The sequence below is a fragment of the Pagrus major genome, chromosome 18, assembly GCF_040436345.1.
Source record: "Pagrus major chromosome 18, Pma_NU_1.0".
In the NCBI taxonomy this organism is placed as follows: domain Eukaryota; kingdom Metazoa; phylum Chordata; class Actinopteri; order Spariformes; family Sparidae; genus Pagrus; species Pagrus major.
The window spans coordinates 26,573,893-26,844,328 of record NC_133232.1 but is presented as its reverse complement, the minus strand read 5'-3'; the positions used below and the strand labels follow the sequence as shown (position 1 = coordinate 26,844,328).

Sequence of the window (270,436 nt, the reverse complement as noted above, 5' to 3'; positions counted from 1 at the left end):
GTCCCTCCCCTCCGGTCTGTTCGTCCAATTAACCTCAAAGCGAGCCGTATGATTTGTTCCATATTTCCATTAAAATTCTCACAAAGGCACCAACACACACAAACACAGCTGAGAGGTCAAGTTCAGAGGCTTGAATCAGCTGAGGTGAAGCCCAGCATACCTTTTTTCAGCCAAGGCGGTTCAGGTGCTGGTTTTGGAGCCAGTGCAAGAACTGGCACCTGGTCAAGAAAACTGGTTCCAGAGCGGCACCAACAATTTCCTGGTCTAGAACAAAGAACCGCACGCTGATGTACGAGTGGTTTAAATGTTAATCAAAGCAACGTTTGAGGTGTCCTATGACATGATTTAAACAGACACCTGACAGCCAATCAGAAACAAGTATTTTAATTCTGCAAAATCACTTCTGATCTTTAACAGCTGATTTTTTGCAGATTACAGTCGGGGACTGTTGCACTCAGAACAGATTTCAATCTTTAATCACTTCAGATTTGAGTTTTGTGTTGCAAGCTCCGATAAATCCAGTAAAAACTAAACATGTTTGATGGCTCAGATTGATCTGAGGGGAGACTAAAATCTTAATCCTGCATATTAAAAGAAAAACAGTCCAGTGTAATCTTTTAAAACTCAAGTGTTTCAACCACAGACTTGTGAGAATTGTGAGTCTCTCCATGCAGTTTGGTCTATTGGCTGCACACACTCTCTCTCTCTGTCTGTCTTTCTGCTCGTCTATCTTGCCAAGGTTTGCATTTAATGTATGTTTGTATGTGTATGTGGTGAGAGAGTGATGAAAAGAGCCACTTTTAAGGAGAGAGAAAGCAGAGCCAGATGACAGACAGATGATAGAGGAGACGTTTGATGGCATCTAATAAGTCCGATAACTGACATGCATCCTGGCAAAAGCACAGACGCTCAAACTCAAAACAGAGGGGGAAGCAGCGGGGGCAGGTAGGGGGATACAGAGCAGAGCCAGGTAAACACGCATCCAAACACTGGGTTTATCTCAGCACCTTTGTTCCCCGAGCCAAGCTATCCTGAGGTGATTCCAGCAGTTATAGCCAGGAACTTCCCTCCGCGCATTTGTTTTGCTCATTTTATGACAATCATATTCCTTCTCATCCCTCGTAAAATTTCATTTATGATTAATGGCTCCAGTGGTGTGTGAGCGAAAAGGTTTTTTTTTTTTTTTCTCTTTTCTTTTCCCCAAGGCCTTGGGTGGGAGTCAATGAGGCGTTTTACGCGTTGCCGTGTCGCGGTCTACATTACATGTTTGACGTGTCACGGTTTGTTAGAAACTAAAACGCCTGTTTTGGACCAGCTGTCCACCCACACTAGGAAGACTTACAGGGCTCTCTCTCTCTCGTACACACACACACACACCTCCGCGACCTGAAAATGGGTGAATGGTGCGAAAGGTAAATAGAAAGCTTTTAAACTGTCTGCGGGACACAAAAAGACAGGAGATTATGGAAGAACTACAGACTCCCTCACACACACACACACACACACACACATAGAGGCACACACTTGTTTTTGTCACCGAGGAGGAGACGTTACGTTGACTTACAATCATTTCCTGGAGGCCTACCCTAACCCTAACATCTTGAGGACACCACAACCCCACCTTAACCTTAAAAAGTAAGTCTATTAAACAAACAGTACATTTAACTCTCTAATAGCTATGTGATCTTGAACAGACCCCCGGCAGCCAATTAAAAAAAAAAAAGGATTATAATGCCGTAAATTCACTACTTACAGACTCAAGGTAAGTCTGATAAAGCCTCTTCCTCTGTTTCATAGACCTCTATAGGAAACAGACCAATGAGCCATATTCTTACTTCATTGTGATGAACATGGACACAGCAGTTTGTTTTTGAGTTAAACCCACAGAAACCATCCTGCTGCCGTATTCACTAGATCACCAAATTTAAAATAGTCAACGGCTGAAAATAGACCTCAACAAATCCACTGTTTACCATTGTTTCAGGAAAAACTTGCTAAAAAAACTACAGTGCCCAGTTTGAATAAATGAATCATGGTTGCTTTTGGTATATCTGAGGGGTTTGTTTACCTTTTGAGGCAGCTGGATTAGCAACCCGATCACCAGAATACATTTTAGCTGAGTAAATTTCTGCAAAACCATTTCTTTATGTTGAAACTTAACATCTGCTTAAGTTGAAATTTCTATCTCTCGGTTTGTCATAACACTGTGCTTATGCTCTGGTTAGGTTTAGGCACAAAAACCACTTGGTTAGGGTCAGGAAAGCATCATGGTGTGGTTTAACATACCTGTTTTGGTCGCCATGATCACGGTCGGTGGCAGTCTGACTTCCTGTGAAAAATGGCCGGTCTTGTTCACCACAAAAATGGATGGAAATGTACGCAGGTTCCCGTAAAAATATCTACTGTGTGACATGAACTGCGGTCGGCCGTTTGGCAGCCCTGTTGTCATAACGCCACCACCATCCTCTTCACTAATGAGCATTTAATGAGACCATGATATGCCACGTTTGCTACACGTCAACCTTGGATGTATCTGTGGATTGCAGAAACGTTAACTGCCAAAATTACATCTTGGCAACTCGGTTGGGATTGGCGACATCACGCGGGGAACAACAACAACATGACGATATATAAAACTGTATATTTTCTCCTCAACGAGAAAAGAACACACAAAGACTTTCATGGGCCCACTACTTTATTCTCATACTCCACGCAGTGTGTTTTGCACACCTGCACGGACACAACACACATTTCCTCAGACACCCATTTGTTCACAGCTTCCTACTTTGCTTTCCTCAAGTCTCGCACACACCGGACCATTTTCTTTTCCTCTCCCACAGTGCACCATTTCAATAGAAAAGGCAGAACCAAATATTTTCCCGTTCCAGGCGTGGAGAGCACACAGGGCAGATCTTTTTACGGTCCTCTTAAATACCCCACGGTAATATGATGCTATTTCTTCATTCCGTCACGCTGTCTGAGATTTCTTTTCTTTAATTCCTTGAGCACAATAGGACAAGACTGGACCAAAACAAACTCAAGCGAGGCATGCCTGTGTCTGCCTGGAAGGACGGACAAGGATGAGCACGTAAGGAGAGTTTAGAGACAGAGGGAGTCTGGATTCTGCTTTTTCCCCCCCCCCCCCTCTTTCTGACCAGACAGATGAATGAGTCTTGAGTGGTTTTGATTCACATCCCATTTGTGACAGCAGTTTGATGTTTGACAGAGATGTGAACTCGTCTTCTCAAACCTGCAGAACCTCCAGAGGAGAGGTTCCCACAGTGTGCAACAAGGCTGAGTCTCTGTTTCTCTCAGTGCTGGCTGCTTGAGTCCATCTTGAATGCTGAAGAGAAAACTAATAATCCGACAGCTGCCATGCAAGTATTTACAGCTAGGAGCAAGAATATTCAAAGCGATCCAGAGCAAGTTGTTTTGAATAAGTTTGTGCTTTTATGTTTGGTTTGCTCAGTAGATGGAACAAAGATCAGATGAGCTGGTCAGTATCGCCCTGGGTTCCTTCGTTCTGTGTGACAGTCAAAGTAAATCCCCCAGCAAAGAGCTCGGTGGGGGCTGAAGTAACGAGTGACTAGAATTAGATTTTGCACAACGTGCCCCGGCTTGATTGACACATTCTACAATCAAATCAAAGTGCTGACAGCTGGGACTGATTTCCCACAACTGTTGCGGTTTAGGGACAGAAAACCGAACGAATGGGAAAGCAAAATACAGAGAAACATAGAAAAACAGAGACAGAGCTTGAAATAAGGGTAAAGAATGGGACTTCTTTTTCTCTCGACGTCACATGAGGTTATTATTTGGGGCTCTGGTACTATTTGTTTTCTATTAGGCTGACTGTTGTCGTTTTTGACTGGGAAGGGTGGCTGAAAAGTAGGAAATTGTACCACAGAGATGCTCAGACAAAGTTTTTTTATGGTCTGCAGCTACAGATAGCCAAGCTGGCTTTTTTTATTATGGTGGCGATTTTCTCATTATTTCACATAAATGTGTGGTAAGTTGTGTTCTGGATCAGTTTTGGATCCTAGAAGCAGGAGTGTGGGTGGAGCGCTTTAACTTCAGTTTCACACACGCATTGATTTTTAGCCTCTTGTGGCAGGGCGACAAACTGTAAACACATTATAGAGGTATTATCACCTGATAAAGTTTATTTGGCCAACATATAGCAAACCTTACACATGTTTCTGGTCCCGATTATAGTTCTCTTCTCTCAGCTCTGTTTTTGGTCTCTACCAACATCTTAGGGAAAATGTCTCTCTTAACGGGGTTTAATCGTGTCCTGTTGTCCCAGGGACGACAGATAGATAGACCATAGAAAATGTGCTGTTGAATTTCATCTACAGATAAAAGTCTTTCTTTTCTTGAAGGCCTTCATTGTGCTGCACTCAGTTATACACATAAAACTGCTCGGTCTCATCAAGCAGCATACAAATAACACAACTTTACACTTGTCGTTAACGTCTGTACAGAGCAGATTCGTAGTCAGGTGGCCTTTGTGGTGGTGGTAACAAAGATATACATGTGGTTAACATTCGCTTTGGTTAGGTTTAGGTACCAAAACTACTCGGTAATGTTTAGGAAAAGATGACGTTAGTTAAATTCGTTGCGTGTGTTAACAAATAGACGTAAGTTAAAACGTCTGCTTGTTTGACTCAATTCATCTCAAATACCAACCTCCACTGTTTGGACTTTGGTGCTCTCGCTCTCATTTTTTATTCATGGTATTTGGATGGAAATTGGACTTTGGCGTACTGCGAGTCTAAAGTCGTGTGAAGACAGACACGACATCCACGCTGTCATTCTGCATGCCTGTTCGCACTGGAAGGTTTCTTCCTTTTTTTACTTTTAAAGGGTTTTTTTTGTGAGGCAGTAAATTACATTGTTGTGTTGTTCATGTTCCTTTGAGGAAAATCTGTTAATTGTGATTTAAAACTGTGTAAAACTGACTTTACTTGACTTACGAAGTAGTTGTCTAAAGAAGGAAAAAGGCAGCCGGACTTTGAAGCGCACCGAGGCCCTCACTCTGACACATGTGATTCCAATAAAGGTCAAAGTTGACTCATACACTGTTGATTTGAACCCGCTGATGAGGTTGTGGTCTGCTTAAATTCTGACTTTTCTGCGCCCTCACTCATCTCCTTCGAAACAGAAAGAAAAATATGTTTAAAATTTTTTTGTAATGTATTGCAGACTTTGAAAAGAAGGGTGACGAAACACAGCAATCTGAGTGCGTCTGATCAAACTAGGAATACAGAAATGTGGCGAGTGTTAAGAATGGTGAGAAACACAAAATCATAACTCAAAAACCCTCCACCGTGAACATGTATTTTCTTAACCTGCATGGGACCCATCTCTGCTTCTCCCTCTCTCAAAGCTCTTGGTGGAGTTTCATTAAAGTATGCTTTTAAGTTAATGCAAGATCTTATCACACATCTCCACTCAGCTCAGATCCTCTCTCTGCCTCGCTTCATTTGTTATCACTTCTAATCTTCTTCTTCCTTCCACTGTTTCCCACTGCCTCGCTCAATCCACCCTCGCCCCCTCCCTCACACACACACCTAACGCTCTCCCCGTCCGATGTTCTCTGCCTGATTTACTCAGCCTGCTTCAAGGCACTCATTATCTACTTGAAGTTATGGAGTTCCTTAAAAGGCAGAAATAGAAGAAGGGCAAGAGGAGAGGGGTAATTCTTGAGGCCCGAGACTCTTAAGACCTCCACCACGCTCTCCTCCTCCTCCCTCAATCCATCTTTTGTTTTGCCTTTCACTCCCATCCCTCCGTCCACAGTTTGTGTTACACCAGTAGCCCTGTCTCTTTCTCCGCTCGCCTCGTTCATGTTTTCTTTCCCTGGCTCATCCATCATGTGCTGTCGCCGGCGGTCGTGACGCTGTCATGTAATTATCTCATATTTATGCGAATATGCTTGTCCTGTATGAGTGCTGCTCTGGTTTTATGCACACTCATGGTTCCTTTGACTCCATGCCCCTGGCTTAAAAAGCTTCATGTCATAATTCAAGCCAGAGGGAGACGTTTGATTTGCCCACAAGCCCAGCGGCACAGCGGGATGTCTTTGATTACAGTACGCTCTCAGTGGTGGCTGTTGTTTTCAGACAACAGGAGAGGCGAACGATGCATGTGTTAATGACTTTTAGGCACCTACTCGCCTCGCAGGGTACAAATGCACCATAAGCAATTTGGAGGATACATTTTATTACTGGTCTTTCAATGCTGAGCAAACATACAGTTTCAATTTGAGGAGCCACAGTGGGAGTCTAACCCTTAACCACTATGCGGCTGGTGCCCATGCTCTGCCCATTGGGCTTCAGAGCAGGAGCGTGCAGAGAAACAGCAGGGAGGGTAATCAAGGCCTACACTCAATGCCCTGAAGGTCCAAATGACCCTTGAATGTATAACTCAGGCCGCGTTCAACCTGGACTCCATTTTCACATCTTCTTTCAATTCTGACCAAAGTCTTATTTGGTTATAATAAATCTCTGTACATCTTTCTTGCCAACATGCCTGGCTCCACGCTCCGAAAAACAGCCTCAGAGGCTCCTGGGGCCTGCTTGATGTGTAATGATGGATAATGCACAAAGGTTTAAAGTCAAACAGAAAGTCCAATTTTGTGCTTTTTTTGTGTACCGAAATATAAACTATAATGAACGTATTGAGGCCGTTTTTTCCATTTTTCAAAAGAAAATAAAACTATTTTTGGAGACTGGCTGGAGTTTTTCTGTGCAGCAGCTGTCTGACATCTTACAGCCAGCAACTCTGTGGTGCACTACTGCCTGGATACTGACTGTCCTTTGTAGCCGACAAAGCCACAAGGCATTGATTATGCAAGTTTTATACCAAGTTCGCCTGGAAAGTGGAGGCTCCCAAGCTCAGTTAACTAGCTTCTATCATCGCCCTTGTTAGTGTGATTCACACTTGACGCAACTGTAATTGCATCACTTCCTGAATGCTGTTTTCAAGTTCCTGCAAACCTGAAAGTGTTATGTTCATCCCATTTAATTCAGAGCAGGGGGTCTAAAGGCCCAGTCTCACCAAACCCCCATCAAAGAACCGGCGGTGACGCAAGGAGGAGGTGGTAGCCAGAACTCCTGACAGATATACAAACTGTTGTTATTTATAATAAAACACAGTTTTTCCACACCACTCTTGCGAACATAGCCACTTCTGATCGAAAATATGCCTGGATAAATAACTGCAAATGGCACCGACAAAGAGGAGGAGGTGAAAAATAAGGAGATGTTGGATTCAATGGGTGAAATAATGTATATTAAAGTGCCAGGCTCAAGCGCCTTTCCCTTTCTTTTTCCATTTCTCCTCTCGTGCATTGACATGTTCGGCTGAACAGCTGCTACTACTATCGATACTACTCGCAATTAGCCAAAAAGCCACCAACAAGGGCCATGTAGTGCCAAACCTAGAGCCACAAATGCTCACTGACAGATGACCGTCGGCCCTTAACGGCCCGTCGTTCATGTGGTAATGGCAAAGTTTACGGCGCCAGGTAGCCCTGTAACCTCTGCACTCATTATGTTAACTTTCTCATTGCCTTCTCCTGGTTTCCTCCTGGGGTCACAATTCACAAATGTGCTGTTGAACCTCGTCATACTCAGTGAGTGAGAGACAGACAGAGAAATGGAGGAGAAAGAATATTTAAACTCATTTCAGACACCTTTAGGAGAAGGACTCCCGTCATTCATGTCAGGAAAGAGACTGTAAAAATCTACCACAGTGATTTTTCCGTCAATCACGGGGGGTCGCACTGTGTCAGTAACGTGCATAGACAATCTACTGATCAGGGGCCAAAAAAATGAATGAATGAATATAAAAGTGTTGTTCTCTGAGAATTATATTTGCTGTCATATTATACTTGTTATTTTGTTTTTTTTCATTCTTTAAACCCCACCTATGAGCTCTACTTTGAACCTCACCTTCAGCGCTAAAATTTTATTTTATTTTCTGCATCGATCGCAGCTTTTCTAGCCATGTTGCCAGCTGTTTGATGACACTTACATACATATTTTTGTAGTGTCATTCAGAAATTAAAGTTTTCCCGCCCAGCAACTCGGCTGAGTGGCTGTTGGAGATTAATTTATACATATAGTGCCAACCTGGTCAAATAACCTGTCCCGACTTTGTAAAAGACATTTTACAACTCCAAAAAAAACATTTTCAAGTCATCTGTTCCTCATACAGTTTTGTTGTTACCACAACCATTATCTTCTCAATAAATGATACAATGTGCAGGCGTGCTTTTGGGCTCGATTTTTGTTAAGTCCATTAATCTAACAGATCTGATGGGCCGCACCCTCATTGGAAGATGTATGAAGCTCTGCAGTGAAGCATACTGATACCGAGATACTGGGCAGAACCGATGTACTGAAGAATAATGGGAAAAAGACGTTCCAAGTTGGACAAGTCAAGAGTTATAAGGCTTTGGGACTGAAAAGCAGCAGAGGAGCCTCCAGAACAAGAGGCTGGAACCAATGTGTCAAAAAGATGTATTCATGCTTTGTTTTTTGTGTTCGAGGAGAGCGCTGGATCACATTAAGGAGAGAGCTTGTGCTCCAACTCTTGCCAGGGGGTGAATAAGCCCACTGGAAACTGTTTAGTTTCAGCCCACAGCACTGTTTCCTAAATGATTGGCCAGTAGTTAAAGAGGTTAAATAGACTTCTCTTGTAAAAAGTAGCACCATGCTGTTTTTATAGGCCTCTGTTGCCCTCCTGTGGCGACCAGTGAGCGTTACTATTAGCGCCTCATGACGTCTCAGGAGTTGTGAGTGTGTTTGACCACCTGTATGTAGTTTTGAGCTGAGAAGAATGATGTGTTATGTCCTTGTGCTAATGGAATCACAGGATTAGATATGTTTTATGTTTCAGGTACCGTGAGACTCGCCCGCTCCCCTGCCAACCCACCAACCGTCCCCGCATTAATGAAAATTAAGACCACATTGAGTTTGAGAGTGTGTGTGTGTATGTGAGAGAGCTAGAGTGTGTGTGTGTGTGTGTGTGCATACACTGATTGCTGTCTGGACCTTATTTAAGTAGAAACAGATTGAAGAATGATAATTAGGCCTAATAAGATGGAATTTCCCTAACTATGTCAAACAGCAGCCGCATCACAGAGCTGCTTTTAAAGGGGCTTTAGGTCAATTGAAACCACACACACACTCATACAAACAGTCATATAAGGCCTGTAACGTCTCTTTCTGCTGTCATGTTCATCGTAAAAATGTTTTTAAACGTACAAATAATGAGGCTTCTGCAACACATTTCATGCATACTAGTTGGACATTTTGGGAAATTTTCCTATTGGCTTTATTTTCAAGAGTTTTAATGAGGAGATCGATACCACTCTCATGCTTATTCTGTAAATATGACGCTAATGCCGGCAGCTAGGTAGTTTAGCTTTTGCAAAAAAGACTGAAAAAGGGTTTTTACAGAACAAACAAGATCAAATGTTGTAATTAATGAGCTTTAGAGGTGCTGTTAGGTGGGTTTTGTGACCTTCTTGCAGAGCCAGGCTAGCAGTTTCCCCTTGTTTCCAGTCTTTATGCTAAGCTAAGTTAACAGGGTGCTGGCTGTGGCCTTAGCCTATATTTAGAGCAATAGTTGGACACTTTCTGACTGAAAGTTAGATGTTAAAAAGTTAAATGTTAACTAATTTCCGGGTTTTGGGATCACTACATCACTCTATTGTTTGACTCGGCAGGGTACAGCAGCATGAAACACTGTTTTGAAACAGGGAATCTTGAAATGCATCAATATAACAGTGACCATACCAAGTCAGGAAATGATCCTACAATAGCAAATTGTCATTTTTAGTCCTTGCTCTTTTTGTGAGATTAAGCAAATAAGACGTAACGTTTTCATTCGTGAGCTTTAGAGATGTGCAGACAGAGTCCGGCTAGCTGTTTCCAGTTTTTATGCTAAGATACTGAGCTAAGCTACCTGTCTGCCTGCTATAGGTTTATTGGAGAGATATGAAAGTTATATCGATCCTCTCTAACTCTCAGCAAGAAATGTACTTGCCAAAATGTGGAACTAAATGTTAACTTATAATTCCCATTTTCTCACATTGACTTTGGTCAGATCAGTGGGACTCAGAGAAAATATTGTATTATTTGGTGCCTCTTTTTTGAATGCATATTCTTGTTCTTCAACTCTTTCACAATGTGGCAGCTCTCCTGTCTGATCGTTACATATCTGAGAAAATTTGGCCTTCACCATGAGAGAAAAGCCATGAGCACGCAGTTTTGAGAACCATGTCACGTCACAATCAAACGCAATCCTTCAACATCTCCAAAGGGATGATGTTGACGCCTGTCAGTCTGGAAACTCTTCCAGAGTCATTTCAAAAGCTCCAGGACTCCACTGAATCCCCGCCAGCTACATACCGTACAAGTGGAGAAACTCTGGGACAGTAGTGAATCTTCCAAGATGTCATCGTCCTGCCAAAATCTCACCAAGAGCAAAAGCATTAAAATCACAGAGGAAGTCAAAAAGAACCCTGTTTTCAACATCCAGGGGTTTGCAGGATCCTTTTGTGCTTGGCTTCAGTCTGGAGAAAAATGAGATTCGTGGCAAGAAGACAGAAACCATTCGCTGCTCACTGGGAAGAAAAATGAATGCTCGTCTGAAGTTTGCCAAAAAGCATCTAGGTGATCCTTAAGAGTGAAAACATTCTGGCAAACACACGTACAGTAGGCGTCATGACTGAATCCCTGCTGTTTATGGCAGGAAGACAAATGGATTCATATAGAGATGTATTTTCACAGTCGAACACAGAATAAGTACAGCTGCTGTTCTTGCTGCATTGTCAGCTCATCTGGATTCATCAGGATTTTATTAAGCCAATCAGAAAGTCTGCAAACGACCTGATCAAAGCCAGAGGTTTTGGACTGGATGTGATACTTGATTAGCTCAGTTATTTCTATTCCTCGTCGTCAGGACTGATGTTTTTCATTTAAGCAATTAGAAAAGCAAAATCAGTCGGTTGGCTTGCCTAAGTAGAAAATTACCACAGTTCCTGGGGTAATGGACCTTTTTCCACGCTCAGGAATGATCAGCCTCACATGCGACTGAATGGAAATGACAGTAAATAATATAAAAAGTGTTTGGTGTGACAGACAGGCTCTCCTCTCTCTGACTTTAATTGCACGCATAATAAAACTTAATGAGGGAAATAGCAGATCATGAGAAGAAAAAGCTTTCTAATAAGCTTAGAAAGTGCTTTGTGGTCTTTCTGTTGTTCAGTTTACACAGATGTTTCACGAGATGGTGAGTAAAAAATAAAAAAAATAAAATATATATATATAAAACTTGAGAGTGATACACTTGAGTTTAGTCTTATATCTGTCTTCACTCTGGTTCGAAGCTCCAGTGATGTTTTAATGTATCAGATCAAAGAGATCAGCTGCAGCATCCAATTAATAACTGATGTCCAAAAGGGGGTGTGTAGGCCAATAAAAGACTTGAAGACCGCGAGAAACCTAAAAAAGAACGTCACTGAATCTCACTTTGATGCCGGACTGTGGCGACAGCTGCACTGAAGTCAATGGGAGATGCATGAAGAAACATTAAACCCAACATATCTACGTCGCATGACTTCTGATGAAGAAATGCCTCCAGGATATGAAAGAAGACACTTCAGAGAGTAGGTTAATGATAGATTTGTTTCCCCAAATGATTGACAAGGCTGATCATTTTGTGATGAAACGGGGCCGGTGCAAGACTCCTGCGATCAGGAGACTTTAACAAACGAAATCAAGGGACAAACGTGTTGATACAAACATCAGTCGCCAACCTCCTCACACAAGAAGTGTGATCTTTCATTGCCTTCATCAGAAGTCATACCATGTAGATATGTTCATGCATCTCCCATTGACTTCAATACAGCTGACACCACAGTCTGGCACCAAAGCAAGATTCGGTGACCTGATGACCCTTCCTTCTTTTTTTGGTTCCTTGGAAGGCTGGCGTCCTTGCTATTTGCGTCTCAGGGATCCCTCCTCGCTCTTTGCTCCATTAAGCAAAAATAGGAGCTTTGGGACGACCTGCAACATGACAGACAGGAATGACTTCAGAACTGGCATGTACCATCTGTGACAGTGTGCCATCTTGGACAATAGACCTTTTTCACATGAGACATAGTAGAAAGATGCCTCGTTCATGTCATATAGAGTTTTTTGGATATGGCCTGAAAACCAAACAAATATGGAGGCCTAACAACAGACAAAGAGCTTTGTTAAATGTAATTAAACCCAAATATAATAGATATGATGTCACATTATCAGTGCACAATATTATTTTAATGACCGACTCAAAGCACCGGTGTCATTGATATTAATAACACCAACTGTATGACATGTGAGTGAGCTCATGTTTTACTGTCAGACTTGATAGATCTGAGTCATTGTTGACTAAATGTGTTTCACCTTTACTTTTCCTGCATTGACAAGTAAGAATATCTGCTGTGAAAAATGGCCCACTACATTCACTGAAATGTTGGAAAACTGAAACTTCATGCTCCAAAACCACAAACGTCTCTTGGGTTGAATCAGTTCTGACTTTAGGGTCAAACTCAGAGGAATGTATGTGAGAAGGATCAGTTTCTCAGCGTTTGGCTGCAAAGGGTCTTTATAAATGTGATAAGTGCTTTTTGAGTTTAAGGGGATTTGGAGGTTTTTTTTAAAAAAAATATGGGTTTTTTTGGCCTCTGTCTAACAGAAAAAAGATGTTCATGCACTTTTTTTCTGCACGGCACTGTCAAACACACACACACCTTAAAAATAGTTATACTTGACAAAAGAGGGTCATTGTTTTAGTTACAGTGTGTATTGTTCAGCATTAATAACACAGTATGTTGACAAGGATTTTGATCCTGGGTTTTTGTTTTACAGATTTAATTAATTTAATTAAGGAAGCCAGTTATTATTAATAAAAACTGCAATTTCTGTAAAAGTACGTACCAAATGTTTCTTTTTTTTCATCTTTATCGTCACATACGTTTCATCCTGGCATGGCACACAGTCACTGTTCTGTTTGTCCAAAGTTTGTCCGTCGCTCATGGTGATAAAACAATTTATTCAATCTCTCAGACGTCTGTGGAGGAGAAGCAAAGGGTGTTTTGCTTGTTTGTGCATGCAGACTAGACGATCAGTTTGTGGCGGTAAATGAGAGGCTTTGATACCCCACTTTAATGTGTTATTATAAGAGTGCACTGTCAGCGTAACTGGATGTAGAGACAGCTTGTGATTGATGGCCACATTATACGCCATTGGTCAGCTGTTTGAAGCGAACATTTAACAAAGTTAATAACATACGTACATTGCGTGAGGAAGCTTCTTTCATACAGTTTGCAGTTTTCCTCGTGTCTGGTCCCCGTGTGTCACCTGTCATTAAATGCATCATTCAAAGTGCTGCACATTAGCTGTTAGATTGAGAGATCTCATGTTGTGTGATGTATGTTTTGAGCTCTGCTTGTAGTGTGTTGCGTTTAAAATATTTGTTTCTAGTGTATTGCTTTTGTTTGCATGTAAAGTGTAAAGAGTCTCTTGAAAAGCGTTATACAAATGTATTATTATTATTATTATTTTATTATTATTATTGACTGTTGTTTAATGCAGCATCCACCTGACTGAAACCTCCATGAGAAACACACTGAATCCACTCAGGTGCTGTTTTGAAGCTGACCCGACCTTTGACCTTCTTATGATGCAGAAAACCAAAATCAAGGTCACAAAAACATCACTGCAAGGTGAAAATAAAAGGTAGTTTGGATCGATGAGCTTTTCCATGACTTGCAGAGAAAATACCTGCTTAAAACTGGACATATGTGCTTCGTTTACACGTATCAGACACTTGTTCTGTTGTCAAATATCCTCCTTCTCTGTGGTTGTTTCCCGACTCACCTCACTGTTACTGCTGTCTGTCCAGCAGGTGGAGCCATCTATCAAGAGTCCCAAATGTGTTTCTTTAGCAAGTTGATGAAAACCAAAAATAGGGGTCTGACTCCACATACAGCAAAACATTCAAAATCTAAACAAAAAACACACTTAAAAACATCAATACAGGTGTCACTCCTCGTTCAATAATCAAATATACATATATAATATACAAACAGACTGAGATTTCTCTAATAATTTTTCTTAGACATGGGAGCTTTCAAAAATTTGGCAAGGCAGGTCTCCTATACATAGAGAGAGAGAAATAAATTGTGTTTTAGTGTTAGTCACATTAAAACAATAATATTTTAAAATTATAAACAGAAATGGTCAGAGGAGTTTTTTATAAACCAACGTTGAGTTTGAGTGTTTTGAAAAGCACTTTTTGTTCTGTCCACTATATCACAATAGATACAGGCTTACCGACAGCGTGGAAGGGCGGGTTATGTTTGCGTTTGTTATGTCTAAGAAGCATAAATTAAATTGCATTATACATGTTTAAAGGTACTATTTGTAAGAAAAGTTGATTTTTGATTCTGATTTCCAACTCATCCCAGAGTGTCATTATTTGATGAGTTGGGAATGAGACTCAAAAATCAACTTTTCTCACAAATAGCACCTTTAAATAAACACAAATAATGTAATCACATAAACAAAGTAATGAAAAAACCTGCCAAATGTAGTCTGAAGACATTAGTTTCAGCAGTTACAGCCCATCATTATCATTATCATCTAATACTACACATCGCAGTAAGGCCTCAGAAATGACTGTAGAATTGAATCAACATGAGTTTAGCATCCAAAACGTCATCCACACTTTTATAAAGGGGTGTTTTGAAGCCTGGATTTTGGGATTACTGCTCCATCTTTGCAATCACAGACGTCTGACAAACCAAATTTGGGTAAAAGCTGACAAGCCTGTTTGAAGCTGGAAAAAATAAACCTGCAACCTTCACTGCTCAGTGTGTCAGACTGAGAGCCCTTTCAGTGGAGCAGCCAGGCTGCCTCTCAAGAAGCGCATTAGAAGAAGTATAAAGTATGTAAGAGAGGCGATATCTAGTGGGGGAAAAGTATTGAATTGTTATTTCAAGCGCAAATTTATTAAATTAAATTAAATTTCGAAATTTGAATGTAACATTTTACCAAAGTACATTTTTCCTTTTATTTTTTTTAATAACTCTCATTTTTATTGCGATCATTATTATTATTGCTGTTGTTAATTATTATAACTGCTAGAGTTTGTTTAGTTCTGATAGTTTCATTTGTCACTTGTGTGATTGTCACGTCTCTTTTACATGTTTAAGATCAATAAAAACAACAAAATAAAGTTCTCTTAATAAAGAGTCATATGTGAGTTTATTTTATTTTTCACTTGTCTATGCACTTGTAACAACCCTCAGCCACTGGTATGTCTTCTATTGTCTTTTGCTTTCATCCATTGTGGCAGACACTTGTTTCAGAAACAGTCCCGACACAAACTGGACATTCAGAGCTCAAAAACATGCTGCATTAATTAATCAAGAGCTGTGAAACACCGAGGAGCTGTCTCTGCATTGTGTCCACCTTGCGTGTAATCACCCGGCTACATCTTTCAGTCAAGCCTCCCTCCGCTGTGAGGTCAGTTCAGTAGGACATTGTCTACCTGAGTATAAACCGACCTGACTTAAACTTCGTCTCGAGGACATTGCAGTTTGCAGGTGGGGTCAAAGGTGACATTTCCAGGTGTCCGCAGCTGGAGAGAGCTCACTGAAATTCCAACGGGATTATTTAATTAAGAAATTGGGGCCCACAGTTCTCAGATTTGCTCCTGCAGCTGGAACAAATGTTTCGTGACCGACTGTAAGGCTGTGACTGTCAGGAGCCGACCACGGCAAATTGCTATATGTCTGAAATTGAAAACTGGACAGTTCCCTGTAGAGCCCAGCAGGGTGCAGATTTTCTTTGTGCAGTGAGCACAGTGAATAAGCAGGACTAATTCTTTTGTATGGAAACCAGAATTATGAGAGAATTACTGGAGCTCAGCTGCCAGAAAGTAATAAAGATGGAAACTGAACGTTAAGCTGATATAAGCTGATGATCTACACAGTGTTCAAGATGACTGACTTCTCTGCTCGTAGCTTCTCTTTGAAGAGCGTGACAGATATTTTTTAATTTATTGCAAATAGCTTCAATCGTTTGTGTCTTTAGTTAACTGGATTCATTTGAATTGATGTCAACTGTCTTTCTTTTCAGTCCTAAGAACTTTTTTTATCTCCAGATTTCATGTGAAGCTTTTAGCTGACGTCACTGGTGTGATCTGCTTTATCAGTAGGGAGCTGTAGTGAAGTGTTTGATGATGTCACTTAGATCAACTTTGTCCAGAGGTAGGGACATTTATAAGAACAAAAAGTAAACTTGTTGTCTTGTAAATTAGGGCTGCAGCAATTTTTTTTTTTGTTCATTGTTAAAATATCTTCTCAAGGTGACATCTTCTAATTATTGTTTTTTTTCCTGACCATCAGCCACAAAATCAAACATATTCAATTTACAGAGATGTAAAACATAAAAAGAATTTCAGAAGCAAAAAGTCCCAAATGTTTTTGCTTCTTGAAAGATTGAAATGATTAACTTCTTAAAACTGTAAGAAAAAAAAAGAAAAAGAAAGAAAGAAAGAAAAAAGTAGAAGACAAATGGATTGAATTACATTTAGTGAGTTTCACATGATCGTCAACATGTGGTTTGATGTCCTGTAGCAGCCATTTTGTAAAATGCATTTTTCATGAATATTGTCGCACTGGTGTTACCTTCCCTATGGGTAACACCAAAAAGTTATTAAGCTTTCATTCATGTGTATTCATACAGTCAATGAGTTATGGAATAATGTGGAAAAGGAAGAAGGAAAAGGAAGTCAAGTTTCAGACATTTTGCTCTTCCAAAAGTGGATGTTTCTGTAAAATGACCCAGGTACAAGTCGAGTGTTGTTTGAAAGGGACTATATATTGAATTGGTAATGTAATAGATTACTTTATATACATAAAGTGGAGGGTTGTGTACAGTATACAGCTGCAGGATCTATAGATGGATGATGTATAAGTGATGTTTAAGTGACATGACATTCATGCTGCCATGAAGACCTTTTTATATTTAATAATGATGTCAAATATTGAAGCTAAAACTTCAGCTCATTTAAGGTCACATCTTGTCCATTTTAAGCCTTGCGGGCTCCACAGCTGGAGGCTCCCATGGGGGACATTTGCATTGGGTGAGTGGAGTGAAGACATTTGTCCTGTGGAGTGGCCACTGGCGAATAAAAGCAGCAGGGTGGTGACTCAGAGTCAAGTCAAAGAGAAAGAGGGAGGGAATTAGAAGTCAAATTAGGAGGAAAAGAGGGGGGAGTCAGTAATGAAACCCGAGAAAAGAAGTGTGGTGGTAGTCCAACGAAACCTCGACAAGACAGAGAGGAAGCAGAGCAAGGAAAAGCTTTAAATCCGCCTCTTACTGCCTCAATAACCGAGAACAACGCGCAGCTGCGACATCTTTAATCCTTAATATTTACTCTCAGTGAGCAGCTGAAGAGAAGCACTTCCCTCTCTGAGAAGACAAACATCTCAAGTAAGTAAATGTGTTTTTTCCCCCCCTTTTTAAATATTCACTGTATTTCAGTAGGTCTTCGTTAATACGTGTAGTATTCAGTGTAATAAGGGGAAGAGGCGGTGGGGACGCTCCAGCAGGACAAACCGGCTGCACACACTCACACGTGGCATGAGGCTACTTGACAACCTGAACGATTCATACAAAAGGCCTGACGTACACAGTGTGTGTGTGTGTGTGTGTGTGTGTATTGTAAAGCCCGGGAAAACGCATGTGTAGCGTGAAAACACACACAAAGCACACACAGAGAGGGAGAAAGTGTCAGTAGAAACCACAAAAATGAGCCACAGTGAGAGAGTACTCACGTTTTAACAGCCTGGTTGTGTCTGTGTTGAGCTTTTATTGAGTGGTTAACTACTACTTTACTTCATTATGTCTGTGGGCTAACCACGAGAGCACACAGCGACAGCAGGCACGTAGTCTTTATTAAACTATAGTCTTATTCAGATGTTATTATCGTGTGATGCAGGAGCAGCGGGCGCAGGCACGTTATTGATGGTAAGATAAAGATGTAGCCCTTTGTTGCCTTCAGGGACGCCCCTTAAAGTCAGAGTTTGTATACACCTTTTGTTTATTCGATTAAAAAGTAAGTTTGCAGTCAAGAAGCCTGGAAGAAATTAAGTGTTTTAAGTGTGTTGGATGAAGTCGCTTTGATAAACTTTTTTTTTTTTCAGAGGTAGGGACATTTTTTTGTCTTGTAAATTGGGCCTGCGACCAATATTTTGATAGTTTATAATTAAAATATCTCTTTAGAAAGTAGTTAACATCTGTCAATTATTGTTTATTTTTCAAAATAATCCAAAGATAATAAATTGACAGATATAAAACACAAAAAAAGCAGCAAATCATCACATTAAGAAACTGGAAGTGGCAAATGTTTGGTATTTTTGTGCTTCTCAAACAACGTCAATGATTAATTTCTTAAAATCGACAACTGATTTTCTCTTTATTTGCTTGGAAATTACTACATCGATACATCATTCAAGCACATCTCTAAATCGCTTTTTCTGTTCTGACATTGATGCTTCCTAGGGTAGGTGGGGATGCAACGGTACGAGATAACCATTTCAGAAAACATCAAGGTTTCAGTGTCGTGGTATACATTATTACACATTTATTATCATTATTATAGGCCTAAGTTACATTGATCCTGAAAGGAATTAACTAACTGAACAACTGCTTTATTTTCTTAATTTCACACAGAAATGATGTCTAACACTAAAAGCACTAAGGCAGCAGAATTCAATACCATAGATAAGAAAATGGGCCTATATGCTACACGGTACCGTAACCATCAATTATCACACCGCGGTTTACCTTTAAACCGATTTACCGCTGCGACACTACTGCCAGCAGGTGTGGCATCTTGAGAAACAGGTGTTACAAGCTACACCACTTTTTTTGAGGTTGTTCGTGTGTTTAATATCACAATTCCCACATTTCGGACAGCACGTGAACGCGGCAGCAGCCTCTCTCCTGGTCGGGTTTGCTCAGCGGCCGCCCCGCAGCGCCGGTAACCGGACCCCGGGCCGAGGTCATGCCCGCGGAGAGACAGCTGCTGGCCGGGTCCGGGCAGCCTCGGGGGTTGCGTCTTTTCTGGACTCCTCGGGGAACAGAGGCTCCTAGAGAGCGTGGTTTGTTTTCTCGGGAACTTGTGAGGATAAAGAGTTTGCCCTGCGGCCCTTTATGTCCTGCAGAGGTTGATAAACACGGCTGGTCAAGGTCAGAAACATCCCCGCGGGGAAAAGAGCGCAGGGCTGGATGGGAGCAACAACACGGAGACTTGAAAGAAGCAGGACACGTGATGAATTACACTCAAACTTTTAATACAGAAGCAGCGGAAACAGTTTATCATTACAGTCATTAAACATATTTAAAACACAACCCCTCCGCCCCCACTCCCACTATAAATACGAAACTGTCCATAACCATAACAGTGGAGTTAGTCATGGCAACATTGCATCATCCTACTGGAGCTCAGGTATTTGAGGATGCAGCTTCCTTATATGGTGTTGCTCTCAGCACAGACTTCACCTGCTCTCCCTACACACACACACACAGTGGTGGAGGAAGTATTCAGATCCTTTACTCACGTGAGAAAATACTCCACTACAAGTAAAAGTACTGCATTTAAAACCCTACTTGAGTAAAAGTATTTAAGTCTTATCAGCAAGTAGATGTCTAACAAATTTATATCAGGGGCGGGACAAAGTATCGATACGGCGATATATCGTATTACTTCCTCGTGAGTTGTGATTATCGATAAACCGGCACCAAATATTGATGTTTTTATCAAATCATGCTGCACATTGGAGTAAAGGCGCAGACGCAGACAAGTTGCAGTCAGTGTTTGTGATGAAGAGGCACTGAGCCTTATTGCCATATATAGTATATGTTAGGGGGCAGACTGATTATTGGCCTTGGTTGATTATCGGAGCCGATATTTTGCATTTTCCCGATGTCTGTGATTTTTCTGTCAGGTTGCCGATGAAATAAACGTATTTAAAAACGTGTTACTTTGGCTCTGATGCAACATCCTCTCACACAATGTCCCGCCTACAGCGATATCTGACTGGTATTCCATCACTCGTCGTCCCAAATATCGTCTTTTCAGACTGTTGGTGTCTAATAATCGGTAGCGGCCTTGAAAAAGCCGTGTTGGACGACCCCTTAAGAAGAAGACCCCGTGAGAAATGTCTTGATAAAGCAATCAGAAAGATGAAAGATGCCGTCTGTTCCAAGACAACACCTTCGAAAAGTACTACAACACTACACACACCCACACACAGCCACACACATACTTCACAGTGTTGCATCAGGAGCTCACAGCTGCCTGCCAACCCTAGAAAAACATTTACTGTCATGTTTTAGCTTGTTGTTGATTAGTTTGTTGTGTGTTGACTTTCCCGCATCTACCACCAGGCCGCTACTTACTGTCACCAACCTCTTGTAGTGCGAACTGTCATCGGCTTGTTCTCTATATTGACAACGTGCCAATTTCCGAGTAACTTGGCGGGAAGCAGAGATGAAGAATGTGAGATAAGCAGAAGTAGAGGCGGCAGATGTGAACTCGCATGACTTGTTGTGAATCTTGCGACACGTGGTGGTAGAACCTGAGCTCAAGCACACACTGACGAGCAACTGAGGCTTTACCCTCTGTTTTCATGGCAGCGAGTAGCCTTGACTCCGTGCTGCATGTACAACATTGTCTCCTGAGCTACCCCTGTGTGTATGTGATGTGTGTTTGTTGTGCGTTGCAGCCACAGCACCGTAAATCCAATCCATGTGACGGTCGTCTCTATACTTAGGGCCTTAATGGACCGTGTCTGCTCGTGTCTGAAAGGCTGTTATGTGTGTCCGTTTTTGCCGGATTAACACGTCGAGGAACACTTTGTAACTTTAACGTCCTGGTTTCTACAACAAGGACTAGTTCTGTAGTTAATAAATGTAGAAACAAAGACAAAAGACTCTTGATCAGACGGAGGGAACACAGAAAGGATTAATGGTGACACAGTCAGAAACAGCACCGTGCTGTTGTGACCCCCTGCCTTCAAAGTCCTCGTCACTGATGCTGATGAGATGCACAGTTAAGATTAAAAATGCATAATTGGGACTTCAGCTTTCTTATATCAGCATCTTTGCTATTTTTTGACCATATCTCCCTTTGTTATACTGTCAATAATCCGTCTTTGGCATGTTTTCCTGCTTTACGCGTCTTTTGCACTTAAAAAAGCGAAGCACATGGGCTCAATGACGAGGGCACATCAGAGTAAAACATCACAAAGGAAAATCACAGACTGGTTTCAGCCCTCAACCCACACTGGGTCTTCCTGAGGGTGTGACTGGAAATTTGTTGTAGTTATAAAACACTAAAAAGCTAATTGTTTGTTCGCTGACGAAATAAGTATGTTGAGATTTTCATTCTTATATATATAATTTGTCACTTGACGATAGGAGCTGGTGGAAAATGTGCCTTCTTCGTACTCAAAGATCATGGCTTGACACTAACAATTAACTGGATTCATGACTGAGAGGTGAAACTCATGATACACCAGATGTATCCCATGTAAACCGAACCCACGTTACTGATAGTGTCATGATGGTTTATCTGATATCCCCGTGTTGTGTTTGATCATTAATAATGTTGCTTCAGGAACATCACAAGTCCACGTAGGGAGCAAGTCGTGATGGTTGAAATGAGGACTTTCACCCATGAAACTGGGGTTTGTGCTCATATGTAACTTATTTTTCTTACTTGTTTTCACCTCCGATTATAGACACACACAATCAGAAAGCTTTCCTCTTTATTGTCAATGTACTCATGTGATCTAATTAAGAGGTCAATTCGTAGGTCAAACATGTAAAAGACAGAGTGAATGAGCGTCGTCTTGCTCCATCACACCCTTATTGAGAGTTGGGGAGTGTGGGTGTGTACTGAAGGGGTTTTCAGCATGGGGTGTCAGTTACATAGAAATCCCCCCTTTTCAAACTCTCTTTGCAGCACAAAGCCAGTGCAGTGGACTCTGGATAATCGCATTACACGCTCGTCTCATGGGCACATACGCAGAGACAAATCTGTCCCATTAGATCTTCTGTCCTTCTCTCATACAACACACTCACACATGCTGAAGAGGTGCATTCATTAGGAGCTTCTGAATGTGTTTCCTGTTTGAGGCCCTGACTGCCGCCGCCACCCTCTGCCCCTCCCTCCTGCCGCTCCTCAAATCGAGTGGCTGAGACTTTTCCTCCCTCTGCTCCTTTTCCACTTCTTCTCTGGTTCGCAGCCAAATGGAAGAGCTGGTTATATTTGGATCTTTGATATTTGGTTAGATGTTTTCCAGATGTGTTTGTGTGTGTGTGAGCCCGTCATGACCGAGTGTGTCGGTCACTCATAATGTAACAGGTTATAATGACAGGTGACCTGTCCTGTGTGTGTGTGTGTGTGTGTGTGTGTGTGTGTGTGTGTGTGTGTGTGTTTGTGTACTCTCTAGGTGGTCATGACTAACCTGACTTTATTTGGTCGATCACATCATAAGTTTCAGTTTGTTTGTGTGTGTTTGGACCCCAGTGAGATAAACCCAAAGCCAGACTGTTGTTCCATGCTGTTGAAAGACTCCCTGAAGCTGCTTTCAGATGGAAATGTCACCTTTTTAAGAGTCCATCCTGATTTCCAGAACAAAAACAGACAGGTCGAGTGCTCTGCATTGTTTTCCCCCCAGTCAAAATCAAGAGTTAAATAGCTGCCCTGTTGACGGCACAGTGGGAGGTTTCCTGAGGACAATGAAGTGCAAGGTGTCAGGTGCCCAACTAGGATTTACAAAACAATGACTGCTGGTCACACGGGCGCTCATTAGGCAAACTGGGAGAAAAACGTCTAGTCTGGAGGGACTGCATCAGGCCTCACTAGTCAAGAAATGAAATAACACTGAGGGAGAGAAGACGGTGCCCTCCTGAAAAATCCTGCCGTCCTTCAGTCTTTCACTGTTCTGGGATCAATAATGTGGAACTTATCCTGACTGAGATCCTTTTTTTAAGCATTTAAAGACGGATCTGATGCTTGTTGTTGAGTTTTATTGTCATGTTTTGTTTCTGTTTGTACTCGGAGCTGCAACAATCTATAGAATCAATCAATAGTAAAACGAGTTGCAAAAAGTTTCATAATTAAACTAGAATGGCGCTTAATAGGACCAGCCACCCTAAATGTACCTGTTTTTTTTACATCAAGATCTGTGTATTATTTCCTGAGACATTTTCATTAATGGGGTCTATTCTGGGCCGAGACTCATCCTCCAGCCAAGTTTCGTGGAAATCTGCTCTGTAGTTTTTGTGAAATCCTGCTGACGAACCAACAAACAAAAAAATGGACGTGGATGAAAAATAACCTCCTTGGCAAAGAGCAAAGTTTCTCTGGTTCAGCCTCTAAAATGTAAATATTTACTTGTTGTGAAGGCGGATCTGGGGCCGGACATTGCAAACTAGCTAAGGGTGTGTAACAGTTTGGTCTTTAAATGTGAAAAAGACTCATCAACCTTTCCCCAGAGCCTGAAGATATTCAGTTTGCTGTCATAACACAGACTATAGCTTTTCTTTTTACTTCTAGTACATACTGTAGCTGCTCATACAAAGTACGTACTTTTGCAGTATGCACACTACTTCGTTATAACATTGCAGCTTGAACTTTGACCCTCTTGCTCAGACATTCGTTGCATTCTAGGTTCAAACAAAAAGAAAATGTATGAAATTTGGAGATCAGCTTCTGATGGTGGCTTAGTCGATGTGATGTATCAGTGCAGAGCATTGTGGGTCAGAAAAGCCAGAAAAGCTGTGAAAAGGACATCCTGGTATTTTTGGCATACTGCACATACTAAATCTCCTCCTGCTGGTGGTATGGGTATTTGACTGCAGCCTGTTTGATTGAACGGTTTATCATTTCACAGTTGTCGACCTGCAGTTTCGTTAATGAGACCTCATGTTAGTCATTTTAAATAATAATAATAACCAACTCTTCCCTCCTATCCACTCCCTTCCCCATCTCCTCCCTCTCTCTCCCTCCTCCGTCACAGAGCAGCAGCGATGGCGCCCTCTCTCCTCCAGGCCTACAGGAGGCGCTGGTGGATGGCAGTGACGGCGGTGATTGAAAACCTGCTGTGTTCGGCTGTGCTGCTGGGCTGGGGCTCGCTGCTCATCATGCTGAAGAGGGAAGGCTTCTACTCCCACCTGTGCTCAGGTAACGACAGCAGCTCTGCATCACGTCACCATCATGATTCCTTGGTTTGTTTCTCTTGAAGTATTTTCACACTCTGTATCTGTGATTGTGGTTGACAGTCATTTTTAAGCAGCACAAAAGATCCCAAAATCTTAAATTAATTCATTTGAATTTCTTTTTTTTGTATCAGTTTGTTTTCTGGGCTTTACTTGACAACAAACATGATAAAAAGTCACTATGTAGGTTAACAAACTGTACATTTCTTTGTCAATTAATGACTTTTTTGCACACAAAATGAGTGTTTATTTGTTTATACATACCATTCATAACTTTTAAAACTTTAAAACTAAGACAGAATATTCTGGTCCCTTTCCTCTTAATCATCACTTGTCCGAAGAATCGTTTTGGGCTTCACCTCTCTAATCAGCGCTTCGCTCTCGTCCCCACAGTGAATGAGTCCGTGTCTTTGGGCAACTCCTCCGACGGCGAGGTGGAAGAGTGGCTCAGCTGCGTGGACCAGGAGGAGATGCTGAACCTCGGCTTCACCATCGGCTCGTTCTTGCTCAGCGCCACCACCCTTCCGCTCGGTATCCTGATGGACAAGTTTGGACCACGCCCGATCCGCCTGGTCGGCAGGTAATGGGTGAAAAAATAGTCACGCATTTACATTTGTGAGGGAATGTGCACGTCTGCAGGGTCTTTTTATATTCAGCGCAATTCACAAACACTTCTAAGATACATGTTTGTTTTATAAAACTTATTTATTCTGTCATTTGGAGGTTTGATGACTTCACATTTCCTTTATCCATGATGGTGAGAATCTGGAGTGAAAGCTGCGTAAAACAGATTCCTCAGCTACTACTGAGGTTATAGTAAAACATACTCAAGCAGACAGATCACATTCCCAAAGTGGGAGGAGGTGATTGTGTGGCTTGTGTGAATCAATGAATGTAGGTGTGGCACCTCTGCGTGTGTGTAGAAAGCATTTGTATAGTAAGTAGTGGCATTCTTCCTCGTTGGTTGTGGAAACTTGATAACTGCAGTCGCATATAATTAAACTACACTGTATTAACACAGAGGTGCAGATGAGGAAACACACACACACACCCTTTCTTTCTTCTTTCTTTGTCATTCACAGTTTGAGCGACCAGTAAATCCTCTTCAGATGATTTGATAACAAGATCAGAGTTGATAAAAAAGGAGAAGTGTATCTGGAGCTGCACATGTTAAATATTTAAGTCTTTAGCAGATAACCAGTTTTGTTTAACTAGGATAGCCACAGTTTGAAACACACTTTCACTCAGTATCGTGACAGTTTTATGACTCAGACATTTGCAAACACAGAGGCTGTTGAGTCACCAGCAGTTTGTTATCCTGTGGTTTCACAATGGCACTGGTGTAGTTTGGTATGTGTTTCCATATCTGTAGCGCATCATGGTTTTATGATACTGAAAGACAATTAATCACCAACTATTTTGATAATTGAATAATCGTGTCAGTCATTTTTCAAGCAAAAATGTCAAACATTTGCGTGTTTCATCGTCTTAAATGTGAGGATTTGCTGCTTCCTTTGTCATTTATGACAGTAAATGAAGCGTCTTTGTGTTCTGTACTGTTGGTCGGACAAAAGAAGCAATTTAAAGACGTCACTTTGGGCTCTAAGTAATTGTGAAGAGCTGACATTTCATAGAGTAAATGATTAATCAATTGATCGCAATTTAGCAGATTGATGTGATGTATGTATTGTGTGTAACTTACAGCACAGAAGAATTCAAAATGTCCTCGTTCTTTTCTTGCAGTTCGTGTTTCGGCCTGTCCTGTATCATGATGGCCGCGTCTGCCTACGACCCTCATGGTGAGTTCAAACACAAACACAAACACAAACATGTTGTCTCTGTCTCCTGACCAGGGACTTCAGATGTGAATTAGCATAAAGCTAACGCTGGTGCAGCTAAGAGGCTGTGCACATTCAGTTGACAGCTGAGCGTACACGATCTGCACCGAGATCAGCTGTTTGTCTGGAAGAGCAACATGCCTACACTAACATACATTTCTGGAGGTCTGTACAATGAACGATGTGTTATACAATACAGGTAAATGAACTTCATTTACCTGTATTATATAACACACTGCCTACAGCTGAGATAAGGACGGCTGAGTTTGGAATATTGTTTTAACTAAAACCAAATAAAACTGTATAGAAAGGCTCCATAGGTCCAGTGGTCAAAGGCATAACGAGCAAAATGTACTAGAAACATGTTTGGGAAATAATGCAATATTAATAAGTTCCTTTCATACCAGTGGACGAGACAGGGTGGTGTGGTGTCCAATAATAAACTGTTAGGCACACACAGTTGAACAGTTGCACCAGGTGCACATAGACAGGTGTGCAAAGGCGTAAAAACTGACGCCAGAAACTCTTTCTTCTTCACATTCCCTCTTTCGCACCTGTCCATGTGAGTATTTAAATCTCACCACCTGTTTCTGGCTACAATGGAAACTACGTAGTTTTAGATGGGAACGTAATGAAGATGTGAAAGTGCGACTAAAATCAGGATCGGGTTATGAACGATGAGCGATAGTCAGCCTCTCTATCTATGTTTCTACTTCCTCTCTGGGCTGAGGGCAATGTGAACTTTTTTCAAAATGATCTGACAAGTGTAACTGTAGCATTAAAACAAAAAGCAGACAAAACACGAAACAGAGAAGAAGAGAAAAGTAAACAGTCAGTGAGTATATAGAAATTGGATGAATTAATAATGGTGGTGCGGTAACTGTATCAGCCTCATCTTTGAGTGTAGTCACTGAAAACAGTATGTAAAACTTTCTGCTGCTTTCTGTGGACGTTGGGGATGACCTGTGCTCCAGTCTTGTCCTGAGAGACTTTGTCATTAACTCTTCTCCTGTGTTTCTGTTTTTCTCTGCAGTTCTGTCGGCACTCATCTTCTTGGCTCTCTCCCTGAACGGCTTTGGAGGCATCTGCCTGACCTTCACCTCACTCACGGTGAGTCACACGACAACCATGAAAAGACCAATTCTGACTGATGACACTCGCTCTCACCTGGATATTGTGATTATTAGATCATCAGTCACACAAGCTGTCATGAGAGCGAAAAGGTGGTCATCGTGTCCCTCTTTAATTATTAAGAGGTTGGTTCTCGCTGGAAACAGATCTTATGTAGGGTGTGTCTCATGTAGAAGTCAATTTAAGTTAAGATTGAACTTAAGTCTTGAACAAAGAGGAGTTTAAACTGCCTCATTAACTCACACGGAAACTCAGCAGTAACAAAATGATAATGAAAAATATAAATATGTCTGTTTCTACCAAATATATGGTAACAAAAGTGAAGCCATGTGTTCGTTCCACTGTAAGAGTTTTATGCATATTTTGATGATTTTGGGGATAATATCGTGAATCGCGATTAATAATTGTGACATGAAATCTTCCTATCGTCCCGTGCCTAATCATCGCTCAGCACTATCTGTTATAAATGCTTTAAAGAGACGATCACTCGTCTCTGTGCCAGTTCTCATTGTTTTGGTGGGGGTGTTTCTGTCCATTGCTGTACATGAGACCTGTTCTGCCCTATAAAGTGGGGATAAAGGACATGACCACTGACCTCTGGAACGGACCCTGTTTGAGAGCTTTGTCGTGTTGCATCCAAACCACAAATTGGAGTTGATGGTCATCTCAAGCCTCCGAGGCTGCCTGTGCTTTCACACTATGTTCTGTATGTGTCTGTCCCTGGTCACCTCTGGAAATGACTGTCAGCGTGTCTCAAATTATAGTATAACTGAAGCTGTGTGATCGGGACACTGAGGACAAAATGTTCAAGGTTACCAGCAAATCTGTGAAAACAGCCTCTATCCTCTCTTTCCCCGTCTTTTACATCAGCATCAAGGTTAAATGTGCATCTTGTCTGGATCATTTTAATAGTATGAGTGACAATCTGGCAGCAAACTCTGACAGCTCTGTACAGCCTGTCCCATATTATAGCACTGAAACAGCACAAAAAGAAATGTCTCCACAGTGGTTACATAAGTGATATTCTGAGAAAGTGCTCATGTCGGGGTGTGTTTCTTGGAACGAATGAGGAGGAAGGGTTGTGGTAGCTGACGCTCTCAGCGTGGTCGGGGCCTGTATTTGTCTCAGCTGAGGAAACAGTGCCTGTTGTGACTGGGAGCTGTGTTTGTTTACACTCACGTCAGGCATGTGTGTTTGCGTGTGATGTGTCAGCTGGTACCAGCATTATCAAGTGGGTTTTATTATTGCCGCCGCCTCCTGTGACCTGGCAGGTATTTTGGTTTGTCCAGTGCGTCAGGGCCACGTGTGTGTGTTAAAAGTGTTTTCCGTCTGAGCCGCACATGATTTCCCCCAGATGGAAAGTCTCCCATTCGTGTTTCAGCCAATAACGGCCTCCAGTTGACCACACACCCTCCCCGAAGTTCGGCCCACTCACCTCTGCTCAAAACACTGAAGGCCACACTTTCACTTCCTTCCTCCTTCCTTTGTTCTCGTCCTCCCATCTTCCTCCTCTCTCCTGCGTCTCTGTTCTTCCCAGCAGTCAGCAGAAAATCAATACAGAACCTTTTCAACTCTACATGACTGTGCACACACGTGGATGTACGAATGTGCGTGCATGCTTATGTACACACAGGGAGACGAACATGAAACAGATGTTTAGATAATGAAGGTCCAAGCTGAGTGTGGACAGATGACCCTCTGACTCTTCCCCTGTATGCTGACTGTGGCCTGACTCTGTGGAAAAGAAAAGCTAAGACACATGCCTCTGCCTCTGGCTCTCTGCAGATTAAATTAAATAGATATTCAACTCTACCCGTATATATATTTACATCACTAATGCTGACATGGCAGTTTTACAGGAGGAGGAGATAAGTCAGTTCCAAATTGAGACGACAAAGGTGATTGTTAGTCATTTTTAAAGGACGGACAGCAATTTAAAATCTACAGAAATGTATTTAAAATTCTAGTAGAGTTCCCAAATTTGTCAAAGCTATTGTTGGGTTGCATTTTGGGGAAATGCGACAAGTACTGCACAAGACTTCTGACCATTTTACACCATTTTACACCAGAGTTAGTGAGTATATGCATGTTTTTTGAACGAGAGTAAACTCACCAAAAATAGGTGATTGACCTGTAGTACCAGGAGATTTAGTCTGTTTTTGTTTTGTCTTTTTTTTGCTCAGTTTGACGTCATGAGCACCTGGGATGAGCGCAAGGCTTTGAGGCCAATTTGACACAGTGGCAAAACCGTGTAGTGACAACATCAGGTGATACAAACTGGCCCAAGGAGACTTTTTCACATTGTGAAAGAAGAGGCTGTAAAACTTAGAGATAAAATCATTTCATCCCCATCCAGGTTAGCTGAGGGCTAAACGGGGAAGATAGACTGAAATCTCAAATGAGCCCCAAAATGCAGAAGATCCAGGTAATTTTATACCCAGGAAGTGGAGCTTTTCTGGCTTCATGCAGCACTTAGCAGCTTTAATAGTAATGACCGGGGCTCTGAGTCAGACACTGTATCCAGACTTCCCTTATTGGATCCATGATGGAGGCCAGTGATAATGTTACGGTGGTTACTTTTTTATATATCTTTTACTTCAGTCTCTCTTTCAAACTCATTGCAGACTGAACGATGTTCAAGTGCTGCTAGAACAGAGATGGATGGAAAACTATTCATGGACCGGCATCCTTAACTTCAGTATCATTGTGCTGGAAAAGAGGCAAACATCTGCATTATTGTTTGTATATTTTCATTACTGCTGATCACAGCTGGAGCCGATAGCTAATAATCGAGTGTACCCTTTGCCACTGAAAACAAAAGCCAGATGTTTTATCCAGTGTGAAAGGGTCAATAAATCAATTACTTAAAAAAGAGAAAAGTCATATTTTGTAATTGATTTATCATTTAGGTCATTTTAAAGCAAAAATTCCAAATAGTTTGGTTTAGTTTATTTAAGAAGGGACAGTGTAAATTAATAAAACACAGAATATATGAGTGAAAATGCCAGCATTTCGCTAGGTATAACTGGAACAAGAGGATACACAATATAATATAGTTGAATATAATGATTTTAATAACCTTATTAAAAAGCTTTCAGGGAATCAAAGGGGGGAATTAAAGATGATTCAGACTGCTGTCTTCTTCTTCTGCTTTCTCAGGTTAAACATGACACATGCATGGAGGCTCAGTTTCACATGAGTCAGCCTTCCTGTTTGACAAACACACACAGACACACAGTGAAGGATCCAGATCCGTCAAGTCATGTAGATAGGGATTACTTTGGTGTTTGGATTATTAAATGATCAGAATCACAAAGTCATGTCTATTGATTGTGTCTTCAGTGACTCATGTTTGCAGCGTCACAGCAACATGGAAACTCATTTTAGTGTTTGACCACTAACCCACACTCACATAGCCCCCACACAGGAACATACTGTGCTCTTTCTATTCTGTTAACCACAAGATTAATATTACACACGCACACACTCTTACACTTGAGTAATGTTCAACTCCCTCACCTCTTTGTCCCTGTCTGACCTCTCTCTAATTGGGTCGGGTGTACCAGCATTGACTGACCTCCACACTGTTGTTGTTGTTGTTGTTGTGAAGAGCGACAGAGGACAAGGACTGAGAGACAAACACACACACACACACACACACGCACACACACACACATACACGTGATATCATGATTTAAACCATGTGCTTTAGAGTAAAAGCTCAAAATGGATTATAAAACAAGAAGAATCTCTGTTGCTGATATGATTTAATTAAATTTATAATACGTTGAATATGGAAAAACTACAGTCTGATTAACATTTTGCTTTCCAGAAAAAAAGACAGATCACATATCATAAAATAAAACCTTTAGACTTTAAGGAACATTTTAATCATTGCTGATAAAATAACTAAAATGACTGCATGACCTTGATCAAAGGAGTTAACTCCTCACTTTACAGACACTATTTGCACTCGTGTTGTGTGCACATTTACCGTGTGTATAGTAATAATACATCAAGTCATGTTGCAAGCAAAAGCATAAAATTGGCAGATCAACAAAAAAATTCCTCAGAAGGAGCCAATAAATTATAGCGAGAGGCCAAAAGATTATGGAGATTATTTCAAGGAGCAGTGACGAAAATTGGAAAAGAGTAATCCACTCAGCAACAGTTCAGCAGAAATTATTATTCTTTTTGTGGACAAAGTAACATTTTGAAGACAGCTCAAACCTGTAATGCAGTTTTTGACAAAAAATAAAAAAGTAATTTGTGTATCTGCTCTAACATTCACTGGGTGGCTTCGTGCTACACCCTTCCACCAAGTTTAATGAAGATCAAGCCTGTAGGTTTTGTAATTATAAAGGATTGTTGTGTAACTTGATAAAGGTTTGAGGTTTGCCCTGTAGCTCAATGTGTCTTTTTTCCCCTACAATATTAAAACTGATCTGGAAAAACATAGCCTCAAAAAATGTCCAAATCTTGCAGTTCGTTATTTATTAGCTAACGGTTACTTCAGACTGATCACAAGCCTCATTCACCCGCGTAAACACGTTCTTTTGGTTTTAAAGTTCACATGAGAAACCAGAACAGAAGCTTAAAGGACACAGAGGTGATTCACACTTGACTTAGTTTCTCTGCTGCCACATGTGCAGGAGTGCGTAACCTTCAGAACGCCCTCGTTCCCGTAAATTTTACTACCATTAATTATTCGTGTTAGCTATGCTCTGTATGCCAGTAAAGGGGTGTGTGTCGCATCGGCATTGAAGGAATGAGGACGGTCGACTCCCCTGTAAGAGAGGTGGAACTGCCCTTCAACAGTATTGGCTGCGTGCAGGGGCCTGTCTGACAGTGCTTTTGGTTGTTTCATGCTGCAGTTATGAGAACTGTCATATGTTCACGTGCTAACTTTAGTCTCAGCTAACAGAGAGGTTGAGCCTCCTCTGAATGTGCTCAACAAATAGAGGTCACTTCAGGGAAACGAGGATGCTTTGGGGAAGAAACCTCAAAAAGCGAGAGACAGACGTGGTGTTTTGAGGCTTTCTTGAGAAGGCAGCTGAAGTAAAGACAGTGTGTCTTTACATCTTTTTTTGTGTTATATAAGTCTGGTGCAGCTGGACAAGAGCACTGTGCCAACGCTGTGAGGGATAAGGGTTTGAACCAGTCTTCGAACAAGGAGAAAGGGCGGCAGAGAGTTGAGGTGGAGAGAAGAAGCCGGTGCTAATCAGCTGTGGTTTAGTGTTTCCTGCTGGGATCTCTGCAGAGAGAGAGGGGGCTGCAGCTGTGGCGTGGAGAGATCAGTCAAACCAAAAAATGTTACTCCCACTACCTCTCTTCCCTCATTTCTCTGCTTGTTTATTTTTATACACCTCTCTCCCTTTTTCTCCCACTCCTGTTCACTTTTATCCCACTTTCTCCTCCTATGCTATGCCTCTTTTCCACATGTTCAGAGTTGCATCAAAATTTCAGTGCTCATTAAGCTACTATTTGGCCCGTTCTCTCAGCGATTAAGGTCTTAATTAAACCCGGTGCCAAGGTCTTACAACACCCAAGTGAGTGGGCACAGCAGGAATAGAGTCTGAACTGATTAGCTGTGACAATTGAACAGCCAAAGCTCCATTTGTGTGTGACTTTCTGACACCAGTTGACCCTAGTGTGCCTCCAAACAGTCACGTGTTTCTGGCAGCGTTAGCATGCAGGACATTTGCAGCAGGGCCCAGTGTGAAATACATATTTTATGGGAACTGCCAGAACACGATGGTGGGAATCACGCCTGCTGCTGCTGGAACATGCACTCACACATGTCGAGCTTTTTCTTCGCCGCAAACATCAGTTAGCTGACATCTCACATGGCTGGAATATCTTTGCTTTAACATTAGAAAGGGATGCAAACTCCCCGTGTGTGCTCAGAGGGCCCTCTCGCCCTACATACCACAAACCTCTGCAGCCAGAGAGTCCAGCGCTGTACATCTCGTGGCCACAGGCCGACCGTGAAGTATTTCGATTCTCAGAAGAGCTGAATGAGAACGGGTGTTCTCTCTCTGAGATGTTTTTCACATCTCGCTCAGACAGTCAGTCTCTCTTCTCGAACATCCTCAGGAAAGGTTTTTTTTTCCTGTTTACCTGCCAGCTTCATTGTTGTGTCAGGTCTTGAAGGGACCTCAAACTTCCTTAACAAAAAACACTTGTCTGCCAGCCACAAACCGGCGCCACAGCCTAATCTTCAGGCGACAGCCAAAACCATCTCCTTTCACAGAATATACCTTTAAATCTAGCCGTACTGAGCAGCAAAAAGCCTCTCTAGGAATGTCCATATGGCTAGTAAAGTTCTTAGAAACCTTTTACAAGGGAGTTGGGAGTTCATGAGCTCTAACTCTCCAGGGAGTCTCCTGCAAATGTGACTTAAAAGAGAGTCAATGCATCATTTCAAAGAACGGCAGTATAACATTTAAAAAGGTTAAGGTAAGGTAATCAGAAACAGTTAAAGCTGCTGTAATCTGTATTTTTAACAAAGTATTAGATGTGAGAGGGGTAGCTCATAGTAACGAGTCCACAGATAATTGTCAACAGACTCTGAAGAGCTTTATACCAACTTTGCTGTTCACTGCTCTCGTCAGTGTCGTTTACTGCTGCAGGAGGCTCAAAAGCTCTGAAGTCCGACACCAAATGGTCAAGTGACTAGCTGCCTGGTGTGCATGGTAAAGTATCGAGCTGCTAAAGAGTCAGATATTTCCCTCAGGAGCTGGTAAGGACAAGGGATGTTTCACCACAATGGTTGAATTTCAGTCGAACATTGTTGAAACAGCAGCTGATGTCACTGTAACGAGAGCAACAAGTTAGCGGGCTGCTGACTGTGATGCCCTGAGGTGTACTTCAACAGAGAGGCTGACGCAGATGAGCCAAAATCAAGCCGTATCTTAAAGATGGTAGTTGACTGAGTAGTTTTATCATTTGTTTGCTAAAACTGGAAACGCCAGTAAAAGCCAAAGTAAAAGTGCCGGTCCTATTATTTTTTTGGCTCACTGTTCCCAATTTTCCCAACTGTGACTTGCCATCATCTGGTGAGCCTCGGTGAGGTCGGTATAAGGGTGTGGACACACACTGCAGACAGTACACGGTGAACTGTGGCCCAGCGGGCAGATTAGTTGACGCCAGCAGAAGTTTGGAAAACCTCAGTCAGTGTTGAGAGAGAAAAGCGAGCTTGTCATGCAGCACACCTAAAATCCCACACATGTGATTTTATAATCATGATTGACCCATTTAACACCCTAATCAAAGGACACTGAGTGAGCTGGCAGCACAGTCGGTCATTGTTATGTTCGTTAAGCCTCTTACTACTGTAAATAGGTCGACCTAATATATGATGTGTTAGTGCCTGGTGCCCGCCACCATGTCCCCTTTGACGTGTGAGTGCCCTCACAGCGAGTCCACTGAGCCCTGTGAAGTTCATAGAGAGCTGGCTATAGATCGGCTTCCACGTTTTTAATCCTACCTCAAAGAATTTGTCGAAATTGCAAGAATAAAGACGGTGGATGCGTGTCTAAGTATAGCTTAGTCTGTGTTTCAACTATGGGGTCAAACCCAAACTGGGCCATGACTCTTGTTTCTTGTTTCCTCATGACATGGAAACTAATATTTTTTTAATGAGTCTGCTCTGCGGGGAGAGAGAAGTGTTACTGGGTGCAAACACCAAAGGCAGGAACAGGTCACAGTGTCTTGACAAGGAGGAGCAGTCTGGTTCACAAAGCATGTCTGCCCTCTGCTGGTCAAAATTACATACTGCACCTTTATTTTACTACATTTATATGTAGCTTACATGCAAGTTTAATGTATTTCACATGGCTGAATTGGCTATTGTGTCTATTTATATAATGTATTTCTTGTTTCTTGCAGCTCCCCAACATGTTTGGTGCTCTGAGCTCCACTGTCATGTCTCTGATGATTGGCTCCTACGCCTCCTCTGCTGTCACCTTCCCCGGAGTCAAGGTAAATTTTAAAAAATCTATATTAGAAGAAAATTCTTCGAGGATTTCTCAATGTAATCATAAAATATGTATCGCCATAGTGCTATAGTATTTTTACTCTCAGGATATAAACAATGTTACGGGTAAAATTAGAGGGCATAATTGGAGAGCAGAGGTTTGTGAGTCCTCCCACAGAAAACGTTTCTGAGGCTTGGTTTCCTGCTCTCTGGTGACCTTTAGAGAAAAGTCGTCGTGGCAGATTTTTCATAACACATGCCCCTTTTCTTTTAAAACTCTCCAAAATGATTATTTCTTTCTCTGCGTTGCTCACTCACTGATGAGGATGAGGTGCAACAGAACAGTAGACTACACGCTGTTATGATTGGGTTTTTCTGACCCCTACGTCATCTTGTGATGGTCAAGTTTTACAGAAAATGGAGTTCAATGATTTTCAGTGAAGCCACAGGGTGTAAGTAACTGTATCTGCTTGTGAAAACGTTTACCATAATAACTTTACAAGGTAACGTGCGTCAGTGTTCTGCTGCCCCCAGGTGGCCAAAAAAACCATAAATGAATGCAACAATAATAATAAAGCTCTTCCTCCCTCTTTCTTCTTCCCAGCTGATCTACGATGCAGGCGTGTCCTTCCAGGTGATCATGTGGATGTGGGCGGGTCTTGCCGGGTTTGTCTTCATCAACTGCTTCCTCAACTGGCCCACAGAAGGCTTCCCGACGCCTGACGAGGTCGACTACAGGTCAGTGTGGCCTCAAATCTAAATGTTTATCAGAACATTGCTCCTTCAATCCAACCTAAATGTGTATTTACGTGTGCGTTTCTATAACAGTAAGATCCTCAAACTGCTGGAGCTGCCGGCATCAGAGCAGAAGAGTGCTGAAGAGAGACTGAACCAAAAAAATGGAGACATCCGACACTCCACAGAGAAACTCGCTAATGGACCTGATGCTGCACCCAGTACGTCAACAAACCATTTACTTAAAGTCCCTTCAAAACAAAACAATTCAACCAAAAAGCTTCTCTTTTTTCTCATATTGTGTTTTTTTAATAGTGTTAAGCGGATTTTGAAGAAAAGTCTCAGAAGAAACCATTTTGTTTTGCAGAAATGACCTTTTTCTGACTTTATAAGATGTATCACATGTGTCACAAGATGATTTCCCTTGTTGGGAACCACTTATTTATACTATATGACATACCTGCTGTGTTGAAAGACTGACAAACTTGATGTCCCACACATGTTACAGTTCAACTCCAATAAGAAAGATATCTAAATCACGTACCCCGCGCTCCTCATATGTAAAACTCACCTCCTCTCTCAGATGCTGTCCCTTTCCGTCGCTCTGTGTTCTCTCCCATCTTCCTGTGGAGTCTGGTTACCATGGGGATGTCCCAGCTGAGGATCATCTTCTTCATGGGGGCGATGAACAAGATGCTGGAGTTTATGGTCACACACGGTGAAACACATCGTGAGTGTCAAACCCCTCGACCGCATTTCATTTCCAGCAAACGGTCTAAGAATCTAAGAGTTACTGACAGAGTTGTTTTTTATATTTCAGCATCTGAGGAGCTGGCGATTGAGGCAGAAGAGAAAGGTGAGCGGTGTTTGGAAACTTAAAGTAACTCGTCTGGCATATGTTTTGATTTCTTCTTCTTAATTTGATTGAATCTATTCTCCTTCAGTGAGTTTCTACTCGTCCATCTTCGGCACGCTGCAGCTGCTGTGTCTGGTCACATGTCCTCTGATCGGGTACATCATGGACTGGAAGATGAAGGAGTGCGTAGTGGAAAAGATCGTCCCAGGCACAGAGCAGAAGTACGTTCTTCTTAGGGCTGCTGGGCGATATTGCCTTAATATAATATCACAATATATTTACAACATAATGTTAAAACACCTTTGTGTCTGTGTCCCCATTAGAAACACCAGTGGACCAACGAGGGACAGTAAGATCCAGAAAGTGACCAACGCCATGAGAGCCTTCATTCTCACCAACCTGCTGCTGCTCGCATTCGGATGCTGCTGCCTCATAGACAGCCTGCCTCTGCAGGTACTACACACACACACACACATAAACACACATGATATGGCAGTCAGAAAATAAAGAAACAAGATCCATTTATTGTCTTTCTTCCTCAGATCATGACCTTCATCCTCCACACGATGGTCCGAGGCTTCATCCACTCCTGCTGCGGAGGCCTTTATGCTGCCGTGTGAGTACTGCGTCACCTGAAGCTCCGTGTAACACGTCTACATCTCAGAGGAAATGAGAAAACAACCTCGGGGGTGTGATGTTTCACAGAGCAATTGTTAAAGAGGTGTGATAATTGAGCATATTTCTAACAAGGCAGAAAAAATGGGAAACAATGTGCTTTTATATTTTCCGGTTCATTAGCTGTAGGTTTGGAGACCTACAGCGAAAAACAGTCGGCACTTTCCTGACCCATTTAGAGTTATTTCCAGCACCATATAAACACCAAACATGAAGCAGAACTTTACAGTGTGATAAAGGCAACCAGATGTGGTGACAAAAGTAGGGAATGCTGTATTATGTGTGTTAAAACATTTAAACCATGTGTGCGAATGATATTCATGAACCGTTTCGAGTCAATATTGACTTTATTAAATCCAGTCCCTTCAACGACGCAGTATGATATCATATGGTATGAAACAATGTAATATTTGACCTACGATGTTGTTGGCATGTGGGATTTGTGCTTTTGGACTCTGGCAATAATTACGGATTCCCATTTTTACATTTATACCACAGAAGGCAACCGCTCATTTGTTTTATTACATTTCCCTTATTAATCTTGCCCTCAGTGTCTTTTCACTTGGTGTTTTATACTCTCTTTAACCATCCGTGTTTCTCCCACAGCTACCCGTCCAACCACTTCGGCACCCTGACAGGCCTTCAGTCCATGATCAGCGCTGTGATCGCTCTCCTGCAGCAGCCGCTCTTCATCGCCATGGTCGGACCACTGCAAGGAGATCCCTACTGGGTGAGGATGCACACTTATCTTTAACTCCTAATACTTTTTACTGTGTATACTTTTATATTTGTGTCTCAATTCTGAGGGCGCAATGAGATATTCTGAGGACAAGAAATGATTTTTATCTGCACAAATTGATAATGATTTATCTACAAACTGCAACGTCTGTTTTTGATGTAAACTAATACCATGTCCACCAACTAAAGATGGTGGACATGGTATTAGTTTACATCAGCATGTTAGCGTGCTGATAGTATAAGTATTTAGCTCCAAGCACCACTGTCCCAAACTACGTCATTTTTGCTAATTAGTTAGCAGCTAGCATGACTGTAGACTCTTGGTGTGGTGTATATATTTATCATTATTTTCATTTACAAAATAAACTTGCATCCAGCAGGAACTGTAGCATGTAGCTGTAACCGTAACTTTTCACCTCTGTCCTCCTTCAGATCAACCTCAGCCTGCTGATCCTCTCATTGGCTGGCTTCCTGTTGCCAGCTTACCTGTTCTACCACCGCAGACACCTAATTAGGGAAAAGGCGGCCAGGGACAAGCGGGCCGGCGGACAGGAGCTGCAGGCACTGAACCACACCGAGGCGAACGGCCACAAACCTCACAGCAACGGTCTTGCTGCTGTGGAGGCTTAGAGTGACACGATAGAGCCGAGGTTTCGGGGGAAATGTAGGATTTATTTTTGTACATGCCTTCAAAATGAGCACCAGCAATCTACTCATCCATATGTGTTTTGTTTAGATGTGTTCAGTGCTTTTTTTTTGTTGTTTTCTTTTTTCATTTTTGGTCATTGCTGGAGCACATTTTGCTCACCACAGATTAGTGTATCACAGAGCAGATAGATTCCCTGTAGTTTGTTACGACTCAGAGGTTGACTTTAAGTTCCTTGTGATTTTGGGAGAAAGCAAGTGTCATCATCGTTTGTTGCTGTGTATTTATTTTGGCTTTAGTCAAAGAGCCAAATTAGTGTGATGTAAAGCCATAGATTTCACTCACGAGCACATGCAAAGACACATGCACACGTCCTGGTATGGCCTGTGTGTCAGACTGAGGATATCACGGTACTTGAAATACTGTTATATATATAGTTTTCAAAGATAATCACAATCCTTGCTAACACCAAAGAACAGCTTAAAGATAATAGGAAAGATACACTTTCTACTTCAGTATTGTGTCAGTAGTATACTGTGCCATGTCTACTGTACTCCCTTCAACAAAAGCTATAAATATAAATCTATAAGACACTATTAAAATCATACAAGCTATCAAATAAAATGTAAAGCATTAGAACATCTCAGTACCAGATTTCTGGTACATATAAAGCTTTTAGGGCATTTTTCAGAGCCCAGTTATTCACACATGTACACGAACATAAGGCTGGTTGTAGAGACACCAAATCTACCTCCACTGTTTCCTTTTTTTGTACTGTCTCTCTGCAACCGACTCCTCTGTCTGTCCATTTCTTCTTTTTTACATTAGGAAATATTAAACCTTTGATTGTAAAATAACCGACAATTTAATCAGTACAGAATTTCTCCTTGTGCGTTCACGTGTTTTAGAGGCATAGCTGAGTCAGGCCTTGCATTTCCGGATTTTTTTTATATGTAGGAAAAACATTTTTAGGGAAATTTCACAAGGAAAGATATGACTGACTTTTAAAATTCTGACACACAGTGTGTGTCGATGTTATGAAACACTTTGTACTGCTTTATGCACAGAAATGAACTAGTGTGTGTATAAACTATGTATTTAAGTGTCTTTTTTTTATACTCTAGCTGCAGTAGCATTAAAAAGGGAAGCGTTTGTTTCAGTATCTGCAGATGTTATTTTGTAGTGTGCAAATTATAAATGAAGCTCAGATGATTTACTGTGTATTCTGCTTTTGCCCTTTTTGCTGTTTTTTTTAGTCATGTATTGATTTTGGAGCAAACAAACCTCCATCAAAATTGTTTTTTGTAAATAGGACTGAGGCGTGTGGTGTGTTGTATTTTATGACATATTCTGCTTGCTTTACTATATATGGGTGTGTGCAGTATAGGACAGTCGTGTGTTTTCTGCTTTGATGCACGTTAAAAAGATCCTTTTGTTTCAGCCAGCTGCAGATCAATGTAGAGATCATGTACATTCATCCAAAGTGACAACAAAATGTGTCTATTCTGCACACATGAAATCAATTGTAAATGTGTAATTTTATTTTTTTTGACTCAATCCATTTCAGTGTCCAGCCAGCTTTAGCCAAACTTTCCTTGCTTGTCTGTTGCATTTCCTTTCTGCTTTCTAGTTCAGCTTTTTGAATCTTTGCTCACCTGCGCTGAAGGAGATAACTTTGTTTCAACTCTTGTGCCTTTGCTGCCACTTTAGCTTTATTGCAATAGACATGAATGTTAAGATCAATGCCTCTGCCAAATGTCTTTCTCTGTAAACCAAAGCCATGTGTAGGGACTGTAAGTTAGTCGATAGTACCGCACCTTTCCTCAGGAGAATGTACAGGAAAGCCTGACAACACAGTGTTGTCCTGCCGTACTTACCAGTTTGTTATTGTTGACTGTCACAGGTGTTGATTAAGCTTGATGGTCATTTTTGAGGCTGTGCTTTGTGTTGTTTCGTGTATCGAGTATTCCATTTCAATCAGCGTGTCATTACTTTTCACTAGTGTTTTGTAATGTTTGAAAAACCACTGGACCAGCAATGAAAGCAGCAACTATCAGACCTCTTGGCACCTCTGTAGGTGGTTGTCAGACCTCTATGAAAGTTGACAAATACTGCCAAATGATTCAAGTTCATGTGACTCCGTTGTGCTTATGCCTTTGTGATTGGCATTTAGAATAGCTGCTGTCTGAATTGCTATGAATTAAGTTTAATCAACACCTCTTACAGTCTCTATAACAAAATACAACATGCTTTGCTTTATCTGTACTTTAAGAAGATCACCTACAGTGGCTTATTAAACCTTCTCTGGGGTTGAAGTGTCCGTATGTCTTGCTAAATGTACGCCTTCCTTTCCTGCCTTCAATCAATATATCCAGCTTGTGCATTTGATAAACAAATAAATGTATGAATATAAACATTTTGTCTCATTCATTTATACAGTCCTCTCACAGTGCCTCAGCATCTGCTGTGTTTCATGTGCTTAATCAAATCAAATAGTCCTATAGGAGGTCGTAAAAGGACACACAAGCAAAGATAATAATCAAAGTTTATTTGATTTTGGCATTCTGGTCAAAAGATCTCACAACAAAATAAAAGAGGGACATACATACAGTGCCTGCTCAGTCATTCATAACGCCACACAGCCCATCAGCGGCCTTTTACACTGTTCTGTAACATCTCTTTCCACACACACACACACACACACACACACACACACACACACACACACACACATCATAAATCTTACAACCATTTGCATTATTTGATTCATCCCCTTTCTCATCAAACATACTCCCGATAATACAATTATCTGTAAAATACACACATGCATCCTCTTACAAAATGCACAGCCACACACACATTCAAACACAGGCGTGCACACAGTGGGCTGCTGTCTATCTGAGGCTGTTGCTGTTGGGTTGTGATCCAGCGAGGCCGGGATGGTCGGGACTGTGGCGGTTCTGAAGAGGGACAGAGAGCAGAAACACACTGGTTTATATTCAACGTGTAGGGAACCTCAAATGAGTGTAGAAATCATTTTTCAGCAAAAGGGGGCGCTCAGAAGCTCAGTTGGTGGAGCGTGCACCCCATTTGCGGAGGCTGTGTTCTGATCGCAGAGGCCGAGGGTTTGAATCCGACCTTGTGGATCTGCGCTACATGTCGTTCGCCATCTCTCTCATCCCATTTCCTGTCACTCTTCAGCTGCACAATCCAATAAAAAACCGAGCACCAAAGGGATGGAGACTTGCCAGTGAATAAAGCTGATCGAGCTATCCAGACAGTTTTCTCATGATAATGTTACTACATATCTGCCAAACGTAAGCCATAACTTTATAAAGCAGTAGCAAGCCAGCCTTTTGTATACGAATGGGTATGTGGTGGTCAGGGTCTCAAATGGCCTCCCAACTCTGCCCATAACTACATCAGGATCCATAATAACATCTAATAAAAATGACTGGGGTGATGACAGATTTTCTTACCTTCTTCTTTTTCTTGTCTTTCTTCTTTTTCTTGCGGTCGGGATCGTCGTCCCTCTTTTTCTTCTTCTTCTTGGGATCCGAGTCTGATGGAGTTTCTGTGACAACAAAAAGAAGCAGGTCAGTGGCCTGAACACATGTTACATCAGGGTTCCCACTCTTTTCTTGTAGATGATTTTCAAGGACTTTTCCAGGACATTTTCGGTGACGATCTAGCTCATATGACAGATAGCGCCTATATACTAATATGTTCCTCTCTGTGGAAGTCTGATTTAAAAGATAAAAATTAGTAATTAAAACCAATTACTAACTGGTTTCCCTTAAAGAAAAATGTACAGTTTTATTATACTTACTTAGTATACTACAAATACTATATTGTAGTATATATATATATAATACATACAAGCAATGCTTTTACACCTATACACTTGGACAGGAGAGACAAACTCTAGCAACTGAACCAAACATGCTTATCAATTTAATATTATTCAACAAGAGGGGAAAAGAGCAACGTTAATCTTTATGATCCTTAACTTAACCCTTTCAGATGACAATGTCATCCATTTTGGGGAGCACTGATAGAAAAATAGGAAAATGTTTAAATCCATTTCCAGGACAACACAAGATTTTCCAGGACATTTAGCTTTTTATCTCATTTTCCATGTGTTTTCCATGACTGGAAAATTGGTCAACTATTTTCCAGGTTTTCGAGGACACGTGGGAACCCTGTACATTAATTACATTCGTATGTATGTGTACCTTGTGGTAATGGGTCCTGTGGTCGATGGTGTTTGTGCTTGTGTTTGCTCTTCTTCTTTGGAGGCTGTATGTGCATCAGTCTGTACTGTTCTGGGAGCTGGGAGAAAAAACAACAACATGCATGTGTGTAAGTAAGGAACAATATAATTAAGAAAGGAAGGATACCTGTCAGCATGCTAAAAATGTGAGTGACTTTAGAGCTTGTGTGTTGGATTCAGTCAGTACCGGTCCTGTATGTAGTCTGAAGCCTGTGAGCAGAGCGCCAGTCAAAGGGCTGAAGGAATTCCCACACACTGGGGGCTTATCGATCAGAGAGCGCAACGAGCTGCCGTCTTGAGTGCCCGGACAGTCAATCATACCTGCAGCACGGAAGAGATCAGACAAGATTAAAATATAAGCAATGGAAGCGCAAGATGATGAGCACTGAACACACAGCGATAGAGATGTGATCATATACAGCTCTTTTTTCAAATGAATAAATAATCAAACAGGAGGAATTTGGATGTGAATGTCAAAAGCTAAAGCAGTGGCATGTAAGGGGTTTCATCAGGCTGATATCATTTCACCACTGTATATACTACTTTGGACAATTTACAGATCAGATCTGAACCACAATGATGGACTCACAGACCAGTATTACAATTATACGTTTTGTCTATGTACACCTCAACATCTACAGAACATAGAGGTAGTGTGGGTCTTGGAATAACAAGATTTCCTCACAAAGCAGTGTTTAAAAAGGACAAAACCACAGCAACAATTGTATTGTGAGACAAACGCATTTTGGCTTGTTGCCTTCGTCCCAATCATCATGGATCGGTGGATCTGGAAGTGATTGAGGCTCAAGAGGTCGTCCAATGCTTGCAAGGCTGGCAGTTCAGTCCCTGACTTCTCCTCTCCAAATATCAAAATATGCTCAAGCAGGACCCTGACACCCAAGTTGCTCCAGATGAGCAGGCCAGCACCTTGCATGGTAACTCTGCTGCTATCGGCGTGCACAGTATGACGCTCTTTTGTCCTTTAAGGTCTAAAAGCACGATGTAAATGCAGTCCAATACAATTTATGAAGAGAAAACATGGTTTTGATACCCTGATGATGGTCACAAGCCAAAATGTTTCAGTCTCAAAATGAAGTTATTCCTAAAACTTCAAAGTGTTGCTGGAGTTTGGACCCTTTAAGATAATTGTCAACTGCCGATGAGCACCCAATGTAAAATTATAACAGAATCTACATGTACTTTTCTCATGAAGTATGTGAAGCCCACCTGGTAACTCTGGCAGAAAGTTGCTGAGCTTCTCCTTCACCTTCTTTCCACAGAATTTGTTGTAGGCGTGCTCCAGGTTGTAGTGCGTGATGAGGTTGGTGTTTCCCGTTAACTCGTTTCCAACTAAACACACACATTTATAAATCACTGTAACTCGTGCAAAAATCACCAGTCTTGCCTTGTCACATGTAACTAATTTGGACATCTGCCACGTTACTTATCCCAGCAAAAATACCTCTATCCAACAACTAATGTTATTTCTGTTGTGCTAGTTGTTTTCAGTGATTAGCTTTACATAACTATCAGCTAACTTGAACACAAGAGTGAAGTTAAAACACATGAAACTTGGTCAGAAATGTTTTAGTGTCATATATAACATTAAAAAAATAGCCCAACCTATGAAAAACAGGTAGGCTAACACCGGTTATTAGCTTACTCAACACTTAGCAGTTAGCGTTGCCAACGTTAGCTTAGCTAGCATTGTTTACAAACTACTTAGCAACCTTTGATAGCAGCTCAACTCTTTCTCTGAATTAACAAACAAACATCATACAAAGCGGACAGTAGGTATAATAGTGTAACAGTACCAGGAAGCTCCCGCAGTAAGTAGAAAGGTTCATTCATGGCTCCGGGCTTCCGCAGCGCAGGCCCTTCATCCCCGAGCTGCGGTGGCATCTGCCCCGCCATAGAGACTTGATTTTGGGGTAGCGGCGGCGGAGGCTTCCCTGGTCCGAACCCCAGAGCCGACGAGCCGGGAGGTCCCTGGGCTTCATTTTGCCCGAACAGAGTTGAAAACATTTCCGTCATATCTATCGCGAAGAATACATTTATATAGATAGAAAAAAAGACGGTTTGTTCAAGCTTATGGCCTGCTACTAGTTAGGATGGAGCTCACCACGAACCCATCCGAGTGTCAGCTCCGCAGCTCGCCACTTCTTCTTTGTGGCATCGTTTTCACGGCCCCCGTACCGTAATGCCAGACATAAACACGCACATTACCATAATGACCACTGCATGTCGATATAGTTACAGGAGGTCACAAGCCAAATTTTTGTTTCCAAGATTTCAAGTTTATTTTCAGACATACAGGTTATGTAAACAAAGCTAATATGTACAGTTAAGTTAGTGGATATATCTGCAGGTCAAGTCATTTGAACGTCACACATCAAAGACGTCAGCGGGGCAGAGAGAAGATGCCAGCCTTTCGAACTCTGTGACCGAAGCCTGAAAGAGAAAAGAAAAACACCATAACTGTTAGCATTCAAGGCAAACTTCTATTTCACATTTCTACTTATGTTGTCATGCATATGCCCTGGCTAATTTTGGTTAGTGTACTCGTGCATCCCCTTTGTGAGTGTCAAAATAACCATTAGTCAAAAAACAGTATGCAAGGAGTGATGCTCTGGTGTGGAAAATGTTGTCGCCATGGTGTTTTTCAGTTTGGGGATATTACTAGTTCAGAATTGTTGAAGAAGTCTTCAACTGCCTATACCTCTGGACACTTAAAGTCACATGACGACAATGTTCAGCACACAGGTTGGCAAACAGTCACATGATCAATATGGACAGGTAAGTAGTCATATGATTAGTATAGGCAGTTAAAGACAAAGACTGTCCATACTGATCATGAAACTATTTGCTAACCTATACATGAAATAGGCCCAAGACAACCAAACTGTACGTGCCCTGATGAATTCCTCCTTGACTGAAACGCGTAGGGATGTTTTAACTGTTGTTATGATTCAACAGCAATCACACTTTTAAACTGTGATTGCCTCAGACTTCTTCAACAATTGTAAAAAAAAACCTGTAGAATATATTTCGTTATCAATTGTTTCTCTCTTACCTTCCACTCATCAACAGCTGCAGAAATACGTTGTTCAGTCTGAGCGATGCTCTCTCTACCAGCCTGAACTTTCTGTGCGAGGGCAGCATTCTCTGCTTTAATCTTTTTCAGCTCCGGTCGCATGTAGGCCTCCTGCTTCTGATAATACGGCATCAGAAAGCTGCAAAAGTCCTGCTCAGGAACCCCACTCGGTCGCCTAATATTAAAAGTGAGATGTTTTGCATTTTAATCACATTGCAAAATAGAAATAGAGATGTTACAATGATGATACACAGTGCAATGTAGAAAGGGCAAGTATGGATATGTAATGAAGAGGCTCAATGTGAGACCAGCAGATAATTTCACGTGAGAGGAAACAGAAGGTGCATGAAGGCTGCTTACTGACCATGCAGGGTTTGGATTGTTCTTGGCAGCACACTCCAATTTGTCCAGCTCATCCAGTTTGACATCTAACCCACCATCTTTGATCAACCCACTGATGTCCTCCTTCACATACACAGACACAGGCATTCATATAAAACAGGTAAAAATAAAGGTAGGTAGACCAGTGTTATATTTAATACAAACAACAAGGAAGTGGACTATCTATTTGTTTTTATATTCTTACAAAGATTGACATGATGTGCTGCAAACCTGTATAGTCCTCCGCAACTCCTCTATGAACTGCTTATGAATGCTCTCCATCCTCTGAGGGTTCTGCTTGTACAGCGGAAGAAATGTGCTGCTGAATCTGTCAAAACTGAGAGTGAATAAAAAGTCAACTTATCTAGTATTGAAATGATGAGTTGAATAATAGAGCCTGATCGATTCTCAATTTTGTGGGCTGATGCTGATATTAAGGAGTAAAAAATTCCATTATCGATAAAACGGCTGATTAACTCACATTCTTTGCCGATATGCTATATGTGTGACAAGTCAATATCTAACCCTAATCCACAGATATATCAGTTGGGCTCTTTCACAGAGCATTCATTTTTAACAACACTATTGATTATCCAGTAATTGTTAAGATAAGATCTTTTTCATTCCCCAGAGAGAACATTTAGGTGTTAAGTAATTTATCAAGACAAAATGTTTACTGGTTACAGCCTCTCAAATGTGAGGACTTGCTGCTTTTCTGTGTTGTATTATCTAAATCAAACATAGTCGGGAACTGGACTGTTAGTTGGACAAAAAAAAAAAGGTTACACTTTACAATAAAGGTACACAAAAATTGATGTTATTAAGAAACTAATTGTAAGCTCCCAGGGGAAAACTCGATAGCAAAATCATGAAGTGATGAGGGACTACTTAGTAACTACGCAGTATGATGTATCACTTTACTAAAGGGGGACAAAAAAAAGTAATCAATGATTACTAAATGAGTAATTAACAAGTCTAGTTGTAACTACTCAGTATTATGTTTACTTACAGTTTGTGCCATTAAACAGGAGTTCACAGTTAATCAAGAACAATTCATGAAGCAAGTGGTCAGTATGTAGATTTAGATATTTATTACCTAATCATTACCTAATGATTCATTGACATAGTATCTCCCAGTCTGCTCTCTAGTCATCCATTTTTATCTATTTAGTCTTCAAATCACAGTTATTCAGGAATTACTCATTAACGATTAATTAATTATTGAGTTGTTCCTGATTCATTCCTTACTCGCTCCATAGTAACTACTTAACGATCATGTAAGTGTTTCCACAAGCAACTCTGGGAACCTTTTCTCACCATTTTATCAACTATTAGTTATTTTTTCCAGATAACACAATCTTTCTTCTTTTCAATAATCCACACTGAATATTTAACTTTATTTAAAATGCTTGGGTCGTTTCAAACAGGTCTGCCTTGGGTGATTTCTATGACAGGTGTGTCAGTGAATGCTGCACGTGATCATCACTTCCAATTCTCGTGAGATCTCAAGTCCTTCACGCCAGGTGAGAGACCACAGAGCAGCCATCACACACACTGCTTTTGTATCTTAACTGCGTCCTCTTCATGTTAGCGAGATAAATACACTAAACACACTGTCTTTTACAGTTGTGATGATAAATAACACTCAGATTTACACTGTTAACACACTTGACGTTACCTGGCATGGTCGATGAACTTCTCCAGGCTCATATTCGTCGCTTTTTCAAACAACTTCAGCCTCTTGAACCGAGGCTCCTTCTCCGCGGGCGGCCGACAAACTGATCCAGGGTTCGGCTCCTGTGACGGAACCTCGCCCGTAGCTTCATTACTCTGGTTTTCACCGGAGTCTTTAACACATATGTCACCTACAGACTCCTTTTGTGTCGCCGCTTCGCTTTGCTCCATCTTCACAGCTTCCTCTCTGTTTACGTTTTCGCAGTACCCGCCAAATCTACGGCGAGTCGTCGCACCCACAAAAGGCGAAAGCGGTTTATGTGGCGCATGCGCAGTTCGAAAACAAAGTCCCCAGGAGTTACTTCAGCTGTCACTCCTCTTCAAACTCCTTGTGGGTCGACTGTCGCGTCCGCCAGGCAGCATGGGTCTAATCACAGGACTCTTTACTTTCTTCTACCACTTACCTCAGATTTACAAATGGCTGCTGAAGCCGTATTATATCACGTCGTTCCTCATGACCATCGCTTTCCTGTTGGTCCGAAAGGCTCCCGGTCTGTGCGAGCACCTGGCGACCCAGCGGGAGGACGGCAACTCCTGCGACTTTGACTGGGTGAGCACGGAGCATGGTGGGGATAGTGTTGCCTACTGTGCTGCTAAATATGGTGGGGCTAAGTTAGCTGAGTTAGCTCAATTTACTTCACTTTTATTAGTTTAATTTGTTCACTTTATTTCTCAGGGACAGTGCGTATTAATGAACATTATTGTAAATATTAGCAAAGAGGCCAGTTTTCATCTGTAGTCCCTGGCCAGGTGTTAAGATGGCGACCTAAAATCAAGAAAACAAAGTTCACAAAGTTGTTTTTATGTGTGTGTGTGTCTTTGTTTTACAGAGAGAAGTGGAGATTCTCATGTTTCTCAGTGCAATAGTGATGATGAAGAACAGGAGAGCTAGTGAGTTACCCCCTCACACACACACACACACACAACAGACACATATACATATGTGTAAAACAACTGATGTCATAACATGGCAAGTATTTGTTTACACTGTAAACAGTCAACATCAGCAAAAGTGGCAAACACAAACTTTTGGAGCCGGGGACCACCAGGATTTATCGAGGCACGTGTATCTCCTCATTAAACCTCCTCTCTAACCTAAAACATAGACAGTGTGTGTGACTGCTTGAACGTCGTAACTGTTAAACTTCAACCAAGAAGGTATTTGTGACCTAATAAGTAACAGATTCAAATACACTGAGTGAGAAGCCCCGCGCCAAGCCACACCCAGGAAGTGCTTTACTAAAAACTTTGCTTTGTTGTGTAAACATTGCAGTGAAATCCTGCCTTCTTCTGACCTTGAATCAACTGTTTGAAGGACTTTCTCCCCCCCTCTTTCTCTCTGTCTCTCTTTCTCAGTCACACTGGAGCAGCACATAGGCAACTTGTTCATGTTCAGCAAAGTGGCCAACGTCATCCTCTTCTTCAGGCTGGACATTCGGCTCGGCATCCTTTACGTCTCACTGTGTGTCGGTCAGTGGAGTTATAACCCTTAAAGCAAATGCTGTCTTCCATAAAAGCGGACATATACATTACAATTGGGGATGCACGTTATAGACAGATTCTTGTCGGCTTGGTTACGTTTGGAAAAATGTAAACTCATTAGTCTGTTTTTCTCTGCTTTGTCGGCAGCATTCCTCATGACCTGTAAGCCACCTCTCTACATGGGCCCCGAATACATCAAGTACTTCAGTGACACGACCATTGATGTGAGTGTTACACTTCAGACTGTGACTTTAGATTGTTTTTGTGAAGTTCAATTCAAAGAAATCCAAAGTTTTGTTGCATTTTGTCCTTAAAACATGGACAATCCAATTGATATTATGTTAATTGTTTAAACTTTTGACCTCTTGAACTGACGGTGTCCCAGTCCTGTAGGTGAGCGGATGTGAATGATGGAGATCTACACCTGTGTCATCTGTTCTAATGTAATGTTGTGTTACTGAGTAATTAGGAGGAGCTGCAGAAAGACAGTCGTGTCACCTGGATCGTTGAATTCTACGCCAACTGGTCCTCTGAATGCCAGTCTTTTGCTCCCGTCTTTGCCGACCTTTCTCTCAAGTAAGAGAAAAGTTAATACAGGCCTTCCAGTAATAAAGATAATGAGGCCTACACACTGTCTCACTCATTTTAAGTGGTTGCTTCTGGTAAAACAGATATAGTTGTGATCGGCTGAGCTACTGAAGGAATACACATTTTTGATTATAAGCCTGCAATTCATCAGTCACGCCTTTATATAAATAAGCAACCATTAAGTTTAAAAACAAAATATGTCTTGATTTACTAGTTCTTTCTCATGGTCTTAGATATAAAATAAAAAATGATTTAATTAAATTAAAAGCAGCTGCAGAAACTGGTGTCATAAGTGTGTTTTGAAAGCATGTACTCAATAGAAAATTGGCTCAATAACTCTCTACCATATTCCATGCTGTATGTCTGTCTAAATTGTATATTTTTAAAGTTTTTAGATTTTGATCATAATAAATTGCATTGGATTTTTTTTATTCAGTAGTCATAATCACATTGTTGGATTTAACTGCTGTGTTACAGTTCTGCAGAAGTCAAATGCTCTCCAAAAATAGAAACGTATTGGATGTGTGGCTAAATGTGTTGTGCATCTTCCTCCACGTTCTGCAGGTACAACTGTGCCGGACTCAGGTTTGGGAAGGTGGACATCGGACGCTATGGAGAGGTTTCACAGAAGTCAGTCATTTTCTCCTTTAGCTGTAGTTTTAGCGCCACAAGTTTGTTTGTTTATGCTTATTTTGACAGATTCTTTGATACTGACTGTCCCGTTAATTATCTCTGAACAGGTACAAGGTCAGTACCTCTCCTCTGTCAAAGCAGCTGCCCTCACTGGTGCTTTTCCAAGGCGGACGGGAACTAATGAGACGTCCAATGGTGGACAGTAAAGGGAGAGCTGTATCTTGGACCTTCAATGATGTAAGTCTATCTTTAACGAACACATGGTGTTATGTACGGAGTGGGTGTTGCTTGCACATGCACACATATATGCTAATACAAAGCGTTTTTCATTCCTAGGAGAACATCATCCGAGAGTTCAACCTCAACGAGCTCTTCCAAAAGTCCAAGAAGCTGAACAAAGGTCGAGGATTGAAAGAAGAGGAGCAGAACGACTCTCAGCCAGAGGAGGGCGGCGACGAGCTCAGTACTGAGCAGCCCACAGAGAGCAAGAAAGACCAGTGAGGATGATTCAGAGAGGGGCTGCATGAAGTCTTTCGTTTTCTTCTGACATTGCCGTGCCTTACATTATCAAAGAAGTCCATAATACCATGGAATGGAGAGAGGAAAATAGATTCAACCACCACTAGATGTCATCTCTACGTGAAGTCTTTACTGTGGCAATTAAATACCCAAAAAAGACAGACCACGTTTTCCTGGTGTGACTGGGTATGATGCAGATAAGCATTGATTTGGACATTTTATTACAGACCTTAAGTTATTTAAGAAAATGCCTTTTTTTGTAATGATTGTTTTTTTTGGCTATTTTCAGCAACATCTCATTACTGCTTGTAATCTTTGCTGCCTGTATTTTGCAACTACAGTGTTTACTGATGTCTCGTATGTCAAAACAAAGTAAAAAAAAAATGACAGCTGAAACTGAAATAAAAAAAAGGTGTAAAATTAAGATTCTGGATGCTCTCAGTTTTTCATCAGTTTGACCTTTTTATTCTGAAGACATCTTTTTAAAAATTCTTTATAAGGCCATTTTGGAAATGTCTTTAATGTACTCGTTACAGATATTTGTGAAACTCGTTCCATTCATCACAGCCCACAATAGCGATAGTTTATCTCACACAGAAGTATACGACTATACCCACATAGTTTCAAATTGTTCATCGTCCTCGGCCAGAGCAGGAAGAAAAGTAACACACAGGTTGTCTTTATCTCTTTACGACGGCTGCTTGTGCCATTAGTGATGATTCTTTTCTTGATACCACCCACACATGAACCTGTTGGTTAACTCACAAGTATACACGCCAGTGAAGCATTCAGCACGACAAACAAAATATCACATGCACACCGAAGACGTAGCCTGGGAGGGTTGAAAACTCGTAACACAGTCGTTTGGGTTGAGGGATGATACTTGTGTGCTTCAAGCGTGTACTTTCCCCCAAAGACGTGCTACATTCAGCCAGCTTTGACATTCTACTGCAAATACTACTGTGGGCCTTGATAGAAAAAAAAAATAAATAAAAACTTTACTGTAATGCCCCGTTCCTGAAAGACACACTCCAACACACACTTCCCTTCCTCTAATTATTCCTTCCTCAACATGGCTGTGATTTAAAAAAAAAAAAAAAAAAAACTGTACCTTTACAGAAGTGTTTTAAAAAACGAACAAGTCAATCAAAAAAAATCTAATCTGCCTGACATTTTTTCTCAGAAACGTGTAAAAGTAAAAACCAATAGAAAAAAAATAAAAACGTGCTTGCTTCTCTATGAATGGTTTCAAGGCAAAAATTGCAAACCAGTCCCTCCTTAAAAATCTATTCAGTGGCATATCGCATTCACAATTTCATTTGTAACTCTTTTTTTTTTAATAAAAAATATTCATACTTCTTTTCTCATAAAAAGAAAGAACATACTTGTAGAGAAACTGGTTTGAAATTGTGTCCAAAACTACAAGGTTGTCTTGTCTGGTGAAATAAATAAGCCCTTCCCCCACTGCCCCTATTTGGCTGGCCATCTGTTAAAGGTATAAGGTTCTGCTAGCATCTTGATTGACTCACAGACAAAACATTACAGAAAAGAAGAAAAAAATAAAAAACACCAAAAAAAGACACAATGATCTTAAAGCTACAAACAGATTTTGCATAATGTCTCTAGCATAAACATTACAAGCGTACATTCCACAAAGATGCTTGTGCTGCAATCGTGATTCAGAATTTCTTTGTGGCTTTCAAAAAAAAATTAAGCTCAATCATTTTGCCACTTCAGCTGTCCACCAAAGGGTCATCATTCTCTTTGGACGATGTCAATTCCAGCAAGAGCTCATGAGTGGCTGATGCAGCCATTAAATATAAACAGGCAACTGATTAGAAATCGCTTTCATGAATAATTACACACAGTACACATCTGCCACCCTCATCAATAGTCATCTGCAATACCTGACAATCTGACCCAATAATAATCTGCACATTTATATAAAACAATATTTAAAAAAAAGATTTATAAAACTAAAATGATACTGTGTTTATAGGTTGGACTCTTCTCTCCATGACTCTTTATCGATAAACAGGTTGCGTGGTCCGATCAGACAGAGGAGAAGATGACGTTTCGATTGGTCAACAGTCCTGAATCCTCCCTATAAAGGCCATCCTTTCCTCAAGTGTTGGACACGGTGGTCAATACTCTGTGTGCTAATGTACCAAAGTAAAACAGCAAATCACTGAATAGCTATGCGTGTTCTTTAGACATATCTGTACCCAGCCGTGATGATACAGTCACATCAGCCTATGGCTCACAAAGTGGCTAAATGGTGACGAATTGATCCTGTGAAAAATTAACCAGTGTCCCCTTTTACTCTTTGTTCAAATCTGAAAGGCTAACAGAGAAGAGTGGCCAGTGGCGTTACAAAGATAACAAAGTAAGTACAGCCTGCTCCTTTAGTCTGCTGCAGCGGAGAACCGTCTGTTTTTCAGGGGGCTGCAGTCATGAATAATATCCAGCTTGGGTCGAAGTAGTCCAGTGACTTGTCTCCCTCCAGCTCCTTGTGATAGACCCTGAAGGATGCCTGTCACTCAAACCGATATCTCGTAAGTGGTCCCTCCAACGCCTGTCACCTTCTTCACCCCGCCCCCTGGTTTGGATGTGGTGTGATTGGCCAAGACTGGGCGAGAGGTGGATCTGATTGGACAGTCATCAGGAAGGGGAGGGGAGTGAGGGATGAGGACAGAGGATAAATGGATGTGGAGGTGAGTGGTTCTACTTAAAAAATAACAACAAACAAGCACAAACATAAAAATGTTTCTCTACCATTGATCTTGTAAGGCATTTGGTAACTAAACTTAGTGAGTACGAAAAAGACATGGACAGAAAGGCTACAGGACAGAAGTAAATAGCAGCATGGTTAGACATGCAGTCACAGAGCTAAACATGTACTGGCATGCTCTTATCACTAACGCATACACTCCACCAGGTGAACCAACAACTTCCATACACACTGTTGAACCCTAAACAAGCAAAGACTGGCTGTAACCCGTAAAGGAGGAAAAGGAAGACTCACACAGATCAGGGAGGAAGAGGAGGGCTGACACAAACCAGGGAGGAAGAAGAAGAGGATTAGGAGGAAAAGGAGAATGAGGAGGAAGAGTAGCAGGCTGACGGATCTGGCGACGGATCACTACTCACTGTGGAGCATGTTGCCCTCCTCCGGCTCCTCCCCCTCCCAGCACAGTGCTTCCTCCTGCGGGCCGAGGTTTGTGCTGAGGCCCCGCCTCCCCAGTATAAGACTGGGATTTGCCGAGGGAGAGGCCGCGAGGTGGCGGGGAGACAGGGGGCTCTAGTGAGCGAACCCCAGGGGAAGAGGATGAGGAGGAAGGGTTACGAGTGGCTCGGGAAGAAGAGTCCTGGTTATGATGGAGAAGGTGCTGGATCTCAGGAGGCCCAGAGGAGGGAGGGGGCGGGCTGACAGCACGCAGGTAGGCCCTGTGGGGGGAGGAGAAAGTGGCAGAGCCCTGGAGCAGCTGCCCCTCCCTCTGCTGGGCGATCTGAGCTGAGAGGAAGGGCGACGTGTAGCCCTGCAGCCGGGTACTGGGTGACATCACCTCAGGTTGGCCTGTTATAGTCGCTGAGGGAGACAGAGCATGAGGCTTCTGCGGCGACAGCTCGTGGGCTGCTGACTCAAACTCTGGGCTCTCGGATGGCGTCAGCAGGCTATCATAGGACAGGCTGCCATTCCGAGGCGTCTGATTGGCCAGGCTTTTGTAGCTGGTGTCTGTGGTGCCCTCCGATTGGAGCGTGGCCAGCGGATTATGTGCCGTGTGCGCTGAGCGCAGGCTGGAGGAGCGTGAGCCGCCAGTGGACAAAACCAGAGAGGATGGGTAGGAGGTGTAGGAGCGCCCAGTCAGGGAGTAACCCGACATGCCCCCCGTCAACCCCGCAGCAGTCCCGCTAGGGCCTCCGGGGCCCTCACCCCTCTCCCCTCCCCCTCTGCGCGCCCCTACACCTCCCCCCACCACTGTGGCCCCATCCAGGCTGCTCGGCTCTGAGCGGTAGCTAGGCTGACGGCTGGACTGGAGAATGGAGGGAGATGGAGAGTCAAGACTCTCCCCACGGATCATCTGAGGAGAAGAGAGAGGAAGAGCAACAGACCAAAGGTAGAGCAGAGGAGAAGAGGAGGAAAGTGTGATGAAGATGAAGGCAGGAGCGAAGAGGAAGGAAGAAAGATGAAAATCACAATGTTCCCTAAAGAATAGATATCATAGCACTAAAAACAACAGTTTTCTACAGATTATAACAGAAAATAAAGAGGTGTGGGGAGAAATTAGATGCTTGACCGGTGCTCTACTCCATCATCACACTACTGGACTGGAGACATTGACTGGCTTGAACAAGCACTGACACTGCATGTCAAAGACTGTGTGTATCAACACTTAAATGGAAATACAAATACATACAGTACATGAACTACACATTCCAGTCAATGCAGTCTCAGGGGGAAGGATAGGTCCACTCAAACACAGAGAGCCAAAGGGATACACACACACAGATGACACTAGCTGAGACTTACTGATCGACCGATGGCCACTGAATGATCAATTAAAGTAAAAAAACAAAAAGAGGGGCATGGTATTAACCACAAAGTAAATTAGAAGGGGCTGGGCATGTCAGCCACCAGACCATCTGTTACAGTAATCCATGGGATATTGTTCTGTTCACTTCACTTCTTTTTAGTGAAATAAGGAAAAACACATGAAATTTACAAATGCTAAAACAAGCTTACTATGTTAATATGCCGTTAATACTCTTAATATACTGCAACTACATAATGTTATGTGAATTGTTTACACTCAATACCTTGAGCTCTGTGCAAGTGTAAATGTACCTTGTTGGGGTGTGTGAGGGCAGTGTGGTTCCTTCCCGGGCTGTTGTAGGCTGGTCGGTACTTGTACATCGATGGCGTAGGAGGAGCTTCAGTCAACAAGCTGCTCTCTGAGTGGCAAGAAACCAAAAGTGACATTTGAAAGAGGTGCATCTGTGATTAGAAAACATTCAGCTGTTTGCAAGTAGGCAAGTAACTGAGCATTACTTGATGTCCTTACACTCAGATGTTGACACATCTAGTGATATATCTGCCACTACCCAAGTACACGTGTGCATTTGTGTGCGTCTTACCCTCCGTGTCAGCACGGGGCAAGCCGGGGTAACGAAGCTCCGGCTTCGGAGGAGGTGGAGGCTCTGCATCAGCTGACTGGCTCTCCATCTGATCTAGACTGCTCTTGGACTGAAAAAGACACACAGAAAAGACATACAGCATTGCAGGTTGTGTTCAGTGTGACAACAGAACTGAATCAAAATCCCATTTAATTAAATAAATGATGAGGGTCTCTGGCAAAAAGGGCTACACTAGGAAAAGAAAACACAGTTTTCAGGCAAAAGAATTGGATGTTTGCTGTAACAAAATGTAACTTTATTTTACAATGCAAAATGCCCTGGCCATTGCAGGTAGATTACTTGGTATAGTTCGATTGTTTGCCTTGCAACTGTTGCAGTGGAGGACAGAGCGGTTGTTGCAATAGTAACTTCTTGCGGTATAAAGTTCTGTTTCATAAACCATTGCTCAAGGTTTTGGCATCTGATAAACTTTCAAACATACTGATATACTCAAACTATTTTTAATCTGAACACCCACTTAAGCTGCTGATAGCACATGCGGCAGAGCTTTCTGGTATGGTATTATATACTCACATTCAGAGGGTGAAATACTCTCTCACAGAAGTGGGGTATAGTGTCGTGCTAACATTACACAAAGCTGGCACAGTGGGGATACATCCATTAATTATTTAAATATTCTGACACAACAATGGGATTTAACTGTTAACTGAGTTTCAGCGTTTAAGGATTGTTAAAGAAAGTTCCCATTAGATAAATTACTTAAATATAGACAGGAGGAGATGAACCACGGATTGTTATTTGTCTATATTAGCCGTATAGTTTGCAGAATTACAACTGGTGCCAGTATCCATGCCAGCAGCTGCATCACCACTACAGGCTACATCAGCTGCCTGTTCAGCTCATGTGCTCATTTGTGGCATAGCTCACTTTTTGTTTTTTTCTTTATGAAGGTCTGAGGACCAAATTGTTGGTTATATAAAGTGAGTTCACGTGATGTACAGATGTACATGTACAGTTTTAAAGTCACGAGTCAAGGCCGATGTCCGATATATCAAGCCGATATCAGTCGGCTCTAATAATTAGCTTAATTTTGTGACACTTTGAGCCAAAAACTTTATTTTGACATCTTTGGAGGGTCATTTCAGAGACTACACTTATTACCGTCCAATAGATCTTTTAACCAGCGGACCAATTAAACTGATTCAAAACACAGAAACTCTTATAAACACAGGAAACAATTTTCTGTATTCCTAAAAAAAGGTTTTCATCCTACAATAGGTACAATCAAGAACACAATATATACCAATTATTTCTTAATAACACTGAAATGCCGAGAACATCTCTGGAGTTCCTACATCCAAACCTTTACATGTAGATCGCTTGTTTTTGTCTTTTGTTGGATTTAGTCTCACTCACCCTGGTGCTGTGACGGTCATTCTGGATGCCGTTGTCCAGGACCTTGGCCTCTAGCTGGGCCTCCGTGAGAGGCGGTCTGAGAAACGGTGGCTGTACTTCCATTGCCTGAGGGCTCCGCCATCGTCCCATGTATCTGTTAGAGGGACACACACATACATTTTAATCCTAATGAAATCAAAAGCGTTTAACAACAGGCTCACCAGAACTTTGCTCTATTAAAATCAGAAGCCACTCACACTGTGGTCTTGTACTCGTATATTCCATTAACTAAACAGACAAGTGAGAACAATAAAAGAGGAGGGCGGAGAAGTGGAAGGGGAGAGGAGGCAATGGAAAGAAGGAGGCAGTGGAAATAATTGTGGAGTGTTTAAGGAGTAAACAGATGAGTGCAGAGGAGAGAGGAAGGCTGACCTGGGAGCCTGGGAGCTGCAGAGCACATGTGAAATATTCCTCAAGCAGCCATTGGTGAAGGGGTTAACGCCTCCTCGAAACTTCCCTGTCACCTACAGCGAGAGGGTGGAGGAGAGAAAAACATTCAGACTTCTACATTAAAATCTTTCTGACTGAATTCAATGATTCAGAATGTGACACACACATCCAGCTCCTGTCTGTACCTGTTCATTTGTGGTCCTACCGCGGGCCACTAACACTATGTGGAACCCAGTCAGACCAGCGACTGGGACAAAAAACAGACCAGCCACACACATTACAGCCATACTGAGAGGAGATGGTCAAGGAGATTACAACAAATGCAGCACAAAGTGAAAAATCACAATGGAAATAAAAAGGGGAAAGGAAGTCTCATAATTTGTCCTGCAGTGAGCCAAGTAAAGGATACGTAACAGCAGCGTGTGGTGTGTCCAGCTGCTGGCGGTGGTGGAGGACATAAACCAGGCCGAAGCCAAACACGTTCATGATATGGGTGGTAAGCGACAGCAGGAAGAGGAAGAAATAGCGATAATTCCTCCGACCAATGCAGTTGTTCACCCATGGACAGTGATGGTCGAAATCCTGAGAGAGAACAGGATCAAAGGAAGACAAAAATATAATGATGATACGCAAACACTGCAAAACATCAAGATCAGACGAGTAGACAATTTTTGCCTCCCACACTCACACATGCTAAACTAAGAATAGGACAGATCTGGGTTGAGCTGTCAAGTCACACAGGAGTTTATGAGAGCTCACTGTGAAATTAGGACCTGCTCGACAAATTGAACACAGAGGTACAGAGGTGTGGAAATGTCTCGATTCTCAGATGCATTGTGATGCTGATACTGAAAAGATTCTGCATTGATGTAGTGGTGTTTGCAGCCTACGTGACATTATAACCTTCTCATGTTGATTGTTGGTTGTCCGGCATCAGCTGAACAATAAATCTAAGTTATGCTGCAACATCGCACTCATGCAATAAATTGTGGGCGTACATTAGGCTAACACTACTTTTATATGTTGGGAGATATGGTGGAGGAGGCAGAGATCAGCAGCAAGTGATTAAAAAAAAACCCACACACACCCAGTAATTTAGGAGTGGACATCTGGGCACATTTCGGATTAACGTCTACAGCCATAAAGAATATAGAGAGCCCAGCTAATCAAAATGAGCCTAGATAATCAAACATTGTCACCCTGTTCCACTGTCATATAAACTGTGAAATTATTTAATTTCTCATTTGGAGTCACAATACAGCAATATATTGTGTGTGTGTGTGTGTGTGTCTGTACCTCGACACAGTTGTCGCACACTGAGCAGTGAGAGCAGCGTGGCGGGCGGTAGAAGCGGCAGGTTGAACACCACTTCATGCGCACCTGGATGCCTTTGATCTCCACTGTCTTATAGAGCGGAGCGCGGAAATCATCCTCTTTATCCTCATCCTCCTCCGCTAAAGACACCAGAAACACACACTGAGACTGCACCATCATCATAATACCTGACAATATGGTCTCCTCTGCATTGTGTTCACTAAATGATTCAGTCAATTTCTATTGGATCCTGGTCATTATGTCACATACTAGAAAGCATTGCATATGTATCATGTGTATGTGATGAGTAATTTTGGAGGAAAAAGACTTGTGTTTACCTCTAGGGAAGACTCCAGGGTCCATGAAAGTGGCCATGCAGAAGTTGGCGAGGGTGAAGAGGAAGATCACGGCAATGTAGATGGGAATGACAGAGGAAATATACTCTGACAACCACGGGCACCTGGACAGTACGAAGTAAGATGGAAGCAAAATTAGAGTTTGCAAGACACAGAGCAAGTAACACTCCATCAGGGACTGTTGATAAGCCTTTGTGCAAGGCAGTTTACCGACAAACCGCTCCAGTGAAGCTGTTCAGTGGCCACAAATAAAAGACTGTGATTGTAAATGGGGAGCTCACAGGTGTGAGGAACTGTGTTAGTGCGCATGATGCTGAAAAGGGGGAAAGTTTGCTCAGGGAACCTAAATGAATAAAGGTTAAACAAATAAAAGAACAGCAGGACATCTTCAGATAAAACAAAAAACACGGGGATATTTACACATGCCGTTAGCAAACACAAACATGTACAATCATTAATCGTTACGCAATGACACAACTGTGTGTGTGTAAATATATGTCAGCACTTTGGACACGGTTGCATTGTGTGCTCGTGTGTTTGCACATGTGAGGGAGACTGACAAGGAGATACTCACGTGAAGCAGAAGAAGAGGGTGGTGGACCCGACGAGGAAGGTGGTGGCTGCAGACACCGGGACATATCGGCTGGGTCGAAACGGACGGGGAGGAGCAGAAGCTGGGACACCTACTCCTCCCCCAACCCCCCCACTACTGAAACCCGGCATCAGAGACAGAGAGAGGGGAGGAAGACAGCGAGAGAGAGATAGATATCTACTGTCTACCTACTGTAAAGGGTGGTCTACAGGTCAAAATGGCAAATATGGTGTTTGTTTGGGAGGAGGGGCCATGACTACAGACTGGAAAAAGAAAACCAATACTATGCAAAGCAGCAACTGAAAGGAAACATGAGGGATTCTCTGTGTCCTGACACTAACAAACAATCACTCAAAAACAGATTTTTTTTCTACCTAGCAATATACAGCTTGTTGTGAATATTTAATTTGTGTGCATAATCTTAATAGAGGCGTACAAAAGCAAAGCTATACAGGAGCAATGTGATACAAAAATATGTGTACATTATTCATAAATATTTTTGTATGGCTTTAAAGTAACCGTATTTGGTGCAAGAAAATAAATAAATCTAAGCTTAAGCTGCTCCCTGGCACCAGTGCAACCTTAAAACAGCTGTGCACGTATGCAAAAGAGCAGACACTCGCACATACGACTAAAGTTTGAGCAAGCAATCCGAGGTTCCCTCCACTCCTGAATACTCTGTGTTTACATAAATGCTCGTCACTGTGCTTGAGTTTTGAAAATGTCTCTCAGAGAAAATGAATATAAAAAGAAAAGACAGAAAATTATAGAGGTAGTGGTAGTGGAGGTCGCGAGCAGAAGCACATACAGGAAAACAGGCAGAGGATTGAGCGCAGCAGCTGCTGATGACTTCTGTGATTGTCCCAAGAGGGCTTATTTAGGCACTGGGTGGGTAAAAGAAACTGGGGATGGCGGCAGGAGGGACAGTTCCAGCGTTTCAAACTAAGTCAGCAGGAGAAAACAACTAAACAAACAGATTCACTTTTAAACCAGTTGCAGGAAGCTGCTTGACATCAAAACAAAAGTCCAGCTGTTTTTTTCTTTTTAAAAACCTGCTAAAAAAAATGTTTTTAAAATGATGTCTAGCCTCAACTTTACAACTAAAATAGCTCAAATAGCCAAGCAGAGTCCCCTGGATCTCTTGAGACCCCTGCCTTCAGTCTTTGTGTCGATAGGGGGACAAAATCAACTCATCCCAAAAAGAAGTCCTGCGTATTTCACAGAGGTGCCTCCGCACTTGGCCGGGTCTGGGTGTAGAGACCTCTCCCACCTCCAAATTCTCTGCAAATAGACCTCCTTTCCCATTCTGCATCCCTTAAATAAAGCCATGTGCAGCAGTCTGATGCATTTTAGTCCTTTTTTCTCTCTGTTGCCCTGTCTTCTTTCACCCACTGCCTCCGTGGGTAAACTGCTGCATGCCCCTGTAACAAAAAATATTTAAAAATCAAACATTACACTCAGTGAGCAAAACCTAAGTAAACAAAAAAAAAGGTTGCAAATAATGACAGCTGAAACAAGTAGTCAATTAGATTTATGGGCAGCCTTTTCTGAGAATCATTTTTTTTCAAGCAAAAATGCTGATTATTCCCGAGTTCGAACTTCTCAGTTGTAAAGATGTGCCATGCATCTTTGTCCTATGTGATGGTGACAAAAAAAGCAATTTGAAAATGTGGGCTTTGGGAAACTGCGATGGGCATTTCAATTTACACTGTGTTCAAAATATCCATACAGGAATATATTGTATTAATTCCTCTCACAATACGTTATTGAACCACCGGCGCCAAATATCAACATTTTTGTTAAAACGTGCTCTAAACTTGCCTAATATTGGCAAGTTTAGATATATATACTCAACTCGTTACACTGTGTCTTGAAAAGGCAATACACAGTGAGACTCTAGGTACTTTTTTCTACATTGTTGTTTCCAGATGCAGTGGATAGACCTAATTCCTGCTTTTTTAGGGATCTTCTTCACTTACACTAACACCCGTGATATATCAAGATGAATGCTATGTATCAAGTATCACAGAATTGCTGTATCATAACCCTCGTTATCGCAATAAACTTATTGCAGTGGTTCCCAAAGTCGGAGTGCCTGGAGTTACAACAGGAGGAGCGAGACAAGGCTAAATGATTGGCTGTGGTTCTGCACCATTAGCAAAGAATTGACAAGTTTGTGACAGGACTCCCAGGTAACACAAAGTAACCTTTGAATCTACACCAATCAAGACAACTATCAAAACAACGTCAAGAAAATATGACAAGTCACATCTTGCCCTCAGCTTCACCAGTACAATGATAAAGTGAATTTCTAGTAAAGAAAATGGCCTGGTTTTTGTTTGCTGCCAAGGATTTGCAATTTTGTGCGGAAAGGGAGTTTTGAGAAAATCTTGTTAAGAAATGAATGCTGTTACACAATGCTAATAATAGTAATAACAACAATAACTACAGAAAATGTCTGGGGACCAATGGCTTATTGACATAGTATCGAAAGTTACTTCGTGATTCCCACCCCAAATGATTAATCAATAAAAAACTCGGCTGATTTAATCACTAACATACGGTAGTGCCCAGTAGTGGTGAACAGAAGTTCCTACAATAATACAACGTTTGAAAAGGTTTCATTGGGTCTACACTTCACTGTCAGAGGTAAATGTCCTTGTTAGGTTACAGAGCAGACTTATCTGAGAGAAACTGAGTTTCACCCTGATTTCACAACAATCAGGCTGACTAACCAACTTCTTACCGTCCTTGAAATCTTGCGTTACACTGTGTGCACACTCTTTTCTCACCGTTACTCATAAACAAAAGTTGTTCAACAGCCTGCTGCTGTTAAACAGGCAGCTATCACCTCCATGCCCTCAGGTGCTCAAATGAAAACTCCTCCCACTACAGGATATTCAAAACACCGAGGAGACAACGATCTGTGACGGGGGTGGACGCCTTTGACACACACACACACATCAGATTGATATCCCTCATCTCCAGATGAAAAACGAGTCCGTGCAGTGTGAACAAGGTGAAAACGGATCCGGAGTGACTGTAATCCGATAGTTTGGACACACCCCTCTCCTCAACAATCACCAGAGCTAACAAACACAGAGCTGCGGCCAGGGCACAGTCTCTGTGCCCGTTGTTAATCATCTCATCTGCCCCACAACAAATCCCCCCCGACTATAATGGATGTTAATCCTAAAATCTCCGTGTCGAGCCTTGTCTATCATGTCACCGCAACAATCTGCAGTTCGCCAGCTAACTCCATCGATAAGTGGCCTGTCGAGCTCGTTTAATCAATTTTCCCAGCGATAGCGACACACAGACAGTTGCTGGCTGGTGTCTTATTTAAATCTTTATCATTTGACTGACAATCACTTCATCCATGAATCATACCTTGAAATCGACCAAGCGTTAAACAACAGGCCAGGGCAGTGCTACGAATCAGTCAAGACAACTACTTCAATCTGCTCACACCGCAATGACCCAAATCAAGAAACACTTCTCTTATATTGAACTAGGTAATAAACACTTCGATGTTTTAGTTCGATGTGATAATTAAGACGTTTAAACGCGACACACACTTAGTAACCAGCTAGCTCTTACCGAGCCTCGAAAGTTTTTTGCGACACTGCCCAGTCCTTTCCCACAGCTAAAAGTGTTAGCTAACGTTACCTGGCTAGCATGGGAGCTTTACACTCGCGGAGTAGCTTTCGTTGACGGCTGGCAAGATAAATGTTGCCACGTCCGGCTAAACAGTCACCGAGAAGAGCAGAAAAAATAAACAGGATACACCTAAAACCGAACATGCGAGCTGTCTTGCCTGTAGGGTGTGGGTCGTTGCGGTCCTCCTTCAGTTAGCCGCTAGCAAACTAGTTAGCTCGCTTGCTAGGCCGACTTCGGAAACCCGGAACTAGTCCGTCGTCCCTCAGGTGGGACGAACAGCCAATCAGAGACCGAGGGGGCGTGGCCTGAAGACACGTCTCAAACGCCCTGATGTAAAAGTGATTTGTTGTTTGTTATTAAAATGTTGTGAGCCTTTTATATTTTTATTACCAAATACAATTAAAATAATACCTCTCAAAACAATAAACGAATACTATCCTTGCAACACATTTGAAGGGAACATTTCCTCATATTGCTAATTTTGCAACAACAGAAATGAGGAACAGGCATGTCCACTAATTTCATAAATGTCCCCACTGAGCCCAACTTCTGGAGAGATCTCTCTCTACTTCAGAAACTCAGAGAGTCTGGTGTCTCGGTTGTGGGTCGTAATAGTGAAAACGTATGATTTCATCAAACTTCTATGCCTAAAAACTGCCACAATTATAAGCTAAGAATAATTAGTCTGTAGTCTTTGATTTTTTTCTTGTGAAATAGGCTTCAGGATGAATTTATTCATGCAAAGCGTCATATGGAGGTGGAAGTTAGTGCCACTGCTTATATTCCTTGAGCCCTGCGTCCAGGGGCAGCCAACATGCTCCAACATGGGGCATCACAGAGGCTCTGAGCAGAGCCCTCCTGCAGCTGAGAGGCCCTCATGCAGTCCAGCCATCGGCCATGCGATGCGCCCTCTGAGCCCAGAGGAGAACTCCTGCATGCCCATACCAGGAGCCACGATGCCCTCTGAGTGCACACCCACACCTAGTCTAGCCCTGCCCCTTTAAGGCCGAGCTGATGAGCCTAAGTTCCGGCTATCGAGACGAGGAAGACTACTTTGGATACAGGCTGGCAGCAACTCTGAAGAGGCTTCGTACAGCAAAGAAGCAGCTGCTACGCATCACACTGTGTGTTGGTTCAGTTTGAGAATACTGTTCATGTAAGTAAAGATGTTCTGTCCAACTTAAATTGTTGTTGTTTGCATTGTTGTCATAACATTTAGAGAAATATCAACATCATAATAATGTGAATGAGCATGTAGGCCTATAGAATATTTGACATTGCTGGTATGAGCTGTCAGGTGTTTACAGAATAAACAACAAAGGAGCTCATATTGTAGTGCCCCTAAACAGTTACTAACATACTGGTACTGTGTTGTCAGTCAGGATGTCACCTACAGTTTAGTGTCCTTTGCCCCACTTATGTCCAAACAGACATGATGACCACTACAGCATGTATACAACAGGGAAGGTCTGGCATGTCTCCCACTTCAGACATATTAATGGTAAGATTGCAATGTTGGATGAGGGTTTGAGGAAACACTATTATTCTATATATTCTATTTTAGTGCTAAAAGCCCATAAAAAGCCTTTGAAACTGAAGTTTTCACAGGCTTGATTAAATGTAATCAAGCACAGACACACAAATGTTTTCATAATTAGTCCATTATCTCCAAGACATGCAGATAAATCCAAAATGATACGAAGTGCATGTGTTAGATAGGAAAATATGCTGACAACAGAATTTAGTGTAATTAACAGAAAACACAGAATTTTTCATATAAAAATTTATTACTCAAAGAGAAAAAAGTGTTTATAAAACAGATTATCACAAAAATAATTCCTTCACCGATAAAACATCCTTTTCCACAAATTGCCCAAACATCTGTACAGTGTGGTCTGTAAAATGGGGTATAATTTACAGCAGCTACCAATTTCAGTACTTAAATCTTTCTCTCTTTGCCCTCTTTAGTCCTTGCAAAGCACAAACTAGACGACTTTGAAACAGAATCCAGCTCCTTTGGCACAAATTCTTCTCAACAGAACTCCTCTCTAAAATGATCCACACTTTTTTTGCGACCGAGCCTCATCATTTCATATCCATAAAGCGGATGTCCATGATAAGCAGAGTGTGTCTGGGCAGTGGTCTGGGCGCCGGGGACAGCACTTTCATCACCTGTGTCTGCGTGTCCACATTAGTCACCACAATGAAGCCACACACAGGGCTCTCCACAAGACTCTTTCGAGCACCGTCCTCTCCGTCCTCGGCACTGCTCACGCTCAGCACATGGTACGTCAGGTCTCTTCCTGGTGTCACAGGTACCAGCTTTAGCTGTGTGTCATCCTGAGACATTCCCAGTGGCAAACACGAGTCCGGAATGGATGGTGCCCCAATCTTGTAGATGCGGACGTCCGCAAAACGCACTTCAAAGGAAAACGGGTAGAAGGACACTCCACGGAAGCCGTAGAAGTACTCGCGGATCTTCTCATCCCGAGCATCCCGACGGCAATCCTTGGAGCGCTCCACCACTCCTCCTGACTTGGGTAGGAGCACCACCCGCACAAAGTGAGGGAGGTCTCGTTTGAGTTCATTGTAGAGCCTCTCATGGTCCAGCACCAGCACCACATCAACCTCAAAGGCTGAGGCACAGTGGACCAGAGCCTGGTATCCAGAGCCTTTCACCCAGCCGCAGGTGTTGATGATACAGCCTCCCACGCTGGCCTTCCTGTTCACCTCACAGCGCTGGGAAAACACCTCGGCCAGGCGTGACGTCAGCTGCACATTAAGAACAAATACCAGATTAAATTGGGCAGAGACAAACAAAATAACTGTTGACAACACAGACTAAAAACATCCAGAATCTCTCTTTCCTCACCTTGTTGTAAAGTTTGATGTTGGTCCCTGGGGTAGTAGAGCCAAAGTGGTAAACCAAAGGAGCCTGGACTGAGAAACCCTCCTCCACGTCTGCTGGACGCTCAATGCACAGAGCTGACACTGTCCCAGGTACAGACACCTGAGGAGCAGAACATACTTTACATACTCAAACTGATGTTTTTCAACATTTCCATTCTGTATCACAGATTCTGTAATAGATTGCGTGAATCACAAGCATCTGGTCACTGTTGTCAATTTTGTGCAGAAATCTTGAGCTATAATGTTATATTTCTGTATGTTTTTACTGTTGTTCCACCAGAATACCCTAAAAAACTCAAAATATTGTTTTTCAGAACTTATTGTACACGTGACTATAATAAAATAATACAAATATCAGCCATCGATGTTCCCCTAATTTCCATAGATTTGGTCGATATTCTCCAATTCATCCATACCCCACTCTGTCCGACATCCAGTTCCACCAGTGTTGGCCGGCGGCCCACCCTCACAGCGTAGCTTAATAGCAGCCGGCACACTGTTGACTTCCCCACATCTGTAGGTCCCACCACCATCACCTGAGGAATGATTAGTTATTCAATGTCAATGGAAAATGCATTTGCCTGAATCTGACAAGCTTGCCTATAGTTCTTGATTAAAACCTACCCTCGGCCCCCTCTCATTGTCTCGCTCTGCTTGCTTTCTCATCTGTTCCAGGGCAGCGTGTGTGTTCAGGTAGAGCAACATGGGAGTATCCTTGGACACATAAGCCACCTGTGACAATGAGGGAGAGATGCCAATTATTTGAGCCTCACATTCATCAAATGTCAAATTCATAAAGCCACACATGGTTAAATGTGATACCATGTTCCATAGCAAGTTTAATCACCAAGTAAGCAAAAATAGAAAAATTTCAAATAGACCTTTGATCACGTGCTCACCTCTGGTTTCCCAAAAAGATTGACACTGCAGCCTTGCCAGGTGAAAACTGCGATCTTGGAGCCTGGTCCAAATATGTACTTCTTGTTGCGGTTCAGCTCTGAACCAAACACCTCAGCCATCCCTGTGAGGAGCTCCAGCTCAACTTGCTCTGCTGCATCCGCCGTCTCCCCTGCCTCCACCTCAAACCGAAGTTCAGTCTCCTTCTCCAGGTCAAACCTGGTGCAGGCCTTCCCGGATGCTGGAGCATCTTCAGTCGTCTTCACTTCACCCTCTGTTGCCATGACTGACAAGAGAACGTCTATACCTGGCAATAATGGCATATTAAAAAGAAAAAGTTACATGCACACAGCCTTGTCCTTGTTCTCCTTAGGAAGGTATGCAGTTAAAACACTCAAAGAGAGTATGATTGTTCATGTAAAATAATAATAATAATAATAATAATAATAATAATAATAATACAGAACTGTATAGGAAAAGGTTCCCATGAAAGGTTATCTCTGATGCAATATTAACAGGTAATAATCTGCAAAACAAACTTTTTGCAGTTAGTGCATTTACTTTATGGGTTAATTTCAAGGTTTAAGGTTGTTCTCTGCTGTCATAGTTTTGCATTGAACATATAATATGAAATATCCTTAAAACATGTAACTCAGTCGGGGGACGTCACTTTACTCAATGACAGAAAAGGGTTCCCTTGAGGAAAAGGGTTGTGAACCACTGCTTTAAGGAATAGTTACAGACTAAATGTATGGAGGAGAGATGCCCCAGGTGGTACAATTCGTTAAACATATTACATTTGAAGCACATAACGGTGCCATAAAGAGAAATACTTAATCATACCCACTCAACCAAAGGCATTTTGGCATCATGTTGTTACCTTCAATCCTAGATAGCAACTAGTTACCTCTCAACCTTAAAGAGGCTTAACGTTGAACAGAAATATCTGCTCCTTCGCATGTGGGACATTGTAGTATTGGGATAAACTTTGGCTAAAGTAGCTAAGAGTTTATCTGAAAGATTTTACAGCATGTTTACCTACACATGAGCACACTGTGAGGACAACTCAACTCATTGGTTATTAGCAGCTAGCAGGCCGTAGCTAACGTAGCCACGGTTATTTCAGCAATAAAAGCGGAATTAAAGCCTTCAGACGCTCCAAATGTCAGTAAACTACTCCCGTATTGTAAGCTGAATGTCAAAAGGGTGATTATTTTTAATGTAAAGTACTTACGGGCAGATTTCAAGCCTTATTGTAGAATTAAATGTTCCCAGCTCTCGAGAAACCGCTGCTGTGGCTGGTCGCGTGATGATGACGTCACATCCTCAGCAACAAATCGTGTGCAAGCTTTGTTGAGGCTCGTCGGTGAAACATGTTTGGTTGTGAAAGCCATTTTCGGGTCTTTCATTGCTTAAAGCTAGCAGTTACTCAATTATACCTTAAACCACAAGTGAAAATTCAGTTTAATTTAAGAGAGAGAAACTTACATTTGTTGTGATATGGTCACAAATGTTATTTTGAGGGTTAATGTCATAAAGATAATCAAAAGTGGATGAACTGTTTTTTTATATACTGAAGAAAATGTTTTTTCATCATCCCTAAATGTATGAAGAACTTAAAGTGATTCGAGACATCAAATGAGATATCAATCCAAAACAATTTAGCAGAAATATCTGAGACGTTGTTGATGTTGTTTATTCCTGCAATAGAAATAAATAACAAAAAAAACACACACACTCACAATAACGAACAAAAGAAAACTTTATTTACTAGAAACAAATATAAAAGCACAATAAACCGTTGTCAAATAGGGAATAAACACTTTAAGATCAGCAGGATTATGCAGCTGAGTAATATATAGGTTCAGAGTCGCTCCACTAGGTGTCAGCATGTATCCAGGAAATGTGAGCTGTTGGAGCCGGGATCATCAGAGGAGGGACTGAGAACATCCCATTAGTCACTCCTCATCATTCTGCTTCCATGGGCCACATCTCCTGAACTCTTGGCTGCATGTAAGACATGATTTTATCTTGTTAAACTCTAAAATATAAACATTGCTTATACACTATGGGTTTCTAGCTCCTCTACAGCCTTAATTCCCAATTAGTCTCAACCAGCAGCAATAGAGACACTTGCAAAGTATGGGGGTAAAGAAAGTTTGACCGAATTGAATAAGCATTAGCATGAATTAGCATTCATTTCAATTTCAGAGCTCCTAATTTCACCTTGGCATCTAGCCTGCCACTGAAAGTAAGCATTCTGTTAGTTTTAGTCTTAATGGCTGAGGGTTGACACTGTCTCATAAGACCAACTAACAAGCAGTGAACACCTCCATAAGCCTGGTGACTCATAATACATGAAAGAAATCCAAGTTTGGGTTATGACACATGGCTCTGGGGGGGAAAAAAGCAAATTTATGTAAGGGAACAGTGACAGACACATTGAAGCATCTTATGAGATGCTGGTAAAAACCCAACTAACAAGCTATGAGTCAAGTCCATAATCCTCATTCTATTTCAGGGAGCATGTGTGTGTGTGAGTTTCTTTGTTTTATAAACAAAAAACAGTTTCCAGCGCACACAAAGTTTCATTTTGAAGAAAGAGGATGGATGGAAGCAGTGAGTCATTGTGATGAGTCTTATTTTATGATTTAAAAAAGGCTGAACAAACAAATGTCTGTTTACATTTTGGAAGGAAACCTTTTCTATTTCAGCATTTCAATTATGCCACAAAATAAGTAGTATAAATTGACAAAGCCAACTTTTTTTTTTTTTACTTTTGTGAATTAGTGGAGAACATTTCAAAAGGCTACAGAAAATACTCAGTTTCATATTTCAGTTTTCAATATTTTAAAAACCTAACATCTTTCTTGTCCACAAACTAGGTTGGTGATATCAAACGTCCCTTGTAATACATCACATTTTAACTCACTTTAAAAACAACCTAAAGAACCTTTTGGTAAGAGACATTCCAACATGAGCTCTGCAAAGCCTGGGTTTATCACAAATAATAAACATGTATGTTTTAAAAACAATGTTTGCACAACCCTTGTACCACTAATACAAAGTAATGTACCAAGCCCTTAAGTTTCATTTCACAGTTGACTCAAATTACTTATTTAAAGTGGGCTTCAAAATCTTTGATACATTTGTTATATCTTGTGTTTTCCCTGTTAAATTATTTCATCTGACGGCATTGAAATGACAAACCTTCAGTGGGCGTCTACTCAGCCTTCAGGGCCTCCTGTAGAGCAGCAACTACAACATCAGGTTGAGGAAACTTCAGCTTACGTGGCGGACCCTTTTTTATTCCAGTCCACAGAGATGTTTCTTTAGGGATCAGAAGTAACAGAAACAGTCATTTATGAGGACAATACAGGAGATGGGCAGTAATATCCATGTGTTATCAAAGCCTCTAGAGGAGAGCAGTAAAATCAAATGCTTTCAAGACAATTTAAGTCGTCTTATTAAAAATGTGAACAGCAATAGCAATGTACAAACCACTTAAATTTGGAGCACAAATAATCATTCACCACAATAAACAGAGCACACATTGTGTGTAATTAGACATGGGAGTATTATGTTTTCACACGTCTCATTCTTTTGCAAACTTTATCCCCTCTGGTGGCTATTCTGCACCCCTGGTAAACACAGCCCTCTGTTGACTGTTCTAGCAGGGTTTAATGAGACATTCAGTCAGAGAACAAGTGTTAGCAGGATTTTACTTTCTTCACTTCCTTTGTTAACACCTCAGATTTACAGCTGATGTGAAATCTGTGAAGATTAAATTACAGTAATTTTGTGGTGTCAATTTCCTGGATGGTTAAAAAATTTGTTTGATTTAATTAGGAATCACTCTGAAGATTATGTATATATCATATTCCTGTATATGCCTTTCTTGCCCTTATTGGTCTTTCTGCAAACAACTCCTCAGGCCCTGCTACCAACTGTTTTAAAATGGAAAATTCTTAAAAAGTGAAGGTAAAACTGTCCAAAAGAAGGCCTGTGATTGTCCTGAGTGACAGGGGCGTTGCTCCTGGGAAGACGCATTGCTTTATGACATTTGTCACCCATGCTATGACCAACAAATTAAATTCCATTCACCGCCACCAGTATCCATCTCAGAGGTGAAACCAAACTAGGTGCATGGCATGCAGAGGTATGTTTCTGTTTGTAGTTTTAGTGAACCGAACCTTTAATAGCTGCTACAAACGGGTAAAAGCCCAAAAACTGAGACAAAGCGACTTGGCTGAAAATGACCCTTGGGAGCACCAAATGGTTGAGTTATTCTTGGATTTTCCCTCTCCGCCCTCCTCACCTTTGCCTCCATCCAGCAGAGTGATTTCGAAGCTGTTCCTGCGGGGTTTCTCAGGGTTGAGCACCACAGTCAGTTCAGGGCGGGCAGCCAGGAGGGCAGATTTCACCTCCGCAGCATTACGCCCATACACTCGTCAGCTCTTACTGAAATAACACATCAACCATCAGATGGACATCTGTCAAGGTTACTAAATCTATCCGTCCATCTGCTGCATGTGATTCAACAGCTAAGTACATTAACAAGTACTGTCCTCGAGTACAAGTTTATGTTACACTACATTAGTAACACCATTTTATACCACTACTCAACTGCTCCATGAAAGTGAGTAATGAGTAACATACAGGCAATAGTGTGATTTCATGAAGTTGCTCACCAGTGTTCAATGACCACCCTTTGGCCTTCCTGGCCGTCCTCCTCCTCTCCTCTGTCCTCCTCCTCCTCCTCCTCCACGGATGGTTTCTCCTCCTCTACCTGAACCTCCGCTTTGCGCTTCGTCCCTCGACGACCTGAACACACGTGATGCTACAGGTTTGTTTTCATAACACAGGGTGCAGCTTTCGACCCTGACTACTTAAAAATGGACTGTTGTAGAAGATAACATTAGATAACTGACAGCTGTTTAACACTCCTGCGACTGAAAACAGAAATGTTGATGTAGCTAACTCTCATGTAAACAAAGCTTGAATGGTTTGTTCCACTGTTAGCCACGACGATAGCTACTGCTGACTCCTCAGCAGCAGAAATGAGCAAGTTTAACACAAACATGAGATGACAACAGCCGTAAAACAACCTTAACCTGTGTGTTAACTAAACAAGACACATCACATCTCTATATTGTCGCTGAATGACGCAGTTGTAATGACTTTTAGTGGGCCTGGACAACACATACAACACAACACACCCACCTGCTGCTTTAGACGCCATTGCTGTTACAAATCTTTCGCGCGCATGTCGACTGTACCAAAGTGTCGCTGAAGGGGTTTTCCGGAAGCCGGACGAAACCATTATCGGTAAACATTTCTATCATCAAACTTAAGGTTTTGATGCTGATAGCCAACACCGACATATGTATATATTTACAAATATACATTTCAAAGACATTTATGTTTTTGACCGTACAGAATATACATTATACACACCGTAATGTAGCTTTTGTTGAAAAATCAGTAGGCCTTCCTTGCCGCCATTTTTAAAACCCCTTGGATAAGGAAATGGTTGTTAAAGGTGCAGTACGTAGTTTTGGGGGAACATTTTTAATCAGAAGCATAATATCTTCAATGACTGATTTATTATGCATAAACAAACTAAACAAACAAACTGTCTTTGTTTTCATGACTAAATAAACCGAGTAAACAAATATTATATTTGGCGGACCCTGCCACCTTTCTAGCCTCAAACAGTGTTCTGGGGAACTTTATTTCCTCTGAGTACAGCTTGTTAATTCAGTTATGGAAAAAATAAATATTTCTGAGTTTGTTTTATTACCTCACTAATATTGTAAATATTAAGTTTGAATTTCCTCTCCCGAAGCATATAGTGCCCCTTTAAGTAGTCAATCATAAATGGATTGTTTTTGTGTTTGTTTGTTGCTTTAAGCTTACTGTGTTTTTATCCCCAACAGTTTTCATTGCATATTTATCTGTAAAAAGCTAATGTATCAATGGTATTCAGACAGAGCATTAATTTTTGTCAACTCTCAACATCTGCAGCAAACTGCTGTGGATGTTTTACCAGTCTGTGGTTGCCAGTGTCCTCTTTTACACTGTAGTGTGCTGGGGGGGCAGCACATCCAAGAAGGACACATCCAGACTGGATAAACTGATCAGGCGGGCCAGCTCTGTGGTCGGCATGAAGCTCGACCCTCTGGTGACGGTGGCAGAGAGGAGGACACTGGAAAAACTGCTGGATATTATAGACAATACCAGCCACCCTCTGCACACCGTCATCAGCGACCAGCGGAGCCTGTTCAGTGAAAGACTGCTCCTTCCCAAGTGTAGGACCAACAGACTTAAGAACTCCTTTGTCCCTCATGCCATCAGGCTGTACAACTCCTCACTTGGGGGGAGGAGGAAATAGGAGGAAATAGATAACCGGCAATACTGCAATACTGTGATTTCACTGTGCAATAACTTATTTATCTATTTATCTATTTATTCACATACATACCTGGACACTCACTTTCGTGCAATAATTTCTGTACAATAACAAATATACAGTCCTCTACATGTACATTTATTTTATTTTATTTTATTTATCCTATTCTATCTTATTTTATTTTAATCTATTTTTATTGTATTCTATTGTATTGTATTTTGTTCTATTCCTATCTTTATTCTCTATTTTTTGCTAAGAGTTTATTTTCTCGTGAACTGTATGCTGCTGGAAATTCAATTTCCCTGAGGGAGTCATCCCAACGGGATCAATAAAGTGAAGTCTAAGTCTAAGTCTACAGGCTGCTACAAAGTGTTTGTACCCTGTCTGAACTTTTGTGTGCTTTACCAGAGAATTCGCTTCTGACTGCCACTACCTCGAGCCAGGATTGATTTGGCAAGCCACCACAGCCTCTTCTCTTTCATGGTATCTCAACTGCTGCTCTGGTTTAGGTTTTAAAAGAATGTGACAAAGATGCTTGAGAAAGCAGACTTATTTGTGTTTTTTTTCTTTTGTTTCCAGCAGTTGTAGGTTTAACACCATTTATTTGACAATGCTGTAAAATACTGTATGTATTGTAACACATTTTAAACAAGAGAAGAAACCGCTTGATACACAGATGGTGTGTTTTGACCTCTGAACGAATCATGGGAGTCAGACTTTTTTTTGGTCGACTTTTTGCGTCATCCCATTCAGATCTAAACCTTAGATACACTTTGCGATCAATCGCCCCTTCTGGTTACTCCAACTGAAGATCTGTGACATGTCCTCTGCAAACAGTGGGGCAGATGAATGCAGGTCCCGGTGTTGTGCTCCCTTATACTTTAACTTGTTTCCATAATCCCCAAGCTCTGACTTGGAAGGGACAGATGAAAGACAGCATCCAAAACAAACAAGAAGAAAGTGCGAGAAAACCCTGCAGAGCAGCAGACGGATGTGTTTGAAGACTCCAAAGACAAGAGCAAATATGGCATTACCGGAATAGAAATACCAAATCCTCGTGTCTCTCACAGTGGACGTGGCAGTCACATTTTTGGCCTAAAATCGTCTAAAGGACGTCACAAGCTGCGTCTGTGCCAACAAACACTATACAATCTCCCAGAGCGAGGCGGTGCGACTGACTCACAAGCACTCATCTAATCACCGTCCTTTTGTTCTCTAATAAAAACACAAAGACACATCAAGTCTACTCTTTCTTTGCATCCCAGCCTGTCTTTGCAGTCTGTTGCAGAGTATTTTTAGCCACGCGGGTTAACCCTCAGAGGAGCGGACAGACCATCAGACAGATGTACTCAGTCCTCACCCCGCTCTCCTCTTTTACCTCTAACTGACTCAAGACCGGATGTACAGAACTCCTCCACACTTCACAATCTGTACTCCTGTGATCACATGCACACATTCATGTTCACACCCTCATGAATGCACCGCAGATATTTCTGTGTGAACAGAAGGCGGTTCGTTCATTCATAGATTCTGGTCTTTTTAAAAAAAATTGTATGTTTGCTGTTCTCAGCTGCTATCTCACATATTGCAGTCTGATTTGCTTCGCAGTTAAATTCCTTTACTTTGAAGAATCAGTTCTTTGCCAACAGGCCTTCACTTAAGGTTTGTTAACCCTGTTAACTTTCGTACCAAACATAATACAAAAGGCTGCAGTAGGAGACACGCAGGTTTCCATCATGTCTCTTTTCTTTAAACTACAAGACAGGAGAGTCTCTGAAGAGTTGTGGAGCTCAAACCATACTAGCGGTGCGACAAAATATCGAAACGGCAATATATCGTTCTACTTCCTCCTCAGGTATGATTATGGCTACACTGGTGCCAAATATCAATATTTTTATTTTAACATGCGGCGCTCTAAACAGATTCCCCCAGACAATTTGACTCAGCAGTGTCACTAATTCATGACCCTGTGTGTTCCCATTTATCAAATAAATGAGGATAATGTAAACGGAAATGAACTAACATGGCGGTGGGATAACGGTGGAAAAGCGAGGGACACATCGTAATTTTTCAAGTTGAATGAATGAGTTGTATGAAAACCATTTCAAAACCAGTTGCATGACGTAATACTAAGAGCCAGAACCCACTGCCCAGGTTTCCCACTGGTGCCCTTTTGATAGAACTTTATCCAGTGACACACACAAACAAGCAATGGGCTCATTATTGCTCAGCGGGTGAGCTGATACCAAAGTCTCACTGTTTCTGTGAGAATAATTAGTGTTTCCACTCAAAATGATTTATTCAGAAAGTCAGAGGATCTCCTCATCTCTCTGTTTTGCCTCGCTCGTTTTCCTTCCTCTTCCATTTGGGGAGTTATTAGGAGCAGAGGTTCACTGCCCCGGAGGCTCATGTTCCCACATGCTGAACAATAGGAGCCCGTCAGTGCAACAGTGCTGCAAATGATGATCATCAATTATGGATGTCACGTTGACGGCAGCACAGCATTGTCATACTGTGGTTATCAACCTGTTCCCTTCTTTGTCTCTGTCCCAGGCCCTCTGACGTCAGGGTGCTCTCGGTTCATCTTCTGCAAATAAGACATGTGTGATGGTGAGCGTCAGCGAACACGCCAATGACACGCGGACAAACACGCCAACTCGCATGAGCCAACACTCAGCTTTGGCCAAGAAGAGCATAACGTTGTGGGGGAGAGTGTGTGACAGGCAGAGAGAGAGAGAGAGGTGCTGGAGTGATCGGGGTGCAGACAAAGACTGAGTGACAGAAAGGCAGGCAAACATACAGGGGAGAGAAAGAAAGGCAAAGACAAGAAAAATACATAGAGAGTTTGGGGGGAATGAGTGGGCGCAGAGTGTGATAAGTGCACATCATCAGAGGCTGACGACTTCAGAGAGATTCTCTCTGCTAATGGCCTGGTTCTGTTCCTGCACCGGAAGAAGGGTAAATGTGTCCCATGACCACCCAGGCAGATGCTTTCAAGCCTACAGTTCTGCCATGAAAAAGCATCTTGGAAACGTGGGAAGAGTAATCATATTGGTCACGATTTAAGTTTTTGATGTATGTTTCTTGAGGTCGTTAACATTGGCAGGAAAAACTGAGAGAGGATGTCCACGGCCATCCATGACTGCCATCTGGATGATGCTGTGAAATTATGTCCCACAGTCAATGTCTTTTTAAATATTATGAATTTAAAGCTGCTTCCAAAGCTGTTTTACAATTAAATTTCACCATCATGTTAATATTGTTTCTTCGTGGTCACAGATGGCATGTAACTTGTCAATGCTTAAATAGTACAGCAGAGATCTTTTGCTTGCTTCCGAGCCCACATAACGTCCGTGTAAAGTCTTGTTAAAGCCCACCGATGTTTTTAACGGAAGCACTGATGGTCTGAAATCAGGCTTGTTTTAAAAAATCCTTGGAGCAAAACTTTGACGTTTTGGATGCTGTGGATGAGAATTTTGATACCACTTCATACAGCCAGCATCCGGTTAGCTTAGCTTAGCACGAACACTGGAAAGCCTGGCTCTGTAAATGGATTTTCCATTCTTTGTGTTAAGCTAAGCTAACTGGCCCCTGGAAGCAGTCTGAGCAGTATCAATATTCTCATCTCACTCTTTGCTAAAAGGGTATTTATTTCCAGATCTATCTCTAAGCACTGTGTCAGCCCTGGAGAAAGGTCTGACAGCACACACTATCATTCTGCTAAAGGGGAAAAACACGCAGGCTTGTTTGTATTTCAATCACAATCATCTCGGGCAGCGCAAATCCCAGGATGTGGCGACGTTGCCCCTAAAAAATAGTGTTAGGGGAACTTGTTTTTGATATGCATGGAGAGACAAGCTCATTTTTAGCGAGTAGTTTGCCAGCTCCGAGGCTGTTGTTTCCCATTAAGATGGGGATTTTAAAAATGCTAACATGAAGACAGCTGATGGGAGGAGAATAGACCACCCTGAAATCAAAGAAAAACTCCACACTTGGATAACCTTACATCATAATACAGTGTGACAAAGCTGTGGTGACACAAAATGGTGTTTTTGGTCTCAGTTACTTCTTCCTCTATGAGGGTTTTTCCACATCTCCCACTTTGCCAAGCACTAGAGAGCCGCTGTAAACTTGCTCCAGACTGTGCGTTTTGTTGTAAAATGAAATACCTGTGAATAGTAGCAGTAGCATGTTGGGCCTAAAAGAAAAGTTGAGAATAAAAAGCTGCACTTGTTTCTCACAACACAGCGTGGTTTGTGATGATGTCACATTCTTGTCCCTCGGTTTAAATTTAGCTATATTTTGCCTAATACCTCAGACAATTGTTGGTTTACTGGAGATGTTTCAGCTGCAACCATTTGTGGTTGCAACATCCACCCTAACTGTGCCCCATGGTAACTTGTTCATATCTGCAGGAACAATAAAAAGACACATTTACAAAACAAAATGGAGCCATAAATGTAAGGTTCATTATGAGCCTTGTTCTTGGAGTTATCTTTCTCCAAATCAGCACTCAGGGAAGTCTCAACAGGAAGAACTCTCTGTGCAAAAGCCTTAAATAGACTTTTTGTAGAAAATAATAAGCCCAATCATTAGGGGTGTAACAATTCACCGATAGGAATCGGAAATGGGTTTTAAAGTTAAAGATACGACTACACCGATACACGGACCTCTGGATCGATCTAAATGTACTGTGAACTGGTTGATGGCCCGATTTTAAAGTTACGAATCCGTTGAATGAAGCTGTTATGATGCTATTTCCTCACAGCATCTTCAAACTCTCATTAAAGTTCAAAGGTCAGTGCGAGACTCTTGCAAGATGCGTCACAGTAACGTTATCATTGCCTGCCAGGTAAAAACAAAAGCACCATGTCCGACAATGGCGAAAAGATTTACAATTTTATAAGAAGGATGTTAGGTGGGACAAAAAGCAGGGCGTTTGTAAGCTCTGTAGAGCAGCGTACAGCGGTAGCACAGATCTTAGCGTTTGCATGGTGAGATGGCATGGTGAAACCTGTGCAGACGACGAGGATGCTAGTAAAGAACACACAAGACAAAGACATGGAGATTAAACACTTTTTCCAGCGATTTGGGGGATAACAAACCTTGTTGTTTCTGCAGCCAATCACAGGACAATTACCCAACCAAACTTCTATGACACTGGTTCATAACATCATCATTGTCACATTTAAACAAACTCCTATTGGTTTATTAACAATAGAGATTCAGCCAACTTTGTATGTATCACAGCAGCATGTTGTGTCAGTGCAGTGCATCCTCAGATTTAAATAGAAATCCTTTGTGGTCTGAAAAAAAGTTCTGAAAGAAAGACGCTGTTATGTACAATCATGTATGTGGGTTGATGACGATGATTTATCTCTTGTTAACTGTGAGGAGTGGGGGGGCTTACGTCAAAGAGAGGAGAAAATTAAGGAGAAAAAAGAGGAAGAAGAAAGGGTGAAAGAAAAGAAAAGGTGTGAAAGTGATGAATAATTTGTGAGGTGGAAGACAAAAAAGATTAGAAGGCCACCCAACCATTCGCCTCTGAAGTTTTATAATTTGTGTGTGTGCGTAAGGGTGCATTTGCAGATGCATGTGTCCTTGCACTCACACAACACATGCATGAGTGTATGCACACCATCACCATCATCACCATCATCATCATCATCATCATCATCATGGTGAGAGTTAATCTGTTGAGGGGGAGTGCTGATTCCGGGACACATCGTCACATTTTCATCCTGGCGTTTTCCCCATTCAGCCCCTTCCCTGAATCATCCCCCTAAACCCACGCACACACACACACACACACACACACACACACACACACACACACACACACACACACACACACACACACACCACAACTCGACAGCTCATTCACCCATCTCTCTGGCCCAATATAGCTGCCCTCTGCATGTGGTGAGAAAAAAAAAGTGATTCGGGCGAGGAGTGAACACAGTTGAGAGTGGTGACCTTCAGCTAGCACACTCCCACTGTCACATGGATTTCTCACACTTCACACACTTGTATACAACACAACAAATACCACCTCCTCCCTTTTTTTCAAGGTTTGACAGAAGCACTATGACGTGATTCTCCTAAAACTTTTCCCCCCAACTATATTTGCCAGAGCTTTCAAAATGAAAGACTGATGATACTGACCACATTCACGCCTTTAATTCTCTTATTTTGTTATGCTTTTAGTGTGAGTGTAAAATATTGGCTCTATTTATTCAAGACTAGCTGAATGAATTGTTGCAGCAGTATCACCACCTGTATGCCTTGATACTCAAACTCCATCTACTAAATTCACTGTGTTAATGTCTCTACTATCTATTGTTATCTGTATTCTTTATGTTTGTGCTTTCTTTTGTGCCATTGTTGTATTCCTTCACAAGCAAAGACAACAGTGAAACAACAAAGAACATTTTTGTTTCATTGTTTATTTTTTCTATAAAGCAAAAACACTTTCAGAACAAGTTTTTCCATTGAAATAATCTGACATCATCACAGTATCTCTCATGATCTATGCAGAAACTCACAGTCATAATTCAGGTTATTAACATATGAGGTTGACAAGGACCATATGGCCCCCATGAATAATGCAGATCACAGACAGGTTGGATTGGCATTGTGATGAACAGATTGCCAAGTTAATACCCATCCCATTTTCCAAAAAAACACAGTTTTATTATGTATGTGTGACATTTTCTGTAGTCTACAGACCCCTAAAATACACTTACATCACTGAAATCAGATGAAACCGTCAGATTTATGAAATCTCTTCTGAAAAAAGTAAAATAAAATGCACAGATTCTCATGCGTCTCTGAAAAATACAGTTTTGAAAAAGTCTTGGGTCCTTGCATAAAAGACTTACACAAGAAATACACACACGTGCAGTCACACTGATGGAGACAAATTGCAGGTCAAAGTGTAATGTAACAGGAGCCGGCAGGAAAGAGACCTGAGGATTCAAACTACACGAAGAGCTGTGTAAGATCCGGCCCAGGTGTTGTTTTTACCCTGTTCTGGATCAGTTTGGATTTCCAGACTAACAGATAGATGGACAGGGGCCATGATTTTAAAAGAAAAACTGGCACATACAGACAGGCACTCATTTGAAGAAGAGGCCAATTTAAACTGGTCTTCTCAGGACTTTGGTCGGTAGTCTCGCACTCACACAACAAAAACTGAATCACACAAACCAAAAACAAATCTGAATCTGGAGCACAAACCTTTCTGTTTTTTGTGGTGAGAAACTGTTTCTCTGGACTCAGGGAAACAACTGTTGAGGTTGTCTAAGCGAGGAAGAGACAAGACTGGAAAACATGAAAGCGAGTTTCTTCTGTTTGCCTTCCGTTTACAATCTAAGTATCTTTTCTATCACCACAGGCTCTTTTTTACCAAATGGTGCTAAAGTGAAAAGTAAAAATCCAGCTAAAATCTAAAATACAGAGCAGTTTTGCGACGAGCGGTACTGTACAGTGATGATGAGTGGTATGTACAAGTGTGGGTGGTGGTTTGCTGGCATCAAGGTTCTGAATCTGAAGGAGGAAGGAGAGTCGCTCTTGGATGCAGATCTAATGATCCTCTGATCCATCTCTTTAGATGAATATCTGAAGCTCACTGCGCTCACGTTTTCTTTTCATTTCTCCCTGTAGTTCAAGCTTCTCATTATCTGTGCTCTTTCTCTAACTTCTGTGAGTGCCAAATAGCCTGCCGTTAATCACCACTTGTAATCATGTGAAATAAATAAACTAGTAAAGAATAATGCTCGCGATGATTGGATGGTGAGCGCTATAGTTAATATAGAAAATAGCTGTCGACGAGTCACAACGCCTGCGTTGTTTACAGCTGTGATATCAAAAAAGACATCTGGAGACGCCACAAGCTGTCTGTGAGTTGTGTCTCTATCATTTCATCATGTTGTTGTAGGTTTCTGCCTCTGTACTCTCACTATCATGGTGCGATCCCTGCTTTTTAAAGCCTGTACTAGTAAGCAGCAGCTACTTCAACACCGGAAACTTTCCTGCTCAACTCAACTGATATCTGCTCTTCTAAACAGCTCTCTGCTGCCTCGCCTGTCTCCTGCATCAGTGTAGCACCCCCTGCAACTCGAGGAGGTAACTGAAAGGAATCAAGATCCAGGGTTTTGTTAGAGTTGGAAAGAGCAGGAGGGGAAATCGAAGGAGGAAAAAGGGTGTGGAGGAGAGAGGAGTTCAGCCAAAGAGGAAATGGAGAGAGAACAAGAGTATTGAGAGTGAGAGGAGGTGGAGGAGAGAGAAGGTGCTGGGTAAGGAGGAGGATGAGGGGAAGGCTGGGTTGTCATAGCCTGGGGGGCACTCCAGGTCAAAGCAGCGGATGGAGGAGTCTTCGTTGCCGTAGTTGGCCCAGTATTCTTCTTGGTCCAGTTTTGGGAGTGCCACCTCATGCTCCGAGAGTTCATACTTGGAGGAGATGGTTTCAGAGGGGGCTTTTGGGAGGTACTGAGGTTTGATGGCAGAGAAGGGGAAGGCCTTCACCGTCTCTGTGCTCTTCTGGTACGAGGCCTTGGATGAAGACGCGGGCTTGTGCTTGGAGAACCACCAGCGGGTCTTGGTGCTGAAGGTGGTTGTGGTGCTGCCAGCAAGAGAGCCAGGGTCAGGCAGAGGGCAGAGGGCGAAGTCCATCTCCCGGAGAAAGCGGAGGTCCTGGCCGCGACGTTGGGACGGGGAAGCGCACATGAGCTCAGAGGAGGAGAGGCGGGCCTTGCGGAACCACTCCCAGAGAGGGCGGGCCTCGCAGCCGCAGGACCAGGGGTTACCATTGAGGCGGAGGAACTGGATGCCCTGGGTGTCTCTCATGGCCTGGCCGGGCAGCTCAGCCAGGGAGTTGTTGAACAGGTAGAGGATGGTCAGACGACCCAGGTCACGGAAAGCCCGACGGTTGACCTGCCTGATGCGATTGTCGTGGATAAGGAGTCGGTCCAGGTTGACCAGGCCTCTGAACACATTCTCAGAGAGGGCACGGATGCGGTTTCCATGCAGGAAGAGGTGAGTGAGGTTGACCAGATCTGAGAACAGGTCATCCTGAAGAAAGTGGAGCTGATTCTCCTGGAGCAAAGTCAAAAATATAAGGAGGATTTAGTGCTGTGTGAAGATGCATGGTAATCGAAACAAGAATCTAGAATTGATTACAAATAACCGAAGTCGTGTCCAACATTTCTATTTCAGCCAGTGTTTACTATCAGCTGTTGATAGGAGGAACAAACTCACTTCCTCTCGAGTAGTCCGACTCACAGGAAGTAGGCTTTAGGTAAATGGTAAGCCTGTCATTGGCTGACTATTTCATCATTGGAACTCTAGCTGCATGTTACCGTTTTCAAATTCCCCGACGCAACGTGAAACAACAACAACAACAACAACAACAACAACAACAACCTCCGAACTATTTGTGGTTTTAGCAAGTGCAGTGACTTCTTCCAGTGTGAAACATTAGGCCAGCTGCATATCTATCTTTTTATGAGTACCAGTCATATCACATAATCTACATACGTCTTTTATCATGGCTCGCCTCCTGACGTGCAAAACCCCCGATACTATTTTTTAAGGGCACCATCGCTGTCTCCTGCCCTTTTGCACCGCTGAAGAGAATTGTGATTAGTCTAAAAAAAAGTAGGTAGTATGTAGGCCACATAAGGGGAACGTAATATTTGAACTGCTTGAATGAGGTTTTTTCATTCCCCTAAAGGCCATGTTGGCAGGGATTTACTGTCTGATTAAATCAAGGGCACTCCAACAGCTGAGATCTAACTGTAGGCTGCCAACACACTGACGCCAAATCTGGAAAAAGACCCAGATGACGTCTTATTTGACGGTGTATATTTGAGTATTTTTTTAAAAATCTTGTCAACATGAGATCTCTGCACTTATTTTTTATTACTGATTTCAGATGGACGTTCTAAGGTAAACTCACAGAGCTTTTACATCCTGACGTTTAGGTGAAATGTTGCACTGCCTGTGTTTTAATCTCTTTGAGTCAGTTGGCTGTATTTTTGCTGTTACTCAAAGAAGCGAGTATGTTGTGGTCTTCTTTTATTCCATCCACTGGTAAGATTGTCCTCTACCTTGAGTAATGTTTGATCATCTTTCATTTGACTTGCAGCTAGAACTGCTACAGAGAGCAAATGTGTGGGCACATGCTCCCTTTCGTGTATTGTACACTCATTTATATGCATGGAGGATTTGGCAGACGCTCACTTTGCTCATTCTGTGGCATTTCTTCCCTGTAATCAGTATGAGTCATCAATTGAGCTTGATTAATAATGTGATTGTAACAGAAATTAAAGTATTGTTATTATACTGTTTATCAGTGTTAATTGTTCCTGCTGAGGTGTGTTGCCTTGGTTTTAGGTCATTTGATTGTTTTAAGATTTACTTTTTTGTATTCTTAGTTTGCATTTATGTGACTGTGTGCAACTCACTGAACCTACTTAAATCAATCGTTCAATGTGTGTATGGGTGTGCAGCAGTGGTTGCACTTTAGCCACTGTTGGGTGATTATGTGCCCATAAAGCATTTCTCCAAAGTGTGTATTCCTGCAAGTATCATGAGTACATACTCTTGCATGATTATCAAATACGTATCTCTGCATGTGTGTGTTTTTAGGTGAGTGTGTGCATGCTGGATATACCTGCAGGTAGAGGAACTGCAGGCTGTACAGCTTGTGGAAGAGATCATGGGGGAGAGCGGCCAGCTTGCAGCGATGCATGTGCAGGCTCTGCAGCTTCTCCAAACCCCTGAAGGCTCCACCTTCCAGGCGCTGTAGCGGGTTATCACCCAGATCGAGCTCCTCCAGCACCCTGAGGTTACTGAAGGCTCCAGCCTCGATCCACGTGATGTTGTTGCCGTATAGCCAAAGCACCTGCAGAGAATGAAGAGAAAATAATGGGATGAGAGAGGAGAAAAAACAGACTTTTAAGAATGTCTGCAAATGTTGCTGGAGGACCATCTTTACCTGTGTCTCGAAGCCAAAAGAATCTGCGCGAAGCTCTGTGATGCGGTTGTTCTGCAGGAAAACACGTTGCGAGTCATATGGCACACCAGCCGGCACTATGGTGAGGTTCTGAGACTGGCAGCTGACCGTCATGGGCGTAGGGTAACACACACACAGCCTGGGGCATGCGCCCACCCCGCCTGGCTTCACCACCACCAGCCACAGAACCAGCCACAGACACAGTCCACCTGCAGAGAGACAGAGGAGGTTAATTCTCAGGAGAAGGAAAGGAACAAAACTGAAGGTCAGGTTAGCAGCAAAGAGAATGGCCCTTGCATAAATTAGTCCTGGTTTGGGGAAGGTGCAAAACAGTGTGCAGGAGACAGAGACAGACAAAGACAGAGAGGTTGATTTCAGCTTTTGGCACCAGTCTTTCTTTGCTGTCTGTCTGTCAAACCTGCTGCTGTTGTCAGTGATTCTTTTTAGCACTGCTGTGCTCTCACCCGTGACTTGTTGATGGCTCCCAGTGCTTTGGGGCTCATCTATAATTCACCAGATTACATTACAGAAATCATTCACCCATTCATATCCACCCGATCACTTTACATAGGTCTCCATAGCTGTTGTGACAAGGTTACATAACTCTGGATTTTAGAGGTTTAGAACAGAAAACTCACCAGAAATCTACCACAAAGACCTTTAAAAGACAAAAAACATGACTAACACGTGCCTCTTTGCATTTAATTAACCTGCTTTCCTAGTTCTCAGGCTAATAAAGGGAATGTTTCCGTTGGTTTGACACGCAGAGGGCACGCGTAAAACCAGCAACCAGATCCGGATCAGTTTCGGTTCTCATCAATCTTGCAACAGCTTCTTGGCACAGCTCGGATAACGGCGCACAAAAGTGGCCACCGCGGGGAAAAGTACATGCATGAAATAATAATGAACTTCCCATTCTTCTGCTGTGCGCAAGATTTTCCAGCGGCTCACCTCTTGACCTCTTAACAAGTTGGACTATTAGCTGCGCCGGACGCTGAGGGAGAACTGGAGCTTTTGAGTGGAATGAGACACCTTTCCAGAGTCTCTGTAAGTCTTATTTACCCCGAAGTCGCTATGAGATGAGGAATAAAGTTCAGAATCATGCGTGCGTAAATCTTATCTGCATCTCTCCATGCGTAAAGGAGATATGGAGATATTGTATAAGGAGGTTTTGGTGAACAGAAGAGCCAGAAAATAACTAACTTCGATCATGATGTAGATGACATTCTTTCAAATCATATAAATTCACATTTAAATGATGGTTTTACTCTGGACTTTTGCTGCCAAATCGTTGCGCAAAAATGCCCAAAAAAGCGCGCACTCTGGCTCCCTCTATATGCAACATTATTCTAAAATGTACACATCCATAACTGACAAAGATGACTGAAATTTAAATAGATGTTGAATAATGTATGAATCTTGGTAAATATTTAAAAATATATGCAAAAATTAAGTCTATAAATTCAGCTGCTTTCCACGTACATACAAGGCTGCTGATACCCAAAATAACTTGGAAATATGTAATTTCAAAGTTTAAAACAAGTCACTGAAATCACAACCAAATCACAGAAATGCATTTTGCAAAATCAAGCATCAGTGCATCCAAAGAGAGGTACTTACTTTTAAAGTTGTGGGCGCTGGAGCGCTTCACGGACCAACGACTCTCCATGTCGAACCAAAGCCGAAAGCGAGTTAGCCTGCGTGGCGAGGAAGTGCCTGCTTGCTGCTATCTCTGCTGATGTTCAGCTCTGGTGACCGAGTCGCTGCTGCTTCAAGCAGTGACGGGATGGAGTCCCGGGAAGCTTTTTATACTCGCGGCCGGCTCGTCGCCCACAACCGTGGGCAGCGGAGGATCCTCACTACGTCAGCCCGGGAGGAGGAGGGAGAGTCACCGGAGGAAGCGACAAGAAAGGCAGTGGCAGGGCGGGCTTTCACTTCACTGTGGAGTTACCTTAAAAAGTAACGCATCACTGCTTGTCAACACCAAGACTCTTACTTGGTTATATCTCATTATGATGAAGTAATTGAACAACAGGCGCCATAAAACTAGACTTATATTCTAAGAAATGTCTGAATATCTCTTTGGACATTAGTTGTCTTACATTTTTCTAGTCTTTAAAGAGATGTACTTGATTTACTTCTAAGCAAATCTTTTCATCATTAAAGGCGCTGTGTGGGAGGAAGCTGGCTGATAATGAATAGTGGAGGTGGGATGGAGGTTACTGGTGACAACAAACTGAACAGTTTCTGGGGAAAATATGGGAGTATTTCCTGCATGGCTCCTGGTTATGAAGAGTGTTTGAGTTTGTGTGGCTCCACCGTGGCGGATACATTAACGAGGGGATTGGAGGAGGACAGGATGGTGGGAAAAACTCATTTGGCACTAAAAGCCCAAAAATCATCTGCCTCATTCGAGTGTAGGCCTGTTTGGAAAGAAGCCGAGAGACGCCCACAACTCAGAACAACAGATGAACATGAAAGGGAAACCCAGCGGTGGAGCGAAATGATCTAACACAGCATATGGAGTCAGGAGGAGAGATGACACACCGCTGACAAATTTAACGAGGACAACACACACACACACACACACACACACACACACACACACACACACTCTCTCTACATCCAGTTACAGATGTTACCAATAAACACTCCTTTTCCTTTTACAAAAGAAATTCAAGATGGTTCTATGTTCATGTCCATAACTGGCAAAACTCTGACAAAAAAATATATGTGAAAATTGCATTTCCACATGTCAGAATCACCATTTCACATTTGAACTGAATATTGACATGTGGAGTAAAATGTTAACATGTGAAAGAAAACAGTGTCACATGTGAAATCTTTTTGAAAAGTTTTTTTCCAATCAAAAAACATCGAATCACGTGAAATGTGCTCCTTTACATGTGAATTCCATAGTTTCACATTCAATTAGCTATTTTCACATGTGAACCCAAATTTTAAAGCTAGGGTTTGTAAGTTTTTCTAGAAATATTTTTTGTTATATTTATAGAAAACATACGTGAAAATGCTCTGATAAATAAAATTTTAAAAATACATTATCTGTGGCTTTTGCAGGCCTCTAATTAGTCCATCCAATGGTCTCATCCCAGACTCTTCCACAAGGCTTGGCTGATGTGTTGCTAAAGCTATTAGCGAGCTCGTCGCACAAGAACATTAGAGAAAGTGCAGTTGAAATTTCCCAATGCTAACATACTAGCTTAACAACAGTGTTTGTTGTTTATGGTCATTTTGATAATGTCAGCCGGTTGGATATGGTTAGCAATGATGACAATGTGCTGCACTCACAGTGCACAGCCACTGAGCCTATAGTTCGGCAGCTTGCTAGCTCAGTAACACAAAGCACACAGCCCCTCACCCTTAGAATGAGTAAGTGGCAGTGACAGACTGGAATTTAGTGGCTAACCGAGTAGCACAAAACACTAAGCCCCTGAACCTAATTAAAGAGCCAGTGTGGCAGCAACACACCCCTTTAGCGGCTAATATTAGCACAAAGCACTCAGCACCTGAACCCAATTAAAGAGTCACTGTGACAGCTACACACCCCTTTAGCGGCTAATGTTAGCACAAAGCACACAATCGCTGAGCCAACTCTCAGGTGTTGCTCGGGAAACGAAGATACTGCTTGTGAAAAACTTTACACTCTAATCGCAAAACGCACCAAAATATATGCAAATGGCCTTATTGTTGTTTTTTTTTGCAAGTGACCATGGTAAAAGCAGGATAATGCCCTTCACGGTGTCCATAATCAGGGTTTAATGGACTTTGCCGCGTTCGGACAGTTCAGGTCTCCACGTCGTCCATATATTCCTGATAACAGACACCTTGTCGGGTATTATCCCTTACGTATATGAGTGGCTCTGGAGGGAGGTGGGATTTCTTTGGTTGGATAACTTGGTCTTGCTGGTTTCTACAATCTTACTGATCACAGCTTTAACTTGAAAATAAAATGATCTCACGAGTGATGAGCTTTTTCCACATATGAATGAAAATCTCACATAAGAAATTTACAGTTTCACAGGTAATTTACAAACATTCATATGTGATTGGCTGGATTTATAATTTCCACATGTGGAAAACATGTGATTTCTCTGCAGGGAGGATGTGATAGAAGATGCTGTCGACTCAGTGAACTGACTCTGACGGACACTATGTGACTGAGTAAGTCACAGCTTCGTCCTCATTGTATGTTGGCTGCAGCTCAAGTGGTTTGCTGAAGAAGGTGTATGTAGGCAGGACGTGGGATGGGACACTGAGGTCTTCTGCATGTGAAACAAACACTGTCAGGGTACGGGTGGGCCAGCTTTACTCACTAGTGAGTCCTCCCTTCATGGCACAGGTCGGGGCCAGGTCCACCATGATGCACATCATCTGTTCCCAAGTGAACACACACTAACCAAAACCTGCTCCATGGAAGGTCATCTGCAGCCCCAAGCTGTGAGTGCGCCACGGTGCATTAATTGGGTGCCTGGAATCACACTGTGTCTTGGCTGTTTTGTAGTGATTTAGGGAGGCAGCAATTATGCATTAGTAATCTCCGTGGGGGGCTGTGGGAAAGATAAGGTCACGTTTGTCTGTGTGTACAAATAATAACGCCTGGGGGAGGCAGTCAGACTTAAGGAGGCTGTATGTGTGTGTGTGTGTGTGTGTGTTTGTGTGTTTGTGTAATGTATGTATGTAACATCCTACAGACACATACATGTCTCCACTCCCAGAGCCCCTCCCTTAACTTCTCTCACTAGCCCGCTGTGTCAAACTGAATCACGGGCACTCTGGCATTTGAACTGGTGCAAACACAACATGTTCGAAGGATCTGTCTTGATCCTAAAAAAAATGTGTTGCAGAGTCACCCCCACTCACTCAATCACACACACACAGACTCACTCACAAATGATCCTGAAGACCTCGAGTGTGGACAGAGTGTGTGTTTTCTGCCCACTGGGTGAGCTACATCAGAGCCGACAGCCGTGTTAAGTGGTTTTTCACACAATGTTCTCCGTCTCAAATTGACTCTCAATGTTTCTTCAGCCATCAAATCCACAAACACGACAAAATAGCTATTACACACAGGTGAGATACATTCAATAGACTACTTTAAAAACCTCCTACAATGATTATGGTGCTTGTGGTTTTCCCCCAACCTCTGTAGGCAACATGGTGAGCACAATATGAAGACACATCATATGTATACATTTTCATATTTTTTAATTCGTTAATCTACTGGAGTCAAGAGGAGGCAAGCCTCAGTGATGATATCAAAACAAGCCTTGTTAGTGGTTATAGACCTTTCACTGCCATACTGAAAAAACCTCCCTCCTCTATGGGGTTTAAGCGGGAGTATACTGTAGTTGTCTTAGTGCATTTTCATCCTACACTTGCTACACATACTTCACTTTTCACAGTTCACGTTGTATATATTGTTAATAGTTTAACATTTGTTTTTGATCATTAAGATAATCACGTAGGTGCTTTTAACTAGCGAGACCGGCCTCTCAGCTAGCCGATGGCATCCCAAAAAGCCCTGCATGTACACATAATAGTAGAATGATCACCTTTGTCTCTGATTTATGATTTAAATCCCTCATTCAGCAATGTGGTCAGAGCTTTACTGTTTGCTTTCACAAGACGGTCGATCACTTTTTACTGTTGGCGGCTCTTCCAAGCACTGAAGGTAAAAAAGAGCCACAGTGACCTAACGTTGTGTGTAGCTAGCTAACGTTGCAAACGGTTATGTAAAGGAGGCGTTTGCGGATCCATTGTTCAAAAACATCTGAACTGACCCATGACCCTTTTATGTTTCCACATGGGGTTATTGAGTTTCAGCTGTGATATCTTGAGTTGATGCCACTGAATGCCACAGTGCAGACTGATAGATGGAGGGATTTGTTTGTGTAGTTTTCACCAAAACGGGGAAAGAGTGTTGATTGTCGTTGGAAAGCTGCCTGTCTTTTTGGTGGATGGTGTTATGGTCTGGGATGTTTAGTTAAAAGGCCTAGTTTTAGTGTGCAAGCATTCATAAAACCTGTAATAGATCATCAGTTAAGGAATTGAATTGATTCATATGCGACAAAATTAGCTAATGTGTTTGCTCAGTGTCTTTGAACTCAGAGCAGCAAATGTTGTCATAGAAATATGAAGATCTGTTTTTAAATCAAACCGACTGTCAGACTTCTCTGTAACTGACTTGTTCACATAGATAAATGTCCTCAACTGATGTTTTATGGAGCGTGAACTAATCACATACTGAAAAGTCAGAGAGCAGAAGAGAAATTCATGATACATCCTGCATAAATTCATGAATTCAATCACCATGAGTCGTGCATTAGTTCATCATCACTAAAGTATATGACTTTCACCCTCATGATAAAGTGTTACCTTGAAGCTTTTGTGTTTTTTCACGAGCAGGCTCACAAATCACCCGATTGGGATATTTTTATGTGCAACAGCGCATGTTTATTTTGCTTGACATGTGCCTGCTGGGCAAACGTGTGGTTGTCAGGAATCTCCATGTTGGCTGTTAAATGTCAAAGTTTTTCACATTCTTCAAATCCAAGCAATCAAATACAGCGTGAGATTGAAATGTGTAGAAGTGTATGAATCAGACAAGATGTGGGTGTTATCTGGGACAGTAAAGGTCTGTCAAGACTTTGTTAGTGAGATAATGATTCATTTGATATTTAGTTGCTCTGTCAGAAGAAAAAGCTTCACTGTACAAAGTTCATATTTGCAAAACAATTTAAATAAACGCCCGTTCAGATTAATGTGATGAGGGTGTTAGAATTCATTAACTTTTGTCTGTTGGTTAATTTTCTGTAAAGTTGAGTTTGTCCAGAATCAGATATAATTTTAAGTCACACTTTCAGTTTTACTAAAAAGGCCTAGATTCTGAGCGTGTGATATGTTTGCTGTGTTTGGGTACAAAGGGGTAGGAAACTTGACATTAAGATTCACTATGCAGCCAAAAATATGTGGACACCAAAACATTACATCCATATGATGCTTCAAAGGCTCACACTCTCACACCAACTCGATTTGAACAAGGAAAAAACTCCACGAATAACGATTCACTGAGGGGAAAAGGAGGGAGAATACTTTTGCATTAACAGTTATTAATATGAGGGGCGATGCCGTCCCCCTTGTTAACAAAATGACCGAAATGCATCCCCCTGTGGACCTGCCATCCCCCCCTCCATCCCCGTGTAGCAGAGAGAGTGCAGGGTTGAAGGGGTTGTTCATATCCTCTGACATATCTGTAACCGAACTGTGCTGTGTATTGATAAATAAATTGATATGGAGTTCTTCTTAAATCTACATTACACTCCAAACTATGTATTATTAATACGTGTATAATAAGTGTAGTCAAGGTTGGGAGGGTTACTTTAAAAATGTATTCCGATACAGTACCAATTACCATTTAAAACATGTAGTCAGTAAGGTGATGTGAGACGTAAGCACAGGTATAGTAATTAATAAAGGGTAAAGGTTAGTATTATGTTCGGTTACTGGTTTTGGTTCATGCCCCCTGTTAAAAAAAAGAGACAGACTGGGTATTCATATGTTGCTGTAACCGCCTCCACCTCTCTGGGAAGATTTTCTTGCTCCTGGGATTTGTTCCCATTCAGCCACAAGAGCATTAATGTGGCCAACACTGATGCTGTGTGATAAAGGCTTTACAGTCAGTGTTTCAGTTCATCTCAAGGGTGTCTGATGGCGATGAGGTCAGGGCTCTGCGGGCCTGTGCAGCTCTTGATTTTAAAAGATGTTTTTAATTGTTGCAGGAAAACCATTTGCAAGAATCATTTGCTTTCCCAACAAAAAAAACACACACATTAGGGATGACAAACTGAAGCCATTGCAGTTTTTCTGTTGTTACTCCCATCAAAGAGAACAGACAAGCATGAGTTGGCATCTTTTGAGTCAAATCCATGTGTCATAAAGACATCCTCGGTCCCTGCGACAGATTCAGTCTGATTAAAAAAAACAAAAAACAACGCAGCACAAATTGCCTCATTAGCAGACTGCCTTATTTTTATCCTTCACTCCTCCCGCCTGCACTCCTATTTCTGTCATTTATGCAAGCCTGAATTAAATCACAGATACTGAGGTTGTGATCATCGATGACGCAGACGCAAGGGAAGAACCTGTCACCGTGCACATGTTCCCTGCACACACACACGCACACTTACAGACACACACTCGATGTGACAGACTTTGTGGAGATGCATTGAGTTTTTCTGGTCCCTCGGCGTTGTCACACAGCAGGTGTACAGAGAACTGGAGAGAGGCTGTTGTGGGGGAGTGTCACTGTTATTTCAGGTTTAAACCCTGCCAGATCTTTTCCCCCCCAGATGAATCTGCCCCGTGTGAAACGTCTCCACCTCCGTCTCTCTGGAACAACATGGCAACACCTACCCGGACTGACAAGAATCTCTGATGACTGGAGACACCAGACTGTCCTCTGATCCTGGAGGTTTGCAATTAATTGATTTAGCAGTACAATCCTTTAATTGGACCCACAGTACATATAGTACAAAGTACAAAGTACATATATAGAACAAAATAGTTGCAGCAGAACCAGAAATATTGTTTTTTTTCTTATTCCATGCATTCTTCTTCCTTGTCAACACCTGGCGCCTACATTACCCACAATGCAGCTTGACCTGTGATGGTTGATTGTTAGATTCGGGTGTGTTACAACCTTGCGGGGCAGCTGGAATTGCGAGATCATGTGATCATTAAATCTTGCCAGGCTTCACACACAAAGTGGTTCATGCTACTGTTCAGAACTAATGGGAAGCTACGGGCGTGATTTAGGCGTGATGACCAGTGAGAGAAGCAACCATTCGTTTGAAAACAACAATGGCAGCTCCTCTAGAGGTTAGCGTAGGTGCTGAACTGGAGAGGATATTTCACTGAAAGAAGAGCAAACGACGGCACTGAAGGCTTTTCTTGATGTAGAAGTCGTGTCTGTTATTCTCTCGACTGGCAAGAGTTTGATTTAACAAGGGTTGTGACAGAAGGTGATACAGACAGATGACTCGTACAATCACCTGCCAAGCAGTTTTTGAACATGTCTGCCATTTTCCCAACAGCTTCCAAGGACAGCAGACGATTCTGTGATCAAACCGTCTGGTGTGTCAGATTACTGTAGGTGTGTTACGCTAGTAGTTGCTCGTAGCCTCAAGCAGACATGAGGAGCGAGCTATGGAGGTCTGGTAAACTCACAAGCTTCGAGCTGCACACACACAGATTTTTTCAAACTTGTGGTCTTCGGCTGACTCAAGTGACATCACTCGAGGCTATTCCTTATATTTTGCTCTGCTTACTCCAGAGACACAAAAGGCTTTTCTTCGGGTAGCTCAGAAAACTCTACAAACTACAAACTTTTGTTGAAACTGATAACAATGAAATATTTAAGTCAACCAACCTAACTCTGCTAAGTAAATTTAAAAATGACTAATTATTATAAGTCAGTAAGCGTTATTATTTTTTTTATTTAAGTGCACTGTATTTTGAATGCTTTAGAAAACTCAAAAAACAAACTTGTTACAACTAAACTTTTTTATTTTTCTTATTTTCCTCTACCTTCATCATGCAAGATTGCTCCACTGTCACAGGACTATTTTTAGGGCAGTAAAATAAAGACCTGAAATTTCTAAATTAAATTTCCGAAGGTTATTACACTAATAAAAATAATCCAACAAACTTGAGGGTTTCTGGTTTATAAAACTAGAATTACCACCTTGCAGTTGTTTGCTTCTGCTCCTCCTGAGCTGTGGCGTTGAATAATGGCAAAAACATTACTGTATGATATCGCTGTGAAGTCGACCTTTTGGAAATAAAATAGATAACATCAACATTTTTCATGTGTTTAAAACATTTGTGTAAAATGTTGATGTCATTATTGTTGAATGGCCAAAAATATGTTTTATTTTTAGGTGACAGTGACTTGACCTTTGACCGCCAAAATCAGCACTTGTGCCAAATTTTGAAGAAATTCCCTCAAGGAGTTCCTCAGATATCACATCCACAACAATGAGATGGACGGACGACCTGAAAACATAATGCCTCGGGCCACGGCTATCGCTGGCATGGAGGCACAAAAAGAGTAGTAAAATCTGTGCAGCAGAGGCCAAGATGTTCTGAATTTTAGTCCCAAAATCTCCAATAAAAATAGCCTTTTTGACCGGGCCTGTTTGCTGGTAAAAGCTCATATCTTTTAGACACCACAAGCACAGTTTGTTTTGCAATTTTCCATGCCCAAGCTGACACGACTCTCATGACATGACCAGGGTTATTTTCCCAGACATGAAAGCTCCTTGAAAGCCACAGAACACATTACACAACAGATTTCAAAGGCTGACTACTAATGATGAGTAAACTACTTCTTCATTTCAAGAGCGCCCCTTTAATTTGTCGTCACTGGTGATGAAAGACTTCAATCTGCAAATGAATACGCTCTTGTCTTGTAATGTCTGCAACACACTCCAGAGTGTTAAGTGTTTGCCAGTTAATTTCTGATCCTCCTGACAGTAAACAAATGTTTTTGCATGAATATTTAATGGACAGACAAATTGACGAGATGAATAGTGACTGTCAGACCATATCCTGATCTGCTGCTTCAAATGCAATACACATTTTACCAACACATTTTGACGATAAGACCTTGTGCAGCTGATACTGAATTAAATACAACAGTCAGTCCAAATTACTCAGTAAACACTCAGTAAACAGAGGAATTCAGGGTTCAGTCTTTATAAGTTTAATTTCAGTATTTAAGATACATTTCCTGCAGTCTTTTTTAAAAATATCTTCTTTACAGATAACAATGACATTTTCTCTACCATCTGTAAGTGGCAGTTGCGTGCAGGTAGATATTTTTTCACACAATACTCGAAAACTGAAACATTCATTTTGGCAAAAGTAAATATCAAAAAGTAACAATTCCCTTTAAACTTCATATCAAAAGGCACATTTAATTAGATCCAGCACAGTGAAGAGTTTGCATATATATATAGTAAGATTTCAACGATGGAAAATACAGCCTGAAACATAAACATACTGGTAAAAATGTACAGATTTTCCTTTATAAACCTTTACATATCATTACTCATGGCACAATGTCATTAAAATCCTTCATGAGACCAAATTGTTCTTCATTTAACACCTGAGACTCCACAAAACACAAAAGGAGATCAGTTTACTGTCAAGTTTGGCACTACAGTGAAATCAGCAGCTAACAGCTGAACTAAGCAGCCAGCAGGTGGCAGAGCTGTGTTTCTCCATTTAATGTATCTGAACTCTAATGTTAAAGGAACCGGTGCAGAGACATCCAGGTCATGTTAGTGAGCAAACATGACCTTCACTGAGATGTATTCACACCACACAGGGAACCTGAGTTCACCTCTTTCACACTGCACATCACTGATTGGTCAGTCACAACGCATACATTGCTGTAATTATGACTCTCAGTTATCCCTCGTGCAGTCGCTACATGCAACATTGTTGGTCCTGTAGAAAAATATGGATATAGAGGAATACCAAAGTGCAAAGTGCGTTATCGTTTGGCACTCTGAAACCACCATAACTGTGGTGTAATAGAACAGAACATAAATGGCAAGAAAACATAAGCTCGCACAAAACAAGTAACATAAAACATGTCACAGTCATTGTAAAGTAGAGTTAGAGTCGTCAGCACCAGGACTTTTAACTGTAAACAAAGGAGAAGAAGCTAACAGTGGCTAAAGCTGCGTTTCTAAAGGATGCTGTAGAGAACAGCTCCGCTCACTTCACTACAGTCTGAAATTCATTTACAAGCGCTCGCTGTTGCTTTCCAAGTCGAACAAACTGAAGAGGTAACAGTGTCACTGGTGATATTAAGGACATAATAAGTGCGAGGCGTTGCTCTCATCTCACAGACTCATTTCGCTGGGAGGCGACACGTCGACAGTGCAGGTACACAGAGAGGGGGTGGATGAAGGCGAGCAGGCTGAGCAGCGTCAGACCGATGTTCACCTGCAGCCAACACAAGGAGAGAGCGAGGAGAGTTCAGAGATAAAGATAACAGGAGGAGGAGGAGCAGGAGGAGCAGAGTAAGTACAGTATTTTGTATTTAAAGTTGTTTCATCAGACGGTACTCACGTATAAAGGGTCTCCATCCAGAGCTTTCACCAGGGCGAAGCAGGGATACTGCAGCAGAGAGAACACTGCCGACAGAGCCATGATCATACCGTACAGCTTCCCAAAGTGGCACGACGGGAAACTACACACACACAACGACAGATGACATGGTAAAGAGAAGAAAGCAAATTCAGTAAAGTAAATTAATTTTGTTTAAGTGTAGTCCACAGAGAGGTGTGTGCATTTGTGTATCTGCGTGTGATTGATACTCACGCCACGCTGATGAAGGCTGCGTTGCCGCCGTAGAGGAAGGAGCGGTTGATCACCTGCAGGATGAAGGTGAGGTACTGAAGCGGCAGGTACGGGGTGGAGGCACAAACCGAGAACAACACACACTGCAGCGCCGTCAGGAAGAGAGAGAGCACCGTGGCCCGCAGGTCTGACTCCTGTTCACTCTCTCCTACGAAGAGGCACACGAACACATCAGTTAATCCAAAGAGAAACAATGTTGGGTCTGTAGGCTTTTATTCCAGCTGAACTTCGGACCAGATTTCATTGACAACAGTCACTTCTACCAGAGAGAAAGTACAAGTCTGGAAAATAAGCAGCCGTGGAGAGATTAGGCTTCAGTAGGATGGAGATCAGCCTGACATTAAACACACTGACAGTAGATCTGCCAGGGGTGCTGCTTGTTGGGTTAACACCATTAGCCATTATTAGCGTCAGTATGTTACCTGCAGCACGAGGTTTGCCCTTGTGTCTGTCCATGATGAGGCCATTCCAGGGAGCGCAGAGCACGCCACACATCTGCGTTATAGCGAAGGCATTGATGTACTGGCTCACTGTGGGAACACACAAGCAGGGAGAGGATGGTTGGAAAAATATTAGAAAACATATTTGCTCATATGATAAAAAACAAAAAGTTTGCCTTGCTTCGGGGAATTGAGGGAGGTTTGTGCAAACCTCCATGTTTGATAAGACAGTGCCAAGATGATTCAGTGTGCTGTGTGTGTTTACCCAGTGAAGGCTCTCCTGCCGTCAGCCGCTGCAGCATGGGGTTGAGGGTGCCGATGAAGAGGTAATGTCTGAGCTGCATCACCGACAGCCAGAGCAGGTGCCACAAGAAGAACCTGGACAGAAAACACTCACGGAAACTCTTCTCTGAGGGAGACGAGGGGAGACCACAGAAAGAAAGACAGTGAAGTCATTGTTGAGAATTAGGACCCTGTTGTCTATCTATACCACAGACACACACACACACCTTGTTTCACAGGGACGTCGCTCTTGAGTGGTGTATCCTCTGTCATCATTTTTGCGTTACCATTCGCTGTCGTCTCCTCTGAGCTCGGAGTGTTTGATTGACCACACGTTATCCTGACAAAGGTCAAAGGTCGGAGGGTCAGCTTCAGACTGAGGAGTTCATTGTGTACATTGTGGGAATTCTTTGATAGTTATTTAGTTTATAAATGAGGTTTTCAAGTCCCAACCAGCTATAATCACATAATGTGGAGGACATTAAGATGGTAAGATGAACAAACTTTTAGTATTTTTACCTGAATGTATTCATCATCAACAGTGTTGTTGGATAAGGAAAGACTTCTAAAGATTTTTAAAGGGAGCAGATTCGTTTCAACTGGTTAGTAACTCTGACTTTATGTCCAGTCACACCAGAAGCCAGTTTTTCCTGCTGTAAGAGGACACTGATGTGTTTACAGAAAACAAGCAAAGAGCCCCCAACTAAGCCGAGTCTGTTGTTGTTTCCAATCAATTTTTCAAATTTAGAAAGGCCTGATTTTTTGATAAACAGAAACTGAAACTGAATTAGCCTTGTTTACACCCGATGTGTCCTTGAAGCGTGCATGAGGTGTGCGCTGGTGTCTTGGGGATGCGTACCCGTATGTGTAGTGATCAGGCAGCGGGTAGGGGATGAAGTCTCTCGGCAGCAGGAAGAAAGTCCTGAACAGATGAATGACAGCGCAGGCGGACAGGAAGAGGAAGGAGGCGCGGAGAGAGACGCCAGACTCGTGTAACAACTGCAGGAGAAGACGAGACAGGGTGGAGATTAACATTATAAATATATCCTCTAGATTTACTTCATGAGAGCAGCAGGTGGATGTTTCTCACCTTGATGACGAGGAAAAGTGCTGAGGAAGAGTCGAAGGCCCCGTTGTAGAGAGTGATGATGGTGGAGCGGCGTGAGCCGAACAGGTTTCCTACCTTAAATAAAACACATGAAAGTTGCTTTAAAGGGGCATTATGTAGTTTTGGAAATGTTAATATTTACAATATCAATGAGGTAATCAAACAGACTCAGAAATATTTATTTTTCCATAACTGAATAAACAAGCCGTTCTCAGAGGAAAATAAGGTCCCAGAGCACTGTTTGAAACTGGAAAGGTGGCAGGGTCCGCCACATATAAACAAAGTAAAACAGTATGAAATGATGTTGTCCTTTAAAGTCAGTTTGTTTACTTAGTTTGTTCAGTCATGAAAACAAAGAGAGTTTGTGTATTTAGTTTATTTAGGCATAAACATCAGTCAGTGAAGATCTTTCTCTTCTTCTGAAAACTTCTTCCCCAAAACTACACAGTGCACCTTTAAGTGTCCGTTCGGTTGTTTGTTGAAATTCTCACTCACCTTTTTTTTTGCCATTACTTTCTGTCATTCAATGTAAAATTACAAACAAACTCAGTTTCCCCGAGGAGGTTTTGTATTTGTTCCTCAATAGATCAGGATCCAGCAGCCAACAAGGACTCACTGAAGGCAAACTCTGTCTATTGTTTATGTTCCTGACCCGAGGACCGACCTGAGGGTTTTTACTTTCAACCTTGTGAATACAAATATCTGTAACTTACATAAATAAAGCTTTTACAACTGTGTTTCTCAGCCAGCTTTCCTCAAAAATGTCTTGTGGGACGAGTTGCAGTTAGAGTTAGATATTCTAGATCATGTCTTTTCTACCAAACCTTCGGGTGATACTCCGGTGACAGAGCACACATGCTGGGATCCAGAAATAGCTCAGAAAAGATTCATCACCAGACTTAAAATGATGAAACAGAAGCCTGCAGTTTTTGTTTTTTACAGGAAGAAAATATGTCAACATTTAACATGTTCCCACTTTCCCAGAGTCAGAAACTAATAAATGTCTGAGCACAGACCTTTTTAAAGAATGCAGTGTTGTCTGAAGTTATGTCAAACAGCAATATTAGTCTATCTTGGCTCAATTGTTGTGTGTCTATGTGATCAAATAACATAATCTTAATCCCACAGACATCCAGAAATTGAGTGGAACTAAGCAATTTAACTAAAGGAGGCTTGAGGGCACCTTTTCCCGAGCTTTGTCTGAAGCGACGCCCACAGTTTTAGACTTTGAAAACCCCTGGATTAAATGTTTAAGTCATTTGGGTCCAGCTTCTCCTGTTTGAGGATTTGCTGCTTTAATTGGAGAAAATAATTGACGGATCGATCTAAACCGGCAATTATCTTTTCTAATCTGAATAACGTCTGTTACCTGCATGTTGGTGATGAGAAACAAGAGGCCGCCCACTGCCAGCAAGGAGAGAGCTGGGAAGAGCAGGTTGGACAAAGCTGATGGGAAAAGAAAAAGAAGGGGGATATGAGCATCTGCAGCTGTAACATAAGCGGTTATTTAGACAATAAGGGCAAAAATATGGAGAAATGTTTCTCACCTGGAACTGCGAAGGCCACCATCACAGTACCCACAGTGTAAAGAAATCTGGGGGGGAAAGAAATCCAGTGTTATTATGTCATTTTATTGGCATTTAACAAAACAAAGAATTTGAGATTGGAAAAAAATGTGACATTTGTTACAAAAATGTCCTAGTTAACACATTCTTCTGCTGCTGTTTGGAGAACTTTTGGCCGACTTTAATTTCCTTTTCGTGTCCTGAGAAAAGTTCCTCCCTCATCTGCACTTGTCCAACTATTTTTGCATTCCTTGGCCCTTTATTTTCCCTCCACCCTCTTTTAGTGGAAACATATGGATGGCCTTAGTACCAGTTTGTTATTGTGGATTTAGATGTATCTGGGGCAATAAACCGGGCAGGTATGTGTGCGCGGTGTTGTGATATATGATAGATTTTAACTCTGAGGTGGTCGGGAGGACTTCTTATTCCCACAGTCTGAACAGCTGTAAACATAAAACATATTTCTTTCAGACATTCCTCCATCCTCTGGTGATTAACAGTCCTCCTGACCTTTTCTATTTCTTCACCATTCTCTCTGTTTTCCTATTTCCAGTTTGAGTTTTGTAAGAGTTGCCCTTTACTGCTTTGTTTTCTTTACTGCTCCCTTCTCTCATAAAACATTTTCTCTACGTTCTGCATTGCTAAGCGTCTACAAAGCTCTGCTGTGTATGCTGCATCGCCATTCATGTGTCTGCTGCTGAATGGAGACCTCAGCAACTTTACATAACATCCATCAAGGGAGCTTTTCTAACCTCTGTGTCTCCCTGTGGTGAGTCCTCCCTACTCCCTTTTCTACATGTCCTACCCATCTCTTGTCTCTGGGAAGAAACAGCTGTTATTGTAAGCAAACATTTAGGAACGCCTCCGAGGGAAATACCAGAGACTGACTGAAAATTACCGCAAATTGCCTCTTTGCAGAGTAGTGTTAGCTTAGCCACCACAGGCAGAGAGAGCCACAGCCGTAGTATGAAAACGCTTGATGCAAAAATGACCTCGTTAACAAGATTTTTATGCTTCTTACTTTTGTGTTTTTATCTCATGGATGCACAAGTTACTTTGTGGTAACATTTCAGTGTGTGGTGTCATGTACTAGAGGTTTAATCAGTGTTGTAAAAACTACTCAAAAGTCATACTTGAGTAAAAGTCTTAAAGTATCTGATATTAAGTATAGTAAAGTATCAAAAGTAATTATGTGCAATAACTGTAGCCTACTTAAATACCCAAAATATATATATATAGCCCACAAAAATACGTCATCCCTACACCACTTTATTGTAGAGATTGTGAGATTTTTCATGATGCAGACTAGGATGATGCTTAAGAAAATCAAAGTGTTGGATTAAACCATCAAAACTCTTGTCAGTACATCTACAATGCAACCAAATAAAACACATTTAAATAAAGAAAAAGCATCTGCTGCACCTTGCACTTGCTGCTCAATGCACACCTGGTGGGCTTTAAATCTTGTACTGACAAACTTTGTTTGGTGAAAAATCACATCTGTTAAATCCATTAATGATTTCCTCTCAATAAGTAATTAAGGATGTTGTTGCTGGACTCACATTCCAAAGAGTCGAGCGACCGTGGTACCAAACCGGTCAAAGAGGAAACCATTAGGGAGGGACGAGAAATTGTTCATAAAGGAGGCGATGGTGAAAACAAGCGAGAACTGTTCATCCTGTCCACTGCAATCTGTAGACACAAGGTGGAGAAGAATTTGGTCAAACAGGTAGTGAGAAAAAGATCTTCATTCTTCAAATAGTGCTTGAAAAGACAATGTTTTGCAGCATTAAGGCACCCAGACACTCAGAGGTAGTTGAGGTGAGGGTATCAAACTGACCTAGGACCTGCGTTGCATTGACTCCAGTGGTGTTGACGCACAGAGAGCTGAAGTAGCCCTCCGTCTTCAGGACAAAAACAAGGGAGGCCCATCCAAACACGGCTCCGGCAAAACACAGACACTCCACCAGACCCGTGGCAAAGGTGAGGCAGTGTCGCACCCTCAAGCTGTTCCCCGGCATGGTCACACAGACTCACTCACTCACACACACACAAAGGAAGACAATTCACAAACACTGTATGTTCACCTGCATGGACGCACACATGCACACAGATGTCTTCTGTCACTGCACCTGAGAAAAAAGGAAATAAAAATAAGACATTAAGAAGATTAAGTGTTGACATGAGCCGACTCTGCACCTTTAAATCAATGGCATGCTTGTTTTCATTTAAAAAAAGAGAAGCTGACCTCAAGAGCACTTGAATGGAAAAAGTTGCACAAGCCAAACATGAGTCAAAACTGGAAACTTTTAGTAACAACATGTTGGGTCAGTCCTGCTCAAAAAAATAAACTTCTGAATAAATGCAGATAATAGGAAAAAGTAGCTTTAGCTGAGATACTTGCACGTCCAAAACCTCCAATTTTAACAACAGAAGGACTCAATTACATTACGCAATCATCTTCTGTGCAGCCACAAAGACGTAAAATCAAGAAACAGAGTTGTTAGTTAACACTCTCCAGCTCACAGCTCTCTTGTACTCACAGTTCAGAGTCCGAGCGTCTCCCCAAATGTGCTCACAAACCGCACCTCTCTGCTCTTACCCCACTTTCTTTCTTTATATAGGCAAGCTCGTCCTTCCTCTTCCTCACCAGTTTCCTCTCTTTCCTCCACACTGTTTGCCTCTTTCTCAATCACTCTCCATGAGCTGCTGCAAAGAACATCCCTCTCCTCAAATAGTAAACACTCCCACATTCCCGGCAAGCCGGACAGCTGAGCCGCTGAAGACATACTCCAGATGTGGATGCTGGGAGTGCTGAGAATAACTCGGTGTGGAAACTGGCTCTCTGTGTCATATCTGGGTCCACATGGACAAAGCATCCCTGATGGACCTTATGAACTCATGACCCAGATTACGCTACAGGCTTATTCTTTATCTCCTGAGATGTTAATCTTATGTTAAATTAGTTAAAAATAGGTTAAAATTGAAAAAAGGCGATCCAGAAATTGAATTTAGGACTCGCACTAGCACCTCCTGGTTGCGTCAGGAGTGTCTCAAGTCAGGTCACCTCAGGAAGGCAAAGATTCAACAACCATGATATTTAAAACAACTATGTGTGCAGAGGTTTCTTCATTTTTCACACAAATCCTGTGTAAAAACTTCACTACTGTCTGCCAAAGAGCATTTTACGCATATCAACCCGGTGTGTTCATGGTGCACTGCTGCAAACCAACAGAAACACCAAATATTATATTAAATAAAATCTTTATGAAAGGAAGGAAAGATTATTTTCTGGGAAAGTCTTATTGTTTTGCTCGAGCTAAATGACCGTTGATTCCTACTTTTCTCTGCTAACAACATATTTTAGCATTCATTTGTAAAATAAGAGTTTGAATTTGCCGATATGAGCTGTCAAGTGGAAGTTTGGAAGACAGTGGTATTTGCAGTAACAGGGTGGGAAGGTCTAATGAACGACCAAGGCAAGTTGCATTATGGGACGTGTATGATTTGGGCTCTTTTGAAGCTTGACCGACTCTGGGGATTAAAAGTCAGCAAATCTTGGTTTTGCTGCACAGATTTTAACCACTATTATCTATCTGATTCTCTCAGATCCCCAAAAGTACATTGTGTGAGGGCAATACAGTGATGATGCCTTTAATAAACTACATCATATGGTCTGTTCCAACTAGAGGAACTTTCATTTTTTGTAAATTCTTGAGTAAACTTTGTTTCAGTGGCGTACCGTACCACCAGACTACAGAGCAGCTTCTCTCCTCAGGCTGTGAAACTCCTTAAATTAATCCTCAACACTCCGCCATGAAAAATCGTTTCTTATTTAATGACTCAGTCTGTATCCGAACCGCTGACAGGCATTACGAATGACTATAAGATCAGTTCTGAAATAGGCAGTCGTATGTAGGTCATATCAAGGCATCAGTGTTACATTGAGACTCCTTCATAAGCAGTTAAAAGTCTCTATTAGTACGTTTAAACATTTTTAACACATCAGTATGGAAATTGAGGAAAATCTGAATTCTCATAAAGAAGTCTGCAGAGATATCCTGACGAAGGCAAAGATTTTAATAAATATAATAATTTAATAAAATATATTTCAGTGTCTTTCCTCACATTATTATACTTTTGACGACAAAGCAGACATTAAAGCTCCTGTTAGTAAGAAAGTTGTTTTTTGAGTGTCATTCCCAACTCGTCAAATACACTTTGGGATTATAGGACGCCTTCCAAAAGCGTCTTTGACGTAACAGGAGCTTTAATCCCAGGAGACTGAAGTCACTATTTCAAGAGTCACTATCAACGACAAAGAACGACATGACGGTCGCTCTGACCACCATCATCAAAACCACCATCCTCCATCCAAGCTTCAAGGAAATCTGTTGGGTAGTTTTTGAGTAATCCTGCTGACAAACAAGCCACCAAACAACAGACACGAGTGAAAACAAATCCTCCTTGATGGAAGTCCTGACAGCATGTCAGCCATGTTAGAAAAGTACAGTCCATTGTAAAGGTGGGGTCCGGGGATTATCATGGTGCGTCATTACCCAATGAATCATAAAAGACCAACGAGGCAGAGGCTCCGGAGACTTTTAGTGATTAACATTATGTCGATAAGATAATAGTTGATTTCGGTGATTCGACTGTATTTCTTTTGATTTAATTCACGAAGAGGCGAACAGTGACATCATGTAGTTTAATAGATGCCGTAGCTGTGTTCATTTGCATTTAGTGGGTTGTTGCTATGTCACTTTTGTGGTGGCGGATGAGTAATCGGGGCACATACTGTTCATTATCTTCATTAGTAGGCCAAGATAATCTGCATAATGTTTAAAGCTCATTCACTTTGCTGCTGTTTCATCTCTTGGTAAGAGAGGTCGCCAGTAGCTGAGGGGCAGAGATGTAAATCGATGCAGGAACCATTCATGAGACCTCCGAATTTATGTTTCACCACATTCATCACCTGATCACAAGACACACATACGCACGCACACTGGGTGACATATAAAAACAAGTTCATATGCACTTCCTTAAAACAATGACCCAGGGTTATCAAACCCCCTGCCATACGTCTATGTAGCTTTAGCCTTGAGACAATAACTCCAAAGAAGGTTCACGTTAAACATGGGTTTCTTTCTAATCACAAGACTCGCTATAGGTTAAAGGAAAATGCTGGCATTGTTCTTCTTTCTATTATTAACAAGTCCCATGAAAACACCAGAACAAAGAATGAATTTATCCTCATAACACGTGAGCTGTATCCTCTGTGCTACTGACCTCCAGTACTGTCGAGAAAACACATTAAAACCATACTGAAGCCACACATTCAAGGTCAGGCTCAACTTTCAAACCAACATGAGTGGTGAACTGTTCAGACTGATGGATGAAGGTTTAAGGATATACACTCCAAGACCAGTGAGCAAACAGGCAAGCTCCAAAACCAGCAAGTCGGCGAACGCTGAGTGGAGAATTTCTGTCAAATGCCCATCAAGGATTATTCCACTCAGCAATTTAGTTGTATTTCATAATAATATTTTTCAGGTAAAGCCGTGAAGACTCTGACTTTATCAATGAACGTCCAAAGTCCAAAGTAAGAAATGATAAAGTGGCAAAACCAAATAGTCAAGTAGTGTAAACACAGCGTGCTCAGGTCAAAAGTGTGTTTAAAGGTTAAAACTTGGTTTAAGGGTTAAAGTTAGACGTCATGTGTTTGCACGGCCGGATCAGGGGGCCCCCAAGACACTGCACAGGCTGATTATTGGCCAATAATCAGCCTGTTTCCAATTATCAGTATCAGTGTTCTTTGTGTCCAATTACTTATAATAATTTGCAACTTTCGCTCTGACACAGAAGAGAGAGAGAAGTGTGAGAAAAAGTCACAGTATGCCAAAGGAAAAATTAAATGTAAAAGTGCCACTACAGCATGACGGTGAGTGGATTATTTCTCGTCCGAGAGCAGTGAATCCTCTCATAAAATGACGAATCATAATTTTTACACTTTCATTTGTGTACAGATTAAACACTCAAGATGTCATGTGTTAATTAGTGATCTTGACAGCTGCTGCAAGGCAGATTTTGTTTTGCTATGTTAGCTGTTTCTGTTTTTGTTTTGTGCTAAACGAAGCTAGCCATCTGTTAGCTATAGCTTAATATGTATTTGGCAGAGAGGGGAAGTGTTATCAATCTTCTCTTCTAACTCTCTGCAAGACAACAAGATTAGTGTATTTCCCAAAATGTGGAAAATATTCCTTCAAAACACATTTTTGTCACAAGAATGCTCTTCAAGACAGGACTTACTGATCTGGATGCACCTCGTCATGTCAGTTGATGTTGTGCTTCAGTACTAAGGCCCAAAGTTACAGTTGATTTTATTACCACACACCACTTGCCACACAGTGAACTTGGCAGCTTTTGGTGACTTGGGGGATCTGGGAACTGGGGGACTGACTGTTGGTAATCCAGCTTTGGGATGAAGGTTAGGATACAGGTAGGGGTTAGCCATGTAGCTGTAATGCTTACGAATAGGATAAGTGAATGCATTACACATTAACAGCTTTATTAACAGAGTATTAAAGTACAAAAGTCTGTGTGTGTGTGTGTGTGTGTTTCATAACAAGCAGTCAAACACACTCTACAATCGTGCCAACAGTAAAAGTGCCAACATCAGCAACTTCTCGGACGGCGTATGGTCAGATGTCATCATCTCTCATCTCGTTTCTTTAGAAAATTATAAGAATAGAGACGAACCACGGGACTCTCTGTCATCTCACTCACTACTTCTTCTTTCTAAAAGTGTTGCGGTGGAAGAGAAAGGTAAAGACGAAATGAGGCACATGACTTATAGAAGACCATCATGTGACAAAATCCTAAACATTTACTCTGATCTGTTTGCTTTTATTGTTTTTTTTTTTCATTTCTTCCTCAGGTTTCCACACGTGTCATCTGTAAAGCGCTTTGGGTTGCCTTTAAGTATGAAATTTCCTATTTAATGGATTTATGAAACAAAAATACAGCTCCCACACTGCAGAGCACCAACATCCAAGTTATTTAACGCACCAAAGCAGTGACGTTTCAACCAAAAACCTGCTCTTCATCAGACTAAAGTGACACTGCACATCGGCACCTTATGTACACACGAGATCAGGCTCATGAACAGTCGCTGAAAAGTCTGTCCTGATAGATTTAGTACCTGATGGTGAGATGATACCAAAAGTGTTACCTTCTCAAACAAATATCAGTACATTAGTCTATATAAATACACACAAACAAGGCAGTACATTGCACTCTAAATACTGTACAGTTTTGATCTGTATAATAATCTGGATGGGTGTTTTGCGTTGTTTGTGTCTTCATAAATGTTTTGTGTAGCGCCCGACAGATGATCAAGTAAAATTAAAGGATATATTCCTTAGTGCGACCCTCTTTTCTTTGTTTGTTCCTTCCTTATCGTCAAATAATAACTTTAACTGAACTGAACTGATTTGTGTGAAAGGTAAATTAAGTGAACTGTGGAAAAAACACCTTTTACAAATAGCGTTTAACTTAATTTTGATGTGTTTTTATCTTATTTTGAGTTTGTCTTCAAGCACTTGACACTATGTTTTTGAAAACCGTTATAAAACTGTGAATATAAATGACATATATAATTATTTAATGACTTAACACTTCAAGAAATGGTCTCTCAAACTTTTTTTTGCAACCCTATTTCAGTTCAGCAATGTTTTAAGACCCCAGCAGCTGGGGAGATGCTAGATTGTCAAGTAAATACAAATAATGGATTGTATTGAATGTATATGAAGGCGAGCTCCAAAGGGATTATATAGAATTTAAGATATATTTTTCATTTAAACAAATCAGTGTAATCTGATCTGGTTTAAAGACATGCTCTGACATGATCTCCGCCTTTTAGGAGAACGCAGTCAGCACAGGTATGTAAGATACACATTTAGAGCAACCTGATTAACAGGTTTTCCACTCCCTGTCTTCTACACCTTCTGAGTACGTTCAGAGTGTTACAAGATCAATCTATTGACTGCAAGCTGATCACCCAGGTATAAAATAAAACAAATAAATCCTGTGTCACAAAACCTCTGAAAATGATTCAATAGAAGTCATCTGAGAGGAGAAACCCCCTCTTTCACTGAGCTACAGTCACAACAACAGGGTCCACAGGCAAATACTGTTTGGTATTTGTATAAGAACTTGCTGTGCTCTTGCAATGACAGTAACACAACAGACTCCTCCTCATGAAATAATGGAAACAGAAATACACACAAGATACAAACAGCTGAGCTGACTGCTCTGAATGCATATTGTATAATGTCGAGACACTTTGCATGAATAAGTGTGATTAAAGGTGTTTAAATATGAATTGTTTGAGCTCGCAGCTATCACCCCTTGCTGACTCCATGGCAGCAGATGTCATTGCTTCATGGTGCAGTGTGTGCATGTATGTGGTCATGCTGTGTGCTGCTGACTGATTTCTGCCCACACTGAACTGTAAACATCATCAGTGGAAGTCAGTGCATGGGATCACACAGAGAGGAGCTACACATCTATTTTCAGTCTATAGCTGTCTGATGTATTGTCATGGCAGGATGTGTACACTTACGTGCTGGTTTGCCCTCCTACAGTGATATCATTGTCCACACCATCCACATATTGTTCGGCACAGAAGATGTAAAGGCCCGGCGGGGAGGACCCTGATGCAGCGGCCGCCGCTGCTGACGGGGTGGGCGGGTACAGAGAGGGTGTTGTCAGCCTGCTGCTCCCATCTCTGCCCTGTCAAAGCCTCCTCCAGGTCCAAATGCCCCTCAATCCACCCTGCTGCTGCACACTTACATTGAAATAGACCGATCTGTGTGTTTGTTTCAGCAACTGATGGGAAAATGATGATAGATTATCACCTGCTGTGAGTCTGTTATTATAATTAATTAAAGTTTTTAAGGATGATTTACATAAATCCGGTTTATTTTGTGATAAACCCATTTATTATTTATCATAGACTAATTGGTGTGAGTGGAATAAATAAATAAATAAATAAATAAATAAATAAATAAATAATACATGAATACATTATAATCAATACAGTATCAAAAGTAAAATGTAAAATAAATGCAGTTTATATATGAGCTGTTGAGCCTGTTGGCGCCACCGTGTGACCATTTGATAATATTACATTGTGATGTGAAAGGGACAGTCACAGCATTCCCTCTCATGATTGATAATGAAATGTAACGATAAATAAACCCCCTAGAAAGTAACTAAGTACATGTACTCAAGTGCTGTAGGTGAGAAAAGATGAATTCCTATCCAGAAGGGGAACAACAGACAGTATGTGTGCTTTCATCCAGAATTGGTGCAAAAATCTATGGAAGCTCATTTCTGCCATTTAAAGAAAAACAAAAACATGAAAACTAAGCTTGATGAAAGAAAATTATCCCCATGGTAGGTCCTGATTATGAGATAACAGTCATAAATATGAGATAAAATATGAGACAAGAAGTCGAGATTGTGAAATAAAAAGTCAGAACTGAGTTAAAAAGTCGTGGGAATGTGTTTTTTTTTTCGCCTCAAACTTCGTATGTATGTTAACTGTATAATATCCTAGATACAAATTTCTATTTAATTCTATCTGATTGTGCAGTTCATTCTCATATTGTATTTTCAGAAGGTTTTGGAGTATTTTTCCTCTGTACCAGAACACAATTATATCTATTTAAAAGTGTCAAACTGACCTGTTATTTTGTTTACATCTACCTTGACTAATATATTTTTTGACATTATTTACGTCTTTAGTAACACAGCCTGCGACTGTGACTTCTATAAATATACAGACAAATAATGTAACAATTATGACAATATAGCAATATAACCAGTTTGGTAGATTGGCCCAAGAAATTCTTTCTAAACACAAAGAAAGATGGAAGAAACCTCAGGAAGAGCCACAGAGGAGGGATCCCTCTCCCAGAACGAACAGACATGAACGGAAATATCTGATACAAGGAAATTATATAAAACATATGTGAATAATGTGGATCCAGGAGGACGGCTGAGCAGGACAAGGCATCGCCAAGTGGTGTCACACGACCTCCACTCCACCGTGGTGACCTGGAAGAGGACAGGCCGCATAAATGGCAAAAAAAAATGAAGAGGGAACATTAGAAAACTGTGATTCCTAACAGTTTGTTCAAGAAAGGACAAAAGTTAAATTAGATTTTATTTTTTAAACACAATAGTAACAATTTCACCTCAAAATCTAACCCTTGGCTGCACTAAAAATGTTGCCATTCACTAACCAGTTTACAAGTGTACCACAGAGCATCTACTTGAGTCTGTTTGTGCTCTCATACTGCCATCTTGTGGAAAGTGGATGGTAGAGTGCAACAACTCAAAGCTGTATGAACAGGCCTATCACCAGTAATTGATTTGTAGTGGTGGTGGCAGCGGTTCATTTTTGGTGCTAGTGATATAAGTGGTTTGCAGCAATAATATTGATCATGATTAGGATCCATAGATGGGTTACTGCGGTGCACGAGGCCTTGTGCTTGTCGGGGTTTGTTTTGTTTTGTTATCTAGATTGTGGAGGGGAGGGGAGTTGCAAGCTTTTTTGTGTGGGAGTGTCCTTACAGAGACTTTAGGGCCACTTGTGGGTCGTTGACCTAACCGGCCTTCACGTGGGTTGCCAGGGCTAGGTGAGCCCAGGTGTGAATGGTTAAGTTATGTTAACGGCACGCAAAATGAGGGAATATCTTCTGGAAGATGAAGGTCATGACTAATGCGTGGATGCTTTCAGCCAAAGCCTTCAGTGTGTTAAAGCCACATGCTAAACCACTCACATAACAAAATGTTTGCTGCGTCAAATGTGACATCGATTCTAAAACAGGAAAGGAATTTCAAAATAAGAGCCAGTTAAAGGTAAGGTAGAACAAAACCTTGAAAGTGAAATAAATCCAATGTACTGTTTGTTGGACGTTGTACGTGTTATGCTCAGTCTTGAATTCAGCTGCAGTGACAGCTTGTGAGCATCTTTGGCATTGTTTTGAAGTGCCAATATATTAATTTCTTGTAGACCTTGTGGCGCAACGGTAGCGCGTCTGACTCCAGATCAGAAGGTTGCGTGTTCAAATCACGTCAGGGTCAAATGTTTGCTAATTTATGACCTGTGGTGAAGCAAGTAATGTTACTACACTGGATATAATCAAGATGCTTCAAGGTTGTGTGTGCAGATCATACCAGGGTTAACAATTAAGGTCTTTGTGACCTCCCATGTGTTCCCAGGTGGTTAGACTATGTATATTCAATGGTTGTGAATAAGATAAGAAACACCCACTTCACGTTTGGTTCTTGGTATAAAATATGAGCCCTGTTAAGAACCATTACAACAGACCTTGTGGTCTTTTCTGCGATAGCAGTGCCCCATTCACACGGCTAATGAATGTAAAAGTTATGTAAACACTGCACCAAATGAGGGAATATCTTCAGGAAATAGAAAGCAATGGTTATAGCGTGGATTCCTTCTGAATAAGGAGGTAGAGTTGGTTGTCCAGTCATCAAAAAAGTTGATCCCCAGCTAGTGGCAGCACTACAAGTAGTACTAGTAGTAAGCTGTAGCTCAGGAGGTAGAGTGGGTTATAGAGCCTTCATACAATTATACTGTATCCTGATGACAGTGGTCTCGCCAATGGTGATGCCCCAACCTCATGGCTTAGATGAATACTATGTCCTTATGTGAATCCAACACAAGACGTCATGTCTAGCACATAAATGGTTTGAACCAAGGCCTTCAGTTTGTTAATGCTAAACCACACACACAACACAATGTTTGCAGGGCAAAATGGCTTATAGAAGATCAAAATTTGAGCCAGCAAAAGGTAAATTTACACCAAGAACAAAAAGTTAAAGGTGAAATAAATACAGTATGCTCTTTATTGGACTTTGTATGTGTTATGCTCGGTCTTGAATTCAGCTGCAGTGATACCGTTTGTCCATCTTTGGCATTGTTTTGAAGTGCCAACTTTTATAGACCTTGTGGCGCAACGGTAGCGCGTCTGACTCCAGATCAGAAGGTTGTGTGTTCAAATCACGTCAGGGTCAAATGTTTGCTAATTTATGACCTGTGGTGAAGCAAGTAATGTTACTACACTGGATATAATCAAGATGCTTCAAGGTTGTGTGTGCAGATCATACCAGGGTTAACAATTAAGGTCTTTGTGACCTCCCATGTGTTCCCAGGTGGTTAGACTATGTATATTCAATGGTTGTGAATAAGATAAGAAACACCCACTTCACGTTTGGTTCTTGGTATAAAATATGAGCCCTGTTAAGAACCATTACAACAGACCTTGTGGTCTTTTCTGCGATAGCAGTGCCCCATTCACACGGGCCACGGCTAATGAATGTAAAAGTTATGTAAACACTGCACCAAATGAGGGAATATCTTCAGGAAATAGAAAGCAATGGTTATAGCGTGGATTCCTTCTGAATAAGGAGGTAGAGTTGGTTGTCCAGTCATCAAAAAAGTTGATCCCCAGCTAGTGGCAGCACTACAAGTAGTACTAGTAGTAAGCTGTAGCTCAGGAGGTAGAGTGGGTTGTAGAGCCTTCATACAATGATACTGTATCCTGATGACAGTGGTCTCGCCAATGGTGATGCCCCAACCTCATGGCTTAGATGAATACTATGTCCTTATGTGAATCCAACACAAGACGTCATGTCTAGCACATAAATGGTTTGGACAAAGGCCTTCAGTTTGTTAATGCTAAACCACACACACAACACAATGTTTGCAGGGCAAAATGGCTTATAGAAGTTCAAAATTTGAGCCAGCAAAAGGTAAATTTACACCAAGAACAAAAAGTTAAAGGTGAAATAAATACAGTATGCTCTTTATTGGACTTTGTATGTGTTATGCTCGGTCTTGAATTCAGCTGCAGTGATACCGTTTGTCCATCTTTGGCATTGTTTTGAAGTGCCAATGTATCAAACTTTTATAGACCTTGTGGCGCAACGGTAGCGCGTCTGACTCCAGATCAGAAGGTTGCGTGTTCAAATCACGTCAGGGTCATATGTTTGCTAATTTATGACCTGTGGCTGATAAAATCATGCTACTACACTGCATATCAGAACTAACTGGAGAGGAGTTAGTTAGAACTGAAGAAGACCCTTGGATGAGAAGTGAGACGTCTTCAAGAAACTGAAGCAAGTCCAGCTGCCTACGATACAGTACCTAGATTTACCATGACCTGGATGACTGAGAACCTTCATCAACGAATATAAATTATGTTAATGGCATGCAAAATGAGGGAATATCTTCTGGAAGAAGAACGTCATGACTAATGCGTGGATGCTTTCAGCCAAAGCCTTCAGTGTGTTAAAGCCACATGCTAAACCACTCACATAACAAAATGTTTACTGCGCCAAATGTGACATTGATGCTCAAACAGGAAAGGAATTTCAAAATAAGAGCCTGTTAAAAGTAAATTTGCACTGAGAACAAAACCTTAAAGCTGAAATAAATCCAATGTGCTGTTTGTTGGATGTTGTAGGTGTTATGCTCAGTCTTGAATTCAGCTGCAGTGATAGCTTGTGAACATCTTTGGCATTGTTTTGAAGTGCCAATGCATCAGGTTGTTATAGACCTTGTGGCGCAACGGTAGCGCGTCTGACTCCAGATCAGAAGGTTGCGTGTTCAAATCACGTCAGGGTCATATGTTTACTAATTTATGACCTGTGGATCACGTGGAATTACCTTCACAGTTATCAGATCTTAACCCAGTTAAACATGTATGGCATCACTTTGAAATACCGTCATATGACTGATTGCTGACCTTGTGCCGCAGCACTAACCTTAAGCTTAGCTCTACCATTCCAGCCTGGCACAGCAGACCTTGTGGTGCAACGGTAGAGCGTCTGATTCCAGATCAGTCACTGCAGACTTGAACTTGAACTGCATTTCAAATCACATCATGGTCAACTGTCTTCAACTTTGTGTCATAACGACCTTTATGCTTTGATATTCTGAGAATGTTCTCTTCTGTGATGGCAGTGCCCCATTCACCAGGCTAATGAATGTAAAAGTTATGTAAACACTGCACCAAATGAGGGAATATCTTCAGGAAATAGAAAGCAATGGTTATAGCATGGATTCCTTCCGAATAAGGAGGTAGACTCAGTTGTCCAGTCATCAAAAAAGTTGATCCCCAGCTAGTAGCAGCACTACAAGTAGTACTAGCAGTAAGCTGCAGCTGAGGAGGTAGAGTGGGTTGTAGAGCCTTCACACACATAACACAATGTTTGCAGGGCAAAATGGCAAACATTTGAGCCAGCAAAAGGTAAATTTACACCAAGAACAAAAAGTTAAAGGTGTAATAAATCCACTTTGTTGGACACCATATATGATTGACTCAGTCTTTAATTCTGCAGCATTGATAGCTTTTGCACATGTATGGCATCCGAGAAAAGTGTCATCATAGCTATCAAAGCAGACCTTGTGGCGCAATGGTAGCACGTCTGACTCCAGATCAGAAGGTTGCGTGTTCAAATCACGTCAGGGTCAAAGACTTCTTTAAATTCGGTTTGATAATTTGGACAATATATACATTGACCATATTTGAGTTGTTGCCTTGATCTCACAGTTATGGTACGTGTCCACAGAGACACGTGATGCCTAACAAGCAGGCTACACTCTCGTGTACAATTGGATGAACGTCGGTCTGCAGCGAGATTTCAAACCAGATCTACACGGCATTTGACTGTTTACATAAACAATGAATGGGAAGCACACTTAAGACCAACGGCATCAAATTGAGCAACGTCTTTTTAATTCTTTATGTTCCTCTTTGTTTGACCTGTCTACAAGAGTTTTTGATTGTTCTTCACTATGTAAGTCAGTGAAAACAAATGCTACATTTCACGATGCTGCTTTCTTTTATGCATCTAGTCCAAGAAGAAGACAACAGGAAGAGTGGTTCACCACAACACTTTATGCATCCACGGCAGCCTCACACACACACACACACACACACACACACACACACAGTAAGCCAAAAACACACTCTTTGTTTCATCATCTTTTATTATGTTATAACAGCCTACATTTAAATCTCCCAACATCTCCTTTGTTTTCCCCATTTAATAGCATCACGTCCTCTAGTTTTACCAACAAAGCACAACAGATGCAAAGTTGTGCTTCAGTGGTTGGGCCATGAGGAGGAGGGAGTGGGACTGATACACAAGAAGGCGCTGACATATTTATAGCCCCCAAGACTTAGACAGAAGGGAGGAGGAGAAGAAGGATGTGGGGGGTAGGAGAAGATAATGACAGACAGAGTGGGAATAAAGATAGACATCTATTTTTAAATCCATCTGTTTTGTGTTGAATGAGTTGATACATGATTGTTCATCCAGGATGCCAAGTTGAAAAGCTGGACTAGTGTTGTTTCTCCATGTATCTACTTTAAGTCTGTAAAGATGGGGAACAAAAAGAGAGAGAGAAAAAAAAACTTGTCGAGAAACTAAATAATGGCGGAGATGAGTCAACAAGTAAGGGAAAAATTGACAGAAAGCTGAGATGTGTGGAGTTATATAAGTATTAATACAAAAATTGAAGACAAGGGCGTAATGAAAATGAGTACAAAGTTTTCATTTCTGTTTAGCACTTTGGATGACGTAGTGACGAGCAACTAAAAAAAGCTGAGTACATTCTGTATGTGTAACATCACTTGGCGTATAAAGTTGACTGACTCACTTGATCTTGACTTACAGTATTAAAGTGAGGAGAGAAGCGAGGTTATGTGTCGGGAGATACATGAGAACTAAAACGTGCTCAGAGCTAAGGGTTCACGTTACAACACTGCTGTTGTTTGAACCATCAGCCCCCTCAAATGGTTGCCAGTTTGTGCACTAGCTAACGTTAACATTTGGTCAGCCATCCTCATAAATAACTGGCAACTTCCGAGACTGTTGATGCTGCTGACGAAACACAGATACCACGTGATACCAACGGCGTCATACTGTTGGCTGACGAACCTTGTGAGAAGCTGAAACCGACCATCAGAATTCTTAAAGAAAACAATCATTTTGGACCCGATAAACATTTTGAATTCACAAATAATAATGTTTTCAAGAAAAGGAGACTGTAGATGTTTTTTTGTTTTTTTTGTAATGATTTGTCTGCATAAAAAATTACCTTTAAATAAAGCTGTTTTCTTGCTGTGAGTTAGATGAGAAGTTTGATACCACTCTCATGTTTGTCCATTAAATATGAAGCTATAGCTGGGAGAGAATTAGCTTTGCTTAGCATAAACAGTGGAAACAGGGGGAAACCGCTAGCCTGGTTCTGTTCAAAGCCAACCAAATCCACCTATCAGCACCTGTAAAGCTCACTTATTAACACAATATCTTGTTAAGTTGTTATTATTAGCTCACTGCAACATGCCAAGAAATAGTCAAGGTACATTTCTTGAATTAATTAAACAAACTAGATACAACCTATTAATTAGCGAGCTTTAAAGGTCTGGTGGGAAGATTGTGTTACTTGATCAGAGCCAGGCTAGCTGTTTCATCGAATTCTTGGCACTAAATATGTATACTTAAATAACTTTAAATTTGATTGACAGGGTTTTATATTGAGAGTGCAAAGGGCATGGCAGATTGTATGTTTATAGGACTGCATGCACGCACCCACGTGTGTATTCTACGTGTGTGTGTGTACAGCCGCGGTTTCCACAGCAGACGCAGCTGTCTGGCCCGTTGGACTGCGCCTATGTCACTGCGGCTCTATTTCAGGACCCTGTGTTGTCCAAAAGGTCAGATAAAGAAGCATAGGAATCCTCACAAAGCAGAGGGCGGGGGTGTCGGGTGAAAGGGGTTGAAGGAGGATATCCACAAACCACACACACCAAAACACACACATCTCAAGCACAGGGGCAGTGCTGACAGAGAGGGGGAGAAAGGGAGACAGGGGAAGCAAAGTAGAGTAGTGAGAAGCAGGGTTCATGTGAAGAGGATTCATCTTTCACTGAATGAAAGCTTTCTAGGGAAGACAGAAGAGTTCATTTAAGAGTCCTGGGGCATTTATTTTTTAAAAGTGTGATTTGACCTTTAATCCAGGGGATAAACAGACAGTTCTGGACATCATGGACGGAGAATCACCCAACCAGGAGACACCTGCGTCCACAGAGACAACCAGTCAGACCGACACCAACAACAACAACAACCAGGTTTGTGTTTTTTTATGTGTTATATTGAATTATATTGTAAACAATTTCACATTCGCACAATGAGAGGTGTTATGATCCGTACCAGGAATCGGCAGGATGAGTATTTGTGGCCACGGCAGGTGTTGTGTTTGGACAGCAGGGACAAGAGAGGCTGTGCTACACCTGTTGTTACACACAGAGACGCACAAGTTATGCAAAGTAATGCTCATGTGTACGCACACACACAAAACACAGCGTGGAGTTTCCTATTCCCGCTGATGAGTCACCGCTGCGAGGCCTGACCTGGTGTAGGTCATAATACTGATATTTTTCACATTTAAAATATGATTAATGTCTAAAATAAGAAAGGTGTATGGTCGATTTTTTTAGATGAGATCTGAAATCGCTGAAGAATTTAGTAAAAGAAAAAATCACATATTAAATATATATTGTACATATTTTGTCTCAGATTAGTTAAAAAGCACTCTTGGCATAAGAAACCACTATGTGATATTTAAATGTAGCGAGTCGTTGGTGGTTGAGCTGTATTTTAGGTTCAGAAGTGATTTAAAAACTACAAAAGGAATATTAACCATCTGAGTGTGTGAGATACTCAACAAATCCCAGAGCAGAGCTTCAGGTCTCACATTACATTATGCTCTTAGAGGACTGTGATATCCCCAGAGTAAAGAGAGGACACTAATTTTAGTACATCTTAAATAATGTTAGCTTTCAAACAGAAGTTGAACAAGACTGTCACCAGATTATTTTAATTCTCTTTTTAAAACCTACTGAACAGAAGTTTAAATGCATCTCTGCAGTGGAAGTGGAGCAGGACAGAAGCAGGATAACAACAGAACATATTATAACTACACTCATGTATGTTATGTATTTATCAGTATCAGTATTTTGCAGGAATATTAGATGTCTCTTTTTTCTCTTTAATAAAAATGTATCTTATTCTTAATCTAATTAAAGATGCATAAAGTCATACCATATTTGTCAACAGAAGCACAGATTATATATATATGTTGCTGTGTAACCTGTTTATCAAATATTCTTTGCAGATGGATTTGATATAGGGATGCACATTAATATCAGCCGATAAAGGCCTCCTAAATGAAATATTAGCATCAGCCTGAAATTAACATTTCTGCTAATATGACAGGCCAACAAGACGATGCTTTAATTATGTGCACAAACCGTAATAACCCCCTTCCATTAAATGTCTTCTGCTGATAATGCATCAAACATCAACGGTTAAAAAGTAGCTTATACTCTGAGTTGTGTTTGAGAAGAATACTTTGTACTTTTACTTAAGTATTATTTTAATACCCGTGGTTTACTTGTGAATAATATTTGAGTATTTGAGTGCAGATTTTCAGGACTGGTCAAAACAATTTGGAAGATATCAGCATATAGAAATCTGCAAAAAAATCCAATATCATGTACGTCCATAATTTGATACACAGCTAAATTCAGTTGTTTTGTTGCTTGTCTTCCAGACAGCTGAGCCAGCGCTGGAGGAGAGTAAAGACCCAGTGAGAGAGCCTACAGCAGGAGAGCCAGCAGAAGGTCAGGGGGTAAAGGGGGAGGAGGATTCAGTACCAGAACAGGGAGGAGATGAGGAGGCCAGCGCCGGAGACACAGACAAGCCCCAGAGTGCTGTGTCAAAGCATGTTGAAGGTGACGCTGAAGAGGCTGGACAAGATAAAGCCTCCACTGATGGTGAAGTGAAGGATCCTGAAATGAGTGGAGATAAAGATGGGGAGGGAGAGAGGGAGGAGGACAAGAAAAGCAAGGAGGTGGAAGAGGTCAAAAGCTGTGAGACTAAGAGAGATGGAGAGGAGATGAAGGACAAAAACAAAGAGAAAGACGAGAGTAAAACAGAGGAAAAGGCGAAAGAAGAAACAGAGAAAGAAAAGAATAAAAATGCTGCAAAAGGGTCAGAGAAGAAAAAACAAGTCAAGGACGAAGGTGCAGAGATGAAAGACAAAGGAAAGATTAAGGAGGTAGAAAAGCAAGGGAAGCCCAAAAGAAAGAGTGGTCCTCCTTCCTCTGCTCTCTCTCGACCGAGGCCCTCGGCCCGCTCTATTAGAGCAGCAGCTAAAAACGACATCATTGCCAAGTTCCAACAAGGTGCACCAGAGTAAGTCGCTGTATGATACGCAGTACCTCAAATAGGTGTAAACAGTGACTGTAACATATGAGCTGATAAAGGAAAATGTGTTATATTGTGACATTCGTTTTAGGACACCACTGCCCCGCAACTTCAAGATTCAGAGGTCAACAACGGCTTCAGCTACGGGAGCTTCCATCAAACAGAAGATCCTTCAGTGGTGTCACAACAAGACTCGCAAATATGAGGTGAGTCTGAAACAGAATCTACATCTGATGCGCCAAATTTACAGATTTGTCATCAAGATGATATAAATGAGCCTTGGTGTGGATGTGCTTCGACCTGTGTGTCACCTTCCTGTCCTTTGACCTTTTAGGGTGTCAACATAGAGAACTTCTCGTCGTCTTGGTGTGATGGGATGGCGTTCTGTGCTCTGATCCATCGATTCTTTCCCGATGCTTTCGACTACAGCTCCCTGGATCCAAAAAAGAGGGAGAAAAACTTCACTCTGGCCTTCCAAACAGCAGAGTGAGCATTTAAATCTCTCTCCTTCATTTTCCCCCCTCACGTCACACAAGAGGAAATTAGTTTTGTAGCAAGACAGCATAAAAACATTAACACAATAACAACAATAGGACAAGTGAAGACATTAAAGTTTTGGTACTATACACACAATACTTAATATAATAAAAGGTTACTGTCTTTTTATAAGTAGCTACTGTATGTCTCTGCTCAGTCTCACGTCAGTTCTCCCCTTTCCTCTGTCCCCGTCATGTTACTTCACTCCCAGGTCCCTGGCCGACTGCTACCCTCTGCTGGAAGTGGGTGACATGCTCATGATGGGAAACAACCCCGACCCCATGTGTGTGTTCACATACGTCCAGTCCCTCTGCCACAGCCTCTCCAAAATAGAGAAAGAGAGGAAGGACAAAGAAAAGGAGGAGAAAGAAAAGGCTGGAAATGAGGGAGAAGAGAAAGAAAAAGGAGAAGATGAAGCTGGGGAGGTGTCAGCAGAGAAGGAGGAGGGAGAGTCTGCTGAGAACGGGACGATGGAGAGCCGGGAGGAGAAACAGGAGGATGTGACGGAGACAGAGGGAACCGCTGAAGAAGAAAATACACCAGGCAGCTGTGAGATGGAGGCGGGTGGAGGAGCGTTAGTCGAGGCAGAGTCCTAAAATATACTGACGACAAACAGAAAGACCGAAAAGACCAAAAAGATTGTTAGTGGTTGGTACGACAATGAGTAAGTCTTAGTTTGGTGTTGGATTGACTACTGAAATAATAGAAAGGGGCACATCAGGTTGACTCTCACCTCAAACGCTGGCAATGTGATGTTACAGTTAGTTACATGTTTGGAAGTGTACTGTGCTGTGTTTTTTCATTCACTGACGTGTTGTTGTATATGTTTGTATTTATCACATTAAGCACAAATGTTCAGTTTCATTTGCTGTGTGTTTATAGAGAAAAAATATTAAATGATTTAATGAACTTGATAGAATTTAATAGAAGTTTCAACATGAATTGTTTCGATGACACGAACGGGGAAAAGTTCTGGATTTTGGGTGAGTTGGCACTACATCGTATTTATTAACCATTTACAAAGTATTACAAACATCAGTTGCAACCTTACAATAAACAAATGCTGTTTATTTATAACAGTTAAACCACATTTAACTCATGTTTATTTGACTACACATTTACCGTTTATTAATGATGGTTATTAGAGAGTGTTTCTGGAGCTTTAAGTTCTTATTGGGGCTGCATGTTTTAATATTTGACCCATCAGTAGGGCAACTAGTAGATGATGTCTTAACTGGATCTAGATACATTTTATTATCGCCTACAGAGTCCACTCACATTACGCACACGTACTTCACTGCAAAGCATAAAAAGCTTCGAGAGAAAGAGGTGACAGACTCTCCCTAGCTACAAGGTGGACTTTAAACCATCTGAAGTATAGCCCACATGGGTTCAGTGTAGTTTTGTCATTCTCCCATTGCTTTTTTTCCCTCTGTGAATAACCTTGGACACAGCGTTGACCCTTGTTTTGCATCCTGATATACTGGTAGGGCTTTATTTATCATTATTATTATTTAAATATAACGACTAACACTAAGCAACAAATAAAAATGAACTTAACAAAATAAAAAGTTGACATGAGGTTGGCCTACTTATAAACACATGGTTATAACCATGTAGTTAAATCTTTAATTAGTTTGGCTACTCACTCCCTAGTTGCCTCTAACATCTCAATAAGGCAATATAACAAAATATATCACGTGACTATTGATTATTAATAATAGCTGATTGTTGATATCTGAGCAGAAGCCAGAAAAAAAAAAAAAACATCAGCCCAAACAAACCTGTCCCCGCTTTCTAGAAGTTACGGTAACCAGCGTCATGCTACCGGAAAGGCCATTGTGTTTTCCTCGTCGTGAGCGAACCATCGTTCGTGTTGCGCCTCTTCTGTCACAGCCCTCCGCGGGGAAACATGTCCGCAGACGTGCCGCCGGGCAGCCTCAACCTGGAGTCCCAGCTCCTGTCCATCATGGACGTGCTGGTGAAAGCGGCGGTGACTGAAATCAGCCAGCTGTTCTCGGAGAGCTCGTCGTCTCTCCGCCTGCATCTCACGCAGAGCCTGAAGGAAAACGAAACCCTGAGGATGAGGATGAAGGTGATGAGGAGCGAGCTCTTCTCCCTCCGGCTGCAGACGAGGACCAGCCGGCCGGCCAGCCGCTTCTCGCCCGTCAGAGGAAACATCCCCAAACCGCGGGCTAGAGCACAAGGTGACGAGTACTTTAACTTTAAAAGTACTTACAGAGAGACGAAATCACGCTCCTTCCGGTTTCGACCATGGGACCTTTGTATGGTTGTGAATGGAGAGAGATAAATATTTGTTAGATTCCGCTTGAATTGTGCCATAAAATACACATATTATGTTTTCCAATTTAAAAATATAATTTTCCAAGTCAGGAAAGTCGCAGTTTGTCGTTATTAAAGTAAAATATCATCTACTTTTGCGTCAAACCGCTCAGTGAACTACATCGTCTCGCTCAATACACGTCACCAACACCAACATGGCCGCCAACTCGGCTCAGAGGAGGAACTTGAAAAAAGATGAAAATCACAATAAAACTGGTCATATTGACAGCTGCAGTTATGTGAAAGGGTAGTTTGTCAGTTCAGTGAGCTGATAATATAAAGGAGCAGCTCTGTTAATGTTTAAAGTTACGGGTTTTGGTGACCGTTCAACGAGGTGACGTCACTAACGCGACCGCTGGCTGTGTAGTTTTCATAATTACGTATTTTCAGTCTTATATTTCATTAGTTTTATGGGAAACTGAGACTTTATTGACTTGGAAACATATGATATTTGTCAATTCAAAAGATAATTTTCCAATATATAAAGCATTCAATTGCTTGTTAACAGTGAAATAACTATTAACTAAAGTTTAATTAACTTTTTTTTATAATAGTTTATTGTAATGATTATAAAATGTTACCAAATATATATATTAAGATATCAAAGATCCAGAAAAAATACCGAGCACATGACCTCAGTGTCCTCACTGGTAGCTAGGGCCTGCCTTAGGGGTATGAAATATGATTTTTATATGATTCACTTTACATGGCTTGTTTAGATTTAATGTGTCTGCAAAGTTAATTATTAAGGCTATAACTCCATATACTGTATCTCTAATTACATGTTGGCTGTCAAAGTGCTCATTCAAAACACATACAATTATATTCTGGTAAGCTGGAGTTTATTAAGTGAATATGTAATTTCCAGTAATTACAGTTCTGTTTCCTGTATGTCCAATTTTATTGAAACTAGTTTATCTTGCTTTCAAGTCATCGTTGACTCAATGTGACCAGTCATATTTCCTCACAAATCAAGAAATATATCCATCTCTTAATTAATATATTCAAAGACATTATGTCTTTTTCTTCTCCCCAGTTGTCATTAAGCCACCAGAGGCTCAAAAGACTGTTGCAGAAGCTGCTTCTATTTCTCTACAATCAAAGAACAAGACTTCCTCTTCTGCCGCTCCGGTGAAGGTAAATACATTACAGATACTTTCACTAAAAGTTAATGTGAAGCTTTGTTTGCTCACGCATATGTATGCTTACTTGATAGCAGCCAGATGTGGAGACTCCAGATGTCATCCTGATCAAAGATGAAGACGATGTTGGAGGATGTGGCCCAGTTGGAGGTGAGTAGCCTGTTTTTACTCATGTAAAGCCTGTAATTTCAGTTAGGAAGCCCTCATGAGCTGATGTGAATTATGTGTCTTACTCATGAGCACACAATGAGGTCCTTGATCAATCGATTAGATCAGATCATTGATCAGAACCTGATACGTTTTTTTGCTTCCAAAATACATATCAGAAAAGACTGGATCAAAAAGCTGCCGACATCATGTGACTAGATCTGGCCTGGTGTGATTGGCCGTCTTCTTTGTAATGGAAGGAATATATCAACAGGTGCAACAGTATGACTCTTTCATGTGTTTTAATGACGCTGGCACAAAGCCGTGTATGATATCAGGCAGTAGTTACACATACAACATTTTGTATTGCTGGCTGTACAAATCCATTGTTTGTTTAGTCTGTTCAGGAGGTTTGTTGACATAATTTGTGAATAGGGGGTCATATTTGCACAAAATAGACTTTAAACAAGGAGTTTGAAAAGGCATTTATCCTGCCTCAGACAGATCATTGCTTAAACATTTACATATTTATTTGTAGAAATAATAATCATATATGTAAACAAGAATGATGAACTAATTTATTTATTTTTATGAACAAATAATATCCAAGTCAAGTCTATTCATGAAGCACATTTAAAAACAACAAACGTTGACTTAAGTGCTTTTTACAGAGATTGAATAAAACAAAAGAATTTCAAAATAAAAACACAGGAAGTTAAGTAAAACACATTGATACATAAACTCATAACACAAACAACAAAAATAAGATATAAAAACCAATGTGTTGTCAGATCTTCATGATGATAATTCATAGGTTAAGGAAAAAAAGATGGGTTTTAAATAGGAAAACACACTAACCTTCATCTTATTGAAGCATGTGTCATGCTGAGTGTCAGTGAGTCAGCTCTCAGGATGTCTTATTACAAAACAATATGCATGGAGACATGACGAAGGGCATGATTCAAGCCATGACTACATCACTGTTTAAAGTCCAGTATTGGCTTGACGAGGTCATAAGTCATACTGTTGATGTAATATTAACCTTTAGTCAACACTTGACTACCATAAGCGTGAGAACTATGTAAAGTATGTACCTTCTTGCCAAGCCTTTTTAGACTCATAAATCACAGTCAGGAAGTTTCATACACGATTTATAATGTCACTTTGTGGTTTGTCGTTTTAGGTCATGATGACTTTGGAAACCAGTGTACACAGGGTGGTGTTGACACAGGGACTCAGAGTTTAGAGTCCTCCTGCCTGACAGGTAATCATGAGGAGCTGAGAATCGTGAGTGTTCATGGACGAGGGGAAGGGCCTCTGCAGGAGGCGAGCGACAGCCTTTTCACCGCCTCTGAACTCCAGGCTTTCAGCTCTCTGTCTCCTGACCACAACGTCACCCATGACAGCCTCCTGACTTTTACCACTGGTGCCAATGACGGAGCCCCGATGAGAGGGATGCAGGATGACGGTGTTGGATTGGCAAGAAGCAGCCAACTGGAGAGAAATCACTCGACAGCACTGACTCCTGCATTAAGTACACCAGTAGTAGCAGCTGATGGTCATGTGGGTCATCCCAGTCATGTCAGCCAGTTCCCCCAGCAGCAGAACGTCTTCCCTCACAACATCAACAAATCCCTGGACTGCAGCTTCTGTGGCAAGTGCTTCCTCAGCCGCGAAGACCTGATCGTACACCGGGCGACTCACACCGGGGAGATGCCGCTTCCCTGTTCCTTTTGTGGCAAGTCGTTCGTCAACAAGACCACACTGACGATACACATGCGCATTCACACCGGGGAGAAGCCGTACGCTTGTATGCAGTGCGGGAAACGCTTCACGCAGAACGGCAGCCTGAAGATCCACCTGAGGACTCACTCAGGAGAGAAGCCGTACACCTGCAATCAGTGCACGGCCAGCTTCAACAACCCCAGCAACCTGCGCAGGCACATGATCACACACACCAACGGAGTGCTCTGACCAAGTTTTTTTAGCATGTTTGTTTGCTCACACTTGTGCCACAGTGTCTTTTTGGGGAAAATGTGTTTCCTGTGGCAGTACCTCATGGTCTTGTCCTTTTGTGTATCTATTTTTGCTACTTGACGGTAACTTTTCATGTGTCAAATGATCTCATTAACCAACAGGTACACAAGTGAATATCTTAACAACCTTCCAGTGGAATCATCGGACTGTTGTGGGTCAATATAAGGGAAAAAACGAGCATGATTTCCGTTCACTGTAAAGAGCCCTTTATTTTAATAATTCAGGAAAAACCAGCAGTAAAAGAACAACTTTCAAAACCTTCAAACCCTTTTCATGCTGTCTGAAAAGCAGACAAACTCCTGTGTGTCTTGTTTCTTCTTGTTTCGGCTTACTGCCACAAAATACACAATACCTTAATTAAAGCTGAAGTAGACAGTTCTAGAGGAAGATGGTTGATTATTGAGTCTCATTCCCACACTGAAGGCTTTGGGTTGGCCAGCGTCCCTGTGGCAAAGCATCAGTATTTGACAACCTGGTAATGAGACTCAATAATCAACTATCTTTCTCTAGAACTGTCTACTTCAGCTCTAATTAAGGCATTGTATATGTAACAAACGAGGGTATTTATATTAAAGGGGCTCTATGTAACAATTTGTAGCAATTTCCATGTATTAATCACTTTATATCGGCCATATGTGAGCATATTTTAACTTGACGTGAACATAAGCTTGTGGACGACGTGTGTAAATTGTTTGACGCTGCTGGACTTTGAATTTCTCTGTGAAAGACTCAGGTTAGGTTTTCTGCGACAGTTCGAAGGATGTGACTTCATGCGCGTTCTCGGGTGCCTCGTCTCAGTGCCTCTGTCCGCTCCGCTTACAGAGAGCAACAGTAGCTGACGCTTGTTTGGAAATGGAGTCCGCTAACATAAACTGACGACCGGCTTCCAGCACAGCACAGCAGTCCCACAGGGCCCTTTTTAAAAGTATCTCAGCGATGCAACGTTGTCACAAAGCAGTCTTGCTAATTTATTTGGCTAATGCAGACATTAAAGGGCCAGCATCCAGTTATGATATGGTTCCCAGTTTTCTATTGCCATAAAACCCAACCCTACTGTAGGTATGATAATCACACATCTGAGAAGAAATGCTGATAAAAGGACCAAACTTCAGACTTGGCTTCTTCGATCTGAACATTAAAACTTATTAGGAATTTAAAATGTTTAGTTTACTGTGTAACGAGCTGCATACCTGACATAAGGAGAGGGGCGTTTACTCATCTTTTACCCATTTGTGGGTGTGCGTGTATATTTAAAAAGCAAACTACCTCCAGTGTGATCTCTCTCGCAGCTCTTCTTTTCCTCTTTTTGTGGTTTCAGACGGGGCAATAATCAACCAAGGGTGGATTCTGTCTGCGTTTTTGTAATCTGAGTGCAGAATTATGAATAAATATAGTTTTTTTTAAACCGTTTTCAATGTGTGACAAGTCTCATTTTGCACCTCTAGAGAGCAGCATTGCTGTTGCTCCCAGTGATCATTGTGACTAAGGTTTACTCATACTGTGGCACTGTGGGGGGACACATGAGGAAACCGGGGGAAATTCCTTGCATTGTTCCTCTTTCCAACCCTGCCCACACTTAAGTGTTGTTTCTCAGGCTGCTATTTCTTCCCCTCAAAGATCTTACAAGTCAGGAATACATTAAACACAAATAGACGGGAATAAAAGCGCAAACATTACTGTAAAAGCTGAAGAATTAAGCAGAATATGCAGTTTGACAATTGGGTGGTCGGGTCATGCGGTGATCCCTAAATAGTTGAGCGGTCGAGCATGATTCATGTACAGTAAATCAAGTGATTAGTACAGAAGCTTATTACCATGAAGTTATTTACTGATCATGCACATGAGGAGGATGTGATGACGGTCACTGGCAGTGGGTTTATGTGCCAATAGTTTTGTCGTGTTGGTGTGGAATTTAGTTGTTGTACTTCCCCAAGAAATGCTGCTTCCTCTCAGCCTATTGTTCTTGGGCAATCAATGAAATGACATCAGTGTGTGTGTGTGTGTGAGGGAGAGGGAGCGACAGACGGAAACAAATGGGAGGAGAGAGGAGGTGGTGGGAGGTAGCCTGTTTGTTCAACCACTGCAACAGGATTTAAATCCCCCTGCTCCCCTCCAATCTTTTTAATATAACCACAGGCTTCCTCTTATCAGTGTGTGTGTGTCGTCTTGGCAGGAATACAAGGGTGATAAATTCCCAAATCTGACTGCTGGCCTCTGAACAGCTGGTGCCTGTGTTGTGGGGAAAAAAAAAAACTTGTGACAAACACCTGTATGAGAAGAGCAAGTGTGCGCGCGTGTCCAGTCTTTACGGTAAAGCCCGCGTGCTGATCCCGCCCCCTCTTTGATAGAAAAACTCGGTGATGTCGCTTCGTCTTTAACGAGCTTGACCCAGAACCCAGGGAAGGAGGGGAAAAGAGGGGCGAAAACACACACACACGCACGCAAAAACTGGAATAGTCTGGAAGGGGTCGGGGCAGGCTTTCCACGAGCAGGTGAGTCGATTTGTAAAAATGTTAGCAGATGCTTCATAAAGCAGGGGCCGCGTTTTACCCCCCCTCTCTCTCCACATAGATAGTGGGTGCACTGCAGCGTTGGCAAGGAGTGGTCACATCATCGACAGATCAGCAACACGACTCTCCTCGGCTAATGCTAACCAACCTTAAAAGTTCACACCGTGACCCGCGGTGCTGTTAGCCGCTGTACACGCTGTTACAACTGATTCAAAAGAGCCATTGATGCTAACAGAGTCTAAATTAGCTTTAAAAAACGCCGCTTAGCTGAACACAAGCTGGCTAGCTAGCGAGCTAACTCCAGCTCTTGCGGCTAATCTGTGTTTGCTAGGCTAACGCTAGCCTGCTTGTTGGCACCGCTCTCAGGCGGCTATGTGGGTTATTGTGATGCTAACGTAGCGAGACAGCCAAACCAGGTCACAGGGGTGCTGAGCGAGCATCGGAGCCAACCGGGGCTGATCCGATCTCCAACATTGTCATTTATCTGGGAAGTGGCGTTAGCGCAAGCACCGCAAACTCAATGCACAAATACGCGAGTCTTTGTTCGCGAGAGTGATGTTATACCCACGTCTTATTGTTATCTGCCTCTGTGTTTAGCTAACGCAGCCTGGTCGCCCCTGCCCTAGATTGCTAAATTACGTTAGCAGATCAATTCATGACAGCCTGTGGGGGTTATGCTAACAGCTAACAGCTCCAGATGGTTCACGGTGAGGTCTGCTAGGAAAGAAGAGGTTAAACGTGACGGCCGGGCGGATTTACAACAGCAAAGAAGCTAAACTGGTTCCCTCGTCGTGTAACATATTCACCGCGATTGGACCTGGTTCACGTCGATGTCGTCTCGTTTATAAGCGTCTTTCTGTCGGAAGCACTTTTATCAATTTAAGCAGATAAGTAGAGTTCATCACCTCGATGGTTATTATTGGTAAGGAGCCCTTGAGATAAGAGTGTAGGTTAAGATAAAGGGGACACCTTGCTACTTGTTTGACAAAACAAATTTATTGAAGTTGAGCCGGTTTTGTGTATTTGAGTCTCTTTAAAGGGTGTTGATGATGGTCTTCCCAGTTGTAGTCTCTCTCACACAGGCGGGGATCTTTGAATCTGTCTGCTTGTGAACCTGTTGGGTGGGTCATGTGTGAACTTGTTTTGGTTCTGGGTGGGGATAACTGTCAGCCTAAGTGTGGACAAGCAAACTAGCTTTTCCCTGGTAAACAATGGTTACATGCAGGCACATATTGCAGTGTAGGTAAGAGCCTTCCCTGACTCTCTTGGTTAATGTTAGGACAGCATGTGTGCAGGTATCACTGTGAGCTGCAGGTGCCACCACTAATAACACCATGTGTGAGCGTGAACACCCATGAATCAGGCTTTCCTTGACTACTTGTCTCCATGTAATTGTTTGATTGTTGATGCATGCCCCCCCACCACCACCACTAACGCCGCCTGCAATTGTGTCTGCTCTCTTGAGGTGTGCAGGTTAATCCACACAAGGCTTAACCTGTGTGTGTGTGTCTATGTATGTGCGTGCATGTTAACCTCGCATGTGTATTTGTTAGGAGGTAAGTGGATTACCGGGTTAAAACTTCAATCCCATTACAAGCCACGCTCGGCTTAAACCAGCAACGGTGGCATCGCACCGACTTATCAGCAAACTGCAGTGTGAGTTACCTCGAGAATCGTGAGCAGATGTGCATTTTGACAGTGGATGTGTTGTTTCAGTGGCAGGTGTAGACGCTTATTACTCGAGGCAGGGTTTCATTAAGTCGACAAAAAGGCTGCATTGTTGTTACATGTGCGTACGATCACAGATGTCTTCTGACAGGGTTAAGTGAGTCATGCTGACTGACTGCTGCAAAATCAGATGGACATGTGTGACTCGTGGTGTGTCAGGGCTCGATCAGATGTTTGGGGAGTGTGTGTATTTTGTTGACCTCAAGGCACTGTATTTGACATTTTGACTGAGTGTTTCCTTCATAGTTAGGATAAGCAGAACATGTCTCGTAACACTCTGTGTACTCTTGTGACCTTTGACGATGCGTACATGTGTTGTCAAATCATACAAACTCCATGTGGTGTGAGGAGTGACTCTGGATCTGCACGTATGACAGTCAATTCAGGATTAGATTGCTGAAAAAGATGCTTGGGGTGATTTATAATTTTTTTATTTCTCAATGAAGTTTACTGTTTCAGTGCTGGTGTCATTTTAGACAGTAAAGTTTATTGTTAAACTGCCTTATGACAAATAAGTGTTTTGATAACCAAATTTAAGGGATCATTGCAAAAAAAAAAAAAGAATTGTGTATAACGGCTAATAAATGTCAGAATTTTTTACTCCCTAATATCAGCATTGGCATCGATGGTCAGGCTCTTAATGTCTTTGCTCTAAACGTGTTTGCTGATTTGCTTTTTCTTTTCTTGGAGTGGTCTACCTGGACATATTTCTGTGATTTTAGCTAAGGATAATTTTCATTTTTTATTACCCAAAGATATTCAGTCAGTTGTTTCAACTCTGCAAAAAAAAAACAAGAGTGCAGGAACTCAGTGGTTCGACCCATGGGAACCAAACAAGATTCAGCAATTTATTATTTAAAACATTTTTTTATATGTGATGATTCAGCCATGGAGGTTCACAGAGATTACTTCCGGAAGTTCATGAAAGCAGAACAGAAACGGTAGATGGAGAACAATATTAGTAAAATGGGAAGTAGCTTGTGGTCTTATGATCAACATATTGACATGGGGATTTTCACCGCAAAAACACCTTACTGAGTGCTTCCCCCAACCATCAGTAGGTGGTTTATTAACGTGTACAGCCTACTATCTAATGGTTTCGTTCTGAGGTTAATGGTTTTCGGTGAGGTTAAGTAGCCGCCACGTCCCTTTTACCCATCTCTGATGTCGAATCCATAACATCCTGTTTCTCAGGAAGTGTGTAAGAGGGGAAAGGGGAGGGTGTTGGCGAGGGGACTGCACTGATTGTTTTCATTGTTCATCGAAACTCACGGCTGACTTTCAAGGCCAAAACTAACAGCTGTGAAAAGAGGGAGACGAGTGGAGGACAGAAGTCACGGGTGTGTTAACAGTGACATGAGCTCGACCCCCCCACCCAGACAAACACAGATGCACTTGCGCTCAAATATGTCTGATAATGTCCTCTTTGCTCTCCGATCCTTTTCACACTTGCGTTCATGTTCTCGGTTACACAAACTTCTTATTGTTCCACTAACCTCCCGGACTGACAGCTGCAAATTCCCTCCTCTGGCTGCGGTTAACGCACACACTTACACACATCGAATCACATTCCCAGGCCAAGTACACTTGCCAAGAAATATCAATCACAGTTTATAATTCATCTTGTGCGAATGACGATTGTGCTCATTAGTGAAACAAGATAGTGTGTAGCATGTTAATGATCATTAGTCCCCACATCAGAGATGGAGAGAGAGGAGTGTGGCAGTGTTTACATGTGGCACACAAATATGGACGTATGCCAGAGGAGAAGAGGTTTAGTGAAATAGTTTGTGTCTCTCCGTGTTTGGATTATTGAAGATACCACAACAGTACAATAAACACAGATCTCCAATAGGTCATTAGCCAGAGTCATGCTAAGGTTTCAAAGCGAATGAGTGGGTGGGCTGCTGTGCTGAATGTGCAGGGAGACAATGCTAGGAATGCAAGATTAGCTTTTATCTTGTATTCAGCACTCCTTTCCGTATCTCTACCCCCCCCTCTCCTCTCGCTACCCGTCTTTCACTTTGTTTTATTTGTTTGCAGCTCCTACCTACTCTGCCCGTCTCCATCTGTCTGTAGTGGATAATATCAGCCTGTGTCCTGGCTGTGACCATATATAGGCATGAGTGGTACAGGACAGCGGCGTGTGATTCGCTCAGGTGGGAGGTTATGGCTCGGGGGCGCCACAGCCACTAAGCAAAGGATGGTGTGTGTTAGTGTGAGTGTGTGACATCATGTATTCCCGTCCGTCGGCCTCATCCTGCATGCAAATCCTGGTTTTGGTTTTCACAAATTCCTTTTGTCTTGTGAAATATGCCTCAGCCACTCCTCGTTTTCTCATCAGGCCATCCTACTTTTCCTCCCTTTTTTCCCACACTAGGCACACCCCAAGCGAGGAGTTTTTAAAAATAAGCAAAATCATGAACGTGTGTGTGTGTGTGTGTGTGTGTGTGTGTGTGTGTGTGTGTGTGTGTGTTAGTGTTAGTCATTCATTTGACAGACAGACAGGAACTGAAACGGCCTCTGTAGGCCTCATTTTACCATCTAACAGAGTGTCGTAACAGTCTGTCTGTCTAAGCGATGATATCATCCAGTCTTTGTCTTTTTCTTTTTCTTTTTTTTTTTTGTTTGCACAACCTAACATAGGTGAAACTGTGAGTCACCCATCACCTCTCCGCTGGAACTTAGTACGCTTTTCTTTTCTACCTGTCGTGCGCACAAACACCTGCTGCCCTAAAATGGAAACGCAGGATCGTATTTGTTCCCCACATCACCGTAATCGTAGGCTCTCAGTAGAGTGTGTCTGTGCATGTTGGCTAGACAGAGAGAGACATTGAGGAACTGAAATTTGGTAGCCCCTCCTCTACCCTGTCCAACCGGTCATGCAGGTGTGTTAGTGTGTGTGTGTGTGTGTGTCTGTGTGTGTCTGTGTCTGTGTGTGTGTGTGTGTCTGTGTCTGTGTGGCCGTGCCTGGGTCAGATGGGGAGCTGGGCTGCTGCAGCAGAGGCTGTATCAACAGATAAGAGGATCTGAGTCTCCACTTGTTTGGCTCTGATATAACAATGTCTTTCTTTCAGAGCACAGCCAAGAAAACAAAGAAACGTAGGGGGGAGGGACGAAAGGCGGTTAAGTTGAGAGAACAAGAGTAGCGGGCTGACAAGAGTTGGGCCCGAGGTAGATGAAGACTGATTAGAGAAGGAAAGGCTGGAAGAAAAGACGAGGTTAAACAAAGGATGAGCTGATAGGAGAACATATGGTTCTTGAAGGATGTTACTATCTTTAAAACCCTCGTTCTCGTTGTGCTGACAGTCGATGTTCTCTGGCCCAGAAAGAGCTGCAGGTTGGTCAACTTCCCGCAGCAAGCTGCCGTGCGCAGTCCAAATGTTGAGTAAATACAGGGTGTGTCTAAAGGCTGGAGCTACTGTATGTCTCTCTCAGACTCAACCCCGTTGACACACTTATTCGGTATTCTCACTATGTTGCTGTTTTTCAAACTGAGGTGCCTTCATTCTTCACTTAAACATCTCTCCTTCTGCCTCCTTTATTATTCTCTTCCCTCCACTTGTCTGTCTTTCTCTGCAGTCCATTCCTCCTGTTTCTGGGGCTTGGTGGTTCGGTGACCTTCTATCCATGAGCAACTAGAGCTCAACCTCTGACCTTGGCGTGATCTCTCACCTCTACTACCAAACCACGCCCACAGGTGAAGGTGTGTATTTCTGATTTTCTCTAAAATAAGCTCTGAGAGTGTCTCTGTGCAGTTGTTTGTTGCCTGCTTAGTGTGTAAACCATAAAATAGTGATGCATGATCAAGATCACCCTGATGTTGGGAAATATATATTATCTGTTATAATTTGGTGTTGATATGAATTATAGTCAGTAAATGGGGCCAATAATATGAAGTCAAATTGCTTTCATTGACTTAACAAGCACAGTATACACACATTTTGAAGAGAAGATGTAGTAGGCTGTTGTTGTGCTCATGGCGTCAACTGCCACACCTAGCGAGAGTCACACAGCGTCGGCTAGAGAGATGTTTTTTTTATTTTTGTTTTTGTAACAGTTTTAGAGGGTGACAACACAACAGTGGTAATTTGCAACACGTGCTGCAGGGGTTTAAGAGTTGAGGAAAAGACTACAAGGTTTATCACAACAAATCTTACTAGAGCTATAGATAATTAAATCACCCATCACTACACTAAAATGCAGTTTAGGAACCTTTTTCTTTCTTTTGAAAGTATCTGTTATCTTATTGTTATCAGCCATGAGAAGGGTATGAGATGAAGATAATCCATATCTTGCTTCCCCACCATAAAGACTTGGATTGAGTGTTGTGTGTCTCGGTTTTAAGCTCCCTCCAAAAAGTATAAAGAGTGCTTCTCTTCTTGTGATCTCATCTCCATTGTTTGACAATTTTTGTACACTGTGGATGTCTGAATATTATTCAGACACATACTTTATTCAGTGAATAAAGTATGCTGCTGAGACGCAGATAAAACAGTCAAAAAATGAATAAAATTCTTACGTAACCAGGGCTCCACCGGGCCTTTTGGATTTAAAATTAGTGGTCTCATTTTCAGTTTTCAAGCTCAATTGAATCTGGAGCTTCTTAACACAAATTGTAGATGAAAGCATGAAATAAACTGCTGTTGAGAGGATTTATCCAAAAATCTCTCTTGGTCCGTATTTTCTAATGTGGTCTTAGAGGATCAAAAGCCCAAAGCACTTCTCAAAGCAAAGGTTGAGCGGTAATAAGTTTATTGATCTGCATGCAAGAGGTGGTGATATTGATAAATGTAATATCGCACCAACTCTCTCCACATTATCACAATCAATATTTTGCAATATTTATGATCAATAAATCTGAGTCCTTCCTCCATCAGCACTACCCTCCTCCTGCAGTCTTTGTCTTGTGTTGTGTCATGTGAATAATGCTTCTAATGGCACCAATTGGGTCACTTATTATTCTGCATTATTTTATTTTCACATTAGCACCACCCTGAATTAATTTACTCTTCATATATATTCGGCATTTAATACACTTCTTAGGATGTAGGTTTTATGAATTCTGACATGTACATGTGTTGCTAAAGGCTTCATGGGATTTGAGCAAGTTGGCAGGGGAAGCTTGAATGAATGACTCATTTTACCATGACCGTTTCAAGGGAATTGACGTTGTACACCAGAATCCAGCGTAACTGGGGGGAGTTTTTCCTTTGAGTTTCAACCACAAACATGTCTTTACAGTGGTGACTGCTCTATATTCATTATTCATGCCAAAGGAGGAGATCTTCTGTTATGCAATCACTACGGTGCAGATAGATTTCCAAGAAGACATTTCAACTTGAGTCACCTAACAGTCAGCAGATTAATCAGACGGGGTGAAATTATGCCCTCTACTTTATATCAGCCCAGAAGATCTTTCTCTACTGAGAGCTGTGTTTGTGTTATGGTCAGACACCCTCTCCTTGTGCTGTAGTGTGTTGGAGGCTGTATGGATGTATGTAACGCCCCCCTCTTTCCCCTTGGGGCCGTGTAGTGTGTATGGAGCAGTGTGAGAGCGCAGCGGCTCTGCTGGAGTCGGTCAGGGAGCAGGAGGTGCAGTTTGAACAGCTGACCCGGGCGCTGGAGGAGGAGAGGAGGAGAGTGGGCCTCCCCGCCACCAGCCCCTCGGCCCTGGGTCGCCCTCTCCCTCACACACAGGTAACGCTCCCCATCATCCCCATCCAGAGTCTCTCGTAGGCGTTTACCAACCCTCGTCTTTCACTTATCGCCTAATCCGTGGATCATCATCTCCTCCATCCAATCCTCAAAGACCCCTCCCTCTGACATCCAGCTGTCCGTCGATCATTCATCCCTTCTCTGCCTCCGCCTCTTCTCCACCAGCGCCCGACGAGTTTGTGTCTGTGACTCTTTCCTCGTTTTATTCTGTATCTCCCAAGTCCATCTGTCTCTCAGCCCTCATCCGCAAGTGTATCAGTTCCTGCCTGCACATAGTCGCACTACTTTTAACATGCCTGAGATGGTCATCATCAAACCGCCTGCATGTTCTCCCTGTCACTCACCGGATGCACTCTGACGCACACATTTCATTTGCACCTTTCGTCGGCCCCTGCTGTGGAATCTCAGTTATTTTCTTCTCTGTTCCAGCATGTAGTGTTGTGAAATGCGGTCATTTGTCGTGCATGTGTCGCATAGTCCTGCATCCACTGTGGCTTCTTCTTCATCGTGAAGCATTTGTGTTTTTTATATTCATTTAAATCCTTTTATCAAGCACTTTAATTCATTATCGCTGTTATTTCTGCTGTATACTAAGTATTCTTTTGCATGCAGTTATCTTTTGTATATCGAACATACACAATATTGTAAGCTCCTTGAAATAATATTATAAAATCACTGTATTGTATTATGTTTCTGCTACTTTTTATGTGTTAGGATTGGGCAACATACACCGTCTACCATCAGACATTTATTTTATAGAGCTGCAACTAGTTCATCTTAGCTATTGATTTTAATTCATTTTCTCAATGAAGTTCTGATATTTTTAAGGTCTAAAACTGTCTGAAAATTTGGAAAATCTGGATTACAATTTCCAAGTTGTTGTTTTTAAATAGCTTTCTGTCTCACCAACAGTCGACAAGCCAAGATATTCAAATTAGTCCGATGGAAGATTCGGAAAACCATAAAAACTCACATTTAAGCAGTGAGCCAGTGAATTTTTGGCACCTTTTGGTTAAAAAAAAACAACAAATTATATTCAATTATCAAAATGGTTAACAATTCATTTCCTGTAAGTAGACTAGTTGAATCATCAACAAATCTTTTCAGCTCTAATACCGGTCAATACCATGGTAGCTGCCACTTTAATATCTTTCTGTTGTATTTGACCATTGTAGGCAGTGTTGAGCGAGCAGGATTGCTGTATAGCAAATATAGATTTTTATCTGAATTAAAGTAACTTGATCTGAAAGGTGTTTAATTTGCTGGGTGAGCCAAAAACAGAAATTCCCACCATTGTTTTTGTCTGATAATGGTTTAAAGTGATTCTCAGGAAAATGTGCTATAATATGATGTATGTACATCTATTTTTGAAGGTAAAGATGAGCTTAACTGTGCTGAGAGTTTAAAGACTTTTCCACTCAGCATTTTTGTTTACAGCCAAGTTATCTGGTTGGGCAAGGTCTTAGCTTTAGCCTTCTTGTCCCGGTTGTTTCTCTCAAAATACCTGATTAGTAGATAGTGGTAACATTCGGCCTCAGTGCCTGTAGGCATGGAGAAGAAATTTAAGGAGCACCATTATCACTTCTCTGCTCTCAAGTGACACTAAAGGTCAGGCAGTGGTAAACTCATGTTGACAATTGTAGCATGTTTAAAAAAAGTTTTCCTAAATATTTTCCTTATTTAAGGGTTTGGTGACATTTAGCTCTTGTGTTTTGTCTCTTTGAATCCTTGGAAGTGACATTTTTATTTGATTACGTGCGCAGCAAGTGGAGGATAAAGGATAAGAAGGCAGGAATCTGTGTTTTTGGCCTTTTACCAACTATGTTTTATTTCTAAAACGATTAACGGCGAAGATACTCAGGCTTTGCTAGCCTTGCAGTCTGCACATTTCTCCAAAACCACCTCATTTGTTGGTAAATGAGGTGGTATTTTAGGACGGACCAGCTGTAGAGGAACTGTACCCTTCTTTCTCTCAAAACACAATCTGCACTTCCCATTGCTTTTTTCATAATAGCCCTGCCTCCTTGTGGACATAAAATAAAGTGCAGTATGACATACTTCTGAGAATGAAGTGGGTGTAAGTGTTTTGATAACGTTCATAGTATTGTTTTCTCTTACATTAGTGTCACAGAAATACTGAAACTGATAGTGAGTCTTTGTGGTGGAACGGTTGCTGATAAAGATCTCCAAAGTAGCCCAATTATGCAGTGATTCAGCTCGAGGCTGTCGCTGATAACAGTTATAATGCATGAAAGAGAGTGTTGCTTAGGGTTAGGTAGAGAGTGTCCAAGTCGTACAGTGTGACAGTCTTTGATTATGTAACTCAGTAAAGGAGGAGGAAGTAGGGTGTGAGGGTGAGTGGCTGCTCTCCAAAATGTCCTCCCTCATGTCTGGCAGTGATTCACAGACCATAAACACGCAGGGACGGTTTGGTCGGCACTGAATGTGCTTTAGCAGCAGTAATATCATCTGGGTGGTTGTAAGAAAGTCGACAGCAGTGGCTACATAGAGTCATGCCTTCACTTTTATGTGCTGTTTCAGCAGAATTGTATATAAAAAATGTGTGTATATATATATATATATATAAGTTGTATAACAGTTGTATCTCTTTTATCCTAGAACGGGCGTTTAGGGGATGCAGACATAGAACGGCTGAAACTGACTGACGCATACATAAACGGCACACAGGTATGTGTAAAGTAAAGCACGTACATGTATCTATTTTTCTTGTATTTATGCAGTTAAGTGCCAGTGATTTAAAGATGTAAATGTTTGGTATGTCTCTGCTACAGTACAGAATGGTGGATCCTGCACACGGCGCTCTCGATGAGAGCTACTCACCGGAGGACGACTCCCAGGAAGTACACTCAGTTTTTTCTGAGGAGGGGACCACACGGCGGTCAGACAATGGGGTAAATGATATGACACACATAACGTGATGTCATCAGACTTTAAAAATTCCTTCAAAGGCTTACATACTGTCCATACATGAATGCATCTCTTCTGTCTCGCTCTTCCTCAGATGAAGAAACCAATCTCACGCACAGTCATGCCCTCTGACTCGATGTCCATTGATGGGGGTTTGTCAGTGTCCGGTATGGGCCACTACAGCGCCACACTGGACCGTCCTTACAGACAGCCCGTACCAGACTACCCCACGGCCACAGTGCCCAGAAACTACCACTACGGGCCTGTAGGGGCTTACGATGACTACAGGGGAGGCCCACCATCAGAGGCATACACAAGCCTGAGCAGGGGCGCACACATGGACGACCGCTACAGGTACAAGACGTGGTTGTACATACATTCTGAAATATGTTGTCTTTACGGACAGTTAATCTTTAATAAGCCGATCTGTAATTGTAGTTTTTGGTTTTTCATGAGTGAATGAAAAACCAATTACTTGTATAATTACTTGTTCTGCTTCATCAACATAATGTGTCACATTTCAAGAGTTGGAGTTTCACTAGGTTAATGAATACACGCTCCTTTTACATTTAAACTGATTTAACTAGATGTTCAGCTGTCATAATTAAATCCCTGATTGATTCACAATTAGGAGTGAAACCAGATAACACTCTCACTCTCACTCTGTTGACTGTTTTCCCCAGGCCAGTTGATGGCTACAGGACCCTGGACTCTGGCTACAGGGCTCCGAGTCGTCAGCAGCTTGACCCGTATGCAGCGCAGCCTCAAGTAAGCCGGGGAATGAGGGCCCTGGGCTCAGCGTTGGAGATGCGGTATGGCCAAGGCCACTATGCTCTGGAGGATGACCAGCGCAGTGTGGGATATGATGAGTACGGCATGGGGCCTCCACCCATGCACCCTGGAGGCTATGGTACCATGCCACGCCTAGGACACGGCCCCGCCGGTATAGACAGACGAAGACTCAGGTGAAAAATAAAGTCTGCCCCATCATATCATGCCCGTTTTTCCTTTTTTAAAATCAGACCTCATATGAAACAATGTTCTCCCTCTGTTATGTGCAGGAGCTGTGAGGATACTTTGGACGGTGACATGGGAGGTGTTGATCCTTATGCCTGGGCTGTTCCCATGACGATGGAGAGGGGGAGCATGGCTTCGCTGGACAGCACGCTGAGGAAGGGTCCACCCGGTTCATGGAGACAGCCGGAGCTGCCAGAGGTCATCGCCATGTTGAACTACCGTCTAGACCCTGTCAAGACCAACGCTGCCGCCTTCCTCCAGCATCTCACATTCAAAAACGATAAGGTGAAACATTGGTGAAAGTCAAATGCACAATAACAGATTTTTTTCTATTCTGGCCTTGATGTGAGCTTGATAATTTTTGTGTGTGTGTATCTAGGTTAAGTCAGAGGTGCGTCGTCTGAAGGGAATCCCATCCTTGGTGTCACTGCTGGACCACCCTAGCAAGGATGTCCACCACTCGGCCTGTGGAGCACTAAAGAACATTTCATATGGGCGAGACCAAGACAACAAGATCGCCATCAAGAACTGCGATGGCGTGCCCGCTCTGGTCAGGTTACTGAGAAAAACCCGCGACCAGGACCTTACTGACACTATCACAGGTATTGACATCATATGATTGTTGTATAGATAATATATTCTATCATTTTAGGGGCCAACATGTCTCTTCTTTTGTCAGGGATAGTAACAGTATTTATTCTATCATTGCAGGCACCTTGTGGAACCTCTCATCCCACGACTCAGTAAAGATGGAGATCGTGGACCACGCCCTGCATGCCCTCGCCGACGAGGTGATCGTCCCTCATTCTGGCTGGGAGCGAGGGAGCAACGGAGGAGAGGAGAGCTGCAAACCACGCCATCTGGAGTGGGAGACCGCCTTGACCAACACTGCTGGCTGCCTTAGGTACGCAAGGAGACGAATGGATGGACGGCAGGAGGAGAGACTTATTTTGAGAAGAAAACATGCAATTATGTGTTTAACTTTCCTCTCTGTCCGACAGGAATGTGAGTTCAGAACGCAGCGAGGCCCGGCGAAAGCTGAGGGAGTGCACAGGAATGGTTGATTCACTCATGTACATTGTCCAATCACAGATCAACCGCAAAGATGTGGATAATAAGGTACCTGTTTGCTTCAGTCAGATGACATGTTTTTATAATTGGTTCCATTAAAAATAAACTCATGAAACAAAAGCATCTTTCTTCCTGTCTCCATATCTGATCATCTTTTATCCTCCTGCAGTTGGTGGAGAACTGCGTCTGCCTCCTGAGGAATCTGTCCTATCAGGTTCACCGTGAAGCCCCTGGCAGCGAGCGCTACGCAGAGAGCGCGCCCCTCAACCAGGGGCCAGCCCCCGCTAACAAAGGCGGCTGCTTTGGCTCTCGAAAGGGCAAAGGTGAGTGTCAGACAGTCATCACAGCTGAGAGTTACACTGTGTCGCAGATATTTGCTGTTGAGTGATTGGTAGCTGCTGGTGGGTTTGAGCTTGTTGGTGGCGGAAGCACCTGTCGCTGTTTTTCACACTCGACCACTGTTTCCCTCCTTTTCCTCTCCTCCCTCCTTCCTCTTACCTTCCCCCCATCTTTCTTCTCACCCTCCTTCACTCTCTTCTTTCTCTCTGCTGTGTTTAGATGAGTGGTTTTCCAAAGGTAAGAGTCGCTTCCTGGCGTTTGAAACCATGTCCACTCTGTCATCGCTCATTTCACTAACACAGAATACTTCTTAACTTGAGAGATAAGAGTGTTGAATTCACATCCAGTTTATGAGCATGATCACCTGGTGTCACACCAATGGCATTGCATGTTCACAGTGCTTGTTCTGCTGGTTGCATGGTCCCATTTCACATTCCACAGTTAGAGGACTGAGGATAACCGACTGCTCATCTCAACCCAACTTCACATAATCTGTGTTATTCCGTCAGATCACTCTTTAATGTTCTTTGCTATTTGATTTCTGCAGGAAAGAAGGATGGAGATGATGGAAGTGGAGATCAGGTTGACATTCCAAAGAGAACAACACCTGCCAAAGGTATGCACATCTTCCGTTGAACTCATTTATAATTGATCAGTCTTGGAGTAGTATGCTTATGCTTCAGTTCAAATCTCCTCATGTCCTGTTTAGCTCTTTCTGTGCAGCTCTTCTTTTGCTGCTGCTTAACATAAACATAAGATCATTGAATGGAATAAGGACTTTTGTCACTGGATATCTGCTGTAATGGATAGTTTTTGGCAAACTATCTGAAAATGTTAAGACTTTTTTTAATTTGTCACTAGTGGACATGTAGTAATTAGTAGGTTTTTAATGTTTCTTGCTTCAAACTAGTCTCCAAGTGACACTACAACATGTCTACCAATAAACCAAGTTAAACCAATAACTTGACAACAAGATTGCTCAAAGTCTTGAAAGTTTAAATTTTTTTTTTAATTTTAACCGTTTTCAAGGTGAGTATGCTTGAATTTGATAGATGCTCCTTGAAAATTCTTGATTTTTAACATAAACTTGTGTTTCATCTTCACAATTACTCATGTAAACCAAAAGTCTTTTGATATTTGAAACAAAACAATCCTGTTGTCATATTTGTTTGTTGTCTACTGGTGTTGAAATTCACAAACACTAAATAATCATGATCAACACATACAATCAAAGTTATAGAAACAGCTGGTAATAAACATAGTGACAATATACATTGATTGCTGTGGGTGTAAAGGAATTCTGTAACTTGACTTTTTGCAGTTGCATGTATAGTATATAGTTTGGTATAGGCTTTATCTTTGTCCAGCACAAATGTTGAAGTTCTCAAGTTAACGCTCCTCTCTTTGTGTCGACTTCAGGTTACGAGCTGTTGTTCCAACCAGAGGTGGTTCGTGTTTACACATCGCTGCTCAGAGAGAGCAAGAACCCTTCAGTGCTGGAGGCCGCTGCCGGTGCCATCCAGAACCTTTGTGCCGGCCGATGGACAGTTAGTACCATTTTTTTTAACAAACTGAAACTGTGCTGTTGGCAAAAAAAGTGAAAATTGTGTGTTATGAATTTGGTATGTTACTGGAATGTAATTGCTGTCAATGTAATCTTCATCACTGACATCGCTCTTTATCTGTTTGTCCTTCAGTATGGTCGGTATATCCGGGCCACCGTGCGTCTGGAGAAGGGTCTTCCTATGATGGCAGAGCTGCTGGCTCATGGCAACGACCGCGTGGTTCGGGCAATGTCCGGAGCCTTGAGGAACCTCGCCATCGACAACCGCAACTGCGAACTGCTCGGTAAGGATGTTGGATCATTTATTGGATTGGATTTATTCCAAATACAATATTCAATGCAATCTAGCAAGTGTGTGTGTTTTGGATGTTTCCATATATAGATAGATTTTCTTACCTCACTGTGTTTCTCCTGCAGGTTTGCATGCAGTGCCTCATCTTGTGGCCAACCTGCCTGGAGGCCAGAGTCAGTCTGGACGCACGCTGTCAGAGGAAACAGTGGTTTCTGTACTGAGCACGCTCGCCGAGGTGCTAGGCAACAGTCTGGAGGCAGCAAAGACTCTCCGAGCCTCGCAGGGCATTGAGAGGCTGGTGCTTATCAACAAAGACGGGTAAGCTTGTTCTTAAAAGTGAGCTAAGAATATACAAGTGGAAAATGTTTTCAGTTTCTGGCTAAGAAGACAACTTGCAGCGAACCGTTTCACACATATTTTTATGATACTTGGACAAATTAAACAGATACTATTGAAGCTTATAATAACAATATTGCTTGAAGAACCCTGAATGTAATATATATCCAATCACAGACGTAAATATGTGAATATGTCTCTGTGTATCCTACAGTAAGCGCTCAGATCGTGAGGTGCGAGGTGCTGGCCAGGTCCTGCAACTCGTCTGGGCCCACAAAGAGCTGCGCCGGCCTCTTGAGAAAGACGGCTGGAAGAAAACTGACTTCATGGTCAACCTGAACCCCAACGGCAGCACCACCAACGGCCCGAGCACCAGAGCCAACGGCACCTATGAAGACAGCACCACGCCACTGCTAGACAGAGGTCAGTGTGCAAGAAATAACATCCGGCTGGTAATATTTTGACGGTGTCTAAACTCTACATTTAACAACAAAAAAAGCAAAAAGCTTAGTACTAATTAAGATACTAAATTCAGCTCTTTGTTCTCTATCAGAAGCTTTTGGTTGTGCATTTACTTTGTGTATAAATGAAGCTAATGTGTTGATTTTGAGCAAATTGTGACTGTTTTTCTTCATTTTAGGGGAAAAGAGGGACATGATTCCACTAAATGACCTCGGCCCTGGTGAGTAAATTTATCATCATTGCTTTTTTTTTTTTATCAAGATAGATTTATAGTTTTTTCAGGATGTGATGTAGTATTTTTTTCTCATTCTTGTCTTCTTTTCCTCAGAAGCCTACTCTACACTGGACCAGAGGGAGCGGAGACACACTCTGGATGAAACCACAGACACTTTAGCGGTACTTAAAATCGTTCTCGCGTATCCTCACATGTTGGATTGCTCACTTAACTACACTAACCCATAATCTCCTGCACCACTATGGGTATTTTCCTGACTTTAACCTTTTTTCCTTTGGCAGCCTTTAAAACTTTCACAATTACTGACATTTTTCTTTTCTCACACTCACTCCCTCTCTCTTCTTTCTCTGGTTGTCTCTCAGCGAGGGGTGTATGGGGGCAGAAAGGGCTCCTTGCCCCTGTTGGACTCCTACGATGGTTAGCCCTCCCCCCTCCCCTCTACCCTCCCTCTGCATGTAACAGCATGGTATGTCCAACTGACCTCTCGTCCTGCATGGACTCTATGAGTTCCTTTGTCTCTTATAACTTCAAACCCTCAGTGAAACCTGGTCTCTGTCTCTGATGGTGCACTGAAACACTGGTTGAGTTCTGCTGTACTGATATCTAACTATATGATGCCCCAATGTGACGTGTACATGCTGGTATAGTATGCTGCGAGGTGCTCACTGTGCGTTGTGGTCGACAGTCGGCAGAGTAGAGAGGAACCAAAGGCTGATAGTAAATCCTCAGAATAATAACAGCAGTAGTGTTGTCACAATACCAGAACAATGTATATGATGCTAATGCTTATTTTAAAAACTATAACTACCAAAACTTTTGATATGTTGTGAGATATCGTCCAGGAGCCGAGACTTCATCTGCAACTCTTAACCCTTTGTTACCTTTCACTTGTAGTCTGTGGTGTAGGATTTGTGGTTCAGTGCACTCTTGTGGCTCTGCAGGGTATTACAACAACATATTTAAAACACTGCAACTGATTTTTATTTTGCTGTGTTTTGAAACTGGCAACTTACTGCCTGTTACTGAGTAACTTCATATCAGTTTGAGAACAAGGATGAAACAAGAAAATAAACTTAAAAGACTTAATAATTGAGATCAAGGGAAAGTAATGAACACAAATGTTTGTATTCATAAGTAGTTACCCTTATCTAAAATTGGAACAATATAATATGATAAGATAAGATAAGATGTACTTTATTGTCCCCAGCAGGAAATTTTGCTTGGGCAGTAGTGCTGCATACAGCTGCAATCAACTTAAAAACAGTCTGTAACTGACAAGACAGTACAGAGACAGTACAGCGGTAATCAAGACTATGGTACAAAACAATAGTAAGTTACATAGACTCAAATAACAAATTTAAAATATTGCACATGGCCTGAAAGGTTAAAATGATAGGGATAGGTTGCTATAAAATCCAAATATTCTATTTAGTTTATATTATTATTAAAGTAGTGATTAGCATCTGGTTATAGTGACCGCTCTATTGTGCAGTGTGCCATACGTATACCACATAGTGAGTCCTTGTGTTGCCTCCATGTTTAAAAAAAGATTACCAACATTTTATTTTACAGTGCTTGTGCTGTGACTCGGGTTTTAATTGATGTGTTTTTGCTCCATCCTCCAGAAAAACTGATAGTGTGCATCACCCAGACTGGGCCGTCCCTGCCCTACCACTGCTACTGAGGAGAGAAAATCCAGATGCACAGACTCTCTCCCTCTCGTCTCCCCCCCTCTCTTCCCTTCCTCTCCTCTCTTTCTCTCTATTACCACACAGATGGGATCAGAAGATGAGGGTTGGCATCCAAAGAAAGTGGCTGTGTTGCAGGCGAAACGTTTCGTGCAGCACACGTACAGATACTTAAACATCTACTTTTTACAAATTCATTCAAGTGTAGCAACAAAAATATATATTCAGTTTTTTTTTAAACTATGATTCTTCTGTAAAGGCAATCACCTTTGTTGACAATCATTTAATTCTGGTGTTGTCATCCTGCTTTTTATTTCTTTTCTTGCTGTTAACATTTTGGTAAATTTTGTCACGGTCATGACATGTTGCTGCCAACGCCCTGATGATGTACGTAGACTTATATGTAGGGTATATACTGTATATAAAAAGAAAAACGGGGATGACTGCTTTAGTTTTGGCTCATTAATTTAAATTGTCCCTTCAGTGGGAACGTTGGGAGGTTGGGACAAGCTGACGGCCGCCCTGTAGATTGAGAATGTTGTTTATATAGGAGTTATTTTCCTGTCTAGAGTTATTTTCTCTCGGTTGGGAACGAGCACAGGTGTAGACCAGAAAGGGCAGGTGTGTGTATATTTGTCATACAGTAAGAACCTGTGGCCGTGAGTGTGAGTGTGGAAAATGAATATGGACCTTGGAGTGAGTGTGTTTTTGTGTGTGTGTGCACGGACCAGACCCATAAGACCACGTTTATTATTTCATCCCTTCATGTTGTCTGTTTCAATCTTGTGCTCCTACTCCTGTGACTAAACATTGTTGTTTTTTTTTGTTTATGTACCAACTGCCTCTTTGTTTTTGATACCTTAATTTCCAGTTTGTTTGTTTTTTTCTTCCTCCAGTGAAAAGGAAAATTACTTTTGAGACTTTCCTGTCTGCCCATTAAGCCGACCAAAGTTGGTACTTAAATGCAAAGCTGGGAACAAACACTACTAAGCCACTAAAACTTGTTGACATTCTGCTCTCGAAGCATTTCCTTGCTCTATTATTCTTTATTTAGAAAGTAACTAACACTTCATGAGGATCTATGTAATATTTCTCTACTACACCTTTGCAAAAAAACACTTTACTATGCGAGGCGTCTTCACTCAGAGGAGACTCGAGTTTTAACAGACAGGTTGGGGAGAGAAACTGACTTTTAATTTAATTTGGGAGTTGGACAAAAAGCACATTTTCGTCCATGATCCATTTGTTTTTACTTTTATTTTCTCTCTTTGTGTCTGGTTTGTTTGTATTTTATTTCGGGGGTTTGTATGTATGGGAGCGGTGGGTGAGAGCATTATGCAATTTGTTCAACTTTTTAGTCCCAGTTTTACCGCCGAGTTGTTTTTAAGGCAAAAGAGACCAATCATCTTTGTTTCTTTTTTTTTGTTACTCTCCACTCAGTATATTTGTAATGTTGCCTATCCATGTAAAATTATGATGTACCATTCATACCTGCCTTGGCTCTGAGAAGTTGCTTTTTTCAGTAAAAGTATGTAACTGGTAATACTGTTGTTTTTATAAATAAAGATCTTTTCTTAGACAAGATTTGTGTGATTGATGTGGCTGTGTGGTGAGGTGAGGAATGACTGCAGTATCATGTAGATAAACACGTCTAATTAAAGAGAGGCACCCTGTATGTCTGAGTAATTTCATCCCCGCGCTCTTGTTAAGGCAAATGGCAACCGCACAAACATGACACTATGTCATTTATTCACTCTGTGCCCCATTAAACTTGTTTTTTTGGATGCTCTAATTATCAGAGCTTGTTATCCGTGAAGTTGTTTGTTACCAGACCTTTTGTAAACACTACAAACCGTGCTCATGCCTGCATAAAGCAACACACATCGCAGCACAGTTAAAGACTTTTAAGTGTTGACATTCTCAGCTTTGCTGCCGTCTCCGGTTACGCATGTTGACAGGGAATAGTTGTGTGTGTGTGTGTGTGTGTGTGTATGCGTGAGTACGTTTGTCAGCCTTAAGACATGTCGAAGGAACATGGGAGGGTTGTACGAGGACGTGAAAGTGTCTCGGCGTTTCCAGTATGCGGCACATCTGAAATGCATCCCACACACAGATTGAGAAGCAGCTGCTGGATCACGAGGGCTTTAAGTGCTTGTCAGAGCGAAAGTTTGCTATTAGTCAGGTTATGATGTGTATGTGTGTCAGCCTGTGTGACCCGGTCAAAGTCATGCAACTTCAATGAGTGCTTTTTATATGTTACTTAAAATATAAATGTTGATGAAGGTTAAAAGATTTTGTGCAACTACTGAAACTGAAATGATTGTGTAAGATGCAGCGTCATAGCTAATAATGTAGACTGAAGGTCACGTCCATCTCCAGGGGGTCACAGCTTTTATTCTAAAATTATAAACTTTCACATGGCAGGTGTTATACAGGTAGATAGACAAACCTACGTTTTACTATGAGCCTGCAACCTCGATTTATCTGCGGATTATTTTCTTAAATAATCAATGTATTTTTTTACACTATGAAATGTCCAAAAATTGTGGAAGATTTGTTTCTTGCCGGGGCGCCCTGGTAGCTCAGCTGGTAGAGTGCAGGCCGCATGTACAGAGGATGCGTCCTAACCGCAGCGACCTTGGGTTTCAATCAGACCTTTGGCCCTTTGCTTCATGACTTCCCCCTTTCTCTTCCCATTTCTTGTCACTCTTCAGCTTTCCTGTCAGTTAAAGTCATGAAAAAAAGGCCAAAAAAATCAGCAATGAGGTCAAGAGGTTTAGCATCTGTACATACATACTTTTCCCACAATTATTTTCACTTCCTTTTTGATATTTTTATTTGTCCTGTGTTTTTTCTCTGACGATTTCACTTTCACAGTGACAAACAATGAGTCTTGTTTTCTAGAAATCACACTCAACATGTGCAGGAGACTGGTAAATTTTCATTATCAGAATAATCCTGAGTAATCATGAATATCCTCACATGAATAACTTAACTCTAGCTAACAGAACTATATTGGTTTCCTTTTGTTAATTTTGCATTGCCTAAGCCCATCACCATAGCTGAGGGCAAACGACAGGGAGTTGATGTTACAAGCATTTATTTATATTTTATTAATGCAGAGGAGCCTCGTGATTCATAACTTATTTAAGATTCTTTGTTTTTCACTAAAAGAAAAGATGTCTTGTGTCGTATCTGTGATGCAATAACAATATTTGTTTCCTAACAAAATGTTTGGTTAAAGGGATTTCAGTATGTTTTAATGCAATTTTAAGAGTTTGAAAAATATTCCTTGGTGATTATTGTGATAATATTGTGAACCCCAATTATGTTGGACAGGATAATCGTGACATGAAATTTTCATATCGTCCCATGCCTAGTGGAGACAGGTTTGAAACAGCAGTTAGACCTTCATGATGGTAAATATAATTAAAGATACAATTATGTAACATTTCCGCACTAAAGATGTTTACAAATGACTAGACCTTTGTTTGTTTTATTGAGTTGTGTCTTTACATTATCAAACCCAGAGGAATTATAATTTTATTCAAGGTAAGTGTGCGTTTCATTCGGTTGCTATAACTTCCAAGTAGACACCAGATGATACCTCAGGGAGTGAGGAAGGACGTCTTTACCAAACATAATATAAAACTTTAATGTATTACCTCATCTGCCTGGTGGTTAAACAGCAACTCCCATCATCCTACGCTACTTCACAACGTCATCAAACTACCTCTTTTGTTTTCATTGTTTGGATTGAGAGCCCCTTAGTGGTGGAAATTACACACTGTGCATTTAAAGAAAATATAATATAGTTGACTGAAGGAATAAAGTATGAAAAATCCGAATTGGTGAGGTGTTCTCCAATTATCGGGGTATCACACTGCTCAGCCTCCACGGGAAAGTTTATTCCAGAGTGCTGGAGAGGAGATTCCACCCATCGCTGAAGTGAGAGCTGTGTCCGTATGCACAAAGTTAAACACGTTTCCAGCGGGTAGTTGGACTCCAGGGTTGTCCCTTGTTCCCAATCCTGTTTGTGATATTCATGGACAGGATCTCAAGGCACATCCATGGTAAGGAGAGTGTCTGGTTTGGGAAGCTCTCTGCAGATGACGTGGCAGGCACTGGGGTGGTTTGCAGCCGAGTGTGAGGCGGTTGGGATGAGTGTCAGCACCTCAGAGTCTGAGGCCATGGTTCCCTCCGGTTTCTCTGGGTCTTGTTCACGATTGATGGATAAGTGGAGTGTGAGATGACAGGCGGTTTGGTGCGGGATCAGCAGTAGTACAGGCGTTGCAGCGGACTGTCGATCTATGTTCCAAGCCTCACCTGTGGTCATGAGAAAGTAGTGACTGAAAGAATGAGATTTCGGGTAAAAGCAACTGAATTGAGTTTCCTTCATAAAGGAGCTGGGCTCAGCCTTTGGGCATCTGCTCAGGAGGCCTCCTGGGCGCCTCCCTTTGGAGGTTTTCCGGGCACGATCAACTGGGAGGAGACCCCGGGGCAGACCCAGAGCTAACTGGAGGGATTATATATCTTATCTGGCCTGAGAACGTCTCGGCATCCCTCAAGAGGAGCTGGAAAGCGTTGCTATGGAGAGGGACATCTGGAATACCATCTCAGCCTGCTGCCACTGTGACCCGACCCTGGGAAAGTGGATGGATGGATGGAAAATCAAAATATTAATACAAGAGTTTGGGGGTTCATTGGGGGGACTCATGACCTCAGTACATGTAAAACTTTAGCTACAGCCCTGGTGACATGTAAAGGGTAAACTTTATGTAGGTTCATAAATATCCTACAGCTGCACTTGCCACAGATAATAAACTGCAGTGAAACATAAATTAGTTCGTCCTCTAGCTCCTGCATGCGTATATATCTGAGTGACAAGTGAGCGTGCATAACTGTGTTAGTCACTGGGTGTGCGTAATGTTTGTAACTTCACACACACACACACACACACACACACACACACACACACACACACACACACACACACACACACACCCTTCCTTAAATTTGAGACCACCAAACGCAGCAGATTCTCCCTCCCTCCCTGTGTCATTTGGTGTCATATCTATTTAGGGCTCCCCCGCTGTTCTTCATTTCCCATCTAACGCTGTCTCGAGCTCAAATAGAAGCAGCAACTTTAAACTTAAGCACACGAGTTCTGTGTGAAAAAAAACGCCGGGAGGATAAGACCAAAGGAATACTGCACATGTTCAGAGAGGAATGATCGTTGTGAGGAATTAACACCAGAGTCATCACAGCTGGGCTACATTAGGGGCACCACTGCTTGTCTTGCCATGCATGACGTGGAAACACACCACTGGGAGATTATGTGTGGCCCTCCTTCCTAATGATCTGGGACTGATCTGTGGAGGAACGTGAGTACGAACAGTTGAAGAAGTGCAAAGGAACTGTTCAGCCTCGAACCTCATGGCTTCAGTTGATGTCCGTGGTCTGTCCTCTTCAAACTCAGATGACGAGTCCCACAGTCGCACTCCAGTCCCGGACTCCTCCCGCCACACTTCCCACACTGGGAACCAGACAGGGTTCGGTGGCCTTGGCTACGGGTTCTGGGTGGCCTGGGACCACCTGAGGCCCTTTATCCCCTTTTTCCTCATCAGCTTCATGGTCGTGGCACTCGTCTACCTGATGCAGGCCATCATCTACGGAGGGCCCTTTAAAGACCCGCTCTTTTTTGTCAAGTTCAACGAGCGCTGGCCGCGACCCACTCCGCCCCGGCAGGACTCTCCAGCGCCAGCCGGGGTGCTCAGTTCGGTCCCCTCTTCATCCTTCGAGCAAGTCCTTGTTGATCTGCACACAGACAATGAGACGATATGAGTTGATTGTTTACAAAAAGGGGGGAACTTTTCTTTTCTCTGTGGATATGAGGAACAAGGACTCCACAGGGATTACACCAGGTCTAAGTGCTATTTTAAAGGACACAAACTTTGACTATATATGTGAGTAAGTTGTGTTGTTGTATATTAGTGATGCAGGATACTATCAGCACATCTTCAGTATCGGCTGATGATGGTTTTAGAATAGAGTCGTGTAATGATATCTTTTTTTCACTACAGGAAAGACCTCAAGCTCTCTGCAATTAGGTGTAAAATAATATGTGCTTTGCAATCAGCCAGAAGGAGTGAAAATATCAGCAAATCTGTAACGGCTAACATCCAGTATCGTGCATCGTGTATGTCCCGTCTCTGTCCTTTTTTTAATTTTAATTTTTTAATTTTGTTTTTTTACAAAACCCAGGACTAATTATGCTACAGATTGAAAAATAGCATGTAATACTGGCTGGTCTTTGCACATCTTCCAGGAATGTGCAGCTGGCGATTCTCATATCGAGGACAATGAACTTGCTTCCACAGAAGCGTCCAAAATGGTCACTTGTAAAAAGTTGTATCAACAACACATAAATCTGTATCAATTTAATGAATGTTTTAATTATAAACTGTGGCTGCCTGATATGAACAGTTAAGCACAAATGATATCATACCGTTTGTTTGGCCTGTCGTTTGTGACAATCACTCTTCTCCTGAAGCTAATATGAGGTTTTAGAAGTCTGTTAGACAACCCACTGTAAGAATGTCCTGCTTCCTGTTACTATCCCTTCACATGGATCCAACACGGTCCATGAATGCACAGAGTCGCGGCTGGTGACTCAAGAAATTGGAGAGGACAGGAGGAATCCTGTCTCATGTTAGCAAACTTAACCAGAGTCAAATTCCCTGTTTGTGTACAAATACTTTGCCAATAAAGCTGATTCTGATGTTATTTTACACTAGAGAAATTATTTTATAAATGTTACTGAGATTGGTTAATGTTTTATTTCAACCAATTACTACTTTATCCCTCTTGCCTCACGAAAATAGAGGAAGAGCGTCCTCCGCTGCCTCTAATTGACTCGGCCGACTCGGTGTCATACTAGCGTCAGCTGAATTTAAGACGATGTTTTGCTGTTTGAAGGTTCAAAAATGTGAACCTATCCTGTAAACCTATTTTACTACAAAACAGGTTTACATGATTTAATGCTTCAGCACTGTACATGCTCTGTTTTAGCGCCTGTCTCTTTAAGGCCCCTAGTCTGCTCTGATTGGTCATCTCACACATGCCTGACCCAGCACCGCTTACAACAACAGAACAGCTGTGCTAAATCAATTTTCCAGCTCCCACAAAGTAACCAACCCAACCACACACCTGAACCTACCTGTAAAGACAGAATCATGTTTGATGTACCATTCTGTAGAAATCATTTGTCATCGACATACAGTAAAAATCGTTAAAATGCCTGGATTAATGTGGATTATTGGGGATTATTGTGACATTTTGATATCCATGTAAATGCATCTCATGTGTTACTTATTGCTGTCACTGTCATCATATGTGTTCATACTAATCCTCAAAGGGAGACCGGGGCTGACAGGCTGACTGGTAGCTGTGTACAGGGCAACATAAAGATAGATAAAAATAACACTGGTCATCCATCTGTTTATTTATATTACTGAGGGACAGGGTTTTTAAAAGGTTGGTCATTAAAATTGTTAACCCCAAATAAGATCTTAACCAGACTGAGGCAGAGCTGGGTTTGGAACAGTTAACATGGTATTACGTTTTTATTGTGTCTTAGAATAGAGTTATGTGACATATAGAGTGTTTACAATGTTGTGTAACAGTAGCACAAGCAGAGAAGTCACCAAAGCAGCAAAACACAAAAATATATACTTAATAATAAGTGCATTATCCAAATAAAGCTGCATAAACAAAACCCCTGAGTATAATGAATTAAGCGTTGGTGTGTTCCATTGCTTTTGAATTAAAATGTTCATTTTTAAAAAGCAGATGTGTTTTTCTTTCCTCAAAAGTTTTGATTTGAAAAGAAAGACATCGTATAACGTAAAATATTACTTTGGTAAAAGTGAAAGTCATCCATATAAATAATACTTGAGTAAAGGTCTTAAAGTATCTGATATTAAATGTACTGGAGTATCAAAAGTACAAATAAAAATAAAATTATACATACATTTTTATGTATGTGAAGTGTGGGGAGGAAGTATAAAGTAGCAGAAAATGGAAATACTCAAGTAAAGTACAAGTACCGCAAAAAAGGACTTGAGTGCAGTACATGAGTAAAGTACTCAGTTACATGACATTAGTTACATATAAATGCAGTCACTTACCACCAAACAGGCCTATCTAGATGGAGTCAAAGCTTTAGAAACGAAACCGGAAGTAGCAGAAGTGATCCATCTCGTGTTTAATGCTCCTTCTGTAATCTTTGACTGTCCGTCGCTGTCTGCTGCCCCCTGGCGGCGGAGCGACGCGCGACAGTTTACCGTTGGCGCTGCTGACCACGCTGACCTGTGGATGACCTCAACAAAACGGACAGAAAACCAACTTAAAAACATAAAAACACTGTCTGCAATCTCGTTGTTAACCTTTACTTTCTAAAATCTTATTTCTCTGACGTGCGGCCGGATTAACAGAGAGCTTTGAGACTCTGGACGGTGAGTGAAGCCCGTGTCTCGTCACCGGCCTGCGTTTGTGTGCAGCATCGTTACAGTCCGCCGGGTTAAAGTGGTTCAGACAGCTCAGGTTGTCTCTGAAAAACATTGCTAGGTTAGATTAAAGACAATGATGTGATTTATTTGACATGTTAACCGGTTATGACTAGTTTACACCTGCTTACTGTGGTTGTGTTGTGCGGCGCTAGCTGGCTGCTAGCTGTCAGCGGCGAAGCTAACCTGCAGGTGTGCTCCATCCTGGCGTGATGGACGTCTGTGGACAAGGGTTCCTGTTTAAATACGCCTTGTTCCTGCTGCTGAGAAAGTTTGTGTCAGGAATTTTAATCAGGAAAAAATATATTAGACATATATTCAGTAAAATATGTATATAAAAATATATTTGTTTAGTTATTTAAACTTCAGCAGCACAATAATTGTAGTAATCGTACATTGGACTAGTTTACTGCTAACCCATCATAGAGGACTAGAAATCTATTATCATGAAACAAGTAGTTTAAATATCATTTACAGTAAAATTAAGGCTTTTAACTAGAGGATTTGGAAATAAACTGACATATGAGGTTGTTAATTTTTTTTAAAAAGTACTCAATGTTGAATTAATTGTGCAAAACAATCAGTTTAATGTTCATTGTAGCCAATATCTATCAAAAAGTACACAACCTCAGGTTGTAAGTTGTACAGTACACCATCAACCCTGCTCAATAGATACATATTTTCTCATATAGTTGGTTGTGATAATGCAGGTTTTCAAAAAGAAAATGAATCTGACTTAGAGTGTCAGAGACTTAGAGTCAGAATTAAGTATATTTCATATAAGCCTGCATTCATGCCCGCGAGTATCACAGAGTTAAGTCAAAACAGAACAGCATTATAAAGAAGTGCTGCAGAGATGCCTTTTTGTTAAAATGTTGCTCTCCAGATGTAAGAAAACCTGCTTATTTGCTACAAACCCCCACAAATGTCACATCATCATGATTTACATTCTTTTTTTTAAGTGAAAATAAGAATTTTGATGCAAAAACGATCAGTCCAACAACTCGTGAATCATATCGCAATCACAGTATCGTCAGAATAATCGACATGTGATTTTTCCAGATAGAAATTGTTATCACCTTTACCTTTTGACCCCCACTCTCCTTTTCTCTGTCGTCCTCCTGTAAAGTGGACGCAGAGATGTGGTGCTACCAAAAGCCGGGGTTTGAAGCCCTCCTCCTCGCCGAGCTGCAGAGACAGCAGCAGTGCAGCCAGTACTGTGACACTCTGCTCAGGACAAACGGTATAAATACACTCAAGAAAACAGATTAATTACACAGTACAACAAAAATTAATCGCCAACTATTATAGATATACTCAATTAATGGTTGCACATTTTCATCTGATATTATAGTTTCATGTAGTTGTAGAAATTATCATCAGTGACTTATTTCCTCTCCTGCAGGTGTTTCAGTGCCAGCACACAGTTGTATTCTCTCAGCCATCAGCCCCCACATCTCCTCCGCTCTCGCCTCCACGCCGCCGCCCCCTGCAGGACAGAGCCGTCTTCTGGAGTTTCGGGCTCTCGGTGGCTGCACGCTGCTTCACATGGTCAGACTGTTGTACTGTGGAGAGATGGCAGGGGAGGGGGAGAAGGAGAAACAAGAGGCCATTTCTGCTGCAGCCAGGCTGGGCATCCACGGGCTGGTGGAGGTCACAAGAACAGACTGTAAAGGCAGACGTGAGGAAGGAGAAGGTCACCTTGCAGAGGTAGGAGTGCAGACGGAGTCTGAGGAGAATGGGGCGTGGCTGGGCAGGTGGAGGAGAGAGGTGAGTGATAGGGGCACCTTTCTATGGAAAGAAACATTGTCAGAAGGTGGAAGAGACACATGGACGCAGACGGAGGAGCTGCAGGCGAGCACAGCTCCTCCTTCTCAGCCAGCAGCCTCCTATCAGACTATTGACATCGCCACTCTCCAGATTTTAGGAGAGACAAACCCCACTCTTCTTCTCCCTCAAATTCCCTACATCCCCGTATCCCTTCCTCTGCCTTCCTCTGATCCCATGCAAGAAGCCACAGCAGCTGGACACACATCTGCGGCTCATGTGGCACCGGAGTGCACCTCAGTCCACCCGTCCCTCCCTTCTTTTGCTGCTGACCCTCAGAGCTGGTGGGCAGGCCCTCAAGCTGAATACATCACAGCAAGTAATGAATTGGAGGACGAGAGGTACGAGCAGTTTCAAGGCGACATCCCCGGATACATCAACGACTTCCTGAACCCGAACAAGAAGGAGGGCTCCCGCAGGAGGCAGTCAAGAGGGAGGCAGGGCACAGGAGTGGGAGGTGCCAGGAGGGGTGGGACTGGCGAGAGAAGAGCCGGGAGACCACGAGGGAGGACAGGAGGGAGAGGGAGAGGGAGAGGGAGAGGAGGGTTAACGCAGACGGTGGACGTGCAGGAGGTGGGGGTGAGCAAGCTGCAGATGTTGTTCCTGCAAAGGTGGGGGACGAGGGCGACCAGGACGGGCCAGGGCGGAGGAGCTGCAGGTAGGAGGCTGCAGCTGAAGACCAGAGAGCTGCTGAAGCCAGCCAAGAGCCGGAGGAGGAGAGCGCGTGGGAAAGTGTGGGAGTTTGGCCCGAATGGAGACGTGCTATGCGGTAATGGAGGAGCAGGAAACGCGAAGCGTGGGCGGAAAAATTCAACACAGCAGCTTAACCAGGTGAGAGTGCTGATAATGTGACGTAACCAAAACATGAAACGAAAAGATATCAAAGTTATTTATTGTACAAAATTGTGACATTTCAAGTAAAGCGGTGCTTCATAATATAAACATGACGTGGAGATGAGAGGGCTGGTTTTTCAAATCAAATACAAAAACCTCACCAGGGCTTGATTATGAGAACATTTTAGATCTTGAAATATAGTATTTTATTTTGAAAGAGGATATTAGAGGGGCCATAGTCCAGGGGTGGGATAGCTAGAAAATCTGTAATGGTGTTATAAATGAAATGAGATGAAGAAACCAGTTGAGATTTTCTTGTTTTCACAAATAAAAATAACAGCAATTTTATAGAAAATACAATAATCAAAGTTAGTTATCAACAACTTTCATCCAAAAGCTTCTGACATAATCAAGTCTGATATTAGAAAATAAGAAGACTCCTCCATTAAAAAGGTTTAATGGATTAAAATTGCATTTACAATCACTATTCTTGAGTCATTTGTTTCTTACCAGGCCAAGAGACTAAATGTAGAGAGACATCCAGCTGGACCAAAACACACATTATTTTTTAACATGTCTAACCTCATGTAGGTATCATCACGTTCTTAGACTTTCTTACATCGCTCGTTACATATTAAGTGCTATATCATATAATAAACACAGTTTCCTCCCCGGTTACAGGATGACCTCCCTGCTGGTCGACCTCAGAGGGCGACGGCCAAACCAACAACGTCTCTTTCCTCCTTTTCTTCCCCTCCCATGAGATTCTACAATGTTCATACCTTATCTACCTCCAGCCCCTCCCTCCAGCTTTCTCAGTCAGACGACCTGAGATCCCCTGCAGCCTCCTTCGTGTCTCCAGCATCGTCTCTAATCCACACCACCCGTCTCCCTCCTGTGGCCCCTCCACCTCATGAGGAACAGCCCGAACACATTGATCGTCTACTGGAGGAAGTGATGATGGGCCTCGACATTTTACCAAACAACAATGCCGCTCTACACCCTCAGCCTCCTGTTCCAGTCGGTTTCAGTACCTACGCCTCCTCCAGCCAAACTATGGAAAAACAACAAGGGCAGGTTGTCGCTGTAGCAAGAGGAGGTGGTGGTTCCAGCTCTGCAAACAGTGAGGTGCCGGTTCTGCAGCAGCAGGGACAGGGAGAACTGAATGAGATGTTGGAGCACTTCCTCCTGTCCTTTGAGCAGCACGTCGACAGCTGTGCTGGCAGAGGAGAGGTGGAGGTAGGTGGTTGCAGAGAGGCTCCAGTCAGAAGCTCTCAAATAACCAGACAGCAGCAGAATGAAGCGAGACGTTCACAGCCACGTAAAGCTTCAGCTCGCAGTCCCGCTCCCCCAAAACATTCTGAGAAGCCATCAAGGGAAGTCAGAAAACCAGTCAAACAACGGAGAAAGAAAAGATTTAATCAATATCAGTTCACGCTGGAGAGAAAGAGAAAGAGGGTGAGGGTGAGGACGCCAGCGTCATTGAGTGACGCTAAGTCCAAAATTGTTCGTGACCAAGGAGACAAGCTCCAGCAGATGCCTGTGGTGAAACTGGAGAGGAGTGGCCCGCTGCCAGTCAGAGTTACACTGCAGGGAGACAGCTGCCTGGATGTCAAGGTGGCAAACATTTCTAAATCCTCTCCATTAATGCTTCTGATGAAGTCTGCTGTCACCATTAGGTGAGAAAAAACAAGTCTTATAGATGATTTTATAGGTTTTTCTGTGTGTTTATATATTTCAGAGTCTTGCAAAAGCAACGGCCAGATCATCATCAATGAAAAATGGCAGCTTGTCTGGAAAGAATCAGCCAGACTGCCGGAGCACCAAGACGTACCCCATCAGGAGCAGGTTTAAGGAACAGGTATGGTGAGCACTGACCAAGAGGAATGGACCAGACTACTATCTGTCATGTATTGTGAGTCTCTACTCTTGTTTTTGTATTTGTCTGTATATCTATCCAATAAGATTAATTTGTTTACAGGACAGTGTTCCCTCCCCTCTTGAGGAGCCACTTTTACAGAAACAGCCGCCCTCAACCGTCAACCCAGGCAACAGGCGAGGCAGGCCAAGGAAAAATGGACAACCTCTCAGTTTATGTAACGAAGAGAGTTCAAGACCGCCAATTCAGACAGAGCCTGTGGAGCCCTGTGGCACAGAGGAGCTACCAGAGACAAATCAGGAGAGACATGAAGAAGAAATCACTGTCCAGCCACAGCAAGAGGCAGCGGGACCTACAAAGAGGGGAGAAAAGAGGGGAACAGAGTCCGAGGAGGAGACAAGTGATGGTGCCACTGTGACCAAGAGGGTTTGCTTTGAGCCGATACAACAGCCGACCCCTGAGACGTTAACATCAGGCTCTGAATCTGCAGCCGTAGAGATCAAGGATGTAATGGATGTGGAGACTGAGACCGAGAGCAGCGATGACACGCTAATCGATGTGGATGGAGATGAGGAAGAAGAGACGGAGTGCAGAACAGCACCAACTCTGTCGCTTTACGTCAAAGTGAAGCCTTACGTCTCACCTGCTTCACACTCAGAGGTCAATCAAGGGTCAACGGGAAGCTGGGAAGATGACATCGACGTGATCGGAGGGGCCAGTCCCGCTCCTGATCCTGTGATCATCAGCTGGACGGAGTCTTCAGAAGACGAGAAAGAGGATGTTGATGTTGATGTTGATGTTGATGTTGATGTTGATGTTGATGTTGACGTTGACGGAGAGAACACAGACTCTGCCTCAGCTGTGGTCTTCGCTACGATGAGTAAAGGTGAGCTTGTCGACAGAAATTATCAGACTGAGGTGCTCTTACGTTAGTGTCTGTCATTTTGTTTTCTACTCGTCTTCAGTTTGTTGTTTCGTACATTTGTTTTTATTGTGTTCACCTCCGTGTGCAAACACTGAAGATCACGTGAGGGGGTTTGTTTTCCTACTCTGCCTAATGTTCCTAATGTTTAGGAAAAGAAGAGCTGTGAGCAACATGTTAGCTGTGTGTTTGATTTAAAAGACAGAAAAATGTCCTCTATGATGCATAAAGATATAAGTGAGTTACTTAGTGAGAATCAGCAACAAAACAACAGGGTTTGAGTTGAGAATTAAGACTTAACAACAGTCAGACTGACTGAGATTGTTCATTGTTTCCACTTTATTGAGGTTCTTACTGCTATGTTCAGTCATTTTTACAAAGATGTGTTCAGTTTGTTTTAACTGTCAAGTGTTAAAAACAACACGAACCAAACAGTTGAGAGAGTCTGCAAAAAAAAAAAAATCAGGTTCATGCAGTGACAAAGTAATCAAGAATGTTTTATTAGTTGTAAATATGACTATGACTGTTTTAGTTGTAAATTCTGCCACAGTTTGTAAATGTTCCAGGAAAACTCTTCCTTTTTTTACTGTCAGGTTATGTTTCACAATGTTCCTCATGGCACTTTGAGTCCAGGTGAGTCTGATTTCTAAAATAAAAAGATTATTTTCTACTTCCTGCGTTTCATCAGCTCTGTTCTTGAATGCATGTGCACATCGCTGCAAATGAGGCATCAGAGTGTAGATTAATGTTTCGTATTGAAACAAAAATCACAAACGTACAGGACTTATAAAAATAATTGAAGCCTGTGGGGCTTTTCCGTATGGTCAGCGGCTTTAGTCTTCAAAGGATGACGCTCTACCTACCCCTCTGTTCTGGCCATAGGTGACAACACTCACTTCACACGTGACGTCAGTTACGCCGTTTACATATGTTAACTTAATTACGTTACATAAATTAAAAAACAAATCAGTCTTGACTCAAACAGGATGTGAACACATGTCTGACTCTGACTTTCTTGCTCTTTATACTACTGCACAAGAGGGGGACCTACAGCTTGCAGCCTGTATTTAACGCGTTGGCAATGAGAACAGAGTGCTCCGGCTGCTTCTCTCAGCTCAAATTGAAAGACCACACTCTTAAATAAAGATGGAGGAAAAAAAAAACCCATAAAAACCCGACTGATTCAGCAGCATGGTCCATTATTATTGATCAGTTATAATATTCTTAAAATACTCAAATGTTTCAGTCAATTTAGCACCTAATATTAGTTTGGTGCATTTGAATGTAGATAATTTTGTGGCTACATTTTCTTGCTTTAAAATATGTGATCATAAGACCCCTGACTTGAAAGGCGAATGCTAAAGTTTGGAGTAAAGGAATAGCGACAAGGTTTCATTATGGGACAAAGTATCAGAACATCAGTAGGAACGTATCAAACCATTCATGCGACATACTTTAATTTTGAGAAGTGTCTCTTGATATTTTGATACTTTCACAATTTAAACCGATTAAAACTGACATAAAGTTCAGCCGAACACAAACGCTGTCATCTGTAGAGAGAAGAACTGACTTTACAGGCACCTTATAGTCCTGCAGGTGGTGTGTTTCATATTTTATTCATGTTTCTGGACAAGCCACCATCAGTGCACTCTCACATACACAATAAACCAAGAGGACATGAGGTGAAAATGAGTTTATTAGTTATCAACCTGTGGATCAACCTCCTACACACAACAACAAAACACATCTGAGCTGTGCCACAGCGCAGTCTGCAGCGACTGCAGCTGGGGGAGGCCTTCCCGGTCGACGGCGCCATGTTGGAGCTTCATCTCCCATCTGGATCCTCGCTCGGCTCAGGTGAGAGTAACAGCGCAGGTGTGTGTTTGTGCGTGAGTGTGCAGGGACCTCTAAACCAAGTAAAAAGACACTGTGTGAGTGTCAGTGATGTCTGTGTGTGTGGAGCGTGTGTTTCCCTGTGCTTTAACAGTGCGATATTGTCTCTTATCACACTCTGGCAGCGGCTGTAAATCAGTGGTGGTGTTGAGTTGGGGCGGGCCGGCTGTTGCGGCTCAAGTCAAGAGGAAGGAGAGGAAGAAAGAGAGAGAGAGAAAGAGAGGAGGGGGTAAAGGTAAAGGTTGGGGTGGGGTGGGGTTGGGTGAGGGTCGAGGGGAGCTGCTGTCTCAGTCTCAGCCTGTCCTCCTCTCAGTGCTGGATACGCCTGATGGACTGGATCTGGGGGGTCTGACAGTGAGAGCCCCAGTTCCTCCAGTGCTGGTAGTCTCCGCTGTGTCTCTCACACTCCATGATGTACTGCTGGCCCCTGTAGCCGGGGTGCTGGTAGCACACGAAGCTGAGGGGTGGACAGAGAGGGCAGCGAGGGTTAGTGTGGATTTAGAGCTTCCGGATGGATATTTTGACAGAAACTAAAGACACAGATCAGTCTAAAACAGCTGGAAAATGAAGCATTTGTTGTTTAAAAATGCATCTTATTCGCACAGATTCACACTACACTTACGCGCCGCACTGCACGTGCATGGAGCCAACCTCAGGCATCATCCAGCCCATGGCCTGCAGAGAGGGGTAGTCGTCACAGATCTCCACGCTGCGGCCCATGAAGTTCTCCCTCTCGAAGATGATCATGCGGCTGCTCTGGTGAGACTGAAGAGGAGAGAGAGAGAAACGCACAGTTGGGATTTTGGATTCTTGAGGCACTTATAGATTTGAAGAGAGGACATGGAGGTGGACTCACGGCGCAGTAGATGGGGCGCAGAGACATGAGGCGCTCCACGTGGTAGGAGAGGGAGCCGCTGTAAGCGTCCCAGTGGGGGTACTCTCCTCTCTCCAGGATGAACTGCTGGCCCTGGAAGTCATGGTGCTCGAAACCAACCCAGCTGTTCAGAAACACAGAGAGAGAGAGAGAGAGCAGTTTACTTTTGTTTCATCAAGAGGACAAGTGCTAGAGGAGAAGAGGAAAAGTGCGAGACTTACGCTCCACTCTCCACCCTGATGGAGCGGATGTTGTCCAGTCCGCACTCCTGAATGTTGCAGCACTCGGAGGTGAACTCCAGGCACTTGCCCTGGAAGTGCTCCTGCTCGAACACGGTCACCTGAGGAGACGAGACGAGACTTGAGCGGGCAGCAAGTTACAGCGTAGTTCATCCTCTGAGTGTCCAGCAGGAATTAACACATTATAATCACATAATTTGTGCATAAATGAGCGTGCGTTACCTTGAAGAAGGGAGCCATGCCCATTCCTGAGTTGACCAGCGGCTGCATCATGGGGGACCTTGTAGTTCTGTACATCTTTACTCCTGAGAAGAAGGTACAGGGGGAGAAAAGTGTCATTTAGAGACTCGTTTGATGCAATAATGAGATATTTTTAGACAGTTTGGCATGTTTTCTTAGTGTAAAACATGTTGCTGTTCAATTCCCACTAACTAATAACAGTCTGAGCTGAAACATCTGGAGGAGATCTGATCCAAAACGGATCATTGACTTTTTAAAAAAATGTCTGATAACAAGCAGCATGTTGTCCAAGTGTTTCAGAAAGTGCTTTTTGGTTTTCAGAGTGTTGGTGTGTGAAGCAGCTTGAGTGCACCTGTCTGTCTGACCCTGACTGTGTGGAGAGCAGAGTTTCATCCTTACCTAGTTTGGCACTTTATTAGAAGAGGTTTGGAGTGGTACGCGCCTACCGCCTGCCTCGCGTAGAGTTTTGGGAGAACCTGGCGCTTCAGTTTTATACCGACGGTCGGGTAGCGCGCCTGCCGGTGCGCGTCCACGGCTCCGACTGGGACCACGCTCTCCGTCCGTTTGGCACAGCGGTGTCATCCAGCGGGGCGCGCTCCCGAGCTCGCCGCGCGGCCGCTGTTGGACTCCGTTGTGTCGCCAGCTCAGCACATCCCATAGAGCCGCTGCTGCCCGGGAACAAAGGCGCTCCGGTATGTTCGGACCCCGGTCAGCAGTCCAGCGCGTACCCCGGCACAAAGGGCCGGGATCGGGGTGGAGAATGTGGGGATTAACGGCGGAGCAGAGAGGCACCGCGGGGGAACAGAGGGAGATGACTGGGTGGGTCTGTGTGAGTGTAGAAAAGTTAAAGTTTCATTTGAGCTCTGTTCACACAATGGCATCTCCAATGGTTCCTGCGCGCGCACCTTCAAGGCACACAGATGTTTGGTTGAACACAGATGTGTTGGTCATCAGGGAAGCTGGTTGATTATCATTCAGTGACTTGTGATGAGTTGATGCCTCTTCTCACTCCTTCTCCAATATGTAAACAGTCATCAAGTGTTTTTCATTGTCTGTTTCTGTGCTTTTTATTTATTTTTTGTTATTTGTTTTTGAACTATTATTCTTGTCTGTCGTTTCTTTTTCTGTACGTATTCGAAAAATAAACATCGCAATCAAACATTTCAATCAATAAATCAGAGGGGCCCGAACTTAAACTTAATGGTGGATCAAAATTGTAATTATTTTATTCATATTGTTTTGTGTTGTTAAGATAATTGAATTTTTTAAAGGTGCAAAATGCCAGAAGGACAATGTCACTCACCAGCTGTGTTCTGATTATGAAAAGTAATTAATAATTATCCTACATATAACATTTTTAAAACTTTTTTTTTTTAAATGAAACACCAGACTAGATATTTACATGTTTAAAGGTGCAAAATGTAAGAATTTAAATTGAAAACAGTCAAACATGAATTGAACTCATCAACCAAATAAGAAGAAATAACATAATAGAAATAATATTGTGTTACTTAAGTTAGCATGCTAACCAGCTAGCCCCAGCCCGTACTGGTCCTGTGCTAGCAGAGTAAACACCAACACTTCCCTGGTGCTCCGAGCTCCCAATCCGGACCACGAGATGCACGGATAACCGAGCTATCAAGATAACAGCAGTTCATTCTTACACATTGGACCTTTAATTTTGAATTCCTTTTGAGCTAGAAACATCTGGCAGGCCAAAAAGTGAACCTCATTGCGAGCCAGCTTCACTTTGGTTTAACAAAATTGCAGTTACTTCCCCATTTAAGAAGCAAATGAATTAAAAATGACACCAAACATACGAAAATCAGACCCCTCCTATTGAAAAAATGTCAGTGGTATCTGGGGCTCCTTCGGATGAAAAGTTTGGACCTTTAGTGAGGAAGCTTTTCATCCAGATTTATGTGTCATACGGGCAATCTTCTCACTGACATTATTTGGAAACATGAAAATACATTTATATTTGGCCACTTTATGTTTGAAGCCACACATTCCTTCCTGCCACAATCAAATAATTCAAGTTTAGTGAATATTATAGGTCGTTATGGTAATGGCAGATTAAAGAATCTGAAATATAACTCTGATTTTGTGAGTATCATTTAACTCTAACAGTTGAACTTGTGCTTTACTCTGTCAGTAACTGGGCGTCAGTCTGTTCTCCAGCTTCTGTCAGTCGTCCTCTGCCTCCGCCCATCCCCTCTGTCCGTCCCTCCCTGATGATGTGGGGTTTCTTTTGTCCCGCCGCTCTGACCTCAGCAGGTTTGTTTCTCTGCCCATAATCCCCCTCCTATGGGCGCCAGCGTATAAAAGGGAGAGGCGCACTCCGAGCCACACACACTCTGAGTGAGGCTCGGCACAGGCATCGCACACACAGGTAAGGTACACACGCATACAGTATATGCCTGCAGGTGTGTGGAGATACAAAAAATACAGATTATTCCACATACTTCCATCTCTAATGCATCCTTCCTTTGCACCATCAAACATGCTCGATCTGTCACATGAACAAACCCTCTCTGAGTGTTTTTCCCCTCTCTTTCCACTCAGTAATCATGTCCAGTGGAGATAAGTCCAAGACCTCTTCCCAGACCGATGGGAAGGCCGCTCAGGGCAAGAAGTCTGAGATGGGAATGATGTCCTACAAGGTGGGTGGCTCTCTTGTCTAAAAAAAACACTGAGATATATTTAATTTATCATATCACAGATGTTGTTCTGACTCACCTGTCTGCACCTCTTCCCCTCCAGATGTACGTGTTCGACCAGGAGAACTTCCAGGGTCGCATGATCGAGATCAGCAACGAGTGCATGAATGTGTGCGAGCTGGGCATGGACCGCGTTCGCTCCCTGCGCGTTGAGTGCGGACCGTAAGTCTCCGAAAACAAGACACACATCTGCATTTTCACATTTCAAACCCACCTCTTGATATTCATGATGTCCTCTCGTGTGCAGCTTCGTGGGCTTCGAGCAGATGAACTTCTGTGGTGAGATGTACATCCTGGAGAAGGGAGAGTATCCTCGCTGGGACTCCTGGAGCAACTGCCAGAAGAACGACTACCTGCTGTCCTTCAGGCCCGTCAGGATGGTAAAAGAATATAACACTCTTGTTTTCACGCTCTCGAGTTTTCTCTTTTGCTTTAGAACCCCTTCTCTAAACTAATCTGTCTCTCCTCCAGGACCCCGAGAAGCACAAGATCTGCCTGTACGAGGTTGGAGAGTTCAAGGGCCGCAAGATGGAGATCATGGACGATGACGTTCCTAGCCTGTTTTCCTACGGCTTCACCGATAGAGTCGGCAGCATCATTGTCAGCTGTGGAACGTGAGTGCAGCTCATAAAGACATAAAAAAATCCATCCACATAATGTCGATCCTGTTTCTGACATGTTTCCTCTTTCTCCTCCAGCTGGGTGGGATACCAGTTCCCTGGATACCGTGGTAGCCAGTACCTGCTGGAGAAGGGCGACTTCAGGCACTTCAACGAGTATGGTGCCCGTCATCCTCAGTTCCAGTCCGTGAGGCGTATCCGTGACATGCAGTGGCACCAACAGGGCTGCTACACCATGGCCAGCAAGTGAGGCTCAGGGAAGGAGAGAAAGAGAAAGAGCGGAAGTGAGGGAGAGGGGCGGAGGAAGAGGGAAAGGGGGAGAGATGTCTGAGGCTTTACCTCAGTGCAAGTAATAATCTAATGCAGTGAGGGGAAGGGTGAGGATTTAGATCTGCCCCTAATTGGAGACAACACCTCAGTGGAAGGACCAGCTGGACCACCCTCCATCCCTCTCTGTCTCTACTTTTCTCTTTCTCCCCTATGGGCTGAGTTTTGCTTCCCCCCCTTTTCTCCCTTTTTTTTAGTCCCTCACTTCATTCCCCTCCACAGTCCTCTGAAACACCAAAGAGGTTACACGACTCCTCTGGCTGTTTTACACACTCGATTCTCGGCTCAGGGTCCGATACACCATGAGAAACTGAGTCCCTAGAGCCCCCTGCCCCCCGACCTCTCGCCCCTGTGCTTTGCACACCCTCTCTGCTGTACAGAATCCTGGCCAAGTTTTCAATAAAAAGGAAAATCTTGATTTCAAATATGTTGTTGTTGGTAATTATTACTGATAAATCACCTGAATGAAAATGTTAATGAGCAAAAATGACAAATAAAATAACAAGATGAGTAAAAATGTCAGATTTATCCATTTCATTAATCATCGCTTTTCTGAAGTTCAGTATTTTTAATGTTTCCTTGAAATATTTCGATCCAGTTTGTTATGTGTGTGATACTTCGTAGTTCATAGTTTTAATTGTGAAACTATAGTTGTCAAAGTGAACAAACACTATTGTAGTCATGTTGAATGGGGTTAGGAAAGCTTTGCATGGTCAGCTACAAAATACCTCTGAGTCAAACATGCTTTGTTAAAATAAATAAAATGCAGTGTGTAGAAAAAGAGAACAAGCTGTGATGACGATCATGTGACATAGCGATATATTGGTGTGTAGGGCCAAAACCCTGTCTTTATATAGACCCAGTAATTATTCAAATTAATTGAAAATGAGAAGAATTAAATGATTTCTAATGAAAACAAGTCAGAATTTTTCATGCTATTCAAACACAACTTTATTTTAAGAATATTACATATACGTGTTTTTTATACAGAATATATAGAATAAAAATATATATTTAAATATGATTTAATATGAAATTAATTATTTTTCTGTAGCTGAATCTTCCATTTGTTCTTCTATTCATGCTTACAAGTTGTTTGAAGATTAAAGTGAGCTGTGTCCACATGATGTTTGTGCTTCTGACTGTCCGACTCACTATAGGTTTACCTCGGCGCGGGCAGGGTTTGTTCTCGTTGAATCTCCATTTAAAGGTCCAGCGTGTAGGACTTAGTGACATTTAGTGGTGAGGTTGCAGATTGCAACCAACTGAACAATCCCTCGCTTGACCCTCCTGTACAGTCGGTGTTTGGTTTGTCTGTTCTGGGCTACTGTAGAAACATGGCAGTGCAACACGGACTCTGTGGAAGAATCTGTAGATATGAAAGGCTCATTTTAAACGAAAACACAACAATACCTTACCTTCAGGTGAATATACACTAATGAAAACATAATCATGAAGAAACTATTCCCTTTATGCCAATAGATCCTCCTTTGTTTACCTTTCATCAGTTTACCCGGTTGGAATAATTTACCCATTCATCTGATTTTTGTACATATCTTTAATTAAAAAAGATTTTTTACAGATTTACAAACAGGATTTTACACTCAAAGAACAAACATTGATTATATAAAAATACATCTAAAAAACACAGTCGTAAATGTTTTTCTATGAAGCTTCTGATATGTTTTGCAGCTGTTAAAATACTTTGTGTTGCACCTCAGATCTACGGCTATTCGTCTCATATTTGTCTACTTAAAACTTTTTTCTTTTTTTTTTAATTTAATATAAAAAAATACAATTTTAGATAAGTGCTTTTAAGAGCAGCAAAATAATGTTCACTAACTAATCCAGCAGTTGCATAATGTGTGTGTCCGTCTGACGTGTTGGGCAGCTGGGCCGGTCAGCGAGACATCATCCGCACAAACTCTGGAAAGACAAAAGAGAAGAGTGAGGGTTGAAGACGAGGACGAATGTGTTCTGAGACGGATCCCAGGAAGGCAAAGTCAATTTCTCTCACCCTCAAAGTCCACCAGGCCGTCTCCGTTGAGGTCGACGTCTCGGAGGATCTCGTTGATCTCTCTGTTGGTCACTTGTTCTCCCATCAGCTTCTTCATGGCCTCACGCAGCTCAATTAGACTGATCTGACCATCACCGTTAGAGTCAAACTGAACACACACACACAGATACACATCACATCTGATTTAATCATGTTTCAATACAAATACTTATAGTATGCTTTCAGTACAGCCTGAATCTCTTTTTTTATACTACCACTGGATGGCACCAAAGAAAGAAATTGTCAAATCCTTCACATGGTGCCCTGTTTCCCAAACTTTGTCTGGCATGACGCCCTTATGAGGCTGAAGTAATGCCTCACCCCACCCTGACACATGGTGTGTAATAACCAGCATTTATAAAAGGAAAATTATACTTAATTAAGCTGTAGTTAAAAGTTATTTCCATATAAACAAACAATGAAATGCTTAATAACCCATTTCTTAAGCAATTACTTATTGTAAAGCTGTAAACGGTCACAAAATACTGTTTATAGTTCATCTTTAAACATGATTTGGCCATTAGAAAGTTGCAACTGATGTTAATGAACCTTTACAATTGTTTAATACATGTATTATAAAGTATTTCATGGTTCGGTAAGTGTTACCTATATGAGAGGTTTATCAACCAGCAACAACATCAGAAAACAGTACAAACACAGTCAGTGTTAACCGGTCACCATTTCCTCCCTCTTTGTGTAATCTTGTACTTTTCATGCTCTCTGACTAAATCTCGCAAAACCTGAATCATGATACCTTTACCAGCATCAGGGAGCTCTCATGAGTAATATCTGAATATCTCTTTATCTCCCACCTGTTGTCTCAGTAGACCTTTTTTTTCCCACAGCAGACATTTTGACTTGTCGTAACAGGACAAAAACAGCTGCAATAAACAACACTGACGATGACTCAGCTGCCAGTAAGATTTTTCCAGTGAGTCAACATCCTCAGTAACAAGACCCTGGAAGAGCAGAGTGCACTCTTCTGTTGTGATAAAGGTCTTAGATAGATATGACTTAAATAGGTCAACGGTAGGTTTTGTCTTGTTTTGTAATAACTTGTCTGATTGTGTCATGAATCATCCATATACTAAATACTTACCCATATAAGTGTTACAGGCTTTTTTAATCAAGAGTTCACCCTCTTTCTCCTCTACATGCGCCTTAAGTTCGCACCAGTGTTTGTTTGTAATGTGCATCCCAAGATTTACCGACTGAGCACAACTTTTGTTTCTTTATTGTTCCCACATGGATCAGATTCATAGATCCTTTACACAGCAGATGTTTGACCTGTCATAATCAAACGATCGATGGCTCCATCTCAAAAACTTGTGATCCAAAGTGTCAAAATGCCTCCCAACATCACCGACCTCTTTGAATGCATCTCGTAGCTCCTTGACTCCGATCATGTCTGCTGTCTCTGCCAGCATCTTGGGTCCCATCAGCTCCACAAAGTCCTCAAAGTCCACTTTACCTCCGCCTGCAACACACGGCTCATGTCAGTCTGTGCTCTCTAAACTAATCATCATGGCTCATAATCATTTTCTGTCATGTTTACATATTCTACCTTAAATTACAATTCATTGAAGTATTAGTAATCAATTGTATTTACAGCAAACACAAGCGACTATTTTATTTTAACGATTGTAAGAATTTATTCATCTAATATAAACTTCAGACAGTTCTGTTCTGTTATTGCTGTGATCTGTCTGTCCCTGTCATTCTCATCCTGATATATTTTACCTATTTTTTAAAGATTTTAATTTAATGATTCAATTTCGAAAATCTAATTTATTATTTATTTTTTTTAAATTAGTTTTTCTCTTTTTTTTGCATTTTGCTATGTAGCGACCGTTGACAGTAATTTTACAGATATTTTACATTTTATTATTTTATTTTATTTTGTGTTCCTTACCTTTCTTTTCTCTTCCTGTTCCCATTTCGGTTCCTATTTCTGTTTCTTTTCTTTTTTCTATCCCTTACAAAAATGTCACATTTAAAGGTAAATTCCTTTTTCCAAATGTAAATGAAAAATTCCACATAAGAATAAACATTTTAACATTCGAACCACAGACACAATACATAAACTTCTTATGTCCTGTGCATAATAATTTCTATGTTTCTGTTCTACTGTGTTCTACTCTTCTCTGTTCTCTCAGATGTTCCAGGCTGTTGTTCCACTCACAGATCTGCTGGCTCAGTTCGATGAGCTCCATCTCTGTTGGCATGTATCCCATGGTCCTCATGCACTCCCCCAGGTCTTTGTGACTGATGTAGCCTTTTTTGTTCCTGTCAAACTCCACAAACGCCTCACGGAGCTCTGATGGAAACGCACAGAAAACACGTGTCAATGTTTTTAACTCGACCGTCATGTTGATGTGATGTAAAGACACTGAAACCACCTCACCTTCAATCTCCTCTGGCCTCAGCTCTCTGTCCTGTTGGACGAAGCAGAGACAAACATTAGCTTCTCTCTTCATAAAGTGCTAAAACACTCACAAAACAGTCATGCTGGAAATATTTAGAGAGCTTGTTCGGCATAGTGCAGATATATAAACACAGTCGGATTAAAGGGAACATCGTTGCAGCAACAACCAGAAAGCCAGTGAACAGGGAAATGATGCACAAACACAAACAGAAGAAATGATAGAAATGATCAGTGGGGTTTGGCTTCATGTGGTTAAACTTTGTGAATGGTATAAAATGTTATATTTACATTTAAATTACTTCGAAAAATCTGAGCTTGTGCCCGTATAATAGTCTGGATGTCATACTTCAACACGACTGACAAATGTTAGTGTTCAGTAAGCTGTATTAGACAGACAGACCCAGAACATCTTCAAATGAAAAACACTTTCTAAATCTATATGGATTAAACTGCATTATGATGTACATGACAATTCATGTACCATAAATCACAAAGGGTAACCAGATTTATTTGTCAGGCGACACACATCTGGAGATTATGAGATTTGGGAGGTTTAGTTAGTCCAGAGGCCCTCGGACACATGTCCACCGTTCTGACGCACATAAATACACATATACTCTAAATCTTGCACATAGCACTTAAGCTCGCATGCAAGTCCGCCCGTACAAAAGCACACAGTCACACAGTGGGTGTTGTGGTTCGGTATCAAGGATGTTAGGCTAAGAGCTTTAGAGAGGAAACGATATGACAAAATCCTCTCAGATCATTTAATTCGCTTTGCTCGCCCTCGGCCTCATTTTTCTCACTGAAGTTCAAACCAAATTACAATATGAGGAGACGTGATCTCACTTGACAACGAGGGACAAAGTGTTGCACTGCTCCTTTAATGTGAGATTTTCTGTTACAGTTGCAAAGTACTGCATGTAAGTACAGTTCTGAGGTACTTGTACTTATTTTATGCTCATTGATATTTCTACTCCACTCAGTCTGAATGTAAAATGTGTTCTACATTTATTTAACAACATTAGTTATATTACAAATTCAGATTATTAATACAAAATGTAAATCAACTAAACTAAATTCTGATATATAGAATATATATATATATTTATATATTATAAAGTTAAAGCTACACTGCAGTTTATAAAGGAAATAAAATGATCTCCTTCTTCACCAGCTGCAACATTAATGACGCATTAATACATCAATAACTAGGCTCTCATTAGACAAATACCTCTAAGGCCCAACAGTCTCCTTTAATTCAATCAAGCTATGTTGCTTACGTATGTACTTTTTAAATGCACAACTTTACCTGTAACACAGTATTTTTATACCGTGGTAATACTTTTACTCACTGAAGGATCTGAATACCACTGTCTATATATGCCAGATGGGAACCCCAGCACACTTCATCATTTTTGTACAGCCTTGTTTGATGAGTTAATGAACCTGCTATGAGCCCACAGTGGACTCACTTTTTCTCGCAGTGAATCTGGAGCCTTCAGGGGCAGTCGCCCACTTTGCCCGGTCGGAGGTTCACTTTGCCCTGAATCACAATGTACCACACGTTTTAGAGTAAGTTCCAAAAATGCCGGTCAATAATTTCCATGGAACTGATTGATCGACCCCTCTGAGCATGTGCCAGCAGATTGGATCGTGTGACCCGGGTCGGGGATGGGATGACACAGCTGTTGTGGTGGACAGCAGGAGGGTCAGTCACGATGTGGGGATGAAAATGAATCACGATGAGTGGAAAAAGTGGCACCGGGGGTTTGTGCTGTGTTACATACGAGTGTCTGTGAAAAGCCCTCTTTAAGGAAGATGCAGGCCGGGCCAACGATGTTGTGCAGCATGTTGCAGTTCTTCACCAGAGCACCGAAAGAATCGTAGACCGGCTTTTCCTCCACGTCCTGATCCTCCTCTTCCTGCTGGCCCACTGACCTCCCCTTACCATCCTTTACCCCCTTCAGAGGCAGACCAGGCTGTTACTGGACCACTCTGTCAGTCAAGTACTGTCTACATGACTTCTTCACACATAAAACATCACATCTTTCAAGGAACAAGCCACACAGAAGAGGTTTTCTAGTCACGCAAACATTAGACAGAATGTGGCTGTAAGCCTGCATTACATAAGCCGCTTATTATTTCAAGGCGACCACTCACATCGGCTATTAACTTTAACTTTAATGTCTCGATCTCAACATTTTCAGTACAGTTTGTGTACATTCTGCTGATAGTCCTGCTAAGCGTCTGGTCTGATGACTGACACTGCCGCAGTAAAATGTTAAAAAGGGAACATTTTTGAATTTTCTTGCAACTAACATCAAAAACTTCTCGCATGATGAGGTTTAAGACAACCAGCACTGCTGTTTTCGACGAATATCTTTTGCTGTTTTCTGCATTTAAGAACATTAACAATTATCAAAACTATAATCCAGAGATTAAATGATTAAGATATGTTTCAAAGAGAGCTCCAAAAGCTAGTAAGTGGTCTTTTGAACTATCGTTATTTGACAAGACAATGACGAGAATGAATGTCCATGCTCAAAGCTGCTGAGAAGTTTGACAATCTCAGAATTTGTTAAGACCAACAAAAGCAAATTTGTCACTTAGCAAGTACAAGCGAAAGCATCAAGAGACGAGACAAAGTGCTCTTACCTTTTTCATATTGTCTTGAGATGGTTTGGTGCAGTTGCCCATTACCCAACCACCCCTGCTTGACAAGAAATCTCACCCACTCTTCTCTCTGATCTTATTTATCTGTTTTTATCTCTTCTTCCCTCCTCTGTTCGGACTCCTCAGAGGTCCAGCTCAGGCTCTAAACTTAGAGAAACCCTCTCATTTGTCCCATGCTGGTTACCAGTCGTCACATCTGACACCACAGAGATTTAATCCATGCATGAGCAATCCTGCATGAGTCCAACCATCTCTATCTGATCCAATGAACTCCCCACTAAAAGCAGTTCGCTCCTCACATCGGCAGCATCACTGTCTCTTTCTCTTCACACCGACCAACGCTTTTAATCCCCCCCTCCTCCTCCTCTCTCCCTGTCTCTCTCTCCTCCCTCTCCAACATGTTGCACAAGCATTCAAATGACTTTATCGACAGTACAAGGAGTTTTAGAGGGAGAATTAAGACGGCATAACAGAGAGGGATTAATCCCTTCCATTTGAGATTAAAGGGGAAGATGGGAAAAGAAAAAGGAGAGTGGGATACAGCACAGAGATGGAAGCCAGGAGGCAAAAGTGTGGAGGAAATGATGTCAACATGAGCGCTGTACACTTAATTAAATCCAAAGATATTAAAAATATCGAATTCAGCTGAGAATAGAGACAGTTTTGTGTCTGCACACTTCTATTTCTTAACAGACTTTTAGTGAAAGATTTTTTTTTGCTAAACATCATCATCATAAGACACAGAACGAAGTTGCGTAACAAAAAAAAGGGGGTGATGTGCAGTATGAAACTCATCCGTTTCACACGCAAGACAAAGATAAAACATTTTCTCTCATAAGCTGATGTGCAGCTTAAGAGTGACCATTGTAAATGAAATTTTGGTAGAAACAGACTGTTTGGACTTACAAACTGTAATTGTTAGCGATCTAGTCAGCATGCAGACAGAGGGTATAATTAGACTAGAGTAACTTCCAACTTCCAACTTTCCAGTCAGCTGTGATATATTTTGCCTACAAGTCAGATTTCTGTCAATAAAGCAGAAGTCTCTCAGGGCATCAAAGAGATCATATTGTGTTCATATTTTGTCAGAGTTTGCAGACATGCATCATCAAAACCCTTCTAGAAAAGTCTGATTTTTAAAAACTTGCACTAATGGAAACTAAACAAAAACAAACAAAGCTTGTATAAAACACATTTTAAAGCAACATTATGTAAAAATTTTGTGTAGCTCTAAAATCAGCTCGTCACACACATTGCTCTGAAAGTAATAACGAGTTTGTTTCCTGATTCCTTGAACGTTTTTGGAGATACACAGAATTCTCTCCGAGCGTGATTGTCTGTTTTCCATGAAGAATTAGATGTCCCGCGGTTCAAACCGTGCTAAACTTTTAAACTAATGAAAAAGCGACCACCAGAGCAAAGGACGGCTTACGAGCCCCACAGTGTCCGTGTCACCTCGGGTCACACTCTGCAGGACGTGACGGCTCAATGTCAGAGTTGGTTTGAGCTCTCGCTGAGTTTGACCTCTAACATCCCAGAACCAGTTCGGTCAGGTTTTCTAAAATGGCAACACATTAAAATCATAAGTTGAGGTTATGAGTGCAGCAATAAGTGGTCAGCTGAGCTCGTACAAAGCATCTGTCAACAAATCTCTCCACAGGCAGATTTGGCATGATCCTTACTACAGTGCTTCCATATGGAGAGCACAGCTTGTCTGTGTGTCTGTGTGAGTCTGTCTGTGTGTGTCTGTGTGTACATGTGCAGCACACCATGAAGTAAATTGTACCCATTAGTTCTTTAAATTTAGGTCTGAATGTTCCTTCTCCAAAGCTGAAACACACTCTTGTACAGCAGCCTATCTACTCTGTACACAGTATCAGTACACATAGGAACCAAAAGACATTTCGTTGGCTCAGTAGTATTATTGTTATTGACTCAATATGTTAAAAAACGACTTAAATGAAGACAAAAGCATGTGAAAAATTAGAGAAATTAGTGCTCAAGTGTGAACTGGTGAGGTGCTCACAGAGAAATGTTCCCTTACAACACAGTCTGTATTAAAGTGTTCACTGATGAGGCTGATGGTTGGTGAAATAAAAGTGTTTCTATAAAAATTACAGTAGTCACGTTTATGTCCACCTGATGAATGTAAGTCCAATATTCAGTCTCTTTTAGCTCTGTTTTTGGTCTCCACCAACTGCTGAGGAAAACATCAGCTCTTAGCTGTTGAATGCGCGACTGTGTTCACCTGTGTCTTTCTGCAGATAATGACATTATGAGAGCCGTGAGATTGAACTCAAACAGGTCAGTTGAGGACTGGAGACAGCTTAACAATAGCTGGGTTTTCATCCACCGGATTTATGTGTATTTTGAATTTGCACATAAAAAACCTGAGTGGAAGCCAAATGTCAAAAATAAAAAAAATCGATGAAAGTTTTTATGCTTCAGGAGGTGGAGAAATTGGTTGATTAATAAAAACTGAATGCAAAAAACATGACATATGAAGAATGTGACCGAAGCATCCACCAAAGAGAAGAAATCATCAGATCTGTTGTAGAGCAATAAGGTATGGAGGCCCATTTCCACCAGTCGCAGAAAATTCTCAAGAATCGAGCTTCATGAGAAAAAAATTATATATTATATATATAGGCTTCCATAATTAGGAGACTTTAACCTTCCTCAAACATATAAATGCCATATTTACATCTTGTTTTCTACATTTTCTTCCCACCATCGGAGGTCCGACTGGCTTTGTTAAATTGCTTGTATTTGCATCAACTCGTTGGGCCCTCTTCTTCTACTTCTGACTGAAGTATTAGTGTCACCTACTGCTTATTTCCATGAACTGGTTCCTATAATTCAGCTTCAGAAGTGGATGGAAATGTGCATTTTCTTTTTTTTGTTGCAGATTTTTTAGAAAATTTTGTTTAAATTTGTGTTAAATATGGATGAGCTGAAACTCGCTATAAAACTCTGTAAAGATGACGGCAGCTGTATATTCTGGGGTTAAAATTCTCGTCACTACTAGTGATCCTTTTCAAATTTTCAGTATTCACACGTTTGATTCATTGTTATCATGGATGAAACAAGAGCGTGCAGGGCCTTAGAAAACAATTATGTGGTGTTTGATGTGATGTGAGAGTTTGCAAAATATCCTCCTGTGTGGATATTTTTGGATAATAATGTCCAAGAGCCATGAAACACAACTGTGACATCTCTTTCAGATTGGTCAGTTGTTGCAATAATCAGCAGTCACCACTAGAGGCCACTTTAGGACCGGTCCAATAACTGAGTCTCATCTGACAGCTGCTGCAGTGAGGTCAGTAATGATGCAGCTCCAATTTTAAGATGAACTTCCTGGCAGATTGAATGATATAAAGCTTAAGACCGACTGTAAATTAATTCTTTACCCCGAAAAAAAAAGTTCTTAAGTAGAAACAGACTGTTTGGACTTTAAGACTCTAATTGTGGGTTATCTAGCGGGCAGACATGAGTGTAGTAAGAGTATCTTTCACATCGTCTGATCCTCATGTAAGAGATCAAAATGACATTTGCTCAATATAACACGAGATTAGAGATTTTGATCAGATGGAAGCAAATTGTTCTTAATTCCACAAAGACAACAGACAGACGGATGAACATAGTTACACACAGAAGACAAAAAGAAGCGGAAATAAACTGCAAACCAACCCTGATCACATATTTTAGCATCAGAGGGATCATATTGTGTTCATGGTTTGTTATACTTTGCACGTTGGCACCTTCAAACTCCCCCAGAAAAGTCTGATTTAGAAAAATATCAAGCAAATTCACAGCAAAACTAGTTTACATTCATTATATCAGTGACTATGTTCTACACAAAAGGCACCTGTGAGCCGTAACTCTGTGCATGTGTAATTATTCATCGCGTGTGAAACAGAAACACCGTCTTATGTAATGGAGGTCCACACATCTGAATTTAAAATGTGACATCTGAAAGTATAAAGTAACACATGAGATCACAACAAAAGAAAACCAACACGTGTGTTTTCACCTGAGCTTTTTCTGAACCATCTTCGTGGAATAATTTACATCATGATTTATATTTCCTGCATATTCACAGGTCAGTACCTCCTTGTCACAGCTTAAACATCAAAGACCAAATTTCCTTTTTTTGAAAGATACTTAATTGGTTGGAGGTAATTTTAAACAAATTCCCTGCATTTCTTCACAACATAACCTCTTTGATTAAGTCAGGAAGCAGCGTTGATTAGTTGGATGCTATGAAAACCATCAACAGTAGGATATAATCGGGAGGGTCAGGACTGGAAGTGATTATTAGAAGAATGGATTTCTCATATTTCAAATTATGTTTATAAAAACATTATGTAGACTCTACATATGATATCCTACTTACACTTTACATTGTAGAGTAAAGTGTGAGTAGGATATCAGTAGCTTGTAATGGACACTTGAGCTCTTTTCAGGGAACCAGCTGATGTTTGCCAAAAGATCATGACCCATGAAACCTTGAATTATTAAAGTAGTTTTCACTGATATCTCTTCAGGGATCATTACTAGACTGCATCAGTATAATCACCTGGTTGGAGGGACTGTATGATGATGAGATTATTTTTTAAAAGACAAAAAGTAGGGCAGCAAAACCATAACTCTGCTCCCCCTGACTGAATAATGGGGATGAATTTGCTGCACTTGTTCCATTTCTGGAACTGACGCACCACAACAACCCACAACATTTCTATTAGTGACTGTGACTAGTTAATGAACACAATACAACCTGATCGTTCAAATTAACTTCCAGCGAGGTGGTTGATGATTCACCTCCATGTTTGTGTGTTAGTAAAAACTGACACCAGCGGCTGCATGAATAACCCAACACACCACCAATACCATTAAGCCTCAATTAATCATGCAAATAAGATGCTGCTGTGTGTGTGTGTGTGTGTGTGTGTGTGTGCGTGTGTGTGTGTGCGCACTGGCTTATTTATGCTATTTGGTTTCTGTTTTGATTACTTTTCAATTGTCTCCAGGTATCAGTGTTGAATGGCCGTCACGCCAGCAGTTATTTTTAGCACCGCACACACTTGTGACACTGACAATGCATTGTGTGTGTGTGTGTGTGTGTGTGTGTGTGTGTGTGTGTGTGTGTGTGTGTGTGAGTGTGGGCAGTTCTCAGGTAATGTGACTCTGGTCTTTGTTTTGGACTCAGCGTGCCCTTGTGCCTCAGTCACAAACACTGTGTGTGTGTGTGTGTGTGTGTGTGTGTGTGTGTGTGTGTGTGTGTGTGTGTGTGTGTGTGTGTGTGTGCGTGTGCGTGTGCAGGTAGACGGATCATGTACTGGTTCTGGTGTCAGATGTAGATCAGCTGGTGTCCAGTGACGAGAGCTGTCAGTCAGAGAAAGACTAGAAGAGACAGAACCGACGGAGCATGGAAGAACATGAGGAGGCAGACGCAGAAGAAGACGTGTTCAGATCTTTTACTCAAGTAAAAAATTAGAAATACAGAGGAGTTAAAATACTCCATTACAAGCCGTTAGATTATCAGTACTGATGCATGCAAACATGTAAGAAGCAGTCCTTTATTGTTGTTGGTCAATGTTGAGTGTATTCTAACTACTTAAGGATAATACTCGAGGAAATGTACTTAGTTACTTTCCACCCCTGCAGATAGGAGAGATCCCTATATCCTTATGGTAAGGTTTCTGTATAACGCTTCATTTCTTTGAAGGGTAATAATTTCTTAATTGCCTAAATAGAATTGTGTGATTTGATACTAATTAGAGGTAACACATTTCCACACACAGTTTCAACAATCGGCTCATTTCCAGTTGATAGCGTGACGTAAAGAGTCTTTAGGGAGTGCAGATCCAGCTCAACATGCAAAAATGTGAACCTTGACCTCTGGCCAGCATCAGGTTCAACAAATAGGGAGGATAAAGTGTGCAATAACAAAATTAATAATGAATTTATGTATATTGGGGTTTGAATCAAGATGTTATCTGAAGGAAATTCCCCTGGAAATGAGCAACTACTTACACACTCAAATAAAAAATAAGGAGTGATGTGCTGTTTACTACAGCCTTATGTAACCTTACAGGTAATTCCAACAACAATACTACTTCTATTATTACTGATAATTATCATAATAATATTCAAGGAAAAAAAAGTTCTGGTATCAGTATCAGATATCCAAATTCAGGTATCAGATTTGAACTGGAAAAAAAAATGGGTTGCTGCAACTCCAAAACAAAAACGTGGTGTTAAAGAGCCCCGAGTTTCCCACCCAAGAGTCAAAAGGCATCAGGAATCTTCCTTCTTTTAATTGCATCATGTTTAAAAAATCAATCACGTGAGAATCTCCCTTTATGATGTTTAGAGCCTTACGCTGAAGCCTACATGATAAACCTGTAACAGTGTTCCCTGTTTGTTTGTGATGCACTTAAGAAGACGGTAAGTTCTAGCGTGCCTCTTCAAGCTCCGTCTGTTCGAGTCTCGGTTCAGTGTGTGGGGGCTGAGGGTCTCTGGGAATACCACATGCTCGCTGTCTGCTACTCGCCTGCTACGCACACACAAAAGTTTCCTCTAATACCGCACCGTTTGTCGAAGTGAGGTTCAGGGCCCCCTGAGGTACCCTGCAGTGAAGCAAGGAAAAGATAAATCTTCTCTCCCACTCGCCCAGTCGTCCTCTCTTATTTTGGATCACTTGCATCACCATTGACATCACACATGTTTGCTTGCTATATTGACTTCCTGTTCATAACCTCAGCCACACTCATCATCAGCCCCCCTGGAGTTTGCTGACGAGATCAGGTGGACTCTCTCTTCAAGTCGGAGTGACTCACAAGCTGGCAGGAAATGAGTGGAGTTTTAATTCTGGTGTTATCTCTTTTGATTTTATTTTCACAAACACCACTTTCTCACACACCACGATGCCACACATCTGACCGTCCCCGGGGTGACAGATGCTGTGATGGTGGAGCCTTTACCGTGCCGTGTCGTGTGTCACTGCTTACCATGTGAGTGATGTGATACTGAGCTGATACCGCACAGATAGGGTGTTCATCAGATCTCTGGCTGACTATGGTCGTATCTGTTACGGATTATAACGTTTCCCAAAGTAAAGGAGTTTAAATCCTCTTAAACACACACGCTATCTCCGTCCTTAGCTTTAGCCCTCGTGTTTCGCTGCTCCCGCCATTTCCGGGTGGATTTGGGGTTAAAACAAGAAGGCAAAATGTGTCGCTGCAAGTGAACGCAGCTTCATGTCCTTCGCCATGTGAGGTCAAAGATGTCAGGGGTGTAGGTGAGTACAGCCAGGCTTTAAATTCAAAGTGGAGGCTTAGGGTTTCAATCAATCTGTTTGAGAGACATTCAATCAGCCAGAGAACTTGATGCAGCACACACACATTTCGGAGTCAGAAACACACACACACACACACACACAGACACACACACACACACACACACACACACACACAGCATCATTTGCCTCCTACCTGTCCAAACACAGAGTCCACTATGGGCAGCAGGTCAACAGGCTCCACCTCCTCCATCTCCCTCTCTCTCCTCTGCGGTCCCTCCATCATCTCCTGCAGCGTCTCCTCCAGTGACTCTCTGTCCTCAGAGACCTCCGCTGTCGCCTGCAGGGCCGGACCGGATCTCTGTTGGCGAGGGGGCTGAGGTGTCGCAGAGGGAAGGCCCAGAGCCTCTCCCTGCCCAGATGTTCGCTTCTTCTGCTTCTCCACCTTCTTCTTGATGGCGGCCTGCACCTGAGGAGGGAGGGGAGCAGAGGAGACGAGGGGTTCAGATCATGATGACAAATGATGGTCACATCAAGACTGATGCACACACACAGTGTAAATAGATACAAAATATGGTGACCAGAAATCAAATGTCTTGATATCAACACTGTCTCTGTCTCTATTAATTACCTTTTATTGTGAAACACTTTTTGTAAACTTTTAGATATTTCACTGGCTTTTTAGAGGACTTTTTGCCTGAGACAGGAGAATTTTCCTAAGCAATAAAGGAGCATTTACAATAAATGTATCAATGAGAAAACTTACCAGATATGGAGACTAGATTCACTAGATTCATTCAGTTACATCTCTTACACTTTAAAGGAGCACTATGCAGTTCTGGAGAAGAAATTCAAACTCAGAATGTTGATATCTACAATATTAATGAGGTGATAATACAAACTCGAACTCGTTTTTTCCGTAACTGAATAAACAAGCTGTTCTCAGAGGAAAATAAGGTCCCCAGGACACTGTTTGAAGCTAGAAAGGTGGCAGGGTCCGCCACATATAAACAAAGTAAAACAGTATGACATTGTGTTGTCCTTTAAGGTCAGTTTGTTTATTTAGTTTATTCAGTCATGAAAACAGAGTTTGATCATTTAGTTTGTTTAGGCATAAAAACAAAATATCAGTCAACGAAGATCTTTCTCTTCTTCCCCAAAACTACATAGCGCACCTTTAAAACTGGTTTAGGATCATCCTTAAATTATCCTGCAATTCATCACAAACATAAATTCATGCAGAATTCACTTTTGCATTCAGAAAAGCATCAGAATGTGTCTCTAAAGAAAGGACAGTGATAATTACACACAAATTACACTCTATACACACATATATAAATAGACTTGGACTCACGCACCTGCTTTGCACTCCTCTCAGATGGCGCGCTCATCGCTCCAGCACCGCCTCCTGCGGCGGGCGTCTCTCGAATGAGCATGAACATCTCGGCGTCACGGGCTCGCACACTCTCTCTCTCTCCCTCGCTCTCCCTTCCTCCCCCTCCCTCACCGTCTTCTCTTGCCTCTTCCCTGCTCTCCTCTCCTCAGCAGCAGCTCTTGATTTTGCTTTTATTTTATGTGCTAAAATTCACCACAAAGTCACTCGTATATTTATGTCGAGTTTCCTCAAAAAAGGCAAAAAAATTCAGCTCTTTTGACAGAATGGAAGTCTGATTTTGTTCCTGGAAAAAGGGAGGATGAACGAAGGTTCTCCAGAAAAAGATGTATAAGTCAAATGTTCTCCTTCCTCCTCCGTGTCCTTGTGTTTCCTCCAAGCGTTTCCTCAGTGTTGCACCGTGCTCCTGTCCATATCTCTCTCTTGGTAAGTCCTTGGTGTGTGCAGGTGAGGAGGTTTTTATCATCACCTGTTGTCTTGGCTCTTGGATTGAGTTCCTGCACCTCTGCCCCCACTCGCTATCTCGTGGTCCTTAAAGTGACACTCTATACCTCCTGAACTTTACCTCTCTCACGTTATCTACCTGTAACATATCGACCTATCTCTCTCCTTCTCTTCCTCCCCTTCTTCCACCTGTTCCCCTTCATCACAGGTGAACACTCCTCCTCCTGTTGCCCGGGCGCTTTATCACAGCTACCCTTTTGGCAAATATATTTCATGAAACGTGCTTTTTGCTCCTCCAGGATTCTGCCATAATCTTGTGTTTTCCTGTCGTGTATTTCCTTCTTGTCTTTATTTTTCCTCCTGTCATCCTTTCCTCTTACTTGTCACCATCATCCCCCCCTGACAGTAATCCTCATTGCTCTCCACGCTTCTCCTTCCTCTCAATCTATCCGACCTAAATCCCCTGTCCTCTCCCCTGTCAAATTTTCTGCCTTTGTTGTAACACAAATTGGATTCTTTTGGACGTGTCCAGGTCAGCAGTGAACGCGAGAGAAGGGGAGTGAAGAGAGGGAGTGATGCAACAAACTCAGCCGCTATGTGATGATTGAAAGACTTTTGTTTAGCTACAACACATCACCTCATCGTTGCCCTGCATGCATAATCTCATCCATCGGGCATGACTGAGCACACACAGGTGAACAAGTCACCACTGACCTCTATTTTTAGACATGCATCTTCACACAAGCGTGTAAACATTCAACAATTATTGTGCCTTTGAGCTCTCTGAAACAGCCTTATAGTCGCCTTTGTAGCTTTTGTCTGAAGCGACTAATTCCACCAAAAGCATCAGCTTTCTATAAATGTATTTGTTTCCCCTTCTCTCCCTCCTTCCAGTCCAAAAGGCAGGTGTTTGGCAGCTTTGAGCAGATAAAGCGTCTCACTTTTCACCCTGTTTGCCTCCCCGATATCTCCCTCCACCTCTGCCTCTCCTGCTTTTTCACTCCTGTTAACCCGCATTAAACATTTCTCCGAAACAGACAGAGTATATTCTCCAGACTTCAGTGTAGTCAGTATAGTTTGACTTCTCTCCGGTTCCTAATGTGGTTTCCATTAATCACTTAAACCCCATCTTTCAGTGTCTTTCTCTAGCCCCTTCTTCCCATCCCTCTTCTCATTGATTATTGATGCGAAGGGAGAGGCAAATTCTTGAGCGGAGGCAGAAAAGAGATCCATTACAGAAAAGATGAGTTACACGCACTTGATGCTCAAAAATAGGGGGGGGGGGTTGTATTTTAAGAACAGATCAGTCATGTGAGAGAGGGCAGATGGACGATGAATGAACAAGATGAAAAGATGATGAAGATGAAAAAGGTGGTTCTTTCCTCTGGAGAAAGTTTCATCCCAGACTTTTTCACCTTGACCCCCGCTGAACCAATGAAAAACAGGGACGGATGATGGAGGGAGTGGCAGCAGAGCAGTAATGTAGAAGTGAAGGCTTGTGTTACTGCATGATGATCGGCCAGCAATAATATCTAATTACAGATCAGGACAGTCAGAGGAGAGAGGGGTTGGCCTGGACACGACACTGACAGGTAGAGTCTTAAATCCAGCCGTCTATGGTTAACGTAGAGGCAGATGACGCACAGTGATTAAACTGACATGGATAACAGATACGTTTTATTTGGGTCAGACTAATTGTCATTATTTATTTGTTTGTAATAGTAGTCACAGATGACCAAACTGCTCATTTGGCCCAAGAGAACGCATTAACCTTGCTTAACTGGACATTGACAAAGGAAAACTGTGCGTATCTGTGACCGGTAAACACAAGACTCCAACACAGACACACAACACAGACAATCACATGATTAACTTGGCAAATACTGATTTAAAGAAAAGGTCACATGTGAATTCATCGTTATTTACACGTGAACTGAATATTTTCACATGCAAACAAAAATTGTAACGTGTGAAAAGAAAATCATTTTGCATTTTAAGTGGACAATTTCACAAGTGATTGGCCTCTTTTCTGTTGCTCTGCCTTGGGAGTTTTCCCTCATCTAAATTGAAAGTCTTATACTCGAGAAGGTGTCGCCTCTTATAGCCCCGTGAAGCAAATAAGTGATTTGTGATATTGGGTTATATAGAAAAAATGACTCGACACAACTGGAAAACCTGATAACTGCATCACGCATGCATGCTGCGTGTATTCTGCATCGCCCTTTATATGAACTCTTGGTTTAAAGCTTTGTGTGGGCTGCAGTTGCTGTAAATTGGCTTCCATCTGGTTCATAACAGCTCAGAGTGAAGACCACTGAGGGGCAGAGTGATGCTGTGTTAGATCTGGGCGCCCTCTGGTGGATTCAAATGTAACAACAACCACCTCAGTCGGAAAATTTAATCATATTAAAATCTCATGCCAACTCTCTACAGTGTTTTCTCTGGTCATAACAAAACACACATTTCAGGATTAGATACATATTAGTTATAAAACGGTAAAAAAAAAAAAAAACACATGATGTTATTTTGTACATTGGATATAATTTCAAAACACACAGGATTGAGCACAGCAGGGTTGTTTACACACCAGTTTCACAGCCCTGCTCTAAGCGGCGGTTTCGCGTGACCATGGCAAGGAGCTATACACATTTGCGAAGCAACTTTTCTGTGTCCATGCCTGCATATAACTGATAATAGCACAGCAGACATGTAGCAGGTAACCCCTGTCTCCGGCTCCAAGACAAAGTAGTGATTGCTTTACTGCAGGTAACGTGCAGGTCACTGTCCTTTAGCACAACATGCTAATGAATTAACGTAGCTCACCGTCCGCTAACAACCGAGACATTTCACCCCGTCTCCTCGCCATGTTCACGGCCGAGCAGTGGTTCACCGGCTGGTTAGAAGCGATAAAATCTCAATATCCTAATTCATTTTCTCAATTCACTGTCATGTTTTAAAAGAGTGCTGATATGACAAATTAACATTTGGTAACATTAACATTATTGTGAATCCTAAGGCCAGTAAGCCCAACGTTGATAACTTCACATATAATGTTAGTTCAGCCTCATATTTACATCGACGGTTAGCGTTAGCTCATGTGCTAAACGGCCAAAGTAACACAAACTACACTGTTTTTTAAATACTTACAGCTCCATCATTGACAGTGGGTATGGATCCATCTTATAAGGGACAATCTTGTTGCCAGTCCAGCGCCCAGTCCTGACCCTGGTTGCTGACGCAGTCCGGCGTGAAGTGACTGGCACAGACCGTAACGCTTTTACTCACTGAAGCTGGGACGTTTCCCTGATAAATAAAATGCTTCGCTCTGATATCCTCTTTCGTAGGGAGGCCATGTAGCGAAACACGAGGATCCGTGCATCCGACGACAGAGCAGCAGTGCTCGGCTTTCGGGTTGAACACGGTAGCGGTCAGGCTGTTGCGTACAAGTGAAGCGAGAACGAGAAAATGGCGGATCCTCGTCCAGGTAGCTGGCGAAGTGTGGGAGGAGATAGCCAGCGCGAGGGCTGGAGTATGCAAAAGACCGGATTGTGACGTCACAATCCGGTCGAAATCCAAATGGCTCGTTTAGAGACCCAATCCCTGACTCAGCTGACAGACGCAGCACCGAGAGAAATGTTTTTTTTTACTGTGCAGTCCTGTAGCCCAAGTGAAGAGGCTACGGAAAAAGAACGGCGCAGATAAAAAAAGTAACCTGATGTTTCCATAATGTAGGCTAGTTGTCAACAATTGATGAGGGTAGATGCTTTACCTTGCCACTTTTATTGTTGTTGTTGTTGTTATCGTTGTTGCAATGTGATTTTACACCGCTTTGATCTATAAATAAAGTCATAATTCAATATCCCTGTTTCAGTGATTTTATAACGAGGATTAGGAAATCAATGCAGAAAAGGCTGCAGGAGTGTTTCCACGTCACATTAGATAGCAATCATATAACACATACTGAGAAATTAGTAAGTGCTATCAGAGGTGGGTAATAACGATTTACATTTGCTTCATTACATTTACTTAAGTAACTTTTTGGATAACTTGTACTTTTAAGAGCATAATTATGAATACAATAATGCAGTGTATATAGAACTGTAGGCTAACTGTAACGGATTGCCTTTACATTCTGCATAACATTCTCTGTGTTTGCCAGGTGCATGTACAGTGAATTTGGTCAATATCACTGTGTCACTGTGCAGTCACTTTTCGGCAGGGCCTGCCGAAAAGTGACTGCACCCTGTAAGTCCTTATTGCAAGGAGTGATATTGACCAAATTCACTGCACATGCACCTGGTTTCCTCTACTATTAATGCTGAAAAGACAGAGAATGTAACCCCTCCCAATCCAGAGTTACTGGGTGCAGTCCCTTTTTGGCAGGCCCTGCCGAAAAGTGACTGCACCCTGTAAGTCCTTATTGCAAGGAGTGATATTGACCAAATTCACTGTACATGGACCTGGTTTCCTCTACTATTAATGCTGAAAAGACAGAGAATGTAACCCCTCCCAATCCAGAGTTACAGGGTGCAGTCACTTTTCAGCAGGGCCTGCCGAAAAGTGACTGCACCCTGTAAGTCCTTATTGCAAGGAGTGATATTGACCAGATTCACTGTACATGCACCTGGTTTCCTCTACTATTAATGCTGAGAAGACAGAGAATGTAACCCCTCCCAATCCAGAGTTACAGGGTGCAGTCACTTTTCGGCAGGCCCTGTCGAAAAGTGACTGCACCCTGTAACTCTGGATTGCAAGGAGCGATATTGACCAAATTCACTGTACATGGACCTGGTTTCCTCTACTATTAATGCTGAAAAGACAGAGATTGTAACCCCTCCCAATCCAGAGTTACAGGGTGCAGTCACTTTTCAGCAGGGCCTGCCGAAAAGTGACTGCACCCTGTAAGTCCTTATTGCAAGGAGTGATATTGACCAGATTCACTGTACATGCACCTGGTTTCCTCTACTATTAATGCCGAAAAGACAGAGAATGTAACCCCTCCCAATCCAGAGTTACAGGGTGCAGTCACTTTTCGGCAGGCCCTGTCGAAAAGTGACTGCACCCTGTAACTCTGGATTGCAAGGAGCGATATTGACCAAATTCACTGTACATGCACCTGGTTTCCTCTACTATTAATGCTGAAAAGACAGAGAATGTAACCCCTCCCAATCCAGAGTTACAGGGTGCAGTCACTTTTCGGCAGGCCCTGCCGAAAAGTGACTGCACCCTGTAAGTCCTTATTGCAAGGAGTGATATTGACCAAATTCACTTTACATGCACCTGGTTTCCTCTACTATTCATGCTGAAAAGACAGAGATTGTAACCCCTCCCAATCCAGAGTTACAGGGTGCAGTCACTTTTCGGCAGGGCCTGCCGAAAAGTGACTGCACCCTGTAACTCTGGATTGCAAGGAGTGATATTGACCAAATTCACCTTACATGCACCTGGTTTCCTCTACTATTAATGCTGAAAAGACAGAGAATGTAACCCCTCCCAATCCAGAGTTACAGGGTGCAGTCACTTTTCGGCAGGCCCTGCCGAAAAGTGACTGCACCCTGTAAGTCCTTATTGCAAGGAGTGATATTGACCAAATTCACTGTACATGCACCTGGTTTCCTCTACTATTAATGCTGAAAAGACAGAGAATGTAACCCCTCCCAATCCAGAGTTACAGGGTGCAGTCACTTTTCGGCAGGCCCTGCCGAAAAGTGACTGCACCCTGTAAGTCCTTATTGCAAGGAGTGATATTGACCAAATTCACTGTACATGCACCTGGTTTCCTCTACTATTAATGCTGAAAAGACAGAGAATGTAACCCCTCCCAATCCAGAGTTACAGGGTGCAGTCACTTTTCGGCAGGGCCTGCCGAAAAGTGACTGCACCCTGTAAGTCCTTATTGCAAGGAGTGATATTGACCAGATTCACTGTACATGCACCTGGTTTCCTCTACTATTAATGCTGAAAAGACAGAGAATGTAACCCCTCCCAATCCAGAGTTACAGGGTGCAGTCACTTTTCGGCAGGCCCTGCACCCTGCACCCTGCACCCTGCACTCAGCATTAATAGTAGAGGAAACCAGGTGCATGTACAGTGAATTTGGTCAATATCACTCCTTGCAATAAGGACTTACAGGGTGCAGTCACTTTTCGGCAGGCCCTGCTGAAAAGTGACTGCACAGTGACACAGTGATATTGACCAAATTCACTGTACATGCACCTGGCAAACACAGAGAATGTTATGCAGAATGTAAAGGCAATCCGTTACAGTTAGCCTACAGTTCTATATATACTGCATTATTGTATTCATAATTATGCTCTTAAAAGTACAAGTTATCCAAAAAGTTACTTAAGTAAATGTAATGAAGTAAATGTAAATCGTTATTACCCACCTCTGATAGCACTTACTAATTTCTCAGTATGTGTTATATGATTGCTATCTAATGTGACGTGGAAACACTCCTGCAGCCTTTTCTGCATTGATTTCCTAATCTTCGTTATAAAATCACTGAAACAGGGATATTGAATTATGACTTTATTTATAGATCAAAGCGGTGTAAAATCACATTGCAACAACGATAACAACAACAACAACAATAAAAGTGGCAAGGTAAAGCATCTACCCTCATCAATTGTTGACAACTAGCCTACATTATGGAAACATCAGGTTACTTTTTTTTATCTGCGCCGTTCTTTTTCCGTAGCCTCTTCACTTGGGCTACAGGACTGCACAGTAAAAAAAACATTTCTCTCGGTGCTGCGTCTGCCAGCTGACCCGTAGTAGACCTACGCCCACTTCCTCCGAACTGATGCACGTTCCCGTTGGGGGCAGTCGTTTTTCGGCAAGCAGTCTCTTCTCGGCACTACACCGGCAGGTACAAAATATTGACTTAGTTGTCGAAACTTATGCTTAAGGGGTGGGGAGGCACTCCGGATATGCAAATATACATACTAAACCAAGGAAAAAGTGAGATTTGCATATGTCCCCTTTAAGTCTGGTTACACTAGCAATCAATATGCCTTACGCCTTTTCTAGTGAATTCAGTACCAATACACATTTTCTTATTGTCAAACAAAGTTGTTTGTTGGTCTGTCTTTCAGCCCGAAGCCCATTAATTTCTACTTAAAGGTGCAATATTTAAGAACTTTACTTGAAAACATCAAAAAAAAACAAAAAATTACTAAGATAGAAACTAGTGAAGTTTTATGACAAGAGCGAAGTGTTTGTGGGATCAAGTCAAACTAAACTACAGTGCCCCTCTCCAGGAACATGTAATCCAGTACAACGATGTGGCTCATTGATGTGTTTTTAATTTTTTTTTTTGCAATACAATAGAAATAAATGGCACAGAGGAGTGAGATATATGAGGCTAGGGATACACAGACATTTCTTGTTAGTAGGATCAATTCATTGTTGGTTTGGGTTTTTTCATAGGATTTGTTGACAATAAGAAAAATGTAGAATATCAACATCCATCTCCTCTAAAGTGTTATTTGTCTTCTGCTCAAGGAGTTTCATCCTCTTATTCAAGAATGTTGTCAGCATGTTTATCAGCACCACATCGTTAGAAAAGTCTTTATGATGAGGCAGATGTGTGAATGCTCTTAAGATGAGTCCATTATGAACCTGCTGTTGCACAGCGTCAGTCCTGTCTATCCCCAGTATGGCGTCACTATGGAGATTGGCTCCCGGTTGTGTCCGTTGATAATGGGCCAGGGGTTGAAGTACGGGAAAACTGGCTCTCTGAATTTAGCATCATAGAAGGTGAAGAGGTGGCTCATTTCTGCTGCATCATAAAACGCCACTATACCACGGCTATAGTCCAGATAGACCCCCACCCTCTTGGGGGGTGTGGTGGGATATACCAAGCTCTCCTCTGTGTCGGTGCATGCTTCATACTCGCTGGTGCCGTTACAGTTGTCCCTCAGCACCAGGGTCCAGAAGCCGTCCTCCGGGCAGAGGCTGATCTCCTCCTTCCTGTTGACGGAGGCTGTGGCCACGCCGAGACCCCACGCTGTCTTAGAGCCCACCTCCACCTCCCAGTAGTGTCTGCCAGAAGAGTAGGCATCAGTGCCCAGGACGATGTTGTAGAGGGTGAAGCGCTCTGGGTTGTTGGGCAGATTAGGCTGGAGTTTTCCCACCTGGACGCTGGTGCGACACGGGGAAACCCACAGGCACGGGTAGGCTGTGTCCGGGTCGAGGGACACTGGTGTGACAGCTAAGAGGGGAAAAAACAGTTAGAAATCTACGAATGCAACAACCAACATGTGTTTACAGAGAATGACCCAAGAAAGACTTCTTGGCAGTGACCTTCAACAAGATACTGAATGCCTCCCTGCTCAAATAGTGTAAGACGAGCTGGATAAGAGCATCAGCTACATGATACAAATGAAATATAAATGATATGGCGTCAAGACAGAAAACTGATGTTGGAGTTTCATTTGACACCATCATCAACAATGCATGATGACCTGTCATTGACTAATGACCCGAATAGACCCAAAATAAGTCTTTGCCAGTGAGGGAATGTAACTAAGTACATTTACTTAAATACTGTACCTAAATACAGTTTTGAAGTACTTTTCTCAAGTTTTTTCATTTTTTACTAGTACTTTTTACTAAACTGGTCTTTGCATACATGACTTCAACTGAACTGGCAGTTGAAATTAAGTCTGGACGGCAGATACAGTCATGTCCTCCGACTCACACAGAGCAGGTTGATACTAGACTGAACATATAATGAAAAGCACAAATACGTAACTTCTTTTAAAACGGGGACTCCACCAATTTAACAAGACAAAGTTAACATACTAGTGATGGAGCATCTTCTTTGGCTCTGCAAGAATTTAGGATTTTCCTACAAGTGGGACACGACTATTGTCTGGAGAAATGGTGTTGCAGTAGTTAAGTCAAAGATTCTTCAGCCTCTGCTGCATCGGATTTTGGCCGTCCTCCATGTTGTGTGCACATGTGTGTCTACATACCTGGCTGAATAATGGAGCTCATTTTCCTCCAGGTTCTGTACTGCAGAGGTCCCAGGAACTCAGCTGACTGCAGATTGATATCCACCTCTGGGGGGCGCTCGAACAAGCTCTCAACCCTGACAGAGAGAGCAAGAGATACAATCATTTAAAGGAGAAGGCAGCACAAGAGTGAAGTAAAACATCAGTTTTTGGCTGCTTTAGTCAATGAACATTACCAGTAAAGTCATGTTTATATGTATAATAAGAGTCCTTTCACTACTATCAAAGCAAGTGTACCCTTAACGCAAGTAATGAGATCCAACTCATCAAGGAAATTTGTATAAAGATATGATAGCACATATATTTAGTTTGTACTTTAAGCCATATCTTTGCTATGACATCTGTTCAAGAAGAAACATAAGAAACAAACTGACTAAACCTTTATGAAAGGAGATAGTGTCAGTTTTGAATTATTCTGTCATTAACAGTTAGACTTTATGCTTCCTGGTATGACAACGTGAGGCAGAGATGACTAAACCACAATCATGCCCCCACATCCTGTTTCTGCAAGACTTACAGCTAATCACGTAAACAAAACACCTTTGTCTCGTCACTTACACTCACAGACATTTTAAGTAGGGCAAGAGTCAAGTAGAGACAGAAGGGCATGTGACCTACAAACCTACAAGTGAATCAGTCACAATGACGGTAACAAAGTGTTGAATGATCTTGATAAGAGTCAGGATGATACTCACCCTCCTATGAAATCTTTGATTCCCTGAAACAGAGAACATAAAACAAGCCTGTGATGAGGAAATACTCTCTGATGTAAAATTCAGACAATATCTCTGGCAATGAGACAATATTCACAACAACAACAACAATAACAATATTCTTGGTATTTGCCTGCTGTGTTTTTAATCTTTTTTTTTTTTAATCTAGGTGTTTTTTAAAAATCATCCTCTCCCTGCTCTTTCTCACCTTTAGCTGCTCCGGGTTTTCCTCTTCCGTCAGCTTGAGGCGAAGCTGGTCGGCCGTACTTTCCAGCTGGCTGATTTGCTCCGTGGTCTGAGTAAGCGCCTCCTCCAGCTGGTTGAGTTTCTCCTCTTTCTGCTTCTGCAGTCTCTCCTTTATGCGCTCCTCCTCCTCCAGCAGAAACTCCCTCAGACGACTGAACTCTGCAGTGACCAGCTCCTCCAGATCTCCCGCTCTCTCCTGAAAACAGAGAGGAGCGAGAACACGGAAGAGGTTACGTGATGTTTCAACCTAAGGCCAAAGTAATCACATTCAACTCATCCATAAACAACTACTGTCAAAATGCTCCGAACACATTAATGCTTTAATATGATTACTCCACCGAATCCACCTACAACACTGACTCTACTGTTCTTCTGATGTAGCACAAACTGAGATATCGCCTGTCTCACTCCGTGGATTCTTCTACCTTGTCAACACCTGACGCCAACGTTACCCACAATGCAGCTCGGCCAGTTCAGTAGGTTATTCCGCCCTGTTGTACCTCGAGCCACTATGGCCTCAAGCAGAGATGAAGAGCAGCGAGCAACAGTGGTCTTTAGAGCTCAGCTTTAGAGATTTTTTGCATTTTCAACTTGACTCAAGTGACTCAAGTGTTTCAAGTGACACCACTTGTGAGGACACAAATGGTCTTACACCACTATTTCCACATATGCAGTCATACTCATACTCAGTCATACAGTTCATAGACTGCAAAACCTTTTGTGTCTTCACACTTTAATGTGTACAATTGGTGACATTTCCCTTTAAGTAATATAATCAAAGCAGGACTTTTACTTACTACTCACAAGAGTAACTTTTTTTTTTATTCCACTCATTCTTCTTCCTTTTCAAGACCTGGCGCCTAGATTACCCACAATGCAATTTAGCCACTGCGTGACATCACTGGAGTTAATTTATCAGATTACATGCAGCTTCCTCTGGAGCCACAAAAGGCTTTACACTTACTTGCCCTAAGTTGCCCTTTAAGTAACGGGTGTTTATACTTATAATCCATTCCTATACAGCATAACCATAACAGAAAATATTACGGTTTCAAGGTATGTGGTAGTACACAGTTACTATTATTATTATCAGTTGCAGTGATCCTTAAAGGAATGAAAATATGAGGGTTTTTTGGTTGAACAAAGGGTTTATAAGGCTTATACTTTCACGAAATATAACGTGCTGACAGACATGAAACTTGATGTAAACTTGAGAAATTACTTTTTTGAAAACACTAATCCAGTAGAATGTATTACAAAAAATAAGCAAAACACACACTGTATGATAATCGTCACATATGCCTTGAAAGCTGTATATCAGCGCAAACCAAGACAGAAGGTAGGCACGTTGAATGAGGGGCACTTACACAACACACACGCAAACACACACACACACACACACACAAGACGAATCGACAAACTTCCTCTCGGCCCTGTTGACCCACATCCTGTCAAACTGACGGAGAAACAGAGAAGTGAAAATCTGTGAATTTGCACATAAACTAGGTCAAACAGACAGACAGCCACGCACAGGAAACATATATGCTGAAACATTCAGACAGACACACAGCTGGGAGAGAGAGAGGGACAGTTTGTAGTAGCCTCCGGCAGAGATATGTGTTATCTGCTGCAGCAGACACCCCAACACAACACATACACTACACTCGTATCTGTGTTTGACACTCACACATAGAGACCTCTGTTTAAGGTGAAATTCTGCCAGCTGTTATCGCTTCCTGTGTGGGTGTGTGTGCCAGCTTTTGTACACTTGAACATGCTGATCTGGCGTGTGTGTGTGTGTGTGTGTGTGTGTGAGGAAGACAAACATGACGTGTCGTGTATGAATGTTTATTAACCACCTGTCTGATTGCAGCAAGGACCTCCGCGTTTGCCAAACATGAGAATCCCCACGTTCGACAGGTCGCTGAGTAACAATCTGTTATGTCACTGCTAGTCATGATCAGTGTGAGTCATCCGTCAGTCACGTCCGTCTGACAGGTAAAGGTGGAGGAACGCAGGTGATGTTGCTTAGCTACCAGAATTACTGGTTCTATTCAAAGGATGCACACAGACAGGTATTTTCTCTTCGCTTGGAACAACATTTCTGATAAACAATCACACAAATCTAAATACCTTAATGAGGAGGATCTTGTCATTGGTCTGACTCTGGAAGAGCGTGGCCTCCTCCGTCTGCAGCTGAACCCTCTCCAGAGCGACAGACAGCTTATCCTGTTGGTAGGCAGAAGAGACAGACGATCACATGCATGAAGCGGTGTCGCTTAAACAAGATTATACTTAAAAGAAGAGGTAATTTCATTGGTGTCTCCCTCTGAACAACAACTTCAATTGGAGTCATATGATGCCCAGCCCTTCCCTAACTGACCTCTCTGACATGAAACATTCAAACAAAACAGGAATTCAGCAACAGGGAGACATGTTGAAACAGACTGAGAGGCCTCTGTGAGTGAAACAAACGGACGATGTGAGGTTTAAAGTGTAGGGGAGTTCACAGAGGCCTGCTGGATTCCTGTAAAACACAAAGTAGCCAAAGGCAAACAGGGAGTTTTTTTTTTTTACTGCCATGTCACAGAAGTTTCTCTGTGAAAGCTCTGTGTGTTAATGTCAGAGCAGCAGATCTTTGTGTTTAATAAACTACGTTAAAGTTGACATTCAGGAAAGTTTGCCAGATCCTTCCAAGAACAAGTGGAGGAATGTAAAGAGCATGTTGCAGCACGGCACTCCCTAAAACCTGAGGTATGACTTTTATAGGCTTTATAAAAGAAAGAAGGCTACATGTCTGTGTAAACTGAGATCACTGAAGCCTAAAGAAGATTGATCAGAAAATGAATGAGACTGATCAGAGATCAGTGTGTCTAATCCCAGCCAGTGAGAGAGGGTACCTTGTAGTTTTCAAAAGCCTCATTAATAGGGATGACATTGTGGGTCTTGTGGTCCCGGGACATGCCGCACACCAGACAGATGGGCAGCTGGTCGTCCTCACAGTAAAGCTTCAGCTTCTCCTCATGCTCCTCGCACATATCCATACCGGGAGCCAGGCGCGGCCAGTGCCCGGTGGAGGAGGCCACGCTGCTCATGCTGGACCCGCGCTCCCGCTGCTCCGGCTCCTCCAGCGCACCCTCCAGGTCCCACCCAGTGATCCCCGAGGCCGTGTTCATGCCCCCGGCTCTCCTCACGCTCTCCACGACGTTGCACAGGAGCGAGTTGGGTCGCAGTTTGCGCCCGCACGACTTTCTGCACTTCGGGCAACTCGACAACTCGTCCGCCTTGGCTTCCCAGCACTGGATGATGCACACCTGGCAGAAGTGGTGTCCGCACTCGAGGATCACCGGGTCGCGGAACAGCTCCAGACACACCGGGCAGGTGAGCTCCGACTGCAGCTCCTCAAGCGCGTTGGCCTCCGCCATTCTCAGTCGCGCACATAGTCCTGAGAAAGAAAAAAGTGTCTGATGGCAACACAGTAACGAGCAGAGACTAGACTGTCCTTCCGTTCAGAGACAGAGGGAGTGGTCTGCAGCTGACGGCAGTGTTCACGGAAGAGACGGAGGGGAGGGCGTGCAGCAACAGGCTCGGAGCCGCCCGCCGCAGCTCCATGACGGGGCGTGTGGGCTGTACCATCCCCGAACCACAGCGGCGAACCACTCACATGTTACCTAATTAAATAAAGTACAGATTTGCTGTGAAGTACCGTACAGTAGATATACTAGGCCACCACTTTCTGATGGGCTTTGTCACGTTTTTTGTTTAGCTAGTGAGAAAACCAAACAAAGAAGGAAAAAAAAGTACCCAAAAGTGAATAAAAATAAAGATATTGTGTTAAAATGTTACTTTTTTTAAAAGTGAAAGTCACCCATAGGAATATTACGTGAGGAAAAGTCTCTGATAATAAATGTACTTAAGTATCAAAAGTATTCTTCTGGCAGTAAATAAGTCGAGGAAAAGTCTCAAAGTATCTGATAACAAGTGTACTTAAGTATCTTGAGTAAAAGTATTAAAGTATCTGATAGTAAATGTACTTAAGTATCTTGAGTAAAAGTGTTAAAGTATCTGATAGTAAATGTACTTAAGTATCTTGAGTAAAAGTGTTAAAGTATCTGATAATAAATGTACTTAAGTTTCAAAAGTTTTCTTCTGGCAATAAATGTAAGTATCTTGAGTAACAATCGTAATGTCTTCGATAGTAAATGTACTTAAGCATCTTGAGTAAAAGTCTTAAAGTATCTGATAGTAAATGTACTTAAGTATCTTGAGTAAAAGTCTTAAAATATCTGATTAAAAAAATACTAAAAAGTAATTTTGGTGCTAAATGTATATATGCTAATTTAAGATGAGCTGCTTTGGCTCTAATGCAGCAGTCCGCAAAGTATCCTAAGTATGCCGACACTTGTCAAATAAATGTAGGTGAGTAAATATTAAAATATTTGTAATGCAACCAAAAAGAAACTGTGACTTTAAATTTAAAGCCAAGGGAAACACAGCTGTTCCTGTTGATAAACATAGCCTGTGGTTGTAGCATAGCCTACCTGTTTAACAAGTGCCTCTTTATGAATGACTAAATTAAAACGAGTTGCACAAGGTCGTTTTTTAAATAGAGATTACAGTTGTTGGGCTACTAAGTATTTAGCCTACACACAACTAGCCTCATACTGTCAGGTGTAAGACAGCTTAACTGTTGTATAACCTACCAAAGTTACACATTTGAAGGTCTATGACATGTTAAAAACTGAAGAGTGAGCTAAAGCATTAATTAATTAAACACATCACAGTGTTTAGTAACGTAAATGTAAAGATTAAAGATCAAATTTACAAAAATAAAAGCATTAAAACCAATATAACTCCATGAAATTACAAAGTAGGCCTAGCTAACATTGGTTAGGTTAGCATAGTGAGCTAACACTCAGTCTAAACTGCATTAAAAGCTTACTAGCCTACTCATTATGAAATAGCCTACACATATTTTTGATCATGTACCCATAAAGTATGCACCACATAAAGGACTAGATGTTAGTTTAATGTAATATATCTACTTTTCTCCTACTGTTGGGCTACTTTTGGAAGTAATGCTATTAGCTGTGCTAACTAGGCTAATCAAAGTTTATTGCTTTTGACTGATTGATGCTAACATGTTTCCAACAGCAGCCATTTTACACATTAAAGTATTTACTTACACTTTAGGTTACATCAGGTTTAAACATTTTAACATGTATTTGTATTTGAGGCTTCAGTATTTTTATGTCAGCAGCTATGTCTGTTTGCCTTATTTGTTTTTATTGTGACAGACTTTGTGACAATGTGCTGTTGACATGTGCCGTAATAAACTTACTGAAAAACATACGTTTGTTTTGCAATCTGATAATTCACTTAAAAACTTAGCATGAACATTATATGGATTTCAAAATAGGTGCAACCTGATAAACTCAGGTTACTTTAAGCAAACACCACTATCACTTTGCATTCAAGTTATCAGCTAGGTATCAATATTTGCTTTCTTATTTATTACCTTATCTCTCAAGCATGCAGGTGAGCATTAGGGGAGCTTTAAGGCTCATTAATGTGAAGCAAACTTATCCAGTAGGTGGGCTGAGTGAGCCAGGTGCTCAGTAAGGTTTAAAACAGCCTGCAGCTGCTGAGTGAGCAACACAAAACAAGGAAGAAGAAGAGAAACTAGCTGACACAGCATTAGTTGTAAAGGGGGGGTCCAACAGAAATATAAATAAAGCCTATAGGGAGGCCCCCCTACCGACCTCAATAATTTTCATATTGTCAACAAGTTCAGGCTCAGCTCAACTCTCCTCGATGTGGAAAGTGAAACTATGGCAATTACTGGCCATCAACAGGCCACGACTCGTCACCAGTGACAGTAAATGCAGCGTTATTACTCACAGTCCAACCAGTTTCATGAACTTGACCATGATAAGTTTCTGCATGTTTATTTGTCAGGCTGCTGCCAAGTGTCATGTCTCTGAATGCTCACTAGATGGCCATAATGAACCAGCAGCATCTGAAATACAAAGTTTATGCCCCTTTAATGCACGATCAGATCCTGGAATTTATTCTCAGGCAACACATTTAAGACGATAATCCTTTTTGTGGTGTGTATGCTGATGTAAACGTATTAATACAGTATGTTTAGACAGATTGAGTTTTCTTATTCCCCCTTTAAGAGAATCAACATTCACAGATCAGAATTGAATGCATCAATATCTTATTTTTGAGAGGGAAGAGAAGGTGTTGAGGTGAATCTTTTAAAGCTAAAATGACCTCATTGTAGGGTACATCACTCTAGATTCCCCCATCTTTACATCATTTCTACAGTCTAACAAGACCTAAACACAGTAAAAATATCCTTTTTGATAAATCAAGATGACTAAAACTGAGGAGTTCCCCACGAACCAATCCAGTATGTAAGGAAACAGTTGAGAAATAATGAGTACTGTATGGATTTTTTAAAAAATCTTTCCGGAAAATCTTTCTGGTTCCCACAATTGGGGAAGTTTTGATGACAATAGAAACACAAGACAACCCAGAAATTGGAGGGAGAAGGAACATGAAACTAAGAAGCTGACTTGCTCAGATGAGTGTGTTTGTGTAATGATATCAACTCACAAATTATTGCCAAAGAACACCTGAGGAGGCATTAAAACAATACCTGGAGACAGTTTGAATGCAGGAATACTGACAATCAAAATGAGCAATTCATACAGAACTCTGCATCAGTTTCATCATTTTAGACAAAGTGCATGAGAGCTGGGGACAGTAGACACTTGTTGCCACACTTCAAGAGGTCTGTGGTCCGTCTAGCAGTAAAACCTGGTGCAACAACAACTTCTTCACCAGCCAGCAACCATAAACAGCAATGTCAGTTCCTGTCAGTGTCATTTTCACCCTCAATATAACCTGAATGTGTCAACTGTCACCAGATACATGACTGCTGTGATGTGAAAAAGATCTCTAAATAAAAAAAAATGTTCAGGTCAGTGTTGATGCTCAGTGTGGCTTCTTTTTTCTCAATTTCATCAAATAATAAAAATCTTGAAACGTAACTGTCTCTACTTCATCTGACTGACCACAAAAGGATGGTTTCTCAGAAGACACACTACTGACTGCTGGTTAACAGGGGAAGTTTGATAGCAAATTTGGGGTTTAGGGGGTGTGTTCAAACTGTCACCGTCCTGCTGTCAGTGTATATAAGAGGAAACTCAACAAACGCCTCTACTCCAGATGCTGAATGGACACAAAGGAAATATAGGCTTTATTGAACTCTGGAGCTGCGTCTGAGAGGAAGTCTGTCAAAGTCAGTGCTCACTGGTATCTCTCTCCAGCCGGCCTGTTGATCTGTTGTGCAAGATGTCTCAAAGGAAGATGCTGCAATTCTCCACAGGAGCTCTGCTTCTCCTCCTACCCTGGTTTGGTGGCCTGGTCCTCGGAGAGATCAGCGACGACTTTTCCCAGTGCCTCGATTTCTTCTATAATGAAACCCCACCAAACGGTATCCCTGCGGCAGGATACCAGCCAATATGCCAGCGCTACAAGAACCGGTACCACTTTGCCAGCCTGTATAACCGTCAGCACCGTGCACCTTTGTACTCCGCCTACATACTCAGCACCGCAGATGGCAAACGGCCCAATAACACTTGGAAATATGAACCGCAGGTAAGTGGTGTTGAACAGCAGACATGTTCTTTGCAGACTGGCAGGTGTTTCTTTTATTATTTTTTCTACCACATTTATATCAATAAAACACCTCTTTGTATAACAGCACCACAAGGAGGTGATGTCATGGTTTGTTAGTTGGTTGGTTTGTCAGCAGATTTCCACAAAACTTGGATGGAGGATGAGTCTCGACCCAGAATAGACCCCATTTACTTTTGTTGTGGATCCAGACTAAGGGACGGATCCAGTTTGTTTTTTGTTTTCTTTTGTATCTTGATGAAAATATCAGGTGTATTTAGGTGGCTGGTATTTATGAGTGCGTACAAAAGGGGACTGTTGGGCCTTGGTGGAGGTATGCGCTCTACTGAGGGCTATTCTAGTTTTTATGCTGCGACGGAGCATCATAGTTGAAATTGTTCCTAGATCCTATAGCTTATTATATTTGAGAGAAGGCAGACATCTCGACGGCCAATATCCCCAAAACTTGGCAACTTACACCAAAACAATCTAGATAGATAAACAACAATAGATGTAAGAGAAAAAAAATATTATTTTTGATTTGGTGTGAACTGTCCCTTTAAGTGTCTCTAGATAACATATTCATTTTAACATATATCTTATTATCTTATATTTACATGTATGGGGCTACATGGGATGACGTGTCAGGGAAGTAGAAGTTTGTGTTTAGTTTAAGTGTAATTGTGGTTGGTGTGTCATTAGCAGAAGTAGAGGAACGCTCTCTTAAAGTGTAAATACAAAAATGCTGACCTTTTCTCTGCTGAGGTAAGGAAAGTTACATTTCATGAGTTTCATTTTCATTTTCCTTTTTCGACTCAGGAGTGAATCAGTCATACACTGATTCAGACAAAGTAATAACACAAAGACTCACATTAGTATAAAAGATCAAAAAGCGGCAAAATACTCATTTGTAACTTCTAAACTGTGACATGTTCTTCCCCCATCGTGTGTCATGAAGTTGGCGTTTTCCCGTGCCAGCCCAGAGATGAGATCCTTCTATGGAAACCCCCCAGACCAGAATGTGATCGAGAGCCAGGCGGTGCTTCAGGACTACAAGAACTCCGGCTACACCAAAGGCCATCTCAATCCCAGCATGCACCAGAAGACGATGGAAGACCGAGAGGCCACCTTCACCCTGACAAATATCGTCCCTCAGCGAGCAGGCTCCAACGCCGGACCCTGGAACGGTCTGGAGAAGGAGGTGTTAGGAAAATTCAAGGCCTACTGCAACGGGTCAATGTATGTGATCACCGGAGCCCTGCCTTATGTCACGGAGCGCAGGATTAATAACAGGGTGTCTGTTCCTGAGTACATGTGGTCTGCCTATTGCTGCCCATCCTACAGTAGCAGCCTTCCTAAGTCCATGAAGAACTTTTTCCCCACGTATGCTGCAGTGGGAAGAAATGACCCCAACAGTGGAGAGGAGATCGTGCCGGTTAATGTCAAGGTGAAGGCCTCGGTGAGGGGCTATGATGTGAGGAGGATGTCTTTAGAGACTCTTGAGGGCATCCTGGCACAGCGGCTGGGCATACGCATCAGTCTGTTTCATGGACAGTGTCAGTAGCAAGGGGTTGAAAAGCTTTAGTTCCTTGTTGAAATCAAATGTGCACTGCAGTCACCACATACAGCTCATCTTTTCAATGTCTAGCCAGAATCAAGAAGTCTTCCTGACGCTTTTTAATAACTGAATGAGTATTTAATCAACCACGACATGATGATGATCTCATGATTTTACTAATAAAACAAAATTGAAATGAATGAATGATTGTACTGATGAAACAAATCAAACAAAAATGTTGATTATATTTTCAGAAAAGAGTATGTCATTGGTTTAAATGTCAGTGCACAACAATCTTAAATAAACTGTTCACACAAATGCAGAAGCCTCCAAATAAAAGGGTCACATTTTGTACCGAATCATATAAATACTGTGTGACATGCAAGAGCAGCCATTAGGTGTTACGGCTAACTGTGGTGTCTTCCTTCTTCAACTGCATTAACCTGCTGGGGGCCCTGAGGCTAAATGAGCTAATGAGCTATGACACCTGTTTACCTCCCAAATTCATCCCACTCTCTGTGCAAATGTGTGTAGTTTTTGTGTTGTGGGAGACGATGTAGCTCCAAGTTGGCTGTGAGGTAAATTAAATGAACACGTACAGTCAGGAATAGACCGACGCTCATCTTCCCGTAAAATCACACTCAGGATGTGAAGCTCAGATGTTGTACTGCTGGGCTCCAGGTTGCAAGTCCTACAAACAAAAGGAAATCTGAAACGTTTTTATGATTTCACAACTTCCAGATTTTTAATTAGCTAATGTTAGCACTCAATCACTTCAAAGCTAACATTTCCTGCTTGATTACATCCAGTGTGTTTCACTTCCAGGCTTAAATAAATGTGTCCAAGATGTGCGTTTGTTTTTTAGAGTTAATTTAATCCTTTCGTTATCATTTCACTGCTTCCTGATCGATCAGCAACTGAAAAGCTGACCCGTCAACTTCAGTTAGATAACAGCTTACAGTGGCATTCGGTCACTTCCTAGGTTACATTACAGTTCGATAAACCTTACATGATACGATAGGAAAGGCTTAAATTAACTCTAGAATAACAACGCACATCTTGGACACATTTAGCATGGAAGCAAACTAATTTTGAATCAAATCAGCAGAAATAAGTGGACACACAGTGAGTCCGGAGCTTCTGGGGCCCACTTGGTATGATGCAACATGCAAATGTAAAGTAAATAATACAGTTTATTAATAAATAAACTAGCTGACCATTAAAATAAAATAAATCTTATATGATTTGAACATCCATACTGCACAGAACGTTAAAGAATATTTTTGGTTTGGTTATTGATTTTGCAACTACTTCCAGAGAAACTTCTTTAGTTGCTAGTTTAAACCTTTATGTATGACAGCTGTATGCCACTGCAGTGGTCTTTGGTACAAGTAGCGCAGTAACCTTTTGCCTTTCTTTTACTTTTCCTCCAGCTGGTGTGCCCCCTTGCTCCTTTTCTTATTGCACCATTCAGCGCCATACCACTTCTCTCAAATCAACTCCATGCTTTCATTGCTGATGTCATTGATTTTGGTTTATTTTAAATAAATGACATGAAGTACACTTCTGGTGTCGAAGTTTGCATTCATTGCTCATTTACACGTCAAATCAATCATGTCATGTTGCCGTGTGAGGAGTGGGCGGCTGGGCGCCCTCTGTTTTGTAAAGGTGCATCTGCTGCTGCTGCTGACAAAGTCTCATATACAGAGGTTGAGGAAGAAGAAGGGGGAGGGGGGCGGGGGATAGGTTCACCTCTGGACCTCAGCTCTCCTCCCTACTGGTGCGGGGGAGTGGTGAAGCAGGGGGGCTGAGGGTGAGGTGACAAAACAAGAGAGTGGAGCTGTGAACTGTCACTTGGTTGTGTGGTGGTCCCGCCAACCTCAGAGAGTTTTTAACTGAAGAGCTGCAGGTAGGTATAGCCAATGTTTGAAGGGAAAGATCTTTGGTAAGACTAGTTTGCAGTTCAAGGTGTGTTCAATGTTCACTGCAAATAATCATCTTTTTTCCACAACACAGATACAGCCAAAGCCTGTCTCACAGGAAGATGCTGCAATCCTCAACAGGAGCTCTGCTTCTTCTCCTACCCTGGTTTGGTGGACTGGTCCTCGGAGAGATCAGCAACGACTTTTCCAAGTGCCTCGATTTCTTCTATAAAGCAACTCCACCACAGGGCTTCAAAAAAGCAGGATACCAGCCAATATGCCAGCGCTACAAACATAAGTACCGCTTTGCCAGCCTGTATCACCTTCAGGGTCGTACACCGTTGTACTCTGCCTATAATATCACTTTTGAAAAGGGCAAAAAACGGCCACCTCCTAACTGGAAGTATGAACCACAGGTAAGCAGAAAAAACTTTTACTTAAAGACAAAATGTATGTACCTACTGCAATAGGACAAAAATGAGTAAAAAGTGATGACCTTTCGTTTTGGTTTAGTGCAAATTAGTTCACGAGTTCTTCTATTGAATCATCCTTTATTGCTTTTATATTTTTATTTTTTTTATTTATTTGTATTCTTTTATCTGTTCTTGGTCTGTTTTCTTCTTCAGATTTTGCTTTCTATCGATTGCTTTTATTTCTTTTACTTGTATTTGGTGTTAAATTTTGTGCTTTCTTTTTGGCCTTCTTGTTTGAACTTGCTCTTAATCGTGGCTTCCTTGTGTTTGTCTTGGTTGTTGAGCATTTATTCTGTTATATTTTCGACCAGTGTCCTGCTTTTTGCTTTGTCTATCAAAGCACTTTGTAAACTGTTTTAAAAGGTGCTCTATAAAAAAAAGTTATTGTTATAAGTGTGTCTATATATCATAAATGGAGGATGTCACTGCGTGCGTTTTTGCATGTAGATTTAATAGGAAATTGTGTTGCGGCTGTAAGGTGGTGAGACTAAATGTGTGAGAACACTACCAGTTGTGGTCATTGTGGTGACCTGCTCAAAGGCAGTTTTTTTCCATTACCTTCAAGCAGAAGCAAAGGCAAGACAGACCTAATCTTCTCTCAGAGGAAATAAAGCAGTATTTCATCCATTTTGTTTATTTTCTATTTCATTTTATTTTGTTGATTTTTTTTAGTACACACACCTGTTTGCACAACAGAGGCACACTCAGACACAGATTAAACTCAATTCAACAGCAGCAAAGCGCTCTAATGTAGCTCCTAAAAAGTGATATCTTCTCCTCTCTTTGTTTTTAAGCTGGCGTTTCCCAAAGACAGCCCAGATATGCAGCCTTTCTCAAGCAAAACCCCAAAGAGAGTGAAGAAGAGCCAGGCGGTACGTGAGGATTACAAGAACTCCAACTACACTAAGGGCCATCTCAATCCCAGCATGCACAACAAGATAAAAGCAGACCGTGAGGCCACCTTCACCCTGACAAACATCGTCCCTCAGCGAGCGGGATCCAACGGTGGACCCTGGAAGGGTCTGGAGACGGAGGTGTTAGAGAGATTCAAGGCTTATTGCAAGGGGTCAATGTATGTGATCACCGGAGCCCTGCCTTATACCACGGAGCGCAGGATTAATAACAGGGTGTCTGTTCCTGAGTACATGTGGTCTGCCTATTGCTGTTCATCCTACAGTAGCAGCCTTCCTAAGTCCATGAAGAACTTTTTCCCCACGCATGCTGCAGTGGGAAGAAATGACCCTGACAGTGGGGAGGAGATCGTGCCGGTGGATCCTGACGCCAACGCCAGGATCCGTGGCTATGATGTGAGGCGGATGTCCCTTCAGACCCTAGAGGGCATCTTGAGGAGAAGGCTGAGAACGCCTACACTGAGTCTGTTTACAGGGCAGTGTCAGTAACAAAGGGTCACAGACTCTTTATACATCTGTCATAGCCAAGGTTGTTATAGGTGTGCAGAACCCAAGCTTTAAAGAAACTCCCTTACTGCTTAATTACTGTGTGTATGCTTAATTAAAATATTGTTTCATCTCTTAATGTTTCTGTTGAATATGATCTTGCAAAATTCCTATTTTCCACCTTGTCAATATCATCTTGCACTAACCTGATGCTTCTCCAATAAAACCAGACTGAAACTGTCAAAGAGCCTTCTGATGAGTTGAAGTATTTATTTTTTTAATGATATGACTGAAACACAAACATACAAAATACCAAGTTGTCAATTATATTGTCAGAAACAAACAAGAGCATCGACTGTAATGGCGAATTATTGATAAAAAGACAAAAATGTACATTATTGATCATCATAAATAAGTACAAGCTTTGTACATACAAATGAAAACACATCAAATTAAAATGGCTGAAGGTCTGAGATTGATTTTCTTTCTCCTCCAACAGAGGAATTCATTTACACCTGACTTCCTGTCAACTTTGGACATTTGCCTTCTGTATTTACTTTTTTAGCAGTGAGTAGGAAAGGCAACTCCACATCACTGAGAATAAAATGAGCATCTACCAGTCACATTCATCACCTAGATTCTACCACATTCAATGAAAAACCTGCTTTTTCTTTCCAGTTCTGTCAGAGATTCAGAGGAGAGGCTCTAAAAACACTGGTGGTTTTTCAGCTGCTCCACATCACTAAAACCACTCCCGCAGTTGGAGCACTGGAGCGTCGCCTTTTCACTGTTGTGTATGAGCTGGTGTCTCTTCAAGTACTCCACGCGACTGAACCGTTTTCCGCATGCTTCACACCCGTATGGACGTTCGCCCGTGTGAATCCGCTGGTGCCGTTCCAGATTGCCTAGACGACTGAAGGTGCGTCCGCACTGAGGGCAGCGGTGCGGCCTCTCGCCCGTGTGCACCAGATGATGCCGTTCCAGTGAGCGCGAGTGTGTGAAGCGCTTTCCGCAGATCTCACAGCAGTGCGGCCGCTCGGCGGCACAGGCACACTCATGGTTCTTTAGTGCCCAGGCGTGGCTGAACGTGTTGCCACAGTGGGCACAGGGGAAAAGACCATCCTCTGCTCCACTGTTTTGTAACTGAGATCCTCCAAGTGGACAGGGGTGATCCTCCAGCTCGGCATCTGAGGTGAAGCCTCCTCCACACTGTGGGCAGAAGTGCAGCAGGTCCCCACCACCCTCCTCTTCCCCTCCACTCTCCCCAGCACTCCCTGGAGCAGACAGGTGGGACCGGGGCTCCGACTCCATTCCATCATCTCCAGACGTGACTGAGTCGCCCTCTCTCAGCTTCTTCGACCAGCCTAACCTTAGCTCCACTGCAGCCCTCACAGGGTCCTTCGACCTGCCCTGTCCTACCTGCTCCTCTCTCTGCAGGGTGGGTGGCTGAGGCTCCAGCTCTTCGTCCTGCTCCATTCCATCCAGACCAATGTACTTGGGCGCCATGCTGATCTCGCTGCCTCGCACCATCTTGTGATCTGGGCTGACATTCTGGGAGACCGTCATGGCAGCCTGCTCGCGGCCTCTCTCAGCCCTCAGTGCGGACTCCAGACCCCTCAGCTCATCCATGGTCATGCCCCCCTCCGATGGCTCTGCTGAGCCCACCTCCCAGTCCTCCTCGTCTCGCTCTCCTGGATGAAGGGTCGGGGGATGATCTGACAGGTCTCCTGAGAAGAGACAGAGAGGAGGACAAAAAGATGGTGTGAGCAATCATTTCCACTTTCTTTCAAACTGTTCTCCACTCCCTCAACCAGTGTGACCCGGGCTCATTACCTTCGCTTTGGGCTCTGGAGCCAGAGTGGAGGTTCTTGCTGGGCGGGTCCATCTTCAAAGCCTCCTTGATGAGCTGGAGAGAGGCAGGTTGATAGCCCTCTGTTTGAGAAAACTGCACAGAGAACCAAAATGGCTTGTTAACTTACATGCAACACATTATGACCCAACAAATTCATGTTTAAAATGCATCTGAGAACGAAGCTACATGATTGATTGTATTGAATTTTAATAGCCATCAACAACACCTTGAAATGACTTGACAGTGAGGCTAATAACACATCTTGCATGCTTTGAATATTCAAATAGAAAAGAGGAGAGAAGAGGAGAGTGGTTCTGTGCCCTGCCACTTGGTCATGTGGTGGAATAGCAAACAGCTTTTCACCTCTACCAGTAGTATTCCTACCTAAAAGCTTGCTGCACTTGAGATGTGGAGAGCCACACTCAACAGGCTCTTCTGGAAGCTAAATATCGAATCAATAGCCTTCGTTTTATCCACTACATCTCTGCAGTGATTTGATGTCTGAACACGAGCAAAACTCTCTCAGTCTCTCCGTATTAGCTCTCTCTTTTTCTCTCCACGTTCGTTCTCATTCTATATGAAGCCGCTGAGCAGCGCAGAGATGCTGTGCCACTTTCTCCTCCTACTCCTCCTCCTCTGAGAAAGCCCTTCTCCCTCACCTCCTCTTTGATGTTGGCCGTCTCCTCCCCCTCAACGCTGAGACTCCCCTCCCCTTCCTCGTCCTCCACCATCCCTCCCTCATCCTCTTCATCCCCGGGGAACTGGATGAGGTACATCTCCCGGGCCTCCTTCCCCCCTCTTCCTCCTGCTCCTGCTACCATCCCCACAGCTCCTCCGTTTCCTCCTCCTCCTCCACCTCCTCCACCGACAACACCACCGCCGCCTCCTCCTTCCTCCCACACACCTCCAGGCCAGCCTTTGCCATAGGCTGCCGCCGGGCTCTTCTTTGACTTGCCTCCTGTGGAGAGGAGAAGAGAGCAAGACGAAGGAAGGGAGGGAGGGAGAGAGGGAGGTGAGAGAGGAAGGTGGGGAGGGGGCAGGAGAGAGGGAGGGCATATGGGGAGACAGGAAGGAGAGAGAATGAAATATGAGGGGGAGAGCGATAAGTGGGAGGAGATGATTGGGAGGTCAGGAGAGAGAGAGAGATGAAGGAGAAGTGGGTGGAGAAGTGGGAGATGAGAAGGAGGAGGAGGAGTAGGAGGAGGCAGAAGGGAACAGGAGTAGAGGGGAGGTTGGGGGGGAAGGGAGACAGGAAAGGGAGCAGGGGAGGAGGAGTGAGCATGATGAACGAGTGAGGAGAGAGGGGGCGTAGAAGGACAGACAAGCGAGCGGAAAGGAGAAAGAGACACGTGAAAGGGAGGAGAGGCAGAGAAGAGAGGGAGAAGTGGAGTTGGTGGGGAGAGGAGGAGGAGTAGAGGGAGGACATGTTGAAGGAGAAAGAGAAGAATGAACATGTGAAAAGATGAGAGGGAGAGACAGAGGAGAAGTGGCAGTGGAGAGGAAGTGTGTAATTACGGTGGTGGCGGTGGAGAGGAGCGGGAGAGGAGTGGAGCGGAGGAGGCGGGGGTGGGAGGGAGGGCGGGGGAGTGTGTGTGCAACGTGATGAAGGAGAGAGCAGAGCAGGAGGAGGTGGGGGCAGGGAGAGAGGAAGGAGGCGAGGGCGTGAAGGAGAGAGGAGCGGGAAGGGGAGGAGGTGGAGTTGGAGGGAGGCAGAGAGTGGAGTGAAGGAGGTGGGGGGAGGGAGAGGAGCAAGGCAGGAAGGGAGGGAGGGAGGGAGAGAGTGTGCAGAAAGCACAGAGGAGTGGGAGGGACAGAATGCAGCAGGGAGGGAGAGAGAGAGAGAGAGGAGAGGGGGAGGTGAAGGACAGAGGGAGAGAACATGAAGAGGAGGCGGAGGAGGAAGGAGGAGGCAGGGAGGGAGGGAGGGAGAGATCAGCTCTTGCCAGATGGTTTCCAACAAAACAAGTGCGTCTTCACATAAGCCCTGACTGCACAGCAACAAACCTGCTTCTCACATTAAAACACTGAGATATGGAAGATGTTCCTGCAAGGTGCCTTTTAATTATGATACAAACTAAAAAGGTGATGTAAGCCTCCTTGTTTGAGAGGAGAGGCCATCCTCAGGCAATAAGACATACTCACGGGCCCCCTCAACTTTTCGTTTCTGCCGCCCTCCAGCTGCTTCCTCCAGTCCGGCGTTGCGGCGGTGGGCAGCCCAGCCCATCCCGTACTTGCGCTCGGTTCTCAGCTTGTTCTCGGTGAGCCTCAGCCGCAGTTTGAGAGCCTCGTTCTCCCTCCGGTTGACAGACAGCTCCACCAGGTAGTCGTTCACCGTCTCCTGGAAGAGTTTGGTGATCTCGCAGACGGAGGCTCGGATCAGGCTGTCCATGACAGCCGTCAGATGAGTCTCAAACGTGGAGACCGACTCCTCCATCATCTCGACGACCTGAGGATGGTTCAGTAACAGTTGGATGTCACGATCGTGAGACATACGAGACAGTTTCCCCACCGATATCACAAAAGTTTCACGCGATCGGATAGCGTTAGCCACAATATATCCAATCTTACCCACAGCTTGCCTGTTACATAAACGAACTTTACTCGTCGCTACTAGCTAGCAGCTACAAAACCTTCACGATATCAACATTAACCTGTGACAGGGCTCAGTGGGTCCACACATTAACACTACGGCTATGCCATCTGTTTAAATCCATTTACTTACAGACTACACTAAAGGCTTATTCAAGAGGTACAACATCGCTATTGTAGGTTAACACCAAATCAGAATAAGCTAGTCTAAATAACTTGCTAATGACAGACTGTTAAAGTAGACGAGGGGCAGTAACGCCTCCGTAACGGTGGAAAGTGATCGTGCTAGCAGCCCGGCTAATTTAGCCTCGTATACGCACCGTTTGTTAGATGAAGCCCGGGGGGGTAACTCGGACGTGAAACGGCGACACACGGCTATGATTTCACGGATGGCAGATGAGCTCGCTCGGTGTTCATAAGCACAGAGACGTGGCGACAAAGGAAAGCGCCATCCAACTTCTGTCCGCTCTCCCCCTGCTACTGTTTTCCTCCTCGCCTCCTTCAGCACTGCTTACCGATGCTGGAGGACACTGCGCATGCGCAGTACCGTAATTACCCTACACTCAAGAGCTGCCGCACCCTAGAAAAACACAAGCTCGGGGTTTTTTTATATATCACCTTGCGCTTGATTTGATTTCAACAGTTGTGGTAAAAAAAAAAAAATTTATGGAAGTGACAGTACAAAAATGCCTCTTCCGTTAAAATACCGGGTTTTTTTTGTTTAGACAGCGTCAACATTATATGTCTTCCAGGGTGCATGGAGGCGCTGTGGTCATTTTTGCTTCATGACTGCACACTGAGAGAGAGAGAGAGAGAGAGAGAGAGAGGAAGACACGTCGCTTCTTCCGCCTCTGGGTTGAGTTGCAGCGTCTGCCATCTGCAGTTCGTGAGGTGGAGAAGACAGCAGCACAGAAGACAAGTCATCATGCCGATGTTTGTGGTGAGCACCAACGTGGCCAGAGGCGATGTGCCGTCGAGCCTGCTGTCCGAGGCCACCGAGGAGCTGGCTAAAGCGATGGGCAAACCTGCACAGGTGAGGTAGGCCAGGTGCAGGCTCACTCCTGCAGCACCTGCTCACCCGGGCGTCACTGGACTCTTTCCCGTATGAATGACTTGACTATTCTGCTGAGTGCAATGCGAGCAGCAGCTGAAGCCTGATTTCCATGTATTTGCAGCTAAAGGAAGATATTATACGCCTCTCTGAGTAAGGCGAGCTTGTGGCGCAGTTATGCAAACAGACTGTTATTTATTTACACTCTGATTTTGGGTAAATGATTGATCATGGTGTCAGTAGTTCAGTAAACCCACATGTTAAAAGCAAATCCTCTAACATGTAATGCTGAATATCTTCTCCAGATCTTCGATATTTTAGCATACAGTTTACTTTCTGTAAATACAAGACTGATTCTGATTTTTGGCTAAATATCTCAAAATTTGCATGTTTTTAATGCTAAAGATGTAAAAAAAAATGGCCACCTGTTGACCTCATACTCCGAAACAAATAGGGGCAGCATATAACCAGAGTAGCTAACTGCTGCTGACTGTGTTCTGTTTATGACTGTAGCTGCTGTTAGCTTGTTAGCACAGTTAGCAGTGCTGCTAGCCAGAGTGTTGATGTTTGCCAAAGAGGTTTTCAGGCCCGGTTAGCATGCTAACTTCAGTAGGTATCTCAAGATGTCTTTGACCTAATGTCAAAACTTTCTTTTTCTTCATAACTTTTGTTAATTTTTTGAATGTTTTAAACCAAAATTCTTACATATTGCACCTTTTAATATGTTAAAATACACTAAAGTGATTCACACCAGAATATGAAGCAGCATTTAGACCATTATGTAGGGAAATTGCTGTAAGGTAAATAGTCAAATTAATGAATATAGTGAGAAAGAAATCTTACAGGTATATTCTGGTGAATAACTGGGATTGCGGTGGGGAAATATTTTCAAAAATCCTAATTATAGCCTTTACTGTTATCCAGGGCTGCCGCCATGAGGTTTGATTTGGCCCGTTTATAATAAAAAAGTGAAATTGTGAAAAATATGTGTAATAAAAATCGTTGTATTATGCCATTTATTTTTTGTGAGGTAATAAATGCTACTTTTTCATAATCTGAGCATGGTGGGCAGGGTTACTCTTTATGCATGTCAGTCAATTAGGGGAAATTGGGATCCTCGTACCATTATTGCAGTTTAACAAAACAATACAATACGTGTTTGCTTTTGGCCCATGGCTGACAAAAGTTTGTTGTTTGCTGTTGTCTATATTTAATAGGCCAACACCAGTCACGACTAATCCGCCCAGCGTGGGCTGACATCACTTTTGTGTCTCTGTCTTGCATATACCAGTACATTGCTGTGCACATCAACCCTGACCAGATGATGATGTTTGGAGGAAAGGGAGACCCCTGCGCACTCTGCTCCCTCCACAGTATTGGCAAGATCGGTCCTCAGAACAAGCAATACTCTAAACTCCTGTGTGGACTCCTCAACAAACACTTGGGCATCTCTGCTGACAGGTAGTGAACACACATAGCAACCATTACTGCACATAATTTGATAAGTAAATTTAATATTGCGACGGAAACAAAGAGTACCCCTGTGCAGGCATCTTGCTCACTGTTAATGTCTAATCTCATTAACCTATTTCCCTTTTATGTCTATTTCAGGATTTATATTAACTTTGTAGACATGGAGGCAGCCAATGTGGCCTGGAACAACAGCACCTTTGGCTGACATGGAGGTCAACACACTGAAATAGAAGAACATTCCAGTATTTTCATAGATGTACGAACATATGGATTGAAGAAGCAAAGACACCCAGAAATCCACTGGCCAATATATTGTATGGCTGTCTTAAAAGCACTTAATAGGACCCTTTAGCTTTGCACTGATCCCTGTCAATTTAAATGCAATAAAGTAAACCATGTAGACCAAAAATGAATCTCTGTTTTCTTTGATTGTCTAGCCTGAAAGGCACACTGCATTTGACATGTTAAGGTAAAAAAAAAGAAGGGGAAAAAAAAAATTCCCATCTGGAAAACACCCAGTTGAAAATAACGGGCAGACAACCGCAGCTAAGTGGAATTCATCCATCAGTAATTTTATTATTTATCCCATGCTTTTCCTACTCTGACATGTCAGCACATCATCCATTAAAAAGGTCTATTTAGCCTGCTAGATACATGTGGCACAGGTCATAACTTGCCAATTCTCTGAGCTTCTGAACAATTGGATCTATTTAAGATAAGCTTAAGGAAGAAAATGAGGAAATATCCATGGACAGGAAAACCTACTTGTGGCCCCAAAATTCAAAAGCTGAATTTTGTGGGTAGTTTTCCAGAAATTGTCTGCCTGTCCCAACTGAGTGCCTATGTCGACCTTTGTTTGAAAACAATGAGCCAAGTGTGAGCTGACGTGAAACCTGGTATTCATTGACAAAGTGGGAGTTGTTCAGATAGATACTCAGTTATATTTGCATTTGCTTACTGATGTCTTGCTATCTGAGGGTAGGTCAGAATTCACGTCACTATATGCCTATGATAAGAGACATGTTATTATTATTTCTTCTGTTTAAACGTCTCGTGTTTACATGCAGTAGGTTAACAGTTTCTGCAGGGGTGAATAATAACCAATAGGAAAACATAACCTGTTAAAAAAAATATGTTTTAAAGTTTTTACTAGACAATGAGCATAATGTTGTGCACCGCCACTACAGCGCTAAAATGCAACATACACATGAATGCAGCAGTATGTTAATCCAAAAGCATCAAATATAATACAACACGGACAGGTAGCATTATATTGCACAGTGAGTACTTTAACTTTTGATACTTAAAATAACAGCTTTAAAATCATTTTGATGGTACAATGTCTTGTACTAAGGGGAATGGGGTCTCCGTCACAGCCACTCCACCCCCTTGTCACAGCGTTACACACATGGTTACTTCAAGATGCAAGTTTTCAACACATAACATTGTTATGATGTAATAAGTTTTGTTTGTAAATCAAATCAATTCAGTTTTATTTATGTAGCCCAAAATCACAATCACATTGCCTCAGTGGGCTTTACAAACTGTGCAGTGAACATAAGCAACGGGTTAAAGTCATATATTTCTTTTAGCGGTAACAGAGTAATATAACACCTATAACCGAAGTGAAGCATTTATTGTTTTTTTTAAGAACCCATCGACACCAACATGACCATATTAATAAAGGCTCTGTGTGTTTAATATAGCGACTGAAATGATTCGTATTTCATTGGCCTAATAATGAAGCCTAAGCGCACTTTAACTTACATTCTTGAATCACATAGGCACATGCACTAAAATAAAAAGGCATAGAAAATAGATTTTTGTCTTATAGGCTACATTATAGAAGGTATAGGTTTGCTGTGTTTCGAATGACTGAGCCTATAATTAAAAATATTAAATATTATTATTAATATTAATATTAGTGTGGCTATTTAATTGTTCTATATAGGTTATTTGGGCAATTTGGTGAAAGTAACTAAAAAAATGTGTAATAAGTTATATATTACTCTACACAGACAGTAATATCGTAACATAATATATTAATTTAAAATGAAGGTTACTAGTGAAGTCAAATAAACTTATAGTGGAGTCACAGTGCAGCATTATTGCTTTTATTTACGTTAAAGTAACAGTGTGCTTTTATACTAGCCGGGTTGCTATGGTAACTCCCGGCTGGGTAGCAAACGGAGAGCGCATGCGCAAAGCAAAAACTCGTTTTGCCATGGATTTTATGTTAAATACCTTTTCACACTGTCCTGACAGTCACGTTATAGGTTTAATTTCGCCTTGTTTTTTAAATGTTGAACGACACAATAAGTGTACGCGGGGTGAATGTGGTGTTTTCTGGCAAAAAATGTTACAGCCAAGATGACGTAGTAGCGGCGTAGCCCCTCCTCTCGGCAAAATGGCGGACGGCCATCCATACGTGTGCACGTAAAACTAAACTAAAAGAAACAAATGCGGCTGGTTTGATATTTCGATGTCAGGATTGGATTGTGCCAGTTCACTGAAGATCTTTGAGACCTTGCTAGCAAGTGTCTTTGTTCAGGGGGTCTTGTCCCGAACGGTCAGTATTGCACAGGAGGTTGCATGCCATGTGTAACGTTAGCTACTTAAGTGTACAACTTGTAACCTATGTACGTGTTGTCATTACAATATCCATGGATGTTTACAATAACGTGTTGGTATTAAGAATTGAGTTTCTGGTCTGCTGTTCTTTAGTTGAAAACGAAATAAATGACCGAACTAGCTAACGTTAGTCATTAACATAGATATCTTTAGCTAACGTCAATGTGGTTGAGAAAGATGAATAATAATGTTGCAGGACGTCACTGTTTTGGCTCACTTTGTATGCCAATTTAATGTTGCATCGTGACATGAGTTCATGATGGTCCTCTCTGAACGTGAGCAGGCTTATCCAAACAGTCTTACTGTGTGTGTTGTGACTGATGAATTGAAATGGGAAGGCAGAACATCCCTCACCCAGACCCCTGTTTCAGCAAACACACACCAGGCTGAAGTGACCCTAGCTGACCCTAACTTGATCCGTCATCTCTCTTTATAGGTGTAAGGTGACATTGGTTTGCGAAAGGACCAGTACAGCATCACACAAGTCTTGATCAAGGACAGCTGCAAGCTGCTGCCACACATATCCAAAGATGTCCGACCGTCTGACAAGCGCATTCAGTGCCCAGCTGACAACAACCATGGACTCAACCCTGAGGAGGGCTATGTATGAAATAATGAAGATCTTTGAGACCAGCCTACAGGACCATCAAATGGAGCTGGTGCAGAGGGGAGAAGAGATAGCTAAACTTAAAATAAAGTTACAGAGAGCAGAGATCAAGCTGAGGGAAAGGCAGTGCGGAGGTGACAGAGGAACAGAGATGAATAAAACTCAGATGAGTGAACCGCAAAAAGAGCCTGAAGATGTTATGGAAGCCTCTGGACACACTTCCAATTGTCCTGAGATTGATTTTGAAGGTATGGTCTTTAAGTGAGGTGATAACTTGACAAAATATGCTACTTTTTACTGTGAAAAACTGTGAAACCTGACTGTGACGGTGTGTTTAAAACCATTACAGTATCCACCCGCCTGGATGTTTTCATGTTCTTTTGTTTTAAACTGAGTCATTATGGATGTAAATATGTTTTTACTTTTTTTAACAGTAACAGTCATCAAAGTGAAAACAAATACTTATAAATGAACCAAGTATGAATACATATGATAAACAAAAACAGATTCTACTAGAGCACACCTAAAGCATCACTGGTGTTGCCAGTTTTCACGAGGTGCATGTTAAGTTAAATGGAAATCAGTTCAAGAAAATCTACAAGGCACTAAATATCACTCAAAGTACTGTAACCAGTATCAGTCACAAGTTCATGTGAGCATTGCGGAAAGAAAACCTTTTGACTGTGTGCATGTAAATGTCCTACCACAGCATTGCAGTGAAATGAAGCACAACATAATATGGCTTACATATGCAGCTTGCTCATGTCTGTGTCTTTGTGTATGGGTTTGTGCAGTACCTGATGACTGGTGTGCTCCTCTGGGCTGTGAGACTGTGCCCAAACAAGAGGATGGCCTGTGTCCCAGCGTAAGACTGCGCAAGCTGTACATTCCTCTGTGGCAGGTTCCAATCAAGAAGGAGGTAAAGGGGATGTGGTGGCATTACAATTTAGCATTTTACCTATGATACAATGAGAATTTATGTTTGAAGAGATGGGCTAAAAAAGTTGTCAGCACACTTAAGTGTTGTGACAACTAAGCCAACACTGCATCAGGATCAAGTTGTTGTTGATGTGTTTCTGAATCAAGACGCAGTCAGTGAGGCATTGAGAGAGTCCATCTCACTAATTGTTTCAGACATGTACCATTTCTTGTACCTTGTCATTTTAATCATTGGATATGTAACAAATACATTTGTATTGTAGGTGGATAACTGTGGCATTGACTCTCACCAGCAAACAAAGAGTGGCAGGAGAACCAGGAGAGGTGAGTTTTCATTTCATTTCAAACAAAACAAACAAAACAAAAACAGGTGCAACAGATCTTTATACCAACACACCTTGTAATCATCTCAAGTAACGGCCCTGTCAAACAGGCAGCAGAGGAGGGAAGAGAAAGCTCTTAAAGAGCGCGACTATAAATGACAGCTATACTTTCAGGATAATAAAATTGTTGTCTGAATCAGGACAACTTTTTATTCTGCTTACATGTCAGCTGCAGCACATTACAGACAGTCTTCTTTTTTTACCTTTCACAATAAGAGTCCCTTATATATCAGTATATACTGCATAAATGCTTACCGGGGGTACTTAAATTCTCTTTGACCATTTCACTGTCATCAACTTCAGTTTCATCAGCTGCTTAAAATATTCCTTTCCTGCTCTGCACCTCATTTCTCCTCTGTTGACTATCTTGCCATCACAGTTTGAGTTAAGCTCGTAACTAATCATGGATGAAATATGCATCTCTGATGCATAAATGTGAATATGTAGCACGCTATAATGAAAATGTTACAGGACAGACTAAAGACTTTTGTGAAAGTGAGAGAAGGTCCTGTAACCTGGTCACTAGTCACTGTTTTATTATGAACATACAGTTACATTTTTCATTTTCATTTTTCAAGAAAGATTACAAAAATATTTGTGTATGCTGTCAATAATATTAGAAAAAAATCAAAATTCAGTTAAAATCAGAATTGGCAAAAAATTGGACATTGGAGCATCTTCGGAAAATCAATTTGTCTTGTCACTCTACCCATCTAGTTAAATTAGTTTGTTAGATAATAGACTGCTTGTTTAGTTTATCATATTCAAGACACCTCTCCCTTTCACTGACTCAGTCTAATTTTCTTGCAATTTTTTCTTTCACAGGTTCTTCATTAAAGGGGAAGCACAGACACACAGCGTCTGTTCAAGGAACTAAACGTGGACCAGTAAGAAATGACATAAAGAGATTGCTCCAAGACATCAGAGAAGAATGTACCGACCTAACAGACACACCTCGAGGTCTAAGAAGAGGACGGAGAACTCAAACAGGAAAAGAGCAAGAAAAAGCGATGAAGATCAAAGGAGAGGAAAAAGAACTCGCAAAAACTGAGTCCAAGTCTACAGAACAGGAGTCTGTGGAAAATGACAGTCAAAAAATCTACACCTGCAAATTCTGTAAGAAGAAATTTCATACACTCTTTGGCCGAAGCATGCATGTGCGATCACACAAGAAGTGCCGAGGTTGTAAAAGAGAGTTTGCTTTTCCAAGTATTCTCAACAGCCATAAACAACATTGTGCAAAACTTAAGAAATTGTTGGCAAAACAAGCACAGTCCACTGACCCTCCAAAACATCAGTCCTGTGATGAAGAAGCTGCCCCAGGCAAAGAACAGGTGATCAATAAGGACGACAAAGCTTTGTCACCAAGCCAGAAACAGGTTACCAATAAGGAGGACAACACATCTTCATCACCGAGCAAAAAACATGTGACCAATAACGATGACACACCTTCATCACCGAGCAAAAAACAAAATGCGATGGATGACACACCGTTATCAACAGCCAAAAAACAGGTGATCATTAAGGTAGAAAAACTACCTTTGTCTTGCAGCCATGGTGAATCATCTGTCCAGAAAGATGGACCCACCAATAAGCATACCTGTTCATTCTGCAACAAGAAGTGTGAGTCACGCTGCAAGATGCGGGAGCACATGCATGTTCATGCTGGCAAAAAGCCATTTCGCTGCAGCGTGTGCCTAAAGAAATTCCGCGTTAACCAATCCCTCAAAATGCACATGACGAGAATGCACAAAGACCAAGTGAATACCAGTGAGACGAATGGAGTCCTTTCCTGGACCGTGCCTTTAGAGGAAACTGAAGACAATCAAGAGGATTTGATTTCTCCCAGCAAAGACACAAGTAAAGCAAGCAACCACAACAACGTTCAGAGAAAACCCATTCACGACAAAAAGCCAAGTGTAGTATGGAAAGAAATGGGCACCCGATGCTCTGATGGATACACCTGCTTAAAGTGTCCAAAGGTCACCAAAAGCAAATATTCATTGATTGAACACTTCCGCACACACACAGGAGAGAAGCCTTACAAATGTGACCATTGTGCTGCAAAGTTTCGTTCCTCATGGCAGCTTAAGATCCACAAAAAGAAGTGCACTGGTCTTTTGTTCCAGTGTGAGAAGTGTGAGAAGAAATTCCCCTCACAGGCGAAGTATGATAAGCATGTGTTTAAATATCACAAGGACTGGCGTCTCTTCTGCAAGATTTGTGGAAAAGGCTTCTTTCTTGAAGGTCGCCTAAAGAACCATATGCAGGGCCATACGTAAGCCAGTTTACAGTTCGTATCGCCTGTCTGTGGACACTGAAACCCTGGATGCCGTCAATCATGACGGACTGTGTGGTGGTGGGGTTTTTCCAGCATTTCACTTTTTTTGTTGGTGGCTTAAGTTAAGCTGTTCTGTCATGTTTTTTTTATTTTGAGATGTAGTAATATTTTAAATCACATCGGTATTCCTCATCTCCGTTGAATATTAAAATAAACTGGTGACGTTTAGGGTTTCTGCAAAAAGCAAGCCAGCAAGATCTCGTTTTGATACCAAATTAAAATGCGTACTGGGGAACCGCAAACTGAACCCAGTTATTATTATGGACTAAATTTTACAGTTAAATGTCACACTTAATGTGTCATTTCAGTCTCCTCATTTCTTAGGCGTCTCTGTCTATGTACAGAGTAGGGATAGACTGATTATTGAGGCCGTTATTCAGCATTTTGTTTTCGGTAAATGTGCCACATGGGCTCTGATGCAGCATCCTCTGTCTATCGCCAGTCTGTGGTTTCACTCAATGCCCCGCACACAACAATATCTGATTGGTCACATCAAATGTAGTAGCCTATCAACACTGAGGAATCTGAATCTGCAAAGTAACTAGTAACTAAAGTTAACAAATAAATGTAGTGGAACGGAGATATAAAGTAGCAGAAAATTGAAATACTTCAAGTACCTCAAAGTGTTATTGTGTACAATACTTGAGTAACATTCCATCACCGCTTATTCTAACTTTGGACACGAAGATTTAAATTTTGACTGCAAATGTATATCTGCTCCACTTGTCAGTTATTGGTCTCCTTGATTACTGATAATTGGTATCAGCCTGAAAACAACCATATTGGTCGATCCCTAGTGCAGAGAGGTGTAGGAACAAGTGCTCTTGTTCTACCATTTATCAACACTAAGTTAAAGTAATTGTAATTTTGTAAATTCTTTCAGGAAATCTGAACTAAGAAACCATTCATAGGGGAAAAAAATGATTGTTTCTGACTAATTCCTCACGGTACTTCATGACATTGATGCAGTTATGTAAATCCAACATTGCCTCAAAGCACACCTGCTCTCTTACAACAATATAGGTATATATTCTAAAAGAATAGCTACGGTAGAAACTGTATAACAAAATCTCTACCTGTTAAAAAATCATCAGTCATCTTGTATCCAGTGAAAGTAAATTTTGAGTTCTCTGTGCATGTTTGGCTTCTATTTGCCTTAATCACAATCTTTCATATCAGCCCAGTGTCCGCTGATGTGCTTGGTTATGGAGACTTGTGGACCCATCTTTGTGATGTTACTGGACAAAATGTAATTGGTTACTGTAAAATCATTTCATCTCATGCTTGAGTTGTAAGACAAAGAAGAACATAAGTGAACATGCTTCACGGATATTAATATTTGTTGTATTTTGTATTTTTCTTTAACAGAAATGTTGCTAGATTGAGACTTTGTCAACATTACCCCAATAAAATGTATTGCAAACTGTGTAAGATGTGTTTATTTTCTGTAGTAGCAGTAAAGTTCTAGTACGACCTCTTTTATAATAACTTAAGAAATTAATCTGAAAGTCTACGCAGCATTACACACATATTTTGGATCTTTTATTATTTTTTTTACAGGCAACTGAATTCCGCAGCTTTGTTCTCGCGAGACTTGCAACAATTATCACATCAGATGCCAACCTGCTAGCTGGACGTTGAGTCGCCGCATCTTTGAGCTTGACTGAACTGTTTTCATGGATTGAAGGTCAGCCAGTGAAGATATCGGCCGACGACGGATCAGAAACATTGCAACCTCCGTCTTTGGGTGTTTGTTTTGCTCTTACGTAGTTAGCTAGAATGCTAGCTAGAGCGAGCTAGGACTGGCTACGCTCCGTTGGCTCCCTTGTTTACACGTTAGCTGTGTGTGATGTTAGCTAACGATACAGTAGCTAATACCAATAGCATCGCCTGTTAACAACTTTTTATCTCCACGGTTAGCTAGAAGTTTGTTGTTTATGTACTCGTACTATGCAGACAGTCTCTGCATTTCATGTGCCTGTCATCACTGTATACAACAGTAGCGTTAGCCTACAAGCTGATTGCCATGACATCATAGCTTAAAAGCGTCACACAGGTTGACTATCTAGAGATATTTAACCACTAAGAGCTAAAGACAAACTGCTGCGGCAAACACCCACTGGGAATGGCGTAGCTGACATTACTTAGCATGGCAACGTCTCATGGCAGTGTGCGGTGGTAGCAACATCGTCCCCCAGCTGCCTCTGGAGGCCAACCACAGAAGAAGACAGCGGTGTCAATCAATCGTTGACATTAAAACATCATCACGTAAACTAAGGACAATGGAGACTGTGAGGAGTGCTTTCCACGCTCAGCTGGCCACCGTCATGGACTCACTGCTGGCAGCTGCTGTGTGCGAGATCGCCAAGATCTTTGAGAGCAGCCTGTGCGAACAGCAGGCGGAGCTAGCGCAGAAATCAGAGGAGATCTCCATCCTCCGAGGCAAGCTGGAGAAAGTGGAGAGGAGGCAGAAGGCGAAGGGTGGAGGGGGCGAGGAAGGGGAGATGTCTTCAGGAGACAGGGATGGCGGCTTGAGGCAGCAGACCCTGGCAGGATCAGGTAATATTTAAGTCAGGAGAGCATGAATACTCACTTGGCCATCGTTGATGTAGGACATAAGAGTAAAAAAGTAATAAAAGTAATCCAACTTTTTATCTATAACTGTTTATCCTTTGCATGGGTGCATGTGGGTCAACCCATTTTGAGCCTCTTTCTGTCTATGAACACACTAGCACCAGAGGCTTTACAGATACAATGACCAGCAATACTTCTCTTGCACAGGACTGAATGTGGAAAAGGATGTGTCTTCTCATTCAGACCCAGTAGAAGGACTCAGTCAGAGCCTCAGCGGGATGAAAGAGGAGGTCACAGGCCAGGATGGGGCTTCAGTAAAACATGAGGTCAGACTCTGTCCTGCCTCTCCATGATTTAAAAGTTTGCTGTTTCAATAAATAGAAGTAGCCAGCACAAGGTGAAAACTGCACCATGGCTCGCTGTTAGCATTTCTGTGTCTTACAGATCTGTTTTACTTATTTTTCACAGCGGGCTGGATCACGGCCTACCCTGGGGTCTGTCGCAGTCCAAGCCCCAGAAGGAAGCCTTGCTGCTGTGGACCAGAGGCAGATAGATACCCTGTCTGCCACACAAGCCAAGGCCAAATGTAAGAAGAAGTTCCCACATTATTCTCCCAACAAGATGAAATTCTTTGTGCTAGGATATTTTATTTTAGAAAGTGCATCAATTGTTCTCCCCCTCCCTTGATTTCTCTGTAGTGTCTCACTGGGATCAGGGCAGTCGCAGTGCAGACCACAGACCCCTCCAGGATCAAGCCTCCACCCCTTTTCTCTCCATCTCCCAGAGCGGGCGTTGCTCCCCGAGGCCTGACCCAAGCCTAGCTCAGCCTGGGGAGTGGTTACCGGGGTTGGACGCTACCCGAGGTGGGGTGTCTGGTCTGGATAACCTGCAGGCCGATGGCACCGGCTGCTCTGGTCCAGCTAGCAGCAGCACTGGAACAGACGCATCCTGCTTCCGACCTGGTTTTGGCTCTGACGAGACCAGCAATGAAGATGACGATAGCTCTTTCCCTTTCCTGGACCAGGAGCCTGAGAACCAGAACTCCAATCAGAATTCTGTGCAGGGCCAGGCCGTGGGGCAGAGGGGGGCTCGCCAGGTTCAACCCCAAGCCCCCTCTGGCGAATCACCATGGAGACCCAGAGACGACAGAGGTGGGAGAGGCCCCATCAATCACACACGGCGGGTCACATCCTTTGGCAACAGAGACCCTCTCCGACCACAGTCCAATTCACAGTCGCTCACGCTACGACACACAAATACTCTGAGCCACCCTGCAGCTCCCGGTGGAGGGACCGGACGACCTTACACCTGCCCGTACTGTACCAAGTGTTTCACCTACCCCTCCCACCAGCGCAGACACCTTTTACGCCATACAGGAGTCAGACTGCATCCTTGTCAGTTTTGTGACAAGAGCTTCCTCACTCCCTCTGAGCTCACCGTGCACACTCGCACACATACAGGGGAGCGGCCTTTTGGCTGCGCTCAGTGCGGTAAACGTTTTGCCCGCAGTGGGAACTTAAGAGCCCACCAAAGGGACGTTCACATGGGGAAGAGGCCTTTCGCTTGCACAGAGTGTGGGAAGAGATTTGCCCACAGGGGAAACCTGAGGGTGCACAATCACAGAGTCCATCAAGGAGATCCCTACTACATGGATGAGCAGCAAGAGCCTGATATGGGCCCTAATCCAATTTGAAAAGATTTGAAAAATGATGGTTCTGCACTTTAATTTTGTTTGCAAAATAAACCCGAGGAACTTGTTTCAGGATTACTTGTTGTGTCCCAGATAAATTGATTACAAATAAAAGTGTTTTTTTTGTTTTTTAATGCAGGGCATCCTCAGAATTAACCATCTTTAAATTTAATCATATGTAATTTATGACATACATGGTCAAAAGAAATCTGAAATTTGTGTATTGACTTATTTTCAAATACAATTTGATGTCAGAAATATGGATCACACCAAAAGGGAGAGCTCTGTGTTGAACTGTTTTGTAAATGACCGGATGTAGTCATCCATTAATAAGAAATATGGGCTATAAAGAAGACGAGTTTACTTAAGGGCGATCCTATGTTCTGATGATGTTCTTCCCCGTCAGTGAAAAGTACATTTTCATTACTTGAAGTGACAGAACTGCAAAATGTTTTTCATAAAGCCAATAAACAAAATCTAGTTGATATTAGATTTATACATGTGGCATGCAGAGGTAGGATAGCACGTCTCTTCCTTTACAATTGTGCTTATGTGCTGCCCATCTCCTCACTTTTGTTTTGACTGTGTTGTAAAATGGAAACAAAGTACATAATTGTGCTGTAACAAAAGAACTGTGCTTTTTATTTTCCATCCTGTTTTTGCAAAGTGAAATTAAATAATATACTCGTAAACAAACTGTTCTTCTCAGCCTGAAACATCAATGCATTGTACAGTACAGTCTTATATTGTCGCACCTTGCTCTCAAAGACACCAGGGGGCAGTGTCAACATACAGAAGATGGGGTAGGAATGACTTTGGACAGCGATGCAAATAGATTTTGGATAGAAGTGTTGCTCTCAGCATGTTTTACCTTGTGCCCTCAATTTTCAGATATTTTTCCCTGATGTATGCACTTGTGTCATCATGCCATCTCTCTCATGGTCATGGCCTGTAAGCATGTGCTTATGAGGCAAAATCAGAATGTGTGTATGCGAGTCCTTCGGTCACCAAACCTGCTGTTTGGCGTGTGTGTAAAAGTGTGAGCAGTTTTGTCCGTTCGTAGCAATCACCTTGGTCAGCACAGTCATTGGGAACACCATCAAGGGTCAAATGGCTTACGAGGAGCTGTCTTTACGTCTAGACAGGCGCAATTCATTGGGCAGTGTGTGCTCTAGTTTAGGATGGTGTTTTTGATGGATTCCCTTGTTTGAATTTGCACTGCCTTTTGTCTACCAATTGGACTTTTCATTGCCAGTTGAAAACATTTGCTAGAACAGAAATCATAAAGTAATCAAATGGAATAAGTTACATTACTTTGATGTAGAATTAAAATAGTTAAAATACTCTGAGTGACATCACTGGAGGCAATATATAAGATTACATGCAGCTTCCTCTGGAGCCACAAAAGGATTTATACTACTTTATTCACATATCCAGTAGTCCTAAACACACTTCAATGTGGAAAACTGGTGAGTTACCCTTTAAGTGATGGGGGCAGAATCCACTTTCATGTCCCTTCAGCAGCCTTAGATCCAGTATGTATCTACCAGAGTCAGTGTTTTTGGTGTGAAATTTAATCTTTGTGTTACAATCCCTCCATTGAAGCTCAGCAATGAAACAAAAACAGGCAACTTAATCTTATATATCTAACCACAGAAAATAAAGAACCTAGGTGGTGTTTTTTGAGCCATCACTTTCAAAAACGCCTACTGGAAAGTGCCTCGAGGATGTGGGCTGTGTGGAGGTTGATGAGACATTTGTCCCCGTCTCTTACTCGCTCTCCCTTTCACACACACTCTCAACTGCTGAGCGAGGCTCAGCCAAGCTGTGCCCATGTATTCCCCCGGCTGCTGAGTCCTTGCTTTGCTCATTGTAAAGATTACATTCAGTGACCCACCTCCAGTGACCTCCCCTCCCCCGAGGGTCACCTGTGTCCGTCTCTCCCTTTGGGTTTTACGCTCGCAGTTATAAAAATGTCTTAATAGCGCACAAAGAGAGGCCACCTCTACATTGGCTCTGATGCAGGAGACATAGAAAGGAATGGTTGCATGTCTCGCTCATGGAGTGTTATATTTATGGATTTATGAGTGAGTTAACTGTCAACGTGAGAGGATTGAACCCCTATGCAGTAAAGCTGCAGGCTCTTACAGGCCATCTAGGGGAATGTACTGTGTAAGTACTGTATTTATGTGTGGATGAAAGCCTCGGGTCAGATAGAAAACACAAATCTATACGCAGATTTGGGTCTCGAAATAGGTGTATGTGTGTGTGTGTGTGTCTTCACAGGCAGGGGTCATGTAGGCTTTGCAGTTTTTTATGTTTGTATATTTGGTTATGTGTAATCTCCTTTATGCTTTAAGCTGCTTTGCCCCGGGGAGGGAGAGACAACAAATGAACAGTTGACTGCACAATACGGGTGCTTTTTATAATTCATGTGATAAAAGCTTTACATAAAGCTGTGTTGTATGTAGATATTTTATCAATACGTCTATTTAAAACAATCATTTTCTACCCATGTTTTGCCCTCTGGCACCACATAAAATAATTTGACCCGAGACTAATCTATCCCAGTCTGTTCCCCCCTCCTGATTTGATACAAATTAGACCTTCCTGTTTGTAATAACAACCCTGTCAGGTAACCATGTCCCAGTCAGTGTTTATCACCAGGCCCAAGTGTTATCATTCTGTTTTCCTAGCAGAGATCAAGCCGTGATGTGCTCTTTACCTTTTATGTCACCATGTTTCAGTTTATTTCTCCTGCCCCTGAGGCAACTGCTTTAATTTGCCAGCAAGCAAAAAAAAAAACACGCTCTCAACCTCCTGCCATCTCCTCGCCCTCGGCCCAAAGAGCCATTCCATCACCATCCTATAATCCTCCAGGAGTAAAATTATCCCCCCGACACCCAGTTACTGCACCCAGCTCCCCAAACATGTCATACAGATGTTAAAAGAGAGGAAATATTAACCCTCGCTCAGCTGGAGATGTATGTGCAGTCAGCTAAATTATACTCCTGGACATTGTGTTTGTGTGTTTGACTCCTTTTATGAACATGCTTGTGTGTGTGTGTGTTGGAGGTACCAGCTCCTTTCTGTGTGTGTGTGTGTATCAGGGCTATAAGGGTTTTAGCGGGTTCCCGAGGCTGCTCATAATCCACCCAGTCCCACCACTCCCCAGGGGTTGTGGTTTCATACGGGTTGCCATTACTGTAGTGAAACCCCCCTTTAGGGGATTACAGTGCTGTCTCCCGCTCGAGGCACTGAGTTGATCCATCGTCTGCTGACTGTATTTAAGCACTCACTTAATGTGCTAATAGTGTTAGACTGGGGAGACGCCACAGAGCTTTTAACTTTCATCTACTAAAGCTCTTTGTCTGCTGGAAACGCTGATTTCATGGCTGCCGGCTTAAAACCGTCGCTAATCAGTCACAATCACAAAATATTAACTAAGGATGGAGTGGACTTTACGTGCGCATGCTTTCGTGTGTGTGTGTGTTTCGAAGAGGAGCAGTCACTGGGCCACGATTACTGGGTTTGAATCTCATCCAGTCAGAGGCGTTCACTGTTTCTCTCCACATTTTTGGGGGTCACAGAGCATGGAGAGGTGGAGTGGGAGTACATTATCTTCCTCCGTCAGAGTTCCTGGGTTTTCCAACTGTGTGTGTGTGTGTGTGTGTGCACGAATGAGTGTGTGTGCTCCATAGGCTGCTCTTGGGTTGCTAAGCAACCCTCTGTCTGCACATTGGAGTGGGGGTGGGAAGAGAGAGAAGCACCAGGTCAACAGAGGCAGACACTCACAGGCATCGCTGCGTCTGATTGGACACATCGGCGCTCCTGATGAATGATGCTGATCATTATCATGTTGACTGGCTGTAGGCAGGAATCGTGCTGGAGTCTCAAAGTCCATTTATTTGTATCAGAAACTGCAGCTCAGATTCTGCTTCTTTTCACACTACGAGGGAGAGAGAAGAGAGAGATGGGGAATTTCGGTCTATTTTTGACTTGGTTTCCAATATATATTGAATAATTGTACTTTACCACAGAGACGTCCTTATTTTTATCACTTATCTCTCACATACAATCAGCTTTGATGATAAAAAACATCTGATTCTCGAAGACCAGAAGACAACAGTTCCTCCTTGTTTCCAAAGATGGTTATAAGAATTGATTTCTCTCATACATTTGGAAGAAACTTTATCTAAAAAACTTTATTATTACTATTCAGTATTTTAAACAAATGCTGCAACACTGTTTTGGGTGAACTTATCCTTTAAGACAAGATGAATGTGGGTTGACTTATGTTTTTTTATACTATCATCAAAGTTAACGTATTTTATATGTATTTTATACATTATATCCTTATTTTTGATAAGATTGCTTTGATTTCAAACTATCCCAGAGTTTCTGTCCTACCTGCGCACAGATAAATACGTAATAAGCTCCGGGATAAACAGTCATTATAATCTTTTGCCCAGTCTTGTTTATGTCAGGCATGAGAGCTATTTGATATTTAAACATGAGTCATCACTGAGTCAACAGATCAGCTGTTAAACACCACTTTCACGCTTCATTCCGAGTCTTTTTCATTATTTTAGCCTTTTTGCTCAGTACTTCTACCAGTCTGAGAAAAGATGTACATCAAAATAAAACAGATTCAAATAGATTAGAAATAGATTAGATTGTGGGGTTAGATGTCAAAGACCAGATGCAGATGCTCCACTTGTGTCCTCACACCATCTCCACTGGAGGAGATGATGTGAGGACACAACACAGCTCAGACTCTCTCCAGGGCGACGCGTCAAAGTGACGTCGGGGATGGTCACGCTCCGTTGTCACCAAGGTAACGGGACGAACGCGAGGCCAAGCCTTCACGGCTGAGTGGCGCAATGGCTGCTGGGGGAGACGGGCCCGAGCCTGCTGTTGCACAAGCCCAGGGTCAGGCATGGGAGGTTAATAAGGACAAGCTGGACTGGATGTACTGTACCTGAACAAACCTGCCTCTTGCAGGGGTAAATACGGTGATTAAAGTGATTACTATGATGATGAGGACTTTAGGAGCCTGTGCCTCGGTTCAGTAAGATCTCATTTCTTCTAGCATAAGGATTGAATTTGAGTCAAATGGATTGTTTATATTAAAGTACATGTGTGGATTTTCTCTGTTCTCTTGGAACATTTTTCACTATAAAAATAATAAAAAAGGGTTGTTTTGCTTCCTTTTTCCCAGGTTTTATGTGCTTTGGCAGTCTCAGATTTCTGACAAACAACAGCTAATTTGAATTATGTTTGAGGAAAAATTACAAATCATCACCGTCATCTCTTCCATCATGACTCATGCCGGCTCTATGAGGCTTTTGAACCGGTTTCAGCGTATTGATTTGTTTTTACAGCCTGCAATTTTGCTGTTTGGGTCAGTCTCACTTCCCTCATCAACACCCCTTATTCCAGCAGCAGCAGGCGGCCATTAACAACCAACAGCTACACACCTGCCAGCCTCACACACAGACAGACACCGCCTACAGCTGGCAACAAGAGAGTTTAACATGCAACCTTGGCTTGCTCATGGGTTGGTGTAGGATAAGCAGAGCTAAAAGGTCAGTGAACATTGGACTTAACGCCATATCGTTGTTTGCTAAATGCTAACCAGCTAATCAACTGTTTCCTAGCATGTTAGCCATAAAATAGCAAGACTGTTTTGGATTCTGCTCTAAAATGGCCAAAATATTATTAATATAGGTTTGCATTCATATATGAATTAGATTTTCTGTTCATTTATGTGTTACAAACTGCAGCTATGTGGCTTTTTATGGCTTGAATATTTCCTACAGGTGGTACTTAGCTAAATGCCAATTTAGCAGGTGATGTTCATCTACTGTCAAATGGGAAAAAAAAGATGTTGGTTAAACGTGTAAAAAGGAAAACAATTTAGATATATCTATTTATTCTTTTATTCCCAAACACTGTAAGAAATACAGTAGGACCTGGGCCATCAACTGTTTAGAAGGGATTTAATGACTTAATATGTCAACTTCTTCTTCTCTATGGTAGGTTATGTTACTGTATATTAGTGATACTGTGGTTTTAGTGAAAATCTACAGCGTGATGCAGATGATTTTTGATTCATCTATTTTTGCCTTCAAACGGCTTGTTTTGTCTCAACAAGAGTACAAAACAGTGACATTCAATTTAAAATGATATGACAGAAAAAAAAACATGTTTGAGAAGGTGAAACCAGCTATGTTTGACATTTGTGCTTAATAAATGACTTAAATTCTTAATGGATTACCAAAATGATTGATCGTAGCTTTTTCATTTTTAAAATTATTTATTTTATCTGCAATCTGACAGAAAATCACTGATACCTGATGAATATCTGTGCCTAACCCCTAATCATCACTTTTTTTATATATATAATTGACCAAAACTCCAAATTGAACTGGGAAAACTACAAACTTAAAAGTAGTGATGCACGATAATTTATTGACCTGATATTGGGAAACGCACAGTAGAGTATTGGTTATATATTGGTATCAGTTAAAATTAAAGCCGATAAATGGACCTGATGATCGGAAGCCAAATGGCTCCTTACAAGCACAGCATCTAAACACTTCGATACAGCAGGTTGCAGCAGTAGCAGCAAGAAACACAGAGAAGGAGACGAAGAAGTGCAGCACGATCTTGTTGCACTCATGATGTCAAATGCTGCACTTGGGTAGAGCCAAATTGGTGTCGGCCATGAGAAGTGGGTAATTAATGGTGATCAGTATTGGCTGGAAAAAAAACAAAAAACAAAACATATTGTCTTAAAAGGACCAACTTTAGCTACTTTATGGAGCAAGAGGCTATAACATGCCTTGATGATTGCAAATGTATAATATCCAAATGTGTCTCTATAGCTATATCCACTCATATTTATACCAGTAGATATAAAAGCATGTCAAACAATATTGAAAACAATAAAAACATTTGTATTTCTCACCTCTCCCTCTCTGGTTTGGGTTTGGCAGAGAGTAAGAGCTAAACACCAAACCTTATGGGTTTATAGATTTAACCAGAGGGGGATTTTGGTGGCATATGGTTGGGGTGACTAGGTGGAGATGGGCAGGTAGAACAGTAGCTATATATGGGTGAACAGTGGGTGGGCTTAGGGGAGCTTTGTGGTGGATGTTAGGCTGGTGGGGGGCAGTTAGAAGGGCAGATATGGCAGTGGAGTGTGGAGCATTGCCCATCATTGGTAAGAAGCGGGTGGGGGATGGCGACGCTGGCAGTCTTGGAGTAAGTCAGATAAACAGCTCTTCTTGTTCCCTGCTGTGGGGGGGTTTAAAGCCTGGTGGCAGACAGCCAGCACTAGTGATGGCACCAACTGTCACTGGCAGCCCCTCACTCTCTGCTGCCACGCTGACTGACGCCTGTGTGTGTGTGTGTGTGTGTGTGTGTTGGTGTGTGACATAGTATTAGTACTTGTCTTACAGGAGGTGGTTATTTCTGGTCCCTTTGTAGATCTCAGTAAAATATTCATCTTAATGTTAATAAGAATATTTTCTGGTATTGATATATAGTAAATCGCAATATGGCAAATTAATGCAAGATCATCTATAAAGTAGTGGTGGGTGATCAATGCAGTAAGTTGTTTTTCCAACTTGTGCTCGTTAAGCTTTTTTGTCGTAATGTACAAACAACATGGATGCTACAAAGAAGATGTTTGGCATTTTTTTGTGTAGAGCATTTAAACAACATGTTGATAGTTGTTTGAAGCTTGATATTACAAAGTGATTTGACCCAGACTTTTTGCTGCACCTGTACAACCACGAAAATATTGCTTTACCTGACTTTTTATCAGGGCTAATGCTAATAAATAGGGTTTCTCAATGTGGACAGAAGCTAACGATTACAAGTTTATACCACATTACAAATTGCTTGTGCGAAAAAAATCAATATGCCGTAAGTGAATTAATGAAAAGCTTCTAACCATCAACCAAACATTTACTTTTATCTGCCTTGTTTCTGTGTATAAGACATCCAAGTCTGTAAGTGATGTTCCAAAATTTTAGCTGACTTTGGGAACTCCTGTCCCGACTTGAGAAGACATTTACATGAAGTTTTCCAATTATTCCACATGAATGCACTATTAGTCTTACTTTGAGTATGGATACAACCAGTTAGAGCAAAAATGATTGATAGATTGGTCGATTGACAGAAAATCAATCAGCAGCTCTTTTGATATTTGATGTATTATTTAGCTTAAAAGCAAATTTCCAAAAGCAAGTCTACAACTTAGCTCAAGTTATGTTAGCTTAGCTTAGCACAAGTAGTGGACAATGGGGAAAAAAAGCTAGTTTAGCTCTTTCCGAAGGTGACACAATTGCAGAACCTCCGAGGTTTGTTTAATCTGTTTACAAACTGAAGTTGTGATTTTCTGATGGTTATGTGCCGGACTATTTCATGCCGGGTTCAGTGACTTTCTCGAGTCTCTGACAAACAAGACTCTGTTGTGCATAATCCCCCATAAAACCACAGCTTGTTGTCTATATGCTTTTTTTTTTTTTTAGATGGATTAAACAAACAATATATCCCATGCTTATTACATGGTTTCAGGTTTTGATAGGCAAAATGTGTTACCCTTGGAGTGGCTAGCTGTTTCCCCCTGTTTTCAGTCTTTATGCTAAAATAAGCTAAGCTAAGCAACTGTTGGCAGTAGGGTTCAATTTGTAGAATGATAACTTGATACGATCACGTCACGATATGACAAATAGTAACTGAATCATTGCCCGGCCCTACCCTTCTCTGCAGACCTTGACTCAGCTGTGTATTAAAATGTGTGTGTGTGTTTGTGTCAGCGGTGTGTTAGCCATCTCTGTGCTAATTGGTTAATGTCTCCAGGTGAATCCTGTAGTAGTCACTGTACTGTGGTTCATACTCAGCACTCAGTCAAGTGAAACAGTCTCATGCTCTCTCTCATTAGTCACAACCTTATAAGACACTCAACCACTTCCGCTCTGCCTCCCACTCCTCCACCCTCTCTGTTTCTCTATCATATTTAATCACCTGCAGTCAGTGGTCAGGCAGATCTCACTTCTGTGATGATTGGCTGCATCGAGGAGTGGGCGGGGCCTACTCTGATGCATCACACACGTACCAGCGCAGCAAGACAGATCCCCTCTCTCTCACCCTCTCTCTCTCTCTCTCTCTCATTCTCCCTCCCCCTCTCTCTACCTCTCACTCTGCCTTTCATACATACGCCAGAGCGCAGACTGCAGCAGAACGCAGGGCCAGTAGGATTTTCCTCCTCATACTGGAACTGCCGAGAAACCACAGAGACAGTTAGCTGCTGAGGAGGAGACGGACGTTATTCATGGAGGATCCGCTGAGGAGTACCTGACCTGCAAGCTGCCGAGTGTGTAGGTGAGTGTGTTTTTATCCGACTGTATATGTGTGTCCAATGCGTGCGAGTTTACTGCAGGAGCAGCAGCACTGCAGATACACCAACCAGGGGCTCTGCTCATCCCTCTCTCCCCTCCCCCCACTCTCCTCCTCCTCCTCTTCACCTCCTCTCCTCTCTTCTCCTGGAGCATCCATTAACAAGTCGGGACTTTACCCATTCCTGAGAGCACAGGGCTGTGTATGTTGTGTGTGTTTGTGAGAGTGTAGGATTGGTCAGGCCACACCTGGACTCAGCAGCTGCAGGGTGGACACGAGGTGCACTGGATTTTTCTTGCCTCACGAGTGATGTGTGCTCTCGTGAGGCACAAATCAAGCTCGTCCAGGGCAGTTTTTGAACTCAGTAATAATAATTTTCCTCCTGCAGGTTTGCACCTGGGCCTCAGAAGCAGTTGTGTGGACCTCCACGCACCCATCCCTCCTTCGGGACCGGCCCACTCCCTCCCTACCTGCCCCTCTGCCTCATTTAAGGATAGGATGCTCGGCTCTGCGCCCCTGTGCTGAGGAGGCGTCGGCGGGCAGCAGTATGGGCGCTGTGCTGGCCGGCATCCCCACCACCCCCTCCACCACCGATCTGCCACCACCACGCTGCCCCACCGAGACGGGCGCTCCCCCCAGCCCCGCCGATGGGCGAAGACACTGACGCCACCCCGACGCTCAACCACCGCGGCTTCCTCCCCGACCACAATTATGTGACTGAAGGTAAGAACACGACAGAGGAAGCTGTCTATATGTCACAAAGTGTGTGTTTAAGTGTGCTCACATGTGAGTGTGTATCTATGTTTTGGACTTCTGTGGAGTGTATGTGTTTGGGACAAAATTTGTGTATGCTGGTAGGCAAAACAAGCTCAGGACGGCTTCCTAATCTTCTGTAAGCTCCGTGTTGATCAGTGCTCAGACAGAGTTGCAGACAGAGCAACATGAACTAGGGTGAAAAACTAAACCCTTTTTAGGCAAGTTTCCCACTTCACCTTCCCCACTTTCTCTATTTCTTTGTGTCCTCCACCTTTCATTCTGTTTTTGTTTTGATTATTTGTGCTTTCGTAACCACTTTCTTACCTTGTGTAACACAGCTATTTTCTTACACTGCAGGGAAGAATTGATCTGGCCTGTGTCCGGACGTTTGTGTGTGTGTGTGTGTGTGTCAGAGACAGAGAGTGCTGGAAGAAGACTTTTTTTCTCTGTAACAGCCAAAATTTCCACCACGTTCTTTCATACTCATTGCACGACATGTCACCTCTCATATTGTGATCGAGTCACTGTTACTTTCTCCACTTGAATATAACAGGTGTCAATGTGAGTATTATATAGCCAAACTCTCAGGCAGGGGAATATTACAAAGTCCAGCAGCACACGAGTCGCGCAAACCAGTGAATTCCTTTGGTTTGTTTCATAAAACAGATGGATTATAACCCCGGATAACCACCTTTTCTCCTAATCTCAGTTACACCACTAATCTCACCTGCACACTAGCTTTCCTGTCTGTCTGTCCCCAGTCTGTTTCTTACACTCGGCTCATTGTTCGCCACGCCTCTTACACCAGAACAGCGGATTATCATTCGGCGGGTCATGAACGTGTTGTGAGCTCATTTGTGATCCTCGTATCATGACGGAAAAGGGAATTATGCTTCCTGTGTCTGTGCTGTAATATCATTTCCCTCACACAGAAGCACGTACTGTATTCAGGGGGGACCTGTAGCGCTGCCTGTTGATTGTGCAATGTGTGTCCACACTGAGTGAGAGATTGAAGAGTATCTGCGTGTGTGTCTTTGTTTGTCTCCGTGTGTGGGAGCGTCCTTCTCTACTTGTACGTACGGTGTTTCCATGACCAAATATGTATCTTTGCTCATTTCAGAAAAGGATTCTTTGATGTTGCTGTGGCAGAAAGTCAGTCTTAACATCCATCACCAACCATCCATTATCGCCATAGCAACAGTCCGTGATGATAAACATGCTGCTTTTCATGCTTGGCCGATATGACTGACAGGTCGTCTCCACCCACCAATAATGGCAGTATTAATTATTCCACACATCTCAGGCAGACACTGACATTATTCAGGGCTGAATGGCTGATGAGCTCACACCAAGGTGGACACACCACTGAACGCTGTCGGTCTGTGCAACACATGGACAGCCTGAAAATAGATAGTCGTAGAAGAGGAAGAAGTGTAAGTTGTGCTGTAACAATCTAAACCTCACCAAAAATTCCTCTAATGAAAAAAAAAACAAAAAACGAGGTGATTTCCTGTCACAAAAAAGCAAAATGAACCATCACCTGCCTCTTCTTCCACATCCACTCCAACCCCCTCCACCTTTCCTCCATGTTCACCCCATCCCCCGTTCTCCTCCCCATTTCCATCCCCCACTGCCTCCCCCCTCTCTCCCTTTCCCCAATCGGCCCTCTAATGCAACTCGCAGCATTGCCCGGTGCTGAAGTGGCACGTCTGCCAAACAATTATCCAACAGTGCTCTAAAGGCTGCTCAAACACAATGTGCCTCTGTATGTGTGTGTGGTAGACAGACAGAGAGGTGGTGCATGTCATTTTATGCTTGAGTGTGTTGTGTTAGCTCCTGTGTGTCTCCATCTTTATTTATTTTTTTGTCCTGTGTTGCATTCACATGCAGGTCTGTGTCTTTGAGTGTGTACCGTGTGTCTTTTTGTTTGTCAGGTCTGTGTATGTATGTGTGTGTGTCTGCAAGGGTTTTCTGTGTGTGCGTGTGCATACATAACTGTGTGTCTGTAGATCTTCCCGTGGGGATTCCCCTGCCCTTTAACTCCTGTAGGGCAGGGAAGCTCTACCTTAACCTCCCCTCCCCTCCCTTCTTCCCTCCATCTCTTACTCCCGTCCTCTCACTCCTTTTGCCCTCCTCAATGTCTCCCTTTGCTACACCTCACCTCCAACTGGAGAGGCATTAGCTTCAAGAGTTTATGAGAAAATGTTAAGAACAAATATACATTGCATAAAAAATCTGAATTTGGACATTATTGACAGTTTTTTAAATGCATTTTCTAAGACTGCTTCCATTTCATAAATAATGCTAGCAGCCATTACTGTATACAACGTACTGTACACAAAAGTATCAGTGTTAAGTGAAAATGCAAAATGATAAAGAAAACAGGAAGCAAAAACAATAAGAATGTCATGAAAGCCAACGTATGTTATGCTCAAAGGCAGGGGACACAAGGTTAATCTTTTATTTAGCCAAACAAACATTCAGTCAATAAAAAACAGAGTTGCATAATGTTTACACATCATCGAATGACTAAATCTGGGTCCTTAAACTTAAACAAAACAATAATGTAAAAGAAGTCTGACCTGAACAAACCTGACCTCCCGAATAGCGTTGCCAGATGGTAAATATTCAACTATCAGACTAGAAGCTTAAAATTATTGTGTTTTAGTGGAAAAATGTCATACACATTTAAAATTCAAAATAAAAACTGGGCTTACTGTTACATTCAAAACAATTGGAATTTAACAAGCATTCCTTAGTAGGAAAGTTCAAGCACCACCTCCCAGTCGCTTTGAAGGAGTGTTGGGAATCACATTCGTCATTAGAGCCTTCACCAAGCATGATTTGGCTGAAGAGAAGGCACGTCAGGAAATAAACTGAAATAAGACAGCGTAGACTAATACCAATTACTCATGTAAGCCTCACAAAATTGTACATTGTACATGATTGCATTTTTGGCATCATTGATATTACATCATACCACCAAAAAACCCACTGAAATTTCCACGTTCTGCCATTATTTTAAGTCCTTAGTAGTTAAGAGTTCCCCTGCAAAGCAGTGGGAGTTGGCTTCTTCCACTTCCTGCTTTTCAGCATAAATGCCCACTCAAACTCCAGCTCCACTTTCGGGCTGACAACTCAGCAGCAGCATGTGGACACAAGGTACAATATGTTAACAATTCCAAACTCCTCTAAAAAAACCTTTAAGCACTCAAATAAAAAATCTGACCCCACTTTTTTTTGTTTGATATTTGTCTGTCTTATGCACTGAAATCTCAATCAAGATTAAAAAATACTAAATATTTGTTGATTGCAGCGTCTCAGACATGAACATTTACTCGCTTGTATTCATTTAGGTGATTTCAAACTGTATTCTTACTGTTGCTCAAACAAACTTTAAAGAAATTGCTTTCTCAACCCGTGATGAGTATATGTCATTGTGTTTAATTGACTAATCAGTAATGGAAATAACTGCGAGTCATCATACTTGTGTGTATTAATTGAGCTTTCACCAGCTCTCACTGCTCTTTTGTAATTGTTGATCATTGTCACCTCTGAGGACGTGTGAGACTCTCCACTTCTACATATTAAGACTCTGTCCCACAAGCTATCTCTGTCCATCCTGCATGACCTGCTAGCCTTCCTGCCAAACTCAACATGTGAACACATCATGTTGTGTAGTTACAGAATGATCATACGTACACCATCAGAAATTTTCTCTCTGGTGGGTTCTCATGGCCAAATGTGGTGATGCAGTAACTCAGTCCCTACCCTTAACCCCACCCACCCTGGTACTTCCTTCCTTCCCTTCTGCTCCTTCCTCCCTTCCCTCCCCTCCATCCTTGCTCCTCTTGCAGGGCTGCTCCTGGCTATAGCCTGAAGAGCTCCGCCCATCCCGTCCACCCCTCTCCACCCTGGAGTCCTCCCCCAGGATGTTGAGCCCCATCCAGGTGCTGTGCTCCGACATCACTACCCTTTCTCTGGAGCCCGAGCCGTTTGCCTCTTACACTGAAGGTGTGTGCTCTATCCTCTTCTATCCCTAAGGTCATATCTATGTCGCACAGTTGCGCCACATGACCCCACTGTGAGATGTGAGAGTTAATGTGTGTGCTGCTGCGTGTGGGCGTTTGTGATGTGAGTGTGTGTGCCATGTGTGCGAGTAGGTTGAATCAGGTGAATTCTCACGTGAGTCTGAGTGTTATAAATATCTTAAACATCACTTTGTCTCTGTCTGTCTGCCTCATCCTTTTTTGTGCGTCTCTATTTTTGTACTTGCTTCTTTATTTTTGTCCTAGTCTGCCTGTTTCAGTGTGGAGTGTGTGAGTGTGTGTGACTGATTTCTTTAAATAGTTTGACCAGATGACACCCCGTCTCCTTCAAAGCACAGCTATCATTCTTATGCTCCTATTTAATATGGAAGAAGACACTCTCAGACACTCACATCCATGCACACGAACACAGGGTTATAACTAACGATCTTTTCATCATCAGCTCATCTGCTTATTATTTTTTTCAATTTATTGATTAATCTTGGATCTATAAAATGTCTGAAAATAGTGATGAACGCCTGTCACAATGTCCCAGAGTACTGAAATTGATTGTTTTGTCTGAAAATCAGTCAAAAACCGAGTCTACTGTCATAAGAAACACTAAAACCCAGCCAAGATTAACATGAGATGGCGATTTTTAGGCATTTTTGCCCAAAAAGACAACAATTGAATAACATAAATAGAATTTTGTCGATCAACTAATCATTTCAGCTCTACAAGCGAAAAAGATTAGAGTGGAAGTGTAATGAAAGGGGCGACAGCTCTCAGAATATGGGATTACATTTGAGTATTTATGAGCGTCGACACATAATCTCAGTTTTCAGTATCGCCGGGGTTAAATTGGGTGTAAACCAGCTAAGTCCCTAATCTTTTTTTTATGCAACAGTGTCACAAATCTATCAGAAAACAAACTGATTTTGATCAAAAATGAATCACACATCACAGCTGTGAGAATTCATGCAGCTATAAGATGTCTTTGCAACCACCAGACGAAGCAGGATTACAGGTGTGTTTGAAGCTGGCTTGGTTTGTGATTCTAATTGTTTGTGTCTATAACCATTAGGCTCACACCAGCTCTGCTCCATTGTGCCGATGTGTGTTTGGAGAAATGGCAGATCCCCTGCTGTGCTGGGCTTAAATCACTCCTCTCCACACATGTGCACCTCTAACACAAACACATACACCAGTTTTTTTTTCCAGATAACTCCAAAACTGCAGGACAGGGATCAATTTAACGTCTCCCTCCGGCTGTCTCTCCCCTCGTCTACTTCACTCCCCCCTCTCCCTCTCTGCCTCCAACCCATTTATTTCTCTACAGGGTAATTGAGTACACACACTTGTGCACACGCACACAGGAAATGCGGGGTGCTTGAGCTGCAGCATGCACACACACTCGGCAACACACACGCACACACGTCTCCTGCTGAGTGGTGGCTTGTCCTCGCTTTTAAGGAGTGTGTGTTTTTGGCTAGGCTTTAATGGTCCGTGTTTGCCCAGACCGAAGATATCTATAATTGGGGCTGTAGGACGTCTGCTCCCCTCTATGTCCCTGTGGTAGTCTTCACAAAAAGAAATCAGGAAATCCGCCTTCTTCAGCCTACGCCACCAGCCTCATCTATCCCATAGACCTCCTCTCCTTTGATCTCATATCTTCTCTCCTCTCTTTCATCTCATATCACATCTCATATATCATATATCCTCTCATATTTCATCTAATATCTCATGTATCATTTCATATCTGATGTCTTATCTCCTCTCTTTCATCTCATATCTCATACTGTATCTCATATCTCATATATCATCTCATTTATCATTTCATATCTCATAATCCATCTCATATTTAATCTCATACCTCATATATCATCTCATATATCATCTCATACCTCATATATCATCTCATATCTCATATATCATTTCATATCTCATGTCTTTCATCTCATATCTCATATATCATCTCATATCTCATATATCATATATCATCTCATATCTCATCTCATATCTCATATCTCATCTCATATCTCATATATTATCTCATATCATATTTCATCTCATATCTCATATATCATCTCATATCATATTTCATCTCATATCTCATATATCATCTCATCTTACATCTCATCTCCTCTCCTGTCTTTTTGACTACTTTTGTTAACACAAATAACCCTAATGAGAATAATACAAACTATGGTTGTCAATTAATCCACTTATTATTTTCCTGATGAAACATTTTTTGGACCAAGGATTCCAGATCTCATATCTCATCTCATATCTCATCTCATATCTCATATATCATCTCATATCTTGTATATCATCTCATATCTTGTATATCATCTCATATCTCATATATCATTTCACATCTCATGTCTTATCTCCTGTCTTTCATCTCATATCTCATATATCATCTCATATCTCATCTCATATATCATATATCATCTCATATCCCAGCTCATATCTCATATATCATCTCATATCCCAGCTCATATCTCATATCTCATCTCATATCTCATCTCATATCTCACATCTCATCTATCATTTCATATCTCATGTCTTATCTCCTGTCTTTCATCTCATATCTCAGATATCATCTCATATCCCATCTCATATCTTATATATCTCATATCTCATCTCATATCTCATCTCATATCTCATATATCATCTCATATTTCGTATATCATCTCATATATCATCTCATATATCATTTCATATCTCATGTCTTATCTCCTGTCTTTCATCTCATATCTCATATATCATCTCATATCCCATCTCATATCTCATATATCTCATCTCATATCTCATATATCATCTCATATCATATATCATATATCATCTCATTTATCATCTCATATATCATCTCATATCATATTTCATCTCATATCATATTTCATCTCATATATCATCTCAAATGTCATATATCATATATCATCTCATATCATATTTCATCTCATATCTCATATATCATCTCATCTTACATCTCATCTCCTCTCCAGAGTGTCTTTTTGACTACTTTTGTTGACACAAATAACCCTAATGAGAACAAACTATGGTTGTCAATTAATCCACTTATTATTTTCCTGATGAAACATTTTGTTGGACCAAGGATTCCAGTCTTCAGAAATTATTGGATTGGTTAGTTGGATTTGCAAATATCCCCTTTCAAAAATGGGCCCAAGGTCTTAAAAACGCTTGTTGTGGTTGATCAACATTTCCAAGTTTTCAATATATTCAATTTGCAATGACATAAAAAGAAAAAACAGCAACTTTTCTTCTGTATTCACCAATGAATTAACTCTACAACATTCTTTGATGATGAGCTGCTGTCAACACCTCACAGTGCATTTCAGTGTTTGGTGTTTTTACACTTGTGCATGTTTTTTAAACTTCTCAGTGTCATTCGGTTCATTCATGTCGGTGTGTTGTTTTGTGCTGAAATGTACTGTATGCGTGGGTGCATTCACTTGCAGTCACAGTGTGTTCCCCCAGCTCCTGCAGTGTGGCGATGAGTCAGACGGGCCTGCTGATGCTAATGGACTGTCTGTGGGAGACAGACGCAGCTAGCTTGCTATACTGTAGCACACACAAACACACACACACACACACACACACATCCACACTATAAGACACTGACTTACAGCTTGACAAGCTAACAGAGCGTCACACACACACACACACACACACATTAGTACAGTGGCCAGTGGTTCCTCTTGGAAGAGAGCCACAGCACTCGTGATACTTGTTTCTGCAGTGGTTGTTTGTATTCCTAGAGGATTATTTTTCTGTAGTGCTTTTCTAATAAAGACCATCAGAGAGACAGATGGGTGTGAGTGCTCTCTCTCTCTCTCCCTCTCTCTCTCTCTCTCTCTCTCTCTCTGTGTTTGTGTGTTTGAGGGAAAGAGCATCGCAGAAAGATGAAGAGGCTTCAGGTTGAAAACAGACAGAGGATGAGAGAGTAGAGTGTGTGCTCCATATTTTATTCAGCTATATTGTGTGCCACTCCTGTGGTTTTGCTTAGCTTAGCTCTTTCTCTGTGCGACTTGAGTGGAGACACAGTTATCAGTAAATGTGTTGGATGTGCACACACACACAAAGCATCAAGCACACACACATTCTCTGTGCATCATTACGTGACTGCGTGCATTCAAAGCTGCCTGGTGTGCGTACCTGTGTTTGTTAATTTCACTTCATGTGCAGGGGTCTGTTTTTGGGAGTGCTATCGTGTGTGTGTGTATGCATTAATTATCTGCATATCCTCAATTTAGACCTCAGCGGCCGCTCCATCTCCTGGTATTACTTCAGCAATGTTTGCCAGTGGACAAAACTGCAACAGCATAATTATTTTACCGCGCTCGTTCCTTCCTGCGAGGATTGGATTGATGAATCCCACTTCCTCCTTCACCACACTGCCATCTACGGCTAACCGTTAACGAGTACCGCTGCTACTGGTTGGCTCAGCCTGTTACCATGGCAACCCCTGCTCACCGACAGACCCCTGCACCGCCTCCGCCCCGGCGCCTCTTCCCTCCACCTCCCTCTCCATCCTTCCCATTCTTCCACCACCAGCATCACCGCCAGTACATACACGCTAACCTACAGACTGGCAGCAGAGTGCCGTGGGGGAGGGATGAGAAAGAGAGTGAGCCGAATGTGGATAGACAACCGAGAAGGAAATGAGAGAGCGAAATGGGGCAAAAGAGAGAAACTGGGGAACACGAGATGAGAAATGACAAAAGAACGCGTGGGGGGAGAGAGATCAAGAGAGCGAGAGAAAGCCTGGAACAGAGGACAGAAATTGAAACTGGAGAATAAAGGAGCTACTGCAGTGTGTTTGAAGGATCAAGAAACAGTGCAGTTAATAGTGGAAAAATGATAGAGAGAAAGAGGCAACCAGTAATACAGTACTCAAATGTGTGAGTAACAGGGCGAGGTGTAGGGTTGTGTTGGTGTAGAGATTGAGGAGCAGTCCCTGCCTCCCCTTCATCATAAAACCTCCCTCTCTCAAGGCCACCACAAAATAGGCAAGGCTACAGCTTTGAATCACCCCGACTCTCAATAAACCCTCTATTTTTATTACAGTCGATGCTTATTGAGGACCGTGTTCTCCTCCTATCAAAACTGAGCTCAGTGGACTCCTTGGTCAGAGACTTCATGGGGTATGGCATCTGAAATGAGCCTTATATTTAAATCTAATCCATGCCATTTTTGAAGATTATTTGGTGTAGCGCAATGGCGGATTTGAACTTTAAAAAAATCTCAATGAGGCATGACTGGTTTGGAGGCTAGAACAGTGGGTCAGTCAAAGTGCAGCATATTATTACACCTGTGGGTCATGCAGTTTTACTTGACTGCCTTAGACACAATCTGTAAATAACTAAAGGTTGTGCTTTGAGAGGGAATATGTTTATCAATTTTATGGTTTGCAATGAGTACTTTTCAGTCAAAAAAAGTTTGTAGCTTTTATCTTCCTATGTTCACCATCAGCAATGCTATGTTAGTGAGTTGCACAAGTTACATTCTAGCAATGTTACTGCTAAATATAATTATAGCTAAGTATGTGGCTACAACCAGCAGTCAGCTAGCTTAGGTCAGCATAAAGACAGGAACGAGGGGGGAACAACTAGCCAGGCTAAATTCAGTCTCAAACCGATTGGCCACTGTCTGATGATGTTTTATCTACTGGGGTCATTGCCCAATGGTTTTGGAGCATCCGGTGTAGCCAGCAGACATCTGAATAATGTCTGATATACAGGCTCAGACTTTCTCTTCTGTGTGCTGGTCATTGTTTACAATCCAATTAGCATCTAGATATGTGAGAATGGAGTTGGAGTTGACAGATGATGTCTTTGACCGGATTTTTTCATAAGTCGCCAGTAGCTGGGGAAAAAAAAGATAAAGAAGCAAAATCGTTGTCAGACGATAGCCATGATAGCCAGAGGATGCTGTTTGTTTTGTAGTGAGCTGATTTGGTTGGTCTTAAAGATACTGCCTCACACACTAGCAACTGCTCTGCTGAGCTGTTTTGCTGTATCATGATTCAGTATCAATTAATGGACAAAATAAGATAATGAAAGCTTGAGAATCTGTGCGTTTTTTGCATCTGTGGTTGATTTTGTCCATTTTGAACATCAGCCAGTCACCGAAGCCAACAGCATCATGATCAGCATCACCAGCAACTGTCTGTCCTTAACGCAGCCTTTGTATTTACAAGTGTGGAAACAGTCCAACCCACATCTGAGCTGAACACTCAGTTCACTTCCTCAATTGTTTGCTCTGTTTGAAGATGACAAAGCACGTCAAAATAAGGGCCTACATCATGATGGTGGAGTTTTCTATTTATTTATTTGTTGCGCGGCGTTCAAGACTAGCAAATTGGCTCACATACTAGTGCGGCTAGATTGAACTTTAAGGTTTAGATGACCTTAGATGACTTTACCTGGCTTCACACCGTATTAGCTACAGCGGTACAGAGGCTAGTGCAAAGGAGGAGCAGTATAGAAGGAGAGGGAGGGGATTACATAGATATGACGCTTGCATGCCCTTCATTAGACGGCAAAGTGCTTTCCATTCCACATTCTGTATATTGGGTGATGCAGGAAGGTCCACTGAAAGCACTGAGTCAGTGAATGCTAAGTGGATTAATAGCGTTGATAGTGTTGTCACTCAGTCAGACTGTGTTGGTGTTTCATGACACAGAGCGAGTGTCGCAAATATGCAAATGGCTGCCCTGAAAGATGATATTGGAATGATATTCACTCGGCATTTACACTCTGAGTTGTGTTTACGCTTTTAGATGCTACAGAGATTATAGAGTGCATGATTATACCTATACACAAACACACAATGAACTCAAGTGACACTGTAATCTTGTGTACTGGGGTGTCATAGTCTGCGTCATTGTGTACGTGTCATGCTGAAACACCTGCGCCTCCTGTGAAACAGCTGTTTGTATGCGTGTGTGTGGGCTTATAGTATATTTTCTCTGAAGGCTCACACGCAATTGCAGAATATTTGTGTAATTGATCAAATATTGTTTTATTCTACACATTCATTTGCATATTTTAATCCACTTACATGTTAATGCATTGACTGTTGCCTCGGTTTAATAATTTAGAGTCAGATAAACAGATTATGAAGATGAATGATGATGTGTGGTCAATTAGCTAATGGGTATTCTTTCTCTCTCTGTTCTCTCCCCCACCCCTCTCTGTCTCCATCTTCGTCTCTATGTCCTCCTCAGCTGATATCATCTCCACTGTTGAGTTCAACCACACCGGAGAGCTCCTGGCCACAGGGGACAAAGGGGGCCGAGTGGTCATCTTCCAGAGGGAACCTGAGGTAGAGACACACGTCAGCACTTACACTCATACACACAAATACACCATTTCTCAATGCAGCTCTGAGAGCAGCGATGAACGCACACCGTTCCCCTCCAGCTACAGTCTAGATTGAATGATAAATAGTTGATGCTCCTGCTGTGTCAGATAGTGTATCATTACAGCTGTGCAGAGTCCGTGCCATGCTACTTCCTCACATGAGCAAGGGAGACGGAGGCTGGCTCACGCCCTGAGTTTGTACATTTTTCCACATACCTCCCTTTTTTCTTTCCACAGAGCAAGATTGAGCCATTCTCCCAGGGAGAGTACAATGTCTACAGCACCTTTCAGAGCCATGAACCCGAGTTCGACTACCTTAAGAGTCTGGAGATCGAGGAGAAGATCAATAAGATCCGATGGCTGCCTCAGCAGAACGCTGCACAGTTCCTCCTCTCCACCAATGGTGAGAGACCTCCCACACATACACGCATCATAGAGGAGCAGGGAAGATGTGGAAGCAGTGATGTGCTCGGATGATATTTTGTGGCAAAACACTTTACTTGGATGATTTTTAAAAGGCAGGAATGGGCAGTTGAAATTACGTTACTGCTATTTGAGATTTTCCTTCCTTAAAGAGAGAGTGCATTAGGAGTTAGTCTGCCCCGGATAAGAGGTCCCATCATCAGTTTACGCTCCAAGTTTATGGCTATATTGGAAGATGTATAGATTTTCCCTGAGCGCCCTGTTATTGATTTATTTAAGCACTATATTATTTATGATTGAGGGTATGAAAAATGTAAGACCTGCCTCAGCAGTTGGGTAATGCTGCTGCAACCCTTGCTATCATTTTATCAATATAATACAGAGCCTTTCTGTCTTTGACTGTGTTGATGAAACAAAACCCCGCTGTTAGCTCATTTAGAGTTTCAGGATCCACGCGGTCTTTCAAAGCTGACAGATTGGAGTGTGGAGGATTATCTTGTCTATTAAGTCATTTCTTTTGAGTTAAGTGTCTAAAAAAGCTCTGTTTTTTCAAAGATTTTTGGCTTTCATCTTTATCAATTTGAGATGAGATGATTCATCCTACACTGATGTGTTTAATCACATCGAATCTGAGCTCTCCAGATAACTTTCCTCACCTCAGAGCATATGAACAAGTACCTTAAAATCATTTGTCACACTTTCAAATGATATCTGATCTTATCTGATTGTTTAATGGCTCCATTTGATTCTACAGATAAGACCATTAAGTTGTGGAAGGTGAGTGAAAGAGACAAACGGCCGGAGGGATACAACCTGAAGGATGAGGAGGGTCGCATCAAGGACATCTCCACCGTCACCTCCCTACAGGTATCTATCTATCTATCTATCTATCTATCTATCTATCTATCTATCTATCTATCTATCTATCTATCTATCTATCTATCTATCTATCTATCTATCTATCTATCTCTCTATCTCTCTATCTATCTATCTACCCTATTTTTCTAATCTTTCTCTCACTAGCATATTCATGCAGTTAGTTGTGCAGCATAACTGGGTCAGTAGGTACAGATGTGTTTGCATGTGCAAAAATGGGTCACTGGCACAATCGTACATGTGTGTATGCGTGAGTGTGTGGGGGCGGAGAAAACCTCGATTTCCAGCTGTGCAGAAGAGTGACACAACATCTGCACTGGATCTAAAGTAGTCAAAGCATCAGTGTTTGTATTTTGCGATGGATTCTTGTTAATCTGGACGCAGCAGCCACAGTAGTTCAACATGTCCTTCTCTGTAGAGAGCATGTATGTGTATGGCGCTGGGTCTCCCACTGTGCTGTATGCAAATAAGGACACACATTTAAGCCGCATATAAAAATGTAAATCATGCATTGTCAGTGAAATGATGTATTAAATGCAAATGTCGAGGTATGAAAATGCAGCCAAAAGAGCTGTAAGTCACGCACTGAATTGGCTCTTGATTGACTATCAAGCGAGCGAGTGAGCGGCTCTAGTTATTATATATTATTGATGTCAAAGGAAGTAATTCTTTAAATATTAATTCATAATACAGTACAAATAATTTAAATTGAATCCGCTGTCTGTTTCTTGACCACCTCTAATGTTGAAACGCTCTCTTCAAGGTGCCGGTGTTGATGCCGATGGACCTGATGGTGGAGGTGAGCCCGCGCCGAGTGTTCGCCAACGCCCACACCTACCACGTCAACTCCATCTCCGTCAACTCCGACTACGAGACCTACATGTCAGCCGATGACCTGAGGATCAACCTCTGGCATCTGGACATCACCGACCGCAGCTTCAGTATCCTCTGTGTAGTTGAGTGCGGAGAAGTTGTGTAGGCGCACAAACGCATGTAAAAGCAGGAATAGAATTATTAAAGTGTAAGGACACAGATAATTCCTGCATATATTAACACATAGATTCTAACACATGCTCAGTAATCAATCCCTGCCCACACACACGCTCAATAAATTCCAACAAATCCCACTTTGTTGTATAAAGAAATGCAAGAAGGCACACAGTGTTGGGGGAGGGTAATATTATTCTTGAGGAGTGAAAATGTAGCTTAATGAATAATTCAAAGGCTGCATAAATATTTCAGCTCCTTTCTGGTTCTAATCCAGCTCAATAGGACACAGTACAGTCACATCCCTGACCCAGACAGGATTTATAATATTACAATTTATCTGAATATGGAATTACTTTACTCCCAACAATCCCCCCAAGATATATTTAAATTAGTTTGCTTTATTTCCTCTGTAAATTATTTGCAGTGTGTTTGGGTGTGTATACATTTACATCCACTTTTACATGCTTTTATTTTGGAACTGAGTGGGTTTCTACATGAAATAAAACACAATATAATCAGTTTCTCATTGAGTAAGTTAGTGAATAAAATGTATGAATGATTGCGTACACTTGATGAGGTTAAACAGTTCAAGCTAAAACAAACTGACGGCCCTGGGGCGTCGAGTCTCTGTTGTTTTCCTGAGCGACACTTTTTCTTAGACATCGTGGACATCAAACCAGCCAACATGGAGGATCTGACAGAGGTGATCACAGCGGCTGAGTTCCACCCCCACCACTGTAACCTGTTTGTCTACAGCAGCAGCAAAGGCACCCTGCGCCTCTGTGACATGAGAGAAGCAGCACTGTGCGACAAACACTCCAAATGTGAGTAAACCTGCTGAGAGCTGGCATGGAGACTAACATGTCTTATTTTTTTCTTTCCTCAAAAGGTCAAAATGTCAGATACTGGTAGTTTTCCTTGTTTTAACCTATGAACTACAAGTCAGAGAGAGCAAATTTAGCTTCTGAGCATTTTTCAAAGAATACCACAAGGTTTTAGATGGATTTTAGAAGAGGTGGATTTCTCAGTGAATAATGCATCGAGCTTTAAGAAAACAATCTGGCGTATTTACTGTAGGTGGATGGCTATGAGTGAGTACAATTTGAGGTGTATCCAAATAATAATCCAGACCTGTTGATGTGTGGTCATGTAGTGAAGAGTGGGGACTGTCTTCCTTGGCTGTGCATTCCAAGATTTCACTGTATATATACTGTAAATGTAAAATACTAAGTAGTAAATTTGTAGTTTACTAGCTGAGACCTGCAAATCCTGAGACGGCAAAATTCCTTTCTTCGATTTAACAAGCATGTATAAACTCTGATACAGCAGGTGGTTATTTGCACCTTGAAAGTTGGTTTGCTATCCGCCAATAATCACAGAGACGAGTGTGATGAGTGTGTGAAATCATCGGTTATCTTGAGGTAATCGGCCGTGAGAAGCAGGCAATTATCAGTCATCGTATCGGCTGAAAAAAATCGATATCGTGCTTCCCCATCTCAAAGTGTAAGAAGTTTGATTTCCTCACAGTTCAGGGCCACAAAATGTTTCTTTTGTATCATTTTTCACCATTTTCCATTAATATTTCCTCCCTTTGGAGGTTCATTCTTTCATTTATACAGAGCAAAAGTAGTTTGCTGACCTGAAGGGACAATAAATCTATTCATGCCACATTTTCTTGGATTGATGCTTTCCCAGCTTTCATGTTTACTTCAAAGATGAAATGGCAGTTTCCCTGTGAATTTTACAGCTCTGACCAGTATGAGTCACCAGTGCAGTGAACACTGCAAATTGTGTTCAATAGAGCGCCCAAACAAGCAGCAAGTTAGTTTTTGTTTGTTACATCCAATAAGAAATGACAGTGTTTACCAGTTTTCTGTCTTTGTATTATTATTTATAGAAGACCTTTGATTGTTCTTGCAGAATCATTCAGACACACCTGTCCATTAACACACTATAGTTTGTCTGCCTCATATAGTGAACATGAAGGCTCGTCTGAGAGATTTCTTTATTTGTGCACATGACATAAAGACACACACATCCAACTGTGTTTCTGTGTGCCACCTGTCTTAACAGCATTTCCCTTCCTCCCCCTTTCTCTCCCCCTCCCTCCCCAGTGTTCGAGGAGCCCGAGGACCCCAGCGCCCGCTCCTTCTTCTCAGAGATCATCTCCTCCGTGTCAGACGTCAAATTCAGCCACAGCGGTCGCTACCTGCTCACCAGAGACTACCTGACCGCCAAAGTCTGGGACCTCAACATGGAGAGCAAGCCCCTGGAGACCTACCAGGTGTGTTTCAGACCACATGAAAAGCACGAGGGAGCATTAAAACACAGAAGAAGACAAGAATGAATATGTTCTCTCAGGCTCAGCTGCTGTGATGAGATTCCGGCAATGAGCAAATTTACTCTGAGCGAGGTGAACTGATCAGCCGGCGAGGAGGCATTAACATATTTTCTTTTGAATCCACTCGTCTCCCAGAGGGCGATGATCGTCTAATATAATGATGTTTCTACAAATTGAACCCAGTAGAAGCTGGAAATTAAAGTCAGTATATACCTGTATTCCACTAACTACTCTTGGCACACTGCGAATACTCTGCAGTGTGTTGAAGCAGAACATTGACGTTGTGGTTGCCCAGTTTATTGGCAGTTTTATTAATCAGCTTCATCAGCTGGCTGCTAGCATTCAATCATAGCCAACAGACTTTATAACCTGGCTGGTCTTATTATTTTTCTGCTGATACCTTCACGTCAGCACCACATGCTGCTTCTGCTGCTGTTGCAAAGTCCTGCTCATGTGTTTTTGTTTTTTAAATCGTTTAATTTAAGTCCATAAACCAAATCACAATTCCGCAAAATTACACCCACACGAAGACCAACAATCTACTGACAGAAACAAACACACGCAACCTGTTGCTCGTTCTCTCTTAGAAATAATATTCGCTATGTTTTTCAGGTTTTATATAATGTAGCTGAATTCATTTGTCCATCTGTCCATCTGTTATTTTAATTGATTAATCCCAAGACAACACAAACATAAATGACATGATTCACCTTTTCTTTATAATAACATTATGTTTTAGTGATGTTACCTTTGTGTTTTCAGTGACTCTTTGGCATGATCGAAGCGAACCAACTCCCAATCAAATTTCACCCAATCAAACCGCCAGTTGGTAAATCCAACTCTTGCTGAAGCAAGAAGAGCAGAACATCTTTTCCTTTGATAAAAGCGTTCAGTTAATTGTTGTCAAGCAAGGCAACTTTATTTACTGACACATTTCATACAGAGGGTAAATTCAAATTCGTAAATTCCCTGACAAAGCAGAGAAACACGGTGTCACCTTGTGTAATGTCTTCAATGCACATCATTGACATTAGGTCTGTAAGTCCTTTCGTGCTGTTAAACCTACTCCACACATGTGAAATCTGCTCTAAATCTTAGCCTGTCATTATTCTAGTGATTATTTCGGTAAGTAACTCTAATAGCTACTGTCCTCTAAGGATGAAAAGAGAAAAAAAAGTATGATGAGCCATTCTTTTGAACAAAAGGAACGAGGCTGTAAGATCGGCTCCCCGGTCCCCCATCTTGATATTATCCCCATTATATCTTTGATGTTTTTCTCATTCTGGCACATTTGGACTCATTCTCTAAGCACCAACCTGATCACTGACACAAAGACCAAACATTAGATATTTTCTAGTATTTCAGTCCAGGTACATTAGAGAAGTCACACAGTAAACTTAACCAAGGGATACAATACAAGAAATACAAATATCTCTGGATTCCATATAGTTCAGAATTGTTTCCCATAAAAGTTTGATCACGTAGCAGTCCCACAGAGCGTGAGGCGAGAGTGCCTTCTGTTCTTTAACACCTCCGACACCCGCTGTCATCACTGAGTCATCCTCATGTGTGAACATTTTTTGGGATCTTTGTCTATGGTAGGTCTGAGATGTCAAAATGTCCATGTCTGTTTTTATTCAGTGGCAAATTCAAGGAAAAACCTGAAAAACATGACACATTATATTTTACACCAAGTCAAACCCCCCTCCCCATCGCAGCCCATACCCAGCCGGAAACACAAGGGGTTGTTATAAAACTGTAAAACATTACAAAAAACAATAATTAAGTTCAGAAGAAATAAATATATCCCCTGAGGAGATATTTCCCGCATCCTGTTGGACATTAATTCAGTCATCCAGTCCTGAAAATGAGGCTCTCCATTCGTGTTACAGTTCCTCAGAATGATCTGCCATTATCACAGTCTGGCTCCAGTACTTCAGTGATTGTAGAAGAGCAGATAAAAAATGACAGTCTCCTTATATATAAAGCTTTGTACAGAATAAAAGCTGCATTTTAAATGTGTTAGACTCTCCACCACCTTAATTAAATCACAAAATCAGGGTGAATCTTCTGGATTCATGGTGTTCATCCCTCATGTAGAGCTCAAGAGACTTGGAGAATCTTTTCCAACAGCACTGAAGCTGTTCTTGTGGCTTGTGGTGGCCCGAAACTAGGGTTGTTTGTCACGACTAATTTCTCAGACGTTTAAAGTAAAGTTTCAACTTTAACAAGTCGACTACACTAAAATAACTAGACTACTATTTCTTGTGCCGTCTGGTGAGGGGAGGGTTGACTAGGCAACTAATCTTGCACACATCCCTACCTGACACCTTACAAATAAGACACACTATGTGGGCCTTTCCTTTAATCTGTCCCCCACTGGCTTCTCTGAATTCAATCCAGCACAGTTCCGACGTTTGTTATGTGCAGGATTTACTCTTCCAGTCCAGTGTCGCTGCTCACAGTTTCCTCTAACGGAAGAACTGTTTGTAAATGTTCACTTGGTTGATGTAAGTGTGACTAAAATCACTGTTGCATTGTCCAAACTGTTAGGTGACTAACTGTCCCTTCACTGAAAGAGGGTCTTGTCATCCTGGAAATATGCAAAGTTGGAGACGGAGATTAATCATGGGAGGATGGTTTACTCTCAGAATCACAGTACTTACTGATGATTAGATTTTTTTCCCAAAACCTTTTAAGAATGATTGCATTGATTTCACGCCAGAGAATGCACTTCTTCTTCTTCTCGTATGTGCAGAATTGCCAGAAACATTTGTGGGTGTCAAGCTTTTAACTTTTGACTGTAATCTGTAGATGCATCTCTACGTGTTTGGCAGATTAATACAATAAATTATCATGTTACCTTCTATGTGCGATAGAGATTAAGTGGGCTTGACATGCTGTTTGAAAAGTACTATGCTGATAAGAAGAGCTTTGCTTGTTATATTTCACACATCCGCACTCAATTTGTCTCTTGTGTCACGTCTAAGTGTTTACAATAGGCCACACCACCTCCTGTTTATGCCTTTATGCGCAGTAGAAGTATTTATCAACTCCTTCTTTCAGTGTGTGTTTAGTATTCCTGCCGCGGGCGTGTGGGTGAACATGTGTGTGTGTGTGTTTTCCTGACTTGTGAGGACCCATGAGGCAGCCAGGAGTGGGAGGCTAAGACGCACTGGAGCTATTTATAGGCTGCCGGGCCTCCACTCATAAAGTGAAAACGGGAAGGAGGGATACCTTACACAGCGCCCAACACCTAGATCTGCAATGCAGCACGGAGAGGGAGGGAGAGGGGAGGAGGGGGATGGAGGGAGGGAGAGGGGAAGAGGGGTGAGGATGGTGTGATGAGAGGAGAGAAGAATGAGGGGAGAGTTTGTAAATAAGAGGATGAGAAAGTAGTAAACTGAGGAGAGAGAAAGGATGTCGGAGATAAACTGCTTTTATTTTGGTAAATTTCCACACAATGGAAAATATGCACATACCCATGAGGGATGAGACACTGTACTCTAAACCGGAGATCACGCCGACTGGAAAAAAACAAAAACAGACTGTATATTCAACTTCAGCTGACACTGTATCATTTCACCTCGAGCAGAGAAGACCCATAGGGGAAAACCTAAATGTCACCGGGTTTGATGTACAGCTGTGAGCCCGACCTCAGCTTGACCGTTTATTGATTGCGAGGCGACTGTTGACTGCTGACTTTATGCAGAATGTGAAAATAGGGGGGCTTAATGCAGAGCGCGGCGGCTGGAGGACGGTGTAGATTTCAAGCCTTTGCATCACCGGGCGGACACAGTGCTGACACAGGCAGGTCGAAGGAAAGCTCGGGGGGAAAAGAGTTATTAGTCAGTGAATATGTGTGTGAGTGTGTGCGTTCACATGTGTGTCTCTATTACCGTGCCCTTGGTGGGTTTTAGATGTTAATGGATTTACTGATATGGAAAAGGATTTCAGATTAAAATGTACTCCTGGCCCTCGTATTGCTCAGGGCCGGTGTTGTTGTCTTATTAAAGCTGCCTTCAGGGAGGTTTCTGTTACAACTTGCCCACATTTAATGTGTTTTGTCTGTGCGTTGTGTGTGTGTGTCATCCGCTCACTCTTCTATTTATAGTTTATTTAGAGAGTCAATACCTGAGAGTGAAGCACTTGTGGACTCATTTTTAATCATATACGTCTTTGTTTGTCTGTTTACTCCTCCAGGTTCACGATTACCTCCGCAGCAAGTTGTGTTCCCTTTACGAAAACGACTGCATCTTCGACAAGTTTGAGTGTGCCTGGAACGGCTCGGACAGGTACCTCAAGTTTCTGCATGTGTTTGTGTGTTTCTATGCTTGTGAATGTCCCAAGATGAGAACTTGTAACACAAGTGTGTCGTCGTTTTAGCGAACTTCCTGTCCGTTTTGCAGGTAGCAATCCCCTCCCTCCTCTCGACGTCACCACACTTGCACTAGGTACTGTTTAAAGTGTGGCAGATGCTATTACCGCCCAGGTGTCTGCAGCCAACAGTGCTATTTCCATACAAACACATGATTGTTTCCTAATCCCAGTGTGGTTTTGTTGGTGAGACCTGACCAAACTGCGACTGGAACCTGAAAATAAATGACCTAAGTAGAACAAAAAAAAGGCTCAGCCCCTGCTCTCCTGGTTAAAGGCCTGTGTTTGACCCACCTATCCATCATCACAACCTCCTTCCGACGTGGACTTTGTCTCTCTTTAATATTATGTCACCTGTTGTTACTAATCTCACCCGGCTGAAACGAGACACACGTTTGAAGACTTCCCTCAATGAAAAGTATTACATTTGAAAATTCAGCGGCGATATCTCAGAGTGGATAATCCACAGACTGAACTTTGAACAGTTTTGTGAGGAAGTATTTATTCCAAAGAAGTAGTTCCTGTTGACATTGCATTTTTCTGGATTATCCAACGTGAAAAAGGACTGTTACAAGTAGACTTTTGAGTTTTCCGAAGTGAATATTCAATGCTGAGAGTCACTGATGGAACATAGCCAAGTACATTCACTCAAATACTGTACTTAAGTACAATTTTATATACTTTGTGTACATTTTACTAATACTTTTGTACTTTTACTTTAGTTAGTAGAACTGTGAATGCAGCACTTTTACTTGTAATTGATATTTTCTATAGTGTGTTACTGCTACATTTACTTCTGTAAATGATCTGAATACTCTCTGCACCACCTGTGAGCACCACAAATGAATCTTTAAGATCTTAAAACCCAGCCAAACAAAACTGAAACCATCTTCATGGCCAGATACTACAATGGCTAAGAAGCCTTATTGTAATTTTGAGAAAGTGACTCTATGTTTAGGCATGTAGCGGAGCCACTGAAGGTCCTCCCCAGTTGAATACTTCAGAGAGAAAAGACAATTTAAGTCTTCAGCAACTAATCCTCTCTCCTCTCCTCTTCTCAGCGTGATCATGACCGGAGCCTACAACAACTTCTTCCGCATGTTCGACCGGAACACCAAGCGCGACGTGACCCTGGAGGCGTCGAGAGAGAGCAGCAAACCCCGAGCCGTCCTGAAGCCACGTAGGGTCTGTGCCGCCGGAGGAAAGCGCCGGAAGGACGACATCAGCGTGGACAGCCTGGACTTCACCAAGAAGATCCTCCACACAGCCTGGCACCCGACCGAGAACATCATCGCCATCGCCGCCACCAACAACCTGTACATCTTCCAGGACAAACTCAACTCTGAGATGCATTAATGAAAGGATGTCAGCGGTGGATACAAACGAGTTTACACCTGAACACACAACTATGCCAGAATGTACACATTTACGGACATATACCCACAGGAATATGCCTAACACACCCTCACACACGATAAACACATCTAGGTCTACTCTTTCACACTCCCTCACCTCCTCCCCGGCCTCCCAGAACTGAAAGGACCTAGAAAGGGCTAGAAAGGGAACAGGCTGGATTACGCAATGGATTATGGATTGCAAAATTGTCCGAACTGTGGATTTCCCGATTGTTAACCTCTGGATGGCGCTTGATGGTGTGTTGATTGCTACAGCTCAGCCTCTGAGGGGGATAAACCTCCCCTTGGACCGGAGAGACGTTTACATGTTTGTATTTTTTTATTTTTTTTGTTCTTCAGGCTCTTTTGCTTTCTCCACCTCCTCCTCCTCCTCCTCTCCTTTCTGTATTTGTGTGCTCGAGCAAAGCCTATTCTTATCCCTTGCCCACTGTTTTGTGTAACAAAAAGCCCTCCGTGGTTGTCAACCAGCGATGAAAAATGGGCCATTTATGTAACTGGCTGTTTGTTTGATTTCAGATCAGCTACCCCACTTCTGTTTTTGTAACTTCCTGTGAAATGATGTTAATGATGGTAATTATGACGACGCTGACAATTTAAAATGATAATGTGTGATGTGAAAGGATGAACTCGGGACCCTCTCCTTATACCCAAGTGCACCCAGACGCCTCTGAGCTCCACTGGACCGTGTTCAGTGAGGCAAAACGTTCACAGTCCTGCAGATGGAAGCAGACGTTAATAGGTTACTACACCGCGGCCTAATATGAGGACACACTCTCATATATCTGCTCCACACACTGTGTTTCAGTCATTAATGTTTCCTCTGATGAAACTTTTCAGATTGTGGATTATGCTTCCCATCTGGGGCTGCGTCGTGTGCTACTTTGCCATTAAATACAACTCAAATCAAGCAAAAAAAGAGAAAAAAAGATTAAAATAATTTCAACAATCAAGCAAAAAGATGCTGCATGTAAAACCAATTTAGCCTAGGTGTTTATAAATTGACTGACTGACTGACTTGGCTGCCTTCTTAACCATTTAGACCCAGCTGTACAAAGGCTTCAGCGGCCCCGGGGCCCCCGTGCAGCACGAGTAACCATAGATGACTGAGCTCTCCTACCTTTATTTGTGTCTTCGGACACTGAAGCATGTTTACCAGTGTTCGGTTCATACACTTACATGTACATTTTGAATGAAGCCGTCCAAGAATCAGTTTCTACTCGACTGAAACTGAGAACCAAGAAGAATGGGGAATGTTTTCATTAATGTTGTTCTCTAAAAGAAAAAACACACACAAAAAAAAAAAAAAAAAAAATCAAAGGGCCTAAATGGTGTCTGTATATATCAACTCTGTTTTTGACATGTATGAGGTCTAGTTTTTTTTAACATCCATAAACGGACTGCGGACTCGATCATCTGCATCGATGATTGCCTCCAAAGCTGCAGCAGAGAGATGGTACTCTAATCTCTCCAGCCTTCCTCACTGATTACTTTGCTGATGTGCAGAAGCTTTTATTTTTAGAGAACAATTTATTCTTTTATTTTTATCCTTTCTCTTTTTGAAAAAAAAATCTGTCAATTTTTTGCCACGTCCCGACCAAACTAATGTTGATTCACATATTTTTGTGTTAATGTATGTTGATGACAAAATTGTCAAATGGACAGTTATAAATAATGTTAATATGTTTTTTTTCTGAATAAAGATTTCAACGAAATTGCATCCAATGAGCGTACAGCTGTGGTTTTTATTGCGGTGTAATTAGGTAAGACTGATAATAATCGCCTGTGTCATTATGGAAATGAGGACGCTTTATAGCTTCCATTTATATGGGCCTATAAGGGGTCGTCATTACAGTCTGTGATACCAGTGAAGTCATGTGGTCTGAGGCGCCACCTAGTGTCATCGCACACCTATTACACCTGGAAACAAAATGATTTTGAGACTCGAATTCCTCCTAAACCTTTACTGCCATGCCCTCAGCAGGGTTGTGCACAGACATTTTGGGGGGAAGGGGCTCAAGCCAGGCAAAGGCATGCAACACCCCACCCACAGATTCTCTGTTCCCACACTGATGTTGCCGCACTACCATTTACAATGACCCACTAATCATAACGTGCCATGTTCAAACACTTCGTGACGTTTTCATCAAAATGTGTCCAATGTCCTGTTAAGACCAGTTCAGTGGTTTCTTCAATGAAAGGAAACAAAAAAAAAAAGAATGATGCAATTTAATGGCATCCAAACTGATTTCCAGAATGTACAAAAGCATGAACGTGTTTTTTGTTTGTTTTGGCAATATGTCACAGATTATAGGGGAGAACTATTAAACTATTTGAGATATGGAGGCAGATATAGACATTTTCTGAGCTTGAATAGAAATAAATAGACCTTTTCTCTGTAGATTGTACACAAATCTGTATGCAAATAATGCATTAATATGTAAATAATGAGGTCAGAGTACTTACTAGACAAACGTTTTTGTATTGTAAATTCTTTTTACTTTGAGGCCAACATGTCAATATATCCCTCCTCTCCCTCCTGTTCTTTTCTTAAGCCTTCTCTTCCTACGCATTAAATCAAAATGAGTAAGTGACATGTTTATCATTAGGTTTCTTAAACACAAATTGAAACCCCAGACCTGGACCAAAATATCAGCAACTGTGTATCTTTATAACACGTGGCCATCACCAGCACCATATTTTCTGTGAATTATGATGCCGATGTCATATTGTGGAGGACAGTCATTCAGACAATACCAGTGAAGTTACAACAAACTGTGCAGCATAGTAAACCTTTTCCATTGTTTTATTTGCCTGTATATGAATGTATTTCCCTTGAACAGTTATAATTCAACAGGTAGTTTAATTAAAGCAACATTATGAAACTTCTTTGCCTTAACATAGCTTCAGAATCATGTTGATGGGACAGTGTCTTGTAATAGGGTGAATGGCATTCTTTAAACCTTAAAATGTTGTGTTTAAAACTAAAATAATACAAAAACAGCAACACATACATGTTTTCATAATGTTTATGGGTCACAGTAGAAAACAGTAGTGACATCCTAATTCAAACACATCATCACACCGGGACTGCAAATATTCAATATATTAAATCTCTGCACAGCAGAGATGGAGACAAACAAGGGAGGAGGAGGAGAACATGAGGGGAGAGAAGGCAGAGATAAACTTGGACAACTGCTCTGTAATAAAAGCACAGATGCAGCTGAGCTTTTCAAAAGGTTAAGATGATTTTCATCCAAATCATTCTTGAATTGAGACGATGTCTTACAAGGCACTTGAAAATATTGTTCCAATATCAACTATTTTAAAATTACATACTATACATATACTTTATAATGTTAAGTGATTAAAGCTTGACAGCAAAAGGAAACCCTTACGTCGTCATCATCAGCTTTACAGCCTTTAGTGTAAAAATAGAAACTTCCTCTAAAATCCGTAGGCCACAAACACAACAAGGTTCAACAGCCTGACAAGGAAACTGTAAAATGTAAATATTGATGATTTTGGCCACAAATATTTCATAAAAAGTGGGTGTAGCACACATATTGTCTGTATAATGATCAAACAAAATCAAAATGCCTTCATTAACCGACGCCCTGTGATGAGCACACGTGTAGCTTAAACTGGTTGAAATGCACAACTTACCACAGCTGAGGACGTTAAGATTGTGTTTTTCTTACTTAAGTGTTAGGAAGTAAATTAACTCTTAACATTTTCTCACCTTTGTAGATTTAATTTAATTACATAATGTATTCTCACACATTTTGGCTCAAAAGCTAAGAGAATGCAAACACACACTCACTAAAGTTCAGCTTCAAAACAGGACTGACACCACGGATGTCTGAGTTTCCACCAAGCGGCCCGGTTCAGTTCAGTTCGTTAGACATCAGAACGGCTCTTCCATTGTCAAAAGATGAGGATGGTACCATAAAATGACTATTCTGTCACGTTTCACCTCCGTTGACGTACCTAACACACTGATCCGATACTGACAAGGTGGAGCTAGAAAAACAGCAGACCGTTGAATTGTCAGAAAGGACTCACTGCACCGACCTGCCATTTTTAAATAACCCTAAATATCTGTCTAATCTCTTAAGGAACAAAATAATCGCCAGTATTGCAAGTAGATTCTGTGCAGGACAGTGTTGTACAATCATTCACGTTCTCTGACTGAAGATAGTGTTATTATCATCACACATATTGTTTCTCCCAGAGGTGTGTTTGCCAGATCTCTCTCTCCCTCTACGCCACCTCCTGTGTCACAATCTCTGTTTCTGTTCCAGTCTCTGACTCTGGGTGGAGCTGAGCAGTCAGGAAGGGGTTGAAGAAGAAGTCAAATCCAAACTGCAGGGCGTGTTGAGCCGTCCGCCTCCAGTCGTGTTCGATCTTGTACTGCCTGCGACTGGGCACCTGGGCATCGGCGCACGACATGCAGTGAATGGCTTTCAGTTCAAACACAGGCCATTTGGAGCCTAAACGACCCTCCAGTATGGTGCTGAACTCCACCAGGCTTCCTGTTTTTAAGTGTAAAAGCACAGATTTGAACTCATTACTAGCCCGTAGAACTATGTCCTTAGTGGCGTCTTCGTCCTCTATGATCGTCCCATTTTTGGCCTTCCTCTCCAGAGGCATGCCCATCGTGACTTCGAATTTGTATCGATCAAAGCGTTTGATATGGCACTCGTGCTTGGCCAGTTTTTTAAGTTTACAGAGCGGATCTTCTGGAGGAGGAGCCGGTGCAGGCAGAGGCTGGGGCTCAGCTGTGGCGTTTTTCACCTCCTCACACAAAGGATACGGCTCACCATAAAGGCACCGCATCCAATTCCCCATAAACACAGGCAGCAGGTTGATTACAGAATGTGGCCCGTTCTCAATGTCGGTCACGCGGACGTATTTGAAGCGTCCGGTCCATGTGACGCGATGTCCTTCCAGATGAGAGCAGAGAATCTGAGTCTGAGCCATATTGTACTCTTTCCAGGCCTGAGGGCCGCAGAGGTTGCTGTACTCAGGCCACGTCAGGGTGGAGTTATACACCTTCATGCCTTCAGACCTGTAGACGTACATCCAGCAGAAGAGCACCACAGCACTGAGCCACACCAGGATGAGCTTGACGATGCTGCTCCGCGACAAAGACCGAAAAACCACGATGGGGTTGAGGCTGAAGCGGGTCCAAAGCCTCAACACTACCGGCACGAAGCAAATTGTGAGTGTGACTGCCATCTTGGTCAGCTCCAGGGCGAGAAACCACTGCATCAGCTGGATGATGAGCATCGCAGCCATGCCCAGCGAGAGTATAGGCAGGGCGAACAGGAAGAGGAAGTAGCCAACGCAGGTGCGGATGAGTCCTATCGCAGAGGCGTTATTAAGGAGCACCAAGGTGAGCTCGCACCAGTTGAAGCAAACCAGGTAGGGAACCAGGCACAGGTAGGTGCCCTTGAAGCCTCTCAGCTGGGCCATACGAAAGAGGAGATAGAAAAGGTGTCCATACAGCAGACATGGCATCCCCAGGTTCAACACCACTATGTCCCCTAGAGGCACAGAGATGAACGTCGTCCCAAACATCCTGAGGAACCAGAAGGAGTCGGGCAGGAGGTGAGTGAGGGAGCACGCTCCGGAGAGGACTTCTGTGAGGAGGGCTTTACGAGCGAAGAGCTGAGCAGAGGCGTGAAGGCTGAGGAAGGCAGTGACGGTGAAGAAGACAGCGACAGCAGCCAACTCGGAGCAGGGGATCCAGGATTTATCAGCAACAGGGAAGGAGAAAACCACAAAGACCACCGAGAGCAGGAAGTACCTGAGAACATAGAAACACGATGTATTCACTTTGCTGCAGAAGCATTTTGAGTCAATTTTGCGTGTATTTTATGTGTGTTTGACATCTTTATCTCATTAATTTTCTTTAATTTCTGCTAATTTTGTGAATAATTCTTTACACCATTTCTGCTTCTTTTTATGTTTGTTAAAAAAAAGCAATTTGTTCTATTAATGTTCAGGTTTAATAAGTTAAATTAAAAAAACATAGTTCACTTCTCAATTAGACATTAACAGTAACTGAACTAAGCAAACTCTGTGTGATTGTGTCTACATGACAATGCTAAACTGAAATTTCAAACTAGTAAAACCTGAACAAAACCAAACTTTACATCTGCAAACAAAACGGAGTAGAAAAAAACAGTTAAAAGCAGTCAGCTGAGCAAAGGGATGAACGTGTCTCCACGTGGATTCATGTAAATACAGATGTGCTTACAGATAAGGCTCCAAGTGTGTCCATCCAAAGTTGGTCTCAGCCTGCTCCAGATCTAGACCGGGTTCAAAATGAGTCAGCAGGTCTGTCAGGGCCCGGTAGTTTTCCCACGCTTTTGAATTCTGTAGAAAAAGATGCTTATTAATTTCTGTTTACTACTCAGATAAGTACATCTACACACTGTAACTGTAACTGTAACAGAATGGGAGTTGTCGCTGACCTGAAAAACCCGCAGTGTGCAGATAACCATGGAGAAGAATGAGAGGTAGAAAACCAGCAGAGGGATGAGGAAGATGAAGAACTCGATCGTGAGGTTGGAGATGATAAAGAAGAAGATGAGTGCGTTGACGTGGTGTGTGGGGATCAGGGCGCTGAGCCACTGCATGCCAGCACGTGACGCCCAGTCGATGAGGTGCTCCTTGATCTCCAGCAGAGCGTAGAGAGGGAACTTCAGCAGCTGGAGGAAGCACAAGAGAGGGAAGGGCACCACCCTGGTTAGTACATGACAAAGGTCCCAAAATGCAAGAATCGTTTTAACTGCCTCATGTACATCGTTCTGCACAGTGAAGCTCAAACATCCAAGTGAAGTAACAATAGGAAACACACACTTTTGAGTGGAGGGAGACTTAAAACAGAGACAGTCTAATGGACACCCTCTTACCTTTTGGTGTAGTGGCAGTTCATCTGGATTCTTCACTACCACCTCGTCATCGTCGTCATCATCACCACCTCCTGCTGCAGCCATGACTGGAGAAGGTGCAATACCCTGAGCGTACTTCTTAGTCATCTCAACAAAGTCGTCAAGACCCACATGGGAGCTGGCTGCAAAGACACACATGATGTACGTTAACTTACAAGTAAAGTAACTTCTTCAAACATGAATAATATTTTCTCCATTTGAATCATCTTAGGCAAGAGAAATAAATCACAAATTTAAAAATACTTTTCGTTAAAGACATCCTACAAGTTGGGGCCACACATACCCTCATTGCTGACCATAGTCTCCAGGACTCTCCTCTGTTTCTTGGTGGAGCTGTTTAGTGGGCCTGGGGAGACTGGTTGACCTGTGGATACAAGAGAAAACAACAAACATGAAACTAGTTTGTATTTTTTTGCCTATTTAACATCATTTGCAATAGGAGAGGTAATTAAAAGTACTGCTACAAATTTGTTTTAATTAGGGATGCACCGATTGTAAAATCCTGGGCCGATACTTATATGTCAATTTAGCCGACAGCTGACTCTTTGTTGTTATTTATTTAGGTTTTGTTATTAATTTTCCCTTTAGCGCCAGTGGATACATCTGTGCATCCCTGTTTTTGAAAAAACAACATAAAATGGTGCAATGTGAATGTGTTAAATCACAGTATATCTCTTCTCATACCTGGCTCTGTGTGCACGTGTTCAACGTTCTCCAACATCTCAGAAACAGCCACCGCCTTCTTCCTCTCCGGGTTCAACTTCCAGTACATCAGCAGAGCTGCTTTCCTAACTCCTCTCTCGAAACGTGTCTCTGTGCACAATTTCTTCACCTCCTCAAAGTTCTCCAGAGTGATGCCTGAAACAAGACAGCAAATGTACACGCTGATGATGGAGATCTATTCCCAACATCAGTTACAGTTAAAATCATAACATGAAAACCAATGGCTTTCATGCTGCGTTGCTAATAGCCATAGATTGATGATATCAGTGGGAGGTTTTGGCACCTTTCCTGGAGGCTAGGCACTGCTGCAGCAGTCTGACGGCGTCCTTGCGGCCTTGTTTAGCAGCCTGGATGAGCCAAGTGACTGCTGTACAGTTGTTCAGCTCCTCATCTCTTTCTTCTGCCAGAGCCAGGAAGTAACGCCCCATCTGGACAGACACACACACACAAGCACACACTCTTAGACTTGCAAAGGCAAGCGTTGCAATGACCTGTCCTTCCCATCAATATGTTGGTCTGTTCTATGCCCACCATATGGTCATTAAAGTCAAGAGTATTTGCAATATGTTCATTGACACTGACCTTGGTCTGTGCTTTAGCTTCTCCTGACTTTGCTCTCTCCTCCAGGTCCTCAAAACTGACCTCCTCCTCCGGATCTTCTGAAGAGAACAGGAAGTTATTTACTAAACACTGCAGTAGATTTCATGGATCTTAGGTACACAATATACAACAGATTCTGAATAAAACAGTACCCAACAAAATGCCGTACTGCGTAAAATGTGTGGCTGTAATTATTTAGTTAGATCTCTCTTCTGTAAATAGATGGATAACACTGAAGGAGAGGTAATTGAAAAATTATTTGAACATAAACATGAAAAGATGTTAGTGAAGGTGTGTGTTTGTGTTCATGCTGTCTAATCATGGCACAGTATGGATACTTGTATTTATAGGGTCTGAAACTGCTGACCATACTGTTTCTAGTTCAAGTTAATGTCCACAACTGACAAAATATGAACGTGGAAATACTATATAAAAAATATTTAGCCTATAGCCTAAAGTTTGAGGAAAACTTCAACCATAAAATAAATTAAGTTGAAAGTTTAATAATAAAATACTCTGCATACATGGTCCAGGTAAACACAAGGAGGTGATATGGCAGTCATGATATGAGAGATCCCAGAGTGTGAGCATGAGTCAGACCCTTCCAGAAACAGCTTCTGCCCTGATAAGAACGTCCCTCTGAACCAATCTGGTTTAATTATCTTCTCCTTCTGGCTGATGAGCTCTGATACTGTCAAATCCCCATGCCTCACTCAAACTAGCTCCGATGGAAAATGTGTCGACTTCCTTCAAAGTAAGGTGTCACATTTGTTGTTTTGAAAAAACAAAACAGCAAATCTTTCTAATCATGTATACCAGGAAAAACTGGAGGTGGCAAGAAATGTGGAAAGACTTTCCAAGATTCAAAACGCCCACAGGCTGTTAGTGATACTGGTGTGTGAATTGGTGGTCTGTCTGTGCCTGCCTGTCTCTGGAGGAAAAAAATAAGATGGGATCTGGTATCTTCTGTCAGATGCCAGTCAATGCTCCTGGTACATTGCTCATACCCCGATCACCGCCTGTGCCCTTAAATAACCGTTGGTTGAGCACAGTCAACAGCAGCTGCTAGCTTTCCTGCACAGTGATGCAATCTGTCTCCCATTTTTTACTTTCATTATCTACAACATGATTATCTGATGAAATCTCAACAGCTTGACACAAAGTACAGGGTGTGTCTTTTTTCGGGGACAGGACTGAGTCTAAAGGAAAAAACTGTGTCACACGACTGAGGTGTTGAATTTCACACTCTCCAGCCATCCTCCATATTTACATGTCACTGCAAAGTCATGCAACAAATTAAATCTGATATCCCCAGTGCAGCTTCGAGATCCCCTACTATGTGAACTTTAATTTGGTGAGTAGGAACGAAGCAGAGCTGACATGGTCTGAAAAGATGAGGGTGAGACTGGTTTTTCTCCTCAAGTCAGCAGAGTGGGGGAGACTACTTTACATGTTGTGGGAAATGTCTATGGTTGTCATGGGGACACAGTAGTACAGGCAGTAAACTGTCTGGGAGTGTTGGCTGCACTGATTGGTGGAGAAGTGAAAGATTTTTTTATTATAAGAGCAAAAGGTCAAAGAGTTTGACTCCAACCTGGTTCGGGTGTGGGTGGAGGTTGTGGAGCCTTCACAGCAGCTCCAGCAGATGTGGATCCAGTTGGGGGATTCCCCGTAGAGGCTGCATTAAGCTGAGATCTGCCCACCAGAGAGGGGCTCCTGATGGGCTGGCGGAGAGGGGAGGCAGGTGGCGTGGACAGGGAGGAAGAACGGGAGGAAAGGCCAGGAGAAGTCCGAGGGGAGGCAGTAGAGGGAGGAGATGAGGGCATAGTTGGCGGCGTTGGCATGGTGAGTTTAGGCTTAGGGCGCTCTGAGGTTGGTGTGGTTGTGGTTGTCGATGAGCTGGAAGTGGAAAGGCTGGGCCTCAGGGTGAAGGGAGATGAGGGGTTGGGTTTTGGGGCGGCAGCGCTGCCGGTAGGTGATGTTTCCATGGCTGAAAATCACATCAGAGAACAAATCAGTGAAGAAGAAAACTCAAGGGCTTGTCAATTCACAGTGATGTTGGAGAGGAATCGGAAAACAGCAATGTCAAAATGTAACTGATATGTTAGCATGTGTTCAGCAGCAGAGTGTAAGGAAGAGCTCAAGGCAGACAGCTGACAGTGAAGGTATGACAGAGAGGGAAGTGACGGTGGAGTAACAGCTGTTGCGAAAGGACACTTTCTCTTTTCACTTCAACAAGCCCCCTCTGCTCAGTCAGCTATGACTGAGACTGCAGTACACAAACAAATGACTGTAATCACTGCTTAAATCCTCACCAAAAACCAGGGATATATCCCAATAATCATCTAAATATTCTTAAAACTTCAAAATAAAACTAAAATTGCACTAAAACATACTGGAATCACTTTCTACTTACATTTAGTTAGGGAACAAATTAGGACTTAGTACACATCTTTTCGAGTGAAAACAATTAAAGAATCTTAAATAAGTCATCTTAATCATAAGGTCCTAAATTAATGGTGGTAAACCCATCCCCCTGTTGCTTTTAAGTTTGTAGTTTTTACACACATCTGATTGAACTTGCGTTTGTGCGGATACAATGTGCAAGCCATGGTGACAGGAAGGAAGGAAATTCAAATAAATCAGAAAACCAATATTGGACTGTACATCAGTGAGCTAGACAGCTTTTTTTTAAAGTCATTCATGTGAGGATATTCACCATAATCTCAATTCCTGATTGTCCCGAAAATGAAAATTCACCACGATCAACTTATTGTGTTATTTTTAATCACAATCTGTGATAAAATCTTTTATTGTCTCTCCCTTTTCACGAGGGAACATTGAATTGACACATCAATGCCAAGCGGAGTTACAACAAAACTGTTCACATAACTTAACCTGACTGATTCATTTCATGAAAGTTTTCTGACAACAGCCAAATTTGCTCCAAAGATGAAAGACCTAGATGACAAAATAGGGCTAACACCTTATAATATTACAGATAACCTACAACGTCTGGTATGTTTTATGATGGAAACACAACTTACTGTAAAACAAAACAAGAAAAAACTGACACATATGGCTCTCTCATGTGCCACCAAGGCTTGAGAGCCAGCAGATTTTCATTGCAACCCTGCAACCACTGACAGCAGACATGTGTTTAAAGACTGAAGCCTGCAAACCTCGACCTCCATAACAATTTAAATTCTGCAATCCATTATGTTTTAATAAGTTTGGTTCAGCTGTGTAAAACCCATTGTTTTCTGTAATATCAAACCCGTCATGTGTCCTGCAGTCTATTTTAGACATTATCGAGTGAGCCCTGTGGAGCTATATCGAGAAGGACACATCCTTGAAGAGTCCTGACTGGAAACGTGATGTGTCCTGTTGCAGTTTAGGGAAACCCCTTCTTTGCCAGCAAGGAGCAGCTCCAATGACACAGATTTAACCAGTGGAATAGACATTCAGATAGTCCTAATACTCATTATCATTCAGCCACCGTTTACACATGTCTTACACTAATACAATACCACAGTCTTTATGTAACTGACAGTGATATATGTGGCAGGTAGCTAAACTAACCGGTGGTTTTGTTGCTAATGCTAACCTGTACGTTCCTCAAACATGTCACTGCTGTGGCTCGCTTACCTTGAACCACGAACACACCAGTTTATTTCAAATCCTCCGAGTGAAAAGGCCTCGAGAAATATCTCGGTTTCCGTGCTATTCTGTGTCCCAAGTCATTATTCCCTTTCGCTTTTGTGAGGTCTGCCTCTCGGCTTGGCTCTGGATGGTCAAACTCCAAACAACCTACAGGACGCTCTGTCAGCGGCTGCACTGCACGTCCACGCCCACTTCGACTTCTGCGCGTTGTGATTGGATACAACTTAGGACTCGTTTTTCCAGAGCGCGATTTGATTGGCTGCGAGGACAGGAAGTTCAAGCGATTTCTCACAGTCAAGAAGAGTCAACTGTCGATAAATTGATGAACCTCAAAGGTAAAATCAGGGAGTTATTTCAGGTAATTTAGCGTTAAATTAGTTAAATCCTTAAATAAGTTTTATAAGAGTGGTTTAGGCTTCTTTGAATATCTGCTTTGTCTTTTAATAATTATTATTATCTTTCTTTTTTTAGTTTGCAACAACGTAATTCAAGTTGTCTACCAGGAGATGGCAGTACATGGCATTTTGTTTTCTTTTATAAACGTGGATTACAAACTAAAATAATAGCCTACCCATGATTACTATTTTCCCTCCTTATTTCAAAACCTTTAACATTACATAAAATACGTAATACATAATAAAAACCAAATCTACCTTTACTTTTGCTGTCTTTTTCCATTTTTATTCCCATATACAAGCTGTGATTGTGCATCTCATGGTGTGTTACTTTTTTTATGACAAATTTAATCAGCGTTAAAGTCACCCATAAAAATAATACTTAAGTAAGTAAGCATAAAGTAGGCAAATAGTATCTGTCATTAAGTGTACCTAAGTACTTAAAATAGGCCTACAAGTGAAATTGAAATAATACATGTATATTTACATGTATGTATGAACTGCAGGCAATGGTACGACAGATTATAGCAGATTATCATATTCAATAATCAGCATTTTTTTTTGATGATTGAAATCAATCTGTTTT

The 270,436-nt window shown here is 42.2% G+C and overlaps 25 protein-coding genes and 5 non-coding genes across 41 annotated transcripts; 18 read left to right on the top strand and 12 right to left on the bottom strand.

Moving 5' to 3' along the window:
* The first annotated feature begins 17,410 nt into the window (after positions 1 to 17,410).
* Positions 17,411 to 41,376, top strand: slc43a1a (solute carrier family 43 member 1a). Its single transcript, XM_073487522.1, has 15 exons — positions 17,411 to 17,564; positions 24,167 to 24,330; positions 24,759 to 24,945; positions 26,109 to 26,164; positions 27,237 to 27,313; positions 35,225 to 35,317; positions 35,917 to 36,050; positions 36,141 to 36,268; positions 36,631 to 36,777; positions 36,868 to 36,903; positions 36,992 to 37,124; positions 37,227 to 37,356; positions 37,446 to 37,519; positions 38,185 to 38,308; positions 38,749 to 41,376. The coding sequence occupies exons 2-15, from the start codon at positions 24,177 to 24,179 to the stop codon at positions 38,944 to 38,946; spliced, it is 1,671 nt and encodes a 556-aa protein (XP_073343623.1). The 5' UTR covers positions 17,411 to 17,564; positions 24,167 to 24,176; the 3' UTR covers positions 38,947 to 41,376.
* A 119-nt stretch (positions 41,377 to 41,495) lies between these two features.
* med19a (mediator complex subunit 19a) lies at positions 41,496 to 45,406 on the bottom strand. Its single transcript, XM_073486915.1, has 6 exons — positions 45,050 to 45,406; positions 44,463 to 44,585; positions 43,423 to 43,556; positions 43,198 to 43,294; positions 42,442 to 42,536; positions 41,496 to 41,922 (listed from the first exon to the last, which is right to left on the bottom strand). Exons 1-6 carry the CDS (start codon positions 45,267 to 45,269, stop codon positions 41,857 to 41,859), a joined length of 735 nt encoding a protein of 244 aa, XP_073343016.1. The 5' UTR covers positions 45,270 to 45,406; the 3' UTR covers positions 41,496 to 41,856.
* A 104-nt stretch (positions 45,407 to 45,510) lies between these two features.
* Positions 45,511 to 48,738, bottom strand: pmf1 (polyamine modulated factor 1). The gene is made up of 5 exons (XM_073486428.1): positions 48,389 to 48,738; positions 46,942 to 47,047; positions 46,694 to 46,794; positions 46,309 to 46,504; positions 45,511 to 45,686 (listed from the first exon to the last, which is right to left on the bottom strand). The coding sequence occupies exons 1-5, from the start codon at positions 48,613 to 48,615 to the stop codon at positions 45,621 to 45,623; spliced, it is 696 nt and encodes a 231-aa protein (XP_073342529.1). The 5' UTR covers positions 48,616 to 48,738; the 3' UTR covers positions 45,511 to 45,620.
* Positions 48,151 to 52,090, top strand: tmx2a (thioredoxin-related transmembrane protein 2a). Its single transcript, XM_073486427.1, has 9 exons — positions 48,151 to 48,233; positions 48,650 to 48,994; positions 49,275 to 49,335; positions 49,801 to 49,914; positions 50,074 to 50,150; positions 50,396 to 50,502; positions 51,079 to 51,144; positions 51,255 to 51,384; positions 51,484 to 52,090. Exons 1-9 carry the CDS (start codon positions 48,177 to 48,179, stop codon positions 51,646 to 51,648), a joined length of 1,122 nt encoding a protein of 373 aa, XP_073342528.1. The 5' UTR covers positions 48,151 to 48,176; the 3' UTR covers positions 51,649 to 52,090.
* A 17-nt stretch (positions 52,091 to 52,107) lies between these two features.
* zdhhc5b (zDHHC palmitoyltransferase 5b) lies at positions 52,108 to 64,788 on the bottom strand. Of its 3 annotated transcripts, none has more exons than XM_073486424.1 (12): positions 64,727 to 64,788; positions 60,892 to 62,330; positions 60,300 to 60,421; positions 59,944 to 60,101; positions 59,057 to 59,229; positions 58,833 to 58,935; positions 58,630 to 58,721; positions 58,219 to 58,351; positions 56,803 to 56,911; positions 56,513 to 56,619; positions 54,817 to 55,748; positions 52,108 to 54,312 (listed from the first exon to the last, which is right to left on the bottom strand). In XM_073486424.1, exons 2-12 carry the CDS (start codon positions 61,038 to 61,040, stop codon positions 54,207 to 54,209), a joined length of 2,184 nt encoding a protein of 727 aa, XP_073342525.1. In that variant the 5' UTR covers positions 61,041 to 62,330; positions 64,727 to 64,788; the 3' UTR covers positions 52,108 to 54,206. The 3 variants fall into 3 exon arrangements, with proteins under 3 accessions (XP_073342525.1, XP_073342526.1, XP_073342527.1); XM_073486425.1 differs by lacking the exon at positions 64,727 to 64,788 and adding an exon at positions 64,579 to 64,718; XM_073486426.1 differs by lacking the exon at positions 64,727 to 64,788 and adding an exon at positions 64,510 to 64,539.
* Positions 64,789 to 66,336: 1,548 nt separating this feature from the next.
* On the bottom strand, positions 66,337 to 69,693 carry clp1 (cleavage factor polyribonucleotide kinase subunit 1). The gene is made up of 6 exons (XM_073486933.1): positions 69,611 to 69,693; positions 68,379 to 68,683; positions 68,104 to 68,211; positions 67,896 to 68,015; positions 67,442 to 67,579; positions 66,337 to 67,341 (listed from the first exon to the last, which is right to left on the bottom strand). Exons 2-6 carry the CDS (start codon positions 68,658 to 68,660, stop codon positions 66,655 to 66,657), a joined length of 1,335 nt encoding a protein of 444 aa, XP_073343034.1. The 5' UTR covers positions 68,661 to 68,683; positions 69,611 to 69,693; the 3' UTR covers positions 66,337 to 66,654.
* A 427-nt stretch (positions 69,694 to 70,120) lies between these two features.
* On the bottom strand, positions 70,121 to 73,674 carry selenoh (selenoprotein H). Its single transcript, XM_073487193.1, has 5 exons — positions 73,600 to 73,674; positions 73,068 to 73,200; positions 72,695 to 72,837; positions 71,587 to 71,706; positions 70,121 to 70,383 (listed from the first exon to the last, which is right to left on the bottom strand). Exons 1-4 carry the CDS (start codon positions 73,616 to 73,618, stop codon positions 71,600 to 71,602), a joined length of 402 nt encoding a protein of 133 aa, XP_073343294.1. The 5' UTR covers positions 73,619 to 73,674; the 3' UTR covers positions 70,121 to 70,383; positions 71,587 to 71,599.
* Positions 73,675 to 83,011: 9,337 nt separating this feature from the next.
* rtn4rl2b (reticulon 4 receptor-like 2b) lies at positions 83,012 to 87,474 on the bottom strand. The gene is made up of 4 exons (XM_073487450.1): positions 87,426 to 87,474; positions 85,788 to 86,014; positions 85,464 to 85,694; positions 83,012 to 83,884 (listed from the first exon to the last, which is right to left on the bottom strand). Exons 1-4 carry the CDS (start codon positions 87,472 to 87,474, stop codon positions 83,012 to 83,014), a joined length of 1,380 nt encoding a protein of 459 aa, XP_073343551.1.
* Positions 87,475 to 96,565: 9,091 nt separating this feature from the next.
* On the bottom strand, positions 96,566 to 104,267 carry slc43a3b (solute carrier family 43 member 3b). Its single transcript, XM_073486888.1, has 13 exons — positions 104,197 to 104,267; positions 103,494 to 103,785; positions 103,216 to 103,345; positions 101,636 to 101,682; positions 101,458 to 101,534; positions 100,071 to 100,163; positions 99,840 to 99,979; positions 99,208 to 99,320; positions 98,964 to 99,107; positions 98,681 to 98,788; positions 98,220 to 98,406; positions 97,968 to 98,088; positions 96,566 to 97,841 (listed from the first exon to the last, which is right to left on the bottom strand). The coding sequence occupies exons 2-13, from the start codon at positions 103,672 to 103,674 to the stop codon at positions 97,734 to 97,736; spliced, it is 1,449 nt and encodes a 482-aa protein (XP_073342989.1). The 5' UTR covers positions 103,675 to 103,785; positions 104,197 to 104,267; the 3' UTR covers positions 96,566 to 97,733.
* Positions 104,268 to 112,735: 8,468 nt separating this feature from the next.
* On the top strand, positions 112,736 to 112,807 carry trnaw-cca (transfer RNA tryptophan (anticodon CCA)). Its single transcript has one exon. It is a non-coding gene; the product is annotated as a tRNA-Trp (tRNA).
* Positions 112,808 to 113,689: 882 nt separating this feature from the next.
* trnaw-cca (transfer RNA tryptophan (anticodon CCA)) lies at positions 113,690 to 113,761 on the top strand. Its single transcript has one exon. It is a non-coding gene; the product is annotated as a tRNA-Trp (tRNA).
* An 898-nt stretch (positions 113,762 to 114,659) lies between these two features.
* Positions 114,660 to 114,731, top strand: trnaw-cca (transfer RNA tryptophan (anticodon CCA)). The gene has a single exon. It is a non-coding gene; the product is annotated as a tRNA-Trp (tRNA).
* Positions 114,732 to 115,302: 571 nt separating this feature from the next.
* On the top strand, positions 115,303 to 115,374 carry trnaw-cca (transfer RNA tryptophan (anticodon CCA)). The gene has a single exon. It is a non-coding gene; the product is annotated as a tRNA-Trp (tRNA).
* A 776-nt stretch (positions 115,375 to 116,150) lies between these two features.
* Positions 116,151 to 116,222, top strand: trnaw-cca (transfer RNA tryptophan (anticodon CCA)). The gene has a single exon. It is a non-coding gene; the product is annotated as a tRNA-Trp (tRNA).
* A 2,581-nt stretch (positions 116,223 to 118,803) lies between these two features.
* Positions 118,804 to 122,266, top strand: smtnl1 (smoothelin-like 1). The gene is made up of 5 exons (XM_073486557.1): positions 118,804 to 118,887; positions 120,372 to 121,015; positions 121,119 to 121,233; positions 121,362 to 121,513; positions 121,776 to 122,266. Exons 1-5 carry the CDS (start codon positions 118,804 to 118,806, stop codon positions 122,158 to 122,160), a joined length of 1,380 nt encoding a protein of 459 aa, XP_073342658.1. The 3' UTR covers positions 122,161 to 122,266.
* A 1,209-nt stretch (positions 122,267 to 123,475) lies between these two features.
* On the top strand, positions 123,476 to 128,643 carry LOC141013806 (uncharacterized). 2 transcript variants are annotated; one of them, XM_073487670.1, is made up of 4 exons: positions 123,476 to 123,771; positions 124,944 to 125,044; positions 125,127 to 125,199; positions 126,380 to 128,643. In XM_073487670.1, exons 1-4 carry the CDS (start codon positions 123,477 to 123,479, stop codon positions 127,168 to 127,170), a joined length of 1,260 nt encoding a protein of 419 aa, XP_073343771.1. In that variant the 5' UTR covers position 123,476; the 3' UTR covers positions 127,171 to 128,643. The 2 variants fall into 2 exon arrangements, with proteins under 2 accessions (XP_073343771.1, XP_073343770.1); XM_073487669.1 differs by having other exon boundaries at positions 125,124 to 125,199.
* A 947-nt stretch (positions 128,644 to 129,590) lies between these two features.
* On the top strand, positions 129,591 to 148,703 carry LOC141013080 (catenin delta-1-like). Of its 4 annotated transcripts, XM_073486625.1 has the most exons (20): positions 135,088 to 135,177; positions 137,008 to 137,171; positions 139,809 to 139,877; positions 139,982 to 140,101; positions 140,212 to 140,471; positions 140,801 to 141,082; positions 141,179 to 141,419; positions 141,514 to 141,736; positions 141,846 to 142,038; positions 142,136 to 142,253; positions 142,375 to 142,528; positions 142,764 to 142,781; positions 143,092 to 143,160; positions 143,964 to 144,091; positions 144,242 to 144,392; positions 144,526 to 144,718; positions 144,951 to 145,159; positions 145,377 to 145,418; positions 145,527 to 145,594; positions 147,059 to 147,151. In XM_073486625.1, the coding sequence occupies exons 2-20, from the start codon at positions 137,013 to 137,015 to the stop codon at positions 147,065 to 147,067; spliced, it is 2,706 nt and encodes a 901-aa protein (XP_073342726.1). In that variant the 5' UTR covers positions 135,088 to 135,177; positions 137,008 to 137,012; the 3' UTR covers positions 147,068 to 147,151. The 4 variants fall into 4 exon arrangements, with proteins under 4 accessions (XP_073342729.1, XP_073342728.1, XP_073342726.1 ...); XM_073486628.1 differs by lacking the exons at positions 137,008 to 137,171; positions 142,764 to 142,781 and adding an exon at positions 129,591 to 129,725 and having other exon boundaries at positions 135,054 to 135,177; positions 147,059 to 148,703; XM_073486627.1 differs by lacking the exon at positions 137,008 to 137,171 and having other exon boundaries at positions 135,086 to 135,177.
* Positions 148,704 to 158,109: 9,406 nt separating this feature from the next.
* On the top strand, positions 158,110 to 161,765 carry LOC141013530 (uncharacterized). Its single transcript, XM_073487284.1, has 4 exons — positions 158,110 to 158,346; positions 159,031 to 159,966; positions 160,091 to 160,210; positions 160,331 to 161,765. The coding sequence occupies exons 1-4, from the start codon at positions 158,110 to 158,112 to the stop codon at positions 161,159 to 161,161; spliced, it is 2,124 nt and encodes a 707-aa protein (XP_073343385.1). The 3' UTR covers positions 161,162 to 161,765.
* Positions 161,766 to 163,352: 1,587 nt separating this feature from the next.
* On the bottom strand, positions 163,353 to 164,453 carry cryba1l1 (crystallin, beta A1, like 1). The gene is made up of 5 exons (XM_073487311.1): positions 164,379 to 164,453; positions 164,139 to 164,257; positions 163,900 to 164,041; positions 163,666 to 163,808; positions 163,353 to 163,500 (listed from the first exon to the last, which is right to left on the bottom strand). Exons 1-5 carry the CDS (start codon positions 164,451 to 164,453, stop codon positions 163,353 to 163,355), a joined length of 627 nt encoding a protein of 208 aa, XP_073343412.1.
* Positions 164,454 to 166,966: 2,513 nt separating this feature from the next.
* Positions 166,967 to 167,986, top strand: LOC141013436 (beta-crystallin B1-like). The gene is made up of 5 exons (XM_073487161.1): positions 166,967 to 167,059; positions 167,160 to 167,278; positions 167,364 to 167,496; positions 167,588 to 167,730; positions 167,815 to 167,986. The coding sequence occupies exons 1-5, from the start codon at positions 166,967 to 166,969 to the stop codon at positions 167,984 to 167,986; spliced, it is 660 nt and encodes a 219-aa protein (XP_073343262.1).
* Positions 167,987 to 169,963: 1,977 nt separating this feature from the next.
* On the bottom strand, positions 169,964 to 183,962 carry LOC141013637 (calcium-binding protein 2-like). Its single transcript, XM_073487423.1, has 7 exons — positions 183,879 to 183,962; positions 182,717 to 182,989; positions 172,524 to 172,554; positions 172,302 to 172,436; positions 171,487 to 171,596; positions 170,081 to 170,228; positions 169,964 to 169,989 (listed from the first exon to the last, which is right to left on the bottom strand). The coding sequence occupies exons 1-7, from the start codon at positions 183,960 to 183,962 to the stop codon at positions 169,964 to 169,966; spliced, it is 807 nt and encodes a 268-aa protein (XP_073343524.1).
* Positions 183,963 to 191,644: 7,682 nt separating this feature from the next.
* On the bottom strand, positions 191,645 to 197,891 carry LOC141012800 (zinc-binding protein A33-like). The gene is made up of 6 exons (XM_073486326.1): positions 197,237 to 197,891; positions 196,470 to 196,565; positions 194,299 to 194,532; positions 194,073 to 194,095; positions 193,339 to 193,454; positions 191,645 to 192,572 (listed from the first exon to the last, which is right to left on the bottom strand). The coding sequence occupies exons 1-6, from the start codon at positions 197,759 to 197,761 to the stop codon at positions 192,007 to 192,009; spliced, it is 1,560 nt and encodes a 519-aa protein (XP_073342427.1). The 5' UTR covers positions 197,762 to 197,891; the 3' UTR covers positions 191,645 to 192,006.
* A 3,677-nt stretch (positions 197,892 to 201,568) lies between these two features.
* Positions 201,569 to 204,429, top strand: LOC141012789 (endonuclease domain-containing 1 protein-like). The gene is made up of 2 exons (XM_073486311.1): positions 201,569 to 202,007; positions 202,984 to 204,429. The coding sequence occupies exons 1-2, from the start codon at positions 201,702 to 201,704 to the stop codon at positions 203,587 to 203,589; spliced, it is 912 nt and encodes a 303-aa protein (XP_073342412.1). The 5' UTR covers positions 201,569 to 201,701; the 3' UTR covers positions 203,590 to 204,429.
* A 707-nt stretch (positions 204,430 to 205,136) lies between these two features.
* LOC141013017 (endonuclease domain-containing 1 protein-like) lies at positions 205,137 to 207,539 on the top strand. The gene is made up of 3 exons (XM_073486555.1): positions 205,137 to 205,141; positions 205,600 to 205,921; positions 206,773 to 207,539. Exons 1-3 carry the CDS (start codon positions 205,137 to 205,139, stop codon positions 207,376 to 207,378), a joined length of 933 nt encoding a protein of 310 aa, XP_073342656.1. The 3' UTR covers positions 207,379 to 207,539.
* Positions 207,540 to 207,613: 74 nt separating this feature from the next.
* Positions 207,614 to 212,415, bottom strand: LOC141013833 (uncharacterized). Of its 3 annotated transcripts, XM_073487711.1 has the most exons (5): positions 212,137 to 212,415; positions 211,370 to 211,673; positions 209,887 to 210,185; positions 209,209 to 209,320; positions 207,614 to 209,102 (listed from the first exon to the last, which is right to left on the bottom strand). In XM_073487711.1, exons 2-5 carry the CDS (start codon positions 211,662 to 211,664, stop codon positions 208,081 to 208,083), a joined length of 1,728 nt encoding a protein of 575 aa, XP_073343812.1. In that variant the 5' UTR covers positions 211,665 to 211,673; positions 212,137 to 212,415; the 3' UTR covers positions 207,614 to 208,080. The 3 variants fall into 3 exon arrangements, with proteins under 3 accessions (XP_073343812.1, XP_073343811.1, XP_073343814.1); XM_073487710.1 differs by lacking the exons at positions 211,370 to 211,673; positions 212,137 to 212,415 and having other exon boundaries at positions 209,887 to 211,361; XM_073487713.1 differs by lacking the exons at positions 211,370 to 211,673; positions 212,137 to 212,415 and having other exon boundaries at positions 210,132 to 211,361.
* A 209-nt stretch (positions 212,416 to 212,624) lies between these two features.
* On the top strand, positions 212,625 to 214,749 carry mif (macrophage migration inhibitory factor). The gene is made up of 3 exons (XM_073487598.1): positions 212,625 to 212,849; positions 214,159 to 214,328; positions 214,479 to 214,749. Exons 1-3 carry the CDS (start codon positions 212,742 to 212,744, stop codon positions 214,543 to 214,545), a joined length of 345 nt encoding a protein of 114 aa, XP_073343699.1. The 5' UTR covers positions 212,625 to 212,741; the 3' UTR covers positions 214,546 to 214,749.
* A 2,050-nt stretch (positions 214,750 to 216,799) lies between these two features.
* On the top strand, positions 216,800 to 222,667 carry LOC141012773 (uncharacterized). Its single transcript, XM_073486295.1, has 5 exons — positions 216,800 to 216,909; positions 217,408 to 217,826; positions 218,373 to 218,497; positions 218,781 to 218,841; positions 219,726 to 222,667. The coding sequence occupies exons 2-5, from the start codon at positions 217,502 to 217,504 to the stop codon at positions 221,180 to 221,182; spliced, it is 1,968 nt and encodes a 655-aa protein (XP_073342396.1). The 5' UTR covers positions 216,800 to 216,909; positions 217,408 to 217,501; the 3' UTR covers positions 221,183 to 222,667.
* A 637-nt stretch (positions 222,668 to 223,304) lies between these two features.
* Positions 223,305 to 226,201, top strand: LOC141013259 (uncharacterized). The gene is made up of 4 exons (XM_073486918.1): positions 223,305 to 223,800; positions 224,023 to 224,141; positions 224,284 to 224,401; positions 224,514 to 226,201. The coding sequence occupies exons 1-4, from the start codon at positions 223,404 to 223,406 to the stop codon at positions 225,506 to 225,508; spliced, it is 1,629 nt and encodes a 542-aa protein (XP_073343019.1). The 5' UTR covers positions 223,305 to 223,403; the 3' UTR covers positions 225,509 to 226,201.
* An 8,549-nt stretch (positions 226,202 to 234,750) lies between these two features.
* On the top strand, positions 234,751 to 258,266 carry LOC141013364 (serine/threonine-protein phosphatase 2A 55 kDa regulatory subunit B gamma isoform). 2 transcript variants are annotated; one of them, XM_073487068.1, is made up of 10 exons: positions 234,751 to 234,901; positions 235,305 to 235,639; positions 246,953 to 247,050; positions 247,326 to 247,491; positions 248,266 to 248,378; positions 249,151 to 249,328; positions 250,037 to 250,201; positions 251,492 to 251,661; positions 255,922 to 256,013; positions 257,157 to 258,266. In XM_073487068.1, the coding sequence occupies exons 2-10, from the start codon at positions 235,564 to 235,566 to the stop codon at positions 257,449 to 257,451; spliced, it is 1,353 nt and encodes a 450-aa protein (XP_073343169.1). In that variant the 5' UTR covers positions 234,751 to 234,901; positions 235,305 to 235,563; the 3' UTR covers positions 257,452 to 258,266. The 2 variants fall into 2 exon arrangements, with proteins under 2 accessions (XP_073343169.1, XP_073343167.1); XM_073487066.1 differs by lacking the exon at positions 234,751 to 234,901 and adding an exon at positions 239,530 to 239,686 and having other exon boundaries at positions 235,561 to 235,639.
* Positions 258,267 to 260,522: 2,256 nt separating this feature from the next.
* wfs1b (Wolfram syndrome 1b (wolframin)) lies at positions 260,523 to 269,584 on the bottom strand. Of its 3 annotated transcripts, XM_073487592.1 has the most exons (10): positions 269,441 to 269,584; positions 267,387 to 267,782; positions 265,775 to 265,851; positions 265,476 to 265,620; positions 265,154 to 265,327; positions 264,753 to 264,833; positions 264,431 to 264,591; positions 263,990 to 264,226; positions 263,773 to 263,891; positions 260,523 to 263,319 (listed from the first exon to the last, which is right to left on the bottom strand). In XM_073487592.1, exons 2-10 carry the CDS (start codon positions 267,778 to 267,780, stop codon positions 261,771 to 261,773), a joined length of 2,937 nt encoding a protein of 978 aa, XP_073343693.1. In that variant the 5' UTR covers positions 267,781 to 267,782; positions 269,441 to 269,584; the 3' UTR covers positions 260,523 to 261,770. The 3 variants fall into 3 exon arrangements, with proteins under 3 accessions (XP_073343693.1, XP_073343691.1, XP_073343692.1); XM_073487590.1 differs by having other exon boundaries at positions 263,990 to 264,591; XM_073487591.1 differs by having other exon boundaries at positions 263,990 to 264,591; positions 265,775 to 265,848.
* Positions 269,585 to 270,436: the final 852 nt, after the last annotated feature.

Excerpts from the sequence above, each read along its gene's own strand:
- LOC141012773 (XM_073486295.1), top strand. The coding sequence starts at position 217,502 with ATGTCCGACCGTCTGACAAGCGCATTCAGTGCCCAGCTGACAACAACC. Across the intron at positions 217,827-218,372 it reads TCCTGAGATTGATTTTGAAG|TACCTGATGACTGGTGTGCT; the intron begins GTATGGTCTTTA and ends GGGTTTGTGCAG. Across the intron at positions 218,498-218,780 it reads AGGTTCCAATCAAGAAGGAG|GTGGATAACTGTGGCATTGA; the intron begins GTAAAGGGGATG and ends TTTGTATTGTAG.
- tmx2a (XM_073486427.1), top strand. The coding sequence starts at position 48,177 with ATGCTGCACGTGATCATCACTTCCAATTCTCGTGAGATCTCAAGTCCT. Across the intron at positions 48,234-48,649 it reads TCTCAAGTCCTTCACGCCAG|TACCCGCCAAATCTACGGCG; the intron begins GTGAGAGACCAC and ends ACGTTTTCGCAG. Across the intron at positions 49,336-49,800 it reads GATGAAGAACAGGAGAGCTA|TCACACTGGAGCAGCACATA; the intron begins GTGAGTTACCCC and ends TCTCTTTCTCAG.
- LOC141013017 (XM_073486555.1), top strand. Across the intron at positions 205,922-206,772 it reads ACTGGAAGTATGAACCACAG|CTGGCGTTTCCCAAAGACAG; the intron begins GTAAGCAGAAAA and ends TTTGTTTTTAAG.
- cryba1l1 (XM_073487311.1), bottom strand. The coding sequence starts at position 164,453 with ATGTACAGAACTACAAGGTCCCCCATGATGCAGCCGCTGGTCAACTCA. Across the intron at positions 163,809-163,899 it reads TGCGCCCCATCTACTGCGCC|TCTCACCAGAGCAGCCGCAT; the intron begins GTGAGTCCACCT and ends TCTCCTCTTCAG. Across the intron at positions 163,501-163,665 it reads ATGCACGTGCAGTGCGGCGC|CTTCGTGTGCTACCAGCACC; the intron begins GTAAGTGTAGTG and ends TCCACCCCTCAG.
- wfs1b (XM_073487590.1), bottom strand. The coding sequence starts at position 267,780 with ATGGAAACATCACCTACCGGCAGCGCTGCCGCCCCAAAACCCAACCCC. Across the intron at positions 265,621-265,774 it reads AAGCTAAAGCACAGACCAAG|ATGGGGCGTTACTTCCTGGC; the intron begins GTCAGTGTCAAT and ends GTGTCTGTCCAG. Across the intron at positions 264,592-264,752 it reads GACTATGGTCAGCAATGAGG|CCAGCTCCCATGTGGGTCTT; the intron begins GTATGTGTGGCC and ends GTGTCTTTGCAG.
- zdhhc5b (XM_073486424.1), bottom strand. The coding sequence starts at position 61,040 with ATGCCGGGTTTCAGTAGTGGGGGGGTTGGGGGAGGAGTAGGTGTCCCA. Across the intron at positions 56,912-58,218 it reads ATGACCGTCACAGCACCAGG|TCCAAGAGCAGTCTAGATCA; the intron begins GTGAGTGAGACT and ends TGTCTTTTTCAG. Across the intron at positions 54,313-54,816 it reads GGAGGGCAACATGCTCCACA|ATCCACCTCTCGCCCAGTCT; the intron begins GTGAGTAGTGAT and ends CTGTCCAATCAG.
- med19a (XM_073486915.1), bottom strand. The coding sequence starts at position 45,269 with ATGACGGAAATGTTTTCAACTCTGTTCGGGCAAAATGAAGCCCAGGGA. Across the intron at positions 43,557-44,462 it reads CTTTCTGCCAGAGTTACCAG|GTATGATTGACTGTCCGGGC; the intron begins GTGGGCTTCACA and ends TCCGTGCTGCAG. Across the intron at positions 41,923-42,441 it reads AAGACAAGAAAAAGAAGAAG|AACCGCCACAGTCCCGACCA; the intron begins GTAAGAAAATCT and ends GTCCCTCTTCAG.
- pmf1 (XM_073486428.1), bottom strand. The coding sequence starts at position 48,615 with ATGGAGCAAAGCGAAGCGGCGACACAAAAGGAGTCTGTAGGTGACATA. Across the intron at positions 46,795-46,941 it reads AGTTGCGGAGGACTATACAG|GAGGACATCAGTGGGTTGAT; the intron begins GTTTGCAGCACA and ends GTGTATGTGAAG. Across the intron at positions 45,687-46,308 it reads CAGCTGTTGATGAGTGGAAG|GCTTCGGTCACAGAGTTCGA; the intron begins GTAAGAGAGAAA and ends TTTCTCTTTCAG.
- LOC141012800 (XM_073486326.1), bottom strand. The coding sequence starts at position 197,761 with ATGGCGGAGGCCAACGCGCTTGAGGAGCTGCAGTCGGAGCTCACCTGC. Across the intron at positions 196,566-197,236 it reads AGGCTTTTGAAAACTACAAG|GATAAGCTGTCTGTCGCTCT; the intron begins GTACCCTCTCTC and ends GCCTACCAACAG. Across the intron at positions 194,533-196,469 it reads ACAAGATCCTCCTCATTAAG|GAGAGAGCGGGAGATCTGGA; the intron begins GTATTTAGATTT and ends CTCTGTTTTCAG.
- smtnl1 (XM_073486557.1), top strand. The coding sequence starts at position 118,804 with ATGGACGGAGAATCACCCAACCAGGAGACACCTGCGTCCACAGAGACA. Across the intron at positions 121,016-121,118 it reads TTCCAACAAGGTGCACCAGA|GACACCACTGCCCCGCAACT; the intron begins GTAAGTCGCTGT and ends CATTCGTTTTAG. Across the intron at positions 121,514-121,775 it reads CTGGCCTTCCAAACAGCAGA|GTCCCTGGCCGACTGCTACC; the intron begins GTGAGCATTTAA and ends CTTCACTCCCAG.
- LOC141013080 (XM_073486625.1), top strand. The coding sequence starts at position 137,013 with ATGGAGCAGTGTGAGAGCGCAGCGGCTCTGCTGGAGTCGGTCAGGGAG. Across the intron at positions 137,172-139,808 it reads GCCCTCTCCCTCACACACAG|AACGGGCGTTTAGGGGATGC; the intron begins GTAACGCTCCCC and ends CTTTTATCCTAG. Across the intron at positions 143,161-143,963 it reads GAGAACAACACCTGCCAAAG|GTTACGAGCTGTTGTTCCAA; the intron begins GTATGCACATCT and ends TGTCGACTTCAG.
- LOC141013833 (XM_073487710.1), bottom strand. The coding sequence starts at position 210,681 with ATGTTCATTCTTCTCTTTCTCCTTCAACATGTCCTCCCTCTACTCCTC. Across the intron at positions 209,321-209,886 it reads CGGCCAACATCAAAGAGGAG|TTTTCTCAAACAGAGGGCTA; the intron begins GTGAGGGAGAAG and ends TTCTCTGTGCAG. Across the intron at positions 209,103-209,208 it reads CTCCAGAGCCCAAAGCGAAG|GAGACCTGTCAGATCATCCC; the intron begins GTAATGAGCCCG and ends GTCTCTTCTCAG.
- LOC141013259 (XM_073486918.1), top strand. The coding sequence starts at position 223,404 with ATGGCAGTGTGCGGTGGTAGCAACATCGTCCCCCAGCTGCCTCTGGAG. Across the intron at positions 223,801-224,022 it reads GCAGACCCTGGCAGGATCAG|GACTGAATGTGGAAAAGGAT; the intron begins GTAATATTTAAG and ends TCTCTTGCACAG. Across the intron at positions 224,142-224,283 it reads GGGCTTCAGTAAAACATGAG|CGGGCTGGATCACGGCCTAC; the intron begins GTCAGACTCTGT and ends TATTTTTCACAG.
- LOC141013436 (XM_073487161.1), top strand. The coding sequence starts at position 166,967 with ATGTCCAGTGGAGATAAGTCCAAGACCTCTTCCCAGACCGATGGGAAG. Across the intron at positions 167,060-167,159 it reads TGGGAATGATGTCCTACAAG|ATGTACGTGTTCGACCAGGA; the intron begins GTGGGTGGCTCT and ends CTTCCCCTCCAG. Across the intron at positions 167,279-167,363 it reads CTGCGCGTTGAGTGCGGACC|CTTCGTGGGCTTCGAGCAGA; the intron begins GTAAGTCTCCGA and ends TCTCGTGTGCAG.
- slc43a3b (XM_073486888.1), bottom strand. The coding sequence starts at position 103,674 with ATGCCGGGGAACAGCTTGAGGGTGCGACACTGCCTCACCTTTGCCACG. Across the intron at positions 99,980-100,070 it reads CACTTTTCCTCGTCATCAAG|TTGTTACACGAGTCTGGCGT; the intron begins GTGAGAAACATC and ends CTTCTCCTGCAG. Across the intron at positions 98,089-98,219 it reads GCAGCCTTCATCAGCGTGGC|TTTCCCGTCGTGCCACTTTG; the intron begins GTGAGTATCAAT and ends GTGTGTGTGTAG.
- LOC141013530 (XM_073487284.1), top strand. The coding sequence starts at position 158,110 with ATGTTGTTCCTGCAAAGGTGGGGGACGAGGGCGACCAGGACGGGCCAG. Across the intron at positions 158,347-159,030 it reads CAACACAGCAGCTTAACCAG|GATGACCTCCCTGCTGGTCG; the intron begins GTGAGAGTGCTG and ends CCCCGGTTACAG. Across the intron at positions 159,967-160,090 it reads ACAGCTGCCTGGATGTCAAG|AGTCTTGCAAAAGCAACGGC; the intron begins GTGGCAAACATT and ends TATATATTTCAG.
- rtn4rl2b (XM_073487450.1), bottom strand. The coding sequence starts at position 87,474 with ATGGAGAGTCGTTGGTCCGTGAAGCGCTCCAGCGCCCACAACTTTAAA. Across the intron at positions 86,015-87,425 it reads CAGCGCCCACAACTTTAAAA|GTGGACTGTGTCTGTGGCTG; the intron begins GTAAGTACCTCT and ends GTCTCTCTGCAG. Across the intron at positions 83,885-85,463 it reads TGCAGTTCCTCTACCTGCAG|GAGAATCAGCTCCACTTTCT; the intron begins GTATATCCAGCA and ends ACTTTGCTCCAG.
- clp1 (XM_073486933.1), bottom strand. The coding sequence starts at position 68,660 with ATGGCAACAGAGGGTGAAGTGAAGACGACTGAAGATGCTCCAGCATCC. Across the intron at positions 68,016-68,103 it reads ACAATGAGAGGGGGCCGAGG|GTGATGGTGGTGGGACCTAC; the intron begins GTAGGTTTTAAT and ends ATCATTCCTCAG. Across the intron at positions 67,580-67,895 it reads TGGATGTCGGACAGAGTGGG|GTGTCTGTACCTGGGACAGT; the intron begins GTATGGATGAAT and ends TCTGCTCCTCAG.
- mif (XM_073487598.1), top strand. The coding sequence starts at position 212,742 with ATGCCGATGTTTGTGGTGAGCACCAACGTGGCCAGAGGCGATGTGCCG. Across the intron at positions 212,850-214,158 it reads CGATGGGCAAACCTGCACAG|TACATTGCTGTGCACATCAA; the intron begins GTGAGGTAGGCC and ends TGCATATACCAG. Across the intron at positions 214,329-214,478 it reads TTGGGCATCTCTGCTGACAG|GATTTATATTAACTTTGTAG; the intron begins GTAGTGAACACA and ends TGTCTATTTCAG.
- LOC141013637 (XM_073487423.1), bottom strand. The coding sequence starts at position 183,962 with ATGTTCATGCTCATTCGAGAGACGCCCGCCGCAGGAGGCGGTGCTGGA. Across the intron at positions 182,990-183,878 it reads CTGAGAGGAGTGCAAAGCAG|GTGCAGGCCGCCATCAAGAA; the intron begins GTGCGTGAGTCC and ends CTCCCTCCTCAG. Across the intron at positions 170,229-171,486 it reads TACGAGATGCATTCAAAGAG|TTTGACTCTAACGGTGATGG; the intron begins GTCGGTGATGTT and ends GTGTGTGTTCAG.
- LOC141012789 (XM_073486311.1), top strand. The coding sequence starts at position 201,702 with ATGTCTCAAAGGAAGATGCTGCAATTCTCCACAGGAGCTCTGCTTCTC. Across the intron at positions 202,008-202,983 it reads CTTGGAAATATGAACCGCAG|TTGGCGTTTTCCCGTGCCAG; the intron begins GTAAGTGGTGTT and ends TGTGTCATGAAG.
- LOC141013806 (XM_073487669.1), top strand. The coding sequence starts at position 123,477 with ATGTCCGCAGACGTGCCGCCGGGCAGCCTCAACCTGGAGTCCCAGCTC. Across the intron at positions 123,772-124,943 it reads ACCGCGGGCTAGAGCACAAG|TTGTCATTAAGCCACCAGAG; the intron begins GTGACGAGTACT and ends TCTTCTCCCCAG. Across the intron at positions 125,045-125,123 it reads CTTCTGCCGCTCCGGTGAAG|CAGCCAGATGTGGAGACTCC; the intron begins GTAAATACATTA and ends CTTACTTGATAG.
- slc43a1a (XM_073487522.1), top strand. The coding sequence starts at position 24,177 with ATGGCGCCCTCTCTCCTCCAGGCCTACAGGAGGCGCTGGTGGATGGCA. Across the intron at positions 24,946-26,108 it reads CCGATCCGCCTGGTCGGCAG|TTCGTGTTTCGGCCTGTCCT; the intron begins GTAATGGGTGAA and ends CTTTTCTTGCAG. Across the intron at positions 37,520-38,184 it reads GGAGGCCTTTATGCTGCCGT|CTACCCGTCCAACCACTTCG; the intron begins GTGAGTACTGCG and ends TTTCTCCCACAG.
- LOC141013364 (XM_073487066.1), top strand. The coding sequence starts at position 239,605 with ATGTTGAGCCCCATCCAGGTGCTGTGCTCCGACATCACTACCCTTTCT. Across the intron at positions 247,051-247,325 it reads TCTTCCAGAGGGAACCTGAG|AGCAAGATTGAGCCATTCTC; the intron begins GTAGAGACACAC and ends TTCTTTCCACAG. Across the intron at positions 250,202-251,491 it reads GTGCGACAAACACTCCAAAT|TGTTCGAGGAGCCCGAGGAC; the intron begins GTGAGTAAACCT and ends CTCCCTCCCCAG.